The sequence below is a fragment of the Scyliorhinus torazame genome, chromosome 9 (assembly GCF_047496885.1).
Source record: "Scyliorhinus torazame isolate Kashiwa2021f chromosome 9, sScyTor2.1, whole genome shotgun sequence".
NCBI lineage: Eukaryota > Metazoa > Chordata > Chondrichthyes > Carcharhiniformes > Scyliorhinidae > Scyliorhinus > Scyliorhinus torazame.
The window spans coordinates 215708119-215958542 of record NC_092715.1 but is presented as its reverse complement, the minus strand read 5'-3'; the positions used below and the strand labels follow the sequence as shown (position 1 = coordinate 215958542).

General features: G+C 46.3%; 1 protein-coding gene across 3 annotated transcripts; it reads right to left on the bottom strand.

Moving 5' to 3' along the window:
* Positions 1-29463: 29463 nt before the first annotated feature.
* Positions 29464-245236, bottom strand: gak (cyclin G associated kinase). 3 transcript variants are annotated; one of them, XM_072517103.1, is made up of 28 exons: positions 244416-245230; positions 220637-220698; positions 203427-203486; positions 180896-181010; positions 180570-180712; positions 172466-172591; positions 162844-162933; positions 154958-155093; positions 129803-129915; positions 126086-126185; positions 116892-117009; positions 105449-105498; positions 104633-104781; positions 90137-90259; positions 87860-87993; positions 83953-84147; positions 82385-82502; positions 79163-79242; positions 72688-72881; positions 70161-70316; positions 65574-66059; positions 62768-62923; positions 57731-57871; positions 56466-56591; positions 50291-50521; positions 49286-49434; positions 32764-32940; positions 29464-32423 (listed from the first exon to the last, which is right to left on the bottom strand). In XM_072517103.1, the coding sequence occupies exons 1-28, from the start codon at positions 244552-244554 to the stop codon at positions 32322-32324; spliced, it is 3969 nt and encodes a 1322-aa protein (XP_072373204.1). In that variant the 5' UTR covers positions 244555-245230; the 3' UTR covers positions 29464-32321. The 3 variants fall into 3 exon arrangements, with proteins under 3 accessions (XP_072373204.1, XP_072373205.1, XP_072373206.1); XM_072517104.1 differs by lacking the exon at positions 70161-70316 and having other exon boundaries at positions 244416-245236; XM_072517105.1 differs by lacking the exons at positions 180896-181010; positions 203427-203486; positions 220637-220698; positions 244416-245230 and adding an exon at positions 197705-197794.
* Positions 245237-250424: the final 5188 nt, after the last annotated feature.

The following is a 250424-nucleotide window of genomic DNA, read 5'->3' as shown; positions in this document are numbered from 1 at the left end:
CTGCAGCGGGGTGCACGGCTCACTCGTACCTGACACTGTCGTCCCTCATCCCCTCTGAAGGACTCCTGGAATCTGTCACATCATAATTGAAGGTTCATTTATTTTTCTGCCTCCATGGGTAGTTCAGGTAGTGACCTATTGGGCCCCCTCCACGAACCCCCTTCCCTCTCTCCTCACCACCCTCCTTCCCCTTCTGTTGGTACAGAGGCGAGGGTATCTGGTCTCTCCAGCGCAAAGTTTAGTGCTTGTACCGTTTGTTTTTGTACAACTGTGGTGTTAACCGTTTTAATAACCAGAATATCCTACCCCTATCGCGAACATTGGTACAGAGGAGAGGGTACCGAGTTTCTCCAACGCAGAATTAGTGTTTGTACCGTTTGGCCTTGTACAACTGTAATGGTTACTGTTGTAATAAAAATATTTTCTTTTTTAACACGAGTTATTGTATTCTGGAATGCTGCTGCTGATACAGATTCACTTGTAGCATTCAAAAGAAAACGGATCCTTGAAGGGGAAAAAGCAGGTGAGGAGGACACCGACATGATGGGCTGAACGACATGCTCCAGTGCTGTATCACTCTTTGATTCTATTAAATCGATTTGGTATGTCCTGAGATTATAAATTCAGTTGTGTGGCAGGAGGTGACATAATGGGGGTAGGCTATTTAGTCATTTGGTCCTTTAGTTAGGTCATGGTGGATTTGTATCTCTTGTCTGCAAGAATACACCAAATCAGAGGGTTCCCAGACCTCTGCTTCTCTTTGTGTAAAAATGCAACTTATCAGCTTCAAGCTACATTTAACTTGTGTTCTGAAGAAAATGTGACTTACAGCAATACTCTGTCGCCCAAATCACTCGCGTAACCAGCATGCTCTTGCCCCCATTGCATCTCCGATCCCTTTACCTTTGGTCCGTCTACCCTTGTGACCAATCCATCACTCCCTCTTCAAACCAAGTGCGTTAACATATAATATAAACTTTTTTTAAACTACCTGTTTAGATTTTGAAATCTGCCATCTTGTTTTTCAAAATTATTTGAAGAAATGCTACTAAGTAACTGCTAGATACTACAACATTCCAGTAGTACAACAACTGAGGTACTGATACCACCACAACCATCTTTCTTTGCGCCAGGTATGACACCAACCTGCTCCACCCTTCTACACTGTCACCATAATCCCTTAATTCCCTTAGTATCCAAAAACCTTTGGGTAACTGTCAAGCATTCTCAACAACTGTGAATCCACACCTTTTTAATTAATTTTAATAATCTTTATTGTCACAAGTAGGCTTACAGTAACACTGCAATAAAGTTACTGTGAAAAGCCCCTAGCCGCCACATTCTGCCGCCTGTTCGGGTACACAGAGGGAGAATTCAGAATGTCCAAGTCACCTAACAGCTCATCTTTCGGGACTTGTGGGAGGAAACTGGAGCACCCGGAAGAAACCCACGCAGACTTGGGGACAACATGCAGACTTCGCACAGACAGTGACCCAAGCCAGGAATCGAATCTGGGACCCTGGTGCTGTGAAGCAATAGTGCTAACCACTGTGCTACCGTGCCACCCTTTGGGCTACTGAAGAAATTAACAACACAGAAGGAAGCCATTCTGGCAGAAAAATATTTATTCAGCCCAATCCATCTTCCTATTCTTGGTCTATAGCTTTGTAGGTTACAGCACTCCAAGTGCATACCACCCTTTTAGGCAGCGAGTTCCAGACCCTCACCACCCTAGGTGAACAATTTTCTCAACTCCCCATTAATATTCCTACTAAACTGCTGACTACCCAACCTCCCTCTTGCCCCCAATGTAAGTCGATAAACAGTTCTCTCTCCTCACATCCTCTCTCAAAGAATTATTTCATCATCATTCTATTCCTCAAAAAAACAAACCTTGAGCTTACCATTCTTGCAAAGTACCACCTAACCTCCAACCTCCCTTTCTTCAGTAAAGCCCTTGAATGTGTTGTCACCTTCAAAATCCATTCACATCTTTCCCTATCTCTAGACTTGACTATTCAAACACACTCCTGGCTAATTTCCCACATAATATCCATAATTTCCTACATAGCTTCCATCCCTCACCTGAGGAAGGAGCTGTGCTCCAAAAGCTAGTGATTTGAAACAAACCTGTTGGACTTTAACCTGGTGTTGTAAGACTTCTTACTGTGCTCAATAGAAGTGGCATCTTTTCGATCTCGGGTTTAATACGGGCTGGGAAAGCCCCGCGGGTGAAAAAGGTCCTTGAGCGGGGGCGCAGTGAGGGGGGCTTGGCCCGTCGGAACTTTATTAACTTTTTTTTTTAACGCATTTTATTCAAACTTGTATCAAAGTAGGTTACAGCAAATAAACACCCTGGGAAACGTTCTTCCCAACATTCAACTATACAGTTTGGAGGGCGGCGCGGTGGTCTAGCCCTGCTGCCTCACGGTGCCGTGATCCCAGGTTTGATCCCGGCTCTGGGTCACTGTCTGTGTGGAGTTTGCACATTCTCCCCGTGTTTGCGTGGGATTCACCCCCACAACCCAAAGATGTGCAAGCTAGGTGGATTGGCCATGCTAAATTGCACCTGAATTGGAAAAAATGAATTGGGTACTCTAAATTTATATTAAAAGAAAAAACGATACAGTTTGTACAGATTTTTCTCCTTTTTCACCCCCCCCCCCCCCCCCCCCCCCCCGGCGCGCGACGAACAGCTCCTCAAACATGGTCACAGACATCCCCCACCTAAAAACGGGTTGAGGAGGAGAGTGTCTCTGAAATATATAAGAAACTGATGGAGTGGGAAGGGGTCTCAATCGGGGGGGGGGGGGGGGATGAAGAGGAAGTGGGAGGAAGAGTTGGGAGGGGAGTTGGAAGTTGGGCTATGTGAGAAGGTCCTGAGGAGAGTCAATGCATCCTCGTCATGTGCCAGGCTTAGCCTGATCCAGTTCAAGGTGGTCCACAGGGCCCTGATAACTGTGGCCCGGATGAGTAGGTTTTTTGAGGAGGTGGAGGACGTGTGTGCGGTGCGGGTGAAGCCCGGCGTATCATGTACATATGTTTTGGGCTTGTCAGAAGCCGAGGGGATTTTGGCAAGGATTTTCAGATGTCATGTCAGAGGTATTGGTCGGGAGGGTGACTCCGAGACCAGCGGTGGCATTATTTGGAATGGCGTAAGGTCCAGGAGCCCAGGTGGTGGGAAGAGAGGCCGACGTTTTGGCCTTTGCCTCCCTGGTGGCCAGGAGATGGATTTTCCTGGGATGGAGGGACTCTGAGCCTCCAAAGTCGGGGGTGGGGGTCAGTGACATGGCAGGGTTTCTTAGGCGAGAGAAGATTAAGTTCGCCTTAAGAGGTTCATTACAGGGGTTCGCTCGGAGGTGGCAGCCGTTCATCGACTTCTTTAAAGAAAACTGACCATCAGCGGGGGGTGGGGGGGGAATGGCGGCAGGGGAAAGGGAAGGCATGGAAGTGAAGAATAAGGGCAGGGAATCTAATATATGGGTAGCTAGGAGTTAGGGCGGGGGGCATTAGGTATGTTATTGTGGGGTTTTTGCGTGTGTTGGACCGCTCTTTTTTAGAACGTTAAGATGCTAAAATTATAAATGCCGCAATAAAATATTTTCTAAAAAAAAAGTGGCATCTTTTAATCCATTTGAGCAGGGAGACATTAGCTCAAGTTTAATGTCCAATGTAAAAGTTGGCACCTCTGACGATGTCAGTAATACACTGAAGCGTCGACCAAGTTCATGTACCCAAGTCCAATACTTAGCAGGACCCCACAACTCTTGACTCCTAAGTTGAAGCTAAATCACCCATGTAAGCGTGCACACTTAGTAATCGTGTAGTAGCTGTCACTTTTCACAACAGTAGAAAAAGAGTGGGTAATCATATCATCCTACAGTGCAGAAGGCCATTCGGCCCATCAAATTGGGCCAGCCAATGAAGTGAGCTATTACATTTCATTTGATAATATATGTCAATTCTCAACTTTAGGGCAGGGTGTGTTACCACTGAAATCTATATATTCGTATATTATTAATCCCTCCACAGGTTAATACTGACCAATGCTACAGTTGGTAGAAGGAAGAAAATGAAGGAGGTATGAGGTTTTCAATTGTCAGATTATTGTACAGAGACACTTTGTCCTTAGGTGCAAGACATAATAAAGATTATTCCAAGAAATAATGTTATTGTTTAAATCCATTATTTATTTAGCAAAGTAAATGAGTAAAGTAAGAAGTATTCCTGTACTGCAACAACTCCTGCAAAGCTTGTTGTTGCATGAAAATAGACAGTGGGCTGTAGCCATCTGGGATGGCCACGTCCCGATTACAAAAGGGACACTTGCAAAGAATGCAGGGAAAATTGGACAATACTAAGAAACAAGCAGGTGCAAGGTCTGTCTGTTGATTAGAACCTTAAGCTCTCAGACAGGACAGAAACTGCTAAGCAATCTACATACTAATGAGCCATCTCCAGGGACAAAAGGGAAACATTTAGATACACAATGTTAAGGCAGACACCCTGGCGCGAGAAGAGACTCAAACAAGGCAGACCAATGGTCACCTAGGACACGCCCAGATCAGGGAACCACCCTTCCATTGGAGGAAGATCGATATGAATGATTGGGAAAGACCCAATTAAATGAGGCCAAGTTCAAGGCCCGTCCAAAAGCGCGCGAAGTCCCTTTTTAGTATAAAAAGTATTCCCCAAGGGAGAATCTCTCTTCTTTGGCCTTGGCTCTCAGCGAAGAGAGACCCGCCGAATTGCTGCATCAGACCAAGTAAGTTCCAAGCCAACGCACACTACGAGATAGACGCTTCTAGTTGCTATCCTGTAAACAGCTCAACCCAGCAGCCTCAGAACCGAGCAACGGCCATTGTTCCTCTGACTGAGTGGACACCCAAAGTTAGGTATAGGCTTTAGTAATAGCGGTAGTTTAGTTTGTAGAGTTTATGCATGAGTAGATTTGACTAAATAAATCAGCATTGCTTTTGAACTTACTAACTGGAGTATCAAGTCATTGATCAGTATTCGGTTCTGAACCTTGTGGCGGTGTCGAAAGATACCTGGCGACTCTTGAGCAAACGTAATTAAACAGCTAAATTAAGAAACAGCCAAAGTTAGCAACATTTACTGGCGACATCTGACGGGACTCGATTTAGAAGTGGCCTAACCACTCAGAGAGAACCCAAATTTGAATTGAGAATCCAATTGGAAACAGAAAAACCACAAACGTAAGAGCAGTACTGATCAAGCCACCGAGATTCGGAAGTGTGTTAATGCATGCGTATGAACAGGGATATAAGGTAAACCTGAGAGATTTTGTTGCATAAAACTGTCGGGAGTTTTGTAGGCCGGAAATTAGCGTAAGCCGTACCCGTGTTTACATCACCACTTTATCACCCGCTGTTCCAAATTCAGTAGAGAACCTAGATAGAGAAAATGGCAATGAAGGCAATGGAACGCCTTACGAACTCCCAGGAATTCGAGGTTGCAGCGACCAGTAGAGTAGGACAGTGTCCCGATTGGGAAGATGAGATCAGGAAATATCTCAAAGGGAAAGGATGGCCCCTTTGGAGTGAATTCTGTGCTAATGAGGAAACAGGTCCCGGGAGTATAGGACATACTTGGTGGGAGAACCTGTCAGAGATCCACAAGAAGAGCTTAGGGAAAGCTCGCAAGCCGATGGCAATCGTGTCCTGCTTGGCACAATTTTGAGGCACAGAGGAGGTCATTAGGACGCTCCGTAGAGAGATAGAGGAGAGAGACAGAAGTAGTGAGGTAGACATGAGCGAGGTAGAGAAGGAGAATCGAGATTTAAAAGAGCAGTTAGCAGCAAGGGACAGAGAGGTGGATGATGGCAAGAGGGCACATCAGTCTTGTCTCACGCATTTGAACAGTTTTCAGACGCAATATGATAAGGCCTACCAGGACGCGCAACGTGCGGTCTTGGTAAGCCAAGAGACAGAACAGCAAGTTTAGAAATTGCAGAAACAGTGCAATGATTTAAAAGCAGCCCTACGCACACTCCATACTTCCAGAACGGAACAAAGGCAGAGCGCCGTAGACCACGCAAAGTGCCGGAAGCAAATTGCAGAATTGCAAACTCTGCTTTCTGTTCAAAATGGATTTCAAAGTACATTCGGACCCAATTAGATCAAGAAAACGGCCCCGACTGGCAGGAATTGAAATAGACTGCCCATAGATATGTACATGGGACATGTATGCAGGAAAACCCCCAGAAAAGGAAAGCGCCCCAACCCCCAACCGAACAGGCAGAACACACCCCCATTAACCCTGTAACCACACACCGCAGGGCCACAGCAGAAGGAGAAGCAGATTTCCTTTACACAACCCCGTAACCGTGACCCAATTACGGGACGCGTGTGGAAAAATTACACCGTTCCTTCCCACTTCAGACCCCCACCAATTGTTCGCTAAAGTCAAACAATAGGCTACCATGTACGGCCTGGACGAAAAGGAGCAAGAGAAGCTCACAGTTTTAAGCCTCGACCCTTCAGTCGTGGCAGCCCTTCCCGACCCACAGAATGTAGGAGGAGGCACACTCCAAGAGATGCACACAGTGATCCTTGGTGCAATCGGCTTTAACAGAGGAGACCCCATAGAAGGCCTAAATAAGTGTAGGCAAAAGACAGGGCACCCCACAGCGTTTGCTGGACGTTTGTGGATTCACTTCACCGTAGTTTTTGGAGAGTTAGCCCGCGCCCATTTGTCCCTAGATAATATGGCTAAATGGACCCGAATCCTAGTCTCCCACAACACAGATGCAGGACGACAAGCTTGCGCAAATTATGACCCCTCAGATGAGGCCCACAATGAAAAATGAGTTTTGAAGAGATTGTCCCGCGCTTGGGAGCAATCAATTGCAGCAAATTGGGCAAAGCCGATCCATAGCATTAGCGCCTGTTCAGAGAATGCAGACATGAACGGCCCCGACTGACGGTGTTCGGGCTCCCCAACCCGGGTCTGCGACACCCTTTGGGACAAGTCCGGTAGACCGGTAGTAGCAGGCAAAGTCCGGGGACAACCCGTAGAATTTCTTTGGACACAGGAGGGTCCCGGACCACACTCAATTCCTTCACAATATTTCAGCAAGACACGTGGCCCACAACAGACACCATCACACTCAGCGGTTTTACAGGCCATTTACAACAGAGACACATCACAGCCCCTGTAGCAATACAAATAGGGAACAGCATGACTAAGCACCCCGTAGTTTTAGTTGATCTGCCCCAGACAGCAGAACATATCCTTGGGATCGATTTCATGAGCTCCCATAACCTTTCTTTCGACCCAGTTAAAAAGTGTGTTTGGAAAATGGCAAAGGCAGCACGAGCCCCCGCCACGCTCACAGTAGGAGAGTACGTAAACAGGATTAGCTCAGTAGGAGACTTCTGGTTCGACCCTCGAACCATTAGTGCAGACAAACAGGTTAGGGCAGTCCTGCAGTAACATAAAGCAGCATTTGCACAGCACAAGCATGACTGTGGCAATTTGGCTGGCTTTGTGAACATAAAAGGTCCTGACCCTAAACCCCAGAAGCAGTACGGATTTCCCCAGGAAGCAGAGGGAGAAATCTCCAAAGTAATAGAGAGTTTGTTGGATCAAGGCGTACTCAGATCAGTAGCCTCCACAAACAATGCACCAATTTGGCCTGTCAGGAAACCGGATGGATCATGGCGACTGACCATTGATTACCAGGAACTGAACAAAGTAATCCCAGCAGCAGCCCCCACCGTAGCCACGAGACCATGCTCAAACAGGGACTCCAGTCAAAATCGTTTTCGGTTTTGGACATTAGTAATGGCTTTTGGTCCATTCCATTGGCTAAAGCGTGACAGTACAAATTCGCCTTTACATTCCAAGGGCAACAATACACGTGGACGTGCCTTCCACAAGGCTTCCACAACTCCCCCTCCATTTTCCACCGAAGCTGGCAAATGGATTAGCAAAATTTTCCCGCCCCGATTGTCTGGTCCAGTACGGAGACGACTTGTTACTACAGACAGACACAAAGGGAGAGCACATTTTGCTTCCCGCCGATCTCCTAGCACTCCTAAAAGAAATTGGTTGTAAAGTCAACCCCAAGAAGGCCCAGATTTTGAAAGAAAAAGTGATTTACATAGGAACAGTGATCACTCATGGTAAACGCGAGATCGAGCAAAAGAGACTTGACTCGATCGTCAAATTGCCCCTTCCACACAATGTCTCAGCCCTCCGGTCATTTTTAGGACTGGTTGGCTACTGCCGAAACCATATTGACGGTTTCGCCTCTAAAGCAGCACCCCTATCCGACCTTCTCTTTTTTTTTTTAAATATGTTTTATTGAAATTTTTTTCCCAAACAACAATTTTTCCCCTCTTACAAAGCAAACGCAACAATAACAATACAGAAATTTTTAACAATACACAAGTAACAAAACCCCTTTATCTTTGACCTAAACTAAACTAAACCCCCCCCCCCCTCCCCCCCCCCTTCCCCCTGGGTTGCTGCTGCTGGTCATCTGTCTTCCCTCTAACGTTCCCCTAGGTAGTCGAGAAATGGCTGCCACCGCCTGGTGAACCCTTGAGCCGATCCTCTCAGGGCAAACTTTATCTGCTCCAGTTTAATGAACCCCGCCATATCATTTACCCAGGCCTCCAGTCCGGGGGGTTTCGCCTCCTTCCACTTGAGTAGGATCCTGCGCTGGGCTACTAGGGACGCAAAGGCCACAACGTCGGCCACTTTCGCCTCCTGCACTCCCGGCTCTTCCGCAACTCCAAATAGAGCTAACCCCCAGCCTGGTTTGACCCGGGCCTTCACCACCCGCGAAATCACTCCCGTCACTCCCTTCCAATACCCTTCCAGTGCCGGGCACGCCCAAAACATATGTGCGTGGTTTGCCGGGCTCCCGCCACACCTCCCACATTTGTCCTCCACTCCAAAGAACCTGCTGAATCTTGCTCCCGTTATGTGTGCTCTATGTAGCACCTTAAATTGAATCAGGCTAAGCCTGGCGCATGAGGAAGAGGAAGTTACCCTGCTTAGGGCATCAGCCCACATATCCTCCTCTATCTCCTCCCCTAGTTCTTCTTCCCACTTTCCTTTTAGTTCGCCCACCGACTCCTCCCCCTCTTCCCTCATCTCTCGGTAAATCTCTGACACCTTGCCCTTTCCGACCCACACCCCTGAAAGCACCCTGTCCTGTATCCCCTGTGTCGGGAGCAACGGAAATTCCCTCACCTGTTGTCTAGTAAACGCCCTCACCTGCATATATCTCAAGAAATTTCCCCGGGGCAACTTATACTTTTCCTCCAATGCCCCCAAGCTCGCAAAAGTCCCATCTATAAATAAATCTCCCACCCTCCTAATTCCCAACTGGTACCAGCTCTGAAATCCTCCATCCATTCTTCCTGGGGCGAACCTATGGTTGTTACTGATTGGGGACCCCACCAGGGCTCCCCGCACCCCTCTCTGTCGCCTCCACTGTCCCCAGATATTCAATGTTGCCGCCACCACCGGGTTCGTGGTAAACTTTTTAGGTGAGATCGGTAGCGGCGCCGTCACCAGCGCCTCTAAATTCGTCCCTTTACAGGACTTTCTCTCCAGTCTTTTCCACGCCGCTCCCTCACCCTCCATCATCCATTTACGTATCATTGCCAAATTGACGGCCCAATAGTAATCGCCCAAGTTCGGTAGTGCCAATCCTCCTCTGTCTACGCTGAAGGAACCCCCTCCTCACTCTCGGAACTTTCCCTGCCCACACGAAGCTCGTGATGCTCCTGTCAATTTTATTAAAAAAGGTCTTGGTGATTAGTATAGGGAGACATTGAAATACAAATAAGAACCTCGGGAGGACCATCATCTTAATTGCTTGCACCCTGCCCGCCAGCGATAGAGGCTGCATGTCCCACCTCTTGAAGTCCACCTCCATTTGTTCTACCAACCGTGTCAGATTAAGTCTGTGCAAGGTTCCCCAGCTCCTAGCGATCTGAATCCCCAGGTATCGGAAGTTTCTTTCCACTTTCCTTAGAGGCAAGCCTTCTATCTCTCTACTCTGGTCCCCTGGATGTATCACAAATAATTCACTCTTCCCCATGTTTAGCCTATACCCCGAGAAATCCCCGAACCCCCTCAAAATTCGCATAACCTCTATCATCCCCCCCGCTGGGTCCGACACGTATAACAATAGGTCATCCGCGTATAACGAGACTCGGTGTTCTTCTCCCCCTCTAACCACCCCTCTCCATTTCCTGGAGCCTCTCAACGCCATGGCCAGAGGTTCAATTGCCAACGCGAACAACAATGGAGACAGCGGGCATCCCTGTCTTGTTCCCCTATATAGTCGGAAATACTCCGATCTATGTCGACCTGTAACTACGCTTGCCGTTGGAGCCCCATAAAGAAGTCTAACCCAGCTAATAAACCCGTTCCCAAACCCAAACCTCCTTAACACTTCCCATAAATACTCCCACTCCACCCTATCAAATGCCTTCTCTGCGTCCATTGCCGCCACTATCTCTGCCATCCCCTCCACTGGGGGCATCATTATCACCCCTAATAGTCGTCGCACGTTAACATTCAGTTGTCTCCCTTTTACGAACCCTGTCTGGTCTTCGAGCACCACCCCCGGGACACAGTCCTCTATCCTCGATGCCAGTACCTTTGCCAACAATTTGGCGTCCACGTTCAACAATGAAATGGGTCTATAGGACCCGCACTGCAACGGATCTTTATCCCTCTTCAAAATTAACGATATCGTCGCCTCCGACATCGTCGGGGGTAGAGTCCCCCCTTTCCTGGCCTCATTGAACGTCCTCACCATCAACGGGGCCAACAAGTCCACATATTTTCTGTAATACTCCACCGGGAACCCGTCTGGTCCTGGGGCCTTCCCTGCTTGCATGCTTCCCAGTCCCTTAATAACCTCGTCCACCCCAATCGATGCCCCCAGGCCTACCACCCCCCGCTCCTCCACTTTCGGGAACCTCAATTGGTCCAGGAACTGCCGCATCCCCTCCTCTCCCTCTGGGGGTTGAGACCTATACAGTTCCTCATAGAAGGTCTTGAACACCTCATTTATCTTTCCTGCCCTTCGCACCGTGTCTCCCCTTTCGTCTCTAATTCCTCCTATCTCCCTCGCTGCTGCCCTCTTTCGCAATTGATGAGCCAACAGGCGACTAGACTTTTCCCCATATTCATACCTCCTCCCCTGTGCCTTCCTCCACAGTACCTCCTCCTTTCTGGTGGTCAGAAGGTCAAATTCCGTCTGGAGTCGTCTCCTCTCCCTGTACAATTCCTCCTCCGGGGTCTCTGCAAATTCCCTATCCACCCTTAAAATCTCCCCCAGTAATCTTTCCCTTTCCTTGGCCTCTGTTTTCCTTTTGTGGGCCCCAATGGAGATCAGCTCTCCTCTGACCACCGCTTTTAGTGCTTCCCATACCACTCCCACACGGACCTCGCCGTCGTCATTGACCTCCAGGTATCTCTCAATACACCCCCGCACTCTTGCACACACTCCCTCATCCGCCATCAGTCCCACATCTAATCGCCAGAGTGTTCTCTGCTCCCTTTCCTCTCCTAATTCCAGGTCCACCCAATGTGGGGCATGATCCGAAACCGCTATGGCTGAGTACTCAGCTTCTTCCACCCTAGAGATCAACGACTTTCCCAAAACAAAAAAATCTATCCGGGAGTACACTTTATGGGCATGGGAGAAGAAGGAAAACTCCCTAGCCCTAGGTCTAAGAAATCGCCATGGATCCACTCCCCCCATTTGGTCCATAAACCCCTTAAGTACCTTGGCCGCTGCCGGCCTTCTTCCGGTCCTTGAGCTGGATCTATCTAGCCCCGGGTCCAGCACCGTATTAAAGTCCCCTCCTAAAATCAAGTTTCCTACCTCCAGGTCTGGTATACGCCCCAGCATCCGTCTCATAAATCCCGCATCGTCCCAGTTTGGGGCATACACATTAACCAACACGACCTCCATTCCCTCCAGCCTGCCACTCACCATTACATATCTACCTCCACTGTCTGCTACGATGTTCTTTGCTTCAAATGCTACCCGTTTCCCCACCAAAATGGCCACCCCTCTATTCTTTGCGTCCAGTCCTGAGTGGAACACCTGTCCCACCCATCCTTTCCTTAGCCTAACTTGGTCCGCCACCTTTAGGTGCATCTCTTGGAGCATAACCACGTCTGCCCTTAGTCCTTTCAGATGCGCGAGCACTCGGGCCCTTTTTATCGGTCCGTTCAGGCCTCTCACGTTCCACGTGATCAGCCTCACTAGGGGGCTACCTGCCCCCCTCCCGTGTCAACTAGCCATTACCTTCTCTAGGCCAGTCCCATATCCCGCCTCCGCGCTCCCGCTCGCTCCCCCAGCGTCGCACACCATCCCCGCCCACCCACTCTTTAGCCATTTCCTTTTGGATTTCCGCAGCAGCAACCCAGTCCCCCCCCCCCCCCCCCCCCCCCCCCTTAGATCTCTTTCTAGCATGATTGCTCCCCCCATATTACTTCCGTAAGTCAGCTTACTTCAACTGACCCCGGCTACTCCTGCTCACTCCTCGACCCCCCCGTGTGGGGAACTCCCATCCGCCTTGCGCCTGTCTTCCCGCCTTATTCTTTCTGGTGCGGGAACATCCCTTTACCTGACCCGCCTCTTATGGCGCATCTCCCTTTCCCCTCCCCCTCCCCTTCCCCATTCTCCAACTATGTCCCGTCTTTCCCCCCTCACCGGCGCCCACATTTCCCCAATGTCTCCCCCCTTCCCAATTTACTTCTCAATTAACTTCAACCATAACATTAACAATAACATTTTCTGCAGCATCAGTCCCTCAGTTCCGATCCAATTTCTCTCCTTTGATGAAGGTCCATGCTTCCTCCGCCGTCTCGAAATAATGGTGTCTCTCCTGATACGTGACCCATAGTCTTGCCGGCTGCAGCATCCCGAACTTCACCTTCCTTTTATGCAACACCTCTTTGGCTCGGTTGAAGCTCGCCCTCCTTCTCGCCACCTCCGCACTCCAATCCTGGTATACCCGTACCACTGCATTCTCCCATCTGCTACTCCGCACCTTTTTAGCCCATCTCAGGACCTCTTCTCTATCCTTAAGGCGGTAAAATCGCACGATTATCCCCCTGGGTGGTTCTCCCGCTTTTGGTCTTCTCGCCGGAATCCGATTTGCCCACTCCACCTCCAAGGGGCCCGTAGGGGCCTCAGCACCCATCAGTGAGCTCAGCATCGTACTTGCGTACGCTCCACAGTCCACTCCTTCCACACCCTCAGGGAGACCCAGTATCCGAAGGCTCTTCCTTCACGCTCCATTTTCTAGGGCTTCGATCCTTTCAGTACACTTTTTATGAAGTGCCTCGTGCGTCTTAACCGCCAGGCCCAGGATCTCGTCCTCAATACCTGACACCTTCTGCTCCACCACGCGGAGCTCTGTCTCCTGGGGCTTTAATGTCTCCTTGAGCCCCTCAATTGCATGTAGCAACGGGGTCAGCACCTCCCTCTTCAGCAGCTCCACGCACCGTCTCACAATTTCATCCTGCTCAGGCCCCCATGTCGCCTGAGCTTCCTCCGCCACCATCTTGTACTTCTCTCTTTCTGACCCTTTGGTCGACGATTCCTCGCGTTGCAGCCGCCGTTTTTTTCCTCCTTCGTTTGGGGGGGACTCCCTTCTCACACACTCCACACCGGGTTGCGTCGTCGAAAAATTCCCCGTTGGGACTCTTAAAAGAGCCCGAAGGTTCGTCGGAGCTGGAGCCGCCGAAGCGTGCGGCTAGCTAGGCAGCACCGCAACCGGAAGTCCCTTCAGTGGCCTTGATGAGATCTTTTCACAGTTGTTCCCTCTGCTGCTAGAATTCACCTTTGATACAGGCCCTCAGGTCAGCTTGCAGCTTTAAGCTTGCCCTTCCCCCGCCTGCATGCTGGAAGAGACCCTGTTTATCCTGCAGTTGCAGCCAAATCTTTTACTGTTTCTGCCGTGTCTGGCAACCCAGAGACATACCCTTCCTGGGGGACACTGTCGGGGGAATATTGCAGCCTTCTTCCCACACCGGGAAATGTCAAACAAATGCCGTGGGGGCCCTGTAAAAGAGCCCAAAAGTCCGTTCCAAGCAGGAGCTGCCGAATATGCGACCTAGCTCTGCATAGCCGCACCCGGAAGTCCTATCCGACCTTCTCAAGAGGCAGGCACCTTGGGAATGGCTTCCACAGAATACAGATGCCGTGGACGCTTCAAAAAGAGCACTCAGCACAGCCCCCGCACTACAGGTCCCAGATGCACTTTCCCCATATGCAATCGAAGTTGCAAGCACCGACCGAACCCTTTCGGTCGTGCTCCTCCAGGAACGCCATGACCAATTACTGTAGCATACGCCTCACGCGTGTCAGACCCTGTGGAGCAAGGATTTTCTGCCTGTGAAAGGCACCTGCTCGCAGTTTTTTGGCCAGTACAATACTTTGCCTACATTACAGGGCTCAACCCCATCACTATCCTAACAGAACACACCCCGACACAGCTATTGCTAGACGGCCGATTTAAAGATGGCACAGTCAGCCAAATCTGCGCAGCCCGTTGGACCCTTCTTTTGCAGGGACGGGACATCACAGTAAAGAGAACCAAAACCCACACATTCCTTGCCGACAATTTACAGTATGCAGGCACCCCTCATGAATGTGAGATCATCACCACTAAACAGATCACAGGCCCATTTATTCCGAAAACATCTCCCAGGAAAACAGTACACCCCAGAGACCCCAGCCCACAGACACGTGTGCACGCCTGAAGATTTATGTGGATGGCTCCTCCAAAGTGTTAAATGGAGAGAGAATTACCATTTGCGGTATATATGTAGAGGACGCGCAGGAACGCGCCCTCGATGAAATTTCCTTTAAGTTGCCAGGACACTTAGTCTCACAGGCAGCAGAGCTGGCAGCGATTGCATATATTGTAGACCCCCCAGACTCGTTCCCGATCCCAGCAGACATCTATTCGGACAGCTTGTATGTCTGTAATAGTTTGACAGAATTCCTACCCCTGTGGGAAACAAGAGGATTTGTTTCCGCGGACGGTAAACCCCTACCCTCAGCCCCATTACTCTGCCACAACTTAGAGACAGCGAAGAATAGGAAATACGGAATAATAAGGTTCACAGTCATCACCGTTCCAGATAGATTATATAGGACCCCTACCCCCATGCAGAAATGGTTACAAGTATGTGTTGGTGGTCATAGACACCTTCACAAAATGGGTGGAAGCATTTCCATCGCGAACTAATACGGCCAAGACAACGGCTAAAATATTAACACACCACATCTTTACAAGATGGGGCCTCCCACGCAGTATAGAGTCTGACCAAGGCTCCCATTTCACCGGATGTGTAATGAAAAACGTCCTCACGATTTTCGGCATTCGATAAAAGTTTCACATTGCATACCACCCCCAGTTAAGTGGTATTGAAGAACAAATGAATAGGACATTGAAAGCCACCCTCAGGAAAATGGTACAGCAGAATAACAGCACCTGGGATTCAGTACCATTTGCTTTGATGTTTTTAAGAAACACACCCCCCCACACCCTCATGACCGGACGCCCCAGGAAAGGCACTGAGTATTTATTAGGACTGGATTTGGCCAGCCCCGCAGTTACAGCCCTCACGCATGAAAATGCAGTTAAACAACTGATACAGAACATAAAGGCAGCCCAACTCGCAGCAGCAGTGAGACTTGGAACCAGCAAGAAACAGAGCAAGGCTTGTTTCGACAAAACAGTACACGCCACTGAGTTTACAGTAGGGCAACAAGTTATGCTTTCCCTTTACAACCCCAGTTCATTCCTCTCCCCAAAATTTTCCGGACTGTACTCCATTTCGGACAAAGTCAGCCCCTCAGTATACAAATTAACCTATCCAAATGGTAAGTCTGTGTGGTTTCATATAAACCAGCTCAAGGCTTATGGCTCGCAGAATAACCACACACACCACATCCTGCTCGCAGCAGCAGACGATCACGCCCCGCCCACAGATGACGTATTCCTACCCTCCCCCAACCACCCCAGCCCTCCCTCAGACACGACTTCAACTCCGCCCCCAGAGGCACGACTCCGCCTCTCCCTTCCCTTAACCAGCAGCAACAGTGATAGCGATCACGATGACGACAGTCCCAGCACACCACATTACGACTATACCCCTGTACCAGGCCCCACTCCCAGCGGCTCTGAGCATAATTCCACTGACCCATTTGAGATGACTTATATCAAAGCCCCTGACCCAGACCCACCACCCGACGATTACGGATTGAAGCATAGTAGCTCCAACCTCGACACACGATTCTGACACCGAGACAATTCGTTCAGGCTCATCCAGAATGATGAGATGGACCCCAATTCGCCCCAAGCAGCTTTAGCACGGTTACTACAGTCAAGAGTTTGGCAGCCGGGAGAAGATGATGACTTAGAGTCTGACTCCCACCAAACAAATCCCTTTGCGACCCTGTTCGCTATTGAGCAGTGAGGTGTCCAGATGATGGAGAAAAAAGGAACCGATGGAGAGATAGGGTGTCCTTTCTGATGGAACGTGCGCCATTTTCGATGTATGTTTGTTCGTTAGTGTTAACGTTAAGTGTTGTTCGTAAACTCGAAAATTTTCACGGCCCCACGTCACCACTCCTTTAACGCCCCTGGCTGTTAATGGAACAGGTTTGTGCCCAGACAATAGTTTAGAGGAACTAGTTTGTCATCAGAAACCAGTATAAAGGTACAAGTTTATCCCCAGACAACAGTTCAGAGGAACTAGTTTGTCGACAGACACAACTTATAGCTACTCTGCTAATTCGAGAGGCAGCCCCCCACGACGATCACATTCTTACCGTTCTTGCCGGTTGCTCAGGCAGTGGAGAAACGGCATTGGTCCCCGCCCTGCCTGAGGACCCCCCTCTGGTCAGCTTCGCTCGGGTAGAGCACATACGGCATTGATCACCGTCCTACCCGGGGATTCCACCCATTTCTTACCCGCCACGGCCCATATGCGCCCCACTTTGGCTCGATACGTTCAAAATTCTTTTGTTTGGTTTTGGTAGCCCTCAGGTTGCTTCCCTATGCTATTTACATCCTCAAACACTGGGATGGTAAATCACACAGGCTGTGAGACGGCTCGCAGTACGGCAGTATTTTTCTTAAATGTCCAGTCCAAATATTTGGGTTTTTAAAAAAATGGGGGAGTCACAGATGGTGACCAATTATAAAGGGAAATTGGCAGTAAAGGACAGACAGACAGACGTACGAGATCTTAAGCAAGATAATAATAGAAATTATGCTTGTGTTCACAGAACTCCGGAACCTCAGCAACCCCAGAGGAGGACAAAGAAGAAGACCGACAAAGATGAGGACAGCCTTCGTGTTCACATGGATCTTCAGTTGCGCGCGGACGCTACTCCCGACTCCTACCACACAAACCGTAAATGATTCCCAGCCCTGCAATACACGGAACCCCGAGATAACTAGCCCCGCGACAGCTAGTAATACCCCGACCTGGTGTGATAAGTTTATCACCTGGTACTCACTCTCATATGTAGTCGAAGCACTCTTCGTGCAAACATTTAGAGTTAGGAAATGGCGAAAGATCGAAGGTGGTGGGGGTCCAGGTCGAACCAAGCTGGGGGTTGGCTATATTCGGGGTTGCGGAAGAGCCGGGAGTGCAGGAGGCGAGAGAGGCTGATGTTTTGGCCTTTGCGTCCCTAATAGCCCGGCGAAGGATATTGTTAATGTGGAAGGAAGCTAAACCCCCGGGCGTGGAGGCCTGGATAAACGACATGGCAGGGTTTATAAAACTGGAACGGATAAAGTACGCACTAAGAGGTTCGGCTCAAGGATTCACCAGGCGGTGGCAACCGTTCATTGACTACCTCGCAGAACGATAAAGGAAATGGGAAGGTAACAGCAGCAACCCAGGGGGAAGGGGGGGGGGGGGGGACAGGGGGGGGGGGACAGGGGGGGGGAACAGGGGGGGGGAACGGGGGGGGGAACAGGGGGGGGGGAACGGGGGGTCGGGGGAACAGGGGGGGGAACAGAGGGGGGGGGGGACAGAGGGGGGGGACAGGGGGGGGGGCTCGGGTGGGTCCTCAGGGGTGTTTTTGTATGGATATTTTTACTTGGATATGTATATTGGCTTGTTTGACTTTATTATTTGGGAGAGTTAATATTTTGTTATGGCTGTTGCCATTTAGTTTACATATTATTTATTTATTTGTTAAAAAACGGTCACTATTATTTATATTGTTTTATTGTTGTAAAAAGGGAAAAAAAATTTGTACTGTTTTGTTTGGCCGAAAAAAATTTGAATAAAATATATTTTTTTTAAAAAAGGAAATGGCGAAAGAGAGCATATTGCTCTTGCACCCCGGTACACAGGTTTAGGTCCCCAATTTTCGGATTTCACCAGACCCCCGAACCCATTGAGACGGATTAAAGAGCATCCATTTTTCTTTATGTATTCTGTGGAATAAAGAGATGTGAACCTCTGTGTCTGACTGCCAGGCCAGCGAAATGTGTGTGCTGCTATTTTGTCCAGTTTAAGATGTATAGATTATTTTTGGATTGTTTGTATTTTTGGATTGTTTAAATGAGGATAGTTTATTGAGAATAGTTAGAGGTTCCAGTTTAATTTATTTTTCTGTAATGCATGTATTAATGTCATAGCGCCCCGTAGAGTTTTAGGATAATGAATGTATTTAAAATGGTTTAGGTAAAATTGTGTTGCATAGGATAGGACAGTGTAGACCCTAAGTATGGGTGCCCCAGTTGGTCAAAGGATGAAGATGATGTAGTAATGTGATCCTTCATGCTTCGCATTGAGGATCACAAGGAAGGAGTGTAGCCATCTGGGATGGCTACGTCCCGATTACAAAATGGACACTTGCAAAGAATGCAGGATAAATTGGACAATACTAAGAAATGAGCAGGTACAAGCTCTGTCTTGATTAGAACCTGAAGCTGAAGCTCTCAGACAGGACAGAAACTGCTAAGCAATCTACATACTAATGAGCCATCTCCACGGACAAAAGGGAAACATTTAGATACACAATGTTAAGGCAGACACCCCGGTGCCAGAAGAGACTCAAACAAAGCAGACCAACGGTCACCTAGGACACGCCCAGCAATCAGGGAACCACCCCTCTATTGGAGGAAGATCGATACGGATGATTGGGAAAGGCCCAATTAATTGAGGCCGAGTTCAAGACCCGCCCAAAAGCACGCAAAGCCCCTTTTTAGTATAAAAGGTATTCCCCAAGGGAAAATCTCTCTTCTTTGGCCTTGGCTCTCAGCGAAGAGAGAGACCAGCCTAGCAGCTACACCAGACCAAGTAAGTTCCAAGTCAACGCACGCTACGAGATAGACGCTCCTAGTTGCTATTCTGTAAACAGCTCAACCCAGCACCCTCAGAACCGAGCAATGGCCATCGTTCCTCTGACGAAGTGGGCACCCGAAGCTAAGTATAGGCTTTAGTAATAGTGATAGTTTAGTTTGTAGAGTTTATGCATGAGTAGATTTGACTGTGTGTAAATAAATGAGCATTGCTTTTGAACTTACTAACGGGTGTATCGAGTCATTGATCAGTATTCGGTTCTGAACCTTGTGGCGGTGTCGAAAGATACCTGGCAACTCTTGAGCAAACATAATTAAACAGAGGTAAATTAAGAAACAGCCGCCAAAGTTAGCAACAGGGCGAAATTCTCCTTGTGCTGCCAAGAGCAGAGCTTCCGGTGAGGCAAAGAATTCATCAGTTGTGAAGAAATCAGGCACCATATTCTCCAGGTCCGCGTGATTCTCCGGTCCTCTGGGCTGGGGATCACATGGGCGAGAATCACTACAAGTCTTGACAAGCGTGATGGCCCTGACGCGTGTTGCCGATTCCTCTTTACTATGCTCTTTACTCTGGCTCTGTTCCAATTAGGGCAATCAGTGAATTTATCTTCTTTCTATATTGTCCATGTCTGAATGCTTAGAGTCGCCAGGTATCGAATGATACCACCACAAGTTTCAACCGGCTATCGATCAAAGAGCCAAACACCAGTTAGTTAGTTCAAGGTCAAGGGTACTTTATTTACAGACAATCAATCATGCAACATAAACACTACTAGTTAACTACACATATCGACTAAGACAACCTGTACTTAACTTCGGGCACCAGGTTTAGGTCAGAAAACAGTGGCCGCTGTTCTGGATCTCTTGGGTCCGAAGTGGTAACTGCTGCTCGGCTGAGCTCATCCGCCTGGTAGTGGGTGTTGAACTCGAACTTGCTTCTGGTGTTGCTGCAGTTGGCAATGGCCTTGACCGGGGTACCAAGGCCAAAAGAGAGCGAGCATGTGGCAAACTCTTCCTTTATACTTGGGGGCTTTCGCGCTCTTTTGGGCGGTCCTTCGATTTGGGCCTTACTAATTGGGTGATTCCCTGATCACTCCGTTCGATTACTTAGCCAATAGATGAGTGGGGATCTGGATGACTGGGCGTGTCTCAAGCGGTCATTGACCCTGTTGTTTGAGTTTCCCTTGGACAGGGAGTGTCACCGAAATGTCTGGGACTGTCCCGGTAGCTGGAGTACCAGTCCTTTGTGTTGGGGGAGATGGGCCATCACCTGCTAATCGGCCTGATTAACATGCTAATGGGACGGGGTTTTGATACCGTCTGGACCTTGCTGACGAATATGCATTTCAGGCTCAGAATCTGTCTGACTCTTGGCTTGTCCATTTTACCCATCAGTCTTTGCGCGTTGCTCTGTGCTTAGTTGGAAGTGGCCATGTCAGATGGCTACACTCCGTCCTCTTGATCCATAACGCGAAGCGTGAAGGATCACAATACTGGGTCTTTGTTCTCTTGGTATGCCGGGTACCCTTAACCAAGGACAGGTTCTACTCTACTCTGTCCTATGGATCCAAAAACATTTACTTAATTTCCCTAAACAACACATGTCTAAGAATCTCTCGGGACCACTTAACATTCAGTAAAATGGGAACTTCTAACTGCCTCTAACTAGACTACACTCATGCTGCTATTTACAATCCAAACTTATGTTACAATACAAAAAATATCCGATAGCAGCATCACATTTCTTCCTATCACTGAGACTTACACACACAGAAAAATAAACTTTATTCACAAAACAACAACCGCGGAATTTATTAAAGAAAAGGTTCAGAAAGAGTGTGGGGTTTGCTGGAGTCCGAGGAAAGGGGCTCTGAATGTGTTTACTGGGGGGCGGAAAGATCTCCGTCTCCATTTCCGCAATCTAATTGTCTGAATGACGCTGTACAATATGGTTATTACTAGTATGGCTTCCACTGTGTAGGACAGGGAATACCACTTGATGAGGTTCTCACACCATGTGGGGGTATCAGTGGCTGGGTCTATGTGTGGTGTAGTGTCCGGGAGGCTGGGGGTGTTGTGTTGGGTGGTCGTGTTCGGGGCCTGTGTGGCGAGGGGGGGGTAGAAGTGGGTAACGCGCGCAACTGGACTGTTCCCGCGACGATCATGATGCCGATCATCAGGGTCGTCTTCATCTTGTTTTGGTTTTCCTTCACTGTCGAGTGTCTTCGTATCTCTCTTAGGGAACAAGCATAGTGTCTGTTATCATCGTGTAGTTTAATATCTCGTATATCCGTCTGTGTCTCCTTAACGTCAATTCTCCCATTATAATCGTCACCATATGTGACTCCCTCATTTTTTTTGTTTAAACAACCATTTGTGGAGACAAAACAATGTAAAAGTTCTGTGTCACAGCACGAGCACTCTCGCAGCCTGTGGTCGATGAGCTGAGTGGGCGGACAATTTCTCCATCCTCTGCAAACTTGTTTTCCCAACCAAGTGTTTCTTACATGTAAATAGTAGGTGGGGGAATAGCAACCGAAGGGTTGCCGGGGAGGGCAAACGTAGTGGCATAGAACATTCTTTAAACCACAGGACTCAAAAAAAAAAACAGGAAAAGAGTTTTGAAACCAAGTAGTCGAATGGGGTGGTGCGTATGGTCCGCAGCAGGACAAGAATGGGTGGGATCCCCGGGGAGGGCGGTGATCAGTGCCGTTGCTCCACTACCCGAGCTTGGCTGACCAAATGTATAGGGGGTCCTCAGGCAGGGCGGGGATAAGTTCCATTACTCCACTGCCTGAGTGACCTTCCAAGAGTGGAACGAATTTGTAACAATATGGGTTGCCGACAAACTTGTTTCACCAACTGCCATGTGGCGTCAGACGAGTAATTATGACTGTATCAAGAACGTTGGTGTGAGACCGAAAGAAGAAACTGTATCAAGAAATTAAGTGAGAACGACACGAGCAAATAAACAAACATTCAACATTTAAAAATAACAAATTAAAGAAAAAAAACGGGCAGGCTCCATCAGGGTACAGGACACAGTAAATTTCCATCGGTTCCTGACTCTCATCATCTGGACACCTCAAGATCCCATTTCAGATTTGCAAAGGGGTTACCATGGTGGGAGTCAGACTCGTAGCTGTCTCCATCTCCCGGGTGCCAAACTCTTTCATGGAGTTAGCGTGCCAACGCGGCGTGTGCCGATGTGGGGTTCATTTTGTAATTTCTCGTCAAGCGACAGGAATTGTCACGGTGCCAGTGCGTCATGGTCTGTAGGGAGGTTGTCAGGCGGGTGTTGCTATCGTCAGGTGGTGGGTCAGGTTCCGGATTGGGCAGATAAATTGTTTCAAAGGGGCTGAGTGTATCGTCGTCGGGGTCTCTGGGCCTGTAGTGACTGGGGCCTGGTTCGTGGGATCTCTGTTTGGGTCTTTCAGGGGCTTCGGTAGTGCTGTCACTGTCGCTAGCAGCCGAATCAAGCGTCAGGGTGAAATTTGATTCTGGGGGCATGATCAAGGTCGTGTCCGTGGGTGTGCTGCTGTTGCTGGGGGAGGGGAAGCTCGGGTTGTCAGTGGGCGGGTCCTCATTGTCTGCCATCGCCAATGAGAGATGGTGCGAGTGACTGCACTGCATTCCATAAGCCTTAAGTTGATTGACATGGAACCATCCTGATTTTCCATTGAGAAACATGATTTTGTAAACCGAGGGGCTTGCCTTGTCTGAAATTGAATAGGGTCCTGCAAATTTTGGGGAGAGGAACGAACTAGGGTTGTACAAGGTGATCATTACCTGCTGTCCGACTGTATACTCCGTCGGGTGTACTGTTTTATCAAAGCAGGGCTTACTCTGCTTTTGTTTAGCGCCTAGTCGACCAGCTGCAGCGAGCTGTGCTGCTTTAATATTGTCTACCATATGCTGGACTGCTTTCTCATGGGTCAGGGCGATGGCTGCGGGGCTGGCCAAATCAAGTCCGAATAAGTATTCGCTGCCCTTCATGGATCGTCCGGTCATGCGGCTATGGGGGGTATATCCTGTAGAGCTCGTCACTGTGTTCCTAATAAACATCAGTGCGTATGGGAGCACTGTGTCCCATGTTGTATTGTGCTGCTGCACCATTTTCCTAAGGGTGGCTTTTACCGTACGATTCATGCGCTCCACTATGCCGCTGGACTGCGGGTGATAGGAACTTTTGTTTAACTCCAAATATTGTCATGACATTTTTCATGACTCTTCCCGTAAAGTGGGAACCTTGGTCCGACTTAATAGAACGGTGGAGTCCCCATCTTGTAAAAATCTGCTCTGTTAAGACCTTTGCATTGGCCTTGGCTGTGTTCGTTCTCACTGGGAATGCTTCGGCCCATTTCGTGAATGTGTCTATCACTACTAAGACGTACTTGTAACCATTTCTGCAGGGGGGGTGGGGGGGCCATTATAATCTAACTGGAGGTTTGTCCACGGGCCATTTACAGGGCGGGTGTGTCGGAGCTGGGCTTTCCTCGCAAACCTATCTGGGTTGTTTTGGGCGCAAATTAAACAATTCTCGAAATAGTGGGACACGTCGGCTTTCAACTCGGGCCACCAGTAGAGAGGTCTGAGGTGGGCAATGGTGGATTCAATCCCTTGATGTCCATGTCTGTCATGGAACTTTCAAATTATTTCGTTCCTGTCCTGGGTGGGGACTACATAAACTCCATCTTTTAAAACGATTCCCTCATGGACCGTCAGAGAATTTCTAAACCTGTCATAGGGAGCTGGGAAGGTTCCTTTTAAATCTCCTTTAATGTTTCGTCTTCTTTTTGTGCCTGGGCTAAGTCTTGGATGTTGGTCTGTGAGACCTGAACTGCGTGTACTGGTGCACTCTGGGGGGGTTGCCAAAAGTGGCCATGTCGTGAGCCTGCCTTTGCTACGGTGTCAGCTTTTACATTACCGGGTGGGGAGGAGTAATGGTGACTTCTTACTTTGATGATGCCGTATTCTCTGCCTTTATCTGTCTGGAGGATATGTTGGAGCAGTGGGGCTGAGGGTAGAGGTTTTCCGTCGGCGGAAATAAATCCTCTAGATTCCCACAGGGGTAAGAATTCTGTTCGGCTGTTGCAGACGTACAAACTGTCTGAATATATGTCTGCAGGGGTCGGGAACAAATCGGGGTGCTGGACAATGTAAGCGATGGCTGCTAACTCGGCTGCCTGCGAACCTAAGTGTCCAAGCAACTTTAAAGCGATCTCTTCTAAAGCGAATCCCTGCGCGTCCTCTACATACATGCCACAGCCTGTTATCCTTTTTCCCTCAAGGATTGTGGAGGATCTGTCTACATAAATTCTCAGGGCTTTGTGGGCTGGGGTCCGATACCTGTCTTTCTCGGTACCGACCTGGGAAAAAAGGGGCCGGTGCTGTGCTCGGGGGCTATGATCTCGCACTCATGTGGGGTTCCTGCATAGTGCAAATTATCGGACAAAAACGCTTTACCGTGACGTCGCGTCCCTGTAGTAGGGTCCATCGCGCTGCGCGAATTTGGCTTACTGTGCCGTCTTTTAGTCTGCAATCCAATAAAAAGCTGTGTCGGGGTGTGCTCGGTCAAAATGGTTACTGGGTTGAGTCCTTTTATGTACGAGAAGTGCTGTACCGCCCAGAAAACTGTTAATAGGTGCTTCTCGCAGGCTGAAAATCCTTGTTCGACTGGATCTAAGATTCGTGAGGCGTAGGCTATGGGTCCCAGACGATCGTGCCTTTCCTGCAGGAGTACGGCCGAAAAGGTGCGACCTGTGGTCGCCACCTCTATCGCGTATGGGGAGTGGGGATCGGGGGCTTGCAAAGCAGGGGCTGTGCTCAGGGCGTGTTTCAGTGCATCCATGGCATCCGTGTGCTGTGGAAGCCATTTCCATGGTGCTTGTTTCTTTAGTAAATCAGAGCGTGGGGCTGCCTTTGTGGCGAATCCGTCGATATGGTTCCGACAATAGCCAACCAGTCCTAAAAATGACCAGAGGGCTGTAACATTCTGGGGCAAGGGCAAATTGATGATGGAATCAATCCGTTTGAGTTCTAATTCACGCTTCCCATGCGTGATGACTGTACCTAAATAAGTGACCTTTTCCTGAAGAATTTGGGCTTTCTTGTGGTTAATTTTGCATCCAATCGTTGTAAGGAGATCCAATAATTCCGAAAGAAGCGAGAAGTGCTCTTCCTTGGTGTCAGTCTGTAGGAGCAAGTCGTCCACACACTGAACAAGGCATTCAGGGTGGGAAAATTTAGATAATCCGTGCACCCCCCCACCCAAGACCCTCTAAATAAGGAACCACCCCCGAGACCTCTAAATAAGCAGACAACTCCCAAAGACCCCCTAAATAAAGGATCCCCCCACAGAGACTCCCAAAATAAGGAGCCCAGCACCCCCTCTCACAGAGCCTTGCAGTCAGGAAGCCTTCCAGAAGGGAAACCTGTCAGGAAGCCCCCAGAAGAGAGACCCCTGTCTGGAAGCTAGAAAGCAATCCAGACAGATGCAATGAAAACAATTACTGCTTTAACACTCACCTGGACAATACACCTGCTGGTTCAGATATAAGAAGCATCACCTGTCCATTAAAGAGAAAACCAATAAGCTGCCTAAACCCCCTCAGCTAACTGTGTTTAAACCTCCCTTCATGCTGGAGTGATTTTGAAGTAATAAACTGGAAATTGACAGCACTTATTCGTTTAAGTGGTCCAGGAGCTGTCAATCAAAGCATGATGTTCATTGCAATTACAGCACTTGAGAGTGACTCAGCCGTTAGGGGAATTGAATGGAGCAATGCTGTCAGTTGTGTATGTGGAAACTGACAATCATAGCCTAGTAAAATTAATATCAAAGAGAAATGAATGAATGGCATGCAGGATTGTAAAGAGGTTTAAACACAGCTGGTTTTCTCTTTCCAGGAATTAACAGGTGGTACTTCCTGTGTCTCAGCCAGCATGTGTATTGCTCAGGTGAGTGTTAAAGCAGTAATATTTTTCACTACCTCTGTCTGGACTGATCTCTAGCTTCCAGACAGGGGTCTCTCTTCTGGAGGGGTGGGTTGCTTTCTGGAGGGGTGTCTTTTCTGATGACCTTCCTGACAGGGATTTCCCTTTTGGGGGGGTCTGTGGGGAAGGTCTCCTTATTTGGAGGGTCTCTAAGGGGGTCTTATTAAGAGGGTCTCTGTGGGCGGTCTCCTTATTTGGGAGGCGTCCTCTTTATTTAGGGGGTCTATATGGGGGGGGGGGGGACGACGACCCAGAAAATCCAAGGGTGGGTGGCTGAATTGCACTGCGTGGGGCTGAATTGCAATTCCAGTGGAGAGCGGGGGGTGGGGGGGGGGGGGGGGGGTGCAGCCTTGGGATCTCACTATCAGTCTGCCTGCTCAAAATGGTGGCCCGATAGCAGGATTCCCTTGGGAATCCCTTCGTAAATTTGCATGGCTAATGATTGGGAAACGCTTCCTTGTTTGCAGTCAGCTCCAGCAGGGAGGCCAGCACCACACTTCAACGTTAATAGGTCCACTTAACGAGGCCTCACAGGCTTCACCGCAAATGAAGGCTCACCAGCTGATTCGCTGGGATCACATTTGCCAGCCCCCCACTAACTAGATCGAGCAGCACTTAAACCACACTTGGTCAGCCAATCCCAGCCAGCTCACAACAATGGCGACGAGGAGACCAGCCCCAAGATTCGGGGACGCTGACCTGGGGAGGCTCCTAGAAGTGGTGGGGGCCAGGAGGAAAGAGGAATGTCCTGCTCCCCTCGTGGGTCCTGGAGGCTGAGCTTCAAGGCAGCCAATGCTGCCTGGGATGAGGTGACGTTGGCTGTAAGCTCGTCCCAGCCTGATGCTGAGTGTCTAGCACAGAGTTACCCGGAGCTGATGGAGATGATAGGGACCAGCCGGTATGTTTAGAGGGAGATCTCAGCGTCACTCCAGCAGATCCATAGCAGCTTCAAGGAGTCCAGAGGGTACGGGCGCAGGAGATGGCGCCAGCAATGAGTAGCGGCAAGGCCAACACTGCTAGGGTGGCGACGGCATTAGTGCAGGTGTCCATGCAGTCGGTGATGGTCATGGCTGAGGGCCTTGGCAGAATAACCAACTCACCGGGAGATGACACCCAGTACCAGGCTGAACTTGATGAGGTTCTGTGGGACATGTTCTGCTCTCAGATGAGCGTGGCCGAGGTGCAGCAGAGCACATCCCAGTCACTAGGATCATTGCTGAGGGTGTCGACACCATGGTGCAGACCATGGGGAACCGCCAGGGATGGCAGAGCCAGAAGATGCGGGGGCCCAAACCAGCTGTCCCTCCATCCCAAGATGGGCACCGATAGGGACAGGTTCAGCTGAGTGCCAGGCCAGACCCGTCCAATGGAGTGGCAATGGTGGGACCAGCTCCCCGGAGTTCCATCCCTCTGATGAGGCCGCAACTCGAGTTCAATACACGGGACAGGTTGGCACGTCTGTGCATGTGCTGCCGACAATCGGCACCATCGGGAGTGGGATATTGTACAGCATATTAAACAACTTTTTTGCACAACCACCATGATGCCTGTTACTTTCTTCTGCAATGCGGGCTGACCCCCGGACTCTTTGCCCATCTCTCCAGGTTCCCCCCCCCCCCCCCCCCCCCTCCCGGCGCTCACTCACCCTCCACTTGTGGACATGTCCCCGAAGCTGTGTCCTATTCCCTGGGTGTTTGGATGGTGCGTGTGGTGTTGCCTCACGCAGTGTTCAAGCACAGCGTCCAGGCATCAAGGTGTGATTCGGATGCTGGGCAATAACTCCCAGATGCTACATGGCCTGCCCGCCCATAGGGATCCACTTGGCATGTGTCAGGTGCTCACTTAACCACCATTGCCAATTCCCAATAGCCTTCAGCCGTGCAGCCATAGGCCTCAGCAGTCGGTGGGGTATTGGGTGATCGGTGAAGCAGACAGGCAGGGACAGGGGTTGCCCCGGAACGGGTACACGTGCTCCAGGTTTGGCATGGTGGTGCCACGAGCGATTGCCCTCCGGTTGACCCAGCCCCCCTCCCCCTATGGCAGCCCACTCCTGCGGAGGGTCCCTCATCCCCAACTGAGCTTCCCCCCACCTTCTGCCGAGCACTCGGGTGGCAATCCCAGCGTCCCTGGGCTCTTTGCTTGTGAGCAAAGATGGCCACTCACCTCTTCGGCTCCCCAGAAACCCTTCTGGTACTAATCGGCGCCAGCGTGAGCACTTGCTGGGGTGGCTGCTGAATAATGGGAAGCCGTTGGATAAGGCGTGGCTCTCGTTAATTGTATGGAAGTGGGCGTTAAGTGGTGATAATTGGTTTCTCGCAATGCCACAGCAGGATCTTGATTTCGCCTACGGAAGCGGGGCTGTTGCATCACAAATTGTTTGGTGCCCGGCCCGGATGTCGTTTTTGGCTTCTCCCGCTATTCACCAGTCTCGTTACACTTGAACGAGAGCGCATCGAGGCCGGAAAATCGTGCCCATAGCCTCCCAAACGGATAATTATGCCCAGTACGTTTATAAAGTAAATCTAATCAAGGCAATGAGGGAAAGTGTTTCAGGAAAAATACTGTTTCTCCCAATGCAAATTTGGAACACGGAATATTTAGGTGAAAATTCCATCACAGTTAACTCACCACTAATTCAACTCATTAGGGCAGCATGGTGGCTCAGTGGTTAGCACTGCTGCCTCACGGCGCTGAGGACCCAGGTTCGATCCCAGGTCACTGTTCGCATGGAATTTGCACATTCTCCCCGTGTCTGTGTGGGTCTCACCCCCACAACCCAAAAAGATGTACAGGGTAGTTGCCCCTTAATTGGAAAAAAGAATTGGGTTCTCCAAATTTATTTTAAAAAGCTAATTCAACTGATTGTACATATGTCACTAAAATTCAGTACTAAAAAGACACTTTTCCATTCGGCTTCGACAAAGGGTCATCTGGACTCGAAACGTTAGCTCTTTTCTCTCCCTACAGATGCTGCCAGACCTGCTGAGATTTTCCAGTATTTTCTCTTTTGGTTTCAGATTCCAGCATCTGCAGGAATTTGCTTTTAGACATTTTTCCATATCTGATGCAAAATGACTGTGACACACTGGAGGAAGTGAGGTAAAGAACTACTGAGTAAATCAATCTGTTTTATTAGCCATAAATGCAATTCACAGATAAGACACTTATATTTCCAGACAGAGATGTATGTGACTAATTTAAGAGTCTACATTGTATTTATTACATGGATCCCTGTTCACAATGTCTGAGGTTTCAGTTTACTTGTTCTATATATACATATATGTTGTACAATCTATAGATAATACAATATTTCCATATTTAAAAAATGCAACTTGTGTAACACATTTTCTGATAGTTGTCCAAAGTAAGAATATTTTCTGCAAGTCCCTTCAATATATCCCAGAAGAATCACACAGATTAAGACTATGTTAGATTTAAAAGTAATTGTGCGACCAAATCATTATTTTCCATAAGTTAAGGTCGATAGAAGAACAAACATATCTCATTTTGCACTTGGAATTCATTTTTCAAATGCCTTAAATGGCTGCAATGCCCAATTTTTTACCTGCCATTTTCGGAGTGTCTCATCCAGCAATACAAAATTCCTACTATACATCACTTGCTATTTCAACTACGTGTTCCCAGGTAAAATTACACTGTGTATCCTTCATTAAGCAATTACCTGCCAATATATACAAATGTGCAATGAAAAATCAAGATCCTGCTTCCATCTTGGCATGTACTCTCCCAGCAAGCATTTCAGCCCTTACCTTTTAAATTAATACCAAAAACAGGTGCCATAAGTTTATGTTTCAAGTTCAACAGTAGTGTTCACTGCACATGTAAACAGTTCAGCTGTGAAACAACCTCTTAAGCCACATCATTATCTTTTGTTCATTGCAATTCTCAAATAAAGTTACTCGATAAACATGTCAGAAAGGCTCAATGAAAGAATTATCACAAGGAACACACTTTCTCTTCAGGCTGACCTCACGATGTTATCAGAAATGTCTCATTTTTAAAAAATAACACTGTGCAATCTAGGGTTGTGTGTGGAAGCTCCAGGGTTTAAATTTACACTTGAAATTCAATCCTCGACAGTTTTCACAGGTCTGAATTAGATTGCTAAACAATTCCCCTTCCAGTAGTCAAAATTGCTCTCCGGATTAGAAAAATAAATAACCTGGGAGATGTGCTTACTAAGATGGAACGGCACTATTGGCCGGACGGAATGAAGAAGTTGGAGCTGCATCTTTCGACTCTCTTGCCTGAAGTATGACACACGGAGGCAACAAAAAGGTACAGATAGGTAAAAATGATTTTAAAATTACCTTTAAAATACTGATGGAATATTGAAAATACCACATTATATGACCATGTTTAATACACAATATTTGTAAGTGGTTGTAATACAGATTCTCTCTTGCAAACTTTCTTCATTCACCAACAGCCAAGTAATTAATTCTCATCCTTTGAATAAGTGGCTACATCAGTAACCATTTTTCAGAGAGAAAAATTGTGCCTAGTCGATCTAGATTTACAAACTTGATTTTTGTCAAATTATCTCTGGGGTATGCAAAATTCAATTGCAGAGATTGTGTACCACCGTAAGAACTAAAACACAATTCCACCAAATCCACTAAACTGTAAACCACTTCAGTTCAAAATGCTGTAAATTTGAAATTTAGCATTTTCACAGCTGAAGTCAAACCAGCTTTTACATCAAAAATAGGAGAGGACAGACTTTGATATTGCAATTCTATCAGTTCTGAGCAGCCTCATCATTCATGCATTGTTTTTTAAGAAAAGAAAATGACTGAGTTAATTCTGGACAAATGATGACCATATAAAACAGGAACTTTGAATGGAATGTCACTCAGGAGACGTTCTCCATTATATATACATGACAAAGCACACGTTTCCTAAATTTCACCTCTTGGAAAAGGCATTTGATGGACAGTCAACCAAAGGGAGGCTTGAGTGTAAATTGCAAACATTTTCAATTTTTACAAGGAGAAATTAATTAACATTCACTTCAAATTATTACAAATCATTTATCACGGGTGTTGGCTGACCATTGACCCACATGTTAAAATTGCAGCACTGACATGTGAAACCGTAAGAGTGTGGTACACGACCATTTTCAATAGTCATTGAAGTCTGCAGCAGAAACATAATGCTTCAAAGTATGTCAACACCCTAATTCACAGCACATAATATTTACTCACGAACATTACATTTACATTATTACAGAAATCAACAAGAAAATGGGAAAAACGGAGGCTGCCGAAAGAAATTTCAAGTCTCAGAAAGAAATAAATTATAGTCTACATAGGCTAACAAAATAAACATCACTTCTGGCCAATAACCTTTAAGATGGCAGTTAACTGAGATCAATAAAAGGTAACCATGATAAAATTACAGACAAAATATGGCAAACATGAACAAAGACTACAGAAGATGGTCTGGCAGGTGAACATGCCGCTGAAATACTTCATCTCCAACTTTTAAAGGCAAGGCATTGTTGAATATGTCACTTAAGTTTAAGCCTACCACTGTACATTTTTAGAAGTGGTCTTCATACTACTTAATTCTTCCTCTGATGCCTTCTCCAACATTTACACCTTGCATTTTCATCTCTTGGGCCAAACAGATTAGATTTTCAAACAGGTTTCAAAAGAATATTCACTGCAATGATTTTAAAAATAAAAGTGTGGTTTTTAAGCAGGCATCTAAATGCTGCCATCAACCTGCAGCAGAGATTGTCTTAATGATGAAGGAAGTGCATCAACCAAGGTTTGTAGGAAGAACTTCATACATTTTAAACTACAGCTCTGAAATTCTTGAAAGTGAAGTTTTAAGACAACTGAAGATATGATGATATTTTGCAGTAGCTGTTCCAGGAGAAGGTAAAAACAAGCCAACAGAGCACTTGGAGCAGTCTCATCAATTATATTCACATGTTCCGATTCTTCAGAAGAGTGCCTTCGATCCCTGGTTTTCAAATTCTGACCAAGCATCGTTCAGCTCCATGAAGATCATTTTGGCATACTGTTCATAGGGCTCACCTGTGGCCTTAAAATGTTTAAAAAAAAATTAATACTCAGCAACTATGGTGTGCTTTACTTCATTGTATATTCAGAACTTTATAAGCAAATTAGATGACAGGCAAAACATATTACACAAAAAATGTTATGATGGGCCCCATCAGGATTTAGTTAGCACTTGGTGAACCCCCTGTAAATTGTAGTTTATCAAAACGTAAAGATTGATTTAAATGCAATCATAGTATTCCATTTTCTTTCAAACATTTTCTAAAATACAGTATGCTTTTCATAATGTTAATTAGTGAGTTCCCAGATTTTTCACTTTACTCCTGTTGATTAGACTCACAATATCATATTGTTAACCCTACCTTATCCGGATGAACCACGAGTATAGCTTTCCGATAGACTTTCTTCACTTGGTCTGGGTGTACTACGTCTGCCATGCTCACAGGTTTCCATTTGGTTTCGCCCTCCCATAGTACTGTGTGCAGCGTTGACAGTAAAGCTCTTATATTTCTCTCTTTTCCTTCGATCCAGTCAAGGATCTAGCAAACAGACAAAATTTTAATATGTAATAACAAAGAACAATGCAGCACAGAAACAGGCTCTTCGGCCCTCCAAACTTGCGCCAACCATGATACCTGCCTAAACTAAAACCGTATGCACTTATGGACTCCGTATCCTTCCATTCCCACCCTATTCATATATTGGTCTAGATGCCCCTTAAATGCCGCTATCGTACCTGCTCTCACCACAGGCAGCGCGTTCCATATATTTACCACCCTCTGTGTAAAAAGCTTGCCTTGCACATCTGGTCTAAACTTTTCCCCATGCACTTTAAACCTATGCCCCTAGTACTTGACTCTCCTACCCTAGGAAAGAGCATCTGACTATCCACTCTGTCCATGCCACTCATAATCTTGTAGACCTCTATCAGGTCGCCTCTCAACCTCCGCCGTTCCAGTGAGAACAGACCGAGTTTATCTAACCTCTCCTCATAGCTAATGCCCTCCATACCAGGCAACCTACTAGTAAACCACTTCTGTGCCCTCTCCAAAGTATCCACATTCTTCTGGTCATGTGGCGACCAGAATTGTACACAATATTCCAAACAAGGCCTAACTAAGGTCCTGTACAGCTGCAACATGACTTTTTATATTCAATGCACTGACCGATGAAGGCCAGCGTGCCTTATGCCTTCTTGACCATCTTATCCACATGCGTTGCCACTTTCAGTGATTGGTGGACATGCACGCCCAGATCTCTCTGCCTGTCAGTACTCGCAAGAGTTCTACCATTTATTGTGTAATTCCTACATACATTGGACCTTCCAAAATGCATTACCTCACACTTTTCCGGATTAAACTCCATCTGCCATTTCTCCACCTAAGACTCCAACCAGTTTATATCCTGCTGTAATCTCTGACAATCCTCTTCATCCAAGAGGTAACCTAAGAGGCTGTTTGTGCTGTTAACACTGCAGCTAACCTTGGGCATGCACAGGTGACCATGCTGCTTCCTTATGGCATAGCAAGCGAAAGAATTGGCTGGCATCAACCAAAACTAAAAATGGCACCACTCAAACAATCACAGCAGTATTTTTTCCCCATTCGCATAATCTAGATTTTGTACAGAGCTGTTTGAATTTGTTTCTAATTGGGAGCTGAGATTCATGGTGCTTTAGCTAATGGCTCTCACACACAATGCTAGCTAATAGTTTTGGCAGAATTGCCTGGCTATCTGATGATCTCGTTATTAATTAAGCTTTGTTAAAGTCAATGGCTATCATATTGCACATACTCTTTCTGGATTTCAATGTTGAGAGATGGAGTTGCTAATTAACAGGTTCTAATGTGTTGATATAAAATTCTGGGAATTAAACCATTGCAGAAATTGGAAAATGGTTTCATAACTGCTATCAAATGTTTTAAGGTTAGCTAATAGTTTGTGCATCTAGCCAGAGGCACTGCTAAGATTCAAATTCAACATTTCCTGTTTACGAGGCAGGAACTTCAACCCATTAAGCCATCATCTGAGCACTCGCATGAAACCTGAAAATAATCAGTGCAAAAAGGATAGCAAGGAACTATTCACGCATGTGCAGAGGTGCACTGGCAGGCTGGTCGTAGAGAAATAATGCTCATTCGCATTCTGTGCATGCGTGGCACAGTACACTTGCTCAGAACAGTCATCTTACATTGGCAGGAGATACAGTGATCTTAAAAACCTCTTGAGAACTCACACGACCACCACTACAGACACTACTAGAGGAGTCACTGGACGCAAACATTCTAGGTAAAGGAAATTGTAGCGACATGTACGAATGACTGGTAGAGAGAGCCGACACTGTACTGGACGCGACTAGGACGAAATCGGAGGAAGATTTGGGGCTCGAAATAGGGTGGGGACTCTGAAGTGAAACACTGCATAGGGTTAACTCTACCTCCACATGCGCAAGACTCAACCTAACGCAACTAAAAGTGGTACATAGAGCCCGCTTAACAAGAACCTGAATGAGTAGGTTCTTCCTGGAGGTGGAGGATAGATGTGAACAGTGCCAAGGAGGCCCAGCCAACCACATGTTCTGGTCTTGCCCCAGACTTGCTGGGTACTGGACAGCCTTCGAGGCAATGACCAAAGTAGCGGGGATGAGGGTGGAGCCATGCCCGAAAGTGGCAGTCTTCGGGGTATCAGGCCAGCCAGATCTCTTCATGGGGAGGAGGGCAGACGCCCTTGCCTTTACCTCCCTGATCGCCCGCCGTAGAATCCTGCTCGGCCAGCGGTTAGCAACACCACCCAAAGCTGCAGGCTGGCTGCCGACCTCTCGGAATTTCTCCAAATGAGAAAATCAAATTCGCCATCCGGGGGTCGGAAGATGGCTTCTTCAAACATGGGAGCCATTCACCCAACTGTTCTAGGACCTGCTTGTGGCTGACGAACAAACATATAAATAATCAAGTAGCCAAAGCCAGGGAAAAGTAGCCAAAACATGAGAAAAGAGAAGGAAGGAGGGAAAGACCCGGGAAAGGGAGGACGGGGGACGGACATGGACAGTGCAAGAGGGGGTAGCCAAACAGAAAAGAAAGGGGAGCCGAGGGGGGAAAAGGGGGGCAGGGAGGGGGGGAGGGGGGGGGCGTAGGGAAGAAGGAAGAACAGGGGGCAAAGAACAATACAGGGGAGCCAGCCGGGAAGGGGGGGCGGGGGGAGACGACGGAATACAAACTGGAAGGAGAGCACGGGAAATAACAATGACCACAACGAACGAGGCAGGGCAACAGAGAGTAAGAAAGTACAAGAGGAAGGAACGACGGCCGGCCGAAGCGGAGGCAAACACAAAACAGCGAAAGCCGACTGGGAGAAGTAAGCAACATCAGGGGCGTCGCCCAGGCGTGCCCCACCCAGTTATTGTCTCTCCAGTGCTTCTATGTATATACATTTCCCCAGTTTTTACTTTCCCACCCCTTTGTGTACATCTGTAAATATACCATCTGCAAAAAAACCAATAAAAAACATTTAAAAAAAAACAACTGAGAACTTATCGAATCATTACATAACATCTTAATCTCAGATATCATGATTAAAAATAGCACCACAGCAGTGAAAGGACCAGGCATCTGCGGTGGGGTATTGCACAAAAATCACTTGGGTTTCCCAAAATTTAATCCAGAAATAGAATTGTAATTACTTTGAAAGAGAAGAAAACTAAGTCAGTAATATTTTACAACATCTTTAAATTCTTGAAATGAAGAAATAGTGACTTGTATTAAGACTTTGCTGGGCAATGCTTAAAAAGCTTCATGCCCAGCACAGGGATATGGATTTAAAGTGGTAGGCGGAAGTTGAGGCACATATTAGTCAAAACGTAATTAAATGGCCGAATAAGCTGAAAGAACTGAATTGCCTACTCTGTTCGTATGTTTCACTGTACCCTGAAGTTATACACCTGTTGTGTGAGGCATGCATTTTACAGTTTACATTATTACATCAACATATCTTTGCAGATAAAGTCAAAACATCACTACATAATGGAATGTTTTATAATTTAGGTGTCAGTTTCTAACAGCAATTGACTGCAGATAAATCATAATGCCAACAATCATTCCAAAGCACTGGAAGCTTATTCAAATTGAAAGTCACATAAATGAACTGATTCATGAAGGATTTGAAAGTGCTGTATATTTTGTTCATTAGAAGCAACTGAAGAATTGGGAACTTGAACAGTTTACAATTTACAGTTGGAAAAGCTGAACAGCCATCAACAATCTTCACAATCTCTACTAAGCTGCCATCATTTTTCGCACTTTTTTCTGTCCGTGGGATTGGAGAATTGCTGCGTCACGAGTGAGGCCAACATTTAATGTCTATCCGTGTTTTCCCTCAAGGTGGTGGTGGTGAGCCACCTTCATGAACTGTTGTAGTCCATACAATGCAGGTACTCCCACAGTACTATTACGGAGGCAGTTCCAAGATTTGGAACCAGCAACAGTGAAAGGGCAGCGATGCAGTTGCACGCCAGGATAGCGTGCAACTCAGTGGGGAACTTGCAGGTGCTGGTGTTCTCATGTACCTGCTGTAGTTATTCTTCTAGGTGATAGAGATCACAGGTTTGGAAGGTGTTGTCAAAGGAGCATTAGTGAGTTGCTGTATCTTGTAGATGGTACACATTGCTGCCACTCTGCGCCAGTGGTGGAGGGAGTCAATGTTTAATGTAGTGAATGGGGTGCCGATCAAGGGGCTGCTTTTTCCTCGGTGGTGGTGAGCTTATTGAGTGTTGTTGGAGCTGCACTCATTCAGGCAAGTGGGAAGTATTCTAGCAAACTCCTGACTTGTGTCATGTGGATGGTGGACAGGATTGGGGAGGCGAGTTACTCTCCACAGAATTCCCAGCTTTTGACCTGTACTCGTAATCAGAGTATTTATATGGGTGGACCGATTCAGTTTCTGGTCACTAGAAACACCTGGTGTAGATGATGGGTTTTCAGCAAAGATTTCATTGTCAAGGGAGATGGTTAGATTATCTCTTATTGGAGATGATCATTGCCTGGTACTTGTATGGTGCAAATGATACTTGTCCTTTACCAGCCTAAGCCTAAATATTGTAGAGGTTTCACCACATATATGCATGATTTGCTTCAATATTTGAGGAGTTGCAAATGGTACTGAACACTGTGCAATCATCAGTGAACATACTCACTTCCGACCTTATGGTGAAGGGTAGTTCAATGATGAAGCAGCTGAAAATGGTTGCGCCTCGGACACTGCCCCGAGGAACTCCTGTAAAGATATGGGCCTGTGATGATTGGCCTCCAACAACCTCAACCATCTTCCTTGTGTGACTCCAGCTAGTGGAAAGCTTTCCACTCCAATTCTCATTGACATTTGACAAGGGCTCATTGCTGTCAAGGGCAGCCACCCTCAACTTATCCTCTGGAATTCAGCTCTCTTGTCCGTGTTTGGAGCAAAGATGGTAATGAGGTCTAAAGCCAAATGGTCCAGGCAGAACCCAAACTTGTATCAGTGAGCAGGTTACTGGCACGTAAATGCTATTTGTTAGCACTGTCAACCGTGACTTCTATAATGCCGCTGATGATTGAGAATAAACTGATGGGGCTATAGATTGGGCCTTTATTAATTGGAGTTTAGGAAAATGAATTGGGAGAACGCGGACTTTATTAAGAAGATGTTAGTGTCCATCCTGGACTAGGACTCACATCAGCTGATAATTGTGGGGGGGGGGGGGGGGGGCGATTTCAGTTTTGTGTTGGATTAGTTGTGGGGAAAACGACAAACTGTAACTTGGTTGGACTCACTTGGCCGATTGGTTGTATTATTGATTGTGTTTTGAATTTAAAAATTTTTTTTTTAATGATGTTCAAGGCTGAGATAGGCAGACTTTTTAATCAGTAAGGGAATTCAGGGTTATGGGGATAAAGCAGGAAAGTGGGGTTGAGGATTATCATACGAGATCAGTCATGATCTCATTGAATGGTAGAGCAGACTCTATGAGCTAATGGCCGGCTTCTGATCCTACATCTTATAATCTGAATGGCCAAATTGGATTTCCTTGACTTTTTGAGCACAGGGCCTATAGAGACAATTTTCCACAGTGTTGGGTAAATGCCAGTGATGGAACTATACTTGAATAGCTTGGTGAAGAATGTGGCTAGTTTTGAAGTGCAAGTCTTCAGCACTACAGCCAATATGTTGGCAGGGCCTTTGCTGTATCCAATGTGCCCTGTAATTTCTGGATATCATATGGAATTAAATGAATTGGCTGAAAGCTGGCATCTGTGATGCTGGGGGGTTCAAGTGAAAGCAGAGATGGATCATGCACTCAACATAGCTGGCTGAAGATGGTTGCAAATGCACCAGCCTTATCTTTTGCACTCAACTGTGGGCTCCATCTCATAGAGTTTGGGGACTGTTGAGAAGCCTTCTCCTCCTGTTAGTTGTTTGGCCACCACCATTCACAACTGGTTTTATGGCAATCTGGTAGTTTCATGATCATTACTGCTGAGACTAGCTCTTTATTCCAGATTAATTTAATTAATCAAATTAAAATTTCCCCAGCTACTATGCTGGAATTTGATTCATGAATCTGCAGCATTTGTGAATGCACGGAGTGTGGTAAATAAAATTGGTGAGTTACAGGTGAAGATTGCCTTGTGGAAATATGATACTGTGGCTATAACAAAAAGCTGGCTCAAATAGGACAAGATTGGGTATTAAATACCCGTGGATACAAAGTATTCATGAAAGATAGAACAGGAAGAAAAAATGGTGGTGGGGTGATAGCATTGATTAAGGACAGCATTGTAGTACTCAACAAAAAAGGATGTTCTGGAGGGGTTATGGACGGAATCTATTTGGTTAGAGCTAAGAAACAAAAAAGATGCAGTTACATTTTCAGTATCCATAGGTGGTCACCAACTAGTGAAAAGAGTGTAGAGGAGCAAATCCACAAATAAATTACAGAGAGGTGCAAAAATATTGAGTACTTTTAATGGAAGACTTTAATTAACCAAAAATAGACAGGAATAATGGAAGCGGTGGCGTAGTGGCATTGTTGCTGAACTAGTAATCCAGAGACCCAGGGTAATTCTCTGGGGATCTGAGTTTGAATCCCACCATGGCAGACGGTGAAATTTGAATTCAATAAAAATCCAGAATTAAAAGTCCGAATGATGGCCATGAAACCATTGCGGTAAAATCCCATCTGGTTCACTAATGCCCTTTAGGGAAGGAAATCTGCCATCCTTATCTGCATGTGACTCTAGACCCACAGCAATGTGGTTGACTCTTAACTTCCCTCTGAAAATGGCCGAAAAAAAGGTGTATGTCCAGGAAAACCTCCTACAACTATATGAAAAAGGTGGCGCTGCTAGAATCAGTTCTTGTGCATGAGGTAGACTAAATGGATCAAGTGTCGGTCGGAGAATATTTAGGGAACAGTATTCAAAGTATCATAAGGTTTAAGCTGACTGTGGAAAAAGACAAAGAACAGTCCAGAGTGAGAAAAATAAGCTGGATGGAAGCCAACTTCAATGGGGTAGGAACTGATCTGAGCCAAATAAATTGGAATCAAAGGTTGACAGGAAAAACAGTCAATGAACAATGGGCTACTTTCAAAGCAGAGATAGTTTGTGCAGTCAAGATATATTCCCTAGTGGAGGAGCTGGTTAAAGGACTGGGGAGCATGCAGGCAGGGAAGGCCCCGGGGCCAGATGGGTTCCCGGTGGAGTTTTATAGGAAGTATGTAGACCTGTTAGCCCCGTTGCTGGTAGGGACCTTCAATGAAGCAAGGGAGGGGGGGACCCTGCCCCCGACAATGTCGGAGGCGACGATCTCTTTGATCTTGAAGCGGGATAATGACCCACTTCAATGCGGGTCGTATAGACCGATCTCGCTCCTCAACGTAGATGCTAAGCTGCTGGCAAAAATGTTGGCTACGAGGATTGAGGACTGTGTCCCGGGGGTGATTCACGAGGACCAGACGGGATTCGTAAAAGGTAGGCAGCTAAACACCAATGTGCGAAGGCTCCTAAATGTGATAATGATGCCATCGGTGGAGGGAGAGGCAGAGATAGTGGCAGCCATGGATGCGGAGAAGGCCTTTGACCGAGTAGAGTGGGAGTATCTATGGGACGTGTTGAGGAGGTTTGGGTTCGGGGGAGGGTTTATTAGTTGGGTTAAGCTCCTGTATAGAGCCCCGGTGGCGAGTGTGGTCACGAACCAGCGGAGGTCGGAGTATTTCCGGCTGTACCGAGGGACGAGGCAGGGGTGCCCCCTGTCCCCTCTGCTGTTTGCATTAGCAATTGAACCTTTGGCCATGGCGCTAAGGGAGTCGGGGAAATGGAAGGGGATGGTCCGAGGGGGAGAGGAACATCTAGTGTCGCTGTACGCAGACAACCTGTTGCTGTATGTGGCGGAGCCAGTGGAGGAGATGGTTGAGGACATGTAGATCCTAAGGGTGTTTGGTGACTTCTCGGGCTATAAGCTCAATGTGGGAAAGTGAGCTGTTTGTGGTGCATCCGGGGGATCAGGGAAGAGGGGTAGACGACCTACCGTTGAAGAGGGCAGAAAGGAGCTTTCGATACTTGGGGATTCAGGTAGCTAGGAGCTGGGGGGCACTGCACAAACTTAATTTGACGCGGCTGGTAGAACAGATGGTGGAGGATTTTAAAAGGTGGGACATGTTGCCACTCTCGCTGGCGGGCAGGGTACAGTTGATTAAAATGGTGGTCCTCCCGAGGTTTTTTTTTGTATTCCAATGCCTCCCAATTGTGATTACCAAGGCCTTCTTTTAGAGGGTGAGCAGGAGCATTATGGGATTTGTGTGGGCGAGCAAGACCCCGAGGGTAAGGAGGGGGTTCCTGGAGCGTAGCAGAGATAGAGGAGGGTTGGCGTTGCCGAATTTGGGTGGCTACTACTGGGCAGCCAAATGATCCGTAAGTGGGTGATGGAGGGAGAGGGGGCGGCGTGGAAGAGGTTGGAGATGGCGTCCTGCAAAGGAACGAGCCTGGGGGCGCTGGTGACGGCACCGCTGCCGCTCTCGCCGACAAGGTACACCACGAGCCCGGTGGTGGCGGCAACGCTAAAGATCTGGGGGCAGTGGAGACGACATAGGGGAGCGATGGGAGCCTCGGTGTGGTCCCCGATCAGGGATAACCATCGGTTTGTCCCAGGAAGGATGGACGGGGGTTTCAGAGCTGGCATCGGGCAGGGATTAGAAGAATGGGGGACCTGTTCATCGATGGGACGTTTGCGAGCTTAGGGGCGCTAGAGGAGAAATTTGGACTACCCCCGGGAAATGCCTTCAGGTACACGCAAGTGAGGCCATTTGTGAGGCGGCAGGTGAGGGAATTCCCGCTGCTCCCGGCACAGGGGATTCAAGACAGGGTGATTTCGGGCGTATGGGTCGGGGAGGGCAATGTGTCGGCGATATACCAGGAGATGAAAGAAGAAGGGGAGGCTTTGGTAGAGGAGCTGAAGGGCAAGTGGGAGGAGGAGCTGGGGGAGGAGATTGAGGAGGGGCTGTGAGCTGATGCCCTAAGTAGGGTTAATTCCTCTTCCTCGTGTGCCAGGCTTAGCCTGATACAGTTTAAGGTAGTTCACAGAGCGCATATGACGGGGCGAGGCTGAGTAGGTTCTTTGGGATGGAGGACAGATGTGGGAGGTGCTCAGGAAGTCCAGCGAACCATGTCCATATGTTTTGGTCATGCCCGGCACTGGAGGGGTTCTGGAGGGGAGTTGCGGGAACAGTATCTAAGGTGGTGAAGGTCCGGGTCAAGCCAAGCTGGGGACTAGCACTATTTGGAGTAGTGGACGAGCCGGGAGTGCAGGAGGCGAAAGAGGCCGGCATTCTGGCCTTTGCGTCTCTGGTCGCCCGGCGAAGGATCTTGTTAATGTGGAAAGAAGCGAAGCCCCCCAGCGTGGAGGCCTGGATAAATGATATGGCAGGGTTTATCATGTTGGAGAGGATAAAGTTTGCCTTGAGAGGGTCTGCGCAGGGGTTCTACAGGCGGTGGCAACCATTCCTAGACTATCTCGCGGAGCGTTAGATGAAGGTCGGACAGCAGCAACAGCAACCCGGGGGGGTGGGGGGCATGTCTTGCTATGTGAGCTTTCTTTCTTTTTTGTTACGGGGGGGTGGGGGGGGGGGGGGGTGGGCGGGGGTTGTTTGTATGGTTGAAAGTTTTGTTTAAAAATTCTTAATAAAACATATTTTTTTAAAAAAAAGATATTTTTCCAAGAAAGCGACAGGTAGGGCAAACAAATCCCTGGATGGCAAAAGAAAATATGAAAACGTACTTATGACAAATGTCAGGTCGAAAATACAATTGAAAACCAGGCTGAGTACAGAAGGTTCAGAGGGGACATGAAAAAGCAAATAAGAGAAACAAAGAGGGAGTATGAAATGAGACATGCAGCCACCATAAAAGGAAATCCCAAAGTCTTCAATAGGCATATAAATAGTAAAAGGGTGGTAAAACGAGCAGGGCCAATTGGGGACCAGAAAGGGGATTTACACATGGAGGCAAAGGGCATAGCTGAGGTATTAAAATGAATACTTTTGTTATAACCTGCCTACTTACCATTGGCTGGGGACTAATGACTATCCCAAAATCCTGTGGGAGTATGAGCTTCCCCAATGAGGGGGGCGGAGAAACCACTAGGAAACTCCTCATATAAATAAGCTGGCCAGTTCAGGAACCAGCAGGAAGGAGTATGTAGCAAGGGAAGTTACTGCTACTGTTATGTATATATGTTATAGTAAATAAATGTTATTACTTTGTATTCTTAAAACTCGTGCTGGATTCTTCGTGGCCCTTACAAAAACTTTATATCTGCTTTTACCAAGGATGAAGATGTTATCCAGTCCCTGGTGAAAGTATCATTCAGACACGAGAAGTGTTTAAAATTCTTAAGGAGGTGGTACTGGATGGGCTATCTACACGAAAAGTCAATGTAACAGAAATGTTGGGGATGAGGTGGTGTTTGGGAAGGTGAGGGGGTGTATCGAAAGGTATCTGGAGGCCAACGACAACGGGGAGGTGCGAGTGGGGGTGGTATGGGAGGCGTTGAAGGCGGTGATCAGGGGAGAGCTAATCTCCATCAGGCCTCATAGGGAGAAGACCGAGGGCATGGAAAGGGAGAGGTTAGTGGGGGAGATTTTGAGAGTGGACAGGAGATACGCAGAGGCCCCGGAGGAAAGATTACTTGGGGAAAGACGACGGCTCCAGACGGAGTTTGACCTGTTGACCACGGGGAAGGCGGAGGCACAGTGGAGGAAGGCGCAGGGAGCGACCTACGAGTACGGGGAAAGGGCTAGTCGGATGCTGGCACACCAGCTCCGTAAGAGGACGGCAGCGAGGGAAATAGGGGGATTCAAAGATGGAAGGGGAGCCACGGTTCGGAGTGTAACGAAAATAAACAAGGTATTCAAGGCCTTTTATGAAGAGCTGTACAGATCCCAGCCCCCAGGGGGGTAAGAGGGGATGAGACGATTCCTAGACCAACTGAGGTTCCCGAGGGTGGAGGAGCAAGAGGTGGCTGGTTTGGGGGCACCAATCGGGTTGGAGGAGCTGAGCAAGGGTTTGGGGAGTATGCAGTCGGGGAAGGCCCCGGGGCCGGACGGGTTCCCGGTGGAGTTCTACAGAAAGTACATAGACCTGTTGGCCCCGCTACTAGTGAGGACCTTTAATGAGGCAAGAGAGATGGGGACCCTGCCCCCGACAATGTTGGAGGCGACAATTTCCTTGATTCTAAAGCGAGATAAGGACCCATTGCAATGTGGATCGTACTGGCCGATCTTGCTCCTCAATGTGGACGCTAAGTTATTGGCAAAAGTGCTGGCCACGAGGATTGAGGATTGTGTCCCAGGGGTGATTCATGAGGACCAGACGGGATTCGTAAAGGGCAGGCAATTAAACACTAATGTGCGGCGGCTCTTAAACGTGATAATGATGCCATCGGAGGAGGGAGAGGCGGAGATAGTGGCAGCTATGGACGTGGAAAAGGTCTTTGACCGAGTAGAGTGGGAGTACCTCTGGGAGGTGTTGCGTAGGTTTGGGGTCGGGGGAGGGTTTATCAGCTGGGTTAAGCTCCTTTACAGCGCCCCGGTGGCGAGTGTAGTGACGAACCGGCGGAGGTCGGAGTACATTCGGCTGTACTGAGGAACGAGGCAGGGGTTCCCCCTGTTGTTTGCATTGGCGATCGAACCCGTGGCCATATCACTGAGGGAGTCTAATAAATGGAGCGGGGTGGTCCGAGGGGGAGAAGAGCATCGGGTGTCGCTATACACGGATGACCTGTTGCTGTATGTGGCGGACCCAATGGAGGGGATGGTGGAGGTCATGCAGACTCTTAGGGAGTTTGGGGAGTTCTTGGGCTATAAGCTCAATGTAGGGAAGAGTGAGCTTTTTGTATTACAGGCAGGGGACCAAGAAAGAGGGATAGGGGACCTACCGCTGAGGAGGGCGGTGGGGAGTTTTTGGTATCTGGGGATCCAGATAGCCAGGAGTTGGGGGGCCCTACATAAACTGAATCTGACGAGGTTGGTGGACCAAATGGAGGAGGACCTCAAAAGATGGGACATGTTACCGCTCTCGCTGGCGGGTAGAGTGCAGTCAGTTAAAATGGTGGTCCTTCTGAGGTTTTTGTTTGTGTTTCAGTGCCTTCCCATCGTGATCACCAAGGGCTTTTTCAAGAGAGTAGGTAGGAGTATCATGGGGTTTGTGTGGGCGAATAAGACCCCGAGGGTAAGGAGAGGGTTCCTGGAACGCAGCAGGGACCGAGGAGGGTTGGCGCTGCCAAACCTAGGGAACTACTACTGGGCAGAAAATGTGGCGATGATTCGCAAGTGGGTTATGGAGGGAGAAGGGGCGGCATGGAAGAGGATGGAGATAGCGTCCTGTAAAGGAACGAGCTTGGGGGCGTTGATGACGGCAATGCTGCCGTTCTCGCCAGCAAAGTATACCACGAGCCCGGTGGTGGCGGCAACGTTAAGGATCTGGGGCCAGTGGAGACGGCACAGGGGTGCAGTGGGAGCCTCGGTGTGGTCCCCGATCAGGGGTAACCACCGGTTTGTCCCGGGGAAGATGGACGGGAGGTTCCAGGGCTGGCATAGGGCGGGGATTAGAAGAATGGGGGACCTGTTCATCGACGGGTCATTTGCGAGCCTAGGGGCACTGGAGGAGAAGTTTGAGCTACACCCGGGAAATGCATTTAGATATATGCAGGTGAGGGCTTTTGCTAGGTGACAGGTCAGGGAATTCCCGTTGCTCCCGGCACAAGAAATTCAAGACAGGGTGATCTCGGGTGTATTGGTCGGGGAGGGCAAGGTGTCGGCAATACACCAAGAGATGAAAGAAGAGGGGGAAGCGCTAGCAGAAGCGTTGAAGGGTAAATGGGAGGAGGAGCTGGGGGAGCAGATCGAGGAAGATTTGTGGGCTGATGCCCTGGGTAGGGTTAATTCCTCCTCCTCATGTGCCAGGCTCAGCCTGATACAATTTAAGGTGGTTCACAGAGCGCACTTGACGGGAACGAGGTTGAGTAGATTCTTTGGGGTCGAGGACAGATGTGGAAGATGTTCAGGGAGTCCGGCGAACCATGTCCATACGTTTTGGTCATGCCCGGCACTGGAGGGGTTCTGGAGAAGTGTGGCGGGAGCAATATCTCAGGTGGTGAAAGTCCGGGTCAAGCCAAGCTGGGGGCTAGCAATATTTGGAGCAGTGGACGAGACGGGAGTGCAGGAGGCGAAAGAGGCCGGCATTCTGGCCTTTGCGTCCCTAGTAGCCCGGCGAAGGATCTTGCTAATGTGGAAGGAGGCAACGTCCCCCAGCGTGGAGGCCTGGATAAATGACATGGCTGGGTTCATAAAGCTGGAGAGGATTAAGTTTGCCTTGAGAGGGTCTGCGCAGGGGTTCTACAGGCGGTGGCAACCGTTCCTAGACTATCTCGCGGAGCGTTAGAGGAAGGTCGGTCAGCAGCAGCAGCAACCCTGGGCGGGGGGGGGGGGGGGGGGGGGGGGTGATTGCTTGGAGGGATGGAGGAGCAGGAGACAACATGAAGGGTGGGGGAAACTGGCACATGCGGGAGCGAGCCAGTGTATAAAGCTATGTAAATATACCATCTTGCCATGTATATTTCTTGCTCAGTGTGATTTCGTGTTATTTTGTTACCGGGGGGCGGGGGTTATTGTTTGTAAGGGGAAAAAATTGTGTTGGTAAAAAACTTTAATAAATATATTTTTAAAAAAAAGAAATGTTGGGGAAGACAGGGGACGGAATTCTCCCCCCCCACCACGCCGGGTGGGAGAATTGCCCGGGCGTCGGGCGAGTCCCGCCACGCTGCCCCGACGCCTGCACGCGATCCCCCAAACTGCACACTCCCCCCCAAACTGGCGCGGCGCGAATCACGGCTGGCCGCTGGGAGAATCGGCGCTTGCCGTTGGTAACGGGCAAGTGGCAATTCTCTGGCCCGGATGGGCCGAGCGGCCTGCCCAACACGACAGGTTCCCGCCGGCGCCATCCACACATGGTCGCTGCCGGCGGGAACAGCGCGGGAACGTTGTGGAGGTGGCCTGTGGGGGAGTGAGGGGGGTTCCTGCACTGGGGGGGGGGGGGTGCGGGCTCAAAAGGGGTCAGGCCCGTGATCGGTGGCCACCGATCGGCGGGCCGGCCTCTCTGAAGGAGGACCTCCTTTCCTCCGCCGCCCCACAAGATCCATCTGACATCTTTTTGCGGGGCGGCCGCGGGGAGGACGGCAACCGCGTATGCGCGGGTGACATCATTTACGCGGCGCCAATCGCGACATTTACGCGCCGCTGCTTTTACGCGGCGCCAAGGCCCGGCGCGCGTAAATGACGCAGCGCCGCTCCTAGCTTTTCACTCCGGCGTCGGGACTTACTCTCCCGATGGGAGAATTGCGCCCAGGGTTTAGTGAGAGATAGGAACTGAAGGAAATCTCCAGAGCCTGATAATCTGCATCCAAGTGTACTACTTAAGGAAGTGGCCGGCGAAATAGCTGATGCATTGATGGTTAGCTTTCAAGTTTCTATAGACTCTGGAACAGTTCCTGTGGTTTGGAGGGTAGCTAATGTAACACCACTATTTGAAAAAGAGAAAACAGGGAATTATAGACCAGCCAGCCTGATACCGGTCTTGGGGAAAATGCTAGAGTCCATTATAAAAGATTTAATAGCAGAGCATTTGGAAAATAGTGGCAGGATCAGACAGACTTGGCATGGATTTACAAAAGGGAAATCATGCTTGACAAATCTACTGGAATTCTTTGAGGATGTAGATACTAGAATTGATGATGAGGAGCCAGTGGAAGCGTAAAGATAAGCCCAGCAACTACAGGCCAATCAGTTTCACTTTGGTGGTCGGGAGACCTCTAGAAACAATAATCAGGACAAAGTTAAGAAGTCACATAGACAAATGTGGATTAATGAAGGAAAGTCAGCTTTGATTTCTGAAGGGAAAATAATGTTTAACTAACTTGCTAGAGGTTTTTGAAGAGGAAACAAAATTTTGATGAGGGGTATGCTGTTGGATGTGGTGTATATGGATTTCCAAAAGGCATTTGATGTAATGCAACTTAACAGACCTGTCAGCAAAGTTACACTTTACGGAATAAAAAGGACAGTAGCAACGTGGATATGAAATTGGCTGAGTAACCTGAAACAGAAAGTTGTGGTCAATGGGTGTTTTTCAGGCTGGAGGAAGGTTTGTAGTAGAGTTCCCCAGGGGTCAGTGTTGGAATCCTTGCTTTTCTTGATATGTACTAATGGCATGGATCTTGGCGTATAGGGCACAATTTCAAAGTTTGCAGCTGATGCAAAACTTGGAAGTATTGTGAACTGTGAGGAGTATAATGTAGAACTTCAAAAGGACATAGATAAGTTGGTGGAATGGTTAGATAGATGGCAGGTGCAGTTCAATGTGAACTGTGAGGAGTATAATGTAGAACTTCAAAGTTGGTGGAATGGTTAGATAGATGGCAGATGCAGTTCAATGTGGAGAAGTGTGAAATGATTAATTTTGATAGGAAGAACATGGAGAGACAATACAAAATAAAGGGTACAACTCTAAAGCGCAGGAGCATAGGAACCTGGATGTATATGTGCATTAGTCACTGAAAGTGGAAGGACAGGTTGCGATAAGCTACAGTATCCTAGGCTTAATTAATAGGGAAATCTGGTACAGTAGCAAGGATATGATGTTGAACTTGGATAAATCACTATTGCGGCCTCAGCTGGAGTATTCCAACCGGTTCTGGGTGCTGCACTTTAGGAAGGATGCGAATGCATTGAAGAGACTGAAGAAACGATTCATGTGAATAGCTCCAGCGATGAGGAACTTGATAGATTGGAGAAGTTGGGATTGTTTTCCTTGGAGAAAAGATGGCTGAGAGGAGATTTGACAGAGGTATTCAAAATCATGAAGGGTCTGGACAGAGTAGATAGGGAGAAACCATTCCCACTGGTGAAAAGATCAAGAATGGGAGGGCACAGACTATAAAGTAATTGGCAAAAGAAGCAAATGAGAAAAAACATTTTCATGCAGCAAGTGGTTAAGGGCTGGAGTGCACCGTCCAAGAGTGTGGTAAAGTAGGTTCAATCAAAGCATTTAAAAGGAAATTAGGCTGTTATCTGAAAGGGATGACTGTGCAGGGTTATAGGAAGAAGATGGGAGAATGGCACAAAGTGAATTTGGAAATCCAGTGCAGACATGATGGGCAAAACAGTCTCCTTCTGTGTCGTAACAGTTTTGTAATTCTGCTTTTTAAAAAATTTCCTCCCCTCCCCCTCTCTTGCTAATCTGGTGGTTTATAAAATCACATCAGAAGTATATATATATATATACATGTATATATTCTTCAAACCTTCAGTTTCAGAGGATCCATTTCTTTAGTCAGTTCTTCTCTCCGTAATTCTGCAATAGTCCTTGGTTCTTTTCTGTCCGTTGTGCTGGAAAATCCTTGCTCAGACAACAGATCCTTAAAGTCGCTTGCAGAAACTTTTGGTTTTGGTCCTGCAGGAGGGGGAAAAAAATCAACTGAACAATAGGATTCTACTGCAAAAACCTCCTTGCATGGTCAGCATTCAGTGATATTAAGAAAAAGAGAAGTGGCGCAGTGATTAGCACTGGAACTGCGGCGCTGAGGACCTGGGTTCGAATCTCGGCCCTGGGTCACTGTCCGTGTGGAGTTTGCACATTCTGCACATGTCTGCGTGGGTTTCACCCCCACAACCCAAAGATGGGCAGGTTAGGTGGATTGGCCATGCTAAATTGCCCCTTAATTGGAAAAAAAAATAATTGGGTCCTCTAAATTTATAAAAAAAGAAAAAGAATATTTTTCCAGCAATTGGGGCAATTTTCATCTGGGCAGAGGAGATTACAGAGTGCTTTGAGAGAGGTGTTCAAAGTTATTAAGGAATGGGGGGGGCGGGGTAGGTAGAGACAGTCCTTCAAAGGGGTGACTTAATAGTGATTCATAGAGGCCTAACATGAGGGGCGTACATTTAAGATTAAAAGACATTTTGGAGAAATAAATTTGTTAACACAGAGGGTTGGGAGGTTGAGACTGGAATGTACTATGGAGTTAGTGATTGAAGCAGAAATGATGTCAACAGTTAAGAATAGATTTGAAAGGTGATTAAATGAAAAGGAAATAAAGGGATATCGGAAGAGAGCGGGGATATGGGGTTAGGACTAGGACTGGTGTGGGGGATAAACACTTACACAAACTGGTTGGGCCAAATGGTCCGTTTCCGTATTGTAAATTCTATCCAATCCTATGTACTTTAAAACATTTTTTTCTCCCTCCCTTAAAAACGGAGGTTTGATAAATAATATTAGAAAAAAGACAGCTGAAATAGAAATGTACCAAATCCTGGTCCACGGATTCCGCGTTCCTCCCGTCTTCCCATCACAAAATTCAAATTGTAGTTGGGTTTGGTCTGGGCTGCTGGCCTGGACTTTGGTTGCTGGGCCTGTTGCCGTGAAGGGGCACTGCTGCCCAGTGTTTTGCCCGTCTGCCATGGGCCACTGCCCATTGCTGGCTGGGCAGGTTTCTGAGTGAATGCTCCTCCAGCCATAAACCCGCCACTCAAGGAGCCTGTAGGAGGATGAAGAACAATCATTAATATGAAGTTAATGTAACTGTGCAGTTTATATTATTTATCCATGTTTTCTCTGCACATGAAAGCATTTCAAACATCTGTGTTCTCTATCATACTGACACCAAATTGGGGTGAGGATAGTCATAATAAGGAGGACTGCAGCAAAGTACAAGAAGACATTAATAAGCTTGCAGAACAGTTGCGTAATTTGCAAACTTCAAAATAGATAAGTGTGGTCGTATATTTTGACAGAAAGAAAGAGGCCACATATCCTTTGAAAAATAAGAGTCTAAATCGGGTAATGGAATGGAAGGATGGGGAGGCGTACAGAGGCACAAGCTCATTAAGGCCATGAAAAAAGTAAACACTGTGATTCATTCCTACAGGGACAGAATTAAAAAGCAGATACGTTATTTTGAACCAATGTAGAACCTTGGGCGCGATTCTCCGAGCCCCGTGCCGGGCAATCGCCGCAACCGCGCCACACGCCCCAACACCGGCGCGCGATTCTCCGAGGTGGGGAGAATCGGTGCCATCTGCACCGGCACGTTCGGCGTGGTGCCGGTTGCGGGTCGCTGTCCGTGGCCGGGCCACCGATTCTCCAGCCTGGATGGGCCGAGCGGAAACTGCAGAGTCCCGCCAGCGCCGTTCACCCCTGGTCGCTGCCGGCAGGAAAATATTCTAGAATGATAGCAAAACAAGAGAAGTCATATCATCAGTAAAGATTGAACATGATAGGGCTCTTTTCTGAGAAAAAGAGAAGACTGAGGGGTGACCCAATAGAGGACTTAAAGATTATGAAAAGGTTTGATAGGGTAGATGTGGATAATGGGAAGCCTGTGGATGTGGTGTATCTGGACTTCCAGAAGGCGTTTGACAATGTGCCGCACAAATGACTGATCCAGAAAGCGGGATCACAGGGTATTGGGGGTAGAATATTTGATTGGATCGAGAATTGACTGACTGACAGAAAACAGAGGGTTGGGATAAATGGGTCCTTCTCTGGCTGGTGAATTTTTAGTGGGGTGTCACAGGAGTCAGTCTTCAGACCTTAACTGTTTACAATCTATAGAATGATCTGCAAGCAGGGACAGAGTGTAACATGGTAAAATTTGCGGATGATCCTAAAATAGGTGGGAAAGCAGGCAGTAAAGAGAAGATAAAGATTTTACAGACGGATATAGATAGGTTAAGTGATTGGGCCAAAATTTGGCAGATGGAGTTTAATGTAGGTAAGTGTGGCGTTATCCATTTTGGCTGAAAAATTATACTGGCTGGGGTTTAGAAGGATGAGAGGGGATTTGGTCGAGGTAAACCAAATACTAAAAGGGATTGATAAAATAATCGTCAATCAAATGTTCCCCCTTGTGAGGCAATTTAGAACGTGAGATCACAGATTTGGGTTTAGAGGCGGTAGATTTAGAACTGAGATGAGGAGGAACTACTTCTCGTAGAGGGTGGTGAATTTGTGGAACTCGCTGCCACATGGTGTGGTGCAATCTGAATCATTAAATTGTTTCAAGGAGACAGATATATTTCTGATAAAAAATAGGTTAAAGGGATATGAACAGGCAGGGAGGTGGATTTGAGACCAGGAAGAGATCAGCCGTGATCTGATTGAATGGCGGGGCGGATCAGACTCAAAGGGCTGAATTGCCTACTTCTGCTCCTAATTCCTATGTCGAGAAAATGTTTCCACTTGAAATTAAAACCCCAGCTGGTAGCTATTAAACTAAGGTAGTCTCTAACAAATTCAATGGGAAATTCAGGAGAAACTTATTTATCCAGAATGGTTAGAGTGTGGAACTTGCAACCACAAAGAGTAGTTGAGGCAAAGAGCATGGATGCATGTAAGGGGAATTTAGACGAGTAAACAAGGGAGAAAGAAGTAAGAGGATATGTTGATGGGGTTCGATGAAGAGTGCATGGAGGTTTTGTGGAGCATAAACACTGGCATGAACCTGTTGGGGTGCATGGCTTGTTTCTGTGCTGTAAATATAATTAAAAAAAATAAATTTAGAGTACCCAATTTCTTTTTTCCAATTAAGGGGCAATTTTAGCATGGCCAATCCACTTAACCTGCACATCTTTGACTTGTGAGGGTGAAAACCATGCAGACATGGGGAGAATGTGCAAACTCCACACGGACAGTGATCCAGGGCCCGGATTCGAACCCCGGTCCTCAGCGCCGCAGTCCCAGTGCTAACCACTGCACCACATGCCGCCCTAGTGTGCTGTAAATATTATATATCTATGTATGTGGCGAAGTATTACACGGAGTCAAACTAGACATTCCCTCCATAAGCTTCAGCTCATTCAAAGCTCAGCTGTCCGTATCATAACTTGCACTAAATTCCATTTGCCAATGTTCTCGCTGACCTATTTTGTCCCATCAATCAAAACCTTGAATTTAGAATTCTTATCGTTGACTTCATGGGCTTGGCTGTCCCAATGTTTCTAACTGCTTCCAACACTGTAATTCTTTAAGAAATCTGTGTTCCTCCAAATCTGGCCTATTGTGTACCCCAAATTCGTTTGTCACATCACCAGTGATGTCTCGCTCAGAAGCCCTGGAATTTCCTCCTTAAACCTTTCTGTCTCTCCATTTCTCGGAGCTTCCTTAAAAACTACCACTTTGACCAAGCCTTTAGCTATCTCTCCTGATATCTCCATAAGTGGTGGGGTGTCGACTGATTATGCTCTTGTGAAGTGCCTTCAGTTCTTTTACTGGATTTATGATATAAATGCAACTTGTTGTTGAAACTAAGTTTCCCAATTATTCGAACCCTTATCCATCATCATAATTTTGTAAAACAATGGTGTAGAGCTGTGGGACAAAATTCAGTCATCATAACAGAAACAGAAGATAATTCACAATAACACAAGACATTACAATGAATAAAGTAAACAGGTCTGGGAATGCATTACAGAGAATCTCAAACAGTTTAGAATGCGAGCGTGCAAGCTTTTCACTTTTATGGGTAAATTACGAACATAATCTATGCTTAAAGTTCAAATCAATATTCCCAATAATCTTCATGTATTTGAAGCTTCACGTTATGCATCTTAACGTTTTGATTTCAGATTTTTCCAACAGCAAAACAACAAAAGTAAGAAACACTCCTTCCATACCTCTAGCTTGTGATGGCGGAGTGGACCATAATAATCTTTATTGTCACAAGGAGGCTTATGGCGTTCAAAAGACATATGTGCAAACACATGGATAGGATGATGTGGAGATGCCGGCGTTGGACTGGGGCGAGCACAGTAAGAGGTCTTACAACACCAGATTAAAGTCCAACAGGTTTGTTTCAAACACTAGTTTTCGGAGCACTGCTCCTTCCTCAGGTGAATGAAGAGGTATGTTCCAGAGACATATATATAGAAAAATTCAAAGATGCAAGACAATGCTTTGAATGCAAGCATTTGCAGGTAATTAAGTCTTTACAGATCCAGAGATAGAGGTAACCCCAGGTTAAAGAGGTGCACTGTCTTTAAAGAGGCACCTCTTTAACCTGGGGTTACCGCTATCTCTGGATCTGTAAAGACTTAACTACCTGCAAATGCACGCATTCAAAGCATTGTCTTGTATCTTTGGCTTTGTCTATACATATGTTTCTGGAACATACCTCTTCATTCACCTGAGGAAGGAGCAGTGCTCCGAAAGCTAGTGTTTGAAACAAACCTGTTGGACTTTAACCTGGTGTTGGAAGACTTCTTACTATGGATAGGATGGGTAGAGAGGGATACAGCACAAGGAAGTGCTGAAGGTTTTGGCAATGGTTGATATCATGACCGGTACAGGCTTGGAGGGCCGAAGGGCCAGTTCCTGAGCTGTATTGTTCTTTGTACATGAACACTGCAATGAAGTTACTGTGAAAAGCCCCTAGTCGCCACAGTCCGGCACCTGTTCGGGTACACTGAGGGAGAATTCAGAATGTCCAAATTACCTAACAGCGCGTCTTTTGGGACTTGTGGGAGGAAATTGGAGCACCCGGAGGAAACCCACGCAGGCACGGGGAGAACGCGCAGACTCCGCACAGACAGTGACCCAAGCCAGGATTCAAACCTGGACTCTGGGACTGTGAAGCATCAGTGCTAACCACTGTGCTACCGTGTCATCCATTAGGGTATCCCGGAGGTCCCAGCGAAATGCTGGCAGGGGGAGTGAAGGGAAGATGTGTTTGGTGGTGGAATGCTGGAGTTGGCGGAACTGGCGGAGGATGCTTCTTTGAATGCAGAGACCAGTGGGGTGAAAAGTCAGGAAAAGGGGGACCTTATCCTGGCTCTGGGAGGGAGGAGGCGGTGGGGGTAGAGGCGCGGGAGATGGGTTGGACACGGTTGAGAGCGCTGTCGACTCAGCGTCCTGCTCTCATTTCCACATGACCGTTCTTAGCCTGCTGCAATGTTCCAGTGAAGCCCAGCGCAAACTGGAGGAGCAGCACCTCATCTTCTGATTAGGCACGTTACAGACTTCCGGACTTAACATAGAGTTCACTATCTTCAGACTATGAACTCTCTCCTCCACCTACACCCCATTTTTATTTCTATCAATTTATTTTTATTTTAATTTCTTCCACTGTTCCGTTTTCCCTTCGCCATCGTTTTCCCCCACCTTCCCCCACTACACTTCATCTACACCTCCCGCTGCCTGGGGAAAGCGGGCAGCATAATCAAAGAGCCCTCCCACCCGGCTTATTCACTCTTCCAACTTCTTCCATCGGGCAGGAGATACAGAAGTCTGAGAACACGCACGAACAGACTCAAAAAACAGCTTCTTCCCCACTGTTACGACTCCTAAATGACCCTCTTATGGACTGACCTCATTAACACTACACCCTGTATGCTTCACCCGATGCCGGTGCTTATGTAGTTACATTGTATACCTTGTGTTGCCCTATTATGTATTTTCTTTTCTTCCCTTTTCTTCCCATGTACTTAATGATCTGTTGAGCTGCTCGCAGAAAAATACTTTTCACTGTACCTCGGTACACGTGACAATAAACAAATCCAATCCAATCTAATCCACTTAAGCCAACTGTTGATTTTTAACACATTGCTCACCTTTGTTCTGCTATTCACATATTTTAAACTATTTATGTGCCATCATCAGCACCCTTCTTTCAAGTCATCCAGACTCGAAACACTAGCTACCATCTCTCCACAGATGCTGTCAGACCTGAGTTTGTCCAGTATTTTCTGTTTTTGTTTCACAATATTAAAATTTGTAGTTAATTTAATATCTTGTCATGCAGAGATTGGTAAGATTGTGAAACTCATTGCCAAATGGAGTGGTTGAAGTAGATAATGTTGACAACTTTAAGCAGATGTTTGATGTAACATGAGGAAGAAGAGAATTGAGGATTGCAGGACAAAGTGAGAATATGTCATTGGAGTGGGAATAGCCTCCTGTGGAGTGTTACCACTTGCATAAACCAATTGGGCCAATGGACCGATTTCGGCACCTTAGAGATTATGTGTGTGGATAACACAGAAACATAAGTTGTCTGGGACACACAGCCTAAGTCCATGAGTTGAGTCACAGGGCATATGAATTATAGTTTGGACACCCCAGTTCAGGGCATTATCAAAATCCAAGCTAAATCTCAACAAGGGGAAATAAGATTTGTTGTCACAAAAAGATCCCATTAAGACCAGATCCATTGCAAGGTCTTACACTTAACATGTCCGGTTAAAGTCCAACAGGTTTGTTTTGAATCAATAGCTTTGGGAGCACAGCTCCTTCATCAGGTGAGTGACCTGGTGTTGTAAGACTTCTTACTGTGCCCACCCTAGTCCAACACCGGCATCTCCACATCATGACTTAACATGTCAACTGTGAATGAATAAATGCAAGTCCCCAAAGGCAACAAGGATTACTTTAGGTGACTGGATCAAAGATGAAATATCGGATCTGCTCTAATGCTTTCAGGAAATTACCTGGTAAACTGGAACCAAGGTTACCGATGTCAGCAAATGGATCGAAGCTCTGCGACTTTGAATGACTAAATGACATACTTGATGAAGGACCGGGGGAAGAACCTAATGTTGAAGTGAATGTTGAGCCTACATTAGAAACAATCCAGTATAAGTTATAAATGATCAGCATATAAAGTCAATAATAATGATACAGATTATATTACATTATCATGTCAGCCAGAACACAGAACAGGTCTTGCTGAATGATTATCCATTTGTATGATCAAAACTAACATGGCACATAATAGCCAATATAATAGTAACGTAATTCATCATATCAGCAATTAATGATCACTGTTTTGGTATACTATAAATGTTACTTTTGATACTTCTAACTATAAATAGGTATACAGATACCATTGATATCTGAAAATCACAAAGCCAAAAGACACCCGTGCGCATATTGGTAAAGTTTGATGCTCTGGCAATATTCCACGATTTATCCCAACAACAGAGAATTGGTTTCTTATTCCTCTCTTCCTCTCAGGTAAATTGGTCACATATTTACATTATCGGTCTTTTAAATGAGGCATTAAGCTAAGGCCCATCTACCCTCTTGGGTGGGCATAAAAAAATCCCATAACACCATTCGAAGACGAGCATGTGATCCTTCCAGTGTCCTGACCAGCATTTATCCTCCAACCAAAACCACCAAAACAGTTGTCGGATCTATTTTATTGCTGTTTGTGGGGTCTAACTCTGTTCAAATTGGCTGGCACATTTCACCCATTACAATAGCGACTATGTTTCAAAAGTACTTAACTGACTATAAAGCATTTTGGAACATGGAGATTGTGAAAAGCACTATAAAACACAACTGCTTCAGTGAATTTCTTTCTGTTCTAACCAGAAAGCTGGTGGTGTGTATTTATATGTGGGTGTATCAACACCACATGGACTGCAGCAGTTCAAGGAGGCAGCTCACCGCCACCTTTGCAAGGGCAATTAGGGATGAGCAATAAATGCTGACCTTTCCACATCCCATGAAAGAATAAATTAAGGGCTGAGTCAGCTATATGATCAGCCGGTTCAATTAGATTTGTTTATTCAATCCAGGGCTCAGCTGTGAAGTCGCAGAAATCCTTGACCACAAGATGGGAACTCTAAAACTTAAGTTACAATTCAAGTTTATGGATTTTCAAAACAATGATACCACAGTAGGAGCATAAGATATCCACGATACAGCAGTTGTATTGAAATCATATTTTAAAACAAGCATGTGTTACTTTGATCTGTCGCTCCAAACGCAGCCTTATTATTCTGCTGGGGAACTGTATTGCTGCTAGAGGCCCATGCATCCCAGCCACTCATCAGGTCCGGCTGACTGGCAGATGATGACACTTTAGATAATTCCGGTGGTGCATTTCCTAGAAGAAAGCAGAATTCGTTAACTTGTGCAAATGTAAATATTTTCTCAAAATCATTAAAATACTCAAGATACTAAAAAGCACTCCGATTGTTTACTGCCAAAACAACCATCAAACATGCAGTAAATTACAGCAAGGCGTCCCTACAAGCAGAGGGCATTAGAGCGGAGCTGCTGATTGGCTGTTGCACAGCCTGCAGTGAAAGAGCACGAGGAGAGCAGCGGGGACACAGGATAAAAGAGCGCGAGGAGAGCGGCAGAGATTCAGTGAAAGAGCGCGAGGAGAGCGGCGGGGACACAGGATAAAAGAGCGTGAGGAGAGCGGCGGGGACACAGTGAAAGAGCGCGAGGAGAACGGCGGTAACACAGGGTAAAAGAGCGCGAGGAGAGCGGCAGAGACACAGCTGCCGGAGAAGCGACCTTCAGATTTTCGGCGGGAGCAGTGGCCAGGGGTCTGTCAGGAACATAGAACAGTACAGCACAGAAGGTAGGTTTTCCTCTTTAAAAACTTACCTTGAACAGTGACATCACAGCAAAGCAATGACCTGATTGGTTGGTAAGGAAAGTGCTCCAATTAGCAGTAGCTGGGAGAAATTTAACTCTTCGTGTGTTGGTAAGTATTGTGATGTGGAGATGCCGGCGTTGGACTGGGGTGAGCACAGTCCGAAGTCTTACAACACCAGGTTAAAGTCCAACGGGTTTGTTTCGATGTCACTAGCTTTCGGAGCGCTGTTCCTTCCTCAGGTGAATGACTCGGTAAGTATTGTGATTGGGAAGAATCTTTATTCCTTTCACTTATTCATTATTTGATACATTTTTAATCAGTTAAGGTAAAGTGTAAAAATGGCAGGCGATCCCAGACCCGTGTTATGCTCCTCGTGCTCAATGTGGGAGTTCAGGGACGCGGCCGATGCCCGACTCCTTCATGTGTGGGAAGTGTGTCCAGCTGCAGCTCCTGTTAGACTGCATGACGGCTCTGGAGCTGCAGATGGACTCACTTTGTAGCATCCACGATGTTGAGGAGGTCGTGGATAGCACGTTCAGTGAGTTGGTCACACCGCAGATTAGGATTGGTGAGGGAGACAGGGAATGGGTGACCAAAAGGCAGAGAAAGAGCAGGAAGGCAGTGCAGGTGTCCCCTGCGGTCATCTCCCTCCAAAACAGGTATACCGTTTTGGATACTGTTGGGGGAGATGTTGGCTGGCTCTGCTGCACAGAAGGGCGGGAAAAAGATTGGCAGGGCTATAGTCATAGGGGATTCAATCGTAAGGGGAGTAGACAGGCGTTTCTGTGGTCGAAAACGAGACTCCCGAATGGCATGTTGTCTCCCGGGTGCACGGGACAGGGATGTCTCAGATCGGCTGCAAGACATACTGAATGGGGAGGGTGAACAGCACGTTGTCACGGTGCATATAGGCACCAACGATGTAGGTACAAAACGGGATGAGGTCCTACAATCAGAATTTAGGGAGTTAGGAGATAAGTTAAAAAGTAGGACCTCAAAGGTAGTAATCTCAGGATTGCTACCAGTGCCACTAGACAGTCAGAGTAGAAATTCAAGAATAGTCAGAATGAATATGTGGCTTGAGAGATGGTGCAGGATGGGGGGGGGTTCAGATTTTTGGGACATTGGAACCGGTTCTGGGGGTGGTGGGACCATTACAAATCGGATGGTCTACACCTGGGCAGGACTGGAACTAATGTCCATGGGGGTGCTTTTGCTAACACTGTTGGGAAGGTTTTGAACTAATGTGGCAGGGGGATGGGAACCAGATTAGGAAGTTAGAGTCAGTAAAGAGGCAGCAACTAAAGCCAGTAAGATACTAGATAATAAACTCAATGTGACTAAGGGGAAGAGTAGACAGGGAAGAGATGATGAACGCAAAGGGACAGGTGGTCTCAGGTGCATTTGTTTCAATGCGAGAAGCGTAGCAGGTAAGGCAGATGAACTTATGGCTTGGATTAATACCTGGGAATATGATGTTATTGGTATTACTGAGACTTGGTTGAGGGAAGGGCAAGACTGGCAACTAAATATCCCAGGGTACAGATGCTTCAGGAGGGATAGAGAGGGAAGCCAAAGGGGTGGAGGAGTTGCATTACTGGTCAGAGATGATATCACAGCTGTGATTAAGGAGGGCACGATGGAGGATTCGAGCACTGAGGCAATATGGGTAGAGCTAAGAAATAGGAAGGGTGCAGTAACATTGTTGAGACTTTACTACAGGCCTCCCAAAAGCGAGCGTGAAGTAGAGGTACAAATATGTAGACAGATTATAGAAAAATGTAGGAGCAATAAGGTGGGCGTGATGGAAGATTTTAACTTCCCCAACATTGAATGGGACTCGTGTAGTGTTGGAGGCGTAGATGGAGCAGAATTTCTAAGGAGCATCCAGGAGAGTTTTTTAGAACAGTATGTAAATAGTCCAACTCGGTAAGGGGCCATACTAGACCTGGTATTGGGGAATGATCCCGGCCAGGCGTTTGAAGTTTCAGTCGGTGATTACTTTGGGAATAGCGATCACAATTCCGTAAGTTTTAGAATACTCATGGACAAAGACGAGAGTGGTCCTAAAGGAAGAGTGCTAAATTGGGGAAAGGCCAAGTATAACAAAATTCGGCAGGAGCTAGGGAATGTGGATTGGGAGAAGCTGTTTAAGGGTAAATCCACATTTGAAATGTGGGAGTCTTTTAAGGAAAGGTTGATTAGAGTGCAGGGCAGACATGTCCCTGTGAAAATGAGGGGTAGAAATGACAAGATTAGGGAACCATGGATGATGGGTGGAATTGTGAGACTAGCCAAGATGAAAAAGGAAGCATACATAAGATCTAGGCGACTTAAAACTGATGAAGCTTTGGAGGAATATCGGGAAAGTAGGACAAATCTCAAACGCGCAATAAAGAGGGCTAAAAGGGGTCATGAAATATCTTTGGCTAACAGGGTTAATGAAAATCCCAAAGCCTTTTATTCGTATATAAGGAGCAAGAGGGTAACGAGAGAAAGGATTGGCCCACTCAAAGACAAAAGAGGGAATTTATGCGTGGAGTCAAGAGGAAATGGGTGAGATTCTTAATGAGTACTTTGCATCGGTATTCACCAGGAGAGGGACATGACGGATGTTGAGGCTAGGGATGGATGTTTAAATACTCTAGGTCAAGTCGGCATAAGGAAGGGGGAGGTTTTGGGTATTCTAAAAGGCATTAAGGTGGACAAGTCCCCAGGTCCAGATGGGATCTATCCCAGGTTACTGAGGGAAGCGAGGGACGAAATAGCTGGGGCCTTAACAGATATCTTTGCAGTATCCTTGAGCACGGCTGAGGTTCCAGAGGATGGAGAATTGCTAATGTTGTCCCCTTGTTTAAGAAGGGTAGCAGGGATAATCCAGGGAATTATAGACCTGTGAACTTGACATCAGTGGTAGGCAAACTGTTGGAGAAGATACTGAGGGATAGGATCTATTCACATTTGGAAGAAAATAGACTTATCAGTGCTAGGCAGCATGGTTTTGTGCAGGGAAGGTCATGTCTTACAAACCTAATAGAATTATTTGAGGAAGTGACAAAGTTAATTGATGATGGAAGGGCTGTAGATGTCATATACATGGACTTCAGTAAGGCGTTTGATAAAGTTTACTAAGATTGGTGGAGTTGCAGATAGCGAGGAGGACTGTCAAAGAATACAGCAAAATATAGATAGATTGGAGACTTGGGCAGAGAGATGGCAGATGGAGTTCAATCCAGGCAAATGCGAGGTGATGCATTTTGGAAGATCTAATTCATGAGCGGACTATACGGTCAATGGAAGAGTCCTGGGGAAAATTGATGTACAGAGAGATCTGGGAGTTCAGGTCCATTGTACCCTGAAGGTTACAACGCAGGGCGATAGAGTGGTCAAGAAGGCATACAGCCTGCTTGCCTTCATCGGACTGGGTATTGAGTACAAGAGTCAGCAGGTCATGTTACAGTTGTATAGGACTTTGGTTAGGCCACATTTGGAATACTGTGTGTAGTTCTGGTCGCCACATTACCAGAAGGATGTGGATGCTTTAGAGAGGGTGCAGAGGAGGTTCACCAGGATGTCGCCTGGTATGGAGGATGCTAGCTATAAAGAGAGGTTGAGTAGATTAGGATTGTTTTCGTTGGAAAGACGGAGGTTGAGGGGGGACCTGATTGAGACCTACAAAATTATGAGGGGTATGGACAGGGTGGATAGCAACAAGCTTTTTCCAAGAGTGGGGGTGTCAATTACAAGTGGGTCATGATTTCAAGGTGAGAGGGGGAAAGTTTAAGGGAGATGTGCGTGGAAAGTGTTTTACACAGAGGGTGGTGGGTGCCTGGAATGCTTTGCCAGCGGAGGTGGTAGAGGCGGGCACGATAGCATCATTTAAGATGCATCTAGACAGATATATGAGCGGGCGGGGAACAGAGGGAAGTAGATCCTTGGAAAATAGAAGACAGGTTTAGATAAAGGTTCTGGATCGGCGCAGGCTGGGAGGGCCTGTTCCTGTGCTGTAATTTTCTTTGTTCTTTATACAAGTAACATTTATCGAACAACAGATCCATAATGGACTCTGTAACCCTCAAATTTAAAGAATGTATTCTTTGCTGCTGAGAAAATAGGGAATAACTGTTTTAAATATTCAAGTGAAACTACATTAAAATGTTTGGTGCAAAATTTGAGTGGTGAAGATTTTGAATTCACAAAAACTTTCATTGTTATATCTCTCATGGAAAGGATAATGTTCTTCACCATTAAACAGGGATGTTAAGATACTCAGAACTTGAAGCCTGGAGATAAGGTGGACAGCAGATATGATTTGTGAACACAGCCCCTCAATTGAATATTAGTGGAAAACAAACATTGGGGAAGGATTAAACATTATCGAGGTAACCTTACCCATACTGAAGAAATCTGAACTTGAGGATGGATGAGGCTTATCATTTGCAGATGAAAAAGTAGGTGCATTAGGACTGAAAAACTGTCCAAATAAATCAGGCTCAGTTTGGTCAGGCTTGGCTGTTGAAAAGGCAGCACCAAATGGATCAAAGGAGTCTGTTGAAAAAAAAAAAGTTATTAGTCAGTGATACATATTTCTGACTTACATAAACTTGAAATTTTACCAAAAAGTGAGGTGTGGACTAGCGAGGAGCTTTACTTTAGCATGAGTTGAACTGTCAGTCAGTTTGGCACATTTACAATAAAAGCAAAATACTGCATACTCTGAAGATCTGAAATAAAAACAAAGGTGCTTGAAAAACTCAGCAGATAAGGGATCATCTGTGTAGAGAAAAGCAACGGCCAGAGTTTTATGTTCATACAATCCCCACAGTGCAGAAGGAGGCCATTTGGACCATAAGGTCTGAACCGACCCTCCGAAAGAGCACTCTACCCAGGTCCACTCACCCACCCTATCTCCGTAGCCACATCTAACCTACATATCACTGGACACTAAGGGGCAATTTTGTAGCATGGCTAATGCACCTAACCAGCATATCTTTGGACTGTGGGAGGAAACTGGAGCACCTGGAGGAAACCCACGCAGACATGGGGAGACCTTACAAACTCCACACAGTCAGGCACCCAATCGATCCAGAAGTGCGGGAAATCACAGGAAAAGATGTTGGGCACGTATCCTGCTGTCATTGCGCAGTTGCGCAACATTTTGTTTCCAATTCTTACATACGCCTGCCCATGGCTGTTAGTTGGCCTGGCGGCGTAAAATTGCGTTCCGAGGTCAACCGCAGCTGGGAACGAGGTTCACATCCACTTCCGGGCCTGCCAAGTGCGCACCCCCGACAGGTGAAGAAGTCAGGTCAGAATTAACGTTTCAAGCCCCCTTCTTCAGACTGGCATTTTTGCAAGCTAATCTATTAAGATCATTCATACCAATAACTGATTATGGAAAGTGCGAAAATACACTCACACCAATTTCTGTTTGTTGATTTGTGGAGGTGGTAAAATAGATAATAGCCTCAAATTAAAGTCAGGAATGTGACCATTGGGGATTTATGGATACCCTCCTTGATGTGACAATCAGGAATAGGAACAGGTTTTGAAACGATACTGAGTTTCTTCTAATAAAGCGTACCCAGTCTAAACTGATCGATTCAAGCACTTAGAAGGACATATTTTATCCCACACTGCAAGAATCTTAATGGATGACTAATTACAAAATGGCATTTGAGCCAAGAGTTAACTCTGCCCAACTCAACTCGTTATGTATGCAACGTAATTTTCTATTTACAACCACCATTCATAATTCCTGGTTCGTGCACAGATTTAAAAACGTGATTAAAAAAATTTTTCATCTATTCTTTCAAATAGAAACCTCACTATTTTATCAACACCATATCCTACTCCAGATTGCAATTAGGGTCACGAGAAAAATGACAATTATACATACTGTACAAAGTTAAAAAGGTCCTCGTCCTTCATTAAAATTAAGCTGGCATACTTTAGGGTAATAAAATTGACTCGAACTATAATCATCAGAAACTAAGCAAAATTGAGATGGTAAAACTGGGTTCCCTGTTTTGATAACTAATGAATGAGATATCTGCATTATTACAATAGTGAAGCTCAGACACATTGTCAGCTCAAGTATTAAATGCATTACTCCCCCATGGGCGGCACGGTGGCACAGTGGTTATTACTGCTGCCTCACAGCACCAGGGACCCGGGTTCAATTCCGATGTTGGGTGACTGTGTGGAGTTTGCACTTCCTCAGTGTCTGTGTGGGTTTCCTCCCACAATCCAAAGATGTGCAGGTTAGGTTGCCCATGCTAAAATTGGCCCTTATTGTCCAAAGGACAGGTGGAATTATGGGGTAAGGGTGGGGGGAGTGGGCCTAGGTGGGGTACTCTTTCAGAGGGTCGGTGCAGACTCGATGCAGGCCGAACGGCCTCCTTCAGCACTGAAGGGATTCTATGACATAACACATTCTGTCACATAGAAATACAACAATTTATTACGGGTAACCCTTTTTATCATGGTGGGTAAGTCACGGTAGACACTGATGATTTGCAGTGTCTTCTAATGAAACCATGTAATTCAATTACATGTGCTGAACAATTCAAAGTGACTTACACAAATATCATACTTACAGTGTGCAGTCTCACATTGGTTCGCAATTTTGCTGCTCGCGGACTGCACGTTCCAAAATAAACATGAACTTTACAGAGGCAGTTCTGGCAACTTCAGTCATACTCTGTTTCACACCAGCTCATACAATCAAGTCTCAGGGATGCTCGACACTCAAACCTACTTGGCTTGCTGCAGTGAGTTTATGTTCAATTTTCTGCACCAATAAATATGAGTGTTGCCGAGTGACAAATGATTCCAGTTTCGGGAGAGGATTGGTGGTGGGCGGGAAGGGAGAAGATAAACAGATACACAAGCTCAACTAGTTTGAAATCTACCTATGCTAAACCCTAGTGAAACAGCGACTATGGAGAACGCTGTAGTCTGTAGTAATAGAAGGTGGCTGATACGTGGCACTACACAAGAGCAAAACCTCGGAAGGGAGGCAGGCCAGAGATGGAAATATTCTCCTCACTACCTATAATGTAGATAGACATAGTAGCACACTTACTGTTTCAATTTCTAGGCCAATCACTTGATCATCTAACAAAAAAGGCATCCAATATTATCAGTTCTAGTTATCTGGTAGTTGTGAATAATATTCATCTGTAGCAATACCTACCTGCTGAAGTGTGCACTGCAGAAGGTACAGAAACTGGTTCCACGCGTGGCGGAGGTGTCCCACCGAAAAAGAAATCATCCCCTCCCCCAATGAGGTCAGCTGAGAACTCCTGCTGCATTTCTGGTGGACCACCAGCAAATAAATCATTCAGCAGGTCAGCATTGCTGGATGAACTCTTCATCTCCACTGTAGGAGGGGCAATGTCAGACTGAACATCACTATTCAGTCCAAGTAAATCAACATTGTCCTCAGTAGGAGATTCTGTGGCTTGCTCTGCGGGTGCTTCAAAATCTGCTTCAAAGAAAAAGTTTACAGTGTTTGTTTGTTCTGGCTGAGTTGGGCTTTCTGACTCATCAGCCTTCGCCGTGCTGCGCTCACTGGAAAAAGCAGCAAAATCGTCATCTGATGGACAACTTTCATCCACCAAGCTTGGGTGATCTTCATCTGGAGACTGTACTTCAGTGGCCCTGGAGTCCTCTTTTGTTTCTGATAAACAAACAAAGTGTCAGACCTAAACTGCTTTGATTCACATAAGCTATTAAAATCGCTATAAGCAAATTTATTATTTATACCTTAACTTCTTTCAGCATTGTCGTTAGATTATAACTTATAACAGGTTATAGATTCAAGAGAAGTGGTTCTTTGTTATCTCACCAACATGTTATATTTCTGTCAACTTGGTTAGTAGATAGGTGGGCTATTTGACCATGTGGCCCTTCACAGGTAGCTGGTGACCAAACACAAGCATTTCGCAATGGGAAATTCTGGAGAACAGCTCAGGAAAATGAACTTATTTTCCCTCTCCATCATTCATTCAAGGGCGCAGAGGCCAACTAATACAGTACAGATAGGGGACCTCCCTTCTCTGTGTTGCTTAAAATCACACGAGGCAGTGCACAAACCCAACTGGAAAATCTTCTCCAAAAATCTGTGCGTTCTCTTGATGGCTGGGTTTTTGCATCCACAGAGTTCAAAGTTGATGAGAGTCAAGGCAGGAGTGGGGGATTTCCTCAGCGGTATGGTTTTCAAGCAGAAAGCCATAATGAAAAAAAATCTAGTTTGTGGGAATGTTTGAAACATAAGGAAAGTTTGAAATAAAAGAAAGGTAGGCTAAAATTAGAGAATGCTCTGTTGCTACAAGGCACAAATATTGCCTTGCCCCCAAATAAATTAAAGCAGTGCACAAATTCAATGGTATTCAACACAGACTAACTCCAGATATCCTCCATCCTTAATATTACTTAGAACAGTGTCTGCTTAATTTGCAGCAGTGAAATAATTATTTACATCTTTGGTGTTTTTCCAAAGTTTCTGTTTAAGAGTACAGTTTTAATACAGGCTTAACTGATTTCACACACATGTTCAATGCACGTATTCAGGTGGCTTGCTAACCTAAATGGTTGAAGAGTAGGAGTTCAGTAAAGGAGGTGGGGGTCAATATCAATGGTCTTGATATCTATCATTATGAAGTGTTTTGAGTGGTTGGTCATGAGACACATCAACTCCATACTCCCAGAATGCCTTGATCCATTGCAATTCGCATACCGCCACAACCGGTCCACAGCAGATGCTATCTCCCTTATCCTACTCATTCCCAGAGCATCTCAACAAAGACTGCTATGTCAGACTACTATTCTTTGACTACAGCTCCCCCTTCAACACCATAATCCCAGCCAAGCTCATATCAAAAATCCAAAATGTAGGACTTTGCTCCTCCCTCAGCAACTGGATCCTCGACTTCCTGACCCACAGACGCAATCAGTAATGATAAACAACAACACCACCTCCACGACAGTCCTCAATACCAGGGTCCCGCAAGGCTGCGTACTTAGCCCCCTACTATATTCCTTATACACACAACTGCGTGGCAACATTTGGCTCCAACTCCATCTACAAGTTTGCTGATGACACGACTCTGTAGGTCAGATCTTGACCAACAATGAATCAGAGTACAGGAGGATATAGAGAACCTAGTGGTGTGATGTAACGACAACAATCTCTCCCTCAGTGTCAACAAAACTAAGTAGCTGGTCATGGACTTCAGGAAGCGAAGTATCGTACGCACCCCATCTACATCAATGGTGCCGAGGTGGAGATAGTTGACAGCTTCAAATTCCTAGGTGTGCAAACCCCTGACAATCTGTCCTGGTCCACCCACGTCGACGCTACGACCAAGAAAGCACAACAGTGCCTATACTTCCTCAGAAACTAGGAAATTCAGCATGTCCACATGATTCTTACCAACTTTTACAGATGCACCATAGAAAGCATCCAATCTGGCTGCTGTAGCCGCTTAAAATGGCTAACTCCCGATTAGAATGGCCAAACCCAGATTTAAAATGGCGAACGGAAGAGGCTGATGGGAAAATCAGCCAACAGGACTCAAACAGACAGCTGCAGGTAAAACAGTGTATTCGCCTCTGGGGAAGCCAGACCGAATCGATACCTGCAGCCATCAACATAACAACACCCCAGCCATCTGCATATAAAGTAGCAATCCCGGGAACAATATGCTACAAATTAGTAACACAAAGCCGATCCAGACTTTTCGGCGCCAGCAGGAGCTGACATAAAGAGAGGTAAACGACCACCCCTCGATCAAGGAATCGTTCCATCATTGGAGAATATCAAACCAAGTGATTGGGACCAAGTCCAATCACTTGGAACCAGGTACAAGGTCCGCCCCGAGAGGCGGGAAGCCCCTGGGGACTATAAGAATAGGGGCCAAGTTCAAATCGACCCTTCAAATCTTCTCCTCTCCGCACCCTTCTGCTGACCTTCTACAACAGCCGCTAGAATCGTAAGTCTTACTCCAACGATCGCTACAAGATAGACACTCCTGACTATCGACCTGTACCAGCTTTGAATCCCGCAGGCTCAGAACCCATACGAAAGGTCATTCGTTTCCCTGACCTGGTGGGCCATTTCCAAAGTTAAGTATTGGCCTGTTAGTTGTAGGAAGTAACTTAGAAGTAGAATTAATGTATAAGTATTAATTGCTGTATATAATAAATGAGCGTTAATTTAACTCTTACTAAGCGGTGTGTTGGATTATTAATCATTACTCGGACTTGAACCACATGGCGGTATCAGAAAGATACCTGGCGACTCAAGAGCAAAGGTGACAGAATTAGAGCAATTAAACTAAGGCTAAAACGAGCAACACTGCATCACAGCTTAGCATGGCAACTGCTTGGCCCAAGACCGTAAGAAACTAGAGAGAGTCGTGAACACAGCCCAGTCCATCACGCAAAACCACTTCTCAATTCATTGTCTGTCTAAACCTCCCGCTGCCTTGGGAAAGCGGGCAGCATAATCAAAGGCCTCTCCCACCGGGTTATTCTCTCTTCCAACCTCTTCCATCGTGCATGAGATACAAAAGTCTGAGAACACGCAGTAACAGATTTAAAAACAGCTTTTTCCCCGCTGTTACCAGACTCCTGAATGACCCTCTTTTGAATGAATTTATCTCTCCACGCAACTTCTCTACTGAGCAGGGGTACACTCTGTATGCTTCACCCGATGTCGATGTATTTACATTGTGTGTTTATCGTACATCCTTTGTTTTTCATTTGTTATGGGCCAGGGCTTAGAAACTCCAAAGTGTATTATAAAGTTCACCTGACCTATAACTTCTATGTTGAATTTGGCTAGGATGAGCACAAGTGTGATTTATCAGACTTCCTAGGCGCTTTTATCAAAACAAAGTTTATTATAAGAATGTAGTTTACATATATAAAACACAGGAAGAATTTATCAATTACAAACGTAAAGAAAACAGAGCAGTTACAGTAATCTATGGATATAACTCTTAATGAATCCCTCTTAGTAGCTGTTCCAATTCAATACAAGATCCAATAAACTAAAACCCCTTTCAAGGGCGTAGTGAAGCACACTGTAATCTCACTTGAATGGGACTGGTCCTTTCCCGGAGATCCAGCCTCCAACCAGCAGATTCAAAACTCCTTCTGGAAAGTAACTCTCTGTTTAAGGTTACCAAGGCAGTTTGCCACACCCAGTGTGCTCTCAGTTCCCTGGAACAGCTTTCAAATGAAAACAGGGAAACACTGCTTCTCTTCCGCAGTCCAAAGCAACAAACCGAAACTGAAACCCAAACACTAAAAACCCCTCTCACCTGACAGCCACAGCCCAGCTCCACCCACAAATGACATCACTGAAGCTGTGCTACAATTCATGTGGTAAGACCAAACCTTTCTTAAAGGAACACTCAAATGACACATGTATGGAACGATCTGTCTGGACTTTACGCAGAACAATACTTTTCACTGTACCCCGGTACCCATGACAACAAATCCAAATAATGCAATATGAAGCTAGTCCAATAGTGCTGTACGAGATGTAAAACTATTCACCTATAGTAGTTGTGAATTTGACAGTAAGCATACTCGACTTTTAAAATAGGTTATTGTAACTGCAATACGTTTATTTGAGCAGGTGCGGTGAAATGTTGCTTCTAAATAAATACCTATGTGAAACAAAAATCAAGGAACTATTTTTAAGAATGAAATCTCCAATTCCTGCGCAAGCTGAAGTCTGCCCAATTCATCAAGATCATGCAACACCCACCTTCCCAATTTAATGTTTCAAAAAAACTGTTGGAGGTATCACTGTTCTGATGTGAGGCCTCATCTTCACTTGTATTTTGTGAAGCGTGGTCTGACTTAGGGCTCTCTGCGTCATACTGTGCTGTTGATCCTGGTTGTCTGGGAAGTTCTGGTTTTCCTTTGTTTTGAGAGAGAAAAAAATGTCTCAGAACTTTCTCAATGTAAATTTCCTCCACATCAATGGGCTTTCCTGAATTTGAGACATAATTCCTGGTAACAAAATTGTTCTCATACTGTGGCTAAGATTTAAAAAAACAAAATAGATCTCTTCACTTAAGAAGTTCTTTCTATTTAAAAAACCGTTATTCTTACCTGCATAATACAAAAATCGTTCACAAATCTAGTTCAATAGTTAGATGACTCTCAGTGACTAATAAGCATTAATATGGCTGTGCATGCTGCAAAGAAAGTGCTGGAAGTGGGCGTGCACAGCTTTTCACACTACCTAAAGTAACTGCTTGCACATAAATTGTTGATGTATTGCTGAAGATTCATGCTCACAAGTTTGTCTATAGATATAGAAGGAGCAGGGCAACAGAGAGGGTGGAATAACTGAAATTATAAATTCTAGACTCACAGAAGATTCTGATGTTTTTCAAAGTACTAGCATGGGTGAGGAATGAGAAAGTATGTCTGAACTCATTCTTTGAGCTGGTATACACAGCTCAGCTTTCAGTGACCGTAGTATCACATAGTACAGAAACAGGTCATTCGCTCCATCATGCCCCTGTCAGCACACTGTGTGGAGTTTTCACTTTCTCCCCGTGTCTGCGTGGGCTTCCTCCGGGTGCTCTGGTTTCCTCCCACCGTCCAAAGATGCTCAGGTGAGGTGGATTGGCCATGCTAACTTGCCCCTTAGGGTGGAGTTGCAGGAATAGGGTGGGGGATTAGGCCTAGGTAGGGTGGCCTTTCAAAGGGTTGGTGCAGACACGGTGGGCCAAATGGCCTCCTTCTGCACTGAAGGGATTCTATGAAACAGCTATCCAATTCATCCCACTTTCCTTCACTTTTCCTATAGTTCTGTAACAACTTCTTTTTCGAGTATTTATCCAATTTTCTTTTAAAAGTTACAACTGGATCTGCTTCCTCCAACTTTTCAGGTAATGCATTCCAGATAATAGCAACCATTCTGTAAAACAATTTCTCTTTGCCTTCCACCTTTTGCCACTTATCTCAAACATGACTCTTGGTTACCTTCCGCCATTGGAAACAGTTTCTCTTTACTTGTACTATCAAAATCCTTCATAATTTTGAACGTCTCTCCTTTACCTTCTCTGCTCCAAGGGGAACAATTCAATTTTCTCGAGTCTTTACACATAACTGAAGGCCTTTATCCCCACTACAATTTTAATAAATTTCCTACACACCCTTTCTAAAGCTTTACCACCCTAAAGTTGGGTGGACAGAACTGGACAATACTGCAGTTAATGGTTTATAAAGTTTAAGCAAAACTTCCTAGGTTTTGTACTCTATGCCTCTATTTATAAACCTTATTTTTTTTTAAAGCCTAATCAACTTGTCCTTGCAATCTTCAAACATTTATGTATGTTGCCAGAATAAAGGTCACTCACCATGAGGGTAGTTTGAAATGTACCCTATTCAGATATGCAGTATGTCACTGCTCTTCCTATGTATGAACAGAGTAATGTCACCCTTACTGAGCAGAAATGTCACTGGTAACATCTTCTTAATGTTGGCAATGCCAAGATTACAGCTTCTCAAACTGTTTGCACTTTATGAATTTGCCCAATTTTAAACCTTGATGTCAAATAAGCATATACTGCGCTTCCTGATTTATATTGTACTTCCATCCACTACTCTTGCATTTAACAAGCATTACGTCAAACATAACTTTGAACTGATCTGCCTGCTCACTTAATCCATGTTGTTGCATTCTTCCGCTCTCTTCCTTTCAAGTTTAATCTTAATATCAACTTCACACTTGGCTGTACTCCATTTATCACACAGTTGGAAGTTCAATACTTTCATTTGAGGGGAATATTTGGTTTTGTTTATTCCACGTTAAAACCCAAAGTTAAACTCAGGTTACAAATAGTTCCTAGAGATTCAGTAATAACTTCTGACATGACATTGAAAAATATCTGTACACACCGAATATGTGCTATCCTGAGAGGAAATGAGATAGCCATTAAAATAGTTTATTGCTCTATACACAATAATGTTGAGACAATGGTTTTTCATTCAATTCACCTAGGTTCATGGAATGAAAACTCATTGGTGTTTTTACTGGGCCCATTTCCTCCTTCATCACTTACTTTCTTGATATATTTTCACTCATATCCTTAATACCATCTGCAAGGCTTTTGTATACTTTATTTGCCCTCAATGTAATTTCATTTTCTGGCTTTCTGAAATCATCATGCTGTCCCATATTCTTTGCCCGTACATATATAAATGACATACATTTCTTTCCATGAGTTGCATATATGGGCAAGATAATGGTTTGGGTTTGGGTCTCTAAAACTTACCAAATTTAGTTAACATCTCTTGTTGTTCTTCGCGGCTAGAGAAAAGAATCTTGGGATTGAGTCCCTTTGTCAATAAGTTTTCCCATGGTGGCATATTACTGCTGACGTTGTCTTGAGGTTCTACCTCTACTTCCAGAGTTACCTGGAAAAGGTCGGGATATTTCTCCTGAATGTCACATGCATCAAGGTCATACCTGCAACACAGAATCACCATTACATCAGAATTCATTTACAAGAATTTAGATTTATATAGCACCGTTAATGTAATAAAATGTCCCAAGGTGCTTCACAGGAGGGTTTTTAATGTAATAATCTTTATTGTCACAAGTAGGCTTACATTAACGCTGCAATGAAATTACTGTGAAAGGCCCCTAGTCGCCACATTCCGGCGCCTGTTCGGGTACACAGTGGAAGAATTCAGAATGCCCAAATTACCTAATAATTTCAGGACTTGTGGGATGAAACCGGAGCATCCGGAGGAAACCCACGCAGACACAGGGAGAACGTGCAGACGCCTCACAGACAGTGCCCTAATCGAGCCTGGGACACTGGCGGTGTGAAGCCATAGTGCTAACCACTATGCTACCATGCTGCCCACGGTTATGAGCAAAATATAACACCAAGCCGCATAACAAGATATTAGGTCAGGTGACCAAATGTTTGGTCACCGAGGTATGTTTTAAAGAGTGTCTTAAAGGAGGATACTGACATAGAGAGCCATAAGGTTGTAGGGAGCTTAGGGCCTAGGAAACTGAAGGTACAGTCACCAATGTGGGAGCAACTAAGATTGGGGAAGGCTTAGAGCACTTTGGATATCTGTAGAAGAGATAGGGTGGGTAAGGTCATGGAGGGATTTGAAAACAAGGTTGAGAATATGTTAGTGTTTTACATGGGATAGCCATATGTGGCAGTCAATAGCTAAATTATCTGCCACATACTATCAAGTCTGTGTCTTGTGGACTTGAGGCAGTGGAGATGAGATTTGCACCAGGCAATCGGCCAGAGTGAGAAACAGGAAAGTACTGGGGACTAGGGCATCAAAGGTGGAAGTGGTTGTGCCAATAAAGAGCTGGGGAAATATTGTGGTAAATGGAGGAGCAGAGGCCAGACAGTTGGGATTTTGAAAGTTCCATTGTAAACACATTGAGGGATAGTTTTCAGCAGAGGCAGACACAAAAGAAAGGAGGGTTGGGGCGTGGAAGGTGGATAGAGTGTGATAAAAATAAACGTTCAGAGATGGATTATTTGTGATTGATATGATGAGACTAGCAAGACCACATGAAATGGCAAGGTCAATGGGGTGGCTGTGAATATGGGGTTGGGACTTTATATTGGGGTAGAGATTTAGGGAGGGAGAAATTTAGGAAACATAAGAGGGCACTGAACACAGGAGAGAAAACATGATGCGTTAAAATGGAGGTTTAACAAAGAGGTTGACAGAGGAAAGCAGTGACGATATCTCGGTGAGAATAATTTATTGTACTTGAGAGAATAATGAATTTGAATGAGAGGCAAGAAGGGTGACACAGGGAGTTGCTCGAAGGAGGAGACGGTGCCAGAAGAATACGCGACCTTGTAATAAATGCCACACCACTACAGTGACAGTCTTGGTGGGACAAGTGTGGGAAGCGTAGAGAAAATCATATCTTCACAAACTGTATTTTTATATATTTTGGAAGGAATTTGCATTATTTGGACACTCAGATTTTTTTTTTTTTAAAGGACCTAAGTTCACCTTGGACTGTCAAAACTCATGTCTTTTCTAGGAAATCACATGATTTCAGAGACCTGATCAGCATGGCTCTTGAAGCTGTTTGTTTGAACTGCAATTAGTTTAACTGTTGCGAAAAAATGTTTTAAAGGCTGGTAGTTTACTGGGAATCACCTGACAGAGGAGCTTTAGGTTTTGAACCTGTTGTTTTTGAACTCAGTTTGGGGGCATAAGCTGGGAAGGAAGGCAACCCTAACTCGCTCACTCCTGCTTTGCCTAAAGTTGTGTGTGTGGTAATCAGCCTTCAGCCTTAGAATCCTCATCGGAGTATAACTTGTCTGCATTTGGAAACCTGCAAAGCTGAGGCAAGAAGAATTAATACAGCTCTATATTCTCCTCTACGCTGAAGATCCGTTGACAAGAACTTCCAGACATCCACTGGGATCAGCTCGTTCTTCACATGTGGGAGCTCCAGATCGACAGCGCGAAACCCTGTAAACCTTATCTGTTATCTTATAAAGCCTATCGTCAACGCCATCCCTGCAGAGATGCTACCTGTTTGTCATGGTTTGTGTGTCTGCGTATATGTGTTGGGGTATTTTTAAAAAGGAATATACTTTCAATCGTGTGTATACTAATGCTTGCCATTTGATTAAAAAAGTTTTGTTTTATCATATATCAATCATTCTGACTTTACTGAAAGCAGACTGGTTAAAGTCTCTTTTATTCTGTGTCTAACAGCGGCGGTAAATAATTAGCCATTTTGGTGAGGGAATGAAACTGTAAAGCTAATGGTGCAACCTGCGGAGTAGTGGGACTAGATAAACTGCACACTCCTCCCATTCTTGTCATAACAGAAAATATAGTCAGGTGGGGAAGCTTCTTTAAGGGAAAAGGTGTCATTACCTCGCAGTTGTGTGTCTGTTCAGGCCATAATGTTAATGCAATCATCCACAATAAGATCATGGATAAGGCCTTGTTCACAAACCACTGAACATTTTGGATGGAGATGGGAGCTGACCCACTGGAAGAGATCATAGGGTCTGCAATTGGAGGAGTGAGCTGGACAGGAAGGAGATTGGCAAGATTAGCCCCCAGCAGGCACATTTAGCAGGAAGGTCGACGGGAGAGCAGAATGAGGTAATTGGGGTTACTGCTTTTCATGAGGGGACCAATCATGGTACAGGGTGGAGTGTAGAGCAGCATGCCACGTGCAGCGAGAGGTGAACCTAAAAATGAGAATTAAGTTGCAGCACAGAGCTACTTGCATGCTAAATAGCATACTGTGGACAGAGCTAAGCAATCCCACGATCAATAAATCAGATCAAAGCTCAGCAGTCCTACTACATACCATCCTGAAATGTGGTGGACAATTACAAAATTAATGAGGGGAGGGGAATCCATGAACACGCCCATCCTCAATAGTGGCAGAATCCAGCATGATGAAAGGGTCTGGGATACTGGTTGAACGTCATGCTTCTGAGAGTATAATCTTGACTCGTCTATGAGACAACTCCAGCAATTTTGAGACAAGTGTGCAGATGTTAGTGAGGAAATCTTTGCAGAGTTGATAGGACCGGATGTGTTGCCATCATATTTAGATTGCTGGGTGAAACTGAAGGAATTTATCTGGTTTTATTCTTTTGTACTTTTTGTTGCAGTTTTCTACAATTTAGTGGCCTACCAGACAATTTCATAAGGCAGAGTCAACCACTTTCTGTGGGTGCCATCAAATCAGGACAGCAGGTAAGCTGATGGTCTTTTAATGACAGCCAGATGGTTTCATGCTAACCATTATTGATACTGGCTTTCTATTCCAGATTTATTTAACAAACTGTTTTCATGGTGGAGCGAGAACTCAAGTCTCTAGGTCCAGGCTCCTGGATTACTAATCCAGTGGCATAACCATTCCTTAACTAGGGTTTAGTTTAATCGGTCACATTGATATGGCTGGGCCAGTTAAGCTTTTGGGAAAATGATGATTCCCAAGAACCCAAGAATGAATTTAGGGGCAGCACGGTAGCACAGTGGTTAGCACTGTTGCGTCACAGCTCCACGGTCCCAGGTCCCAGCTTGGGTCACTGTCTGTGCGGAGTCTGCACATTCTCCCCACATCTGCGTGGGTTCCTCCGCGAGCTCCGGTTCCCTCCCAAAGTTGTGCAGGTTAGGTGGATTGACCATGCTAAATTGCCCTTCGTGTCCAAATAGGTTAGGTGGGGTTACTGGGATAGGGTGGAGGTGTGAGGTGTTCTTTCCAAGGGCCGATGCAGACTCGATGGGCTGAATGGCCTCCTTCTGCACTGTAAATTCTATGTCTATGTTCCTGGATTGATACAGTTGCAACAACAGAAGGAGCTTCAGACCATTCAGGACGGAGCAGTCTCTTTGATCAGTGGCCCAGCTACTGGATTTAATGTCCCTCAGTCACCAGTCCAGCATGGGAGCACCATTAACACAAGGTTTGCAGCGGATCAGAAATGAGGCTTCTCTATGCTACTGTGAGTTTCCCAGGATCACTTCCACTCCAACCAAGTGAAGAATAGTTGATAATTAGTGAGTGTAAGTTTGAACCCTCAGCGGTAACTGATACTCCTCATGACTGGATGGAGTGCAGCACAACTTTGTACAAGATGGGCAAGGGCATCACCACCATACTCTTGGACACAGTATGAAAATATCAAATGAGGGTTACATCTCATGGAATCGCCACGTGTTTGGGATGTACAACTGATAATTGTCTCTCTCTATCCAGTTATGAAAAGTAGTAAACGCGGAATATGTGAGAAAGCCTTAGTTCTGAAATTAGGTTCCCAGTTATTCAAAATCTCAGTTGATCATCCACAAAACAAATGGGGCTTTATTTAGATCTTCAATTAAAGAGTGGCTTTAGCAAAGAAATTTACCGGCCAAAAGTCTGATTTGAGTTTCTAGGATATTCAGTCTCAGGGCAGAGCTGCCTCCTGCAACTATTTCCTCTTTTTCTTTGCCACAAATCTACCCTGGACTTATATGACACATATAACCTGCTTGCAAAGAATGCTATCCGGCATCCGGATCCAGGAGGCTGACTGGGTAAATGGTGAGAGGTTGTTTCTCCTTGTGAGGGAGTCTAAGACTAGACAGCAAAGATAAGGAGTTGCCCATTTAAGACAGAGATGAAGAGGAATCTCTTCTCTGAGATTAGTATAGCATAGAAGCATAGAACGTACAGTGCAGGAGTCCACCCGGCCCATCGAGTCTGCACCAGCCCCGGAAAGAGCACCCCACTAAACCCCACCCTATCCCTGTAACCCTGTAACCCAACCCAACCTTTTTGGACACTAAGACAATTTAGCATGGCCAATCCACCTAACCTGCACCTCTTTGGACTGTGAGAGGAAACCGGAGCACCCGGTGGAAACCCACGCAGACACGGGGAAAATGTGCAGACTCCACACAGACAGTGACCCAAACCAGGAATCGAACCTGGGACCCTGGAGCTGTGAAGCAACCGTGCTAACCACTGTGCTACCCTAGTGAATCTGAGTAATCCTTTGTCGCAGAGAGCTACAGCGGCTGGGTCGGTAAGTATGTTAAAGGCTGAGATAGACAGATTTTTAATCAGTAAGGGAATCAAAGGTTATGGGGATAAGACAGGAAAGTGGAGTTGAGGATTATCATCCAAAACCAGTCATGATCTCATTGAATGATGGAGCAGACTCAATGGGCAGGATGGCCTACTTCTGCTCCTATGTCTTATGGTCTAAGAAAGACAGACCAGAATACCCATCATCATTTCTCAGCAATATTCCAAGCAGCTGTACCCAATCTGCAGTTGAATCCACCAGCATCCATAGATACTAATTCAAATCAACATGTAATTTAAGAGAGCTGAGAGGCAGTGGTGTAGTAATATTGTCACTAGACCAGTAATACAGAGACCCAGGGAAATGCTCTGTGGATACGGGTTTGAATCCCACCAAATCTGGAATCAAAAGTCTAATGGGGACCACAAAACATATTGTCGATTGTGGGAACAAAAACCATCTGGCTCACTAATGTAATTTAAGGGAGCTGAGAGCCCGTGGTGTAGTAGTATTGTCACGGGACTTCCCTTTTTGGAAGGAAATATGCCATCCTTAGTGGTCTGGCCAACATGTGACTCCAGATCAACAGCAATATGGTTGACTCTTATTTACCCTCCAAAATGACCCAGCGAGCCACTCAGTTCGAATAAACTGCAAAGAAGTCTATAAGGAATGAAACCGCACGAACCACCCGGCATCGACCTACATACCGGAAACAATGACATGGAATTTTGCAAACAGGGTAGCTTCATGTACATCAACCTGCAAAGCAGCCATCAATTGCAGACACTATCATTTGTTGGAATTTGCTCAGCACATCTTTTGCACTTCCATCAGATTTCATCAATCAAATCCCTCACACTTCGGTTTCTATTAAGCAAAAATAAACTCAACCAATTCTAGATTTTTGTTATAAAAAAAAATGAAAAACCATGTATTCCTCTTGTCAACAAGAATGGTGAATTACTTTCGATGAATATAAAGACAATAGTGTTTCCTTGCCCCTATATTAGCCAAAATAATCCATTGTTCAAAAGATACCTTGAGGGGAAAATGTATTTAACTTGGACACCTTCTGTACAGTCCAACTAGAGATACAACTTCAAATAAAAAAAATTGATGTTAAAACAGTGCCTGCAGCAGGTACACACTATTGGATTCATGTTTATTGCAAGAGGATAAATTTAAAAAGACTTACTTTGCAAATTTGACCAATGTAGCATTCCTAGGCACAAATCCAGTGTGGAATTGAATCTGAAACATCTTCATTGAAGTCATCTGAAATAAAATGGTCAGTCAATGTTTGCAAATCTCTTGCAATTAAGTGTGGAGTTGAACCGGAATCTTGTGACTGAGTCAAGAGTGCTAGTAACTGGGCCACAGCTGACAGCAGTTTAAAAACAAACAAAAGAAGGGAAAGGGGAGGTGGTGGTATAGTGGTAATGTCACCAGAATAGTAATCCAGAAGCCCAGATTAATGCTCTGGAAACATGGCTTTGAATCCCACGATGGCAACTAGTGGATATTAAATTCAGTTAATAAATCTGGAATTAAAAAGCTAGTCTCAGCAATAATGACTGAAACATTGTCGATTGTCATAAAAATCGATTTGATTCAATTAAGTCCTTTAGGGAAGGAAATCTGCCATCCTTATCTGGCCGACACATGACTTCAGGCCCACAGCAACGTGGTGAAATGTTAACGGCTGTCTGAAAATGGCTACAAAGTCTACAAAAAAAGTGAAACCAGAAGGATCACCCAGCACTGACCTCATCACTGGAAACGACAATGAAAAATCCAGCCCTGTCCACCACTGATACACAGTGACTTCAGTGTGTACCATCTACAAGATGCACTGCAGGAACTCACCGAGTTCCTTCAACAGCACCTTTAAAGCCCATGACCGTGACCAGCCAGAAGGATATGGGAAGCAGACACATGGAAACATCACCACCTGCAAGTTCCTCTCCAAGCCACACGCCATCCTGACTTGGAACTATGTCACCGTTACTTCACTGTCACTAGTCAAAATCCTGGAACTCCCTTCCTAACAGCAGTGTGGATGTACCGACAGCACATGGGTTACAACAGTTCAAGAAGGCAAATTACCACTACCTACTCAAGGGCAATAAAAATGCTGGCCTAGCATGTGAGGTCCACATCCGATGGAAGAATTAAAAAATGTAAAATAACACTGTTTTGGGCACTGCGGGTTCATAAAATTTAAAAGGTGTAAAGTAATTAAACCAGGAAAGAGAAAAAGAAATGTGCAAGTAAAACATTGGAACAGAACACAGGTCAGGGTGTGTGATCCAAATAAGGTTTCTTACAAATGCAAAGTATAAGGGAAAAATATGAGCGAATTGCAGACATAAATTCATTTTGACAGGTACGACACGGTAGTCATTACTGAGATATGACTGCAAGGCATTTTGAAGTGGACACTAAATATACCAGGTTAGAATGTCTACAGGAAAGATTAGAGAAATGGTAGAGGAGAAGAAGTCGAGCCAGTGATTGAAAATGAAACCACTTCAGTGGTGAGAGGATATAATGAGGCAGGCAGTGGAGACTTTATGGGAAGAATTAAGAAACAGAAAAGTGTTTAATACTGTAGTGGGAATTGTGTATAGGTCCCCTGATAGCAGCTATTAGGTGGTAGATTGAACAAATATAGACATTCGACAGGTATGTAGCAACGGCAGACTGATTTTAATGATGGATTTCAACTTTCATATAGATTGCAAAAAGCATTCTAACACACATCAGAAATGTAGCCAATTTCCGAGTAGCTTGGGATTGTTTTCTACAGCAATATACGCTTTAGCCAAAAGGGGCTATGCCACACTAGATTTAGCAACAGGCAATGAGCCATATTTACCCATAGAATCCCTACAGTGCAGAAGGAGGCCATTTGGCCCATAAAATCCACACCCACCCTCTGCAAGAGCACCCAATACAGGCCCAACCCTCCCATCCTATCCCCGTAACCCCACCTAACCTACACACCTTTGGATACTACGGGGAAATTTTAGCACGGCCTGTCTACCTAACCTGCGCTTCTTTGGACTGTGGATGGAAACCAGAGCACCCGGAGGAAACCCACACAGACATGGGGAAAATGTGCAAACTCCCCAGAGACAGTCACCCAAGACCGGAATTGAACCCTGGTCACTAGCGCTGTGTGGCAGCAGCACTAACCACTGTGTCACTGTGCCGCTTACAACTTAATGATGCATGCACATTTATCTAATAGCAATCATAATATGATTTAAGTTTAACGTAGTGGTTAGAAGTGAGAATAGAGAAACAGCTACGAAGGTTTTAGATTTAGATATGGCTGACATCAATACGATAAAGACGGTTCACAGTAAACTGGGTAAATCTGTGAGTGGGTAAAAACAACAGAAATGAGTGGGACATGTTCAAAAAATAATTTCATGTGATATTATACCTCCAAGAGGGGCAAGAGCTCTGCTGTAAAAAAAAAAGACAATCTTGGACAATTAGAGATAAGCAGCAATATAAAACAAAAAGGAAAAGCACAAAAATAGTACATATCCAGCGAATAGGAAAGATACAAAGGCTGACAAATCAAAATAAGAGCTACAAAAAGGCAGGATGAAAAGAAACTTGCAAGAGCTGGCAAAATCAACAGAACATTATTACAATTACACTAGGAAAAAGAGAGCAGTGAGAAGCAATGAGAGCCCCTGAAAAACAGATAACGCTAATATTGTCAACAGAAATAAGGAAATGATGGGGTTACAGAACTGGAATTTAGACGGTTATGGGGTTATGTGATCAAAGTTTCCAAGATATTAAGGGGAACAGAGAGGGTCGAAGAGAAAAACTATTTCAAAGCGTTGGGGAGTCTCAGACTAAGGAGCAAAGTCTTAGAGGATTAGAGCCAGAGCTTTCAAGGTAGAAATTAGGAAACATATCTACAAGCAGAAGTTGGAACTCTTCAGCAAATGACAACTGATACTAGAACAATCGTTAAATTAAAAAACACGATTGATAGATTTTTATTAACCAAAGTATTCTGGAACATAAGGCAACGGGTGGGTATTATGGTGTGTGGTTACAGATCTGCCCCAATCTCATTAAATGGTGGAACAAGCTCAAGGGGCTAAATGGTCTACTCCTGTTCTTCAATTCTTGTTTATGGAAGTGCCTAGTTTGGTAATCCTCACCTCAAACACTTCTTAGAGGAAAAACAACCATATAAAAAATATATATTCACTAAACAATTTCCACATGTCTGTCTCCTCATCCTTGTGTGTCGGCATTAGAGAGTGAATGCAGATTTTATTAGCAAGCAAGAAACTGAATTTAAATTATTTTGCGGAATTAACAAGTGTTATATCATCGCGACTAGAGTTACCAAATGAAGGAGAATTGGTTAGTTTATCTATACCTTTGCCTGCAGTCGTCCTCCAAGTGTTGATCTGGCATGAAAGATCACAATGAGGACATCACCTTGAACATTTAAACCCAGGGGAATTATTGCCTTGCCATCTTCCATTTTAAATTCCCTGAAAGAAATAGATGTCAGGTAATCCCTTCCGCACAATACAATAAGGTTCAATCTAATTTTATTTATTTTTTAAACGCTATCACAAATCATTTGAGATTAGTATTTTTCAAGTTAAACAATCTGACAAATCCAGTGCTAAATGGGCTGATTGATTTAATATTAGCTATAATGTCAAGTCATGAAAAATAACATTTAGGATATGTCATGTTGCTGGGCCAGTGTCGGCATGACCAAGCCCTAAACTGTCCAAATGGGACCATTACTTATGCACTTCCAAGAGAAGTGGTTAGTAATCATGTCCAGAAAACTTGAGCCAATCTTTGCCCTTTTCAGCTTGTGTACACTGGGACTAACATTTGCCTTCATATCAATAAAAGGCCAATTTGAGTTGACTCAAAGCAACAACTTACACTTATATCCCATGATGCTTCACAAAATCAAGGAGCGTGGGAGAACAAGGGGAGGATAGGTAACTGAAGATAGAATCAATGAATTAAGCGTGTCCTCTCTGGTCAGTATGGAGCAGCGCACTATGAAGCAGTGCACATAGTTCCTGTTCTATCAAACTCACCAATGTGATGTACTAGTATATTAATCCTATACTAAACATTTTATAGCTAAATGAGTTTGCTACTGAAGTTAAAACGCATGGATAGTTTTGTCCTGACAAAACCTGCCTCTGCAAAGTTGCACCTTTTGGCCGAAGGAGTGATGAGACTTTAATTCCATCAGTCCAGCTGTGTTGCAACAAAGGTCGCATGGGCACTGAGAATGAGTTTAGCCCTAAATTATAAATTGTGGCCTCTCATCCAAGCCTCCCCGACCAGCAGAAATAGTTTCCCTCTGCCTAAGCTATGTTGCCCTTAATATGAAAATTTTGATCAAATTATCTCTTAATCTTATAAATTCCAGAGAATAAAATCCATTTCCTTATGTTAATTGACAACATTACCATGATTAGTGTTAATGGGTTTACAATGCTCCAGACCACCCTCTTTTCCTAATTATGAAAACATTTTGTCTTGATTTCATTTCACACTGCACTTTTTGTAACTCATACTATTTTGTCACCTTTTGCAATTCTTTGCATCCTTCCCACTTGCCAAGACCTTTTAAACATGATTTTTCTTTTAATTTTATGTTGTTGTTTACCTTTGTGGTTGCCCATGGCTGTCTTCTTTGGCAAGTACAGCTCTTGGCCCTTCAGGGTAAAAACTGGCTGTGTATCATGTTAAAATATTCTTTTGAACACCTCCCATTCAGCTTCTGTTGTTCTACCCATGAACAATTTTTTCCAGTTTATTGTGGACAGTCTATGTCTCATCATTCCTCAGTAGTTGTGTTGTATTTTCCCTTTTTGGCCAACACTTTCAACTCAATCATATTATGATTGTTATTATATAAACTGCCGATAAGCTACAGACAACTGGAAAAAAAGGAATATTTACCTCAATTTATCATATTCTTCAGATGTGGTAATCACTCGTTCATCACCCACATATATCTCGCAGAATGGGCGGCAAGCATTGCGTTGTTTATTAAATAAAGGAACAGGCGTCATCACAATCGATTTGATCAGGATAGATTTGTTATGGGGGATTATAGGCTCTTCAGCCATCATATCACACATGTATTCTACATACCTATAAACACAAGGGAAAAGACACAAATTATCTCGTAGCACGGAGGTAATGTATAGAACTCCCATTAATGTATATGCTAGAAACTGATCATAATATATTTTTCCAGCACAATCACAAGCTGGTCAGTCTGAATGTTCCACTGTCAATGAATTTATCCAAGGACTTACTCATACTCCATAATTACGGTTATTAATGCAATTAAACGTCTGTTCCAGGTATTTGAATTGAACACAGATGTCCCATAGGTTTGCTCATGGTCAATCAGAGGGATATTAAATTAAGGATCACTGAATAATAAAGTTCGATCTCTTGCGCAAATGCTCCTGGAGAAAATGAAAAACAGAATTCTCTAATTTCCTGCATCTGTGCTTCATTCTCTCGTGCTCTCTAATACTGTGTATATATTTACCAGCAACTCACAATGGTTCTGGTGCATTTTTCATTGTGCAAGTGGTCTATGAATATTTTTCTCACTGCTTTTATCCCTTTACTATCCCATGTTTGCTTTAATTCAATTTATTTTCCATCCTGTCTCTATGGCTTTCAAACATGTTGCATCATCTGTGTAGTAGTGCAATCTGCCTAAGGCCAGGTCCTCAGTTCATTTCTTCACACACCAAGGTCTTGCACTTTCTTATTCCGTTGCCTGTAAGAGTCTTCCATTTTCAATTTCAAGTTCTTTTTTCATGTGAGCATCCCTAGCAAGGTCTGCATTTGTTGCCCATCCCTAATTTCCCTTGAACTAACTGGCTTGGTAGGCTATTTTAGGGGGCATTCAATAGTCAACCACATTGCTATAGTTCTGGAGTCTCATGTACACCAGGCCAGGTCGGGACATCAGTGAACCATATGGGCTTTTATAACAATCAAGGTAGTTTCATAGTGATCTTTCCTGAGACTAGCTTTCAGTTCCAGATTTTTGATAAATTGAATTTAAATTCAATCATATCCGGTCTCAGGGCGAGCACAACCGAAAAATCCTGTCCATAGTCTTTGGATGCCCCCTTTTCCTAAGGTCCATATTTCAGATCCTTCACAACAAGATACCCCAAAAACAAAGGGCACAATCTTTCCAAAAGGGAACAAAGTCCCCGAGCGAGCACATGCTTGCAGTGCTAAGAAACACATGGCGATTCAACGCTACTCGCGTTGAATAAGGGGCCTAAATGGGGAACGCATGGCCGAGGGCGCACATATTCCCGTTTTTTACAACGGGGCACTCCACTTGCTGGAACTCCGCGTTGTAGCTCAGGACGCCATTTTTAAATGGCGCCCCGATCTCCGAGGCCCACAAATAAATCCCCAACCTCTCCCAGCCAAAAGGCAACATGGGAGGGTCCCCTGCAACCCCGGCCCAATCACACGTACACAGAAAATGCCAGCTTGACACCTTGGCAGTGCCAGGCTAGCACCTAGGTAGCACTGCCAGGGTTCCCTGGTGGCACCAGCAATGGCAGGGCATCACACTACCCAAAGGGCATACTGTTGGGGACCTCAAATCCTCTTGGAGACCGCCACGAGTGCCGTTCCGTCTGATCCCCTTGTGTTGGCCAGTAGCAAATGGCGCTCATGTGAGGCAAAGGGATTGAATTCCAAAACCTCAGGTACCTTTGGAATCTACATATTAGAGTAAGGCTTTCTGCCTCGCTCTAATATGCAGATTTGCCAAAAACTGATCCCTCCCATTGTGGGAGCAATTCCCCTTGCAATGCTTTGCTAGATTGCGTTGAATCTTGTGAGGCGTTGCGAGCCGGGTGGATCCCAGGAATGGGTTCTCCCGACTTTCACCGGCCACGCTGCGCCGTGGCGAGCTGCTTTTCCACTGCAGCGTGGCCGGAAGATTGCGCCCACAGTCTTTATGCTTCTTTTCTTAAGATCTCTATTTGTTCCTATGCTGAGTAATTCTTTGTATTTGGATAATGCATTCTTTGCCATTGCTATTCTAGTTCCAGATTTCTTTAGGTTCGTAGCGATCTTCTGACAAGATGCTTCCAAGGTACTTAAATTTCACCTATGCAGTGATTTTTAACCTTTCATACCCAGGAATAGTAGCATCTGCAAGAGTGGAATAAAAACAAAATACTGTCAATGCTGGAGACCTGAAATAAAAACAGAAACTGCTGGAAAAACTCGGCAGGTCTGGCAGCATCTGTGGGGAGAGAGAGAGAGAGAGAGAGAGAAAAACAGAATTAATGTTTTGAGTCCAATATGACTCTTCGTCCAAGCACAATTCCCAAGGAGAGTCATACTGGACCCGAAACATAACTACTCGAAACGTTCATACGAGACATTGTGGAAGCAATAAGGGAAGGGGCTATTCAGATCTTGCTTTGTTTAATTCATTTGCGTTATTTGTTAATCACATAGTTAGGGATCCTCTGGGAAAGAGTGATCATATGGCAAAATTTCACATTTGTTTGAATGATGTACCTCAGTCTCATACTAGCATACAGAATTTAAATATAGTCAATTACATAGATGTGGAGCTGGGTTGGATGAGAACATCGGACATAGCAGTAGACCATGTGACCATTTGAGCCTGCTCCACCATTCAATACTATTATGGCTGATTTTCTACTTCAGCTGGACTTTCCTGTCCTTTCACCATAAACTAGGTAAAAACGTTTAAGTATGGCATTCATTTTAAAGAGGCTTATAACATTGCTACAAGCAGCAGGGTAGCACAGTGGGTAGCACTGTTGCTTCACAGCTCCAGGGTGCCAGGTTCGATTCCCGGCTTGGGTCACTGTCTGTGCGCAATCTGTGTGGATTTCCTCCGGGTGCTCCGGTTTCCTCCCACATTCCACTATACCACCCTGGGAACTCATGAGAGCGAGGAACTTAAGATAATTAATTTCAGTACAGAACAGAAACAGTATTGCAAAAAGTAACAGAACTAAAGGTTGACAAACTCCTGGACCTGATGGCCTACATCCTATATTTCCAAAAGAGGTGGCTGCAGAGATAGTGGATGCACTGATTGTGATCTTTCAAAATTTTCTGGATTTTGGAATGGCGGCAGTACATTGGAAGACACCAAATGTAGCACTACTATTCAGGAATGGAGAGACAGAAGATAGAGAATGACAGACCAGTTAGCCTGACTTCAGTTCTCAAGAAAATGCTAAAATCCATTATTAACAAAGTTGCTACATGATACTTAGAAAATCAAAATATGATTAGACAGAATGCTTTATAAGGGGGGGGGGTTAAGAATTAGATAATAGTTAACCAGTTGTATTTGCTGCATATTTCATGATAGTTATTGTTATTAATAAAAATTAACTGTGTTTGAATATACAAACCTGGTGACTGTAGTTATTGGGCAGCTAGAGACCAGAGACTGGGGATTTTCTCAGAATTATTTGTTAATTTCAATTGTGTTGCGACTTCAAGTCAAGTGGGGCTGGAATTGATTGGCCACTAGCCCGGGGGTCATAGCAATTTTGAGGATCTTATTAAATGATGGTACAGGTTCAAGGGGCTGAATGGTCTTTTCTTGTATCTACCTCCCATGTTTTTAAGAAAAGACAAAAAAAGACAACTAACCTGTCCCCCAATTACTAAGAGCGGCACAAATGCCATGTTAATTTTCTTATCTTCTATTGTATTAACAACCTGCACAACTTAACACATTACTCTGTATAACAATGTTTGCTGCTTAACATGATCCTCCCAATAGCTGTATCTTATAAAATCAAATGAAGAGTACCTTTTGTGAGAAGGCCAGATACCAGGTGGTGACCTCTTCATACTGAACATGTACACTGCAGCTTCAGCAGTGGTGAAGAGACGACAAAAGCACAGAAAAGAACAGACCACCACTGCAGATGCTGCTCGGCCATCCTGTTGTGAAAGATTTGAATAAAAGTAAGAGCTGTGCACGTTGTCCGGCATTCTCACAGTTCAGGCACATAAATATTGATGCTGCAACCAGTGTTTGTGATTATCTTCCCATCCCTATCTCCAGGGCAAATGAAGGAGATTCAACACAAGGCAGACTGGTGCTACTGCGTCTAATACTGCAAAGCATTCCATCCTGCGGTTAAGAGCCAGTGCCAATCGCCTATCAAACAGACTCAGGACTTCTAATGATAGTCAGACACACCAGTGCTGGCGGTGACAATATTCTTATTTATGGGTAACAGCACTTTTATATTTCTAATAAAATCTCAACATTAATTTTCAGCAAAATTGAAAGATACCGTGCTTTTCCCATCTTTGTTATCCAATGTCAGCATAAACTGCAGTGTGAAGCTCCATTTAGCTAATTCCAGTATTGTGCCTTAATGCCCAATTTAAGGACTGCAACCATTATAACATCAGACCCATACTAATTTGGTATCAAATTAGGGACAATTTTGTGTCCCATTGAGATTGCCCAAATTTCAACCAGGGGTTAAATCAAACCCAGGTATAAAGAGATTCCAGTGTTTAAACCCATGACATAACCAATTATCTAACAATTGCTATAAACTGAGGTTTCATAGAATTTACAGTGCAGAAGGAGGCCATTTGGCCCATCGAGTCTACACTGGCTCTTGGAAAGAGCACTCTACCCAAGCCGACACCTCCACTCTATCCCCATAACCCAGTAGCCCCACCCAAAACTAAGGGCAATTTTGGACACTAAGGGCAATTTAGCATAGTCAATCCACCTAACCTGCACATCTTTGGACTGTGGGTGGAAACCGGAGTACCCGGAGGAAACCCACGCACACACGGGGAGAACGTGCAGACTCCGCACAGACAGTGACCCAGGCCGGGAATCGAACCTGGGACCCTGGAGCTGTGAAGCAATTGTGCTAACCACTATGCGACCGTGCTGCCCTTGTAATATGCAAATTACACCAATTCTACCATTCTGCCTCCTATATTAAATCTGCCCCAGTTCAGTGCTGACAGCATTTGCCAGCCTCTGGCTTCAGCTCCTCAAACTTCAAAATTACCACCCAAAAATTAGTCAGAAAGTGTAAAGTCTTGCCACACTGATCAACCAACTTCCTCCCTCACATCCAGTTTGTTACTGAGACTATTTTCCTTCCACCCCTTCAACACCTGAAGGTTCAACTTCTCAACAGTCTCCCAGTCATCCACACTATCTCGATCCCCCTTGAGGATGTCTATTGAAAACATTAGTTTACTTCCTCACAAAGTCCTGTATTCTCATACCCCTATCCTCGCCAAACAACAGCGAATAGATTTCACAATTCTTGTTCTCACTTTCAAATCTCTCCACATTCTTGCTTTCTCTACCTTAGTGATTCTCTTTTGCCTTACTAACTGATTATACATCCTTAATCCTCTAACACCAGGTTTCTCCTGCTCCTCCTTTCCTTCACTCCATTGTTGGTGCTCACTTGTTCAGTCACTGTGTTCCTATCTGAACTTCATCCCAGTTCCTTCTGGTTTTCCTACTTCCTTCCTGCTTTTAACACCACTGCAAACCCTTCTCTTCAACATTGTCATTGCTTCTCCTCTCCTTCCATCTTTCCTCCAGCTCAGAATGCATTCAAGTTCTTGTTAATGTACATATTTTGAGATGATACCTCTTCATGCACGAGGAGCAATACAGAAATCAAACTTGACATAAATTGGTTGAATTTCCTATGAGATAAATTAGTGTTTATATTGGATTATTTGATTTTTCAAAAGATATTTATTGATGCAGAACATCTATTAGTTCATCTTAATTTATCCATACAGAAAGAAATTACGGTCCTCAAATGTCACATTTAATTGCTACTTGAATTATTTCAGGATTGTTTGCCTCCAATACAATCTCAAAATATATACCAAGAACTCCTTGAATGAAGAACTAACCTTTTACTATTTTGAGCTTGATTCACCTTGTCCTACTAGTTTAAAGTAATGAGAATAATTTTCTATTTCTTCAAACTATCTTATAAACCTCTATAAAATCATCAGATGTCCCCTTTCAAACTATGTCTTTTGACCCATCATAAAAACACACTTCTGCAATACTTACAAGGCAATGGACAACACAAATGTTCTTCTGATCTTGTTTCAGCCACAAATGCATATTCCTGCAAATGTTGTACAAGTTCTGCAGACTTGGGGCACGTCGCGATGGCCAGCCACATTCAGAAACCTATGGTTATTAAAGGCAGAGCAAATCTTTTACTCATGTACTTTAATAAATTCTGAATATATCTTAATGACTTATATCGAAATACAAGCCCAAGCACTGCTGTGTCAGTTTAATTGTACTAATAAGTTCAAGCATCACATCTACCAATGTAAAGAAACTATATTCAAATTTATACCATTGGATTTTTGGGAGGAGGATTATGTAGCTCTAGTCAGGTTTGTGAGTTCAAGTTCAACTTCAGCAACATGAGCATAAATTCTAGGTTGCACTTCAGTGCAGTACTGAAGGAGTGCTGCACTAATAACAGGTGCTGTTTCTCAGGTGAGACATTAAACAAAGGCCCCCGTCCTACCTCCCAGATGGACGTGAAAGATCCCTCGGCACTATTGATTTGATTTATTGTCACGTGTACCAAGGTACAGTAAAAAGTACTGTTCTGCGTACAGTCCAGGCAGATTGTTCCATACATGAAAAAACATAGGACATATGATAAATACACAATGTAAATACATAGACATAGACATCGGGTGAAGCATACGGAGTGTAGTACTATTCAGTAGAGAAGATGTGTGGAAAGATTAGTTCAGTCCTTAAGAGGGTCATTCAGGAGTCTGGTAACAGTGGGGAAGAAGCGGTTTTTGAATCCATTAGTGCGTGTTCTCAGACTTTTGTATCTTCTACCCGATGGAACAAATTGGAAGAGAGAATAATCCGGGTGGGAGGGGTCTTTGATTTTGCTGCCCGCTTTCCCCAAGCAGTGGGAGGTGTAGATGGAGTCAATGGATGGGAGGCGAGTTTGGGTGACACACTGGTCTGTGTTCTCGACTCTCTGTAGTTTCTTACGGACTTGGGCCGAACAGTTGCCATACCAGGCTGTGATGCAGCCAGACAGGATGCTTTCTATGGTGCATCTGTAAAAATTGGTAAGAGTCAATGTGGACATGCCGAATTTCCTTAGTTTCCTGAGGAAGTATATGCATTGTTGTGCTTTCTTGGTCATAACGTCAACGTGGGTGGACCAGGACAGATTGTTAGTGATGTGCATAACTAGGAATTTGAAGCTGTCAACCATCTCCACCGCGGCACCAGTGATGCAGACAGGGGTGTGTACAATACTTTCCTTCCTGAAGTCAATAACCAGCTCCTTAGTTTTGATGTGACAATATGTGTAATGTAATAATAATGAAGGGTTAACAATTCACTGTAACTACATTCAACCACTAGATGGCGATCAAGCTCATACACGTGGATCACATGATACTCTTGATTCGGGAAGACGGTTGTTAGGCGAGATAGAGAATGGTCGTGTTATTAGGAGCTCTGCAGTTAGAATCATAGTTTAGTCAATCTGTAATCTTTTATATCTTATCAAGCAAGTCGAATTTATTTAGTTGTAGTGAAAATAAACTAGCTTTGTTCAATACATCGCTTGATGTATTGTGAGACACTACACTTCAAAGCCATCCTCATTAAGAAATCAAAGAACTCCACAGCTGACATTGAGGGAGAGTTTGTTGTTGTTACACGCCACTAGGTTCTCTATCCTCCTCCTTTACTCTGACTCATCATGATTCGAGATCCGATCCACTACAGTCTTGTCATCAGCAAACGTGCAGATGGAGTTGGAGCCAAATTTTGCCACACAGTAGTGTGTGTATAGAGTATAGTAGGGGGCTGAGTACCCAGTCTTGCGGGTCACCGGTATAGAGGACTATCGTGGAGGAGGGGTTGGTGTTTATCCTTACTGATTGTGGTCTTTGGGTCAGGAAGTCGAGGATCCAGTTGCAATTGGAGGAGCAAAGTCCTAGGTTTTGGAGTTTTGTTTTGGAGTTTTTATATGTATGAGCTTGGCTGAGATTATGGTGCAGAATAGAAGTCTGACGTAGGAACCCTTGTTGTCGAGATGCTCCAGGGATGAGAGTAGGGTCAGGGAGATGCCGTCAGCTGTCGACCGGTTGTGGCGGTATGCGAATTGCAGTGAATCATGGCATTCTGGGTATGGAATTGATGTGTCTTATGACCTACCTCTCAAAGCACTTCATAATTATAGATGTCAAGACCACCGGACGGTAGTCGTTGAGGCACTCTTCCTGGTTCTTCTTTGGTACCGGTATGATGGTGGTCTTCTTGAAGCAGGTGGGATCTCGGAACGGAATAGGAAGAGGTTGAAGATGCCAGCGAACACACCCGGCAGTTGGTCCGCACAGGATCTGAGTGCACGACCAAGGGCTCCGTCAGGACCCGTTGCTTTCCGAGGATTCACTTTCAAGAAGGCCGATCTGACTTTGGAAGAGTGTGTCCGAGGCTGCTGCGGTAATTGACAACGGATTGTTGGTTTCCTGCTTGAAACAAGCATAGAATGCATTGAGTTCATCGGGGAGGGGTGCACTGCTGCCAGAGATTCTACTCGGCTTTGCTTTGTAGCCCGTCATGTTGTTTAAGGCTTTCCACAACCAACGAGAGTCCGTGTCGTCAGTCTGCGACTCTAGCTTAGTCTGGTATTGTCTCTTGACATCCCGGATGTCTTTGCCGAGGTCATACCTGGATTTCTTGTATAGGTCAGGGTCGCCTGTCTTGAACTCCTCAGACCTGGCCTTCAGTAGGGAGTGAATCTCCTGATTAAACCGTGGTTTCCGGTTGGGGTACTCCCTTCTTCGGCACGCAATCGTCTACGCACTTGTTGATGAAGTCTGTGACGGTGGTGGGATACTCGTTTAGGTTGGCCACTGAGTTCTTGAATATGGACCACACCACAGACTCTAAGCAGTCATGTAAGAGTACTTCTGTTGCCTCGGACCAGTATTGCACAACCTTCTTAACCGGAATCTCCCACTTAAGTTTCTGCTTGTATGCCGGGAGAAGGAGCACCGTCTTATGGTCCGATTTTCCGAAGTGCAGTCGGGGGATGAATCGGTTGACATCCTTGATCCTTCTGTAACAGTGGTCAAGGATGTTGGTGCCCCTGGTGGGACAGGAGATATGTTGGTGGAATTTTAGCAATACACTCGAGGTTGGCCTGGTTGAAGTCCCCAGCCACAATGAACAAGGCCTCGGGTATTCTGTCTCATTTTTATTTCTAGCGGTGTACAATTCATAAAGAGCATGGGGAATTGTCTCATAGTTTCCTGGCCAGTATTTAATATAGCAATGAACACAAATAAGAAATTGATTATCTCATTGCTGTTTGCAAGGCTATGTTGTTGCAAATTGGTTGCCACATTTTTAACATGGCAACAGTAACTACTCTTTAAAAGTGTAAAGCGGTTGCCGATGTCTTGTGGCTATGAAAGTCACTGCATAAATGCAAGTCTGTCGTTCTTTCGTTGGAATGACCTATTCAGACACACCACTGTAGCATAATGATTCTGAGCTTTGGACATGATATACAAAACTGATCAAGTTCACCCTGTGGCAAAATTAACCTCTATACTTAATATTAGAGAGTATGATTAAAACAAGTAGCAATTCTTTAAGCCTATTGTTAAGAACATAAGAACTAGGAACAGGAGTAGGCCATCTGGCCCCTCGAGCCTGCTCCGCCATTTAATGAGATCACGGCTGATCTTTGTGGACTCAGCTCCACTCTCCGGCCCGTACACCATATCCCCGAATCCCTTTATTCTTTAGAAAGGCATCTATCTTTTTCTTAAAAACGTTTAAAGAAGGAGCCTCAACTGCTTCACTGGGCAAGGAATTCCAGAGATTCACAACCCTTTGGGTGAAGAAGTTCCTCCTACACTCCGTCCTAAATCTACCTCCCCTTATTTTGAGGCTATGCCCCCTAGTTCTGCTTTCCACGACCAGTGGAAACAACCTGCCCCCATCTATCCTAGCTATTCCCTTCATAATTTTATATGTCTCAATAAGATCCCCCCGCATCCTTCTAAACTCCAATGAGTACAGTCCCAGTCTACTCAACCTCTCGTTATAATCTAATCCCCTCAACTCTGGGATCAACCTAGTGAATCTCCTCTGCACTCTCTCCAGTGCCAATCTGTCCTTTCTCAGGTAAGGAGACCAAAACTGAACACAATACTCCAGATGCGGCCTCACCAACACCCTATACAATTGCAGCATAACCTCACTAGTCTTGAACTCCATCCCTCTACCAATGAAAGAAAAAACTCGATTAGCCTTCTTAATCACCTGTTGCACCTGCACACCAACTTTTTGCGACTCGTGCACCAGCACACCCAGGTCCCTCTGCACAGCAGCATGTTTTAACATCTTACCGTTTAAATAATAATCCATTCTGCTGTTATTCCTCCCAAAATGGATAGCCTCACACTTGGCAACATTGAATTCCATCTGCCAGACCCGAGCCCATTCACCTAACCTATCCAAATCCTTCTGCAGACTTCCGGTATCCTCTGCCCTTTTTGCTTTACCACTCATCTTAGTGTCGTCTGCAAACTTTGACACATTGCACTTGGTCCCCAACTCCAAATCGTCTATGTAAATTGTGAACAGTTGTGGGCCCAACACTGATCCTTGAGGGACTCCACTAGTTACAGGTTGCCAACCAGAGAAACACCCATTTATCCCCACTCTCTGCTTTCTGTTAACCAATCCTCTACCCATGCTACCACTTTACCCTCAATGCCATGCATCTTTAGTTTATGCAACAACCTTTTGTGTGGCACCTTGTCAAAAGCTTTCTGGAAATCCAGATATACCACATCCATTGGCTCCCCGTTATCTACTGCACTGGTAACGTCCTCAAAAAATTCTACCAAATTAGTCAGACACGACCTACCCTTTGTGAACCCATGCTGCGTCTGCCCAATGGGACAATTTCCCTCCAGGTGCCCCGCTATTTCCTCCTTAATGATAGATTCCAGCATTTTCCCTACAACCGAAGTTAAGCTTACCGGCCTATAATTACCCGCTTTCTGCCGACCTCCTTTTTTAAACAGTGGTGTCACGTTTGCTATTTTCCAATCCTCTGGGACCACCCCAGAGTCTAGTGAATTTTGATAAATTATCACTAGTGCGTTTACAATTTCCCTAGCCATCTCTTTTAACACTCTGGGATGCATCCCATCAGGGCCAGGAGACTTGTCTACCTTTAGCCCCATTAGCTTGCCTAATACTGCCTCCTTAGTGATTACAATCATCTCAAGGTCCTCACCTATCATATCCTTATTTCCATCAGTCACTGGCATGTTATTTGTGTCCTCCACTGTGAAGACTGACCCAAAAAACCTGTTCATCTCCTCAGCCATTTCCCCGTCTCCTATTATTAAATCTCCCTTCTCATCTTCAAAAGGACCAATATTTACCTTAGCCACTCTTTTTTGTCTTATATATTTGTAGAAGCTTTTACCATCTGCTTTTATGTTCTGAGCCAGTTTACTTTCATAGTCTACCTTACTCTTCTTTATGGATTTTTTAGTAGCTTTCTGTTGTCCCCTAAAGACTTCCCAGTCCTCTAGTCTCCCACTAATCTTTGCCACTTTGTATGTTTTTTCCTTCAATTTGATACTCTCCCTCACCTCCTTAGATATCCACAGTCGATTTTTCCCCTTTCTACCGTCTTTCTTTTTTGTCGGTATGAACCTTTTCTGAACACTGTGAAAGATCGCTCGGAAGGTTCTCAACTGTTCCTCAACTGCTTCACCATGAAGTCTTTGCTCACAGTCGACCTTAGCTAGTTCATCTCTCATCCTATTGTAATCGCCTTTGTTTAAGCACAAAACACTAGTGTTTGATTTTACCTTGTCATCCTCCAACTGTATTTTAAATTCCACCACATTATGGTCGCTCCTTCCAAGAGGATCCCGAACTATGAGATCATTAATCAATCCTGCCTCATTACACAGGACCAGATCTAGGACCGCTTGTTCCCTTGTAGGTTCCATTACATACTGTTCCAGGAAATTATCCGGGCACATTCTATAAACTCCTCCTCAAGGCTGCCTTTACAAACCTGGTTAAACCAATCGATATGCAGATTAAAATCTCACATGATAACCGCTGTACCATTTCTACATGCATCCGTTATTTCTTTGCTTATTGCCTGCCCTACCATCCTGTTACTATTTGGTGGCCTATAGACTACTCCTATCAGTGACCTTTTCGCCTTACTATTCCTGGATTCCACCCAAATTGATTCAACCTTGTCCTCCATAGCACCAATATCATCCCTTACTATTGCCCGGATGCCATCCTTAAACAACAAAGCTACACCACCGCCCTTACCGTCCATTCTATCCTTTCGCATAGTCTGATACCCTTGGATATTTAACTCCCAGTCGTGACCATCTTTTAACCATGTTTCAGTAATGGCCACTAAATCATAGTCATTCACGATGATTTGCGCCATCAACACATTTCCCTTATTTCGTATACTACGAGCATTCAGGTAAAGTACACTTATGCTGTTTTTTAGGTCTTTGTTATGAATCCTAACACCTTTGTCAGTAACTTTTCGCAATTTATTTTTCCTCTTACCCTTTCTCCCAATTTTCCTTGTCTTTGAACCCATATCTCTACATAATAACCTGTCACGTAACCTGCTGCCTTGATCTCCATTAACCATTATACTGTCCATAGCTTTACACTTCCCTTCCCCCCAAACAAATTAACAAATATTTGCAGTTGAAACTGCACCATTGGGCAGACTAAGGACCAGGAAATGAGCTTTTCACTTCGAATTATGTGTTACATTCCATCTATTATATTCCAAAGATGTAAAATAATTTGACTTTCTCTCTGATGGATTAATAGACTTGTGAAATACTGGACTACATAAAACAAGGTAGTTCAGGCTGATCCGATAACCTGGACTGAGTTAATCCATGTCAGCTGTATGACAAGGACTGATAATACAAGTGATCTCTAGAATAATAAAATAAGGGAATAAAGTTTGTTAGAAAACCTTACACCTATTCGCTAATCGGTTACACGTGTTGATACATGTGGATGTCAGGTGAGCTTGGGATCAGATTCAGCTGCAATAACCTCAACAGGCTGCCTTGGCACATTCATGGAGAACTATCATTTTTAGGCAAGGAATTTGAAAGTTCAATTTCCATCGTCTATGGATGCAACTTCAGGAGAGGAAAAATACAAAGTTGGGGGATAAAAGATGACACAATATAACTCTTAACATATAAACATGCGTTGTTGCAATTTTCCAAAATTAGTGGCCGTACAAATAGTTCCCTTTAACAACTTCACATTTGAAAACAGTAAATATGCTGGGCTGGATTCTCCGTTCCTGAGGATACGTGCCGCCCCAACGGAGGATCCATGGTGTTTCACGACGGCAAGATCGGCATGAAATCGTCACTGATTCCGGTACCGATGAGGGGCTAGCACCGACGCCGCATGAATTACCCTCAGAACGCGGTCGGGGAATCGCTGGGTCCCGGGCCGCACATGCGCAGGGCTGACAGGCTGCAGCTGCGCACACCTTCACCCCCCACACACGCACTGTTCGCGCTGGAAAACATGGCGCCGGCCGTGCTGGACCGAGTAGCTGCCCACCCCGACCCACAGCCCACCTCCTGGCCACCCACCACCACTCCCCCCCAGCCCTAGCAGAAGCCCCCCGGCCAGCAGCACAGATCTCGACTGAGCGTGGCGGCGCTGGACACTACCCGCAGCCGTCACTTCTGACTCCCAACCGCTGGGACCACACGTGGCCTGCACCGTCGGGAATTTGGGCCATCGGAGGTGGAGCATCATGGGTGGACGGGCTGATGACGCTCCAATGGGGTTGCGACTGCGGGCGGCGCATGGCCCAATGACGCCGATTTTGAGGAGGTGGAGCATCGCGAACTGGCGTCAAACCTGTGCCTGCCCCGATTCCGGCATCGGGAGCCATTCTCCACCCAATTGCCATTCTCGATTTCAGCCTCGGGCTACGGAGAATCCCGCCCACTGTACTTTTTTCAGCAACCAAGTTACCCACTGACCATCAGTGTTGCCAATTCAAAAAGTCTGATATAGTCAGAACAAAATAGTAACACTATTTAGATTGGTCATCTTTCCTTCTCAAGTTCCATTTCAATGCAAACGATCCTTCTCATAATAATATTTTCAGCAAATAATCTCATACGTCTGGCAGTTGCGCAGTTCAACAGAAAGCAATATCAACTAATAAAACTGAAGATATAAATATAAAATGTCTTTCAGACACCTTAATTGTTAATTTTAGAAGTGCTGCAGTTGAGAGATTTGGCTTGAAGATGTAAACTCACATTTGCAATAAAAAATTTAAAATTAATTTCAATCTTGTAATATCTCATTCCAAATCTAAAGCAACTTTACAGTTTCTTCATTAAAATGCAATAAACCAGTGCATTTTGTTTCAATTCCCTCAATATTTTTCCTTAACATTCGGTACGCAGCTTTATTTTAAGGACATAACAAGCACATCCATAGAACAGTACAGCACAGATGGTTTTTGTTTTAAAAAAAGCGGCACAATTCTAAACGGACAATTGAAAACAAGTTGGCTGGCCAATTCCCACATTTAAAAGTATCCAATAAGATGTCATCCACAGGACACTTCCGGGTGCGGCGATGACCAGCTAAGTCGCACGTTTCGGCAGCTCCCGGTGGAAAGGACCTTTGGGCTCTTGATAGGAGCCCCAACGGCAATTTTAACGGCTAAAAACACTGTGCGGTAAACCAGAAGGGAATCCCCCCTGGACACGGATGGAAAAAGGAGAGGAAAGTGGCCGGATTGCGGTGGATCCTCTAGAGCAGCGGCCAGGAAGGCAGGCACAAAGCAAGATGGCGTCGGAAGGAGGCAGTTTAATATGGGGCCCTGACCAACAAGAGTTCCTGCGGCGTTGCGTGGAAGAACTTAAAAAGGAGATGAAGAAGGAGCTGTTGGCCCCGATATTACAGGCGATTGAAGGGCTAAAGGAGGTGCAAAAGACCCAGGAGCAGGAGCTTCGGGTCGTGAAGGCAAAGGCTGCTGAGAATGAGGACGACATACAGGGCCTGGTGGTGAAGACAGAGATGCACGAGGCACAACACAAAAGGTGTGTGGAAAGGCTGGAGGTGCTGGAGAATAATGCGAGGAGGAAGAATTTAAGGATTCTTGGTCTTCCCGAGAGTGCAGAAGGGGCGGACGTCGGGGCATATGTGAGCACGATGCTGCACTCATTAATGGGATCGGAGGCCCCGACGGGCCCGTTGGAGGTGGAGGGAGCCTATCGAGTTATGGCGCGAAGACCGAGGGCTGGAGAAATTCCTCGAGCCATAGTGGTGAGATTTCTCCGATATAAGGACAGAGAGATGGTCCTCAGGTGGGCAAAGAAAACTCGGAGCAGTAGGTGGGAGAACGCGGTGATCCGCGTATATCAAGATTGGAGTGCGGAGGTGGCGAAAAGGAGGGCAAGCTTTAATCGGGCCAAGGCGGTGCTGCACAAAAGGAAGGTTAAATTTGGAATGCTGCAGCCGGCAAGACTGTGGGTCACACATCAAGGGAAACTCCACTACTTTGAAACGGCAGAAGAGGCGTGGACATTTATTGTCGAGGAGAAACTGGAATAAGCGGGCTAGAAAAAGAACGTTTGGGACAAAGTGGTGGGGCGAATATGTGGGGTGAAGAGGGGGAAAAGGGGGAAGAGATGATTTCCCAAGTTGTTAATCCTGCGACCCGGTAACTTTTCTCTCTTCCCCATGTCGTGGGGGAGGGAGGATGAGGAGCTGGGGGCGCCGGCCATTGGGGGCGGGGCCAAATGGGAAGCGCGGGCTTTGTTCCCGCGCTATGGTAATCATGGCGGGAACAGGGAAGCAGGAAGGAGGGGGCCTCGCACAGTGGGAGCCGAGGTCACGGGGGGAAGCCGAGGTCGGCCAGAGTTTGCTGACTTCTGGGAGCAACATGGGGGGTGCAATTACGCTAGTGAGGGATCTAGCGGGGGGGGTGGGTTAACGGGGTTGCTGCTGCTGGGGAGAAGGGGGAGCTGGTATGGGGTGGGGTGGTCGAGGCGGGAGGGCGCCGTTGGGGGGGGGGGGAGAGATACAGCTACGTGGGAACCGGGTGAGGAGCTGGATGGAAAAAGGAGATGGCTAGTCGACAAGGGGGGGGGGGGGGGTAAAGAGCTCCCCAACCCGTCTGATCACGTGGAATGTGAGAGGGCTGAACGGGCCGATAAAGAGGGCACGGGTACTCGCACACCTAAAGAAACTTAAGGCAGATGTGGTTATGCTGCAGGAGACGCATCTGAAACTGATAGACCAGGTCAGACTACGCAAAGGATGGGTGGGGCAGGTGTTTCATTCGGGGCTAGACGCAAAAAACAGGGGGGTGGCTATACTAGTGGGGAAGCGGGTAATGTTTGAGGCAAAGACCATAGTGGCGGATAGTGGGGGCAGATACATGATGGTGAGTGGCAAATTGCAAGGGGAGGCGGTGGTCTTAGTGAACGTATGTGCCCCAAAACTGGGATGATGCCAACTTTATGAGGCGTATGTTAGGAAGTATCCCGGACCTAGAAGTGGGGAAGTTGGTAATGGGTGGAGATTTTAATACGGTGCCGGACCCAGGGCTGGACAGATCGAGGTCCAGGACCGGAAGGAGGCCGGCTGCAACTAGGGTGCTTAAGGACTTTATGGAGCAGATGGGAGGAGTAGACCCGTGGAGATTTAGTAGACCTAGGGGTAAGGAATTTTCGTTTTTCTCCTATGTCCACAAAGTTTATTCACGGATAGACTTTTGTTTTGGGAAGGGCACTGATCCCGAAGGTGACGGGGACGGAGTACACGGCTATAGCTATTTCGGATCACGCTCCACATTGGGTGGACCTGGAGATAGGGGAGGAAAAAGAACAGCGTCCACCCTGGAGAATGGACATGGGTTTATTGGCAGATGAGGGGGTGTGTTTAAGGGTGAGGGGGTGTATTGAAAGGTACTTGGAACTCGATGATAATGGGGAGGTTCAGGTGGGAGTGGTCTGGGAGGTGCTGAAGGCAGTGGTTAGAGGGGAGCTGATATCTATTAGGGCACATAAAGGAAAGCAGGAGGGTAGGGAAAGGGAGCGGTTGTTGAAAGAACTTCTGAGGGTGGACAGACAATATGCGGAGGCACTGGAGGAGGGACTGTACAGGGAAAGGCAAAGGCTACATGTAGAATTTGACTTGTTGACTACGGGTAATGCAGAGGCACAATGGAGGAAGGCACAGGGTTGCTGGTTGCTGGCCCACCAACTGAGGAAAAGGGGAGCAGCGAGGGAGATAGGGGGGGTGAGAGATGAGGAGGGATAGATGGAGCGGAGAGAGTGAATGGAGTGTTCAAGGCATTTTATGAAAGATTATATGAAGCTCAGCCCCCGGATGGGAAGGAGAGAATATTGTGCTTTCTGGATCAGCTGGAATTTCCTAAGGTGGAGGAGCAGGAGAGGGTGGGACTGGGAGCACAGATTGAGACGGAGGAAGTAGTGAAAGGGATTGGGAGCATGCAGGCGGGGAAGGCCCCGGGACCAGGCGGATTCCCAGTTGAATTCTATAGGAAATATATGGACTTGCTGGCCCCGCTACTGATGAGAACCTTTAATGAGGCGAGGGAAAGGGGGCAGCTGCCCCCGACTATGTCAGGGGCAACGATATCGCTCCTCCTAAAGAAGGAAAAAGACCCGCTGCAATGCGGGTCCTACAGGCCTATTTCCCTCCTGAATGTGGACGCTAAGATTCTGGCCAAGGTAATGGCAACGAGGATAGAGGATTGTGTCCCGGGGGTGGTTCATGAGGACCAAACTGGGTTTGTGAAGGGGAGACAGCTGAATACAAATATACGGAGGCTGCTAGGGGTAATGATGATGCCCCCACCAGAGGGGGAAGCGGAGATAGTGGTGGCGATGGATGCCGAGAAAGCATTTGATAGTGTGGAGTGGGATTATTTGTGGGAGGTGTTGAGGAGATTTGGCTTTGGAGATGGGTATATCAGATGGGTACAGTTGCTGTATAGGGCCCCGATGGTGAGCGTGGTCACGAATGGACGGGGGTCTGATTATTTTCGGCTCCATAGAAGGATGAGGCAGGGATGTCCTCTGTCCCCGTTATTGTTTGCACTGGCGATTGAGCCCCTGGCCATAGCATTGACGGGTTCCAGGAAGTGGAGGGGAGTACTCAGGGGAGGAGAAGAACACCGGGTATCTCTGTATGCGGATGATTTGTTGCTATATGTGGCGGACCCGGCGGAGGGGATGCCAGAGATAATGCGGATACTTGGGGAGTTTGGGGATTTTTCAGGGTATAAATTGAACATGGGGAAAAGTGAGTTGTTTGTGGTGCATCCAGGGGAGCAGAGCAGAGAAATAGAGGATTTACCGTTGAGGAAGGTAACAAGGGACTTTCGGTACTTGGGGATCCAGATAGCCAAGAATTGGGGTACATTACATAGGCTTAATTTAACGCGGTTGGTGGAACAGATGGAGGAGGACTTTAAGAGATGGGACATGGTGTCCCTGTCACTGGCAGGCGGTGCAGGCGGTTAAAATGGTGGTCCTCCCAAGATTCCTTTTTGTGTTTCAGTGCCTCCCGGTGGTGGTCACGAAGGCTTTTTTCAAAAGAATCGAGAACAGTATTATGAGTTTTGTGTGGGCCGGGAAGACTCCGAGAGTGAGGAGGGGATTTTTGCAGCGTAGTAGGGACAGGGGGGGGCTGGCACTACCGAGCCTAAGTGAGTACTACTGGGCGGCCAATATTTCAATGGTGTGTAAGTGGATGGGAGAAGAGGAGGGAGCGGCGTGGAAGAGATTGGAGAGGGCGTCCTGCAGGGGGACAAGCCTACAAGCTATGGTGGCGGCACCGTTGCCGTTCTCACCGAAGAAATACACCACAAGCCCGGTGGTGGTGGCTACATTGAAAATTTGGGGGCAGTGGAGACGGCATAGGTGAAAGACGGGAGCCTCGGTGCGGTCCCCGATAAGAAATAACATTAGGTTTGTTCCGGGGAGAATGGATGGGGGATTTGGAGCATGGCAAAGAGCAGGGGTAACACAACTGAGAGATCTGTTCGTAGATGGGACGTTTGCGAGTCTGGGAGCGCTGACGGAAAAATATGGGATGCCCCAAGGGAATGCATTTCGGTATATGCAACTGAGGGCTTTTGCGAGGCAACAGGTGAGGGAATTCCCGCAGCTCCCGACGCAGGAGGTGCAGGATAGAGTGATCTCAGAGACATGGGTGGGGGATGGTAAGGTGTCGGACATATATAGGGAAATGAGGGACGAGGGGGAGATCATGGTAGATGAGCTGAAAGGGAAATGGGAAGAAGAGCTGGGGGAGGAGACTGAGGAGGGGCTGTGGGCTGATGCCCTACGTAGGGTAAACTCATCGTCCTCGTGTGCCAGGCTAAGCCTGATACAATTTAAGGTGTTACACAGGGCGCATATGACTGGAGCACGGCTCAGTACATTTTTGGGGGTAGAGGATAGGTGTGCGAGATGCTCGAGAAGCCCAGCGAATCACACCCACATGTTCTGGTCATGCCCGGCACTACAGGGGTTTTGGGTGGGGGTGACAAAGGTGCTTTCGAAGGTGGTGGGGGTCCAGGTCGAACCAAGCTGGGGGTTGGCTATATTTGGGGTTGCAGAAGAGCCGGGAGTGCAGGAGGCGAGAGAGGCTGATGTTTTGGCCTTTGCGTCCCTAGTAGCCCGGCGCAGGATATTGTTAATGTGGAAGGAAGCCAAACCCCCGGGTGTGGAGACCTGGATAAACGACATGGCAGGCTTTATAAAGTTAGAACGGATTAAGTTCGTACTAAGGGGTTCGGCTCAAGGGTTCACAAGGCGGTGGCAACCGTTCATCGACTACCTCACAGAAAGATAGAGGGAATGGAAAAGAAGAAGACAACAGCAGCAACCCAGGGGGGAGGGGAGGAATCGGACGGACTCTCAGGGATGTTATTGTATATGTATAGGCACTTGTTTTAGGTAATGTATATTGGACTGTTGGATTGCATCTTTGGAGAGTATTTATTTTTGTTTGGTTTGGTTCTTGTTTCTGTTCATATATTATTTATTTATTTGTTTAAATCTGGCCACTGTTATTTATATTGCTTTATTGTTGTTTAAAAGAAACACTACGTACTGTTATGTTTGGCCAAAAAATCTTGAATAAAATATTTTTTTTTTAAAAAAGATGTCATCCACAGCAATCAGCTGCTCCATTTTGGTTTATGGAAAATTCAATCCAACAGCCACTTGTCAATCATATCATTATACTTGCAGCCACACTGAATTGCGCAACAAAACACAAAGATGACAGAAGCAGCCATTAATTACACAACATAATTTCAAATATTTATGTCATTTCATATGGAAAAAATGAATTAAGTTTAAAAATACAAGGTTTAAGCAGAGCAATGAAGATATCTCATTTCAATTCACCTTTTGCATTTGTTATACATACCCGGTTATGGAATTTGGAGGATCTGTAGGTTCGTTGCGAGAGATTGTATACTGCGTAATGTCCTGGATGGTGGGAATCTAGAAACAATCGAACATCTTCAATGTTGTTTTTGATTGCGGACTCCACACCTTCAGCTGGAAATGACATAACTGGGGGGGAAAGTACAAAATATATTACAAATACTAGGCATAGAACTGCATATAATTAAATTACAATTAATTCAAATGACTTCAGAACTCCATAATTGGATTACTGTCTTGTGCTCCCTAGTGTTTATTATTCTCTGTGGGAAACATTTATGCAAGAATTGTAATTAGAATGATTACTCCGTAATTATTGCTCAATATTGCAGGAGCTAATTCAGAACCTGCTTATTGTGGATTACCCATTAATTGTGCCTTTTGCCAATTATTTGACTTATAATAATGGTGTATTTTTCAAGAACACTCCCCACCAATTTCCATTGCAAATGCCATGTGCTCATAGAAGTAGCATTTCATGAACCACAGAAAAATAAGAATCATCCCTTCAAGACTTGAAATTAAACAATGCAAAAGCCTCAATCTCGAAACAGGATCAACAGTTTCAAAGTTCATTCCTGTATTTATAATTTTGTAAAGTTTAACAAATTGAAGTGGAATAATACATAGTTGTGCCATGGAATCCAGGCCATGAACAAGTGATTCTCAGTTAACTGTTGGCCTCTAGTTTTACTTCTCATAAAAAAACAACCTACTGCTGAAAGAATTTTATCAGACATGCTCATTTATATGCAAGTAAGCGTTATCCCTGAAACACAAAGGCTTTCTGACTTACCAGCTATTCTTGAAGTAATATATGAAATGTCCAAATCTCCTTTAGCATAGCTAGTCAAAAAAAGCATACAAAATATCACATAAGAACAGATTGTCAAGTAGGGAACTGTGAGAGATGCAGATGAACTCTTGAACAAGGAACGCTCCATAATCCAGAATGAAGTAATCACCAAAGTGTTGGAAAAACTCATGAAGTCTGACAGCTTCTGTGGCGAGAAAAACAGAGTTAACAGAGTCAAATATGATTAGTCTTCAGAACTCGGAACAGTTCCGAAGAAGTAATTTTGGACTCGAAACGTAACTCTGTCATTCAGCCCATCGTGCCTGTGTCGGACCTTTGAAACGGGAATCTAATTAGTCCCATTTCACTGCTCTGTCTCCACAAATTTTTCCTTTTCAAGTATACATCTCGGTCACTTTTGAAAATTAATCTTGAATCTGTGTCCATCATCTTTTCAGACAAATCATGTAGAACAAAGGTTCCCTTGGCAAGGAAATCAAAACAGAAACAATGAATGAAATTTACAAATACAATTTAAATAAAGATTAGCCCTTATAGTTTTTTCTTTATCAAGTAAATATCTAATTTTCTTTTGAAAGTTAGGGGTGAACCTGTTTCCAACAACAGATAATGTGTTTGAAGACTTCACATGTCCTTACAGAAAAAAAGTTTTCAACTTACTCCTGGCACTCTTGCAATTATCTTAAACTTGTGTTCCCTGGTTATCAACCCTCCTGCCAGTGGACTCAGTTCCTCCAGATCAAAGCCCTTCAAAATTTGAACACCCTTATTTATATCCCCGTTTACATTCTCTGCTCCATGGAGAACAGACTCAGCTTCTCTAATCTCGCCATTATTATGCAGTCTCCTTGGGACATCCTTCCTAAAGTGTGCTTCCCAAAATTGTATGTATGACTCCAGGCCCAAACGGTGAATTTTTAAAAATAAATTTAGAGTATCCAATTATTTTTTTCTAAGAGACAATTTAGCGTGCCCAATCCACCTACCCTGTACATCTTTGGGGTGTGGGGGCGAGACCCACGCAGACACGGGGAGAATGTGCAAACTCCACACTGACAGTGACCCAAAGCCGGAATCGAACTTGGGACCTTTGCGGACGGTGATTTATAAAGGTTTAGCATAACTCTCTGGCTCTTCTACTCTGGTCTCTGTTTATAAAGCCCAAGTTCTCCCTATTTTAAAAAAGAAACATTCCCTTCGATTTGTCCTGCCATCACCATTTGTGTTATGTGAACTTCGAGGTTTCTCTTTTCCCGCACCCCCTTTAGAAGTATACCCCAGAATTGACTATCATCCCTCCTTGTTCTTACTCCTAAAATGCATTTACACATCTCTGCTTTAAATTTAATTGTCATGTGTCCACCATTTCATCAGTTCTGATATCTGTTGCTACCCTTCTTACTGTTTTCTACATTTCTAAATTTTATGCCATGTGCAAACTTACACATTTTGCTTTCTACACAAACGTTCCGGTTCATTAATATATTCAGAAGTAATTGTAGCCCCTTTGTACAAAATAGCCAGAACTCCAACTGGCAGAGACAGAACTCTTCGGCCAAGACATTTATCACAGATGTTAATAGAACTCGCCTCTTGCCCTCCACAAAGACCGTGGATACTAGAACAATTAGAGACTTTAAGACAGAGATAGGTAGATTTTTGTTCGGTAAGAATATCACGAGGTATGGAGAAGAGGTAATAAAAATACAGTTGAGATGTAGATATGCCATCATCTAATATTCAAATCAGCTTTTCATTTTTCAGTAGCCCATCAAATATAATAAAGCAAGTGTGGCAATGACCAAGTAATTTTAAAGGAACATGTTCAAAAGTGACAATATTTTTAAGAGATCCTATTGAGGGGAATGGGGGAGAAAATGGTATACATGTTTGAATAGTCATATAATCCCAAAATGCTGTATGGAATGGGAGATATTTCTGTACTGCCCCTGCATCTTTATACTGATCGTAGCTGGCTGTTATGATGACACTTAAGTGTGAGGACAGTTTTCCAGACAAGTGTCATGTGCTATCATAAAAACAAATGACAGACACTAATGAGGTGAAGAGGGAATGGCTGAGGAATTAATTTATCTGTGGATGTTTCTCCATGGGTGGGGACAGACTGAGTGTCATCAGTGGATAATTCTTGTTGTCCTGCCGCCAACATTCTGTTTGCCACTGGGGCTCAAATGCAGCTGGCACAGCAGGCTTCCACAGAATGGAGGTATCACTGCTGTTACCAGGATACCAGGCATTGACCTTCATGTTTCTATGGTCACATATCAGCTGGACACTGGCAGTGGAATCCCTTTTGGTTCTAGCACACAGCAGATTTGACAGGTGGCGTCCACAAAGCAGTAAATACCACCCTGCACCACGAAAAAGCCTGAAATTTGAGCAAAACTAGGGAGGCTCTGACTGCTTCTCTCTGACAAGAGGGGATAAAATGGACTTAGCTCCCTTTGGAAAGGGAGCCTCAATGAACCCCCTTACACAATAAGGGATGACAAACTATGAGATGCTGTAAATATCACCAATTTAATCTTCCAATCATAGGGTGACAATCATTTTAATTTACTTAACTCACTTTAAGAAATGTTTCTACCTACATATAAATGCAAGCTATTTAATGTTGTTCAGCTATGTAAACAGGATTGCTGAACACAACACCTCGCAACCATGTTCAGCAGAATCATACTTGAAGGATCCAATATAAATTAAGATAAAATAAATAAATTTAACAAAGTTAATCATGAAAAATGCAACGGAATAATTTCTAAAAACCTGATTACAAGTAAAGCCCCAGCATACAAAAAGGTGAACGTAGACACCGTAACACCACGGGGCTGTATTTTTTAACATTCCACTTTATGGACTTAATACAGGCAACATTAATAATAATCATCTTTATTGCCACAAGTAGGCTTACATTAACACTGCAATGACGTTACTGTGAAAAGTCCCTAGTGGCCACATTCTGGCGCCTGTTCGGGTACACAGAGGAAGAATTCAGAAGGTCCAAATTACCTAACGGCACGTCTTTCGGGACTTGTGGGAGGAAAACGGAGCACCTGGAGGAAACCCACGTGACACAGGGAGAACGTGCAAACTCCACACAGACAGTGACCCAAGCCGGGAATGGAACCAGGGACCCTGGCGCTGTGAAGCAACAGTGCTACCCACTGTACCACCGTGCCACCCGGAATTGCAAATACATGCCATCACATTATAAATACATGTTGCTCAGGTAGATTTAAACTCTCCCTGATATTGTTCTTAGACATTATATCTAATCTCTTTGATATAGCAATGAAAAAATGGCACATTAACACAACTAGACTCTTTAATAACTAGATTAAAGAGGGAGGCATTTTGGGAAGGCATTGGTGCCTTTTATCATGAACTTGAAACCTTCCAACAAACATGACAGTAACTTGTTAACTGTACACCACCCTCAACATTATTTTACAAAACTGAACTGAAGGCATTCCTGAACAAGGACCATTAGAGCTTCATCAATAGAAAATCAGAGGCTGTCGACTCCATAAAGTTCAATCAGCTTGATTTCACTTTAAAACTGTTCTGTTCCCCTTTGAAGTACTCTTCACGGCTACCCGATGCCGATGATGGATGTGCAAAATTACAATTGCTCCATTCACCCATCCAAACGTCCCTGAAATGCAGCAGTGCAAAAAAATTCAAAAACATAAAACTGAGAACAAACAAAAGTATCACATCTTACCAATATGTGTTGTATATGCCACGTCTGGCACGCCGGCTTAAAATGTAAACTAACAACTTTTTAATACATAATTGAATGAGAGGCAACGTCCATTAGAATTTAGAAAATTGATGAGCCTGCCTGCTCGGCTGATATTCCTAAAAAAAATCCCCAACTCTTCCTCTCCTTCCTTGCACCCCTTCCCCAGTAAATAAAATTCAACGAACAGGGTTTACATTTGTAGCCCTTCAAAAGAAAACACAGGCAAACATCTCTATTGAGATTGGAGCTTCAGGTTAATGCACACCATTCAGAAAGTGGACAAAATCCAGTTAATACAACCATAACATAGCAACACACAGAGAAACTAAAATATTTACCTGGGATTGCTACCAGTGGCACAGAGATGTTAAGAAAGAAAATAAATTGAGTGAATATTTCAAACACAAGCAGTAACAAGAAGCAACATTCACAATGGGAAACAAAAATGCAAAGTGCACGATACTCATCAATATTAAATTAAAAAAACACAGTCCTGGGCAAAAATTTTAAAATTAAAGAAATGCAATTATCAAAATTGTTGTCTCTCCAATGGTACGCTACATCTAGTTTAGACAATGCAGTTCCTTTGAGTGACACCTCAAATTCCAGAGAAAACTATCATTAGAACATGATTCCTTCAAATTTACTAATGGGCTGTCATTAAATGGAAACTGGGCAATCCTTTTGGGCGGTTGTTTTTCTCCTCCGAGGTGACTCATCAGCAAAAGCAGTGGTCTTAACAATGAAGGATACAATTGTTCCGCTAGCTTATACTAATGGGTGGGAGCAGAAATATGAAGCAGAAAGAAACAAAAGAGGGGGTAGAAAAAACAAAACTCTGATTTGTTGCCATGATTCCATCTTCTCCTGTGTCCACACACATGCTTTCGCACAATAGCTGGATATATACCTGATTTCAGCTCGAGAAAATGGGCATGATGCTGCAGAATTAATTGATGTGACTGTGTTGCTTTCAAAAGACTAAATTCGACGTCCATTTTAAACTCAAATATTTTTTGGAAAAAGTCATTACTTAAGCATTTTATAGGTACAAATGAGAATGGCGTCCATTGTTCTCCACTGGCATTTTTATTTGAGTCCTTAAAATCTATGATTCAAGGTCAGGACCCATCAATGATGGGACAGAGCACACTGCCATTGGTACATAAAAATGGTGGCGCAACCTGATCTGATGTGTGACTAAACAAATGTGTATTACTATTTTAGCCATCTATCCTTCCACAAATACCAGGATAAGAGTGCAACCAAGAGCGACATCAGGGTAGGAACCAAAGTACTTTTTTCCCATTTTCATATATAAATGTTTACACCCAGATTGCTAATTGTTAAATATTTGTCAGTTTTCCTGCTTCAAACTGCAATCGGTAAACTTTTCAAAGAGTGTTTATACAAAAAGGTGCGAATATCTCTGCAGCAACTGAGTGAAACATATATAATTACTACTGGCAAGGGGTTCTCAACTGCAATGCAAAGAAATGTACAGGGTATTTATTATGCGAAAGAAAGATGACCAAATGGAAATCGGTAAGAAGTCTTACAACACCAGGTTAAAGTCCAACAGGTTTATTTCAAATAACTAGCTTTCGGAGCGCTGCTCCTTCCTCACGTGAATGAAGAGGTATGTTCCAGAAACATATATATATATATATATATATATATAGACAAAGTCAAAGATGAAAGACAATGCTTTGAATGCGAGCATTTGCAGGTAATTAAGTCTTTACAGATCCAGTGATAGGGGTAACCCCAGGTTAAAGAGGTGTGAATTGTCTCAAGCCAGGACAATTGGTAGGATTTCGCAAGCCCAGGCCAGATGGTGGGGGATGAATGTAATGCGACATGAATCCAAGGTCCCGGTTGAGGCCGTACTCATGTGTGCGGAACTTGGCTATAAGGGCAGACGTAGCATGGGCAGACGCAGCATGGGTTCATGAAGGGCAGGTCGTGCCTAGCTAATTTAGTGGAATTTTTTGGGACATTACCAGCGTGGTAGATAACAGGGAGCCAATGGACGTGGTATATCTGGATTTCCAGAAAGCCTTTGACAAGGTGCCACATAAAAGGTTGCTGCATAAGATAAAGATGCATGGCATTAAGGGTAAAGTAGTAGCATAGCTAGAGGATTGGTTAATTAATAGAAAGCAAAGAGTGGGGATTAATGGGTGTTTCTCTGGTTGGCAATCAGTAGCTAGTATCCCTCAGGGATCAGTGTTGGGCCCACAATTGTTCACAATTTACATAGATGATTTGGAGTTGGGGACCAAGGGCAAGGTGTCCAAGTTTGCAGATGATACTAAGATGAGAGGTAAAGCAAAAAGTGCAGAGGATACTGGAAGTCTGCAGAGGGATTTGGATAGGTTACGTGAATGGGCTAGGGTCTGGCAGATGGAATACAATGTTGACAAATGTGAGGTTATCCGTTTTGGTAGGAATAACAGCAAAAGGGATTATTATTTAAATGATAAAATATTAAAACATGCTGCTGTGCAGAGAGACCTGGGTGTGCTAGTGCATGAGTCGCAAAAAGTTGGTTTACGGGTGCAACAGGTGATTAAGAAGGCAAATGGAGTTTTGTCCTTCATTGCTAGAAGAATGGAGTTTAAGACTAGGGAGGTTTTGCTGCAATTGTATACGGTGTTAGTGAGGCCACACCTGGAGTATTGTGTTCAGTTTTGGTCTCCTTACCTGAGAAAGGATGTACAGGCGCTGGAGGGTGTGCAGAGGAGATTAACTAGGTTAATCCCAGAGCTGAAGGGGTTGGATTACGAGGAGAGGTTAAGTAGACTGGGACTGTACTTGTTGGAATTTAGAAGGATGCGGGGGGGATTTTATAGAAACGTATAAAATTATGAAGTGAATAGATACGATAGATGCGGGCAGGTTGTTTCCACTGGAGGGTGAAAGCAGAACTAGGGGGCATAGCCTCAAAATAAGGGGTAGTAGATTTAGGACTGATCTTAGGAGGAACTTCTTCACCCAAAGGGTTGTGAATCTATGGAATTCCTTGCCCAGTGAAGCAGCTGAGGCTCCTTCATTAAATGTTGTTAAGATAAAGATTGATAGTTTTTTGAAGAATAAAGGGATTAAGGGTTATGGTGTTTGGGTGGGAAAGTGGAGCTGAGCCCACAAAAGATCAGCCATGATCTCATTGAACGGCGGAGCAGATTCAAGGGGCCAGATGGCCTACTCCTGCTCCTAGTTCTTATAAGTTTCTGCTCGGCGATTTTGCGTTGTCGCGCATCCTGAAGGCCGCCTTGGAGAACGCTTACCCGGAGATCAGAGGCTGAATGCCCTTGACTGCTGAAGTGTTTCCCGACTGGAAGGGAATATTCCTGCCCGGCGATTGTCGCATGATGTCCGTTCATCCGTTGTCGCAGCGTCTGCATGGTCTCGCCAATGTACCATGCTTCGGGACATCCTTTCCTGCAGCTTATGAGGTAGACAACGTTGGCAGAGTGGCACGAGTTGTACCGCGTACCTGGTGGGTGGTGTTCTCACGTGTAATGGTGGTATCCATGTCGATGATTTGGCACATCTTGTAGAGATTGCCATGGCAGAGTTGTGTGGTGTCGTGGTCGCTGTTCTGAAGGCTGGGTAGTTTGCTGAAAAAAATGGTTTGTTTAAGGTTGTGCAGTTGTTTGAAGGCAAGTAGTGGGGGTGTGGGGATGACCTTGGCAAGATGTTCATCTTCATCGATGACGCGTTGAAGGCTGCGTAAATCAGTACTCAACACCGACAATTGCCAATCTCTAGACACAATTTTGCAACTCATCTGCTTCATTCTGGATCACAACTTCTTTGCCTTCGACAACAAGTTCTTCATTATGATGCACGGAACAGCCATGGGGACCAAATGTGCACCTCAATATGCCAACATCTTCATGAACAAGTTTGAACAAGACCTCCTCACCACACAGGACCTTCAACCGACGTTATACACCAGATACATCAATGACATTTTTTTTCCTTTGGACCCACGGCGAAGAATCACTGAAACAACTACACGATGACATCAATAAGTTCCATCCCACCATCAGACTCACCATGGACTACTCTCAAAATCGGTTGCATTCTTGGACATACTCATCTCCATCAAGGACGGTCACCTCAGCACTTCACTTTACCACAAGCCCACGGATAACCTCACGATACTCCACTTCTCCAGCTTCCACCCTAAACACATGAAAGAAGCCATCCACTGTGGACAAGCCCTCCGTATACACAGGATCTGCTCAGACGAGGGTAATAGACATCTACAGACGCAATGATGCCCTCGTATGAATGGGATATGGTGCTCGACTGGGCGATCAACAGTTCCAACGCGCCATAGCAAAAAACTGCACTGACCTCCTCAGAAGACAAACATGGGACACAACCAACAGAGTACCGTTCATCGTCCAGTACTTCCCCGGAGCGGAGAAACTACAACATCTTCTTCGCAGCCTTCAACACGTCATCGATGACGATGAACATCTTGCCAAGGTCTTCCCCACACCCCCATTACTTGCCTTCAAACAACCGCGCAACCTTAAACAAACCGTTGTTTGCAGCAAACTACCCAGCCTTCAGAACAGTGACCACGACACCACACAACCCTGCCATGGCAATCTCTGCAAGACGTGCCAGATCATCGACATGGGTACCACCATTACACATGAGAACACCACCCACCAGGTACGTGGTACATACTCGTGCCACTCGGCCAACGTTGTCTACCTCATACGCTGCAGGAAAGGATGTCCTGAAGCGTGGTACATTGGCGAGACCATGCAGACACTGCGACAACGTATGAATGGATATCGTGCGACAATTGCCAAGCAGGAATGTTCCCTTTCAGTCGGGGAACACTTCAGCAGTCAAGGGCATTCAGCCTCTGATCTCCGGGTAAGCGTTCTCCAAGGCGGCCTTCAGGACGCGCGACAACGCAAAATCGCTGAGCAGAAACTTATAGCCAAATTCCGCACACGAGTGCGGCCTCAATCGGGACCTTGGATTCATGTCGCATTACATTCATCCCCCACCATCCGGCCTGGGCTTGCAAAATCCTACCAACTGTCCTGGCTTGTGACAATTCACACTTCTTTAACCTGGGGTTACCCCTATCTCGGGATCTGTAAAGACTTAATTATCTACAAATGCTCGCATTCTAAGCATTGTCTTGCATCTTTGAATTTGTCTATATATATGTTTCTGGAACCTACCTCTTCATTCACCTGAGGAAGGAGCAGTGTTCCGAAAGCTAATGATTTGAAACAAACCTGTTGGACTTTAACCTGGTGCTGTAAGACTTCTTACTGTGCTCACCCCAGTCTAATACCGGCATCTCCACATCAAAATGGAAATGATCTTGAAAAAAGATCAATCCAATAAATGATCTTAACCCATGACAAAATGGACAGAAAGCAACAAGACACTTGGTATCTAGGGTGACAGGTTAGCTAGAAGCTGCATTGTTTCTTCAGAAACTCCAAAGTGACTGATAATTAAGTTGACTTCCTTTTAATAAGAAGGGAAAAGGTGAATCATATTTTGTAAAGTTTGTATATTTGATTGCTCCAATACTTCACACCTGACAGTTCCCCTGGGAATTAAACTCCTGAATGTTTGCGGCACCAATACTGACTCGACGGAACACACAGTGAAATGTGACAACTGTGTGAACACGAGCTGTGAAATGTGGAGACAGTGTGAACACGAGCAGTGAAATGTGACGACTGTGTGAACACGAGCAGTGAAGTGTGACGGCTGTGTGAACACGAGCAGTGAAGTGTGACGGCTGTGTGAACACGAGCACTGAAATGTGACAATTGTGTGAACACGACCAGTGAAATGTGACAACTGTGTGAACACGGGCAGTGAAATGTGACAACTGTGTGAACAAGAGCAGTGAAATGTGACGATTGTGTGAACACGGGCAGTGAAATGTGACAGCTGTGTGAACACGAGCAGTGAAATGTGACAACTGTGTGAACAAGAGCAGTGAAATGTGACGATTGTGTGAACACGAGCAGTGAAATGTGACAACTGTGTGAACAAGAGCAGTGAAATGTGACGATTGTGTGAACACGAGCAGTGAAATGTGACAACTGTGTGAACACGGGCAGTGAAATGTGACAACTGTGTGAACACCAGCAGTGAAATGTGACGGCTGCGTGAACACGATCAGAGAAATGTGACAATTGTGTGAACACGACCAGTGAAATGTGACAACTGTGTGAACACGGGCAGTGAAATGTGACAGCTGTGTGAACACGACCAGTGAAATGTGACAACTGTGTGAACACGGGCAGTGAAATGTGACAGCTGTGTGAACACGGGCAGTGAAATGTGACAACTGTGTGAACACCAGCAGTGAAATGTGACAATTGTGTGAACATGACCAGTGAAATGTGACAACTGTGTGAACAGCAGCAGTGAAAGGTGACGGCTGTGAACACGGGCAGTGAAATGTGACGGCTGTGTGAACACGAGCAGTGAAGTGTGACGGCTGTGTGAACACGAGCAGTGAAATGTGACGATTGTGTGGACACGAGCAGTGAAATGTGACAACTGTGTGAACACGGGCAGTGAAATGTGACAACTGTGTGAACACGGGCAGTGAAATGTGACAACTGTGTGGACACCAGCAGTGAAATGTGACTGTGTGAACACGATCAGTGACGTGTGACGGCTGTGTGAACACGAGCAGTGAAATGTGACGGCTGTGTGAACACAAGCAGTGAAGTGTGACGGCTGTGTGAACACGAACAGTGAAACGTGACAACTGTGTGAACACGAGCAGTGAAATGTGACGATTGTGTGAACACGAGCAGTGAAAAGTGGCGGCTGTGTGAACATGAGCAGTGAAATGTGACAGCTGTGTGAACACGAGCAGTGAAACATGACAGCTGTGTGAACACGAGCAGTGAAACGTGACAGCTGTGTGAACACGAGCAGTGAAACATGACAGCTGTGTGGACACAAGCAGTGAAATGTGACTGTGTGAACACGAGCAGTGAAGTGTGACGGCTGTGTGAACACGAGCAGTGAAACGTGACAATTGTGTGAACACGAGCAGTGAAACATGACAGCTGTGTGAGCACGAGCAGTGAAATGTGACTGTGTGAACACGAGCAGTGAAGTGTGACGGCTGTGTGAACACGAGCAGTGAAACGTGACAGCTGTGTGAACACAAGCAGTGAAATGTGATGACTGTGTGAACACGAACAGTGAAACGTGACAACTGTGTGAACACGAGCAGTGAAATGTGACAGCTGTGTGAACACAAGCAGTGAAATGTGATGACTGTGTGAACACGAGCAGTGAAACGTGACAATTGTGTGAACACGAGCAGTGAAACATGACAGCTGTGTGAGCACGAGCAGTGAAATGTGACTGTGTGAACACGAGCAGTGAAGTGTGACGGCTGTGTGAACACGAGCAGTGAAACGTGACAGCTGTGTGAACACAAGCAGTGAAATGTGATGACTGTGTGAACACGAACAGTGAAACGTGACAACTGTGTGAACACGAGCAGTGAAACGTGACAGCTGTGTGAACACAAGCAGTGAAATGTGATGACTGTGTGAACACGAGCAGTGAAATGTGACAATTCAACAGAACACCTAACGTTGCTCAGCTCTCATCTCTACTTACTTAGCAACTGACTGGATCATCTTTGAGGATGTGTCCTTGATGTTAGTCAGGAAACGCTCTGTGCCTCCTCGGAGGATATCAAACAACCCCCCAGGGTGAGATACATCATTTTCAATACCTAAGGAAAAATTGAACAAATAATTCATGACAATCAAACAACTCATTCTTCAATTATCTTGCTCCCTTTCGTGCATTTCTCGTAACCTGCTTTCTACCTATTACAAAGTAAATAAGCAAATAAGATTTTTGGAATGTTTCAAATATGTAGCAACCTGTATGACCAACTGCTCCGGTGACAATGCCAGAAGATCACGATTTTTTTCATTCACTCATGGTATGTGGATGCTACTGGATAGGCCAGTCAATATTGTGAGCGGTTTTGGGCTCCGTATCTAAAGAAGGATATGCTGGCCTTGGAAAGAGTCCAGAGGAGGTTCCCAGGAATGATCCCTGGAATGAAGAACTTGTCGTAGGAGGAACAGTTGAGGACTCTGGGTCTGCACTCATTGGAGTTTAGAAGGATGAGGGTGGATCTTATTGAAACTTACAGGATACTGCGAAGCCTGGATAGAGTGGACGTAGAGAGGATGTTTCCACTTGTAGGAAAAAGTAGAAACAGAGGACACCCATCTCAGGCTAAAGGGACGATCCTTTAAAACAGAGATGATGAGGAATTTCTTCAGCCAGAGGGTGGTGAATCTGTGGAACTCTTTGCTGCAGAAGACTGCAGAGGCCAAATCACTGAGTGTCTTTCAGACAGAGGTAGAAAGGTTCTTGATTAATAAGGAGGTCAGGGGTTATGGGGAGAATGGGGATGAGAAAATATCAGCCATGATTGAATGGCAGAGCAGACAAGATGGGCCGAGTGGCCTAATTCTGCTCCTATGTCTTATGGTCTTATATGGCCCATCCCTAATTGTCCTTGAGGGGCGGTGCTGAGTTTCCTTCATGAACCACTGCAGTCCATGTGGTGTACACCGACAGTGCTATAAGGGGGGGGGGGGGGGGCAAGTTCCAGTATTTTGACCCAGTGACAGTAAAGGAACAGCAATATATTTCCAAGGACAGTGAGTGGCTTGGAAGGGAAATTGCAGGTGGTGGTGTTCCCAGATATCTGCTGCTCTTGTCCTTCTAGATGGTAGTGGTCATGGTTTGGAAGGTGCTGTCTAAGGGACCTTAGTGAGTTCCTGCATGCATCTTATAGATGGTACACACTGCCGACACTGTGCATCGGTGGTGGAGGGCGTGAATGTTTGTGGATGGGATAATCAAGTGGCGTGCTTTGCATAGATATCAAGCTTCTTGAGTACTCCAGCCACACTCCTGACTTGTGCCTTGTAGATGACGGACAGGTTTTGCGGAGTCAGGTGGTGAATTACTCGCCGCAGGATTCCTAGCCTCTACCTGCGCTTGTCGCCACAGTTCTTATATGGCTAGTCCAGTTCAGTTTCAAATCAATAGTAATACCCAGAATGGTGATAGTAGGGTATGCAGCAATGGTAATACTATTGAATGTCATGGGGCAATGGTTAGCTTCTCTCTTGCTGGAGATGCTCATTGCCTGGCAGTTGTGTGGTGCAATGTTGCTTGCCATTTGTCAGCCCAATGTTGTCCAGGTCTTACTGCATTTAGACATGGACTGCTTCAGTATCTGAGGAGTCGTGAATGGTGTTGAACATGGCAAAATCATCAGTGAATATCCCTACTTCTGCCCTTATGGTGGAAAGAAGGTCATTGATGAAGCAGCTGAGGATGGCTAGGCCTAGGACACTAACAACACTAAGGAACTTCTGTAGTGATTTCCTGGGGCTGTGGTGATTGACCTCCAACCATCACAACAATCTTCCTTTGTGCTAGGTATGACTCTAACCAGTAGAGAGTTTCCCCCCTGATTCCCATTGACTCCAGCTTTTCTAGGGCTCCTCTTGATACCCCACTCAGTAAAGTGCCGCCTTGACGTCAAAGGCAGTCACTCCCACCTCACCTCTGGAGTTCAGTTCTTTTGTCCATGAAGAAACCAAGACTGTAATGGAGTCAGGGGCTGAGTGACCCTAAAGGTACCCAAACTGAGCGTCAGTGAACAAGTTATTGCTAAGCAAGTGCCACTTGATAGCACCGATGACTCCTTCGAACGACAGTAGTCTAATAGGGTGATAATTGGCCAGGTTGGATTTGTCCTGCATTGTGTGTACAGGATATACTCGGGCAATTTTCCATCTTGCCAGATAGATGCCAGTGTTGCAGCTCTGCTAAAACAGCTTGGCTAGAGGCACAGCAAATTTAGGAGCACAGGTCTTCAGTACTATTACCAGAATATTGTCAGGGCCCTTGGCCTTTGCAGTATCCAGAGTCTTCTGCAGTTTCTTAATATCACATGGAGTGAATCAAATTGGCTGAAGACTGACGTCTGTGATGCTTGGGACATCCAGAGGAGACTGAGATGGATCATTCACTAGGCACTTCTGGCTGAAGATTGTTGCAAATATTTCAGCCCTATCTTTTGCACTGATGTGCTGGGTGAGGATATTTGTCGAGCCTCCTCCTCCAGTGAGTTGTTTGATTCTCTAACGCCATTCACGACTGGATTTGACAGGACTGCAGAGTTTTGATCTGATCCGTTGATTATGGAATCACTTAGCTCTGTCTATCGCTTGCGGCTTTATGCTGTGACATGCAAATAGGCCTGTGTTGTAGCTTCACCCGGTTGACACCTCATTTTTAGGTATGCCAGGTATTGCTCCTGACATGCCCTCCTGCACTCTTCATTGAACCTCTGGCTTGGTAGAGTAGGGAACATGTTGTGCCATGAGGCTACAGATTGTGATCGTTTACAATTCTGCTGTTGCCGATGGCCCACAGTGCCTCCTGATCGCCCAATGCTGAGCTGTTAGATCTGTTCAAAATCTATCCCATTGAGCATGGTGGTAGTGCCACTCAGGGTATCCCCAATGTGAAGAAGGAATTTTGCCTCCACAAGGACTGTATAGCGGCCATTCCTACCGATACTGAACAGATGCATCTGCAGCAGGCAGGTCGGTGAGAATGAGGTCAAGTATGTTTTCCCGCATGTTGGTTCCCACACCATCTATCGCAGTCCCAGTCTAGCAGCTATGTCCTTTCGGACTCGGCCAGCTTAGTCTGCAGTGGTGTTACGGAGCCACTCTTCGTGTTGGACATTGAGGTCCCCCACACAGAGTACACTCTGTGCCCTTGCCACCTTCACTGCTTTCTCCAAGTGATGTTCAACATGGAGGAATACTGATTCATCAGGTATGGGGGCAGCAGATGCAATGAACAAGGGGATTCCATGCCCATGTTTGACCTGATGCCATGAGACATCATGGGATCTTGAGTCGATGTTGAGGTCCCTCAGGGAAACTCCCTCCTGACTATATGCCACTGTGCTGCCACCTCTGCTGGCGGCATGGTGGCACAGTGGTTAGCATTGTTCTCACAGCTCCAGGGACCCAGGTTTAATTCCAGCCTGGGGTGACTGTCTGTGTGGAGTTTGCACTTTCTCCCCGTGTCTAGGTGGGTTTCCTCCGGGTGGTCCAGTTTTCTCCCACAGTCCAAAGGTGTACATGTTTGGTGGATTGGCCATGATAAATTGTTCCTTAGTGTCTAAAAGGTTAGGTGGGGTTACTGGGTGTTGCGGATAGGATGAAGGCATGGGTTTAAGTAAGGTGCTCTTCCCAAAGGCCAGTACAGACTCAATGGGCCGTATGGCCTCCTTCTGCAATGTAAATTCTATGTTCTATGTTCTGCCAGGTCTGTCCTGCCAGTGGGACAGGACATACTCAGGGTTGGTGATGATGGCGTCTAGGATATTATCTACAAGGTAAATAGTACGACTCTGTCACACTACTGCTTGACTAGTCTGTGAGACAGCTCTCCCAATTTTGTCACAAGCCCCCAGATGTTACTAGGGAGGACTCTGCAGGGTCAACAGGGCTGAGTCTGCCATTTTTGTTTCCTGTGCCTTGGTCACTGTCGGGTGATCTGTGCAGTTTCATTTCTTATATTTGATTTGAAATAACTGAGCGGCTTGCTAGGCTATTTCAGAGGCCATTTAGAGACCAGACCAGACAAGGATGGCAGATTTCTTAAAGGGCATTAGTGAATCAGATGGGTTTTTACGACAATCGACAATGGTTTCCTATGATTCTAGATTTTTAAATTCCCAATTTTTATTAAATTCAAATTCCATCATCTGCCATGGTGAGATTTGAACTCGGGTCCCCAGAGCATTACCCTTGGTCTCTGGATTACTAGCCCAGTGACAACACCATAACACCACTGCCTTCCCCCAAATGTAATAACATTTATTCCACAAGTAGAACTGACTGCATTTGTATACGGAGGTGGCTTAACACAATCCAGGCTTTTCCACAAAGAGTATGCCAAAACAACTCTGTCCCATTCAAAGGTACAAAACATCTATATAGGTTGCCAGGGTCATCTCATAGATCACCTCATTTTCCAGATTCCCATTCTCCGATCCAAATTGGAACAGGTAGCTAAAATGATCACCAACGATTCACTGTGGCAAATCTAGGGTCGCGACCCGCGGGTTGGTCGAGGGCGGGTGTCGAGGGGGTCACAGAGCGATCGGTTGGGGTGCTCCCGATTGTGGGAGGAGCGCTCTACAGCCAAGATCGGCTTTTAGGTTGAGAATGCCGGCCTTTAGGTTGAGAATGCCGGCCGTGTCTGCCAGCAACCGCCGCATTTTGCCTTGCTCCATTCGATTGGCATCCAGATTATTCAATGGGTGATTAGCTTTCCAAACGTCACATCCGACGCCTCATTGTTCCACTGACCAATAGGAGGAGGCAGGGGCGGTACTTCTGCTGTTGGGACTACTGGAGCTCGGAGCCTGTGAAGGACACGGAGAGAGGCCGAGTGACGTTTGTGTGAGGGATGTGAATGGCGGATTACAGTGCTGGCAGTCAGCACCAGTTCACTGGCTTCCCCAAGTACTTCAATGTCTACACCATCACAGCGAGGAGGAACTATGTGATAGCTAGATAAACAGCGACTGCAGCAATTTGTTTGTTCTTCAAACTGAGATCCAAGAAGAAAGCACCAGCAGCAATCACAGAAAATAATGTGTGTGTTTCTGCTCTGGGGCAGGGCAACTAGAATTTAAGCACCAGCATGGGAAATCTATGTGAATGTTTGAAACCTCTGCAATCGTGACACTATAATGGTGTATTATAAGTTGTCAGTCTTCACAAATAAAACTCATGGGACACCATGTGCTATTTAAAAAAAGACAATGCCATCCATCTACATCCCCTCAGGCAGACCCGGCAGTGCACAGGCCCGGTGCCCAGCGGGGCAGAACGCCACCTCCTGAGGACAGCTCGCTACCCCACTACCGTCTCGTCCGAACGTCAGCGCGCTGTCCTAGTACTGCCTCCTCCTGCTTCAGCGTGCTTTCCCAGGACCAAATTTCTTATTAAAAACAGCAGGGTCTTCACACCAGAAGTGGTAACAGAGAGCAGGTCACACGCCCAGCATGTACACTGATGTCACGCGATCCGTACTTTGGCTGCAAAATCATTAAGGAGAGATTTCTCCATTTTGTAGCTGCCAGCAAGCAAGCAGCAGGACTGTGTGAAGAACTGAAAATGGCTAAGTTTGTAATAAGGAAGAGAGGGCCAGAGACACAAACAGGCCAGGATCTCACAACTGAATCTGCGGCAGAGAGCTTCTCAGGAGACTCCAAGGCAGTACAAAGCAGTGCTAGTGTGAGCCCCAGGGACTCTGGTGAACAGCCCAATAAGCTGAAATCGGAACCAAAGCACTATAAAGATGATTTTTGAGGTATGGCTTTATTAATTGTGCCAATGCAAATCAGGATGCAATGCCCATGTGCCTTATGTGCCGGGAAATACTGGCAAATGAAAGGTTAAACATTCAAAACTTCAAAAGCATTTCAAGACTAAGCATGGCGAGTTCGAGGACAAACCTCTTGATTTTTTTCAAAGGATGCAGCGAAAACTTAAATCATCAGCTGAAGCACTTCGGGGCTGGTTTAGCTCACTGGGCTAAATCGCTGGCTTTTAAAGCAGACCAAGGCAGGCCAGCAGCACGGTTCGATTCCCGTACCAGCCTCCCCGAACAGGCGCCGGAATGTGGCGACTAGGGGCTTTTCACAGTAACTTCATTGAAGCCTACTTGTGACAATAAGCGACTTTTCATTTTTCAAATGTAATATTGAATGACAAAGCAAGTGACATCTTGAGGACAAAGCAGTCTCAGCTCCCGCATTAAAGGTAAGCAAAAAAGTCAGTCACAAAGTTCGGTCAGCATGGGTCGCGAAGATCGGCTGGCGTGGGTCCTAAAGGATGGCCAGTTGGTAAAAATGGGTCCCTCGCAAAAATGTTTGTAAAACACTGGTCTATACAACACTTGTAAAAAAAAAAAAAATTTTTTTAATGTTGAAATTTCTGAAGTGCTACTGATGTGAATGAAATTGGTGATGTATAATGTGCAACCTTCATCTCATAATAATGATCATAATGATGTAAAATGGAGAATCGGAATGCAGACAGACACAGACTGGTACTGAACTGAAGATAAATAGAATGCACATTTTTTGCCTTGTATGCTCCATCAAAACACAACGGCCCAAATCTTCAGATCAGGGTCTGAACCCTCGTTTCCGACCCTGATTTTTAAAAAAAAACACAAACTTGCCTTCCTCCAATATTTCTGGATAATCTTCCAACGGAGGATCCTGCAGAACTCACTCAATGCAGGGAACCTCAGAGGGAACAGCGGGAGAATCTGTGCAGAAGCCGCCTTTTTATGGCACTAGCTGCCGTATTCTGTGAAATTGTAGTTTAAATGTCCCAAAGCTTCTCAGTGTGTTAGTGGATGAGAAGGTAAGTGAATTAGTGAATGTGTAGGTGTGTAGTAGGTACGTAAAGATGTAGTGTGACTGGGTTCAGTGGGTACATGGGTGAGATGAGTGGGTATGGGGGAGAGTCACAGCTGGTTAGAATGGTGAGTTTGGGTCTAGTGGGGGGTCAGGGGGGTGTCAGAGTGTCAGTTGTATCGCTACCTAGCAGTTACGACTAGAATTTTGCTGTCTTTCATTTCCTGGTTTACTATCCTGATAATTAAGTCCAAACTGTCCAAAGTCTCTGATTAACTCAGGGTTGAAGACTTTTTAGGAGGGTCCCGGGGAGCATGGGAATTTCCCTTTGGAAGTTCAAACTTCCTGGACACTTCCAGAGAGCCAGTCAGTTGGAATATCCGAGGGGTCCTGTCGCGCTTCTTAGGGGGAATGATCATCTCTGACAATCTGGACGCCGGAAGATCTGGCCCAATATCAACATCTCTTTTCAGTTCTGTTAATTCAGCTCATCATTTGTTGATACACCAAAAAACTCAAAAGATCAGACACAGAGTAAAAGAAAGAGAGAGGGAGCCCAGAACTGAGAAACTATAACACAATGTGCCCTTTCAGTATACAAGGTTGTTAAATTACTTATTAATGTGCATTGAAATGCATCAACTAAATAGGTTAGCCAATGTTCATCAATAATCAACCATCACCCTTTTGGACAGATCAACTATAACTGAGGTAATTAAAGAGAGAAGAATGAGCTTGCATTTATAAAGTGCCTTTCACGACCTCAAACTGTCCCAAAGCTGCGTACAGCTAATTAAGTACTTTCAAAGTGTAGTCACTGTTGTAACGCAAGGAGTTATTCTTGCAATATTTCACTTTTACAGTGCTCTAGATTGATAAAATAGGTTGGGGAAAAGCAAAGGTTTTCTACTTTAAACTGAGTACATTATGATAAAAGTGTAAACACACTTCACGGTGGCACAGTGATTCGATTCCGACCTCAGGTCACTCGCTGTGTGGTGTTTTCACATTCTCCCCTTGTCTGCGTGGGTTTCCTCCGGGTGCTCCGGTTTCCTCCCGCAGTCCAGGTTAGGTGGATTGGCCATGTTAAATTGGCCCTTCATGTCTAAAGGTTAGGTGGGGTTACGGGGGATAGGGCCGAGGTAGAGTGCTCTTTCAGAGGGTGAGTGCGGACTCGATGAGCCGAATGGCCTCCTTATGCACTGTAGGGATTCTATGAATCTTTTATGACATACCTTGATTTTAAAAATCTATCAGACAGACAGTTGAAATAATCTTGATCATTGTTTGGATCAAGAGAGTTTTTTTTGAGTGCTCAGAATGCGACTCTATGTACCCAGTTATTTTTAACCAGTGTTAAAAGCCAGAGGCACAGAATGAGTTTAACAATATTTATAAACTAATTCTTATCACACACCTTTCCAATTTCTTCAAAATTCAATTCCAAAATCTGATGAAGATATAATCCTCTTTTTTAAAGTTTGTTTGAAATCTAGCCACGGTCTCACGCTTAAGATAGTAATCTAAAGCAATATGTAACAGTCCAACTTTTGTCTCCACATTACACTGAGAAAGAAAAGGGAACACAATTGAACCTCTTTGAAATGCCCAACATCGCTGAGGACTCGGGTTTGTTCCCAACCCCGAGTCACTGTCCGTGTGGAGTTTGAACATTCTCCCCATGTCTGCGTTGGTTTCACCCCCACAACCCAAAGATGTGCCGGTTAGGGGGGATTGGCCATGCTAAAGTACTCTAAATTAATTTTTTTTTTAATGAAATGCCCGACATAAAATATCCAAGATAAACAACAATCTTTGTAATCTTATTTTATAATGCAGAGATTTTGATTTAACAGGACAATGTGCTCCAAACATACTAATTAGTCCCCTGGGTGGGGCCTGTAACTGATACAAAAGGAAAACAAACCAGAGCTTGTCCTGGTTGTTAATTTGTGAATTAATCAGCAACATAAAGCACAATGAAAATGAAAGAATCAAATAAAAATGAGAACATCACATCAGCAGCAGCATTGCTGATGACCTGATTTTGACATGCACTTCCTGTCTTGCAATTTCTAAAAAAAAAAGAAACAGTCCTGAACCAAAAGGAATCAAGGCAACAGAATTTCAACCACTAAATCCAGTTTGGTAGCAAAATCACTGAAGCTGGCCATCAATTTGAAACAAATTGCACAGTTTTGACTTGAATGTAATTTGATGCTGCACATTACACATTTCTATGGTTTTATTCTGGAGAGTTAGTTCACTACTGCACCTTTATTCCTCCTTTGCTGATAAATAGGTTGCATACCTGCATTGTGCATGTTGTTCAGTGGTCCTGCTGGTTTGCTCCACTGGGGCGTTGAACTTGCCATCGTACTGTTGGCCACCCCTCCATTCTGCTCCAGGAGCTGTAAGGATTGGTAACCGTCACAATTGATCTTTCGCAGATAAGAGCCCAGCAGACTCATTAGAGAACAATCCAAACACTAGCACAACAAAGAAAAGCCGAGGTTCCCAGCCACCGGTTGCAAATTATTCTGCTATCGAGTTGCAGCAGCAAGAAGCTTCCCTTTAGAGCAAACAGGGCATTGCTGTGTTAGTGCCATCTCAATGCTCAGCTGCCTACACTTATGGGCATGTTCAGCAGGATATCCAATTTGGCTTTAGGCCCAGCCTTGATCAGTGTTTGCAGCTGACTACACCATGTCTGCTTGACACTTAAGCTGATTAGTTTGAAGATGAGCAGATTACCTTCATAATTCTATCCTCATTGTGGAAACGGACAGCTTGTTTTAAAGGAGTGGTCTGACTTTTATGAAGTTTAATGCCATTTTAAAAATTTCCAACATATTAAACCACAAAGCAAATACTATGTTCTATAATCACAACAGAATAAGAAAAAAAATGTTCAATAACCTTTTTCTTAATTTAGAGTACCCAATTATTTTTTCCAATTAAGAGGCAAATTCGAGTGGGCAATTCACCTTCCCCGCATATCTTTGAGTTGTGGGGGTGAGACCCACGCAGACACGAGGAGAACGTGCAAGCTCCACATGGACAGTGACCTGGGCCTGGGATTGAACCCAGGTACTCAGCACCGTGAGGCAGCAGTGCTAACCACTGTACCACCCACGTTCAGTAACTTTGTACCGATCCCTTTAAATAGTTGCACTTTGCAAAGATCTGAAACATGTATTCTACAGCAACCTACAATAAAACCCAATTTGCATAAATTACACGTTTTTCTGTGAACATATGTCAATTGCCCCATTTATATGGGGACGGACAGCATAAGGCCAGCTCTTTCTACCTGACCCAACTAGAAATTATTTAAAGAGGCACATTTTTTACATGAAACTTATATCAAGATTCATTGTAAATATTCACAGCACTAGAGTACCAGGTTCAATTTCAACCTTGGGTGATTGTCTGTGAGGAGTTTGCACTTTCTTCCGTGCCTGCGTGGGTTTCCTCCGGGTTCTCCGGTTTCCGCCCAAAGAAGTGCTAGAAGGTTAGGTGGATTGGCCATGTTTTATTGCCGCTGAGAGTCCAAAGTGTGTAGATTAGCTGGGGTTATGGGGATAGGGCACGGGGGCAGGCCGAAGTCGGATGCTGTTTCAGAGGGTCGGTGCAGACTCGATGGGCCAAATGACCTCCTTCTGCACTGTAGGAATTCTCTGGTTCATATCAGCTTGTACACCTTGTGACAGATCGGCCAACATATTCAAAGTAAAAAATCAGTTTACCTTTTGGCAGGAGAGAGGGAGAGGAAAAAAAGCAGGAGTGCAAGAAAGATATTTCGGCTCTGATGGTAACTGCTAAAGAAAACAATCTATAAACACTATCCAAGTCTAGATTATCAGCCAAGAAAATTAATACCACAAAATGTAGATAATTTCTCTTCTCTATGGTATTCCTTATTATGCAATCATTGGTATCTATCACTGATATGTGGAAATCTGAAATGAAAATGAAATGAAAATCGCTTATTGTCACAAGTAGGCTTCAAATGAAGTTACTGTGAAAAGTCCCTAGTCGCCACATTCCGGCGCCTGTTCGGGGAGGCTGGTACGGGAATTGAACCGTGCTGCTGGCCTGCCTTGGTCTGCTTTAAAAGCCAGCTATTTAGCCCAGTATGCTAAACCAGCCCCTCTGGAACCCAATGTCAATATCTAGAACGGACATCGCGCGACAATCACCAGGCAAGAATGTTCCCTTCCAGTCGGGGAACACTTCAGCAGTCAAGGGCATTCAGCCTCTGATCTCCTGGTAAGCGTTCTCCAAGGCGGCCTTCAGGACACGCGACAATGCAGAATCGCCGAGCAGAAACTTATAGCCAAGTTCTGCACACATGAGTGCAGGTCCCTCAAGTTCTACACACATGAATCCCAGGTCCCTCAACCGGGACCTGGGATTCATGTCGCATTACATTCATCCCCCACCATCTGGCCTGGGCTTGCGAAATCCTACCAACTGTCCTGGCTTCAGACAATTCACACCTCTTTAACCTGGGGTTACCCCTATCTCTGGATCTGCAAAGACTTAATTACCTGCAAATGCTCACATTCCAAGCATTGTCTTGAATCTTTGAATCTGTCTATTATTATGTTTCTGGAACATACCTCTTCATTCGCCTGAAGGAGGAGCAGCGCTCCGAAAGCTAGAGCTTGAAACAAACCTGTTGGGACTTCAACCTGGTGTTGTAAGACTTCTTACTAGATATAAAAGCTAGCATTCCAGCTAGCTTTTAAAACATCAGCTAACAGGTGCCAACTGAAGTACTTAACACAAAGCACAACAAACAATGAACCTGTCACAGCCAGAAGTCAACACTGCTGACAGTAAAACAGCAACAAAAGCAGAAAGAAGTTTACTAAAACCTCGGCAGCACTATAAATATTAACCATAGAGGTATTAAATAATGTTCAACTTTTATCTTGTGCGTGAAAACAATACCAAACTGCTGACATGACATCCTGAAGGAACAAAGCCTTGTTATAGGAGCTGCTGAGGGAAGCTCAATACTTTCATGGCTACTGTAAAAGCACATAACTATTAGAGGGACACTTTACCAAATAGTACCCCCTCCCTCTTTGGGTGACTTATATGTAGAGTCAGAAAAGAATAATTCATAGACTGTAGGTTGTAAACAAAATATATCCTACATGATTCTGTTACACACTGTGTAAAGACTCCAACAAAGCAGTCAGCTAAAGAAATGCCAAAACTGCCCAGCAGAACAATTAAACAGTGAGTCAAATAATGATCAGATCATCTTACCACTGGCCTAACATTTGATAATGGCCAACATTGCATTTGGATGGTGGAGATGTTAGCTTATTTTGAGGCAATAAATGCCATGGAAGATGAAACCACACTGTCAGTATAACCGAGAGCAAGACATTTTCTCCCATTGCAATCACATCAAGATGCACACAAATCAGCTGACCTTTTCTGCTTTTACCAAAATACCAGCCTCAAGTGAAGGGACTCAGCAATGATTTGTGAGTAATATTGCAAACAGCTCAGTTTAATCGTTGTCCATCTGGTTCCTGATAAGCTGGTAGGAACACAGATGATTCAAGAAGCTAACTTATTCAAAGTCTATGGTCACTAGGTGGCACAGTGGTTAGCACTGCTGCCTCACAGTTCCAGGGACCCGGGTTCAATTCCAGCCTCGGGTGCCTGTGTGGAGTTTGCACTTTCTCCCCGTGTCTACATGGGTTTCCTCCAGGTGCTCCAGTTTCCTCCCACAGTCAAAAAATGTGCAAATTAGATTGGCCATGCTAAATTGGCCCCTAGTGTCCGGAAGGTTGGATGGGGTTACTGGGTTACAGGGATAGAGGTCGTGTTCTCTTTTAGTGGGTCGGTGCAGACTCAATGGGCCGAGTGGCCTCCTTCTGCACTGTAAATTCTATGAACCCAGGGCAATGTTACTCTTTGACATGACCATCACAACCTTCTGCACACTCAATGGCTATGAACCACCTACTGTACACCTTCAGACCAGGGTCAAGTTTCTTACCTCAGTTATTGGAGATTTAAGATTAATATTCCTAGCTGCAGCTATCTCCTGCAGTTGATTCACGACCTCTGTAATAGTTAATCGTTCTTCAGGATTTATCTTCATCATATTACCTACAGCAAAAAAAGTGGAGAAAATATAAGTCATTGTGTTACATTCTGCCAATAAGTGTTTTGAACTAAAACAACTAAAACATAGTGCTAGGATTCACTCCCCTGAAGTTCAGTCACCAGGTAGAAAATTTATGGTTTACAGCTTTAAGGAAAAGAAGCAAACTTGCATTTTTACAGCTTCCTTCTCATACTCAAGATGTTGCATGGTGCTTCACAAACATTAATAATTTTGAATTATAATCTCCTGTGATATAGGCGTCTCTCTCAGCCGATTTGAACACAGCATGGTTCCACAATAGCATCGAGATAATGGCCAGTTAATCTGTTTTACGTGTATTGGTTGGTCAGGATAATGGGAGAATTCCTGTGCTCTTCTTTGAACAGTTGCCATCTTCTCTGCCCACATGAACAGGCAATTTGGGTCTTAAGGGCCTTATCCAAAAGATAGCGCCTTTAACTGTGCATCCATCACTCCCCCAGCATTGCACGGAGGTGTCAGCCTAGATTATTTGTTCCAGTTCTGCAGGGCACCCTGATGTGCTTTTGCACCAAAACATTAAAAGTGGCCATAATCCATCTCATCTGCTTCAGCCAACGTCAACACAAACCACAATGGCATACTTTAGTTATTTCATAACTTAAAACATGAACCCAGTTCACAAGTAACTGAGAGCATTGCAGATGCTCTAACTATAATCATCCAAAGTTCTCTCAATTCGGGAACTATTCCTTTAGTTAGTTTGAAAAACTGCCCGTGTTGTTCCACGATTGAAGAAAGCTGACAGAGGGGAACCAGGAGATTGACATCTGTTGTTGACAAATTGTTCTGGTCTATAATTAAGCATCGGGTGATGGAAGGTCTTGAAAATGTTTAGCTGATCAGAGAACGCGAGTATGGATTTGTAAAGGGTAGTCATGCATGAACAATTTGAATGTATTGTAAGAGAGTTGACTAAAGTTGTGAATAGCAGAATGTCTATGGATTTTGTTTACGGGTATATGAACATCCAGAAAGCACTTGATAGACTCCCTCACAAGAGACTGTCAGCTAAAGTTTTTTTAAAAAAAATATGATTAAAGGTTTTCATAAAATATCAATAACAAAATGAGGAAGAAAAAAGAACCCAACAGGGTTAAGTACAAAACACAACCTAAAAAAAGCAACCCACCAAACCCCCCCCCACCCCGTACATAAATAATAAATTAACATTAACACCCCGACTTAACACAACAGGTGTATACACCCCCTCAGACCCACCAGTGTAAATAACATAAACAAAAATAAAGTTAAACCCCTCCCCCACCGAGCTGCTGCTGCCATTGACCAATGTCTATCGTTCTGCCAGAAAGTCTAAGAATGGTTGCCACCGCCTAAAGAACCCTTGTACCGACCCTCTCAAGGCGAATTTCACCCTCTCCAATTTAATGAACCCTGCCATATCGCTGATCCAGGATTCCACGCTTGGGGGCCTCGCATCTTTCCACTGAAGGAGAACACTTCTTTAAACAGGGCTACCAGGGACTCAAAGGCCAGAATTCCGGCCTCTTTTTCGCCTCCTGCACTCCCGGCTCCTCTGCCACCCCAAATATTGTGAGCCCCAGCACGGTCTGACCCTGAATCCTACCACCCTCGACACGGTCCTCGCTACGCCCTTTCAAAATTCCTCAAGCACTGGGCATGCCCAGAACATATGGGAGAGATTTGCTGGGCTCCCTGAGCACCTAACACACCTGTCCTCACCCCCAAAGAACCGGCTCATCCTTGTCCCGGTCATGTGTGCCCTGTGCAGCACCTTAAACTGTATGAGGCTGAACCTTGCGCACGAAGAGGAAGAATTCACCCTCCTTAGGGCATCTGTCCACTCCCCTCTTCGATCTCCTCTCCCAACTCCTCCTCCCACTTACCTTTCAACTCCACCACCAAGGCCTCCTCCTCTTCCTGCATCACCTGGTAAGTTTCCGAGATCTTCCCCACTCACACCCACCCCCCTGAGAGCACCCTGTCCTGTACTGTGTGTGGCAGTAGCCATGGGAATTCCACCACCTGCCGTCTGGCAAACGCCCTTACCTGTAAGTACCTGAAGGTGTTCCCTGGGGGGAGCCCGTACTTCTCCTCCAGCTCACCCAAGCTCGCGAACTTCCCGTCCACAAACAGGTCCCCCAACTTTCGTATCCCTGCCCTGTGCCACCACGAAAACCCTCCACCTGTTCTTCCTGGGGTGAACCGGTGGTTCCCCCGTAATGGGGTCCACGCCGAGGCCCCAACTCCCCCCCTATGCCGCCTCCACTGCCCCCAAACTTTGGGGGCCGCCACCACCACTGGGCTCGTTGTATACCTCCTTGGAGGGAGCGGCAGCGGCGCCGTTGCCAGCGCCCCCAGACTCGTACCCACACAGGACGCCGTCTCTAGCCTCTTCCATGCAGCCCCCTCCCCCTCCATCACTCACTTGCGCACCATCGTCGCATTGGCAGCCCAGTAGTACCCACACAGGTTGGGCAGCGCCAGCCCCCCTATCTCTACTCCGCTCCAGGAACACCCTTCTCACCCACGGAGTCCCTCGCGCCCACACGAAACCCATTATACTCCTGTTAACCCGCCTGAAAAAAGCCTTCGGGATAAACACGGGGAGGCACTGGAACAGGAACAAATACCTTGGGAGCACCGTCATTTTGATTGACTGCACCCTACCCGACAAGGACAGCGGCAATGCGTCCCACCTCTTGAACACCTCCTCCATTTGCTCCACCAGCCTTGTAAAGTTAAGCCTATGCAGGGCCCCCCCAGCTCCTGGCCACCTGGACCCCCAAATATCTGAAGCTCCTCTCCGCCCTTTTTAGTGGGAGCTCGCCAATCCCCCTCTCCTGGTCCCCTTGCTGAACTACGAACAGCTCGCTCTTCCCCATATTGAGCTTGTACCCCACAAAGTCCCCGAATTCCCTAAGGATCCTCACTACCTCTGGTATTCCTCCCACCGGGTCCGCCACATACAGCAGCAGGTCGTCCGCATAAAGCGACACCCGATGCTCCTCCCCACCCCGCACCAACCCCCTCCAGTTCCTCGACTCTCTCAGTGCTATAGTCAGGGGTTCAATCGCCAGTGCGAAGAGCAGGGGGGACAGGGGACACCCGTCTCATCCCTCGGTGCAACCGAAAATACTCGGACCTCCTCCTATTTGTGGCCACACTCGCCATCAGGGCCTCATACAACAGCCTAACCCACCTGACAAACCCCTCCCCAAACCCGAACCTCTTCAGCACCTCCCACAGGTACCCCCACTCTACCCTAGCGAAGGCTTTCTCAGCGTCCATCGCCACCACTATCTCCGCCTCCCCCTTCCTCGCCGGCATCATGATAACATTCAAAAGCGTACGCACATCCGCGTTCAACTGTCTCCCCTTCACAAACCCCGTCTGGTCTTCGTGGATGATCTGCAGTACACAATCCTCAATCCTCGTGGCTAAGACCTTCGCCAGCACCTTGGCATCTACATTTAGCAAGGAAATCGGTCTGTAAGACCCACATTGCAGGGGATCCTTGTCCCGCTTCAGGATCAAGGAGATCAGTGCCCGGGACATCGTCGGGGGTAAAGCCCCCACCTCCCTTGCCTCATTAAAGGTCCTAACTAACAGCGGGCCCAACAGGTCCATATATTTTTTATAGAACTCGACCGGGAAACCATCCGGCCCCGGTGCCTTCCCCGCCTGCATGCTTCCTATCCCTTTGATCAGCTCCTCCAGCCCAATCAGGGCTCCCAGTCCCGCCACCAGTCCCTCTTCCACCTTTGGAAACCTCAATTGGTCCAGGAAACGGCCCATCCCTCCCTCCTCCCATGGGAGCTCGGATCGGTACAATTCCTCGTAGAAGTCCCTGAAGACCCCATTGATGCCAACCCCATTCCGCACCACGCTCTCTCCCCGGTCCTTAACTCCCCCGATCTCCCTAGCTGCGTCCCGCTTCCGAAGCTGATGTGCCAGCATCCGGCTTGCCTTTTCCCCATACTCGTAGACCGCTCCCTGGGCCTTCCTCCACTGCACCTCTGCCTTCCTGGTGGTCACCAGGTCGAATTCAGCGTGGAGGCTGTGCCTCTTCCTCAACAATCCTTCCTCAGGCTCTTCCGCATACCTCCTGTCTACCCTCACCATCTCCCCCACCAGCCTCTCCCTCTCCCCCCGCTCCTTGTGGGCCCTAATGGAGATCAGCTCTCCCCTCACCAACGCTTTCAGTGTCTCCCATACCATCCCCACTCGGACCTCCCCGTTATCGTTGGTCTCCAAGCACCTCTCTATACATCCTCGGACCAGCTCACTCACCTCCTCGTCTGCCAATAGCCCCACCTCCAAGCACCACAGCGGGCGCTGGTCCCTCTCCTCCCCATCTCCAAGTCCACCCAATGCGGGGCGTGGTCCGAAATGGCTATTGCCGAATACTCGGTATCCTCTACTCTCGCTATCAGCGCCCTACTCAAAATGAAAAAGTCGATTCGAGAATAAGCCTTATGGACATGTGAGAATAATGAAAATTCCCCAGCCCCTGGCCTTGCAAATCTCCAAGGGTCCACACCTCCCATTTGGTCCATAAATCCCCTCAACACTCTAGCCGCCGCCGGCTTCCTACCCGTCCCAGACCTGGAGCGATCCAGTGCCGGATCCAACACCGTGTTAAAGTCTCCCCCCAATATCAGGCACCCCACTTCCAAGTCTGGGATCCGACCCAACATACGCCGCATAAAACCCGCATCATCCCAGTTCGAAGCATACACATTGACCAGTGCCACCCTCTCTCACTGCAACTTACCACTTACCATTATGTACCTACCGCCATTATCTGCCACAATGCTCGGCGCCTCGAATGACACCTTCTTTCCCACCAAGATCGCCACCCCTCGATTTTTGACATCTAGCCCCGAATGAAACACCTGACCTACCCACCCTTTCCTCAGTCTTACCTAGTCTGCCACCTTCAGGTGTGTCTCCTGGAGCATAACCACATCCGCCTTGAGCCCCTTCAGGTGCGCGAACACGTGGGCCCGCTTAACCGGCCCATTCAGTCCCCTTACATTCCAGGTTATCAGCCGCATCAGGGGGCTACCCGCGCCCCCTCCCCCGCCGACTAGCCATGACCCCCTCCTCGGCCAGCCACGCGCCCGCACCCCACACCCAGCCCGTTCCCCACAGCGGCATAGCCCCGTCTCGACCCCCCCACTCGCTCCAGCTCCTCCTTGACCTTAGCAGCAGCAACTCGATCCCCCCCCCCCCACCCCCGGCCCCGGACCCATCCTAGCTGAATTACTCCCCCCATTGCACGTCCGCAGGTCAGCTGACTCCTGCTGACCCGGCCACTCCCGCCTCCCCTTCGACTCCTCCCATTGTGTGGGACACCCCCCTCTCCCGCTCCCCATCCACAGGCACTCCCACTCCCCCCTCCATTCTAAGCGCGGGAAACAATCCTCGCTTCCCTGCCCCGGCCCCGCGCCCCCCCCCCCCCCCAGTCTTCGGCGCGGGAAAAAAGCCCACGCTCTCCACCTACCAGGCCCCGCCACCAACCAAAACAGTGCCCAACCCGCCCCATCTACCCTCCCCAACCCGAAAGAGAAAAACACAGAGAAAAAGAAACCCCAAACAATGCAAAGGCCCCCCCCCCCCCACCGAACCAAAACTAGGCATAACATATCCACCGCAGTCCCCAATCGCCCATCCCGGCCCTCAGTCTGTGTCCAGCTTCTCGGCCTGAACAAAGGCCCACGCCTCCTCCGGAGACTCAAAATAATAGTGCCGGTCCTTGTAGGTGACCCACAGTCGCGCCGGCTGCAACATGCCAAACTTCACACCCTTCCTGTGCAGCACCGCCTTCGCTCGACTGTATCCGGCCCTCCTCTTCGCCACCTCCGCACTCCAGTCCTGATATATCCGAACCTCCGCGTTCTCCCACCTGCTGCTCCTCTCCTTCTTGGCCCACCTGAGCACACACTCCCGATCGACGAACCGATGGAACCGCACCAGCACCGCCCGCGGAGGCTCGTTAGCCTTGGGCCTCCTCGCCAACACTCTATGGGCCCCTTCCAGCTCCAGGGGCCCCTGGAAGGACCCCGCTCCCATCAGCGAGTTCAACATGGTGACCACATAGGCCCCCACATCCGGCCCCTCCAGCCCCACTCCGGGAGGCCCAGAATCCGCAGATTCTTCCGCATCGACCGATTCTCCATCTCCTCAAACCGCTCCTGCCATTTCTTGTGGAGCACCTCGTGCGCCTCCACCTTTACCGCCAGGCCTAAGATCTCGTCCTCATTGTCAGAGATCTTTTGTCGAGCCTCTCGGATCGCCACTCCCTGGGCCGTCTGTGTCTCCAGCAGCTTATCAATAGGCTCTAGCAGGTCTGTTTTAATCTCTCTGAGGCAGCGCTGGATACCCTCCTGTTGCTCCTCCGCCCACTGCCTCCACGCTGCCTGGTCTCCGCCCGCCGCCATTTTGTCCTTCTTCCCTCCCTTCTTCTGGTCCACCACCACCTTTTCTGTCGCCCCGCTCCTAGTTAAAGCCATATACTGACGGGGAGCCATTATTAACTCCTTCCCACACCGGGAAACGTTGAAAAAGTGCCCTTGGGGGCCCTGAAAAGAGCCCAAAAGTACGTTTTTGCGGGAGCCGCCGAATGTGCGACTTATCTCCGCATAGCCGCAACCGGAAGTCTCAAGAGGGAATCCTTTTGGCAGTGTTCGCTTCACCAATCTGCCCCAAAAAGTCTGTGGAAACTCCTGAAAAAGGTCTGAGAGTCCGTTCCAGACGGGAGCTGCCGAATGCGCGACCTACTCCTCCATGGCCGCCACCGGAAGCCTCGTCCCCACTTCTTCAGTGGCCTTGGTAGATCTTTTCACAGTTGTTCCCTCTGCTGCTAGAATTCACCTTTAATAAAGGCCCTCAAGTCAGCTTGCAGCTTTAAGCTTGCCCTTCCCCCGCCTGCATGCTGGAAGAGGCTCTGTTTATCCTTCACTTACAGCCAAATCTTTTACTGTTTCTGCCGGGTCTGGTAACCAAGAGACATACCATTCCTGGGGGACACTGTCGGGGGAATGTTGCAGTCTACTTCCCACACCGGGAAATGTCGAACAAATGCCGTGGGGGCCCTGTAAAGAGCCCAAAAGTCCGTTCCAAGCGGGAGCTACCGAACATGCGACCTAGCTCTGCATAGCCGCACCCGGAGGTCTCCTGGTAGCTAAAGTTAAAGCTCATGGACTGAAGGCAAATTATTGACCTGTTCCCAACAGGAGACAGTGAGTCGGGTTAATAAGAACATAAGAATATAAGAACTAGGAGCAGGAGTAGACCATCTGGCCCCTCGAGTCTGCTCTGCCATTCAATGAGATCATGGCTGATCTTTTGTGGACTCAGCTCCACTTTCCGGCCCGAACACCATAACCCTTAATCCCTTTATTCTTCAAAAAACTGTCTATCATTATCTTAAAAACATTTAATGAAGGAGCCTCTACTGCTTCACTGGGCAAGGAATTCCATGGATGCACAACCCTTTGGGTGAAGAAGTTCCTCCTAAACTCAGTCCTAAATCTACTTCCCCTTATTTTGAGGCTATGCCCCCTAGTTCTGCTTTCACCCGCCAGTGGAAACAACCTGCCCGCATCTATCCTATCTATTCCCTTCATAATCTTATATGTTTCTATAAGATCCCCCCTCATCCTTCTAAATTCCAACGAGTACAGTCCCAGTCTACTCAACCTCTCCTCGTAATCCAACCCCTTCAGTTCTGGGATTAACCTAGTGAATCTCCTCTGCACACCCTCCAGTGCCAGTACGTCCTTTCTCAAGGAAGGAGACAAAAACTGGACACAATACTCCAGGTGTGGCCTCACTAAAACCTTATACAATTGCAGCATAACCTCCCTAGTCTTAATCTCCATCCCTCTAGCAATGAAGGACAAAATTCCATTTCCCTTCTTAATCACCTGTTGCACCTGTAAACGAACTTTTTGCGACTCATGCACTAGCACACCCAGGTCTCTCTGCACAGCAGCATGTTTTAATATTTTATCATTTAAATAATAATCCCGTTTGCTGTTATTCCTACCAAAATGGATAACCTCACATTTGTCAACATTGTATTCCATCTGCCAGACCCTAGCCCATTCACTTAACCTATCCAAATCCCTCTGCAGACTTCCGGTATCCTCTGCACATTTTGCTTTACCACTCATCTTAGTGTCACCTGCAAACTTGGACACATTGCCCTTGGTCCCCAACTCCAAATCATCTATGTAAATTGTGAACAACTGTGGGCCCAACACTGATCCCTGAGGGACACCACTAGCTACTGATTGCCAACCAGAGAAACACCCATTAATCCCCACTCTTTGCTTTCTATTAATTAACCAATCCTCTATCCATGCTACTACTTTACCCTTAATGCCATGCATCTTTATCTTATGCAGCAACCTTTTGTGTGGCACCTTGTCAAAGGCTTTCTGGAAATCCAGATATACCACATGCATTGGCTCCCCGTTTTCTATCTGTAGGTACTGGTAATGTCCTCAAAAAATTCCACTAAATTAGTTAGGCACGACCTGCCCTTTATGAACCCATGCTGCGTCTGCCCAATGGGACAATTTCCATTCAGATGCCTCGCTATTTCTTCCTCGATGATAGATTCCAGCATCTTCCCTACTACCAAAGTTAAGCTCACTGGCCTATAATTACCCGCTTTCTGCCTACCTCCTTTTTTAAACAGTGGTGTCGTGTTTGCTAATTGCCAATCCACTGGGACCACCCCAGAGTCTAGTGAATTTTGGTAAATTATCACTAGTGCAGTTGCAATTTCCCAAGCCATCTCTTTTAGCACTCTGGGATGCATTCCATCAGGGCCAGGAGACTGGTCTACCTTTAGCCCCATTAGCTTGTCCATCACTACATCCTTCGTGATAACAATCCTCTCAAGGTCCTCACCTGTCATAGTCTCATTTCTATCAGTCACTGGCATGTTATTTGTGTCTTCCACTGTGAAGACCGACCCAAAAAACCTGTTCAGTTCCTCAGCCATTTCCTCATCTCCCATTATTAAATCTCCCTTCTCATCCTCTAAAGGACCAATATTTACCTTAGCCACTCTTTTTTGTTTTATGTATTTGTAGAAACTTTTACTATCTGTTTTTATATTCTGAGCAAGTTTACTCTCATAATCTATCTTACACATCTTTGTAGCTTTTTTAGTAGCTTTCTGTTGCCCCCTAAAGATTTCCCAGTCCTCTAGTCTCCCACTAATCTTTGCCACTTTGTATGCTTTTTCCTTCAATTTGATACTGTCCCTTATTTCCTTTGATATCCACGGTCGATTTTCCCTCTTTCTGCCGTCCTTCCTTTTTGTTGGTATAAACCTTTGCTGACCACTGTGAAAAATTGCTTGGAAGGTTCTCCACTGTTCCTCAAGTGTTTCACCATAAAGTCTTTGCTCCCAGTCTACCGTAGCTAGTTCTTCTGTCATCCCATTGTAATCTCCTTTGTTTAAGCACAAAACACTGGTATTTGATTTTACCTTCTCACCCTCCATCTGTGTTTTAAATTCCACCATATTGTGATCGCTCCTTCCGATCCCCCATGATAACTGCTGTACCATTTCTACATGCGTCTGTTATTTCTTTGTTTATTGCCTGCCCCACCATAATGTTACTATTTGGTGGCCTATAGACTACTCATATCAGTGTCTTTTTCGCCTTACTCTTCCTGATTTCCACCCAAATGGATTCAACCTTATCCTCCATAGCGCCAATGTCATCCCTTACTATTGCCCAAATGTCATTCTTAAATAACAGAGGTACACAACCTCCCTTACCATCCACTCTGTCCTTCCGAATAGTCTGATACCCTCGGATATTTAACTCCCAGTCGTGACCATCCTTTAACCATGTTTTAGTAATGACCACTAAATCATAGTCATTCACGATGATTTGCGCCATCAACTCATTTACCTTATTCCGAATACTACGAGCATTCAGGTAAAGTACACTTGTGTTGGCTTTTTTACCTCTGTTTTGAATCTTAACACCTCGATCAGTAACCTCTCCTAAGTTATATTTCCACTTAACTTTTCTTCTAATTTTCCTTGTCGTTGAACCCATATCTTCATGTAACAACCTGCCGCGTCGCTTACCATTTGTTTTTACTTCCCGTTTTATTCCTTTTAGTATTACTGGTCCTATTCCCTGAGCTCTCCTCAGTCACTGTACCTTGTACTGTCGCCCTTTTTGATTTTTGACTATGGCTTCTCTGCCTTACACTTTCCCCCTTACTGACTTTTGTTTCTGTCCCTGTTTTACTACCTTCCAACTTCCGGCATTGGTTCCCATCCCCCTGCCACATTAGTTTAAACCCTCCCTAACAGCTCTAGCAAACCCCCCCCCCCCCCAGGACATCGGTTCCAGTCCTGCCCAGGTGCAGATCGTCCGGTTTGTACTGGTCCCACCTCCCCAGAACCGGTTCCAATGCCCCAGCAATTTGAGTCCCTCCGTTTTGCACCATCTCTCGAGCCATGCATTCATCCCATCTATCCTGACATTCCTACTCGCTCATAACTCCTAACTCCCTGAATTCAGCTTGTAGGACCTCGTCCCATTTTGTACCTGTATCGTTGGTGCCAATGTGCACCACGACAACTGGCTGTTCACCCTCTCCGCACCCCCCCAACCCCTCCAGAATGTCCTGCAGCCGCTCCGAGACATCCTTTACCCTTGCACCAGGGAGGCAACATACCATCCTGGAGTCTCGATTGCATCCGCAGAACAGCCTGTCTATTCCCCTTACGATTGAATCCCCTATCACTATAGCCCTGCCATTCTTCTTCCTGCCCAGCTGCGCAGCAGAGCCAGCCACGGTGCCATGAACCTGGCTGCTGCTGCCTTCCCCTGGTGAGCCATCTCCCTCAACAGTATCCAATGCGGTATATCTGTTTTGCAGGGAGATGACCGCAGGGGACACCTGCACTGCCTTCCTACTCTTGCTCTGTCTTTTGGTCACCCATTTTCTATCTCCCTCAGTAACTTTCACCTGCAGTGTGACCAACTTGCTAAACATGCTATCCACGACATCCTCAGCATCGCGGATGCTCCAAAGTAAGTGGACAATCATACCGTTTCTACCACATAGAAAACATCTGATCACCTCCAATATCTTTTTAAAAAACCTTAACAGAAAAACAAAAAGTATACAAACACAAAAAGATAAAGACAGCAGCCGGGATGTATGGAGATGGCTCAAGGTTTAATTCCAGGTGAAAGTCCCGCTCTTTACCTCTGTCACCTCTCCATATTCGGTTCTCACTACTTCTCTTACACTGGCCTCCTTCGATAATAATAATCTTTTACTGGTGGCACATGTAGGCTTTCATTAACACACTGCAATGAAGTTACTGTGAAAATCCCTCAGTCACCACACTCTGGCGCCTATTTGGGTACACCGAGGGAGAATTCAGACTCCGGCGCCTATTTGGGTACACCGAGGGAGAATACAGAACGTCCAATTCACCTAACAAGCATGTCTTTCGGGACAATCGGACAACAGGACAGCCCAGGTAACAGAAATCTCCCCGGAAAGGACCAATGCAGTTCACAACTCAGTTTCAGTTCTTTTTTTTTAAAAATATTTTATTGAACATTTTTGGTCAACCATCACAGTACATTGTGTATCCTTTACACAATAATATAACAGTATAAATAACAATGACCTGTTTTATAAACAAAGAATAAATAATATATAACAAAAACGAAAACGAAAACTAAATGGCAACTGCCTTGTCTCAGATAAACACTCTCCAAAAATATGATTTAACAGTCCAATATACATATTATGCATATATATTAACAGCCCTGAGAGTCCTTCTGGTTCCTCCCCCCCCCCCCCCCCCCCCCCCCTGGGCTGCTGCTGCTACCTTCTTCTTTTCCGTTCCCTCTATCTTTCTGTGAGGTATTCGACGAACAGTTGCCACCGCCTGGTGAACCCTTGAGCCAATCCCCTTAAGACGAACTTAATCTGTTCCAGCTTTATAAACCCTGCCATGTCATTTATCCAGGTCTCCACCCCCGGGGGCTTGGCTTCCTTCCACATCAACAGTATCCTGCGCCGGGCTACTAGGGACGCAAAGGCCAAAACATCGGCCTCTCTCGCCTCCTGTACTCCCGGCTCTTGTGCAACCCCAAATATAGCCAACCCCCAGCTTGGTTCGACCTGGACCCCCACTACTTTCGAAAGCACCTTTGTCACCCCCACCCAGAACCCCTGAAGAGCCGGACATGACCAGAACATGTGGGTGTGATTCGCTGGGCTTCTCGAGCATCTCGCACACCTATCCCCTACCCCAAAAAATTTACTGAGCCGTGCTCCAGTCATAGGCGCCCTGTGTAACACCTTAAATTGAATCAGGCTTAGCCTGGCACACGAGGACGATGAGTTTACCCTACTTAGGGCATCCGCCCACAGCCCCTCCTCAATCTCCTCCCCCAGCTCTTCTTCCCATTTCCCTTTCAGCTCATCTACCATAATCTTCCCCTCGTCCCTCATTTCCCTATATATATCTGACACCTTACCGTCCCCCACCCATGTCTTTGAGATCACTCTGTCCTGCACCTCATGCGTCGGGAGCTGCGGGAATTCCCTCACCTGTTGCCTCGCAAAAGCCCTCAGTTGCATACACCGGAATGCGTACCCTTGGGGCAACCCATATTTCTCGGTCAGCGCTCCCAGACTTGCGAACTTCCCATCCACAAACAGATCTTTCAGTTGCGTTACTCCTGCTCTTTGCCATATTCCAAATCCCCCATCCATTCTCCCCGGGGCAAACCTATGGTTATTTCTTATCGGGGACCCCACCAAGGCTCCCGTCTTTCCCCTATGCCGTCTCCACTGTCCCCAAATTTTCAAAGTCGCCACCACCACCGGGCTTGTGGTGTATTTCTTCGGTGAGAACGGCAATGGGGCCGTCACCATAGCTTGTAGACTAGTCCCCCTACAGGACGCCCTCTCCAATCTCTTCGACGCCACTCCCTCCTCTTCTCCCATCCACTTACTCACCATTGAGATATTGGCGGCCCAGTAGTACTCACTTGGGCTCGGTAGTGCCAGCCCCCCCCTATCCCTACTACGCTGTAAGAATCCCTTCCTCACTCTCGGGGTCTTCCCGGCCCACACAAAACTCATGATACTCTTTTCGATCCTTTTGAAAAAAGCCTTCGTGATCACCACCGGGAGGCACTGAAACACAAAGAGAAATCTCGGGAGGACTACCATTTTAACCGCCTGCACCCTCCCTGCCAGTGACAGGGATACCATGTCCCATCTCTTGAAGTCCTCCTCCATTTGTTCCACCAATCGCGTTAAATTTAACCTATGCAATGTACCCCAATTCTTGGCTATCTGGATCCGCAAGTAACGAAAGTCCCTTGTTACCTTCCTCAGCGGAAAGTCCTCTATTTCTCTGCTCTGCTCCCCTGGATGCACCACAAACAACTCACTTTTCCCCATGTTCAGTTTATATCCTGAGAATTCTCCAAACTCCCGAAGTGTCCGCATTATCTCTGGCATCCCCTCCGCCGGGTCCGCTACATATAACAACAAATCATCCGCATACAGAGATACCCGGTGTTCTTCTCCTCCTCTAAGTACTCCCCTCCACTTCTTGGAACCCCTCAATGCTATTGCCAGGGGCTCAATCGCCAGTGCAAACAATAATGGGGACAGAGGGCATCCCTGCCTTGTCCCTCTATGGAGCCAAAAGTGTGCAGATCCCCGTCCATTCGTGACCACACTCGCCACTGGGGCCCTATACAACAGCTGCACCCATCCAACATATTCATCTCCAAAACCAAATCTCCTCAGCACCTCCCACAGATAATCCCACTCCACTCTATCAAATGCTTTCTCGGCATCCATCGCCACCACTATCTCCGCTTCCCCCTCTGGTGGGGGCATCATCATTACCCCTAGCAGGCTCCGTATATTCGTATTCAGCTGTCTCCCCTTCACAAACCCAGTTTGGTCCTCATGGACCACCCTCGGGACACAATCCTCTATCCTCATTGCCATTACCTTGGCCAGAATCTTAGCGTCTACATTTAGGAGGGAAATAGGTCTATAGGACCTGCATTGCAGCGGGTCCTTTTCCTTCTTTAGGAGAAGCGATATCGTTGCCTCAGACATAGTCGGGGGCAGCTGTCCCCTTTCCTTTGCCTCAGTAGCGGGGCGAGCACGTCCACATATTTCCTGTAAAATTCAACTGGGAATCCATCCAGTCCCGGAGCCTTCCCCGCCTGCATGCTCCTAATTCCTTTCACTACTTCCTCTATTTCAATCTGTGCTCCCAGTCCCACCCTTTCCTGCTCCTCCACCTTGGGAAATTCCAGCCGGTCCAGAAATCCCATCATTCTCTCCCTCCCATCCGGGGGTTGAGCTTCGTATAATTTTTTATAAAATGCCTTGAACACTCCATTCACTCTCTCCGCTCCCCGCTCCATCTCTCCTTCCTCATCCCTCACTCCCACTATTTCCCTCACTGATCCCCTTTTCCTCAATTGGTGGGCCAGCAACCTGCTCGCCTTCTCCCCATATTCGTACTGTACACCCTGTGCCTTCCTCCACTGTGCCTCTGCAGTACCCGTTGTCAGCAAGTCAAATTCTACGTGTAGCCTTTGCCTTTCCCTGTACAGTCCCTCCTCCGGTGCCTCCGCATATTGCCTGTCCACCCTCAGAAGTTCTTGCAGCAACCGCTCCCGTTCCCTACTCTCCTGCTTTCCTTTATGTGCCCTTATTGATATCAGCTCCCATCTAACCACTGCCTTCAGCACCTCCCAGACCACTCCCACCTGGACCTCCCCATTATCATTGAGTTCCAAGTACTTTTCAATGCACCCCCTCACCCTTAGACACACCCCCTCATCTGCCATTAGTCCCATGTCCATTCTCCAGGGTGGGCGCCCTTCTGTTTCCTCCCCTATCTCCAAGTCCACCCAATGTGGAGCGTGATCCGAAATGGCTATAGCCGTATACTCCGTTCCCCTCACCTTCGGGATCAACGCCCTTCCTAGACAAAAAAGTCGATTCGCCAATAGACTTTGTGGACATAGGAGAAAAACGAAAACTCCTTACTCCTAGGTCTGCTAAATCTCCACGGGTCTACTCCTCCCATCTGCTCCATAAAATCTTTAAGCACCTTGGCTGCTGCCGGCCTCCTTCCAGTCCTGGACCTCGACCTGTCCAGCCCTGGTTCCAACACCGTATTGAAATCTCCCCCCATTACCAACTTTCCCACCTCTAGGTCCGGGATGCGTCCTAGCATACGCCTCATAAAATTGGCATCATCCCAGTTCGGGGCATATACGTTTACCAAAACCACCGTCTCCCCCTGTAGTTTGCCACTCACCATCACGTATCTGCCCCCGCTATCCGCCACTATAATCTTTGCCTCAAACATTACCCGCTTCCCCACTAATATAGCCACCCCCCTTGTTTTTCGCATCTAGCCCCGAATGGAACACCTGCCCCACCCAACCTTTGCGTAGTCTCACCTGGTCTATCAGTTTCTAGTGCGTTTCCTGTAACATAACCACATCTGCCTTAAGTACCCGTGCCCTCTTTATCGGCCCGTTCAGCCCTCTCACGTTCCACGTGATCAGCCGGGTTGGGGGGCTTTTTACCCCCCCCCCCCTTGTCGATTAGCCATCCCCTTTTTCCAGCTCCTCACCCGGTTCCCACGCAGCTGTGTCCCCCCCAGGCGGTGCCCCCCCCCCGCCCATCCCACCCCATACCAGCTCCCCCCTCTCCCCAGCAGCAGCAGCCCAAAAATTCCCCCCTCCCACCCCCCCCACCCGCTAGATCCCCCACTAGCGTAGTTACACCCCCCATGTTGCTCCCAGAAGTCAGCAAACTCTGGCCGACCTCGGCTTCCCCCCGTGACCTCGGCTCGCACCGTGCGACGCCCCCTCCTTCCTGCTTCCCTATTCCCGCCATGATTATCATAGCGCGGGAACCGAGCCCGCGCTTCCCCCTTGGCCCTTCCCCAATGGCCAACGCCCCATCTCCTCCACCTCCTTTCCTCCCCCCACCACCTCCTGTGGAAGAGAGAAAAGTTACCACATCGCAGGATTAATAACATAAAACTCCTCTTTCCCCCCTTTTTACCCCCCTCTTCGCCCCCCATACTCGCCCCACCACTTTGTTTCAAACGTTCTTTTTTTAATAACCGCTCATTCCAATTTTTCTTCCACGATAAAAGTCCACGCCTCATCCGCCGTCTCAAAGTAGTGGTGCCTCCCTTGATATGTGACGCACAGTCTTGCCGGTTGCAGCATTCCGAATTTTATCTTCTTTTTGTGAAGCACCGCCTTGGCCCGATTAAAGCTCGCCCTCCTTCTCGCCACCTCCGCACTCCAGTCTTGGTATACGCGGATCACCGCGTTCTCCCACTTACTGCTCCGAGATTTCTTTGCCCATCTAAGGACCATCTCTCTATCCTTAAAACGGAGGAATCTCACCACTATGGCTCTAGGAATTTCTCCTGCTCTCGGTCCTCGCGCCATCACTCGGTATGCTCCCTCCACCTCCAGCGGACCCGCCGGGGCCTCCGCTCCCATTAACGAGTGCAGCATCGTGCTCACATATGTCCCGACGTCCGCTCCCTCCGCACCTTCAGGAAGACCAAGAATCCTTAGTTTGTTCCTCCTCGCGTTGTTCTCCAGCGCCTCCAGCCTTTCCACACATCGTTTATGGTGTGCCTCGTGCATCTCCGTCTTCACCACCAGGCCCTGTATGTCGTCCTCATTCTCGGCAGCCTTTGCCTTCATGACCCGAAGCTCCCGCTCCTGGGTCTTTTGCTCCTCCTTTAGCCCTTCGACCGCCTGTAATATCGGGGACAACAGCTCCTTCTTCATTTCCTTTTTGAGTTCTTCCATGCAGCGTTTCAAAAACTCGTGTTGTTCAGGGCCCCATATTAAACTGCCACCTTCCGACGCCATCTTGGTTTTTGCTTGCCTTCCTTGCCGCTGCTCTAAAGGATCCACCGCAATCCGGCCACCTTCCTCTCCTTTTTTCATCCGTATCCAGGGGGGATTCCCTTCTGGTTCACCGCACAGTGCTTTTAGCCGTTAAAATTGCCGTTGGGGCTCTTATTAAGAGCCCAAAAGTCCGTTCCACCGGGAGCTGCCGAAACATGCAACTCAGCTGGACATCGCCGCACCCGGAAGTCTCCTCAGTTTCAGTTCTGAACAGAACAATCAATTGCTGCCAAGTCCCCAGCAGAGGAGTCAGCTGAAGAAATGTTCTGCCGAGCAGAACAACTAAACAGTGGATTGAATAATGATCAGACCATCGATAACAGTCAAAACTGCATTTGGATGGTGGAGGTAGAACATAGAACAGTACAGCACAGTACAGGCCCTTCAGCCCACGATGTTGTGCCGACCATTTATCCTAATCTAAGATCAACCTGACCTACACCCCTTCAATTTACTGCTGTCCATGTGCCTGTCCAAGAGTCGCCAGAATGTCCCTCTCTCTGTAAAGAACCTACCTCTGACATCTCCCCTATACCTTCCTCCAATCATCTTAAAATTATGTCCCCTCGTGACAGCCATTTCCACCCTGGGGAAAAGTTTCTGGCTATCCACTCTATCTATGCGTCTCATCACCTTGTACACCTCCATCAAGTTACCGCTCTGCCTTCTTCGCTCCAGTGAGAAAAGCCCTCACTCCCTCAACCTTTCTTGATAAGACATGCCCTCCAGTCCAGGCAGCATCCTGATAGATCTCCTCTGTACCCTCTCCAAAGCATCCACATCCTTCCTATGATGAGGCGACCAGAACTGGATCCAATATTCCAAGCGTGGTCTAACTAGAGTTTTATAAAGCTGCAGCAAAACCACACGGTTCTTGAACTCAATTCCCCCTGTTAATAAAAGCCAACACACCATACACCTTCTTAACAACCCTATCAACCTGAGTGGCAACTTTGAGGGATCTATGTATGTGGACGCCAAGATCCCTCTGTTCCTCCACACTTCCAAGAATCCTGCCTTTAACTCTGCATTCAGCATTCAAATTCGACCTTCCAAAATGAATCACTTCACATTTATCAAGGTTGAACTCCATCTGCCACTTCTCAGCCCAGCTCTGCATCCTGTCAATGTCCTGTTGAAACCTGAAACAACCCTCAACACTATCGACAACTCCCCCAACCTTTGTGTCATCAGCAAACTTACTAACCCACCCTTCCACTTCCTCATCCAACTCATTTATAATAACCACAAAGAGCAGAGGTCCCAGAATAGAGCCTTGCGGGACACCACTGGTCACTGACCTCCAGGCGGAATACTTTCCATCCACTACCACTCACTGTCTTCTTTCGGCCAGCCAATTCTGTATCCAAACAGACAAATTTCCCTGTATCCCATGCCCCCTAACTTTCTGAATGAGCCTACCATAGGGAACCTTATCAAATGCCTTACTGAAATCCATATACACCACATCCACTGCCCAACCTTCATCAATGTGTCTCGTCACATCCTCAAAGAATTCAATGAGGCTTGTGAGGCATGACCTGCCCCTCACAAAGCCATGCTGACTATCTTTAATCAAATTATGTTTTTCTAAATAATCATAAATCCATTCTCTCAGAATCCTTTCCAATATTTTGCTCACCACAGACGTAAGACTGATGGGTCTGTAATTCCCAGGGATTTCCCTATTCCCTTCCTTGAACAGAGGAACAACATTCGCCTCCCTCCAATCATCTGGTAATACTCCAGTGGAGAGTGAGGACGCAAAGATCATCGCCAATGCACAGCAATCTCCTCCCTCGCTTCCCGTAGTAACCTTGCCTATATCCCGCCAGGCTCAGGGGACTTATCGATCCTGGGGCTTAAAAATTTTTCCAGCACATCCTCCTTCTTAATATCAACCTGTTCGAGTCTATTAACCTGTCTCATGGCAACAAAGTCCCTCTCTCTAGTGAATACTGAAGTAAAGTATTCATTTAGGGCCTCCCCCACATCCTCAAACTCTAGGCACAAGTTCCCTCCACTGTCCCTGATCGGCCCTACTCTCACTCTGATCATACTCTTATTTCTCACATAAGTGTAGAACGCCTTGGGGTTTTCCCTAATCCTTCCTGCCTGGGCTTTTTCATGCCCGCTTCTAGCTCTCCTATGTCCATTTTTGAGTTCCTTCCTGGCTACCTTGTAACCCTCTAGAGCCCAGTCAGATCCTTGCTTCCTCAACCTTACGTAAGCGTCCTTCTTCCTCTTGACTAGAAGCTCCACTTCTCTTGTCATCCAAGGCTCCTTTACCTTACCATTTCTTCCTCGTCTCAGTGGGACAAAACTATTCACCACTCGCAGCAAGTGTTCCTTAAACAATCCCCACATTACTGTTGTGCATTTCCCCAAGAACAATTGTTCCCACTTTATGCTCCTCAGCTCCTGTCTAATAGCAGTATAATTTCCCCTCCCCCAATTAAATACCTTCCCATACTGTATGTTCCTATCCCTCTCCATGACTATGGTAAGGTCAAGGAGCTGTGGTCACTGTCACCGAAATACTCTCCCACCAAGACATCTGACACCTGGCCTGGTTCATAGCCGAGCACCTAAGTCCAAAATGGCCTCCCCCCTAGTCGGTCTATCTACATATTGATTCAGGAATCCTTCCTGTACACACCTGACAAAATCTGCTCCATCCAAACCATTTGCACCAAGGAGGTTCCAGTCAATATTAGGGAAGTTGAAGTCACCCATGACAAAACTCTGTTACTTCTGCACTTTTCCAAGATCTGCCGCCCAATCTGCTCCTCTATCTCTCTGCTGCTATTGGGGGATCTATAGAAAACTCCCAATAAAGTGACAGCTCCTTTCTTATTTCTGACTTCCACCCATACTGACTCAGTAGACAAACCCTCCTCAACTACCTCCTTTTCTGCAGCTGTGGTGCACTCCCCAATTAACAGTGCGACTCCCCCTCCTCTTTTACCTCCCTCCCTATTCTTCTGAAAACATCTAAACCCCGGAACATCTAACAACCATTCCTGCCTCTGTGAAATCCATGTCTCCGTAATGGCCACAACATCGTAGTTCCAAGTACTGATCCATGCTCTGAGTTCATCTCCCTTATTCCTGGCACTCCTTGCATTGAAACAGACACACTTTAACCCATTCCACGGAGTGAAACTTTGCCCTATCAACTGTCTATCCCTCCTCACAGACTTGCTGCATACTATTTCTGCCTGTTCAACAGCTACCCTATCCTCTGATCCATAGCTCTGATTGGCATCTCCCTGCCAAACTAGTTTAAACCCTCCCGAAGAAAATCTCCCACCCAGCATACTGGTGCCCCTCCAGTTTAGGTGCAATTCATCCTTCATGTACAGGTCCCACCTTCCCCAGAAGATATCCCAATGATTCACATATCTGAAGCCTTACCCTCCTGCAGCAGCCCTGTAGCCACGTGTTCAGCTGCACTCGCTCTCTGTTCCTTGCCTCACTTGCACGTGGCACTGGTAGCAATCCTAGGATTGCTTGTCCTGCTCTTTAGCTTCCAACCTAAAACTCCCTAAAATTATTTTTTAGATCCTCATCCCTTTTCTTAGCTGTGTTGTTGGTGCCTATGTGCATCACGACTTCTGGTTGCTCCCCCTCCCCCTTAAGAATCCCCTAGACCCGATCCGAGACATCCCTGGCCCCCGGGAGACAACATACTTTCCGCGAGTCTCGCTCGCGACCACAGAATCTCCTATCCATTCCTCTAACCATTGAGGCTCCTATCACTATTGCTTTTCTATTCTCCCCCCTTCCCTTCTGAGCCACAGAGCCAGACTCAGTGCCAGAGACCTGGCCGCTGGGGCCTTCCCGAGGTCATCCACCCCAATAGCATCCAAAACAGTATACTTGTTTTGAAGGGGAACGGCCACGAGGGATCCCTGCACTGTCTGCCCGTTCCGATTTCCTTCACCTGACTGTAACCCAGCTACTCTTGTCCTGTACCTTGGGTGTGGCTACCTTCCTGTAACTCTTCTGTATCACCCCCTCTGCCACCCGGATGATCCGACGATCATCCAGCTCCAGTTCCACGGTCTCCGAGGAGCTGGACTTGGGTGCACTTCCCGCAGGTGTAGTCAGCGGTGACACCAGTGATATCCCTCACCACCCACATCCTACAGGAGGAGCATTCAAGTGCCCTAGCCTCCATCCTCTCTGATGTTACAGAATGTAGCTGCCCTGTGGACCAACTGGAACTGCGCCCTCCGACTCTGCTCCCTTCAGCTGCACTCTCTGTAAACTCCCGGCTCCCTTCTTGCTCTTTGAGGAAATGAAATGTAAGGAGCACCTTGCTCCCTCCTCACCTAACTCCCTCAGTCACCAAACTCTCATTACAGCACTCAAATGCACCCAAATTCAGCACTCCCTCAGTCACCAAACCCTCACTATCGCACTCAAATGCACCCAAATTCAGCACTCAGTGCAAACAAAGTCTGCACTGCAGCTGGCTCACCTTTATACTGTGAATCTAGCCTCTGAAAACTGGCCTAATCCAATTAACTAATTAACAAGCTCCAGCTGCAAGTAGCTGCAAGTAGGACCTCTGTTTAAAGCTGATTGAAAATTCACCTTCTTCTAAACCAAATAGCAACTTTTAAGTTAATTAACTAAATAAAAGACTAACTTTAGATAAAAATGAACCCTTAATATCCCTCAGGTGTTAGCTTATTTTGAGGCGTCAAAGCAGAGGAAGAGGAAATCACTGTCAGTGTAACAGAGAGAGAGACATTTGCTCCCATTGCAATCATATCAAGATATACACTAATCAGCTGATTTTTTTCTGCTGTTCCCAAAATACCAGGCTCAAGTGAAGGGTGATTTGTGAGTAATAATGTGACCAGCTCAGTTTTAATCAGTGCTCATCTGGTTACCGATGAGCTGATAGGAACACAGATGATCCAAGAAGTTAATTTATTCAATGTCTATGGGCGCTGGAGTCCTGTGGCAACCAAAGGCAATGTCACTCTTTGACTTGACAATCACAACCTGCAGCATACTCAATGGCTTATTGTTCTACTCTAATTAAATATTACATTTTTTTAAAAAAAGCTGGCAAAAAGTAAACCAGGACACCATGTAATTTAATACTGTAGTACATTGGTATTTAATTACTAGGATTTGAATATGAATTCAAATCCCCTTTCAAATGTGTTTTTAAAGTGGGATGAAGGAATAGAAAGCCACATATCCAGAAGAGCTGATGGCACTGTAAGCAATGCTAATCAAAGTATAATATTACAGATATATTGATATTAAGTGAAAGGGAAAAACTTGCAAACTGATTTCAATGTAGGAAAATGTGCACCTAAAAGGGATAGAACAGGGTACTTTGGTCAATGCAGACTTGATGGGCCAAATGGCTTCCTTCTGCAACTGTATGGATTCTAGTCTATGGATTCTAAGGCCCGGGTTTGAACACCCCCGCCTGGGAGACCTCGTGGTGTCATTTAACACTAATCTATACCCAACACCTGGAATATTGTGGGCAGTTCTAGTCACCAATCAAATCTTGGTCTTGGAAGGAGTGCAGTGTGGATTTAGCAGAATTCCAAGGGTTAAATTATGTGGCAAATTACACAAATTAGGGTGGCATTCCCTTAAATTTAGAAGGGATAATTTGACCAAATTTTGTAAGATATTAAGGCGAACTGATGGGCAGTTTGGGATAATCTACTTCTGCTGGTTGGGGAGGCACGGTTAAAAAGTAGAGGCTCACTATGGCACTCAAATGCACCCAAATTCAGCACTCCCTCAGTCACCAAACTCTCACTATGGCACTCAAATGCACCCAAATTCAGCAATCAGTGCAAACAAAGTCTGCACTGTAGCTGGCTCACCTTTGTACTGTGAATCTAGCCTCTGAAAACTGGCCTAATCCAATTAACTAATTAACAAGCTCCAGTTGCAAGTAGCTGCAAGTCAGACCTCAGTTTAAAGTTGATTGAAAATTCACCTTCTTCTAAACCAAATAGCAACTTTTAAGTTAATTAACTAAATAAAAGAAAGACTAACTTGAGATAAAAATGAACCCTTAATATCCCTCAGGTGTTAGCTTATTTTGAGGCGGCAAAGCAGAGTCACCAAACCCTCACTATAGCACTCAAATGCACCCAGTAATTAAATTAGGGGGGAAAATTCTTCAAAGGGTAGTACACGATTGAAATGGCCTTCTGCAAATAGCAATTTATGCTAGTTCAACTATTTATTTGAAAATTAAGATTGATATTTTTTCTAAATCAAAGGTCTCAAGGAATATGGGACAATGGCAGGAATGTGGAGTTAGGTTGCAGAACAACTACGATCTCTGTGGAACAGGTTCGTGGAGCTAAGTGGCCGACTCCTGTTGCCATGTTCTTGCAGTCTACAAAGTTTTGTTTTCTCACTGAAGGGGCCAAAAGTTCATTAAAACTTTCAATCACTATAAAGTATTACAACACCAGGTTAAAGTCCAACAGGTTTGTTTCAATGTCACCTGAGGAAGGAGCAGCGCTCCGAAAGCTAGTGACATTGAAACAAACCTGTTGGACTTTAACCTGGTGTTGTAAGACTTCTTACTGTGCTCACCCCAGTCCAACGCCGGCATCTCCACATCATGACTATAAAGTATGCAACAGAAAGAATGTTTCAACTATGAACTGTATAGACCTAAAGACAGACACAAAAATGCTTGCAGCATTGTATTTTAAACAACTAAAGGTCCGTAGTTCATGTCTAGTTTTTAAAAAAGCTACCTTAAACTAAAAGTTAACTTCCTAATTAAGTATCATGCCATACTGATTAACTGCAATAAAATAGTCACGGTTCTAACTCCCCATTTTTCATAGGCACTCACCTTCCTGACAAGCAAACTCATTTAGAGCTAAGTATGAAGAACAATCTGTTGAGATTCCCGCGAGCATTCTTATTAAAAATAAGTTGTCAAGTTAGCCAGGAACTTGCATCTCTCTTAAGCTTCTCTCTTCATGCTCTCTTTGAGCTCACCTTGCCCGTAAGGAGTCTCTGACATTCAGACTGAGATAAGTCATTAATACCTTCAGCTAAACAATGGGGAAACCAAACCATTGTCTTAAGTCTCTACAAAAACTCTGTACCACTGTCACTGATTTTACCTCCCTCCTCATCCACCACAGACAACCTATTCAGCAACAAAGCAGAGCTTCCAACCCCATATGCTCTCATTCACCAAGTCTGCCTGGTACTCCTCTATTACAACATCTACCTCTGCCTATCTGCTGTCAACATCTCCGTCCATACCTGTGCGAGCTTCATACATGACTATTTCAATGCTCTTCTGGCCAGCCTTGAATCTTCCACCTCCCATGAACTCCAGTTCAGGCAAAATCTGTACCCTATTTTTCATTTTAAGTCTCAATTTTCATCCTTGGATTTAATGCCCTTAAAAGGCCTCAAGTCTGACTGTACCTGCAACCACCTCCAGTCCTACAACATACTACCCTGAATTCTCTGTTTCTTGGACTCTATCCTTCCTTCATCCTATCAATGGCAGCTCACATGCAGTTGCTTGCTCAGCATGCCATGGAATTTTCTTCCTAAACTCCTCCACCCACCCACCTCTCATCCAGTAAGATCTTCCTTAAAATCCAATTCTTCAATCAAGCAATTGGTCACCCATATTCTGAGTCCATTTTTCCATAAGACCTTTGTGAAACACTTTTTTTCGCACTATATACATTCAAGGTGTTGTTACTGAGAATATACTTTTTTACATTATTAGATTGTTCAGCAGCGAGATTGACATGACATCCTCTAATCCTCAGGGTATTCGCAGCCATTTACAGAGTTAAGCATTCATACTAGAGGGTTAACGTTTATGAAACAAATCCCATGCATCCCAACACTCTGTTGCTAAATAATCAAGCAATAATCTAGTCAATTATGAGAAAACAAGTCAGTATATATCTTGCATATCTAAATATTAAACTTAGATACTTGTTACTTTGTGCTCAATACTTACGAATGAGATCATGAAAAACGGTGTATTTGGTATCATTTGAAGGAATAGAGTACTTTCCATTTACAATTCCAAGTTTAGCACCATCTTCAAATGGATGCTGCTTAAAGCACAGAAGGTAGAGGATGCAACCCAAGGCCTAGGGAAAGTTATAAAATACATTTCACTAAAAGTTGCATGTTAATTACAGATGATAACTTTATGCCCAACTACATTAATCGCCTGTGGGTATCAATTTTCTCAGAAGGCAATAACTTACATTGTTGCACAGTAATCAAGGGCAGTAACTCTCCAGTACCTCTTCTCAAGTAACTCAATTTTATATTCAATCTAAAAAGCAGTTGATTAGCCAAAAAAGGTAACAGGCCCGATGGCCCAAAGTGCACTTTCCATTAGGAACATCAATTCAAAGGAGTAGGTCAGGTTGATCCTTCCTTTCAAGTCTAGGACAAATGATAATGTTCCTCTTGCTGCCCAGTTTGAGGTCAGTTAAATCAGCACAGAGCATGGACTGGATCTGGAACCCTCCTGATCTCTAAGATCAACATCAAGAAAGACATTGGCCTGAATTCTCCGGTCATTGCGATTCACTTTTCCCGCAGGTAGCGCATTCCAGTGGGGTTCGTGGTGACGTGGGTGTGGTTACAAAAGGGAAATCCCATTGACAAGCGACGGGAAGATAGCATCCCACCGCCAGCGAATGGCATGTCGCCTAGAAACAAGTGGCTGGGGGAACCGGAGAATTTTGTCCAATGCATTTGTACATCTGGCCATGACTATGCTTGTTTTGTGAAGCAAAAATGAAAAGTTCTTTTGCTGAACCCTGTATACTCTCCATTTAATCCAGCAAACAGTGAGAGAGACAATGAGGTGGCATCAGCCAACAGATCTTCTCACAAGCAGCGAGAGCGAGACCAGTGCTGGAATAAAGAGCAGCAGCAGCGCAGGCCTGAGAGCAGCAGTAAGAATCAGAGCTGAAAAGCAGGGCGAGGCTGGTGGGGGGAGGGAGAAGTGGCCAGAATAAAGAGCTGAAGAGTTCAGAGTGGACCAACCACGTTCAAAAAAAAAATCAAGTGTGACGCCACAGTGAAGGAGATTACTGATTCATTGACATTTCCTTTTCTTCAATTTATTTTTTCCCTTTCTAAAACCAGGATATTCATTTGAACTAGGGGCCAGGAAATTAAAATGTTTAATCAGAGTAAGTATGCTACTAAGTGAATTAACTGTGAGTATTAGTGCAGAGCCGGTCCAGAGACACAAATTAAAGTTTAATAGTTCAAACAAGCTTCTGAAAGAGGGAAAAGTATTTTTTTTTTTTAAAGATAATGGATGGCTAGCTGAGATCTGTTGCTTACACATTTCCTGCATGACAATAGAACATCAGGAGACTCCATTTTTCTTCGGGGACTACATTAGTAGGAAGTGTCACGTTCTTCCCGAGTTCAGGTCATGATCGCCAAGCTTGAGAGGCAGCTGCAATCACTGTCGAGCATTAGGGAGGCTAGGTTTCGTAGATGGTATGTTTGAAAGATGTGGCCACCCCACAGGCACAGTGTGTTCAGAATAGTAAATGGGTGGCCATCAGGAAGAGGCAAGAAATGCAGGAGTCTTTCGGATGTATGAGTCTCTCAAGCCAGTACTCAGCATTGCTGGGACTGACGACAGCTCAAAGGAGTGCAGTCCAGACCATGACACTGATGGGCAAGGGACTGCTTAGGAGGGATAAGCAAAGAATTGAAATACAGTTTCTATAGGAGATTCCATAGTTAGGGGAAGTCAGGCATGGCATGTTGCGTCCCTGGTGAGAGGGTAAAGGACATCAGAGAGCGCATGCAAAATATTCTGCAGGGAGAAGGGAATGAGCCAACATCCAGCCAACAACAGAGAGGTAGGTATTTTGGTACTATAGTCAGTCTTTTAGGAGCTAGGGAGGTTAAAAGTAGGACATCAAAGGTAAAAATCTCTGGATTATTCCCAGGATCAGGTACATACAGGAATGGAAATAATAAGATAGAGGGTATAAATGCGTGGTTTCCGGCATGGTGCAAGGAGGGCTTCAAATTCTTGGGACATTGGGGCCAGTTCGGGGTTCAGGAGCAGAAGGCGTCTATTCAAAAGGGTGGATTGCAGAGGGCGGCACGGTGGCACAGTGGTTAGCACTGTTGCCTCACAGCTCCACGTTCAATTCCAGTGTCGGGTGACAGTCTGTGTGGAGTTTGCACTTCTCCCCGTGTCTGCGTGGGTTTCCTCCGGGTGCTCCGGTTTCCTCCCACAGTCCAAAGATGTGCAGGTTAGGTGGATTAGCCATAATAAATTGCCCCTTAGTGTCAAAAAGGTTAGGTGGGGTTACTGGGTTACAGGGATAGTGTGGAAGTGTGGGCTTAAGTCGGGTGCTCTTTCCAAGGGCCAGTGAAGACTCGATGGGCCAAATGGCTCTCTTCTGCACTGTAAATTCTATGAGCACTTCAACAGGACTGGGACCAATCCCCTCGTCAGGAAGTTATCTAGTGTGGTTGGAAAGGTTTTCAATTGACAGGGGGAGGGGCATCAACATATAGAAATAGAAAAGAGCGAGATAAAAGAGTGTTGGATAGTACGAGAGAAGGAAGTATCTTATTAAATAGGAGCAGACTAAGGAGGACGTCGAAGAGTTTAAAGACAGTTTTAAAATGCATGTATATAAATGCACAGCATGCGGTGAATAAGGTTGACGAGCTGCAAGCACAAATAGAAGTTTGGGAATTTGATGCAATAACAGTTATGGAAATGTGGCTTAAAAATTGTGAGAATTGGGTACTTTATTCTCAAAGATATAGGGCGCGATTCTCCACTCCCACGCCGGTTGGGAGAATCGCCTGGGCCGCCGAAATTTCCGGGGACGCCGGTCCGACGCCCTCCCGTGATTCTCCCAAGCGGCGGGAACGGCCCGGTCGAGTTTCGCGGGCCGCAGGCCGGAGAATCGCCGGAGATACCCAAAATGGCAATTCTCCGGCACCCCCGCTATTCTGAGGCCCAGATGGGCCGAGCGGCCAGGCCAAAACGGCGGGTTCCCCCCAGCGCCGTCCACACCTGGTCGCTACAGTCGTGGGCGGTGCGTGAACGCTGGGGGAGCGGCCTGTGGGGGGACGAGGGGGGACCCTGCACCGGGCTTCACCTGGAATGTGGGGTGGCCCGCGATCGGTGCCCACCGATCGTCGGGCCATCCTCTCTGAAGGAGGACCTCCTTCCTTCCGCGGCCCCGCAAGATCCGTCCCCCATCTTCTTGCGGGGCGGATTTGGACAGGACGGCAACCGCGCATGCGCGGATGACGTCCGTTATGTGGCGCCGGCCACATCATCTATGCGGCGCTGCTTTTACGCGGGCGACAAGGCCTGGCGCGGGTAGATGACGCGGCCCCGATACTGGCCCATTGTCAGGACCTGAATCGGTCGGGACCGGGGCCGTTTCGCGCCCGGGGCCGTTTCGCGCCGTCGTGAACCTCGACGGCGTGGCCACTTCGGCGTGGGAGTGGAGAATCGCGCCCAGAGTTTTCAGAAAAGACAGGGAAGGAAAAAATGGAGGTGGGTGGCAGCACTGATTAGGGAAGACACTAGTGTAGGAAAGAGAAAATGTCCTTGAGGGGCCAAAGACAGTCAGCGGAATTCTCCATTGGCAGGATCCTCCAGTCCGCCGGCAACACACCCACGCTCGCAGGTTTCCCCATGGCATGAGGTGACCACAACGGGAAACCTCATTGGCCGGCTGCGGGAACGGAGAATCGCATTGCCGGCGTGCCATGCCGGAAAATGCCACTGGCGGACCGGAGAATCCCGCCCAGTATGTATTTTGTTAGAATTGAGAGGCAAAAGGAGTATGATCACACTACTAAGGACCTCCAAATGGTGAGAGAGAGAATAAGGACCTAATCTGCAGGAAAATCACAGAGGTATGCAAGAACAGTAAAGTGGTGATATTGGGGGATGTTAATTACCCGAATATCGATTGGAATAAGTAAAGAGGAGGAGGAATTACTGAATTGTGTTCAGGAGAACTTTATTGACCAGTATATTCTTGGTCTAACTAGGGAGGACACATTGTTGGATCTGGTACTGAAAAATAAGATGGGCCAAGTGGACAGGATGTCTGTGAGGAAACGCCTGGAAAAGACTGATTATTGTATCAAAGGGTTTAGGTTAGATATTGAGGAGAGCAAGAAGACACTCAAGCAAACACTCAAGGAAGTGGGCAGCACGGTAGCATTGTGGATAGCACAATTGCTTCACAGCTCCAGGGTCCCAGGTTCGATTCCCGGCTTGGGTCACTGTCTGTGCGGAGTCTGCACATTCTCCCCGTGTGTGCGTGGGTTTCCTCCGGGTGCTCCGGTTTCCTCCCACAGTCCAAAAGATGTGCGGGTTAGGTTGATTGGCCATGATAAATTGCCCATAGTGTCCAAAAATTGCCCTTAGTGTTGGGTGGGGTTACTGGGTTATGGGGATTAGGTGGGGTTACTGGGTTATGGGGATAGGGTGGAGGTGTTGACCTTGGGTAGGGTGCTCTTTCCAAGAGCCAGTGCAGACTCGATGGGCCGAATGGCCTCCTTCTGCACTGTAAATTCTATGATAATCTATGAAAACTTTTAAATGGGTTAAACCTCAATGGTATGAGGGGGGGGATCTACCCAGGGTGAAACAGAACCATCAAGTGAAAGGGATAATGCTAATGGAACAATAGATGGTAAGGAGGAGATGTTTCAAGTACAGGCTAGGTCCATTCCAACAAGAGAAAAAGATCGTGGAACCAAAGTCAGGACACCAAGGGTATTAAGGAGATAGAGAATATGACAAAACAAAAAAACAGTTATGGTGCATGTCAGTTAATTCTTCAAGCCAAATACAATACATTGAGGTGGGAAAATGAAGAGGAAATTAAGACTGGCAAAGAGAGAATACAAGAATAGAATGGCAGATAACATAAACGAGAATCCAAAAGTCTTTTATTGACATATAAATAGTCAGTGGGTAGTAAGAGATGGATGGCCCTATTCGCATCAAAGGTGAGATATGCTTGGACGCACAGGGCAAGACTGGAAGACTTAATGAGTACTTGGTATCCATGTTTATTAAGGAAGCGGATCTTGACAAAATATCAATAAAAGTGGATATGGCACAGGTGACGGATGATGTGAAAATTAATAGGCAGAATATACGATAACAGCTGGTTATGAAAAGTGTGGATAAGTCGCCTGGTCCAGATTGCTTGTGTGCAGGTTGGTCACACAGGAAGAGATAGCAGAAGACGGTTATGATCTTCCAAACAAATCATCGCACACTTAGAGAGGTTTGAGTTAATTAAACCAGCAGGGAGTTATAAAAGGCAAACTACGTTTTTACTCATCTAATGTAATTCTTTTGGTGAAGTAACAGAAAAGGTGGATGTTGTCTACATAGATTTCATGAAAACGCTTAACAACGTACCACATAAAAGGCTGACCAACAAAATCAAGGCTATGAGGAGAGGTTAGATAAAATCGGTCTGTTCTCACTGGAACGACAGAGGTTGAGAGGTGACCTGGAATATTGGAATATGAACAATTGGAACAGTGCGTATGTTTGCACGAATGATCTCCCATAGGAAGAGCTACTCAACCTAGAGTGACATCAAGTGAAGCAAATTGCTTTCTAACAGGATATTTATATATGAATCTTGACTGCTCTTTTCTGTTTTGAGATTGAATTGTCCAAGCTGAGTAAATCTGGACTGGTAGTCAGGTTACAGTTTGATCAGTCAGGAACTGGATCATCACAATAGCTGCAGCTGAAGCTGAAAATGTTTCTCAGTTTTCAATGAAGACAAGTTTCCTTAAAAGAACAGTACCTGCTGGGCAAGCTTCCTCGTGGGACAGGACTCTGATCAGCCAGGTGTTTATAGGATTTCAAGTATCCCAAGAAACACCATCACCTTTGACAGACACTTACTGAACACTGGCTGATAAACACACGGCCAAATATAGATACCTAGTTATTAAGTCACTTCCATCATTCTAAGTCAATACCCTGAGGTTTTAGGCTTTCATAAAATGAATCAGCACAGAAAGCCACTACTGAATTTGATCCAACACACTGTCAGTTAGTGCATTCCAGGTCATAACTACACTGCACAAACAAATGTTTCCTTGTATCACCTGTGGCTCTTCTGTCAATTTATGAATAAAATAAAAGCTAATTGTTAGTGGGTAACATTTCATTGCTCAGGTTGCCAACTATGATTGGATATACTGTGTTCCTCGCCCAGTCATTGTTGGTACTATTTGAATCCTCTAAAGTAGCTTTCAACTTTTCTCATCAACATCTCCATTCCCTAGAGAAAGCTGCTGGAATTTTATTTGAAGGCCCAAAGAGAACCCTGGAGTTCTCAATGGATTACAGAAAATATTCAGCAAATATTTCCAACATTTGTTGTTATTATTTTAGAGTTTCAGTATCACTGCTATTCATGAAGGCCTGCCTTCTCAACCTTGCTCCTCACCTGAGGTATGGTGATCCTTAGGTTAAATCGCCACCAGTCAGCTCTCCCCCTCCAAGGGGAAAGCAGCCTGTGGTCATCTGGGACTATGGCGACTTCATCTTACCTTTATCCATTGTATATTATTTTCTCAGCTTAACTGTGGAGCCAGGTGCACAAGGGTGTTGCCCTTTCTACTACTGTAGCATGAGGCTGCAAACAGTTGATCAGTTAGATATCATTCTACATACCTGAGCATGGGCACAATCCTTAACTTGAGAGACTTGTGTGGTTTATTAAGGTACAAAACTGACCCAATGTGTAGAGGATGGTGTGTAGCATTAAGAATTCTAGACTCTGCAACAGCAAATAGCCTCTCAGGGGTTTTCAGTCACTGTGTTATGGGTTCACTGCAAATATAGTGGATCCCCCAAGACAAGAAAACTCCAACAGATCTATACTCCTATTCCTTAGTTTTCATGGATGCAAACTCTCACATAGGAGAGTAGGTGAAAATTAGAACAAAAATAAATGTAATCTTCAGAAATGACAAGAACCATTTCCTCAGTTAACAATTTACTCCTGTGTTTGCTAAAAATGAGTTAACAGGTTAGCATAATTCTGAACATAATTGAAACAAATTATACATGTTACAGATTTTTTTAAAGTATGCTTTGTTTCACAATATTAACAAGCCAATGGGAAGCAAAGATCCAGAAAGTAAACAAAAGCAATTGAAAGCATAACAGTGAGAGTAGATGTTGAATTATGTGAAGTGCAGACAGAGTAGTAAAGCTGTAATTTAATCAAAGTTAAAATAACTTCAAACCTTAGAACCAAAGCTTAAATGAACCACAGTCTGTTATGCTGCACCACCCATTATTGGGAATAAATGCTCATTTATAAATACAAATAGCCAAATTTTGACCAAAATGAAACGACCATGAAGTAATTATTAACTAACGGCGAACAGTCATATTGTGACTATGTGACTCGGAAAATAATCTATAGACCTGGATCAATAGTCTGTAGCTATAAATTCAAATCCCACCAACTCGAGAATTTAAATTGAAATAATTAAATACATCTGTAATCAAAAGCTAGTATCAGTAATGGCGACCATCAAACTACTAGATTGTTGTAAAAACCCATCTGGTTGTCCTGAAAAGGAAACCTGCTGCCCTTACCCAGTCTGACTCCAAACCCATAGCAATGTGGTTAACCTTTAAATGTCCTAGCAAGCCCCTCAATTGTATTCATGAAGGTATCTCACCAGCATCTTTGTACGGGCAATTAGGGATGGGTAATAAATACTAGACAGACCATCAATGCCCACAGCCTGCAAATGAATAAAAAGCTGAATTGTTCTGCTATTACAAAGCATAATATTTTATAGAAAACATACCCAGATATCCTGTTTTTCATTGATTGGATAATTGGAATAAAGATCTATTATCTCTGGTGTCCGGTACATTGGTGTGGTGTTCCTTGTAATCTGGTTTAAAAAAACAAGACAGTGTCTTTACGTTTCATAATTCACCATGGATGGCATGGAAATATAAATTGTACCAAAGCTTAGTTACATGAGCACCGTTTTCAATACAGTCTTATTTTACTACAGAGTAAATCAATGCCAATAGTGATTATGAAGGTAAGAGGCTTCAAACAGCACAAAACTAAGCTTGAACAGTGCACAATCAAAACTCTAGAATCGCAAAATATGAACCCACAGAAGCTGTGTTACTTAAGAGTAGTAGATCCTATTTTGATTACCAAACCATAAAACAATAGCTAGAGGCATTGGAAAGACTACACAGAATACGGATTCCAATTGTCAATGGTATGAGCTGTGAAGAAAGATTGGAGAACATCAAGTTTTATTGTTGCGAAAGGCAAACTAAATACATGAAAGATTTGTAATTATTCGATAGCAGCTTTTACGACCACTGGGTATCGCAAAACACTTTACAGTCAATGAAGTACTTTTTGAACTGTAGTCGTTGTTGTAGTGCAGGAAACATGATAGCCAATATGCACACAATCAACACTTACAAAGAGCAAGATGCTCTTGTTTTGTTATATTAATTGAGGGATAAATATTGTACAGGCTGTATGGAATAACTCCCCCACTCCTCTTCAAAAAATGCGGTGGGATCTTTTGCATTCATCAGAGCAGGCAGATGGACCTCATGAGAAAGACACCTGACAATGCAACATTCCTCAGTGGTGCACTAATTAGATCAAAAACATATTTTAAACAAATATTGCAAGTACGATAAATTGTTGGGCTATAACTGATCTTGAACTACTTCCCTGCCACACAGGACGTAGTTGAATATTTTGGTGCAGAGTTAGAGTAGTGGATGCTGAGGGAGGGTCACGTTTCAATAGGTTATAGCCTATCTTCATTACTGATTTATGCTCTTAAAATCGATTGGAATCAAGTCTTTTTTTAAATAAATTTAGAGTACCCAATTAATTTTTCCAATTAAGGGGCTACCCTGCACAATTTATTTGCGAAACCCACGCTAACACGGTGAGAATGTGCAAACTCCACACGGACTGTGATCCAGAGCCGGGATCGAACCTGGGACCTCAACGTCGTGAGGCTACAGTGCTACCCACTGAGCCACCTTGCTGCCCTGGAATCAAGTCTTGAAGTCACTGCCAGAAATTATTTTTGGCATAGACACATAATAATGAGTACACCACAGTTTCTTCAAGCCGGATCCCACCTTTCATTAGGATCATGGCAGATCTTCTTCCTCAAATCCATTTTCCTGCCAGTCTTCATATCCCTCGACTCCCCGAGGGACCAAAAATCTGTCTATCGCAGCCTTAAAGATATATTCAATAATGGAGCATCAACAACGCTCTGGGGTACAGAATTCCTAAGGCTCACAACTCTTTGAAGAAATTTCTCCTCATCTCAGGCCTAATTAATCATCCCCTGTCCCTGAGACTGTACCCCAAAGGTTCTCCAGCCAGAACAAACACCTCAATGTCTACTCTGTCAAGTCCCTTCAGAAACTTGTATGTTTTAATGAGATTATGTCTCATGCTTCTAAACTGCAGTTTACATTTGGTCCAATTTACACAGTCTCTTACTCCAAGAACCAATCTAGTCTATCTTAGTTGTGCAATATCCTGCACGGGACCAACAGGATAGGAATGCTAGTCTTCCCTATGCTCTTTGCAGAGTATGAGCTCCCCCACTAAGGGCGGGTATCTCAATTACCCAGAGTACATAAGATCCACCAGTAAGGCACTGACCAAAGAAGTACCCATGTAGGGGGTCTACCAGGGAGTGTAATATATGGTTTATAAAGAAAACTGTTCTCATTTTTACTCGGTTTGTACTCCCCCGTCCTTATTAAAAGTTCTACTGCCATTCGCTTCTCGGCCTTTGGCTAAGATGAGCGTGAGGTCAGATGTAATGCCTGAATCTGGTATGTCTCTCTTGTGGGGACCATGAATTGGATTCAATTTGAATTGGTTTTTGGAGCAGGCAAGGAGCTGGATTAGAGGTTTGCCCCTGTCCACACTCTGAGCTCTGGCTTTGTAACTCTGACAAAGTAATTTTTAAAAAAAATTAAATTTAATTGTACTGCCTCCAAAACAATACATCCTTCTTGAAATGTAGAGAACAAAACTGCACTTGGTACTCCAGGTGTGGTCTCACAAAACCCCTTACAACTGTAGCAAGACTACCTTTTCCCGGGAGTGCACAAGATGGCGCCAGAGCGTGGTGACTCTCTGCGAGCTCTCCCTAACAGATCCACGTTTTACTCCCAATTATGTATTTTCTTTTATTTTATTTTATTTTCATGTACTTAATGATCTGTTGAGCTGCTCGCAGAAAAATACTTTTCACTGTACCTTGGTACACGTGACAATAAACAAAATCCAAATCAAGACGGCATCTGATTTGAGTGTGGCATCAAGGAGCCCTACGAAACTGAACAAAATTGAAGTAAATGGAAACAAAGAGGAAAATTCCCCCGCAGTCAGTGCCATACTTAGCACTAAGGAAGATAGTTGTGTGTTGGTTGGAAGTCAAATATCTCAGGCCCAGCAGACTGACGAAGGTCCAGCCCTCTTCAGCTGCTTCCTCATTGACTTTCCCTCCATGGTAAGGTCAGAAATTAGGATGTTCGCTGATGATTGTACAGCATTCAGTAGCATACGTGACTCCCCAGAAGTAATCCATGTCCAAATACAGCAGAACCTAGATAATATCCAGGCTTGGGCTGACAAGTGGCAAGTATATTCGCACCACACATGTGCCAGGGAGCAACTATCTCCAACAAGGGAAAACCTAACCATTTTTCCTCGACATTAAACAGCATTACCATCGCTGAAGCCCGCACCATCAACATCCATTGTCCAGAAATTGAACTGAACCATCCATGTAAATAGTCAGGTCAGAGGATGAAAATTCTGTTGCAACTAACTCACCTTCTGACTCCCCAAATTCTGTCCACTGCCTACAATGGCATTGGTCAGACGTATGATGGAATACCCTCCACTTGCCTAGATAACTGCAGCTCCAACAACACACAAGAATCTCAATAGCATCCAGAATAATATCCGTGCAGGATATTACACAACTAAGATAGACTAGATTGGCATTCTATCCATCACCTTAAACATTTACTCCCTGCACCACTGGCACACAGTGACAACAGTGTACATCATATAAAAGATGCATGGCAACAACTCACCAAGCCTCCTTCAACAGCACCTTCCAAACTCACAAAGGCCAGAAGTTGAATGGCACCAAGCACATGGAACACCACCGCCAGCAAATTCCCCTCTAAGGCACACACTATCCTGACTTCAAAAAATAGCGCTGTATTTTCACTGCTGCTTGGTCAAAAGCCTGGAACTCCCTTACTAATCGCACTGTGGGTTGAATTTGAATTTGATTTGAATTTGATTTGTCATGTGTACAGAGGTATAGTTAAAAGTATTGTTCTGTCTACAGTCCAGACAAATGTCATGTGTACAGAGGTATAGTGAAAAGTATTGTGCTGCCTACAGTCCAGACAGATCGCTCCATACATTAAAAAAACATAGAACATGCATAAATACACAATGTAAATACACAATGTATCTACACCATGAGGACTGCAGCGATTCAAGAAAGCAGCTCACCACCACCTTCTTGAGGGCAATTAGGGATGTGCAATAAATCTGGCCTTGCCAAAAACACACACACTCCATGAAAGAATGAAAATAAATCCTGACAACAAACTAACTGGCCTGGGTCATTCCCTGCTTTTCTCTCTCCTTCCTTTCTTGATAGTGGTGTTACATGTTCAAAATTCCAATCTGCTGGGACTTTAACTTGGCACTATAATGTTCAAGGGAACAGGTTTCTTTTGTTTTGAGCATTTGATACATCATACTTAAAAAAAACTATTTTATTATCTGTAAAGTGCTTTGGGATGTCCGGAGGTCGTTACACAAATGCAAATTCTTTGCTCACAGCGCTGTCAGAGGCCTATTATTATGCCAGAAGACAGAACCAAAACAAACAAATTAACAACTACAACAAACACACTTTAGTGCACACCTTGATCACTCCTTTGTCAAAATATTCTTATTCAATCAATATGTTTTTATTGCAACAATACCTTTAATATTTGAACAATAGGTTGCAAGTTATGTCTAGAAATTTCAAACCTGATATTTAATTTTAGTTACATTTTTCTCAATATTTGTCCTTACATATTCGTAGTATAACGAGCCCCATGCAACTTCAGTTCGAAACATACTTTCAAATAACAAAACAACGGCATAAACATAATAAGTTTAGCCAAATGGGAAGATATTTTGCACCAACGCACTCTAACTAAAGAAGTCAAATGTCAAGTAATGTTATACTATATAGCATGTAATCATTTCCTATTTGGCCGAATCATGAATCACTCCAAGGGTAACCTCGACTGTTCTCGCACTCACTCAACAAACGTAATTCAAAAAGAACCCATAGCAATAATGGCTAAACAGAATACTGGTTGAGGACCAGCAATTTGTATGCAATTAAATACTTATTGCTCCCCGGGTGTGGAGACCTGGATAAACGACATGGCAGGGTTTATAAAGCTGGAACGGATTAAGTTCGTCCTAAGGGGATCGGCTCAAGGGTTCACCAGGCGGTGGCAACCGTTCGTCGAATACCTCACAGAAAGATAGAGGGAATGGAAAAGAAGAAGGTAGCAGCAGCAGCCCAGGGGGGGAGGGGGGGAGGGGGGAGGAACCAGGAGGACTCTCAGGGTTGTTAATATATATGTATCATATGTATAGGTCGTTGCTATAAATAATTGTATATTGGACTGTTAAATCATATTTTTGGAGAGTGTTTATCTGAGACAAGGCAGTTGCCATTTAGTTTTAGTTTTTGTTATATATTATTTATTCTTTGTTTATAAAACAGGTCATTGTTATTTATACGGTTATATTATTGTGTAAAGGATACACAATGTACTGTGATGGTTGGCCAAAAATTTTCAATAAAATATTTTTTTTAAAAAAAAATACTTATTGCTGTGCTAACTCACACACAACTAAAATGTCAAGAGTTATAAAGGAAAAGGAAAGAATTTCTATTCAGACGAACTTCTCACAACCTCAAGGTTAGGAAAAAAAGGTAGTTTCACAGAATTTATATTTGTATTGGTAAACATTAGAAATAAGGTATAGTTTTAAGCGGGTTTAATTTAGCGCTTGTGTGCCTGACAGAGTAAAACCTAGTTAGATTCATGCTGGACAAAGGTAGTTGCATGCTAGTGGGTTAGTTTCAATTAGAGCTGTGAGTCTATTGTGCTTAGAGAGGGCTACAGCGTGAAGAGTAAATAACCAGTGGTTGCTTAGCAACTGGGGCCTCATATGGCAGAGAAGCATTTGAGTTTTCGTTCAACTAATTTGATGGATGGCACGGTAGCACTGTGGTTAGCTCTGTTGCTTCACAGCACCAGGGACCCGGGGTCTATTCCCGGCTTGGGTCACTGTCTGTGTGGAGTCTGCACGTTCTCCCAGTGTCTGCGTGGGTTTCCTCCGAGCGTTTTGGTTTCCTCCCACAAATCCCGAAAGACGTGTTTGTTAGGTGAATTGGACATTCTGAATTCTCCCTCTATATACATGAACAGGCGCTGGTGTGTGGCAACTAGGGGATTTACACAGTAACTTCATTGCAGTGTTAATGTAAGTCCACTTGTGACACTAATAAAGATTATTATAGTTGAAGATAGGTAGTGAAAGGGAAGGCAGCTCTCAAAGCTCTGCTCGAAGCAGTTGGTTTCAGAAGGCTAGAGAGGGAACGCGTCTCTCAGGCTTACTAGATGAAAAGCCATACTGTGTGTTGTGTGCACAGGATTGAGGCACAGAGGCTGACAAACTGAAGGTTTATTGATGAGGTATGTTCAGTATAGGCTGCTTCTTTACTCTGCAGTTACCCGGGCTAGCAATCGGTGATGCCACTTCCAACGACATCATGCCATTGTGCATACATCATTATACAGTGCACAGTGCAGTTTCAGTGCTGCTTTTCAGAAATCAATATAAATACATAACATTTCCTCCCCTTTTACATTGAACGACCCTAACAAATTTAAACAAGTGTAACATAAACAATAATCAAACAAAAATAATCTATAAGTCAGACAGTTCGGGAGTCATCGTTCTCTGAATGGTTGCCTAGTTGTAGCCTCTGGCGTTTCCGACTTTGTATGAACATCGTCAGTGGTTGTTTTGACCTGTGTTGTCATTGCAACTGGTGCTTGGTCTGAAATTGAAGTGTTGTTTTCCTCAACCAGTTCTGTCGACAGTTGAATACAGATGAATACAGATTCACTGCAGGTTTTATCACCATCAGATCGGTTCTCCCCGCCAACAGTTGGTCCACATGCCTCCTCCAGATGACATCATCCTAGATCTGGATGGTTGTTATACGACATAAGCCACGTTTGTGCGATGATCATAGTAGGAACCCATTTCTCTCTTGTAGAGTAGTTCCTAGTGAGAGCTTCTTGTCCTTGAAAGAAAACATAATATTTTGCTTTGTTTTCCCACCATTCAATCTGACCTTGCTGTTTCTGTTGAATGATTTATTTTGTCTTTGAAGATTTTAATAAGTCGAATTCCGAACATAATTGTTATTTCATCATCAATGATGTTGGAGAAATTTTTGCTGTTGACTGAGCAGTATTCCTATACATGAGTAGAATTGATTTTGATGTGTGGTCAATGAACCTTGTTCCCTGGTTGTCCTTAATATGTGCTTCATTGTTTGCACAAAATGTTCTGCTAGTCCGTTCATAGCAGGATGGTGCGCTGCTGATCTAATATGTTGTATACATGGGCATGCCCGAAGCTTAGAGGCTTTTGGCATGGTTTCGTTAAGGCAATATCCATGGTACTCAAAGCACGGGTGGTGCAGTGTCCTGAGGTGGCAATCTTTGGAGTGTCGGAAGAGCCGGTAGTGCAGGGGACGAAAGAGGCCGACGCCTTGGCCTTTGCCTCCCTGGTAGCCCCGAGATGGTTCTTATTAATGTGGAGGGACTCAAAGCCCCTGAGTGTAGAGACCTGGGTTAGTGACATGGCTGGGTTTCTCAGTCTCGAGAAAATAAAGTTTGCTTTAAGAGGGTCAATGGTAGGGTTCACCCGGAGGTGGCAGCCGTTCGTCGACTTTCTCGGGGAAAATTAAAATGTCAGCAGAAGCAGAATTCCACAGGAGGGGTGGGGGGGGGGGGGGGGGGGGCTAGACTGTTGTTTTATGGTTGGGGTGTGTGAAGATGTGATGGGGGTGGGAATGTTTATTGTACCATGTTTATGTCGCTGTTATTATTATAAAAACTTGCAAATACCCCAATAAAAGTATATTAAAAAAATAATATGTTGTATACTGTTCTCTTTCAAGAAATTTTCAAATCCTTGGGAGACAAACGTGATCATCATCACTAATTGCTCAGGAAACCTCTTACACAAAATAGTCAAACCATTCCATGTAGGAGCTCCATCGCTCTGCTTTTTGTCTAAGGGTCCCACAGTGCCAAAACTTCCAGCCATTTTCCTCCTTTTGGAGATTCCTCATATGCACACTTTGCATCGTATTTTCAGCAGCTACTTTCCTTTTCCCTTTGGAAATATGATACAACCTGAGCTTCTTCAGCCTGTTTTCTTAAACACCCCCAGCTCTATATTTGCTTCTGCAATTGCTCTTTAATCATCTTGCAAGGTGATCATTACTCACATTCATGGGGCCCATTCTGTCCGGAGCACATGGAAAGCTTTCCTTCAGTCTCATTGCCTCATTGCCAGTTTCTGTGTTGTGTCTGCAGGATTGATGCTAGTAGGCACAGAGGCTGAGAAACTAATGGAGTTTTATTACAGAGGTGTGTTCAGTACAGGCTCCTTCCTTACTCTGCACAGTCATCCACGTTAGTGATCGGTGATTTCACTTCCAGTGATGTCATGTCATCATGCATATATTACTATACAGTGCTCAGTCCAGCTTTCAGAAATCAATATGAACACATAACACTATGAAGTAATTGTTAAGAAAACAGATGCCGCAAATCTAAAGTCCACGTAGGTAAGGAAACTAGAGAAATGATGAGCAGTTTCCAAGATATTACATAGATATTACATAGAATTAACAGTGCAGAAGGAGGCCATTCGGCCCATCGAGTCTGCACCGGCTCTTGGAAAGAGCACCCTACCCAAGTCCACACCTCCACACTATCCCCATAACCCAGTAACCCCACCCAGAACTAAGGGCAATTTTGGACACTAAGGGCAATTTAGCATGGCCAATCCACCTAACCTGCACATCTTTGGACTGTGGGAGGAAACCGGAGCACCCGGAGGAAACCCACGCAGACACAGGGAGAATGTGCAGACTCCGCACAGACAGTGACCCATCAGGGAATCGAACCTGGGACCCTGGAGCTGTGAAGCAATTGTGCTAACCACCATGCTACCGTGCTGCCCAGATGTCTGCAGTTTAAGGAACAGAAGAAACAGGGAACAAGAACAGATAGTTGTTCAGTAAAGTCACAGAGCATTGAAAAGGTATTGGATTGTGAGAGACCAGAAAGATATCTGCAGTGTAGTGCTGAGGTTTGTGAGAAATTACTACAGTTTGGAAGACATTACTTGAAATAATTTTGGAAATCGGCAGCTGGACCTCGAAGTTTATGTAAAAGCCTTTAAGACAAAGGAAACCTGAAAAGAGACGTGTAAAAGCTGAAAGCGAAACCTGGATGGAAACAGCAGAGGGAAAGCATAATTAAAAAGATTTGAAAGTTTGACTTTTAACAAAGTGGAATTTGAAATCACTCGCATGGCAGCTGGAACTCAGTGAGACAAGGCGGCTCGAGGTATAAGAATCATCGGGGGGGGGGAATTTGAGGAGAAATCCACAGTCATTCACTCGTGTTCAGAGAGAGGTGGGTCTTGCCACAGTCTTCTGGTGTGCTTAAAAGAGACTTTGTGTGTTAATGAGACCACTGTAGCTTAAGATGTACTTTGTAATCCATATTAATCTTAAAATCTGTGTGTAATTGTTAAGCTAAGGGGTAAAGAAGTATTGTATCATACTCCAATTCTTTCACTTATTTTTCTTGTTGTTAAAACTAATTACCGGTCCTCTGACTCTGTTCCTCCACAATTTACAAGAAAATGTAAAAGTTACAGTCTTTTGAGCCAAAATTCCTTTCTGGGATCATACTGTCCAGTTATAACACCAACTGAAATCGTAACACTCACAATGTTCCAAATCCCTTTGCAACCAGTTAAATACTTCTGAAATGTAGTCAATGTTGTTATATAGACAAACATAGCAGCCAATATGTATGCAGCAATGTTTGACAGATAGCAGTGAGATACATGATCAGGCAATCTGTGTTAATGTTACTTATCAAAGGATAAATATTGGTCAGTTAAAACGTCCTTGCTCTTTTTCAAATGCGCCATTGTGTAATCTGTGCCATTCAATGTGTATTTTCAATGTACACACATACCTCTTCCTCCACCATTGCTCTCTTCTGTGCAGACCATGTGTAGTCTGGGTAGTGTGCTATACTTGTAGCACTGCCAAAATCACAGAGCTTGATAGTACCTTGATGACTGACCAAGAGGTTTTCAACCTACATTAGAGATAAAGCATACAGCAAAATCAAGATCAGCAAATACAGTATTGACTGTTAAAACAACAAATCGGAAGGGGGTGGGGGATAAACATGGGATTCATGTAAACTTTGTCTATCCAAAGGAGCTTCAGAAAGTTTCACGGCATTCCTGGAACTATGGATGGGTTCCTCGATCACCTGTGATAACTGTAGATGGAAAATCTGCAGAAACGGCAGAAACAGCCAATCATAGCGACTTTTGATCATCCTACCTGCATCACATCATGAATCTGCAGGGAACAGATTTCAGACAGGAACATATTAAACAAAGAATACATTTTAGTTACAAATGACTATATCTGGGGGCGTAATGCTTTAAATAAAAATACAGTGCAAGTGCAGCTCTGCCCACAGCAATTTCCAAGACAATAGTGGGAGAAAAGCAAATTACTGTAGATGCTTGAATCTGAAACCAGAAGATCCAAGTATTAATATGCGTTTTTGATTAAATCATATATTATTTCTGTTGCAATATACTAACAAAAAATGTGTGTATTGATAAAACTTTTCTTTTTAGACATTAGGAAACCCCAAGTATGTATTAATATTTGTACGGCGTCACCTGCACAAAACGTTTGAAAAAATCCTATAACGACATAAGATAAAAGCAAATTACCACGAATGCTGGATTCTGAAACAAAAACAGAAAATACTGGACAATCTCAGCAGGTCTGACAGCATCTGTGGAGAGAGAAGGGAGCTAATGTTTTGCATCTGGGTTGCTCTTTGTCAAAGCTATAGTGACATAAATCTGCTTTTAATTTGTAAGCACATCATGGTGAAGGACTGAGGAGTCAAATATAAAAAAGAACCATAACTGACTTTTAAGGTCAGAGACACAAAATTATAAATAGATGTTTAAAAATCCAACAGATGAACAAAATTGTAGGAGATGTAATAATTCCTCCTTTTCCCCAATGTTTGGCATCGTGAAAAACAAGAATCATGAGTAATAATGAATTCCAGAGATTATAAAGAAACAGGCTATCTGGCCAACTAGTCCATTTTGGTGTTTTGTACTCCATATGAATATTTTCTCATTCCATCAATTCATTTCTGCTTTTCAGCATAACTTTCCATTCCCTTTCCTCTCATATATTTGCCAAGTTCCCTTTTTAAAAAAAAAATGTGTATACACATATATAATATGCGCTATTTGCCTCAGTAGTTACAATACCTGGTCGCACGTTCCACACGCTACTAAATAAATTTTATTTCTCTGTTCGATTTATTAGTAATGATCTGGTAAATACAGCCCCTAGATGCGGATTCTCCTCCAAGAGAAACATTCTCTTCACACTTACTAGCCTGAATTTTCTGGCCGTTGATGCCAGCTGGATCTTCTGGTCTCACCGCAAGTTTCCCGGCGGCAATGAGTGCTTTCAACAAGGCAACCCGCTGACAACGGCGGGACCAGACAATCTTGCCACCAGCTAATGGAACGGCGGGCTCCTTCCGCCGTCGCAAAACATGCGGCGGGTTGTGTGGAAAATCGAGCCCAGTGTGTCCAACCCATTGATAATTTTAAAGACTGGTCTCCTTTAGTCATTTGGACCCAACCTGTTCCAACTTTCCCAATAGCTGCAAGTCCCTCAATTGTGATATCATTCATGAAAATCATTTTTCACCTTCCCCAGTGCTTCTCTATCCTTTTTATGATTTGCATACCAGTACTGTAAGTGTGGCCTGACCAAGGTACTATACAAGTTAAACCTAATTTCACTACTTCTGAATTCTATAACCCTAGAAATAAATTCCAATGCTATGTTAGCATCTTTAATTGCTTATCTGACCTACCATATTGATTTTAATGCTTAAGATGTAGGCGATATTTCTATTTTTCTTAGCAAAGCACATCACCTCACATTTATCTGTGCCACTTCAACTGACGGTCTAAAAGGTTGCCAACGTCTTCTTGTAATACGAGCATTAGTTGTAACCCTCGCCCCATTTATGTATCATCTGCAAAGTTTGCTAGAGATACTTGCTCCCAAGTCTAAATCATTAATGTAAATTATAAAAACAAAAAAGTTACTTATTGAAAATACAATGAGATCCATTAGAATAGTTCAAATACATAAATGTTTGCACAAATTTTCAACATTCCTTCCATCTTCAAAACTTGAATTTGCATTCAGAGTAAATCTTCACAATGGGAAAATTGTTATAAGTAAAGCTTCTGAGCAGTTTCAGTATTGTAATGCAAACGGTACAATCATATTCAGAAATTCCACCGCAATAAGGAACGCTCATAACAAGAGTTGCAAAATCAATATCTTAGGGGTCAAAACCTAACTGCAGAGCCATTTGGTTGGGTTTGAGGGCAGGGACAGGTATCAGTTAGCAAAAAGCATGTTGATCCTCGCTTAAAGAGCGAGTCAGGGACGGACTCATTTGCTACATCACCTGAGAAACTCTTTTGCACTCTGCTGCTTTCAGATCGCCATCATCTGAGAAGTACTAACTTAGCATACTTTTTTTAAAAATATTTTTTATTCTCCTCCTTTTTCACATTTTCTCCCAAATTTACACCCAACAACAGACAATCAGTAACAAATGTGTCAATCCCCATATCAATAACAACGATCCCATCCTCACACCAAACCCCAAACATTAGCCCGCATGTTCACATAAACAAATGACGAAAAGGAATCACCCATAGTCACCATCAACACACACCACCCCCCCTTTCCCCAAGCCTCCCACCCAACTAATGTTCGATGTTATCCAGTTCTTGAAAGTGCATGATGAATAATGCCCATGAATTGTAGAACCCCTCCATCCTTCCCCTCAGTTCAAACTTAACCTTCTCAAGAGTCAAGAATTCCAACAAGTCCCCCCACCACGCCAGGGCACAGGGTGGAGAGGTTGCTCTCCAACCCATCAGGATCTGCCTTCGGGTGATCAACGAGGCGAAGGCTACATCTGCCTCCGCACCCGTTTCCAACCCTGGCTGGTCCGACACCCCGAATATGGCCATCCGGGGGCGCAGGTCCAGTTTCACGTGCACCACTTTAAAAATTACCCTAAAAACCTCCTTCCAGTAATCCTCTAGCTTGGGACAGGACCAAAACATATGAGCGTGATTAGCGCCCCCCGCCCCCTGCAACGCTCACACACATCTTCTACTCCTTAAAAGAATCAGCTCATCCTTGCCCTCGTGAGGTGTGCTCTGTATACCACCTTCAGCTGTATCAGCCCCAACCTCGCGCACGAGGTGGAGGCATTCATTCTCCGGAGCTACTCACACCAGAACTCCTCCTCCATATCCTCTTCCAACTCTTCCTCCCACTTTGCTTTGAGCCCTTCCAGTGGTGTCTTCTCCTCTTCCAAAATAGTTCCGTAAACGCTGACACTACCCCCTTCTCCAGTCCCCCTGTCGTCCGCACCTCCTCCAGCAATGTGGAGGCCGGCTCCACCGGGAAGCTCTGTATCTCCTTTCTGGTAAAATCTCGAACCTGCATGTATCTAAATATTTCCCCTGCTCCAGCCCATACTTCGCTTCCACCTCCTTCTGCCCTGCAAACCGATCCCTAAGAAACAAATCTTTTAGTGTCTTAATCCCCTTCTCCTCCCATTTCCGAAAATTTCCATCCTACCTCCCTGGCTCAAATCTGTGGTTCCCCCAAATCGGCATTTCCCTTGACCAATGTCAACCTGAAGTGTTGGCAAAACTGCCTCCAAATTCTCAATGAAGCTATTATTACCGGACTCCCTGAGTACTTCCCCGGGGCTATCGGGAGCGGCGCTGTTGCCAGTGCATTCAATCCCGACCCCCTGCACAAACTCTCCTCCATTCTGACCCACTGGGAATCAACCCCTCTGACCCAGCTCCGCACCTTCTCCAGATTCGCCGTCCAGTAGTAATATATCAGGTTCGGAAGACCCAAACCCCCTGCCTGCCTTCCCTTCTGTAGCATCACCTTTCTAACTCTGGCCACTTTCCCTCCCCATATGAATGAAGTAATCCTTCACTCAATATCTCGGAAAAAGCCTTTGGCAGGAAAATCGGCAGGCATTGAAAAATAAACAGAAATCACGGCAGCACGTTCTAACTTAGCATATTTAACAATGGAAACTCCAAAGTTTTTCACTAAGTTCCAGCTGTCTGAATCTTTTCGTGGTAATTTAAGAGTTTCCAAAACTCCAAGCCAGATAAATTTTGCATCCAATTACAATATAACAACATTGTCCTCTCAAGACTTTGAGAAGTGAGAATGAATAACTTCAGATATGATTAGCGCCCTTCTGTTCCTCCAGCACGGCAAAGCATGCTCAATAAAAAAAAATTGGGTATTAAACACTGAGTAACTGAAGAATGTTCTCAGTTTCTAGGAAAACCGGGATTCTCCTTTCCGGGGGCCAAGTCCCCATGCCGGCGGGAAAACCGGCGCCAACGACTCTGGCCCCCAAGGTGAGGAATTCTCACCTATCTCGGGGCTAGGTGGACGCCGGAGGGGTAGGCGCCGCTCCAGCCAGCGGCGAAGGGTCTGCGCAAGTACACGCATGTGCCAAAGGGCCGGTGTGATCTCGCGCATGCGCAGAACCGTCGGCGTATTTTGGCGCATGCGCGGGTGATTCTCTTCTTCAGAGCCATGGCCGGCGCGGAAGGAAGAAGTGCCCCCACGGCACAGGCCCGCCCGCAGATCAGTGGGCCCCGCAGACTTATCTGCCAGGTCCCACCGCGTGTGACCATGCGTAACCCACGCCGGCGGGACTGGCCAAAAACGGATGGCCGCTCGGCCCATCGAGGCACGGAGAATTGCTGGGGGGGGGGGGGGGGGTGCAGCGGCCAACGGCCCCCGACCGGTGTGGCGTGAACCCCGCCCCCGCCCGAAAATCGGCGGCAGAGAATACGGCAGCCGGTGGCGGGGCGGGATTCGTGCCGCCCCCTGGAGATTCTCCGACCCGGCGGGGGGGTTGGAGAATCCCGCCTCTGAGCTTTTGTCCCCCCAAATATTGTAAAATTGGACAAGCATATATATTAAACTATATTTGCCAATGCATGTGCTGCAAATGCACGGGCATATAAAGAAAGCAAGAATTTAACTTCACAACATGTTCTGGCACACACTCAGCTGTAACTGAAGCATTGATGATCATGCAAATACACGTCTTGTATCAAACTGAAGGGAACACAATTAAACTGAGTTTTTGTTTGTAAAGACAAGTGCAACGTTTCCAAAGAATCTTACAGTCTCAATTTATATAAACAAACCAGAACAACCTCATGCAAAGACTTTTCAGTAAGAAACTCTAAACCAGTCAATGCAAAACTATAAAAAGGAAAAGACCTGTCCTAACTTAATTCTAAAACTTAAACTTTAAAAAAATAAATTTAGAGTACCCAATCCACCTACACTGCACATCTTTGGGTTGTGGGGGGGAAACCCACGCAAAGACGGGGAGAATGTGCAAATTCCACACGGACAGTGACCCAGAGCCGGGATCGAACCTGGAGCCTCGGCGCTGTGAGCCAGCAGTGCTAACCACTGTGCCGCCATGCTGCCCCCTAAAACTTAAACATGACTTTGTGCCAGTTGTCAATAACTTTTTTTTTTTAAACTGATCCTTGGGATGTGAGCATTGCTAGCAAGGCCAGCATTTATTGTTCCTAATTGCTCTTGAGAAGTAGTGTTGGGTCGCCTTCTTGAACTGCTGCAGTCCATGTGATGCAAGTACACCCACAGTGCTGTTAGGAAGGGATTCCAGGATTTTGACCCAGCGACAGTGAAGGAACAGCGATATAGTTCCAAGTCAGGTTTGTGTGTAGGCTTGGAAGGGAACCTGCAGTTGGTGTTGTTCCCATTCACCTACTGCACCTATCCTTCTAGGTAGTAGATGTCACAGGCTTGGAAGGTACAGTTGAAGGAGGTTTGGGGAGTTTCTGCAGTGTATCTTGTCGATGGTACATACTGCCACCACTTTTCATCAGTGAAGGGAGTATATGTTTTAAGTGGTGTATGAGGTGCCGATCAAGAGGGTTGCATTGTCTTGGATGGTGTTGAGCTTTGAGTGTTGATGAAATTGCACTTACCAAGGCAAGTGCAAAGTATTCCATTACACTCCTGACTCGTGTTTTGTCGATAATGGATAGGGTTTGAGGTAAGCTACTTACAAGTTACTTATAATTCCCAAACTCTGACTTGCTCTGGTAGCCACATTATTTATATGGCTTTTGCAGTTCAGTTTCTGGTCGATGGGAACCCTAGGATGTTGGTGGGGCAAAGTCAACAATGGCAATGCCATTGAATGTCAATGAGTTGTCAAATGTAGTGCAAAACTACCTTCACCAAATGATCTCACATTTATCATAAAATGTCAAAGTGATACCAGTTCAGTGGTTGCAAACATACCACACAACAACTTATAGATGCTTCATTGGGGCATTATTAAACAAAGTATAACACTGAGCCACAAAAGGACGAATTTAGTCTGATCACCAAACGTTTGGGCAAACAGATAAAAGGTTTAAGAAGTGTCTTGAAGGAGGAAAGCAACATTGAGAGTCGGGAGGTATAGGACTAGAATTCCAAACCTTAGAGCCTAAGCAACTGCCATCAATGGTAGATCAATTATAATTGGGAGGCCAGAATTAGAGGAGCACATAAGTTGACCATAGGGAAGAGCGAGGTGTTCCCAGTGAACGCGGTGGGATGGGGGGCAAACTTGGGGTGCTACCATTTAAGGTGGCACAAGAGCAGTTTAGGGATCTGGGGATTCAAGTAATGCATGAGTGGCCACAATGCATAGGTGGAACTTGACTGGAAGAGATCAAGGGGGAACTTTAAAAGGTGGGATACGATGCCGGGAGGGTGCAGGTGGTAAAGATGAATATACTGCCAAGGTTCCGGTTTGTTTTTCAGTCCCTCCCGATTTTTAACCCAAAGGCCTTTTTTTGGAAGGTGGAGGCACTGGTCTCAGAATGTGTGGGGGCAGGGAAGGTGCCACAGGTGAGGAGGCCCTGTTACAAAGTCAGAGGCAGGGAGGGGGGTTGGTGCTCCCGAAGCAGTACTATTGGGCAGTGAGTGTGGAGAAGGTGGGGCGGCAGTTGGGGCGGGCTGAATGGATCAGGTTGGAGGAGGGGTCCTGTCGGGGCTCGAGTTTGAGGGCTCTGGTGATGGCCCCGTTGCCACTGGCTCCGAGGAAGTATACAGGGAGTCCTGTGTCCAATTAAAGATCTGGAATCAGTTCAGGAGGCACATGTCAGTGCTGACACCACTGTATAGGAACCACAGGTTTAAGACAGTGGGGAGGGGAATTGATGGGATGCACAGACAGTGGAAGGAGGAGGGGTTGAAGCGGGTCAGGGATATGTGGAAAAATGTACAAACTGTTAACTTTGTTTTGTTGGAACGTGGTTCTGTTGTTATTTTTTACATTTGTAAGAAAATGTCTTTTATATAAAAAAAGAATTAGAGGAGCACAGATATCTCGGAGAGTTGTGGGATTTAAGATTACAGAGATAGGGAGGGGTACGGTCATGGGAGAATTTGAAAGTAAGGATGAGAATTTTAAATCAAGACGTTGCTTCACGGGAAGTCAATGTAGGTCTGTGAACACAGGGGAAGGGGCACAGGATTTTCTGCAAATTAAGACACTTGCAACAGAGTTTTGGATGAGCTCCAGTTTACAGAGAATAGAATGTGAGAGACCAGCCAGGAGTGCGTTGACATAGTCAAGTCTAAAGATAACAAAAGCATGAATTGAGCCTTCTCATTCTATACTGCCACAACGTCAAGCATTTGTAGGAGTACAGCATGTGGACATCTAAAAGAGAAGAATGTAGACGGCGGTGAAAGCAAAAGTAAGACGAGTCAGGTATTTTCCTTTTTCTAATAATTGCAAATTGTATTTTGACAACCATCATATCCAATTCAGGAATTTAGTACATTATTTTCCTGACACTGCCAAGGGTTCAGAAGCTGTTCCTTACTTTGAGATCTCGATGAATGATTGGTGGTTTCTGTTTGTGCATATGCTGCACTCCACGACAGGACTGATAAAATATCTTGAGCACTGTATTGCAAGGTATTGGGTTATTTGCTTCAGCCCTCTTCAAAAACTCAACCAACTGGCCTGGAAACAAAAGAGAGCAAAAAGATTAACAGTTATTGTTTCAAGTCCTTAAGTTGTGAATGTATATATGAAAATGGATTCTTTTTCTTTTACGTCAAGTCTTGGTTAAACATCGATCAGACGAGGGCATCCACAAAGCAATAAGCAAAATCATTATATATCCATGCTAATATTTAACTTTACCTTTACATAGTTCTGTGAGTATAAGGTATTCTCCTTGTCCAGTATCAGATTCTTCTTTCCCTATGGAAGCCGCTGAGCTAAACTGCACAATGTTAGGATGCCCTGAAAGCTTTTTCTGAAGTTGCTTGGTCAAGGAGTATGCTGTTCATTGAGCTAAAGTGTAAACATTTAATTTCTTTTAAATATTAATTATAAAGAGTGCCGTACTGGGAAAAGGGATGCGTAATCTTTTAAAACCATCTGGTACACGGGAATGCATGGGGAAGTGACGAATTAAAGGGTGAACGTAGTGATACTGCAGTCCCTATCTAATGTTAATACGCCCTCTCTCACGAGTGAGCCTATCAGCAGCAAATGCCAGGGGGAACCAGCCTGTGAATGGATGAACAGCTTTACAGCATTTATCAAGTATAATCCAGCTGAATGTCCAACACGTTTGGTGGGCCTAGTCCAGAGAGCTTGGGAGCTGCAGCCCAACCCATGGACCGTGAGTTGGACACGCCTGTTGTGGACTGTAACGAAAACCCTAATCCACGGAATAGAAATAGCTGACCTTAAACACACCTCTCACGCTGTTGAGTTGGGTCAAGAGCAGCAGTGCGAACTTCCTCGCAGTATTATCTGATCTGCTTCTCAGCCCTGAATCAATATACGTGCTTGGGGGGAGTGAGAATACATTTATAAACAGACAATAACACAGAAAGGTCAAGATTTTTCTGGAACTCACTGGTATAACTACATGCAATAGCAATGTAGAGACATGTTTTTCCCGGATCAAAGAAACTCACACACACATGATTTAGAGCTGCTTATGTCACAATGTCAGTAGACACAAATTTGCACCATTTGCAGGTTATGACCAGCCAGATATTCTGTCATTCATATAAAAAACGCTAACTCCAATGCAATGACGGGGTCTTGTATAATCTCCCTGCATTGATGTCAGGACTATGCTGGGATAATCCATGTATACCCCCAAAAAATATACGCACACCATAATCCCTAATCAGCAGATATCAGCATAACAAAGGTTTGATTTTTCTTGCTCCTTACCTTGGTCTATACAGCAGTTAAACAAAACACAGCAAGTCTCAAAGCACTAAGCAGCTGGAATAATAATGATAATATTTATTAGAGTCACAAGTAGGCTTACATTAACATGGCAATGAAGTTACTGTGAAAATCCCCTAGATACCACACTCCGGCGCCTGTTTGGGTACACAGAGGGAGAATTCAGAATGTCCAATTCACCTAACAAGCACGTCTTTTGGGCCTTGTGGGGGGAAACCGGAGCAAATGAGGCACCCAAGAAATTCCGGTGTTAGGATACCGGACCAGATCCCAGAAATTGTTCAGATTCCGGACAAGAACCCCAAACAATTGTTTTTAATTTGTAAAACTGTGAGGAAAGGTTACTTCACCCCAGGCGTGATGGCTCTTACGCAAAAACAAACTTAAACACAGAATTAAACGGCATTATCATCAAAGAAAATAGCTTTACAATCATCAGTTGAACAATTCTAAACACAAGGAAAATCTTCAACTTACCACCTATGCCTGCTACAAACTCCAATTAAGCAATCCAATACAGTTCAAACGACACTTATAAATAAAATTACCTGCTTACATAAAGGTAAATTGCTGAGGATGCTGGAATCTTAAACACAAACAGAAAATACTGGACAATCTCAGCAGGTCTGACAGCATCTGTGAAGAGAGAAGGGAGCGAACGTTTTGAGTCTGGATGACTGGAAATAGGATCAGATTTATACTGTTGTTAGGGGGGGCATGGAGCAATGGGGCAGTATAGATGGCCAGTGATAGGTGGAGATTGACAAAGATGTTGTGGACAGAAAGACAAAGGGAATGTAAGTGCTGGCGATCAAGGCCAAGAAAGGTGCTGATAGTGGTACAATAAGAGGTTAGAATGGCAGAACAAAGGCAAGCAGTGTCTCAAAGGACAACTAGGAACAGGAAGCAGATGGCCAAGTGGGGGGGGGGGGGGAGGAAGAGAGACAGAGACATTGGTGAGGGGAAAACGGACCGATGGAAGAAATGAAAATGAATTGATAGAAATAAAAATGGAGTGAAGGTGGAGGACAGAGTTCACAGTCTGAAGTTGTTGAACTCAATGTTAAGTCCCGAAGTGTGTGACACGCCTCATCAGATGATGAGGAGCTGCTCCTCCAGTTTGAGTTGGGCTTCACTGGAACATTACAGCAGGCCAAGGATGGACATGTGGACATGAGAGCAGGATGGTGAGTTGAAATGGCAAGCGACAGGAAGATCTGGGTCCTGCATGCAGACGGGTCGAAGGTGTTTTGCAAAGCGGTCAGCCAGTCTGCAATTTATCTCTACAATGTAGAGTAGAGCGCATTGGGGGCAGCAAATGCAATAGGCCAAATTGAAGGAGGTGCACATGAAACACTGCCTCACCTGAAGAGAGTGTTTAGGCCCTTGGATGGTGAACATGCAAGAGGTAACAGAGCAAGTGTTACATCTTCTGCGCTTGCATGGGAAAGTACCATGGGAAGAGTGCAAGATGTTGGGGGTGATGGAGGAGTGGACCAGGGTATCCAGAGGGAATGATCCCTGTGGAATGCTGACAGGGGGGTGTAGGGAAGATATGCTTGGTAGTGGGGTCATGCTGGAGTTGGCGGAACTGGCAGAGGATGTTTCTTTGAACGCGGAGGCTGGTGGGGTGAAAAGTGAGGACAAAGGGGACCCTATCCTGGTTCTGGGAGGGAGGGGAAGGGGTGAGAGCAGAGGCGCGGGGGATAGGTGGACATAGTTTGAGAGTCATATCGACCACAGTGGGTGGGAAACCACAATTAAGGAAAATGAAGCCATGTCAGCAGCACCGTTTTGGAAAATGGCATCATCAGGACAGATGTGACAGAGGCGAAGGAACTGGGAGAATGGGATGGAGTCTTTACGGGATTATGAGTGTGAAGAGCTGTATTCTGTGGGAGTCGGTGGGCTTGTAATAAATACTAGTGGACAATTTATTCCCAGAAAATAAGCAAGGGAAGGGAAATGCCGGAGATGAACAATGTGAAGGTGATAGAGGGATGGAAATTGGAAGTAAAATTAATAAATTTTTCCAAGAGCAGATGGGAAAATGAAGCGGCACCAAAACAGCTGTCGATGTACCAATAAAAGAGTTGTTGGGATGGGGCTGGGGTAGGACTAGAACAAGGAATTTTCCACATACCCATAAAGAGACAGGCAAAACTGGGACCCATGATGTAACCCATACCACACCTTCGGCTTGGAGGAAGTGGGACAAGTTAAAGGAGAAATTGTTTAGTGAGAGGGCAAGTTCAGCCAGATGGAGGAGCGTGGTTGTGGATGGGGATTGTTCAGGTCTTTGTTCGAGGAATAAGCAGAGAGCCCTCAGGCCATCCTGGCGGGGAATGGAGGTATAGAGGGATAGGACATCCATGGTAAAGAGGAGGAAGTTACAGCAGGGAATTGTAAGTTGTTGATGTGATGTATTGCACCAGAGGAATCGTGGATGTAGGTGGAAAGGGACTAGGCAAGAGGAGAGAGTATGGAGTCAGGACAGGAAGAAATTAGTTCAGTGGGGTAGGAACAGGCTGACACAATGGGCCTACCAGGACAGTCCTGTTTGTGGATTTTGGGGAGGAGATGGAAGCGGGATGCCTGGGGTTGGGAGACCATTGGAAGCTGTGGAGGGAAGATCTCCAGAGGCGACGAGGTTAGTGAGTCCTGGAAACAATGGCTTGATGCTCGGTGGTGGGGTCACGATCCAGGGTGACGTAGGAGGAAGTGTCTACAAGACAGAGGTCAGTAGACCAGACAACAACAGACCACCCTTGTCGGCAGATTTGATGACAAAGTCAGAGCTGGATCTGAGAGAGCGGAGTGCGGCAAGTTCAGAAGGAGACAAGTTAGTGTGGGTAAGAGGAGCAGAGAAATTGAGAGGGTGATGTCATGGCAATAGTTCTCAATGAAATGATCAAGAGCAGATAGCGGTCGTGGGTTTGGAAGGTGTTGTCTGAGGAACCTTGGTGAGTTACTGCAGTGCATCTTGTAGATGGTACACACAGCTGCCACAGTTCGTCGGCGGTGGAGGGTTTGAATGTTTGTGGAAGGGGAGCAATCAAACGGGCTGCTTTGTCCTGGATGGTGCAGAGCTTCTTGAATGTTGTTGGAACTGCACTCATCCAGGCAAGTGGAGAGTATTCTATTACACTCCTGACTTCTGCCTTGTAGATGGTGGACATACTTGAGAGGGGGGGGGGGGGGGGTAAGGAGGTGAGTTACTCTCCGTAGGATTCCTAGCCTTTGGCCTGCCCTGGTAATCACAGTATTAATGTGGCTAGTCCAGTTCAGTTTCTGATCAATGGTAACCTCCAGGATGTTGATTGTGGGGGATTCAGCGATGGTAATGCCATTGAATGTCATGGGGTGGTGGTTAGATCCTCTCTTGGAGATGGTCATTGCCTGGCACAAATGTAGCTTGCCACTTATCAGACCAAGCCTGGATATTGATGAGGTCGTGCTGCAATTGGACATGGACTGCTTCATTCTCGGAGGAGTCGCGAATGGAGCTGAACATTGTGCATTCATTTGCAAACATCCCAACTTCTGACCTTATGATGGAAAGGAGGTCATTGATGAAGCAGTGAAGATGGTTGGGCCGAGGTCACTACCTTGAAAGACTCCTGCAGTGATGTCCTGGAGTTGAAATGATTGACCACAACCATCTTCCTTTGTGCCAGGTATGACTCCAACCAGCAGTGAGTTTTCCCCCTGATTCCCATTGACTCCAGTTTAGCTAGGGCCCCTTGATGCCATACTTGGTCAAATGCTGTTGTGGTGTTAAGAGCAGTCACTCTCACCTCATCTCTGGCATTCAGCTCTTTTGTTCAAGTCTGAACCAAGGCTGTAATGAGGTCAGGAGCTGAGTGACCCTGGCAGAACACAAACTGAGCGACGGTGAGCAGATTATTGCTGAGTAAGTGCCGCTTGATAGCACTGTTAATGACTGGAGAGTAGACTGATAGGGGCGGTAATTGGCTGGGTTGGATTTGGTCAGCAGTTTCTTGGTATCGCGTGAAGTGAATCATATTGGCTGAAGACTGACATTTGTGATGCTGTAGACTTCTGGAGACCGAAATGGATCATCCACTCAGCACTTATGGCTGAAGATTGTTGTGAACGTCTCGGCCTCGTCTTTTCCACATACGTGCTGGCTCCTCCATCATTGAGGATGGGGATATTTGTGGAACCTCCTCCTCCAATGAGTTGTTTAATTGTCCACCATAATTCACGGCTGGGTGTTGCAGGACTGCAGAGCTTTGATCTGATGTGTCTGTTGTGGAATCGCTTAGCTCTATTAGTTGCTGCTTATGCAGTTTGGCACACAGGTAGTCCTATACGACCATAAGGCATAGGAGCGGAAGTAAGGCCATTCGGCCCATCGAGTCCACTCCACTATTCAATCATGGCTGATTTCAACTCCATTTACCCGCTCTCTCTCCATAGCCCTTAATTCCTCAAGAAATCAAGAATTTATCAACTTCTGTCTTAAAGACACTCAACGTCCTGGCCTCCACCGCCCTCTGTGGCAATGAATTCCACAGACCCACCACTCTCTGGCTGAAGAAATTTCTCCTCATCTCTGTTCTAAAGTGACTCCCTTTTATTCTAAGGCTGTGCCCCCGGGTCCTAGTCTCCCCTGCTAATGGAAACAACTTCCCTACGTCCACCCTAGCTAAGCCATTCATTATCTTGTAAGTTTCTATTAGATCTCCCCTCAACCTCCTAAACTCCAATGAATATAATCCCAGGATCCTCAGATGTTCATCGTATGTTAGGCCTACCATTCCTGGGATCATCCGTGTGAATCTCCGCTACACCCGCTCCAGTGCCAGCATGTCCTTCCTGAGGTGTGGGGCCCAAAATTGCTCACAGTATTCTAAATGGGACCTAACTAATGCTTTATAAAGCTTCAGAAGTACATCCCTGCTTTTATATTCCAAGCCTCTTGAGATAAATGACAACATTGCATTTGCTTTCTTAATTACGGACTCAACCTGCAAGTTTACCTTCAGAGAATCCTGGACTAGGACTCCCAAGTCCCTTTGCACTTCAGCATTATGAATTTTGTCACCGTTTAGAAAATAGTCCATGCCTCTATTCTTTTTTCCAAAGTGCAAGACCTCGCACTTGCCCACGTTGAATTTCATCAGCCATTTCTTGGACCACTCTCCTAAACTGTCTAAATCTTTCTGCAGCCTCCCCACCTCCTCCATACTACCTGCCCCTCCACCTATCTTTGTATCATCGGCAAACTTAGCCAGAATGCCCCCAGTCCCGTCATCTAGATCGTTAATATATAAAGAGAACAGCTGTGGCCCCAACACTGAACCCTGCGGGACACCACTCGTCACCGGTTGCCATTCCGAAAAAGAACCTTTTATCCCAACTCTCTGCCTTCTGCCTGACAGCCAATCGTCAATCCATGTTAGTACCTTGCCTCGAATACCATGGGCCCTTATTTTATTCAGCAGTCTCCCGTGAGGCACCTTATCAAAGGCCTTTTGGAAGTCAAGATAGATAACATCCATTGGCTCTCCTTGGTCTAACCTATTTGTTATCTCTTTAAAGAACTCTAACAGGTTTGTCAGGCACGACCTCCCCTTACTAAATCCATGCTGACTTGTCCTAATCCGACCCTGCACTTCCAAGAATTTAGAAATCTCATCCTGAACAATGGATTCCAGAATCTTGCCAACAACCGAGGTTAGGCTAATTGGCCTATAATTTTCCATCTTTTTCCTTGTTCCCTTCTTGAACAGGGGGGTTACAACAGCGATTTTCCAATCCTCTGGGACTTTCCTTGACTCCAGTGACTTTTAAAAGATCATAACTAACGCCGCCACTATTTCTTCAGCTATCGCCTTTAGAACTCTAGGATGTAGTCCATCTGGGCCTGGAGATTTATCAATTTTTAGACCTCTTAGTTTCTCTAGCACTTTCTCCTTTGTGATGGCTACCATATTCAACTCTGCCCCCGACTCTCCTGAATTGTTGGGATATTACTCATGTCTTCTACTGTGAAGACTGACGCAAAGTACTTATTTAGTTCCTCAGCTATTTCCTTTTCTCCCATCACTAGATTACCAGCGTCATTTTGGAGCAGCCCAATGTCTACTTTTGTTTTTAATGTATTTAAATAAACTTTTACTATCATTCCTAATGTTACTGGCTAGCCTACCTTCATAATTGATCCTCTCGTTCCTTATTTCTTTCTTTGTTATCCTCTGTTTGTTTTTGTAGCCTTCCCAATCTTCTGACTTCCCACTACTCTTTGCCACATTATAGGCTTTCTCTTTTGCTTTGATGCATTCCCTGACTTCCTTTGTCAGCCATGGCTGCTTAATCCCCCCTCTGATAACCTTTCTTTTCTTTGGGATGAACCTCTGTACGGTGTCCTCAATTACTCCCAGAAATTCCTGCCATTGCTGTTCTACTGTCTTTCCCACTAGGCTCTGCTCCCAGTCGATTTTCGTCAGTTCCTCCCTCATGCCCCTGTAGTTACCTTTATTTAACTGTAACACCTTTACATCTGATTCTACCTTCTTTCTTTCAAATTGGAGATTGAATTCTACCATATTATGATCACTGCCTCCTATGTGTTCCCTTACTTTAAGATCTTTAATCAAGTCTGGCTCATTACATAACACTAAGTCCAGAATGGCCTGTTCCCTCGTGGGCTCCATCACAAGCTGTTCCAAAAAGCCCTCCTGTAAACATTCAATGAATTCCCTTTCCTTGGGTCCACTGGCAGCATTATTTACCCAGTCCACCTGCATATTGAAGTCCCCCATGATCACTGTGACCTTGCCTTTCTGACATGCACTTTCTATTTCGTGGTGCATTTTGTGCCCCTGGTCCTGACCACTGTTAGGAGACCTGTACATAACTCCCATTATGGTTTATTTGCCTTTGTGGTTCCTCAACCCTACCCACACAGACTCCACATCATCTGACCCTATGTCGTTTAGTGCTATTGATTTAATTTCATTGCTAATTAACAAGGCAACCCCGCCCCCTCTGCCCACCTCTCTGTCTTTTCGATAGGTTGCGAATCCCTGGATGTTTAAATGCCAGTCCTGAACCCCCTGCAACCATGTGTCTGTGATGCCTACCACATCATACCTGCCAGTCACAATCTGGGCCACAAGCTCATCTACCTTGTTCCGTACACTGCGCGCATTTAAATATAGCACCTTTAATTCTCGATTGACCGTCCCTTTTTGTTTTCTTAGTGTGGTGGACCTTGGTTTACTGAGCCTTTCCATACACTGTGTCATATTTTGTGGGATGGGGACTATCGTAACCTCTCCTGAGTTCTGTCTTTTCGTGCTTTTTTGTATTCCTAAGCAGCTACGCTTCCCAGATTACTTCACCTCTTGGTTCCCTGATTTTCCCTTCCCCCCCCCCAATCTCCAGTTTAAAGTCCTATTGACCACCCTATTTACTCTTTTCACCAAAACACTGGTCCCAGCTCAGTTCAGGTGGAGACCATCCCAACGGTATAGGTCCCCCCTGTCCCAAAACTGATGCCAGTGTCCCATGAAAAGGAACCCCTCTTTCCCACACCACTCTTTCAGCCACGTGTTAACTTCCCTTATTCTTGCCTCCCTATGCCAATTTGCACGTGGCTCGGGCAGTGATCCGGAGATGATGACCCTTGAGGACCTGTTTTTTTAAATTTGAATCCTAGCTCTTTATAATCTCTAAACAGGTCCTCTTTTCTAGACTTGCCTATGTTGTTGGTACCGACATGGACCACAACAACTGGATCCTCCCCCTCCCTCTCCAGTATCCTTTCAAGCCGGTCAAAGATGTCCCGCACCCTAGCACCGGGCAGGCAACATACCATGCGGGACTCTTTATCCTGCTCACAAAGGATACTATCTATCCCCCTGATAATAGAATCCCCTACAACTACAACTTGCCTATTTACTCCCTCCCCTTGAATTGCCTGCTGAACCATGGTGCCTTGGTCAGCTGACTCATCCTTCCTGCAGCCCTGTTCGCCATCCACACAGGGAGCAAGTGCCTCATACCTGTTGGACAGGGTCAAGGGCTGAGGCTCCTGAGTTCCTGACTGCTGGTTCCCTTTACCTGCCTGACTTGCAGTCACACCCTGCTGTCCCTGACCACTGGCAGCATTTAAACTACTTACTCTGACAGGTGTGACTGCCTCCTGAAACACAGTGTCCAGGTAAGTCTCCCCCTCCCGGATGTGCCTCAGTGTTTGAAGCTCAGACTCCAGCTCATCAACTCTGAAATCTGTGTTGTAGCTTCCCCAGGTGAACACCTCATGTTTGATGTTATTCCTGGCATGCTTTCCTGCACTCTTCATTGAACCAGGGTGATCCCCTGGCTTGGTGGTAATGGTAGAGTGGGGGATGTGCCAGGCCATGAGGTTATAGATGGTGATTGAATGCAATTCTGCTGCTGCTGATGGCCCACAGTGCCTCATAGATGCCCAGTCGAGTTGCTAGATCTGTTCTAAGTCTATCCAATTTAGCATGGTGGTCGTGCCACACAACACGATGGAAGGTATCCTCAATACGAAGACAGGACTTTGTCTCCACAAGGACTGTGCGGTGGTCACTTCTACCGATACGGTCATGGACAGGTGCATCTGAAGCAGGCAAATTGGTGAGGATGAGGTCAAGTATGTTTTTCTCTCTTGTTGGTTCCCTCACCACCTGCTGCAGTCTCGGTCTAGCAGCTATGTCCTTTTGGACCCAGTCAGCTTGGTCTGTGGTGGTACTACTGAGCAACTCTTGGTGGTGGGCATTGAAGTCCCCCACCCAAAGCATATTCTGTGCCCTTGCCACCCTCAGTGCTTCCTCCAAGTGGTGCTCAACATCAAAGTGTACGGACTCATCAGCTGATGGTGGCCTGTATGTGATAATCAGCAGGAGGTTTCCTTACTCATGTTTAACCTGAAGCCATGAGACTTCATGGGGTCCAGAGTGGACATTGAGGACTCCCAGGGCAACTCCCTCCCGACTGTATACCACTGAGCTGCCATCTCTGCTGGGTCTGTCCTCAGTGGTTGCCTCACATTTTACAATTCTTAATTAGCTTTAGCAAACACACAGTCTGGATACCTTAACCTAGGTTCTTTAATAATATTAATGCAGAGACTTCCGGTTGCGGCAATGCGGAGCTAAGCCGCACATTTCGGCGTCTCCCGCTAGAACGGACTTTTGGGCTCTCCAGAGGAGCCCCAACGGAAATTTTTCGACCGATTCCCATGTGGGAAGGTGAGAGCAAGGTCCCCCCTTCCGTCGTGTATGGAGGGGACCAGAAGTGGAGCAGGGGAAAAAGTGGCTTTGGAGCAGCGGCAGAAGCGAGGGGGAAAAAACAAGATGGCGGAGGGCGGAGATCGAGCAGCATGGGGGCCAGATCAGCAGGAGTTTCTCAGGCGCTGCGTGGAGGAGCTTAAAAAGGAGGTGCTGGTGCCACTGCTGAAGGCGATCGAGGGGCTGAAGGAGACCCAGAAGGCCCAGGAGGTAGAGCTCCGAGAGGTGAGGGACAAAACCACCGAGAACGAGATCTTGGGCCTCGCGGTGAAGATGGAGGCGCACGAGGCGTTGCACAAGAGATGGCCCGAAAGATTCGAGGACCTGGAGAACAGGTCGAGGAGGAAGAATCTCCGGATTCTGGGTCTCCCTGAAGGGGTGGAGGGGGCCGATGCCGGGGGGTATGTGAGCACGATGCTCCATTCGCTGATGGGTGCGGAGGCCTCTCCGAGCCCCCTGGAGCTAGAAGGGGCTCACCGAGTCCTGGAGAGGAGACCCAAGGCCGGCGAGCTGCCGAGGGCGATAGTGGTGAGGTTCCATTGTTTCGCGGAAGAGAGTGTGTCCTGAGATGGGCCAAGAAAGAGCGGAGCAGTAGATGGGAGAATGCGGTGATCCGAGTCTACCAGGACTGGAGCGCGGAGGTGGCAAAGAGGAGAGCTGGTTTCAATCAGGCCAAGGCGGTGCTGCATAGGAAGAGGGTGAGATTCGGAATGCTGCAGCCAGCGCGACTGTGGATCACATTTCAGGATCGACACCGCTATTTTGAAACGCCAGAAGAGGCTTGGATCTTTATCCAAACGGAAAAATTGGACTCAAACTGAGGCTCTGTGGTTGTGGGGGAGATGTCGAATGTATACAGGGTTGTAAATATGTGTAAAGAATGTTTCACGGGTGGGACGATGGATGGGGATGGGAGAAGAGATTTGATGGGGAGACTGTGGGGAATGTGGGCGCCGGTGCTGGAGGGAGGTGAGACCCGGGGATGGGGGAATTGGGATAAGGCCGCAACAGGAGCTGCGCCACAGGGGGCGGGGCTAGCTCAGGAAAGCGCAGGCTTTTTCCCACGTTCGGGAAGGGCGGAGGGGGGGGGGGGGGGGATGGAGGAGCGCAAGGAGGAGGGGGGATTTCCACACGGGGGGGGGGGGTCAACCGGAAGCCGGGGGAAGCCGGGGTCAGCAGGAGTCAGCTGACTTACGGAAGTATTATGGGGGGAGCAAAAGAGCTAGATCTGGATATAGCGGGGGAGGGGGGGGGAGGGGAATAGAGTTGCTGCTGCATTGGCCAAGGGGGATCTGAAAACAGAAGAGGTGGTCGGGGTGGGGGTTCCCCGTCTGGGGGACTGGAGGGTGCGGGAGGCGCGGGCACGGGACTGGCCTAAAATAGGAGATGGCTAGTCCCGAGGGGGGGGGGGGGGGGGGGGGGGGGAGAGAAGCCCCCCAATCCGGTTGATAACGTGGAATGTGAGGGGCCTAAATGGGCCGGTTAAGAGGGCCCGAGTGTTCGCGCACTTAAAGGGACTGAAGGCAGACGTGGTCATGCTTCAGGAGACACATCTGAAGGTGGCAGACCAGGTCAGGTTAAGAAAGGGATGGGTAGGACAGGTATTCCATTCGGGGCTGGATGCGAAGAATAGAGGGGTGGCAATACTGGTGGGGAAGCGGGTGTCGTTTGAGGCCAAGAACATAGTAGCGGACAATGGAGGTCGATACGTGATGGTGAGCGGGAGGTTGCAGGGGACGTGGGTGGTATTGGTAAATGTATACGCCCCAAACTGGGACGATGCTGGATTCATGAAGCGCATGTTGGGGCGCATTCCGGACCTGGAGGTAGGAAGCTTGATAATGGCGGGGGATTTCAACACGGTGTTGGACCCAGCACTGGATCGATCCAGATCTAGGACCGGAAAGAGGGCCGGCTGCAGTCAAGGTGCTTAGGGGGTTTATGGACCAGATGGGGGGAGTGGATCCGGGGAGCTTTGCCAGGCCTCTGGCCAGAGAATTTTCTTTTTTCTCCCACGTGCACAAAGCCTACTCCCGGATAGATTTTTTTATTCTGGGCAGGGTGCTGATCCCGAAAGTGGAGGGAACGGAGTATTCGGCCACAGCCATTTCAGACCACGCCCCGCACTGGGTGGAACTGGAGTTGGGAGAGGAAAGGGACCAACGCCCGTTGTGGCGGTTGGATGTGGGACTGCTGGCAGATGAGGAGGTGTGCGGGAGGGTGCGGGGGTGCATTGAAAGGTATTTGGAGGCCAACGACAACAGGGAGGTGCAGGTGGGGGTAGTATGGGAGGCGCTGAAGGCGGTGGTCAGGGGAGAGTTAATCTCCATCAGGGCTCATAGGGAGAAGAGAGAGGGCAGGGAAAGGGAGAGGTTAGAGGGGGAGATTTTAAGAGTGGACAGGAGATATGCAGAGGCTCCTGAAGAGGGACTACTCAAGGCGAGGCGAAGTCTCCACATGGAGTTCAACCTGTTGACCACAGGGAAGGCAGAGGCACAGTGGAGGAAAGCACAGGGGGCGACATATGAGTATGGGGAGAAGGCGAGCCGGATGCTGGCACACCAGCTCCGTAAGAGGATGGCAGCGAGGGAAATAGGTGGAGTCAAGGATGGAAGGGGAACTACGGTGCGGAGTGCGGTGAAAGTAAATGAGGCATTCAAGGCCTTCTATGAGGAGCTGTACAGATCCCAGCCCCCAGCGGGGGAAGAGGGGATGCGACGATTCTTGGACCAACTGAGGTTCCCGAGGGTGGAGGAGCAGGAGGTGGTTGGTTTGGGGCACCAATTGGGTTGGAGGAGCTGATTAAAGGACTGGGGAGCATGCAGGCAGGGAAGGCCCCGGGACCGGATGGGTTCCCGGTTGAGTTCTATAGGAAGTACGTAGACCTGTTAGCCCCGTTGCTGGTGAGGACTTTCAATGAGGCAAGGGAGGAGGGGACCCTGCCCCCGACAATGTCTGAGGCGATGATCTCTTTGATCCTGAAGCGGGATAAGGACCCACTGCAATGTGGGTCGTACAGGCTGATCGCGCTCCTCAACGTGGATGCTAAGTTGCTGGCAAAAGTGCTGGCTACGAGGATCGAGGACTGTGTCCCGTGGGTGATTCACGAGGACCAGGCGGGATTTGTAAAGGGCAGGCAGCTAAACACCAATGTGCGGAGGCTCCTAAACGTGATAATGATGCCCTCGGTGGAGGGAGAGGCGGAGATAGTGGCGACTATGGACGCGGAGAAGGCCTTTGACCGAGTAGAGTGGGAGTATCTCTGGGAAGTGTTGCGGAGGTTTGGGTTTGGGGGAGGGTTTATTAGCTGGGTTAAGCTCCTGTATAGAGCCCCGGTGGCGAGTGTGGTTACGAATCGGCGGAGGTCGGAGTATTTTCGGCTGTATCGAGGGACGGGGCAGTTGTTTGCATTAGCCATGGCCATGGCATTAAGGGAGTCCAGGAAATGGAGGGGGGTGGTCCGAGGGGGAGAGGAGCATCGAGTGTCGCTGTATGCAGAAAACCTGTTGCTATATGTGGCGGTTCCAGTGGAGGGGATGGTGGAGGTCATGCAAATTCTAAGGGAGTTTGGGGACTTTTCAAGCTATAAACTCAATGTAGGGAAAAGTGAGCGCTTCGTGGTGCATCCAGGGGACCAGGGAAGAGGGATAGATGATCTACCATTGAGGAGGGCGGAAAGGAGCTTTTGGTACTTGGGGATCCAAATAGCTAGGATTGGGGGGCCCTGCATAAACTTGATTTGACGAGGCTGGTGGAGCAGATGGAGGAGGACTTCAAACGATGGGACATGTTGCCGCTCTTGCTAGCGGGCAGAGTGCAGTCGATTAAAATGGTGTTCCTCCCAAGCTTTCTTTTTGTGTTCCAGTGCCTTCCAATTGTGATCACCAAGGCCTTTTTTAAGAGGGTAGGCAGGAGCATTTTGGGTTTTGTGTGGGCGAATAAGACCCCGAGGGTAAGGAGGGGGTTTCTGGAGCGTAGTAGAGATAGAGGAGGGCTGGCGTTGCCACTACTGGGTGGCTACTACTGGGCAGCCAATGTGGCGATGATCCGCAAGTGGGTGATGGAGGGAGAGGGGGCGGCATGGAAGAGGTTGGAGATGGCGTCCTGCAAAGGAACGAGCCTGGTGACGGCACCGTTGCCGCTCTCGCCGACAAGGTACACCACGAGTCCGGTGGTGGCGGCAACGCTAAAGATCTGGGGCCAGTGGAGACGACACAGGGGTGCGATGGGAGCCTCGGTGTGGTCCCCGATCAGGGGTAACCATCGGTTTGTCCCGGGAAGGATGGACGGGGGGTTTCAGAGCTGGCATCGGGCAGGGATTAGAAGAATGGGGTCCTGTTCATTGATGGGACGTTTGCGAGCCTAGGGGCGCTGGAGGAGAAGTTTGGGCTACCCCCGGGAAACGCTTTCAGGTATATGCAAGTGAGGGCGTTTGTGAGGCGACAGGTGAGGGAATTTCCGTTGCTCCCGGCACAGGGGATTCAAGATAGGGTGATTTCGGGTGTAATGGGTCGGAGAGGGCAAGGTGTCGACGATATACCAGATGAAAGAAGCTTTGGCAGAGGAGCTGAAGGGTAAATGGGAGGAGGAGTTGGGGGAGGAGATTGAAGAGGGTCTGTGGGCTGATGCCCCAAGTAGGGTTAATTCCTTTTCCTCATGTGCCAGGCTTAGCCTGATACAGTTTAAGGTGATTCACAGAGCGCATATGACAGGGGCGAGGCTGAGTAGGTTCTTTGGGGTGGAGGACAGATGTGGGAGGAGCTCAGGAAGCTCGGCGAACCATGTCCATATGTTCTGGTCGTGCCTGGCACTGGATGGGTTCTGGAGGGGTGTTGCGAGAATTATATCTAAGGTGGTGAAAGTCCAGGTCAAGCCAAGTTGGGGGCTAGCACAATTTGGAGTGGCGGACGAGCCGGGAGTGCAGGAGGCGAAAGAGGCCGGCATTCTGGCCTTTGCGTCCCTGGTAGCCCGGCGGAGGATCTTGTTAGTGTGGAAAGATGCGAAGCCCCCCCAGTGTGGTTCTCCAGGCGGTGGCAACCGTTCCTGGACTATCTCGCGGAGTGTTAGATGAAGTTCGGTCAGCAGCAGCAGCAACCCGGGGGGGAAGGGAGATATCTCTTTCGGGGGGGGGGGAAGAAGGGTGGGGAGGGGGGGGGAGTTTTATTTTCCTAGGGGCACTCGAGCAAGAAAATACATAAACGTTTGGGAAAGTCGATATGTGCGGAAGGAATCCAATGTAGAAAGTTCTGTACTATGTTGAATTGATATGTTTATGTCTTGCTATGCGACTTTTCTTTTCTTTTTGTTACAGGGGGGGGGCGGTTTGTATGGTTGAAAATTTTGTCGAAAAATTCTTAATAAACATTTTCTTTTCTTTTTTTTTAAATAATATTAATGCAACAAATATATACCTCAGCCCTGGCTTTTAAGAACCTCAGTGCAATAGAAATAAAAAATAATATACATGTCAATTTCTACATTCATCACTGGGCCAAAGTTTAACCCCACTCACAACGTAAGGGGTTAAATGATTCTCTGAACCTCCTCCTGCTCCATGTTTTCCAAGCATTTCCTCATGACATCACAAGGAAGATACATGGGAAGCTTATCACCACCAGCTAAACAGATAGCATTCTCGGTTTTAAAAATTAATGAATGATAGCCCGTCTGTCCAGTTTCTGCCAGTAGATTCTGTATGACAAACACCGAAAGCCAAGCTTAATGATTTAAAAAATACAGCATTCTGAAAGTCTGGAACAGGGTGGGGTTAGTCTGGTATCATTACAACTTTAGAAATTGTTTTTTGGCTGATTCGATGCAGGTGCAGCATGGAATGTTCACATGGACTGCCTCACAAAAGTGTACGGATGCTCCATACATTACTTCACAGTACTGTACATAAAGTTAATCTTTTACTTTGAGTGTTCGTCGTCAAAATTAGACATTTCAAACAGGCAGGGAACTCATTGTACTTTAATGTTACTCCATATATACTACGCCTGAATGGACACAGGCTAGTCCTTCAACATTAACCAGTCACTGTTTGGGGCAGTTGGAGCATTAATTACAAAACACTCCTACAAGCCAGTAATCAAACAAAACAAAACATGCCACATTCAATTACAATGTGCTATTTAATAAACTGAATAGCAGTCAGTCTTGCTTGAATAGTTGCAGTTCTAATCCTTATTCTACTCACAGACTGTTAGATCCATAGATAAATGCCTCTATTCATAGTGGTTCTGTTACAAAAACAAGCGTTTCCTACTACTTGTAGCCAAAGTACTGTTACAAAAACTAAAACAAAAATGCTATTTGAAAAGCATTGGAGTACAACAATAGCCTTACAAAGTTGCCAGATTTACCTTCAATTTTCACCACAATGCTACATGCTAATGTATTTGTTAATGACAGTGTATCCATTTTAATTCAAGAAAAAAATCCTCACCAGACATTAAGCAATGTTAAAGAAAGTCCTCCACTTCGCTGCTGTAAGATAACCCCTGAACTCAAAGATTGTAGAAGGAGTTCACGACATGGCTGTAAAACAGTGTTCCCATGTACCGCAAGAAAACATGTCTAAACTTCATGATTTACAAATATAAAGTGCAATTGAGAGGTAACTGAGCAGGAAATCTTGCGTCCAAAGTTAAATACTAATCCACATTCCAAGAATTATTCATTCAAAGTTTCACAACCATAAATTACACAAGACTGATACATCACAGAACAAAGCACACAGCCTCTAGTACAGTTTGATGCAATAATCATACAGTACATTTACTACCCTCAAACATCACTATTACAATGCTCTCCTAGTCAGCCACCCAATAGGTGCTATATTAGACAACCGGAGGTAGGCGGCACTTCCGCCCGTGTCAGGAGCCAGCTTTCCACAATTCTTTTTTTCGAAATATTTTTATTCTCCTCCTTTTTCACATTTGCACCCACCAACAATAAACAATAACCAGTAACAAATATGTCAATCCTCTTATCAATAACAATGATCCCATCCTCCCACCAAACCCCAAACATTAGCCCGCATGTTCACATAAACAAATGACAAAAAGGAATCAGGAATCACCCATAGTCACCATTAACACACACAGCCCCCCGCCCCCCAACCGTCCCACCCATCCACCCCAACTAATGTTCAATGTTATCAGTTCTCGAGAGTGCTTAATGAATAATGCCCATGAATTGTAAAACCCTTACATCTTTCAACTCAGTTCAAACTTAACCTTCTCAAGAGTCAATAATTCCAACAGGTCCCCCCGCCACGCCAGGGCACAGGCTGGAGAGATAGCTTTCCACAATTCTAATCAAAATTTAAAGTGCCGGTGCATGGGCGACACATGTAATCATGTAACTAATTTGTGGGTCCTGCTGTCAAACTCGGCTGGAGTCTCAAAAGGTTCTGGGTGCTGCGAATTACACAAAATGTTTGCGTCATGAGAACTTCCTGGGAAACGAGCACAGACATGATTGATCCTTTGCTTGTGGTCACAGACTAATTGAGTGTTCAAAGAATGAAAGCCCTTGTGGTGCACAAATAACACAGGCTGGTCCCAAAGAGCTGCAAGGCCACGATTGCAGTCAGTTACCTCTTGAACTTCAAGGAAACGAGCAACAGCCACAAAGCCCAATGCTCTTGCTGCTTGACTGTCCTCACCGGTGAAGTAATTGACGAATTCACCCATGTGACAGAACAGGTCATTGGTTACCTCTTTTATGTACCCATGTGTACCTGTAAAATACTGCTCCTGTTGCCCATGGAGCCCTGAAAAACGCTGGAGGCAAAAAATACTGAGCATTAGTCACCTTGAAGGCCAATGACGTGGGATATATGCCAAATAGAAATGCCAGTGCAAAGATGTGTGGGTTTGGTGGATCGGCCATGCTAAATTGCCCCTTAGTGTCCAAAATGTTAGGTGGGGTTACTGGGTTACGGTGGAGGCGTGGGCTTAAGTAGGGTGCTGCTTCCAAGGGCCCGTGCAGACTCGATGGGCCAAATGGCCTCCTTCTGCACAGTAAATTCTATGAAATCCATGTGGCTGCAGGTATTGCTACACAATCCCACATATTTCAGTGATCACTTTATTGGACAAACTCAGTCATCTCTGGCATTGTCTCTCCACCACCTGCTGGTTGTTAGTCCTAGCCCTGGGAATGCGGTGACGTGCCAGTACCCATCTTCTATGATACCTTCCCTGGATGGCTGGATCCTGAACAATCTCTCCCCCTCAGGTGTTGCTTGCTGCTGGGTGTTGCAGCCTCTGCTGTTGACCGGCAATGGCCCTCCTTCGTTACATCTTCTTCTCCATACCCCAGTCCACGCTCCGTCCTCTTTTGGTTCCCTCTTTCACTCCTCCATACCTCTAGCCCCACTCCACACAATCCCCTGCTCTGCTCACCGCTGACTCACCCATGCCAATCCTGAGCCTTTACGCAAGCTGCCCATTCTCCTGCTTCCCTCACTTGCACTGCAGAGTTCAACAAAGAAAACCGCTGACCTCAGACGCAACTGCTCAAACCGACTTCAAACAAACAAACATGAACTGGATACTGTAGGATTCCCGTCAGCCCACTGGCTTAATCTTGAAGGTAGGACATAATTGCAAAACAATTTAAAATAATAACTATTCATGGCATGCATATGTATTATGTAGGAACCCGCTACGGACAGTGCAAGGCCTGACCTGCCACTGCCACTCCGCCTCAATCTCTGCATCTCAACCTACTGTCGGGAAATCAAAATCTGGGCTCCTATTTAATTAAATCTGTCACCTTCCCTTCTCTTAACAGGCCCTATAAAATATGGCCCAACATACATCAACCTCAAGTATAGATTATTATCTTTGTTTTCTAATCACTCCATAGCTTGCCCCTCCCCATATATGTAACTTCTTCCAGCACTGTAAACCTCCAAGATCTCTACACTTCTCACAATTCTGTTTTTCATGCATCCTCTATTTTTTAAATCACTCCACCACTGGCAGACATGCCTCCCATACTTAGGTCCTTAGCTCTGGAAATTCCTCCCTTAACCTTTCAACGCTATCTTCTTTAAAATGGTGCTTAAAATCTACGTCTTCAGCTAAGCATTTGGTTATGTACCCTATTATCTCCTTACGTGTCTCGGTATCGAATATCGTTTTTTGACACTCCTGTGAAGTACCTCGGGACATTTTTACGTGGTGAGGATGCCATATAAATGCAAGTTGTTGCTGTATTACAAAGAACCCAAATTCATTGACTGACTGCAAATTGCAGGAAAAGTGCAACTGGGACGGTTAATTGTACAACTTTTCCAACAAAAATTGTACAAACCAACACCAACTCAACAATGCCTTCAGTACTCATTCAAAAAAAAAGAGAAGTCTTTTTCTGCACAAGTACTGTGAAAGAAAAGGAGGTATAATGGATTGGAGCAGCAAGATGTTTACAGGTTGCAGATTTCAGCGAGACTGTTTTGGGAACAGAGTACAGAAGTTAGAAGAAATGAAGGCCAGAATTTGACCAGCAGCTTTGGGGGCTGACTGGGAGTGAGGCAATGTCATCCTGCTGTCATGGTATTTGAAGATCTGCCAATTAAGGACCACTTCCTCACTGCGGGCATTTTCGGGTGGCACGGTAGCACAGTGGTTCGCACTATTGCTTCACAGCGCCAGGGTCCCTGGTTCGATTCCTGGGTTGGGTCACTGTCTGTGCGGAATCTGCACGTTCTCCCCGTGTCTGCGTGGGTTTTCTCCGGGTGCTCCGGTTTCCTCCCACAAGTCCCAAAAGACGTGCTGTTAGGTAATTTGGATATTCTGAATTCTCCCTCTGTGTACCCGAACAGGCACCGGAGTGTGGCGACTAGATTTTCACAGTAACTTCATTGCAGTGTTAATGTAAGCCTACTTATGACAATAAAGAAAATTATTATTTCTCCAAATCAAAGGTGAGGGTCTGCCGCGATGTGGCGAGACCATCCAGTGAAACCCAGCAGCCTCCATGCCTCCAGGATGGGGAAGGCCTTCTTTTTGTCCCTCATTGCCTAAGGAGAACCTCCCTCAGGAGCACCATCCACCCTCCGAAGCAACAGCACTGCCTGTGCACGACAATCCTACGCCAATTGCTGGAATTTACCTGCTTGCCCTGACTCCACTTACCCCTCTCCAAGGGCTCCTCAGCCATTGTGGCTCCCTCTCCTTGCAGCTACAGCCTCAGCAATGGCTTCCACCAGCAGAAGCACCACACGAGGCTGCTGATCTGATTGAGCCAGCGGCTCTTGCAGGGGTTGGGGGGGGGGGGGGGGGGGGGGGGGGGTGGAGACCAGCGCACCATCCATAATTGGGATTACAGCCCCGGTACAGCCAGTTAATGGGCCACTTGCGGGAATATGTCTCTCGAATGAAACCACTGACTGAAGCCTTCTGCTTTCCGCCCCAGCAGTGGGATTTCAGTTAATGCAAGGGAATTCAGCCTGAAAATTTATCATGCAGAGCATCAGCTACCAAGAGAATGGAATGCCGATCGCCCCACCAACCATGTGATGGTAAAGACTACAAGAAAACAAGAGGGGAAGAGGAAACAAAAATGAGGTTAACTCCTGGATTCACTTTATCAGAACATTCAAGCTGGTCACTAGCATATAAGCTGCAATATTAGCTATTAGATGGCTGCAGTGGAAAGAAAAAATACAAGTCACTGCAACAACATTTCAGATAAACCACCAAGGTGATTATTACATTTGTATATAGAAAGACTGGTTACATTGTCAATAAATGTGGAAGTGTTTTACAGTTCACTCAGAGTCCGAGTTGCTGTGGAAACATGCATTTTTACATGGATGTTGTAAGTGTGGAGCTATGGATAGTGATGGAGGAGGCTTCAACTTTCTTTCCATTACATGGTTGACCTGGAATCTCACCCGCTCATACTGGCTGCCATTGGTGTGTGCTGGAAGGCTCGGCAGACTGATGCTCAACCTGCTTAGCCATGTTGCGAATGCATCTCTTGGTCATCAGGTTCTGGGATGGGACACAAATTTGGAGCGTCTGGTTCAGAGGCGGGGACGCGACCCACTGCGCCACAAGACCTCTGAATCTATGTGGACTTGTTTAAAATTTGCCAACAAGAACATTTCTCACAAATTTGCTTGCATGGAGATTGTATTCATTTCAGGTTGTTTCACATAAAAATAATAGGGACAAAAAGAAACTTAGAAAGGCTATTATTTCTGATTTTAAAAATGTACAGAGTTGTGGAATGATGACATGCAGGTTCAAATCTTTACTATATTAAGTCCTTGATAAATGCCATGCGGCTGCTATCAAGAAGCATGAAGTGGAGCACCTCCCCAGAGGAAGAATGAAACTACAGGAAAGGAGGGGGAAACTGGCATTTATAAAAAGCTTCTCACAGCCTCAAAATGTCCCAAAGCTGTTCTGATGTAAGCAAATGCAGCAGCCAATTCGCGCACACGGTCCTACAAATTCTGATGAAATAAATGACCGAATAATCTATTTCTGGTTGTGTCAGTTGAGGGATAAATAATGGCCATGACACTAGGGCCTACTCCTGTTCCTAGTTCTCAGTTCTTACAGGGAACTCCCCAGCTCTTCAAGGAAGTGTCTGGAGATCTTTTATATCCACTTGAGAGATAGATGGAGCTCAGTTTAATGTCTCATTCCAAAGGCAGTGCAGCACCTCCTCAGTAATGCACTGAAACGTTACTCTAAGCTATGCACTTGGGTCTCTGGAGCATGGTTTGGACCCACAACTTTCTGACTCAAAGCCAACAGTCAACCACTGGGCCAAAACTAATTGGGAGTATCTACCGAGTTGCTTTCATAACTTACTGGTACCCAGTCAAGGGCAGCAATGGAGGTTGCCTAGGGAAACTGCTTGACATCCTCTTGCACACAGGGACAAGGTATGGAGGAGATAACCAGTGAGGAAGAAAGCTTTCAAAGTTAAAGGTAGAGTTAAAGAGTGACCGTGGTTTCCTCACATACCCACGGAAATTGCACAAAATTGCACAATCAGATGAGACATATTTTGAATCATTATTTCAACAAAACAAAAGCTATTTTTCCACAAACATGGAGCATTTCAAGGCTTGCTCCTTAAATAAGCAATTTATATGCTCCAACCAATAACACTCAAATAACTGGAAAGGATACCATAAAGCAAACCTCCTGAATGATTGCTTTGCTTTTTTCTTCCTCATTTGACAGAAGTCTCTGTAACACAAAATAAAGATCAAGCAATTTTTCAACAATTAAGCAAATTACACTTGACTTTTTAATTATTCAAACACATCAGACACCATGGATTTCCGGTGGATAAAAGCTCAACTGCACAAGTAAATTGGTCAGCAGAATAGTTCAAGCAGTTAATTCGTTAAATGTGATCTGCATCACTTTATTACATTGACAAATTGCAATTATAAAGCACTTTTAATGTCAGAAGATGCCCTAAGACATTTCACACACAGGAGACATAAATTGACACCGTGCAATTAGGAGGGGTGACTCAAAGCTTGGTCAATGAGGTAGGTTTTAACGAAGAATCACTTAAAGGGGGAAAGAGCAGCGCAGAGGGCCAAGTCGACTGACAGGAAGGTCATCAATAACAGAGGGAGAAGGGAGGAAATATGGCTAAGAGGTCAGACTTTTAGGAATAAAAGGGACAGCAGCAACACGGATACAAAATTGGCAAATAATCGGAAGCAGAGAATAATGGTCAATGGATATTTTCAGCTTTGTAGTGGTGTTCCCCAGGGGTCGGTATTGGGACCTTTGCTTTTCTTGATATATTTTAATAATCTAGATTTTGGTGCACAGGGAACAATATCAAAATGTGTGGATGACAGAAAACCTGGAAGTATTGAACTGTGAGGACAACAGTGTAAACTTCAGAAGGGCATAGACAAGTTGGTGGAGTGGGCAGATGGGTGGGAGGAGAAGTTCAATGTGGAGAAGTGTGAGGTGATGCATTTTGTTAGGAAGAACATGGATAGACAATACAAAATAAGGGGTAAAATTCTTAAATGGGTGCAGAAGCAGTGGGACCTTGGGCTGGTTTAGCACAGGGCTAAATCGCTGGCTTTGAAAGCAGACCAAGGCAGGCCAGGAGCACGGTTCTATTCTCGTACCAGCCTCCCCAAACAGGCGCTGGAATGTGGCGACTAGGGGCTTTTCACAGTAACGTCATTTGAAGCCTACTTGTGACAATAAGCGATTTTCATTTTCATTTAATTTCATGTATGAATGAATAGACCATTGAAAGTGTGTAGGACAGGTGGAGAGAGCAGTTAATACAACATACTGTATTCTGGGCTTTAATAATAGGGATATAGAGGACAAGTACAAGGAGGTTATGCAGAACCCATACAAGGCACTAGTTAGGCCTCAGCTAGAATATTGTGTAAAGCCCTGGGTACCACACTATAGAAAGAATGTGACGCATCGGAAAGAGTGCAGAAGAGTTTTGCAAGAACGATTCCAGGATGAGAAACTTCAGTAATGAGGATTGATTGGAGAGGTTGGGCTGATCTCCTTGGGGAGAAGGAGGCGAAAAGGAGATTTGATAGAGATGTTCAAAAATCATAAGGGGGCTGGACAGAGTAGATCGGGAGAAATTGGTCCCACTCGTAAAAGAATCAAGAATGAGTGAGCACATATTTAAAGTGAATTGCAAAAGAAGCAAATGTGATATGAGAGAAGACATTTTCATACAAATGAGTGGTGGTTCAAGTCTGGAATGCACTGCCTGGAATTGTGGTGGTAGCACACTCAATCGAGGCATTCAAGAGAGCATTAGATGATTACTTGAATAGAAACAATGTGCAGGGGCATGGGGAATACGCAGGGGAATGGTACTAAACCACAATGCTCATTTGGAGAGCCTGTGCAGACATGATGGGCCAAATAACCCCCTTCTGCACCCTCACAATTCTATGATTTTATGAAAGCAAAATTCGCAGAGGGTGATGGAGCTCGAGAAGATTATAGAGGTGAAAGTGAGGCCAGGAACATGTGGATGAGAATTTTAAATTTGAGGTGTTAATCGACAGGGTGCCAATGTGGTTAGTGAACAAAGGGATAACGGGTGAATAGGATTTAGAGGTTGGAAGTGGGAGGCAAGCCAGGAGAATATCAGTCTAATTGAGTCTGAAGATAACAAAAGGATGAATACGGTCTGTAAACTGTAGATGGAATGAGGAATGGGCAGAGCTGGATGATGTTACGGAGGTGAGAGTAGGCAGTCTTTGTGTTGAGGAGGATATTGGGGTCAGAGGATCACCTTGGATCAAATATGATATTGTGGTTGCAAACAATTGTTTCAGTCTGACACAGGGACCAAAAGGTGGGGGGCAGAATTCGTGGAGATTGTATGGAGTTTGCATCAAGAACTGATGGCAATGGGTTTGATCTTTCTGATCCTTTATTAGAGGAAATTGCAGTATCCCCAGAAGTGAATGTTGGACAAGTAGGTAGACAACAAAGAGGAAATGGAGGAGTTGGGAAATGGAGGAGTTGAGAAAGATGGCAGTGAGGTCAAGTTGGTAGTCGTCAATATTTGCATGGGAACTGACATCATGTCATCAGAGAGACAGCATACAGAAAGGAAACAGGAGAGGCTAAAGGATGGATTCAGAGCTAACAGTAAGGGGAAGGGGGAAAAAAGCATTGCAGAATACTTTCTGGCTACAACTGCATAATTAAGAATGGAACGAGGAAAGAGCAGTCCCACTCAGCTGGACAAAGAAGCTCTTCAGGAGGAGGGAAGCACTGGGGGAGGATGATGTGATCAGCTTTCTTAAAGCCTGCAGAAATATTAAGAGAAGATAGCAAGCTAGTTAATATTTTTTTTAAGCTGATAATGTATACAGAACTATATCTTTACAAGACAGAACTGTTTTGACAGCATTGGTCATTCTGGAGCGTGTTACTGAAGTGGAAGCAGATTGTTCTCTTCATGCCCACGTGCAAACACTGTTGCAAAAAGTCAACTGATACAATGAGAGCCCCACAGCCTGATAGACCTTTCAGCTCCTTAAATCAAGGGGCCCGGAGACCAAGTGCAGTACAGGTTCTGATGTGTTGGGTGTTCTGGATCACATACAGGTCAGCAACACTTGAAGTAGTGCAACACTATTTTATCAAAAGGTTAACTATTTAAACATACTTGAACTGTGGGTAAATACGATACCAGCTTTAACTAAAGACCTTTGCCTTGTCCTAACCAGTTGATGCACTCAGCACATGGTGAATGTCTGTGTTGCAGGCTGTGAGCTCTGTACTCCTAGCTAGCTGCTATTCGAATGAGCGGGAACTCGGATGTCCCCTGTCTTTATAGTGCGTGTGCTCGCACTGGTGATTGGCTGCGGTGTTGTGTGTGTCGATTGGTCCCACTGTGTGTCCATCAGTGTGTGTCTGCACCATGATATACTGGTGTATATTATGACATCCCCCCTTTTATATAAAAAAAATGTGCCTGCGTGACAATAAATAGTGTGTGGTGAATGTTCCTGACTACGTGTGTGCGAAATATTTACAGGACTATGTACATAAAACTAAGCTATTTACATGGGAAGGTGCCTGGTGCAGAAAACAAAAGTGTCACACACAAATAACGAGATGAACACTAAATACAAACCACTCGAACGATTAAATGGAAGAACAGAACAGACCAGAGAGTCCATTAGTGCAATGTACACAAATTAAGTCTCTGGAGGTGGGCGACGAATTCTGGTTGACCGCCTCAAGGGTGGGTCAGGAGCCACCAGCTGAAGAGCGGGCTGGACTGCGTCAGAGTGAGGAGGATGCAGAGTAACCGGAATCTCTGCATACTCCAGGTCAGGGACAACAGGAGGGCGTGGCACTGGCGGAGGATCACATAGCGAACGCGAAACGAGACGAAGGGCACGCCGATTACGGCGCAGAATGGAACCATCCGGTAGACGAACCAGGAACGAGCGGGGAGCCACCTGCCGAAGAACCACAGCAGTTGCAGACCAGCCACCATCCGGAAGATGGATGCGGACGCTGTCATCTGGAGCAAGAGCAAGGAGATCAGCTGCATGGGCGTCATGAGCCGCCTTGTACTGTGCACGATTGCATTCGTTGAAGGACCGGAACGTGGTCGAGGTCTGGGACGTGAATGGACGGCACCGTCGTCCTCAGGGTGCGACCCATGAGCGGCTGGGCTGGCGACAGGCCAGTGGACAGTGGGGCCGAGCGATAGGCCAGCAGGGCGAGCTCGAAGTCGGATCCCGCATCGGCAGCCTTGCAGAGGAGCCGTTTGACTATGTGGATGCCCTTCTACGCTTTGCCATTGGATTGGGGGTACAGGGGACTGGATGTCACATGCACAAAGCTGTACCTCCTGGCAAAGTTGTACCATTCCTGGCTTGCGAAGCAGGGGCCATTGTCCGACATCACAGTGAGTGGGATGCCGTGACGAGCAAAGGTGTCCTTACAGGCACGGATGACTGCAGACGATGTGATGTTGTGCAAACGTACCACCTCCGGGTAGTTTGAAAAATAGTCTACAATCAGAACAAAGTCCCTGCCCAGCACGTGGAACAGGTCGATGCCCCAACCTTGGGCCAAGGGGACGTGACAAACTCATGGGTCTGTAGGGTCTCACGTGGTTGGGCCGGCTGGAACCGCTGACAGGTGGGCAGTGGAGCACTGTGTTGGCGATGTCGTCATTGATGCCGGGCCAGTACACCGCCTCTCGGGCCCGTCGGCGGCACTTCTCCACGCCAAGATGGACCCCGTGTAGCTGTTCCAAGACGAGCTGGCGCATGCTGTGCGGGATAACAATGCGGCCCGGACTTCCGGTTGCGGCTATACGGAGCTAAGTCGCACATTCGGCGGCTCCCGCAAAAACGGACTTTTGGGCTCTTTTCAGGGCCCCCAGTGGTACTTTTTCGACGTTTCCCGGTGTGAGAAGAAGATTACAACAATTCCCCGATAGTGTATGGCTTTTACCAGGAGCGGGGCGACTAAAAAGGTGGTGGTGGACTCGAAGAAGGTGCAAGGGAAGAAGAACAAAATGGCGACGGGCGGAGACCAGGCAGCGTGGGTGCAGTGGGCGCAGGAGCAACAGGAGGGTATCCAGCGCTGCTTCAGAGAGATTAAAGCGGACCTGCTTGAGCCGATGAAGGCTTCTATTGATAAGCTGCTGGAGACACAGGTGGCCCAGGGGTGCGGGCACGTGGCTGGCCGAGGAGGGGCTATGGCTAGTCGGTGGGGGAGGGGAGCAGGTAGCCCCCTGATCCGGCTGATAACCTGGAATGTAAGGGGACTGAATGGGCCGGTCAAGCGGGCCCGTGTGTTCACGCACCTGAAGGGGCTGAAGGCGGATGTGGTTATGCTCCAGGAGACACACCTGAAGGTGGCAGACCAGGTAAGATTGAGGAAAGGGTGGGTAGGTCAGGTGTTTCATTCAGGGCTGGATGCCAAAAATCAAGGGGTGGCGATTTTGGTGGGAAAGGTGTCATTCGAGGCATCGAGCATTGTGGCAGACAAGGGCGGTAGGTACGTAATGGCAAGTGGTAAGTTGCAGGGAGAGAGGGTGGTACTGGTCAATGTGTATGCCCCGAATTGAGACGATGCGGGTTTTATGCGGCGCATGTTGGGTCGGATCCCAGACTTGGAAGTGGGGGGCCTGATAATGGGGGGAGACTTTAACACAGTGCTGGATCCGGCACTGGATCGCTCCAGGTCTCGGACGGGTAGGAAGCCCACGGCGGCTAGAGTGCTGAGGGGGTTTATGGACCAGATGGGAGGGGTGGACCCTTGGAGATTTGCAAGGCCGGGGGTTAGGCAATTTTCATTCTTCTCACATGTCCGTAAGGCTTATTCCCGAATCGACTTTTTTATTTTGAGCAGGGCGCTGATGGCGAGAGTAGAGGATACCGAGTATTCGGCGATAGCCATTTCGGACCACGCCCCGCATTGGGTGGACTTAGAGCTGGGGGAGGAGAGGGACTAGCGCCGTTGTGGCACTTGGAGGTGGGGCTGTTGGCGGACGAGGAGGTGAGTGAGCAGGTCCGAGGAAGTGTAGAGAAGTACCTGGAGGCCAACGATAACGGGGAGGTCCGAGTGGTGATGGTATGGGAGGCGCTGAAGGCGGTGGTTAGGGGAGAGCTGATCTCCATTAGGGCCCACAAGGAGAGGAGGGAGCGGGGGGAGAGGGAGAGGCTGGTGGGGGACATGGTGAGGGTAGACAGGAGGTATGCGGTGGTGCCCGAGGAAGGATTGTTGAGGAAGAGGCGCAGCCTCCAGGCCGAATTCGACCTGGTGACCACCAAGAAGGCGGAGGTGCAGCGGAGGAAGGCCCAGGGGGCGATTTACAAGTCTGGGGAAAAGGCAAGCCGGATGCTGGCGCATCAACTTCGGAAGCGGGATGCAGCTAGGGAGATCGGGGGAGTTAAGGACAGGGGAGGGAGTGTGGTGTGGAGTGGGGTTGGCATCAATAGGGTCTTCAGGGACCTTTATGAGGAATTGTACCGATCCGAGCCCTCACGGGAGGGAGGGATGGGCCGCTTCCTGGACCAATTGAGGTTTCCAAAGGTGGAGGAGGGACTGGTGGCAGGATTGGGGGCCCCAATTGGGCTGGAGGAGCTGACCAAAGGGATAGGAAGCATGCAAGCGGGGAAGGCACCGGGGCCGGACCGTTTCCCAGTCGAATTCTATCAAAAATATATGGACCTGTTGGACCCATTGCTAGTAAGGACCTTCAATGAGGCAAGGGAATGGGGGGCCTTGCCCCCGACGATGTCCCAGGCACTGATCTCCTTGATGCTGAAGCGGGACAAGGGTCCCCTGCAGTATGGGTCTTACAGACCGATTTCGTTGCTAAATGTAGATGCCAAGGTGCTGGCGAAGGTCTTAGCCACGAGGATCGAGGATTGTGCGCCGCAGATCATCCACGAAGACCAGACGGGGTTCGTGAAGGGGAGGCAGTTGAACGCAAACGTGCGGAGGCTTTTGAACGTTATCACGATGCCGGCGAGGGAGGGGGTGGCAGAGATAGTGGTGGCGATGGACGCTGACAAAGCCTTCGATAGGGTAGTGTGGGGGTCCCTGTGGGAGGTGCAGAAGAGGTTTGGGTTTGGGGAGGGATTTGACAGGTGGGTTAGGCTGTTGTATGAGGTCCCGATGGCAAGCGTGACCACAAACAGGAGGAGGTCAGAGTACCTTCGGTTGCACCGAGGGACGAGGCAGGGGTGTCCCCTGTCCCCCCTGCTCTTCGCACTGGCGATTGAATCCCTGGCTATGGCACTGAGTGAGTCGAGGAACTGGAGGGGGTTGGTGCCGGGTGGGGAGGAGCATAGGGTGTCGCTCTATGCGGACGACTTGCTGCTATATGTGGCGGACCCGGTGGGGGGAATGCTGGAGGTAATGAGGATCCTTAGGGAATTTGGGGATTTTTCCAGGTACAAGCTCAACATGGGGAAGAGCAAGCTTTTTGTGGTTCACCCAGGGGACCAGGTGTTTGGGGGTCCAGGTGGCCAGGAGCTGGGGGGGGGGTGCCCTGCATAGGCTTAATTTCACAAAACTGGTGGAGCAAATGGAGGAGGAGTTCAAGAGGTGGGATGCGTTGCCGCTGTCCTTGGCGGGTAGGGTGCAGTCAGTCAAAATGACGGTGATCCCAAGGTTTTTGTTCCTGTTCCAGTTTTTGTTCCTGATCCAGTGCCTCCCCGTGTTTATTCCGAAGACCTTCTTTAGGCGGGTCAACAGGAGTATAATGGGGTTTGTGTAGGCGCGAGGGACTCCGAGGGTGAGAAGGGTGTTCCTGGAGCGGAGTACAGATAGGGGGGGCTAGCGCTGCCCAACCTCTGTGGGTACTACTGGGCCGCCAATGCGACGATGGTGCACAAGTGGGTGATGGAGGGGGAGGGGGCTGCATGGTAGAGGCTGGAGATGGCGTCTTGTGTGGGTACAAGTCTGGGGGCGCTGGCAACAGCGCCGCTGCCGTTCCCTCCAAGGAGGTATACCACGAGCCCGGTGGTGGCGGCTGCCCTCAAATTCTGGGGGCTGTGGAGGCGGCACAGGGGGGAAGGTGGGGCCTCGGTGTGGACCCCAATACGGGGGAACCACCGGTTCGTCCCAGGGAGAACAGATGGAGGGTTTTCGGGGTGGCACAGGGCAGGGATGCGAGGGTTGGGGAACCTGTTTCTGGACGGGAAGTTCGCGAGCCTGGGTGAGCTGGAGAAGTATGGGCTCCCCCCCGGGGAACACCTTCAGGTACTTACAGGTAAGGGCGTTTGCCAGGCGGCAGGTGGTGAAATTCCCGCGGCTTCTGCCACACACAGTACAGGACAGGGTGCTCTCGGGGGGGTAGGTGGGAGCGGGGAAGATCTCGGAAACTTACCAGGTGATGCAGGTGGAGGAGGAGGCCTCGGTGGTGGAGGTGAAAGGTAAGTGGGAGGAGGAGTTGGGAGAGGAGATTGAGCAAGGGACGTGGGCAGATGCCCTGGGGAAGGTGAACTCTCTTCCTCATCGTGCGCGAGGCTCAGCCTCATACAGTTTAAGGTGCTGCACAGGGCACACATGACCGGGACAAGGATGAGCCGGGTTTTTTGGGGTGAGGACAGGCGTGTTAGGTGCTCAGGGAGCCCAGCAAATCACACCCATATGTTCTGAAGGGCGTAGCGAGGATGGTGTCGAGGGTGGTAGGATCCAGGGTCAAATCGGGCTGGGGGCTCGCAATATTTGGGGTGGCAGAGGAGCCGGGAGTGCAGGAAGCGAAAGAGGCTGCTATTCTGGCCTTTGCGTCCCTGGTAGCCCGGCGAAGGATTCTTCTTCAGTGGAAGGATGCAAGGCCCCCAAGCGTGGAATCCTGGATCAAAGATATGGCGGGGTTCATGAAATTGGAGAGGGTGAAATTTGGCTTGGGAGGGTCGATACAAGGGTTCTTTAGGCGGTGACAACCGTTCTTAGACTTCCCGGCAGAACGATAGACATTGGTCAATGGCAGCAGCAACTTTGGGGGGGGGGGGGGGGGATCCGTGGCTGGTACATTGGAGGCCACGAAGGCCACATGGACGTTAACCTGGCACACGAATCCTGCTGGGGCACACGGGGTGTTGACTGCCCTGGACAGAGCGTCGGCTATGATCAGGTCTTTGCCCGGGGTGAATACGAGCTGGAAGTCGTATCGCCGGAGTTTGAGCAGAATGCACTGGGGGCGAGGCGTCATGTCGTTCAAGTCTTTTTGCATTATATTGACTAGCGGGCGATGGTCGGTCTCGACGGTGAATTGGGGAAGGCCGTACACATAATATTGAAATTTGACGACACCGGTCAACAGGCCCAGGCACTCCTTTTCTATCTGCGCGTAGCGCTGTTCCGTGGGGGTCATGGCTGGTGACGCATATGCAACGGGGGCCCATGATGAGACCTCATCGTGTTGCAGGAGCACTGCCCCAATGCCAGATTGGCTGGCATCGGTCAAAATTTGTGTCTCTTTCGCTGGATCAAAAAAAGTCAATATCGGGGCCGTGGTAAGTTTGGTTTTAAGTTCTGTCCATTCGCTCTCGTGGGCAGGAAGCCATTGGAAGTCTGTCGTCTTCCTGACCAGGTTCCTGAGAGCTGTGGTATGAGAGGCGAGGTTAGGGATGAACTTCCCTAGGAAGTTGACCATGCCCAGAAATCGGAGGACCGCCTTCTTGTCCTCTGGCTTTTTCATGGCTGTGATGGCAGCCACCTTGTCCGCATCCAGCCGCACATCCAGCTGGGAGATGTGGTCCTCTAGGAACTTGAGTTCCGTCTGGCCGAAGGAGCATTTGGCTCTGTTGAGGCATAGGCCCTGCTCCCGTATGCGTTTGAACACGTGCTGGAGGCGTCTGATATGCTCTTGGACCAAATGATTATGTCGTCAACATAGACACGAACACCTTCAATGCCTTCCATCATTTGTTCCATGATCCTGTGGAATACCTCTGACGCCGATATGATCCCAAACGGCATCCTGTTGTAACAATATCTGCCAAAAGGGGTGTTGAAGGTACACAGTTTCCTGCTGGATCTGTCTAGTTGAATTTGCCAGAATCCTTTCGAGGCGTCAAGTTTGGTGAAGAGCTTGGCCTGAGCCATCTCGCATGTGATCTCTTCGCGCTTGGGGATTTGGTAATGCTCCCTCATTATGTTGCGATTCAGATCCTTTGGATCAATGCAGATTCTGAGCACGCCGGAAGGCGTCTTTACGCACACCATGGAACTGACCCCGTCGGTTGGCTCCGTAACTCTGGAGATCACTCCTTGGTCTTGGAGGTCCTGCAGCTGCTGCTTGAGGCGGTCCTTGAGGGGTGCTGGGACTCTGCGAGGTGCATGCACCACAGGCGTGGCGTTCTGTTTGAGTATGATCTTCTAAGTATATGGGAGCTTGCTCATGCCTTCGAAGATGTCGCGATGCTGGTCGATGATGGTGTTGAGTTGCACCCTGAAGTCAGCACCCTGGAAGGCAGACGTATCATCAGGAGAGAGAGAGTGAACTCTTTGAATGAGGTTTAGTAATTTGCACGCTCTCGAAAGGAAGGATGGCTTTTCGTGACTTGTGCGTCACTTCGAGTTGGCATGAGCCGGTAGCAGGAACGATGTTGCCATTGTAATACAAAAGCTGGCAGGCCGATGGGAGAATGGTTGGTTTGACACGAAGACTTTGGAAAGCAGACCACGCCATGAGATTGGCGGAGGCACCAGTGTCCAGGCAGAATCGTATTTGGGACCGGTTGACCATCAGGGTGGCACACCACTCATCGTCTGGATCGATGCTGTATACCGACAGCGGCTGGTGTCTTTGCTTCGGGAACAGCCTGTTTTTCGTTATGACACCGACTCGAAAAGGCGCCTTCGGGTCCTCGGTGTCACTGCTGTGTGGGAGGTCGGAATCGGACTCGGTGACCGTGGGTTGAATTGCCCGAACATTCCTGTGAGGCTGGCTGAAGCGATATGAATTGGAAGGCTGAGCTGCTCGACAGCAGGCAGCATAGTGGCCAAGTCTTCCACATCGTAGGCATTGTCGAGATTTTGCGGGGCATTGCCGCTTTAAATGAGCGGAGCCACAGTTGCCGCACGTCGTGACGTCAGCATTTTCACTGCGCCATCGTGCATGCGCTGTGTGGTCCTGCGCATTATGTTCCTCCAGGTCGCCGTCCCCTCGTTTGGTGCGTACAAGCGCGGGAGTCCGTGAAAAGCGCACAAAATGGCCGCCCTCATCCAGGCTGAGGCCCTGGAGGTGTTCAATCACTTGGACCCGTTCCGCCTCGTGGGGACCTTGCAGCCGCTTGTCTATGGGAGTACCGACTGGTGGCATTTTCATGTAGGACACAGGTCTCGATGGCGGTCGCTAGGGTGAGTTGCTTTACTTTGAGGAGCTGCTGACGTAGGGGTTCCGACTGAACACCGAAAACGATCTGGTCGCATATCATGGAGTCGGAGGTGGGCCCGTAGCTGCAAGATTGCGCAAGGATGCGGAGGTGTGTTAAAAAGGATTTGAAAGGTTCGTCCTTACCCTGCAAACGCTGCTGGAACACGTAGCGTTGGAAACTTTCATTCATCTCTACGCTGTCAAATTTGAGAACCGTCTTGAACTTCGTCTTGTCGTCATCTGCAAAGGTGAGAGAGTTGAAAATATGGATGGCATGGTCCCCGGCCGTGGAGAGGAGAAGAGCAATCTTTCTGGTGTCTGAGGGCCCTCCCTGTCCATGGCTTCGAGGAAGAGCTGGAAGCGCTGTTTGAAAATCTTCCAGTTGGCCCCGATGTTGCCGGCGATGCGGAGCGGCAGCGGCGGGCTAATATTGTCCATGTTGCAGGATGACGGAATGCTGGCGGAAGGCAGATCATTTGCAGATAGGTCTAAGAAGTGCTAGTATGCGACCATTCCTGGTATCATGATGTGTTGGGTGTTCTGGATCTCATACAGGTCACCAACACTTGAAGTAGTGCAACACTATTTTATTAAAAGGTTAACTATTTAAACATACTTGAACTGTGGGTAAATACGATACCAGCTTTAACTAAAGACCTTTGCCTTGTCCTAACCAGTTGATGCACTTAGCACATGGTGAATGTCTGTGTTGCAGGCAATGAGCTCTGTACTCCTAGCTAGCTGCTATTCGAATGAGCGGGAACTCGGATGTCCCCTGTCTTTATAGTGCGTGTGCTCTCACTGGTGATTGGCTGCGGTGTTGTGTATGTTGATTGGTCCCACTGTGTGTCCATCAGTGTGTGTCTGCACCATGATATACTGGTGTATATTATGACAGGTTCCTTCATCCCAGCAGAAATCAGCTATTTGATCATAGGAAAAAGGTCAAAACACAGAGATTTCTGGTTTGTATAACTCCCTGCAGTGCAAGGTAGCTGAATACTGCATTAAGTGGTGCATTCCCCCACTGAGCCACGAGCGTACTCATAATTTGCTTCAATATTAATGAAACTGGCTGATCCATTTCTCTTTTCACTACCCCAAACCGCACAACGTGCATGCCAACATCAGCAATGATTGGGCCCATGATCAACAGAAACTACAGAGTCTATATGGGTTCAATTTAGTGATGACATAAAGACATCATTCATCCAAAGCAGCAGAGACAGTTTGCAAAAACTAAGAGGAGAAAGGAAAATAACTTGCCAGAAACTATTTGAGCAACACATGGGGTTTGAGCTCCTGCTTTGAGTGGCTGGGTTTCAAAAGGGCTAGCAGACACAGTACACAAGGATGATGCCATAATTGTAATCTTATCAAGATTTCCAAAAGACCTTTGATAAGGAACCATGTCGCAGACTAATAATGGTCAAAGCACGTGTAGTCAAGGGGCAAGCAGCAGAATGGACAGAAAGCAGAGATTAGGGTAAAGAAGAGCTATTCAGACTGCCAGAAGATGGAAAGTTGGGCCCCAGAGGGATTGGTGCTGGGATCCCTGTTCTATTGTACACAAATTATATTCATTCAGATTTTGGAGTCTAAAACACAATTTCTAAATTTACAGAAATGAAAACAAAAAAATGTGGGAAATACTCAGCAGGCCAGGCATTATCTGTGGAGAGAAACAGAGTTAATGGTTCAAGTCGGTGAACTTTCATCTAAATTTACAGCTAACACCAAATTGAAAACGATGGTCAAATTGGGCGGGAAGACCGCACCAACATTCACAACATTAATGAACTCGCGGAATGGGCAGTAAATTTTTTTTTCAATAAACGTTTTATTGAGGTATTTTCTTTGGCAGTTTAACAACAACAAAATCCACAATATAAATAACAAGAAAAAAAAAAGTATATACATAGTGCAAATTCAGCCACACTCTCCCACATGTCCGGCCATTACTTACCCCCCTATGCTACACTAACCTAACCCCCCCCCCCTCTCCTGACGTTTAATTTTCTGCGAGGAAGTTGACGAATGGTTGCCACCTCCGGGCGAACCCTAACAGAGACCCTCTCATGGCGAACTTAATTTTTTCCAGACCGAGGAAGCCTGCCATGTCTGAAAGCCAGGTCTCCGATTTCGGAAGCCAGGTCTCCGATTTCGGGGGCTTTGAGTCCCTCCAGGCCAGCAATATGCGCCTCCGGGCTACCAGGGAAGTAAAGGCCAGAACATCTGCCTCTTTCTCCTCCTGGATTCCCGGATCCTGTGATACCCCAAAAATCGCCACCTCCGGACTCATTGCCACCCTCGTATTTAATAACGTGGACATAAGAATATAACATAAGAACTAGGAGCAGGAGGAGGCCATCTGGCCCCTCGAGCCTGCTCCGCCATTTAATGAGATCATGGCTGATCTTTGTGGACTCAGCTCCACTCTCCGGCCCGTACACCATATCCCTGAATCCCTTTATTCTTTAGAAAGGTATCTATTTTTTCTTAAAAACGTTTAAAGAAGGAGCCTCAACTGCTTCACTGGGCAAGGAATTCCAGAGATTCACAACCCTTTGGGTGAAGAAGTTCCTCCTAAACTCGGTCCTATATCTACTTCTCCTTATTTTGAGGCTATGACCCCTAGTTTTGCTTTCCCCGACCAGTGGAAACAACCTGCCCGCATCTATCCTATCTATTCCCTTCATAATTTTATGTTTCAATAAGATCCCCCCGCATCCTTCTAAACTCCAATGAGTACAGTCCCAGTCTACTCAACCTCTCGTCATAATCTAATCCCCTCAACTCTAGGATCAACCTAGTGAATCTCCTCTGCACTCCCTCCAGTGCCAATATGTCCTTTCTCAGGTAAGGAGACCAAAACTGAACACAATACTCCAGATGTGGCCTCACCAACACCTTATACAATTGCAGCATAACCTCCCTAGTCTTGACATGGTGTCGGCAAACCCCTGCCAAAATCCCCTCAGTTTTAGACATGCCCAAAACATGTGGACATGGTTCACTGACCCCCCCCCCCCCCCCCCCCCCCACACTTCGCACATCTGTCCTCCACCCCAAAGAATCTACTCATCCGAGCCACCGTCATGGGAGCCCGGTGAACAACCTTAAACTGGATCAGGCTGAGCCTGGCACACGTTGCGGTGGCATTGACCCTTCCTAGCGCGTCCGCCCACAGACTCTCCTCCATCTCTCCCCCCAGCTCCTCCTCCCACTTAAGCTTCAGCTCCTCGGTCTGCGTCTCCTCCGACCCCATAAGCTTTTTATATATATCCGAGACGCTCCCCTCCCCTATCCATCCTCTAGAAACCACCCTATCCTGAATCCCCCTTAATGGGAGTGGGAAGGTTGGCACCTGCCTCCGCAAAAGTCCCGCACCTGTAAATACCGGAGATCCTTCCCTCCAGCCAACGCAAACTTCTCCTCCAGCGCCCTCATACTCGGGAAGCTTCCTTCTATGAACAAGTTCCCCATCCTCTCTATTCCCGCTCTCCGCCAAATATGGAACCCCCATCCATCTTCCCCGGGGCAAACCTATGGTTATCGCAGATTTGGGACCACACCGAAGCCCCCTCTGCCCCCACATGTCTCCTCCACTGCCCCCAGATTCTCAGGGTAGCCACCACCACCACCACCGGACTGGTAGAGTAACGCGCCGGCTGGAACGTCAGGGGCGCCATCACCAGTGCCCCTAAACTTGTTCCCTTACACGAGACTGCCTCTTTGCGCACACACCCACCCACCCACCAGCCACCAACTCACCATTTATGTTTGCCGCCCAGTAGTAATTACTGAAATTCGGCAGCGCCAGCCCACCATCTCCCCAGTTCCATTCCAGCATTGCCCTCTTCACCCACGGGGCTTGCTCCCCACACAAAGCCCGCAATAATCTTATTAACCCGGTTGAAAAAGGAACGCGGGATGAAAATGGGGAGGCACTGGAAAACGAAGAGAAACCTCGGGAGGACCGTCATTTATAACGACTGCACCCTACCCGCCAGAGACAGCGGGAGCGCGTCCCATCTCCGGAAATCCTCCTTCATCTGGTCCACCAACCGGGCCAGGTTCAATTCGTGTAGCCTATCCCAATTCCTCGCCACCTGAATACCCAAGTATCTAAAACTGTCCACCACCACTCTGAACGGTAGTTCCCCCAATTGCCTCCCCTGACCCCTCGCCTGCACCACAAACAACTCGCTTTTCCCCATATTAAGCTTGTAACCTGAAAACCGTCCGAATTCCCCCAAGGATTCCCATAATTTCCCTCATCCCCTCCATTGGGTCAGAGACATACAGCAGCAAATCATCCGCATACGAGACTGTGTTCCAACCCCCCCCCCCCCCCCCCCAACCCCCCGGACCAGCCCCTTCAGGCCCTCAGAGCAATCGCCAGCGCAAACAGCAGTGGGGAGACGGGACAACCCTGTCTTGTCGGAATGGGCAGTAAATTTAAACATAGTAAATGTCAGACATTTTATTTTGGTAAGAAAAATAAGGAAGTCACATATTACTTGGAAAATAGGAATCTAAATTCGATAGAGATGCAAAGGGAGTACAAATACACAAATCAGTAAAATTGCAATGCAAGGCAATAAGACCTTCCGGATTATTTCTAAAGGTACAGGATTGAAAGGTAGTACAGTTTTGTTGTATCAAACCTTGGTTGGACCACACTTAAAGTACTGTGTACATTGATGGTCTTATACAAAGATGATACCAGAACTTCCAATTATATACCATCAGGAAAGCATGAACAGACCTTGGCTCTTTCCTCTTGAAAACAGAAGGCTGAGAGGTCACCTAATAGAGATCTTTAAAATTACAAAGTGTATTGATAGGGGGTGGCACGATGGCACAGTGGTTAGCACTGCTGCCTCACAGCGCCAGGGAGCCGGGTCCAATTCCGGCCTTGGGTGACTGTCTGTGTGGAGTTTGCACATTCTCTCCCTGTCTGTGTGGGTTGCCTCCAGGTACTCCGTTTCCTCACAATTCAAAGATGTGCAGGTTAGGTGGATTGGCCATGTTAAATTGCCCCTTAGTTTCCAAAGATATTCAGGTTAGGTGGAGTTACAAAGTTAGGACGGAGGAGTGTGCTGAGGTAGGGTGCTCTTTCAGAGGGTTGGTGCTTACGCGATGGGCCAAATGGTCTCCTTCTGCACTGTAGGAATTCTATGTTCTATGATAGACAGAGAGGGTGTTTCAACGTGTGAGGAAGAACAAAACAAGGGGCCATCTATATAATATTGTCACCAAGAAATCAATTACTGAATTCCGAAGCAACTATTTACTCAAGTGGTGAGAATGTGGAATATGCAAACATAGGGAGCAGTTGAGACAAATATTACAGATGTTCTAAAGGGGAAGCTAGATAAGCATATGAAGGAGGAGGAAATAGAGGGTTATGCCGATAAAGTTAGATGCAGAAGAATGGGGGGGGGGGGGTGAAAGAGAGGAGGCAATAATAGAGCATAAATGCCGACAAGGACCAGTTGGCCTAAATGGCCTATTTCTGTGGTGAAAATTGTATATACTTTATGTAGTTTTCCAAGTCTCCTCTAAAATAAATACTTGATCATGCTGAGTAGCAAACACAATTTTATTCACACTCAACGGTGGCATCACATTCGCATTGAGTTGTCCATTAAGATCTGACATTCAAACACCAATCCTATCCTTAGCTAACCACGACATGCATGCAAAGACCAACACCACCTGAGATCTTCCTGATATGTGTAGCGCAGAGTCTACCACAAAACAAAACAGTTTTAAACATTGCCCATCTGAAGGTGCAATTTATTTCATCTAGAAACTCTCCTCCACTAAGTAGCCTAGGTGTTGGATGTTGCCCATGTGGTAAAAAAACATAAAAATGAACTGCGCTTCACCCTAGGCAACGACTGCAGAAGTGATGCAAACACCTCTGTCCCAGTACAAAGACGGGAAATGCCTGCAAGACCGTGGTTGAAAATAGTTTCAAAGTATGACTCACCTTTAAAGCATAATCTCTTCCACTACCAAGATCTTGTGCTTCATAAACAAAGGCAAATCCACCTGTTAAATCAGAAATACATTTCTAGAGTGAGAACTTAGCAACAAAATACAGTGGACATTATAGACCTTTTTAGGCACTAACAAAGGCCCAAGGCTTTTAAAAGGCCATAACTTCATATCAAGGCCAAGCACGTCAATTGAACAATTAATTTCAAAGAATCATTTGAATCCGAAAATGAGTGTACTATCTTAGTCACATTTTACTCCTAACAGTAGTGAAACATATTAATAAGTTTTGTTAATGGCTAAATTATCATAGGAAACAGCAATGGTCAAATTGCACAGCTCAGCTGATATCTGCAGATGTTATTTGATACCCGTGACAAAACCTGTATTTTAGCCTAGAGGCAAGCTCTGTGCGGGCAGGAACACCATTGGAGGTCAGGAAACCGGTCTTTGGAGCCGGTTTAGCTCAGTTGGCTGGACAGCTGGTTCGTGATACAGAGCAAGGCCAACAGCGTGCCAGCTGAGGTTATTCATGAAGGCCCACCTTCTCAACCTTGCCCCTCACCTGAGGGTGTGGTGACCCTCAGGTTAAATTACCACCAGTCAACTCTCCCCTCAAAGGGGAAAGCAGCCTATGGTCATTTGGGACTATAGCAACTTTATTTGTGGGTTTCGGGTGTGATCTGTGGAGGTGTGGGTAGGCAGGTAGATCGCAGTCGGGGAGGTGCATAGGGGAGCTTGTTGGGCCTGGAGAAAACTATCCTGTTCCTTCTGACCCACATGTAGTGCTGTTACTTCATTGATTCCGTCTTTTCCTCCTCCTTTAGGTTGCCGTGTTTCCTGACACCCAGGAACCCTGGCCACTTTTGTAGAATCACCACTAAAATCAAGTCCACAGTCTCATAATAATATTTAAATGACCAACCACTTCCTGCAAGCATGTTGCTCGTCTGACCCTCCTCCCACCTCCATTAAAACTGGAAGTGAGCAGGTTTGATGGGAGTTCTGTTCCTGTTACAGATTATTTTGCATTTTACCTTTGATGTTCCTTAACCCAGCCATTTTTGGAAGTTAACAGTCAGCTTATAAACACTGTAGCTCAGTGGTAGGCAACCTGTGGCCCAGGGGCCATGTGTGTTCTGAGTGCGGCCCACAAGACATTTTGTTGCCCGTTATCCACATGCAGGGTGGCCACATTCTGTTGATGTCCATCCACGTAGTTTTTTCCCCACCGGTATGACTGAAGTGATACGCACATTAAACAAGGGCAGTGAAGTGAGGTGCCTGCTGATTACATACAACATTGACTGAGAGAGCCGTGAGCTCCCTCTACGTCCAAAGTGTAAATATTTATTTTGTTTTTACCATTTGAAGTTGATGATAGTCTATTAATATATAAATGGTTAAGCATTTTCTTAATTCGGAATATTCAGCATGAATTAAACGTATTTAATATTATTCAAGGGGTTATAGTTCGTGAACAAGCCCAATTTCAATCTTGCGGGCCATTGGGATGAAAGAAGGACACTCATGCTGCCCACTAACTAGCCGAGGTTGCCCGTCACTGTTGCAGCTGATTAACACAAAGCTTTCAGCACAAATCAGAAAGTAATCCAAATTGAGTATAAGTGGCTGTGAATGTTACGTGAATTCCAAGACTAGATTACAACCAGTCACGACTCATTCAGAGATGGTTTACATTTCAACTCATTTCCCTTCTTCACTCCTTCTTACACCTATTCTCTCCCCCCTCCCCATGTACCGTTTCTCTTCTAAAGCAACCACCTGACAGCTCTCAAGTTTTCAATAGTATTCTGTTGCAACCAGCGGGATGAATAATAACAATCCAGGATTGTTCACTCACCTCCCCATTCCCTTGCTTCCCAGAGAGAAATGCACAACCAGATCAAACAGCCCTGTCATCTAGGAAACCAGAACAAACCTGCATCCTACCATGTTGCTACGCCAACACTGCCAGACAGACAACCATTTTTACTGCCTGAAAACTGTACAGTTTCAAATTTCTAACTTGTTAAATATAACAATCATTGATTTTGGACACCTCCACGCTCATCAACTGAATAACTGTAGGGAAATGGTATTGACTTTCACCAGGGCTATGCTCAGTGCAGCACAAACATTTAAGAATTGGGTCATCATGAGCTAGTAATTAGGGTGTCTTTATGTTTTTAAAATTACCAAGACCAAAATCTATATCCTACCCACCATATTTGGGCATCATCATTCATGTTCACAGTCAACACCAGCAGCTGCACATGCCCACCTCTTTGAATCTTATAAGCTGCAGATACCCATACCTTTGAGATGTTAAGAGAAGACCTTGTCTGCCGTCTTGGGTGGAAGCAAGGGAACATATGACTGTATTCGAAACTGAAGAATTCTCCCCGGTATCCTGACCACAATTTAATACTTTAACCAAAACCACTAAAACAAAGATTGCTATCTGGTCAGTATTACAATGCAATTTGCGCAATCTTGCTCTCTGCAAATTAGTCGCCAACTTTCCTACAACAGAGACTACTTTTCAAAAATGTCTTTAATTGACTGTAAAGCACGATCGGAGGTTCTGAGATTGTGAAAAGGACAGAATAAATGCAAGATCTTTCTTTCGCCTATACTTGCACTATCACAAATGTACTCGGAAATTCACTTTGGCCTGACTTTCCTTGGGTCAGCCACAGAACAATGATTAGTAATTTGCTAGTCTTGTTTTAAAATCAGAGCAGTAGCAGGTAACAGAAGCAAATGGTGACAAAGAACCTTGAAATCATTTTATGCCTGTTATTTTAAACAAAAGTTCTGGTTCAGGTTGTTTTGTGTCCATGCCAGAACATAGAAGTCGATTCCAATTTAATCTATGTCCAAGCTCAGTTCCTATTTCTACAGGAAGAGGCCAGGGAAGTCTTCAAGGATTGGGAGGAAGGGAGAAAAATAATAACTCCGATCATTAGTCCATGCAACTTCATTCACGTGCTCAGATAACATTGGCAAAGACTAGGAGCAGCCATAACTCAGCAATAGCACTCTCAGTTCTGACCAAAAATGTTACAACTACAAATCTCACTTCAGAGATTTCAGCACCCAAGACGAAACTCAGTCCAGTACCGTGCTGAGGTACTGCACATTCTGAGGTGCCACCTTTTGTATGATGTATTTTGGTCCCATCTACTTTCTCAAATTCTGAGGAAGGATGTAACAAATTACAAATGTGACATTAATAAACTTGCAGAATGAGCATTAAATTGGGGATTAATTTCAATACAGGTAAATGGGAAGTATTACATTTTGGTAAGAAAATGAGATCACATGTTACTTAGAAAACAAAAATCTCAGTGGGTAGAAGAGCAAAGGGATATTTGAGAGTGCAAGTACACAAATCACTACAAGTAGCAATGCAGATTAATAAGGCCAGAAAGAAACGGAAGCCAAGAACAATGTTCATTTCAAGAGGGATAGAACAGAAAAGTAAAAGGAATATTGCTAAATGTGTAAAGAACCTTGGTTTGGCCATAGTTGAAATGCTGTGAACAGAATTAGTTGCCATATTATAGAAAGGATATAGAGGCACTAAGAGAGGGTACAAAATGATTTGCATAGATGACACCAGAACTTCCAGGTTATATCCATTAAGTAAAGATGTATAGGCTGGGTCTGGCTTCTCTTGTTAAAGGGGTCTTTAAAATTATGAAAGGTTTTCCCAGAGTAGACAAAGAAAGCATTTCCACTTGTAGGGGAAAGCAAAATTAGCATCCGTCAATATAAGATGGTCGCCAAGAAATCGAATAGGGAATTCAGAAGAAACATCTTTACCCATAAGAGGTGGTGAGAATAGAAACTTGCTTGAAGTTGTATGGATGCATTTAAGGGGAAGCTACACAGAGATGAGGGAGAAGGGGATAAAGGGTTAATGATAATAGATCTGGACGAGGAAGGATAGCAGATAGCTCAAGTGGTACATAAATGCCAACATAGACAGGTTGGGCTGAATGGCCCATTACTCTGTATATTCTATGAATGTGAAACGCACTGTCACAGTGAGTGGTTGAGGAAAATGGTAAAGATTCATTTAAGGGGAGGAGAGTTAAGCATATGAGGGAGAAGGGAATTACAGGTTATGGTGATAGGAGTTAGATGAGGAAGGATGAGAGGATATTTGAGTGGAGATAAATCATTTGTGTTTAAATGGATAAACACCTTTCTTGAATCATTGTTCAGGGGGAGCATAGGGCCAGTAGGTCAGTCTTCCAGACCGTTCCGTTCTCCCTCTCTACCTGTCCGTTCCCCCGGGGGTTGTAACTGGTTGTCCTGCTCGAGGCAATGCCCTTGCTGAGCAGGAATTGACGCAGTTTGTTCGCTCATGAAGGCGGACCCCCTATCGCTATGTATGTAGGCGGGGAAACCGAACAGTGTAAAGATGGTGCAGAGCGCTTTAATGACCGTGGCCGCGGTCATGTCGGGGCAGGGGATGGCGAATGGGAAACAGGAGTACTCGTCAACCACGTTCAGGAAGTACGTGGTGCGGTCGGTGGAGTCCAGACTGAGGCGTTCAAAGGGATGGGAAGCCTTTATCAGGTGCGCTTTATCTGGCCTGTAGAAGTGCGGCTTGCACTCTGAGCAGATTTGGCAGTTCCTGGTGGCTGTTCTGACCTCCTCGAAAGAGTAGGGCAAGTTGCGGGTCTTCACGAAGTGATAGAACCGAGTGACCCCCGGGTGGCAGAGGTCCTCATGGAGGGCTCGGAGGCGGTCCACTTGTGCGTTGGCACATGTGCCGCGGGATAGGGCATCAGGAGGCTCGTTTAGCTTCCCGGGACGATACAAGATCTCATAGTTATAGGTGGAGAGTTCGATCCTCCATCGCAAATCTTGTCGTTCTTGATCTTGCCCCGCTGTACATTATCGAACTTGAAGGCTACCGACCGTTGGTCAGTGAGGAGAGTGAATCTCCTGCCGGCCAGGTAATGCCTCCAATGTCGCACAGCTTCCACTATGGCCTGGGCCTCCTTTTCCACTGAGGAATGGCGGATTTCAGAGGCGTGGAGGGTGCGTGAGTGAAAGGCCACAGGTGTGCCCGCTTGGTTGAGGGTGGCCGCCAGAGCTACGTCGGACGTGTCGCTCTCGACTTGGAAGGGGAGGGACTCGTCGATGGCGTGCATCGTGGCCTTTGCGATATCCACTTTGATGCGGCTGACAGCCTGGTGGGCCTCTGTCGACAGGGGAAAGACAGTGGACTGAATTAGCGGACAGGCCTTGTCCGCGTAGTTGGGGGCCCACTGGGCATAATAAGAGAAAAAGCCCAGGCAGCGTTTCAGGGCCTTGGAGCAGTGAGGGAGGGGGAACTCCATAAGGGGGCGCATGCGTTCCGGGTCTGGGCCTATAACTCCATTTCGCACTACGTAGCCGAGGATGGCTAGACGGTCGGTGCTAAACACGCATTTCTCCCTGTTGTATGTGAGATTCAGGGCGTTTGCGGTCTGGAGGAATTTTCGGAGGTTGGCGTCGTGGTCCTGCTGGTCGTGGCCGCAGATGGTGACGTTATCGAGATACGGAAACGTGGCCCGCAAACCGTGCCGGTCAACCATTCGGTCCATCTCCCGTTAGAAGACCGAGACCCCATTAGTGACGCCGAATGGAACCCTTAAAAAGTGATAGAGCCGCCCATCTGCTTCAAAAGCAGTGTATTTGCGGTCGCTCGGGCGGATGGGGAGCTGGTGATAGACGGACTTAAGGTCCACCGTGGAAAAGACCTTGTGCTGTGCAATCCGATTGACCATGTCGGATATGCGGGGAAGAGGGTACGCATCCAGCTGCGCGTGCCTGTTGATGGTCTGGCTATAGTCTATGACCATCCTCTGCTTCTCCCCGGTCTTTACAACTACCACCTGAGCTCTCCAGGGACTATTGCTGGCCTGGATTATGCCTTCCCTCAGCAGCTGTTGGAATTCTTACCGGATAAAGGTTCGGTCCTGGGTGCTGTACCATCTGCTCCTAGTGGCGACGGGTTTGCAATCCGGGGTGAGGTTCGTAAACAGGGAAGGCGGGTCGACCTAGAGGGTCGCGAGGCCGCAGATAGTGAGTGGGGGTATAGGGCCGCCAAATTGAAACATTAAACTCTGGAGGTTGCACTGGAAATCCAACCCCAGGAGTGTGGCAGCGCAGAGGTGGGGAAGGACGTAAAGCCGATAGTTCTTGAACTCCCTCCCCTGCACCGTGAGGTTCGCGATGCAGAACCCTTTGGTCTCTACAGAATGGGATCCTGCTGCCAGGAAAATCTTTTGATTACTCGGGTGGATCGGAAGGGAACAGCGTCTTACCGTATCGGGATGTATAAAACTCTCCGTGCTCCCAGAATCGATCAGGCAAGGCGTCTCGTACCCGTTTATGAATACCGTCGTTGTTGCCGTTTGGAGCGTTCGGGGCCGCGACTGGTCCAAGGTCACCGAAGCCAGTCGCTGTTTCTGCATCGGGGCGTTTTCCTCAGGCCCCGTGGGGCCGTCCATCCCGGGGTCCTTAGCCGTCATCCAAGATGGCGGCATCCACGGGTCGCACACGGTCGGGGGGGGGGGGGGGGGGGTGTGGACAAGATGGCGCCGCCCATTGATCGCACGTGGCCGGAGGAGCACAAAATGGCGGCGCCCATCCCTCCCGCATGGAGTCGGAGACCCAAGATGGCGGCGCCCGGTGTCCACACATGGATCGTTGGGGAGGTTGAGGTTGAGGACCTGGTTCTCCCCCGGAGATTGCGGCGACCCCCCGGGCATGGCACACTGCTACAAAGTGCCCCTTTTTGCTGCACCCTTTACAGAGGGCTGAGCGGGCTGGGCAGCGCAGTCGGGGGTGTTTCGCTTGCCCACAAAAGTAGCGACTGGGCCCACCCGGGTGATCTGGCGCTCTGGCAGTACGGGCCTGCGGGGAAGTGGGGGGTGCCGGGGGTTCGTTCACGGCGGGGGTCCACGGTGCCCAAGGAGCTGCCGCATGGTCGGGGGCATAGGCACGAGCGTTCTGCGATGACACATCTAACGAGGCCGCGAGGGCCCATGCCTCCTTGAGGCCTAGTGAGTCTCTTTCCAGCAATCGCTGGCGAATTTGGGACGAAATCATACCTGCCACGAAAGCATCCCGAATCAGTAGCTCCGTATGATCATTAGCCGGAACCGGTGGGCATTTGCAATTTCTCCCCAGTATTATCAGCGCACTGTAGAATTCGTCCAGCGATTCGCCGGGGATTTGCCGTCTCGTCGCGAGCTGGTGGCGTGCGTAAACCTGGTTGACGGACCGAACATAGAGTCCTCTCAGCATGGCGAGCGCCGCCTGGTAATCGTCCGCGTCCTCTATGAGAGTGTAGATTTCCGTGCTCACCCTGGAATACAGGACCAGCATTTTCTGGTCTTCTGTAGGTACGCAGGTGGCCGTTCGGAGGTATCCTTCAAAACACGCTAACTAGTGTTTAAAAGTGGCCGCTGAGTTTGCCTCATGGGGGCTGATTCGCAGACACTCCGGAGTGATTCGGAGCTCCATGTTCTTTAAAGTCTGCGTAATAAATTGTAGCACAATCAATCACTCACGAGGCGAGATGAGAAGGAGTCAATCGATGGCTTTATTACGCAGACTTGTTCCCCAGCAGCACAGTTACAGAATGCGGCTGCTGGGAGAACCCGGACTCTTATACTCCTCCCTACTGGGTGGAGCCAGTTGGCGGCTGATCCAATCGGGACCCGGCGTCTATCCACCAATAGCCTCTCGGCATCACAGGGTACCGTAATACCCCTAATGCATACCACCACACACATGAAGCCCTGGAGACCATGATCTTGGGCCGGGTTTGAAGTCTTTGTCATTAAATTCTCTTCTCCTCAGAAAACTGACAACCACAAGGGCACAGTGGAGGCAAGGCTGAGTTTCATCATCGATGTCTGCCCTTGCTGATAGAGCCTCCCACGGTTTAAGAAATAATCAACGTAGTCTGATGAATCGCTGTGGCTGTTGATAGCCTGGGGTCAGTGTTGCGAGCGGGAGCAGACTGGTAGTCATCAGCTGCACAGCCTGGAATTTCAAGACTGCCGAAAGGAACATCAAAAGCTGTGTGTGCGTGAGAGAGAGAAAGTGTGCACGAGTGAGTGGTGAATGAGGTGGAATATGGTGGCCGAGCTCTGGCGGGAGTGAGCAGAGCCTTGGTCAGTGTGTGTGTGTTAGTGAATATGAGTTAGCGGATGTGAGAGATAGTGAATGTGTGTTGGGGTATATGTGTTTGTAGATGTGTGTCAGGCCAGAGGCACCGAACATGGGCTCACACCGACTGGGGCAGGAAGTGTCGTGAAGAAGCGGCTAACAGCGGGAAACTAGAACTGGGAGAAGCAAGGAAAGCCAGATGTGGAGGGGGGGCAGGGAGATTACAGGGAAAACAGGGAATAATACCCCGCATATTATTACAATCATAGCCATATTATTAAAGATAAACATAACAGACTTCCTGTGGCGGCCATGAAGTGGATGGTCACCCATAAGGTGGCTCCTGCTTGGGGATTAGGTTTTTGGCCCATTTTGCCCATTTAACGGGTGCTGTTCAAGTGGGAAAAGTGGTGTAGTTGCAAAGTTTGGGTTTCTCCTTCAGCATGGGATGCCTGGAGGTTATAACACGAGGAATAAGTTGAATAAAGGGTCCTCGTCTGGCTTAGAGGGGGCCCTTGTGTTACCCGAGAAGGGAAAATGGCGGAGTTCTCCGTGTCATCATTGGCCTCACTGTGCAACTGAGAGGCTGGTGGACTTCCTGGTGGAGGAATTCAGGAAATAGAGACATGAGGTTATGGATAATCTGGCAAAGGTGACAGCCCATTCGTGCAGCTCTGGACAGGGTGGAACAACGGCTGGATGTACAGGGCTTGACGATCCGGAAGGTGGAGGAGCACGGATCCTCTCTCCAACGTGGGGAAGATAATGGAGGCGCTAAGAAAGTTTGTATTTTTCTCAGGATATAGATTGAATGCGGGCAATGTTTTTCAGGTGAACTTGGGAGCTGATCCGTTTCACTGGCCAGGACTTGTTTTCGATATCTGGGAATACGGGTGCCTCATGACTGAGCCTCGTTATATAAGTTGAAGGGGGAGATGAAGGCGGACTTGAAGAGATGGGATACCCTCCCGTTGTCAGTGGCAGGAAGGGTTAAAACAGTTAAGATGAATATTCTTCCAAGGTTCTTGTTTGTATTTCAGTGCCTTCTAAATTTCCTGCCTACGTCTCTTTTTAGTAGGGTTAACAAGCTAGTTTCGAGAGAATGGGACGCATGCACGAGGGAGAGAGTTGGGACGCGTACACGAGAGAGAGAGGTGGGCCCGTGCCCGAGAGACCGGGCACGTGCCTGAGAGAGGAGGCTCGTGCCCGAGAGATTATTTTACAACAATCGGCAATGGTTTCATGGACATTTTTAGACTTTCAATTCCAGATTTTTACTGAATTCAAATTTCACCATCTGCAGTGGTGGGATTTGAACCCGGGTCCCCAGAGCATCACCCTTGGTTTCCGTTTTCTAGTCCAGTGACAATACCACCACGCCGCCACCTCCCCTAATGGAAACAGAGCCTGATTTCCTTAAAAGCAGTAATGGTCTTTCCTCAACTACTCACTTCAACAACTTATTTATTTTGTTTATAAATTTAGAGTACCCAATTATTTTTTTTCCAATTAAGGGGCAATTTAGCGTGGCCAATCCACGTAACCTGCACATCTTTTGATTGTGGGGGTGAAACCCAGGCAGACATGGGGAGAATGTGCAAACTCCACATGGACAGTGACCCAGGGCCGGGATTTGAACCCAGGTCCTCAGCGCCACAGTCCCAGTGCTAAACACTGTGCCACATGCCGCCCAACTGCTTGTATTTATGTAGCACTTTGAATGTAATAAAACATCCCAAAGGCATGTAACAGGAGCATAATGGAAAAGAATGGATATTAAGCCACATAAACGGACATTAGATCAAAGAACTTGGAGGGAAGAGAGGTGGAGAGGTTTAGACAGGGTATTCCAGAACTAACGGAATTATCTGATGAAGACACCACCATTGATGGAATGGTTAAAAATAGGGGACACTCGAGAGGCCAGAATTAGAGAAACTCAGATATCTCAGAGCGATTCGGGGCCGGACAAATGTACAAAGATAGGTATTGATGGGGCAAGGCCACGGAAGAATTTGAAAACAAGGATGAGAAGTTTATAAATCAGCGTGTTGCTTAACCAGGAGCCAATGTAGATCAGCAAGCACAGGGATGACTGGTGAATGGGATTTAGTGCAAGAGAACACAAGCAGCAGAGTTTTCAATGACATCTCATTAACTCAGAGCATGGTGGAGGAGGGGGGGTTTCAGACTGGTATGCATTGCAATAGTGAAAGCTGGAGCCACCAAAGACATGGGTAATGGATTCAGCAGCAGAGGAGCTGAGGCAAGGGTAGATTCGGGCAATATTATAGAGGTGGAAATAGGCAGTCATAGCAATGGCACGGATGTGTGGTCGAAGGTTCTTCCCAGGATCAAATATGATACCAAGGGTGCGAATGTCCTCAAGACAGTTACCAGGGAGAGAGATGGATTCACTGGCTAGGGAACTCAATTCATGGCAGGCTGCAAAGACAAAATCTTCCCAATATTTAGTTAGACCGAATTGCTCCTCATCCAGTAGTGGGTGTTGGAAAAGCAGTCTGACAATTTAGTGATGGTGGAGAAATCGAAAGAGGTGGTTGAGAGGTACAAACTGATGCTATATTGTTGGATGACCTCGCTGGAGGGCAGCATCTAGATAAGAAATAGGAGGGTGTCCAGGGATAGATCCTTGGGTACACCAGAGGTAACGGTGCAGGAACAGGAAAAGAAGCCAGTGTTAATGTTTCTCTGGCAATGATTATGTAGAAGAAAATGGAATCAACAGATGTAGTAATGGAGATAATTCAGAGACTGTGGCATCCTTTAAGAAAAGCTAAGAAAGCAGAGGAAGATACAGGACTATTAGGAAAGTACAGGGGGGAGATTAGATTTGGATTTCTCTTGCAAAGAGCCAGCACGGCTCTGTGAGCTGATTGGCCTCCTTCTGCACTATGTGGTACTATAGTACATAATAATAGTCTTTATTATTGTCACAAGTAGGCTTACATTAACACTGCAATGAGGTTACTGTGAAAATCCCCTAGTCGCCACATTCCGGCACCTATTCAGGTACACAGAGGCAGAATTCAGAATGTTCAATTCACTAACAGCACATCTTTAGGGACTTGTGGGAGGAAACCGCAGCACCCGGAGGAAACTCACACAGACACAGGGAGAACATGCAGACTCCACACAGACAGTGACGCAAGCGGGAATCGAACGTGGGACCCAGGCGCTGTGAAGCAACAGTGCTAATGACTGTGCTACATGCCGCTCCACTGGAGCATGAGACTCAAACCTAAACTGCAAAACAGCTTTTTTTAAATGTTTGCATATGATGCAGATCATATAAAAGCTGAACAACTGTGGAATGTTTGAATTACAAAGCAGCTCATAAGCTTCTGATGGCCATCCATTCCACACATAGAAATGAATCGCACTTAAATTGTACAGTAGCTTTCAATGTAAAAGTGTTGACATCTGCTTTAAGCAGCTGTACAGTATTGCTTAGATGAGATGAACTTTGAGCACTTTTTAAAAAAATATCTCAATGCCAAGTTACATGTAAAAGTACAGACATATTAAAAACAAATACATAACAAAGAAACTCTCACCTTGACACTCTAATATGTCAACCATTATCACACCACAGTCCAGATTTCCTAGTCCAGAGACATTTTGTTTTGCAGGTTCACCTGGCTACAGCCTTTATTTTTAAAAATGTACCTATATTTGACAGGTCATGAGTCAGTTCATCTTCTGGTCTTTGCCATTTGGTTGACTGTAATGAAAAGGCACAATCTAATTGTTGGCCATTCAACCAACAATGTTTTTTCTAAAAGATTGTTTGTATAACCACAATGGTTGCTCTACTCAGTGTCATGTTCCTGGAGACATGGATGAAGGTTTAAAAAGTCTGCAAAATATTATTTTAAGGATTGGAAGAGCTGTGCCATGTTACATGATCCCACCTAGCCTCAAATGTTTGGGTTAGGGAAGGAGAAAAATAAATCAAGCTGGAGATCCCGCTCCTGGTTGCTTTACAGCAGTCCTTGCTGGAGTGAGTGTGTGTGTGGAAGTCAGGCTCGATGTGACGTTTTCCTTTCTCTTCTCTCACCAATCCAATAGCTAATTATCAAGGCTCACACACAAACATTAGGCTGTCAGACAAGACACCATAGGGTGGGACCAGCATCAACAAAATTCTAGCCCCAGAGGAAGCCAATGCCTTCAGGAGAGTAGGGTATTCAGCTAAGAATTGTGTGTCTAAACATAAACAGGGCCCAGTTTAGCTCAGTTGGCTGGACAGCTGGTTTTTGGTGCAGAATAAGGCCAACAGCGTGGATTCAACCCCTGTACCAGCTGAGGTTATTCATGAAGGCCTCACCTTCTCAACCTTGTCACTCGGCTGAGGTGTGGTGACCCTCAGGTTTAATCACCACCAGTCAGCTCTCCCCCCTCAAAGGGGAAAGCAGCCTATGGTCATCTGGGACTATGGCGACTTTACCTTGACTTCGAAAGAGTCATTCCTGCAGTCAGCTCTCCCATCTCAAATTAGATTTCCTCTCGTCCTCAAAGTTTCACTTCAAATTAATTCTGTAACAAGTTAATCAAGCTCCGCTCACAAAATCTAGCAAAGGCGCATGCTCCTTGCTTATCAGGTCTCAGCATAGCGATGATCAAACAGAGGTCCAAGCTGCCCATGAATTACTCTCATGATTTATATCGTTATCCATCACTTTTCTTCCATAGGCTCACTGGAGGACAATGTGTACAGGAAAACAGGTCTCTCTTTTACAATGTCAAATCTAATACAATCAGTGATGCAGCCCATAATTAATGTAAGGCAGAGCAGGAAATGTCCACAGTGTGTAGGAACTGGAGTAGATCATTCAACCCCTTGAGTTTGATCCCCCATTAAAAAGATTGTGACCAGCCTGTGCTATTCATTCACACTTGCTCTGTATTCTTTAATAGTCTTATCTAACAAAAAAAATCACTCAGTTTTAAAAATTTGAACTGACCAAGCATTTTGATGATGGATTTCCACTACCCTTCGAGTGAAACAGTGTTTCCTGATTTCTGGCCCCCTTTGTTCTTTATTCCCTCAACAGAAAGAATGTTTTCTGGCTATCTATCCCATTGAATCCTTTCTTATTTTAAACACTTCACATAGATCACTCTTCTCGAGGTTCATGTAACCGGTTCTCATTTTACCCTTTAAGCCTCGCTATCCTTTTTATAAATCTGTGCTGTAACTGAGCAACGTGCAATCTCAGTGAGGCATTTGCATGGAATAAAGTTCATAATTCATTCATGCAAAATATAATTCTCCCCTTGACTGGAAATTCTTTATTAGTCCTTCTTCATTGACATGAAGTTGATCCTGTTCACCTGCATGTTTGCATCAATGCTGCATCTCCATATTTACCAGCAAGGACAAGTGCTCATTTAACAAGTGGAAAAATACGTAAAAAGCTGAGTCTTTAACATCAATGCAAATCCAGAGGTCAGGTCATTTACATCGGAGAGCCTATCAACAGTAGGAAAACTATTATGTCAAATTATATGATATTACATTAACAATGAACTTCAGTTTCCAAATCATAATTCCTTTCATGGTACTTGAAAGCTTAACAAACTACCTTTGTTCAAATGCAAGTGATTTATTAACTCTCACTTCAATTAATCATGTCTGTTTTAAAATTAACTGCATCCCCTTTCACTCCATGCTACTTACTGGAGGAAATATTTTCAGATTTAGACAACCTCGTGGTAGAATTACTGTGAGATTCTCCTCTACGTTAGTTCAAGTACAGTATTGTTTTTAGAATACAATATTCTTAATCTAACTGGCCACCTCACTCATGCCAAAATCTTCAGCATGCAGTCCAGCACTCTGTTTCTCCATTGATTGCAATCTCACATTGCAACTTAAACATTGCTCTAGCCAAACTCAAGTTGCTAATGTTTTATTTTGTTTATTTTTTTAAAATTTAGAGTACCCAATTCATTTTTTCCAATTAAGGGGCAATTTAGCGTGGCCAATCCACCTACCCAGCACATTTTTGGGTTGTGGGGGCGAAGCCCACGCAAACACGGGGAGAATGTGCAAACTCCACACGGATAGTGACCCAGAGCCGGGATCGAACCTGGGACCTTGGCGCCGTGAGGCCGCAGTGCTAACCCACTGCACCACCGTGCTGCCCCCTAGTTGCTAATGTTTATCTCTCAAGTGTATAATCAGAGCTACATTCTTCCGGCAGCATAATGGATGGGATTCATGGCCGCGTCCGCCCTGCGACCGGAGAATCCGCCCGAGGTCAATGGGCTTCTCCATCGTCCGCATATCGCCCATGGCATTTTTGCAGCGGGTGGGCAAGAAGAATCCAGCCCAATATGTTCAACAAATGGCCCCTCATTTGAGTAAGCTGTCACTCAGTTGGTAGCACTCTTGCCCCGAAGTCCCATTCAAGGGCTTGAGCACAAACATCTGTACTAACTCCCTAGTGCTGCAATAAGGGAGTGACGCACTGTCGGAGGTGTCATCTTTTGGGTCAGATGTTAAACCGAGGGCCTGTCCTCCCTCACAGGTGGAAGATAAAGGTCCCTGGCACAACCTTTTTAAAAAATCTTTATATTCAAACACAATTGTCATATAACAAACACAGCAACATCCCAATCCCATCCTATTCCCAAAATGCAGCCCCAACCCCCTCAGCCCCCCATAAAGAAACCAAATCTTAACCCAATTAAAATGACAAAGATAATGCTACCCCCTCAGACAGCTGACATAACCTGAAAAAGGAGATGAAAGGCTGCCACCTCGAGTAGACCCCTTGTACCGAACACATCATGGTTAATTTAATCTTCTCTAGGTTCAAAATATCCATCAGGTCCCTCAACCAAACCGAGGCCCTAGGCGGCACTGAGGATCTCCACCCAAGCAGAACTCGCCATGGGCAATTAGCAAGGCGAAGGCCTTCGTCCCCGTCTGCAGCACCGGCGAGTCCGGTAATCCAAAAATGGCCGCCAACAGCTCCTCCAAAATCACCCCGAGTAGGCAGAGTTTCAAACGTATTGCCAACACCTTCGCCAAAAACTTAGTGTCAGCATTTAACAAAATAGGCCAATACAACCCACATTCCATGAGATCCTTGTCCTTCACTTGGAATATTGTGTCCAGTTCTGGTTGCCTCATGTGAAGGATGTGGATGCTTTGGAGAAGGTGCACAGGAGATTTACCAGGATGCTGCCTGGACTGGAGGGCATGTCTTATGAAGAAAGGTTGAGGGAGCTAGGGCTTATCTCACTGGAGTGAAGAAGGAAGAGAGGTGACCTGATAGAGGTGTACAAGGTGATGATAGGCATGGATAGAGTGGATAGCCAGAGACTTTTCTCCAGGGCAGAAATGGCTGTCATGAGGGGACATAATTTTAAGGTGATTGGAGGAAGGTATAGGGGAGATGTCAGAGGTAGGTTCTTTACACAGAGAGTGGTGGGTGCGTGGAATGCACTGCCAGCAAAGGTGGTGGAGTCAGAGTCATTAGGGACATTTAAGCGACTCATGGACAGCAATAAATTTGAGGGGTGCAGGTTAGGTTGATCTTAGATTAGGATGAATAGTCAGCACAACATCAAAGGGCCTGTGCTGTACTGTTCTATGTTCTCCAGGATCAAGGAAATTAATATCTGCATCAGAGTGACCAGCAACATCCCGGGTCCAACTGACCAGCAAACTGTTTGTAAAATTCAAAGGGGAACCCATCCGGACCTGGTGCTTTGCCCCACTGCATTAACCAAATACAACTCATGATCTCCTCTAGCCCTATCAACGTCTCCAATCTCTAGCTTTCTCTCCTGCTTCAGCTCTGGGAAGATCATCCCATCCAAAAACTGCCTAATTTATGAGCCCTCTACTGGAGGCTCTGACTCATACAGCTCATGGTGAAAGGCCTCAAACACCTCATTAACTTTCTCCGGGACAGAAACTATCCAGCCACCCAAGTCCCTGACCTGCACTAACTCCAAGGAGACCGCCTGCCACATCAGCTGGTGGCAACTGGCCTTCTCCCCATACTCATAGAAAGTCCTCCTCGAGCAACGCAGTTAGGTCACCACCTTTCCCATTGACAACAATTCAAAATCCATTTGCAACTTTTTCTGTCCATCAATAACTCCAGCACAGGGCAATCATGTACTGACGGTCCACCTCAAGAATGGAGTCCACCAGTCTCTGCCTTTCCAGCTTCATCCCTATGCACCTTAAAAGAGATTATCTTCCCTCCCTAACAACTACCTTCAGGTCTTCCAGAGCATGGACAAGGAGACTGCCTCATTCTTGTTGAACCCAACATAATCCCCAATGGCAAAGGATACCCACTCACAAAAACTCTTATCCATGAACAAAGCTGTGTTCAGTCTCCATTGGCGTCGCTGAGAGCAGCCCAGCTCCAACATCAGATCCACAAAATGCGGAGCGCGGTCCGATATAACGAGTGCTGGGTAATCCGTCCCCCTCACCTCACGGAGCAGGGACCTACCCACCACAAAGAAGTTAATTAAGGGAGTAGATCCAATGGACATGAGAAACTCCTTATCCCTCGGAAACTTCAACCTCCACTGATCTGCCCCTCCATCTGATCCATGAACACCAATAATTCCTTTGCCATCCCTGATCGATGCTGAGACTTGGGACTCGACCAAATCAATTTAGGACCCAAAACACAATTGAAGCCCCCCACCCCACCCCACTCTGGGATAAATGCCAGCCTCTCTAATGAGATAATGAATGCTGTGTCATCCCAGTTCGCTGCAAACTCATTGTCAAACACCACAGGAGTGGCCCCCAGCGACCCACTGATGATCACGTACCTCTCACCTGAGTCTGCTAATATATTACCCACAGAAAAAGCCACCCTTTTATTCATCACCCCCCCCCCCCTCAATCACACCCTCACCCGCTTCCTGGCACTATTTTGAAGAGCAGTTATCCCCAGTATCCTTCAATCAAATTAACAAAAAAAATGATGATCTGATCATTATCATATTGCTGTTTGTGGGAGTTGGTTAGGCGCAAATAGATTGCCGCATTGCCTGCATTATATGACTAAGATTCAAATTGGCTTTGAAGCATTTTGGGACATCCATTGGTGAAAAGCACAAAATAAATGCAAGTCTTTCTTTTTTCTTTTAGCTTCGATCTTTTGTATATTTGTATAACATTCTCCTCTAAGCGCATTTTCTCCCGACACAATTTGGCCGTACATATAAATCAATTCAACATTCTAAGTATAAGCAATAACAAACATTGTGAAAAGTATAATACCAGGCAAGTTTTTTTAACCTCAAAGCTTTTCTGTACATCGCCACAGAAACGCCAATGGCAGTGACGACTTCATATTAATATGCATCCTTTGGCCTATATATAATTTAGTTAACACATACATGCTCAGATTTCACGATCAGCACTCACCACTGACATCAGAGAAAGTTACCCACAAAAATAAAGCAATCTTTATGGCATGGATTTCCCTTTTCATGATTTTAATTTAAAGCTAGTGCCAAGTCAAGGGGATCCCCAGGCATCCACCAAATGGCATAAAGCAACGAATTACACTGAAGCAATCAGGAAATAAAATGAACTGAATATCCTTCAACTTAAATTACATTTTAGTGCACTAAATAAGTCACATACACATGGGATTTAGGTGGAAGCTGAATATCAAACCTTTCTAAAAAAATTTTGACATGTGTTTTTTTTTATTAAAAATAGAGAAATGTGACATTCCACAAATGTAAAATTAGTTTTCCGATCCAGTGAGGCTACTCAATAGTAATTATGAACTTATTACTTCATCTATTACAAGCATTTTTACACCAAGACAAATAGCATAAAAGGGCAGCCCCTTGGTAGACCAGCTCCCGATTACTCGGAGCCTCCCCTCCCCTACCTGCAAGCTCATGCATTGGCTTTGGCGTTTGCGGAGGTAAGATATTAGAATGTCTGGAGGACCAGAACCCAAGAATAGAGATTTTACTTTCTTCTCAGAACCCCCATCAGTCACGCTAGAATTAACTATTTTTTCGTACCTAGAATGATACTAATTTTCATCTCCTCTTGTTCTATAGATAGTATCGTAATCTCTGGTCACGTTCCAGTCTTTTATTTGAAAATTTAGAGCACTCAATTCTTTTTTTCCAATTAAGGGGCAATTTAGCGTGGCCAATTCGCCCACCCTGCACATCTTTGGGTTGTGGGGGTGGAACCCACGCAGACATGGGGAGAATGTGCAAACTCCACGCTGACAGTGACCCGAGGCCGGGATCGAATCAGGGTCCTCGGGGCCGTGAGGCAGCAGTGCTAACCACTGTGCACCGGGCCATGTTCCAGTCTTTCTGGAATTTTTGCTCGAGGGCTCCTTTTCCCCCCGGGTCTAGATCATGGTGGTTTGACAGTTTGACAGCTCCTTGCTCAGGGATATATCTTTCACCACCGATTTCAGGAAGGAGTTTGACTTTTTCTACTCAGTAAACTTGACTCGTGATATTATTCCTTCCATCCTATGGGAGATTTGTAAGGCCAATGCTAGGGGTCTGGCTATTTTTTACATGGCTAAAAGGCATAGAATGCTGGAGAGCCAACATCGACTGGTGGTCTGTGTGGCTGAAGCTGAGGATGGGTATAGGAATGCCTCTAGCAATTGTTGAAGGAAGTTAATGCAACAAAGGTGGTTCTTGATTCCTTATTGTCTCAGCAGGCGGAGAGAAGCTTAAAATTTTCAAGGCACAAACTGTATGAGTTTGGGAATAAGCCGAGTAAGTACTTAGCCTGCTTGACTAAAGAGGCGGCAGATACTAGGGCTATCCCCCTGGAGTATGGTGGGGGGTGGGGGGGGGGATTTGGTGGGTGGGGGGGGGGGGGGGGTTGGTTACGAAGACAGCAAAGATTAATGGGGCTTTTAAGGATTTCTCTGCGGAGTTATGCAAGTCAGATCAGTCTGATAATGTGATGACAGGTATGGAACATTTTTCGCTTCCCTTCATTTCCGGAGGTTTCAGAGTCAGCGTTTGGCCCTTAGATGAGGTAGTTGTGTCCATTAGGGAGCTTGAGCCGGGCAAGGCCACAGGACCGGAAGGTTTTGGGTTTTGGCTGCGAGTTTTATATGACTTTTTCTAGACTCCACCTTGTCTGAGCCCCTCCTGCTCGTGACACTACCACCCCCCCCCCCCCCTCCTCCTGAGCCATTCCATTTTGTTTGCCTTAATCTCTCACTACATGAGGGTGTGCGACCTGAACTGTACTTATATGGCCTTATTCCCCCCCCCCCCCCCGCAATCTGTCAATTTGTTTTTGGATTGATTAGTTGGAATTAAAAATTTTAGCACTAGTTCCTTTAGTATATGGTTCCAAATTTATCCTGTCTTACTCATTCCTATATATGCATTAATTCTTGTTCTGTATGTACCAGTTTTGCACTGATAATTACTATTTTTGTTACTTTGTTGCAGTAATTGTTAACAAAAAGATATTTTAAAAAGGGCAGATTTCCATCAGTTCAATGATTTCAAATTGATTGCAGACCAGGGGACTTCAATATCGCACCCGATGGCAAAGTATAAAATGACTGACAGCAACTTCAGGACTTCCACACTTAAATAGTTCTGTGTGGACCCCAGAAGTTGCTGTCAGTTTCAGAGAGGGAATAATGACAGACTGATAGTTTCGCAATCATTACTACAGCAAAGCCCAGGCCAGTATCTGCTAGATGCATGAACAACCAACAAGCTGCAAAACCCAGGCAACTGAATGAAAATCAATATATAAACGCTACATGGAAAGGTTACAAAATAAATCACATGAACAAAAAAGGAACCAGAGATAATCAGAAGCCTTTGCTAAGTTAGTTGATCTAATATGGGGCAACAGTCGGAAAATTTGCTAAGGTTCTCCCTGTTCACTCCCTATAAATCCTGTTGAAAATGCCCATTTGGGAACATGAGTTGAGCAAAGTTTCTGTGTAGCCAGCTGAGTGAGGTGTCAAAGGTCAACTGGCATCCATGGGATCACAGATCAGGAATGAATGATCTTCACGGTGAATAACTGAAGAGTAGGGAAAACTAAAGAGAAACTTGAGGAGGCACAAAGAAAAGTTGGTTCTCAAACACAGCACAACGTTATTCAGAATCCAAACACATCACAGGCTTCAAACGCATTACTGCACCACTTCTACAAGATTACAATAGTGCCAACATAAATTCCACTCAACTCTGCACCCAAAATGGTAAATAAATACTTTTTTAATAGCAGCTGACAAATTATGTGGATTAGATGCTAAAAACTATAAAAACATTCTCCAAACCTGTACAAAAAGCAGGTAGAAATTATCATGATGCAATTACAGGAACTGACTGCTAGTCACAGTTTCCACAAAAGAGGTGGGATGGTGGAAACCAAAGTTTACGCAAGAGGTTAGAAGGAAAACCAGAAACAGCCCCCGAGACAAACTAGGCATATGGGAAGAAGGTTGGGAGTGAGCAATCAACATAAGATTGCAATGTCCCCTGAGATTTTAGGGGTTGAATATTGTTCCTTCAGTTACATTGACTGTATTCATACAAAGGCCTGCCAGTGGGGTCTCTCTCCATATCCCCCTTGGAATCTCCCACTGTAGGCCAACAACCACCCCACACACCCCAACAAGTCCATTAAGACTTCCCACATCAAAGGCTTATTACTGGACTCTGAATATTCATCCACATCTGGACGTTACTGATAACTGATTATTATCCCACCCAGGACCACAGTGACAGTGAATATGTCCAAACGCAGGGATTCTTTAACACTGAATATCCCCCCACCCCAGGGGATCACTGACAGTGAATATCCCCCACCCCAAGGGATCACTGACACTGAATATCCCCCCGCCCCTGGGGATCACTGTCACTGAATATCCCCCCGTCCCAGGGGATCACTGACACTGAATATCCCCCCACCCCAGGGGATCACTGACACTGAATATCCCCCCACCCCAGGGGATCACTGACACTGAATATCCCCCCACCCCACCCCAGGGGATCACTGACACTGAATATCCCCCACTCCTGGGGATCACTGACACTGAATATCCCCCACCCCATCGCAGGGTATCATTGACACTGAATGTCCACTCCACCCCCCCCCCTCCCCCCGGGGATCATTGACACTGAATATCCCCCCACCCCTGGGGACAACTGACACTGAATATCCCCCCCCACTTGACACTGAATATCCCCCCACCCATGGGGATCATTGACACTGACCATCCCCCCACCCCAGGGGATCATTGACACTGACTATCCACCCCCCACCCCCCAAACTGGGGATCACTGACACTGAATATCCCCCCACCCCCAGGGGATCACTGACACAATACCCCCCCCCACCCCAGCGGATCATTGACACTGAACATCCCCCCCCCAGCCCAGGGGATCATTGACACTGAATATCCCCCCCACCCCCCCATGGATCACTGACACTGAATATCTACACCCCCAGGGGATCACTGACACTGGATATCCCCCCACCCCAGGGGATCATTGACACAATATCCCCCCCACCCCAGGGGATCACTGACACAATATTCCCCCCACCGCAGGGGATCATTGACACTGAATACCCCCACCCCCAGGGGATCATTGACACAATATTCCCCCCACCCCCAGGGGATCACTGACATTGAATATCCCCCCACCCTACCCCAGAGGATCATTGACACTGAATACCCCCACCCCCAGGGGATCATTGACACTGAATATCTCCCCATCCCCAGGGGATCACTGACATAATATCCACCCCACCCCAGGGGATCATTGACACTGACCATCCCCCCACCCCAGGGGATCATTGACACTGAATATCCACCCCCCCCCCCAGGGGATCACGGACACTGGATATTCCCCCACCCCATGGGATCGCTGACACAATATCCACCCCACTCCAGGGGATCACTGACACTGACGATCCCCACACCCCAGGGGATCACTGACACTGAATATCCCCCCACCCCAGGGGATCATTGACACTGAATATCCCCCCACCCCAGGGGATCATTGACACTGAATATCGCCCCCGACCCTGGGGATCACAGACACTGAATATCCCCCCACGCCCAGGGGATCACTGACACAATATCCCCCCACGCCCAGGGGATCACTGACACAATATCCCCCCCACCCCAGGGATCATTGACAGTGAATATCCACCCCCCCCGGGGATCATTGACACTGAATATCCCCCCAACGCCTGGGGATCACTGACACTGAATATCCCACCCACCCCCAGGGGATCACTGACACAATATCCCCCCCCACCCCTGGGGATCACTGACACTGAATATCCCCCCCACCCCCAGGGGATCACTGACACTGAATATCCCCCCCACCCCTGGGGATCACTGACACTGAATATCCCCCCACGGCCAGGGGATCGCTGACACAATATCCCACCCACCCCAGGGGATCATTGACACTGACCATCCCCCCACCCCAGAGGATCATTGACACTGAATATCCACCCCCCCCCCCCAGGGGATCACGGACACTGGATATTCCCCCACCCCATGGGATTGCTGACACAATATCCACCCCACTCCAGGGGATCACTGACACTGACTATCCCCCCACCACTGGGGATCACTGACACTGAATATCCCCCCACCCCAAGTGATCACTGACACTGACGATCCCCACACCCCAGGGGATCACTGACAGTGAATATCCCCCCACCCCAGGGGATCATTGACACTGAATATCCCCCCACCCCAGGGGATCACAGACACTGAATATCCCCCCACCCCAAGTGATCACTGACACTGAATATCCGCCCACCCCCAGGGGATCACTGACACAATATCCCCCCCCACCCCAAGGATCATTGACAGTGAATATCCACCCCCCCCCCCCCCCCCCCGGGGATCGTTGACACTGAATATCCCCCCAACGCCTGGGGATCACTGACACAATATCCCACCCACCGCCAGGGGATCACTGACACAATACCCCCCCCCCCCCCAGGGGATCACTGACACAATATCCACCCCCCCACCCAGGGGATCATTGACACTGACTATCCCCCCACCTCAGGGGATCATTGACACTGAATATCCTCCCCCCCACCCCGCCGATGATCACTGACACTGAATATCCTCCCCCCCACCCCAGGGGATCATTGACACAATATTCCCCCCACCCCCAGGGGATCACTGACGCTGAATACCCCCACCCCAGGGGGATCATTGACACTGAATATCCCCACCCCAGGGGGATCATTGACACAATATTCCCCCCCACCCCAGGGGATCATTGACACTTAATACCCCCACCCCCCAGGGGATCACTGACACGGAATACCCCCACCCCCAGGGTATCACTGACACTTAATACCCCCACCCCCCAGGGGATCACTGACACGGAATACCCCCACCCCCAGGGTATCACTGACACTGAATACCAGCACCCCCTCCCTCTCCCCAGAAACCTGCGTCTATCTGCCGCCGAAGCCCCGGGCTCTAGGCCGGATCGGCTCCCGTGCCGGTGCCGGGTTTTCCTGCCTTGCTGTGCCCGGACCGCGCAACACTCACCCTCGGCGATGACCCGCTTGATCCGCAGCTTCACGTCGCCCAGTTCCACCGTCTGCCCCACAAAGTCGTTATGATCGCGGCCGGCGGCTAGGCCCGGCGAACCGGAGAGGAAGTCGAAGGCCGACTGGAAGATAGACATTGCGGTAGGCGGGGGGGGGGGGAGTTGGAGGCTGGAGGCCGGGGGCCGGGGGCCGGGCTCGGCGAGGCGGCGGGCCGGGAGCACAGGATTGTCACCCGGAGCGGACTCACTGACTCGACTCCAGAATCCCGCCGCGATCCGGATCAGGCGGAGCCGTTTCCGCAACAATCATCACCGGCACAGGGGAGGGGCCAGAGCGAGAGAGAGAATGTGACAGGGAAATAGAGGAAGGGGAAGAGAGAGAGAGAGAATGTGACAGGGAAATAGAGGAAGGGGAAGAGAGAGAGAGAGAATGTGACAGGGAAATAGAGGAAGGGGAAGAGAGAGAGAGAGAGAATGTGACAGGGAAATAGAGGGAGGGAGAGAGAGAATGTGACGGAAATAGAGGGAGGGAGAGAGAGAATGTGACAAGGAAATAGAGGGAGAGAATGTGACAGGGAAAGAAAGAGAGAATGTGACGGAAAAAAGAGACTGAGAGAGAGAATGTGACAGGGAAATAGAGAGAATGTGACAAGGAAATATAGAGTGAAATAGAATGTGAAAAGGAAATAGAGGGGGAGGATGTGACAGGGAAAAAGAGAGAAAGAATGTGTTAGGGAAAGAGAGAGAGAATGTGACAGGGAAATAGAGAGAGGCAAAGAGAAATTGAGACAGAAGTAGAGACAGTGAGAATGTGACAGGAAAATAGACAAAGAAAGAATGTGACGGAAATAGAGGGAGGGAGAGAGAGAGAGAATATGACGAGGAAATAGAGGGAGGGAGAGAGGGAGAATGTGACAGGGAATTAAAGGGAGGGAGAGAGAAAATGTGACGAGGAAATAGAGGGAGAGAGAGAATGTGACAGGGAAATAGAGGGAGATAGAGAGAGAGAATGTGACAAGGAAAGAGAGGGAGAGAATGTGACAGGGAAATAGAGGGAGGGAGAATGTGACAGGGAAAGAGATAGAATTTGACAGACAGGGAGTGAGTGTGACAGGGGAAAAAGTGACTGAGAGAGAATGTGACAGAAATAGAGAGAGGGAGAGAGAGAATGGGACAAGGAAATAAAGAGAGAGAATGTGACAGGGAAATAGAGAGAGAGGGAGAATGTGACAGGGGAAAAAAGAGAGGGAGATAGAGAGAGAGAATGTGACAAGGAAATAGAGGGAGAGAGGGGGAGAATGTGACAGGAAAATAGAGGGAGGGAGAATGTGGCAAGGAAAGAGAGATAGAATGTGACAGGTGGAGTGAATGTGACAGGGGAAAAAGAGACAGAGAGAATGTGACAGGGAAATAGAGAAAGGGAGAGAGAGAATGGGAAAAGGAAATAAAGAGAGAGAATGTGACAGGGAAATAGAGAGAGAGGGAGAATATGACAGGGAAAAAGAGAGAGAAAGAATGTGTCATGGAAAGAGAGTGAGAATGTGACAGGGAAATAGAGAGAGGCAAAGAGTAATTGTGACAGTATTAGAGACAGTGAGAATGTGACAGGAAAATATATATAGAGAGAGAATGTGACAGGGAAATAGAGAGGGGGAATATGACAGGGGTGTAGAGAGAGAAAGAAAATGTGACAGATAGAGTGAGAGAATGTGACAGGGAAATAGAGAGCGAGCGAGAATATGACAGGGAAATAGAGAGTGAGCATGTGACAGGGTAATAGAGAGAGAATGTGACAGAAATAGAGAGAGAATGTGACAAGGAAATAGAGGGTGAATGTGGCAGGGATGCAGAGAATGAGAGAATGTGGCAGGGAAATAGAGAGAATGTGTCAGGAAATAGAGAGAAAGGGAAAATGTGACAGGGAAATAGAGAGGGAGAGAGAATTTTTTAAAAAATATTATTGTCACAAGTAGGCTTACATTAACACTGCAATGAAGTTACTGTGAAAAGCCCCTAAGCCCCTAGTCGCCACTATCTATTCGGGTGCCTGTTCGGGTACTCAGAGGGAAAATTCATAATATCCAATTCACCTAACATTCACGTCTTTCAGGACATGTGGGAGAAAACCGGAGCAGCCGAAGGAAACATAGATACATAGAAGATAGGAGCAGGAGGAGGCCTTTTGGCCCTTCAAGCCTGCTCCGTCATTCATCACAATCATGGCTGATCATACAACGTGCAGAGAACGTGCAGACAGTGACCCAAGCGGGAATCGAATCTGGGATCCTGAAGCAACAGTGCTAATCACTATGCTACGGTGCTGCCCTGTGACAGCAAAATGAAAATGAAAATGGCTTATTGTCACAAGTCGGCTTCAAATGGACTTACTGTGAAAAGCCCCTAGTCGCCACATTCCGGTGCCTGTTCGAGGAGGGTGGTACGGGAATTGAACTGTGCTGCTGGCCTGCCTTGGTCTGCTTTAAAAGCCAGCTCTTTAGCCCTGTGCTAAGAGAATGCCGTGGGAAATATAGATGGAGAGAGGAAAAATGTCAGGGAAATAGAGAGAGAGGGAATGTTCTGGGGAAAGAGAGCGAGAAGGAGTGATAGTGACAGCAAAATAAAGAGAAGGACTGGAATATGACATGGAAATCCAGAGAGAGAGGGGGAGAATGTGACAGCAAAATAGAGAGAGGACGAGAGTGAATGTCTCAGGACGATAGAGAAAGAGAATGTCAAATAGCCAGAGAAAGAATATGACAGAGAGTAAATGTGACAGGGAAACTGAATGAGGGAAAGAGTGCCACTGAAATGGAGAGAGAGAATGTCACAGGGGAATGGAGAAAGAGGGAATGTGACAGGGAAGTAGAGGGAAAGAGAGTGAGAGAATGCGACAGGTAAATAGAGAGAGAGAATATGACAGGGAAATGGAGAGAGAGGGAAAATGACAGGGAAGTAAAGAGAAAGAGAGTAAGAGAATACGACAGATAAATAGAGAGCGAATGTGTCAGGGAAATAGATAGATAAGGAGAATGAGGCAGGGAAATAGCGAGAATGTGACAGAAATAGATAACGAGGGAGAATATGACAGAGAAATAGCAAGAGAAAATGTGGAAGGGAAATAGGGAGAATGTGACAGGGAAATAGAGAGAGAGAATGTGACAGTAAGTAGAGAGAATGAGAAAGAATGTTTTAGGGAAATAGAGAGAATGTGACAGGGAAAATGGAGAGAGGCAGAATGTAACCGGGAAATGTAAATAGAGAGGGACAAAATGTGACAGGGAGAGAGACAGTGAGAGAAACTATGACAGGGAAATAGAGAGAAGAAATGTGACAGGGAAATAAAGTGAAACACATAATATGTCAGGGAAATAGAGAGAGGTGGGGGAATATGATAAGGAAATAGAAAGAGGTGCTGGGGAAATAGAGGAAGAGGGAGGAATAATGACAGCCAGAGAGATTAAGACTGTGACAGGGAAATAGAGAGAGTGAATGTGATAAGGAAATAGAGAGGGAGAGAATGTGACGGAAATAGAGAGAGAATATGACATGGAAATAGATGCAGAAAATGTGACGGTGAAAAGAGGGAGAGAGACGGTATGTGACAGGGAACTGGAAATAGACAGAGAGGGGGCATGTGACAGGGAGAGAGAGAATGTGACAGTGTAAGGGTCCTTTCTGTTTGTTCCCTTATTTTCTCTTTTATTTTGCCATTCTTATTTTTGATCCAAGGATGATTAATGGACCAGTTTCGTTAAGGCAAGCAGCAGAATTCAGAACTTAAAGGAGAGAACACTCTGCTGGTATAAACAGGAGTTGCAGACTTGTCAGCACCAGAGAGAGATGGAATGGGACTGGGTTTGATTGATTGTCTAGTAGCAATGAATTGGCCTAAAAGGCATTCTGCCCTGTAACAGGTGGTGATTGAATCCTATCCCAGTGAAATGATTTTCAGAGTCCCACAGAATTTCAGTATGATCCTGACAGCACAAAGACTAGAACCTGCTATCTCCAGGAAGCTTGTGAATGCTGTATTCCTCAAACTGTAGCCTCAAACTGTAGAGAATCTGGGTGAATGAATCTATAGAAAAACTATTGTAGGCTGCAAAAAAAGACCAAAACCTGCTATCTCTCTCTAGGAAAGCTGTGAGTGTTGTATTTATGAAACTACAGAGGACTGAACAAATCTACAATAAAGACTTCGAACTGACAGCAAAATTTGAAGAGGACTAAAGTGCTAAAAAAAAAAACACCATCTGAAACAAAGACTCTTTTTTCCTTTTACTTATGATTTTTATCCCTTTCCACCCCTCTGTGTTTGTCTGTCTTGTGTGGGTGGAGGGTGGGAGGCCAAGTTAAAGTGGGGAGTTAGGTATTAGATAATAGTTAACTAGTTGTATTTGCTGCATATTTCATTATAGTTTTTGTTATAAATAAACAGTAATTGTGTTTACATTTACAAACCTGGTGACTGTAATTATTAGGCAGCCAAGGGCCAAACATTTCTGGCATTTTTCGAAGAATTGTTGGTTAATTCACTTGTGCTGTGACTCCGGGTCAAGTGGGGCTGGAATTGACCGTGCCCTAGCCCAGGGTGTTGTAACATAATTTGTGGGCTCGGAGGGCAGCACGGTGACGCAGTGGGTTAGCATTGCAGCCTCACGACGCTGAGGTCCCAGATTCGATCCCGGCTCTGGGTCACTGTCCGTGTGGAGTTTGCACATTCTCCCCGTGTTTGCGTGGGTTTTGCCTCCACAATCCAAAAATGTGCAAGCTAGATGGATTGGCCCCGCTAAATTGCCCCTTAATTGGAAAAAATGAATTGGGTATTCTTTTAAAAAATAAAAAATAAAAATTTTAAATAAATAAATAAAATTATTTTGGGGCTCGGGTCTTGGATCTTTGGAACAGTAGACAGCAAAGTTTTGGTTACAGTATAAATTAAACAGAGCCAAATTCCTATGACGGTGATATGCTGAGTGGTCGCACACACACTGACTTCCAATGGTGCGCTCGGTTTTCGTCTCTTTCTGCCCGATGCAAGGGTGTTATTTTTGGAAGAGACAAGAATGATTTGGTAGTATATAGTGTTATGGACCAGGGTTTAGAAAACTCCAAAGTATATCATGGAGTTCACCTAATCCACAACTGGTTATAGATTTTGGTTATAAGGAGCATAAGGGCCTACATTTCAGGTGTTATTAAACAGAGGCCTTAAGCACTTTTAATCAAAAAACAGGAAAACCCTTTTTACCAAAACAGTAGGTTTGAATTCTTTCCAGAAAACAGTTATCACTTTTAAATTATCAAGTGATCTGGACACCTTTTAACATGCAGAGAGAGAAGAGAAGCCTTCTTTGCCGGAATCCAGCTCCCAACTGTGAAACGAAAGTAAAACTCAGAGCCACTGCCAGCTCCGAGCTCAAATCGAAAGTAAAAGTCAGAGCCACAGCCCAGCTCCACCCACACAGTGACATCACTGAAGCCATCTGATAAGCACACATTTCTTAATGGGACACTCCCATGACAAAAGATCTCCCCATTCATGTAATGTCCAGCAGAAGCAGTTCCAAGCAGAAGTCAGGCAAGGGCGCATCGACAGAGTCTGGAGCTCTTTGAGCCCCAGCACTGGACAACATGGTGTTAGAGGCTTCTGCTGAGGCTGGGGCCCCTCAATGGACAATCGGAAAGTTGGTTAGCTTCCTGGCCGATTAATTAGGAAGCAGCAACAGGAGATGACCGAGGATATACAGAAGATAATGGAAGGGGCTTTGACCCCCAATCCGAGCGACCAGGGAGAAGTTGGACCGGTGGATGGAGGTACACGAGGAGACAATGTTGAGGTGGTGCTCTCCGATCATTATGATCGGATTGCCTCATTGGAGGCAAAGATGATGGTGCTGCCAGAGGAGCGGAGGGTGCTAAAGGTCAAGGTTTACTCCAGAAGCAAAACATAAGGATCTTCGGGCTACTGGAGAGCTCTATCTCCACGGACTATATGTCCAAGATGT

Coding starts and splice junctions, on each gene's coding strand:
- gak (XM_072517103.1), bottom strand. CDS start 244,554: ATGTCTATCTTCCAGTCGGCCTTCGACTTCCTCTCCGGTTCGCCGGGC. Junction 181,011..203,426: donor TTCAGGAGGTTTGCTTTATG/GTATCCTTTCCA, acceptor AAGCAACTTCAG/AAAAAGCTTTCAGGGCATCC. Junction 172,592..180,569: donor TCATTCATCGAGATCTCAAA/GTAAGGAACAGC, acceptor TCTCTAATGTAG/GTTGAAAACCTCTTGGTCAG.